This window comes from Ranitomeya imitator, chromosome 5 (assembly GCF_032444005.1).
Source record: "Ranitomeya imitator isolate aRanImi1 chromosome 5, aRanImi1.pri, whole genome shotgun sequence".
Classification (NCBI taxonomy): Eukaryota; Metazoa; Chordata; class Amphibia; order Anura; family Dendrobatidae; genus Ranitomeya; species Ranitomeya imitator.
The window spans coordinates 49506975-49785983 of record NC_091286.1 but is presented as its reverse complement, the minus strand read 5'-3'; the positions used below and the strand labels follow the sequence as shown (position 1 = coordinate 49785983).

General features: G+C 44.6%; 2 protein-coding genes across 3 annotated transcripts; both read right to left on the bottom strand.

Moving 5' to 3' along the window:
• Nucleotides 1-66791: 66791 nt before the first annotated feature.
• PPP1R21 (protein phosphatase 1 regulatory subunit 21) lies at nt 66792-201081 on the bottom strand. The gene is made up of 22 exons (XM_069768652.1): nt 200834-201081; nt 198002-198070; nt 197777-197923; nt 188993-189091; nt 185019-185183; nt 177983-178041; nt 167418-167512; nt 152346-152398; nt 139191-139340; nt 130528-130629; nt 130346-130434; nt 126221-126357; nt 124291-124383; nt 118073-118200; nt 116876-117028; nt 112632-112724; nt 110713-110928; nt 109898-109933; nt 107911-108027; nt 105195-105293; nt 91249-91377; nt 66792-67454 (listed from the first exon to the last, which is right to left on the bottom strand). Exons 1-22 carry the CDS (start codon nt 200888-200890, stop codon nt 67425-67427), a joined length of 2316 nt encoding a protein of 771 aa, XP_069624753.1. The 5' UTR covers nt 200891-201081; the 3' UTR covers nt 66792-67424.
• A 12884-nt stretch (nt 201082-213965) lies between these two features.
• Nucleotides 213966-264719, bottom strand: FOXN2 (forkhead box N2). Of its 2 annotated transcripts, XM_069768650.1 has the most exons (7): nt 261501-261569; nt 230933-230973; nt 230219-230757; nt 223816-223940; nt 222369-222427; nt 219064-219132; nt 213966-217547 (listed from the first exon to the last, which is right to left on the bottom strand). In XM_069768650.1, exons 3-7 carry the CDS (start codon nt 230741-230743, stop codon nt 217027-217029), a joined length of 1299 nt encoding a protein of 432 aa, XP_069624751.1. In that variant the 5' UTR covers nt 230744-230757; nt 230933-230973; nt 261501-261569; the 3' UTR covers nt 213966-217026. The 2 variants fall into 2 exon arrangements, with proteins under 2 accessions (XP_069624751.1, XP_069624752.1); XM_069768651.1 differs by lacking the exons at nt 230933-230973; nt 261501-261569 and adding an exon at nt 264550-264719.
• Between the last annotated feature and the right edge of the window lie 14290 nt (nt 264720-279009).

The following is a 279009-nucleotide window of genomic DNA, read 5'->3' as shown; positions in this document are numbered from 1 at the left end:
TTAACCCCCGGTACACTGCAATCAAACATGATCGCAGTGTTCCGGTGGTACAGGGAAGCATCGCTCAGGGAGGGGGCTCCCTGCGTGCTTCCCTGAAACCCTTGGGTGTGCGCTAGCGATGCGTCCGACATTGGACTCAATGGCGGCGTTAACAGACTACATTACACCGCGTTATGCCGTGGTGTAACGTAGTCCATCTAACGGACATCACAGACGCAGTGTGAACCCAGATGAGTGGATCGTTTCACGCATCCCTGGTCCAGGGCAGTGTTCTCTAGCTGTTTACTGGAGCTGCACGAATGTTATGTCCTTCGTAGTTCCTTGGTCCCAGGCTCGTCTTATTTGCAGCGCTGGTGCGTTGTCACCTGTACGGCGCACATATAACGGTGCGCCAGGCCAGCGAATTGAGGGCTGCACTGAGGAACCTAGTAGGTCAGGAAACTCGTGTAGCTCATTTCCATAGCCAGGGAACACTTACCACGTAATGGGTTTGCGCCAAGTGATCTTCTCATCTCTAGTGTTTATATTAGAGAAGGAAATGCACAGTGGTTAAATGTAGAGATAGGCCAACCCGAACAGTAAAGTTCGGGGTCCGTACTGAACACCTAGTCAGTGCACAGACCTCGAAAATGGACTTCTCCAGGAAGTCCTTGTTACTGTTCTGGTGCCCTGAAAGTTCTCACACAGTGAGCGGTGCGCCGTAAGTGCGGTCACTGGGGTTCATCAGCTATGAATTCCAGTGACCTTTTTCACTAGACACTGTAGGAGCGTGATTACGCTCCTGTCTCAGTGTGAGTTGTCTGGCATGGCTAGCGATCGCATCACTGCTGTGACTGCTATCCAAATCATCCGGATCTTCGTGGGACAGATATGGATTATCTTCACGTCGGACAGGTGAGAAATATGGTTGTTTATTATTTTTATTCTTTTACAGGGGATATGGGATTCAATGGATTATGCGTAAAGGGGAGTATTATGGTTGTTTATTATTTTATGTCTTTTACAAGAGACATGGGCTTCAGTGAATTACACGTAAAGATGAGTATAACTGTGTTTTTTTTATTTTATTTCAAATAAGGGAGTCTGTCATTATTTCAATTAAAGGATTTTATTCTGGCTCTGTTTTTATTTTACAGTCTAACTATGGGGTTAGTAATGGGGGCGTCTTATAGATGCCTCTCCATTACTAACCTCTGGGCTTGATGAAAAACCAAAAGAAGAACTATCCCAAACTTAAGGACAAGGATATGAATACCGGACCACAGTGAATTTTAGATAAAAATGCCTATTTATACATATGGCAAAAATAGTATTGATAGAAAATTAAATTAAAAACAAGTGCCTGTGCACGGGTAAAAAACAGGTAAAAACATACTGTATCTTATATATAATAATGATTCTACAACAATGTGTACTTATGATGGACCTAAAGGTACAAGATGTAAAATGAATACTCAATATTTTAGAGACAAGATCCCAAGAGAATTATCCAAAGAATTATAAAAGAAAAAATGTGAGTAACTAAAGCACATAAAAACAATGTGTAAATTGAAATAAATGCTTAATCATCAAGGTGTAGGGTGTTATAGGAAATCCCACAGTGTGAGGGCAAAAAAGTGTCCCAAGTGCAATGTCAAGATACATATAATGCAAAAAAATTCAGGGCGATCAGATGGGAACAATGTCAATGATATATACCTTTAAGTCACGTCACAATCCTGGCACAGAGCACTCCCCGTGCATCCGGTCACGTGGGGCGGGCTCTCGGAATCCTGGGTCCTCCTGGCGGCGCATGCGCCGCAAGAGCTCCGGATGCCATTATCGGCGTCACACATGTATACTATATAAACTACTTGATTCTACACAGCAGACACCCCCTGACGGAAGTATTTTTGAAATGCATCGGGGAGTGCATTTTTATCTAAAATTCACAGTGTTCCGGTATTTATATACTTTTCCTGAAGTTTGGGATAGTCTTTTTCTGGCTTTTAGTTAGTGGTTTCCACTTTTTTCTTGAAGTGCACCTGGTAATAATAATAATAGAAATTTATAGAAATGCATATATATATATTTTATCTTTTAATACTCAGCATCTTTGGGATCCTCAGGTGTACTTTGATTTATTGATTACCTCTGGGCTTGTTAGCGACAGCAATCCCACAACTATTACCCCACTTGCCACCACACCAGGGCAAGAGGGAAGAGTTGGGCAAAGTGGCAGAATTGTTGCATCTTATAGATGCCCATTTTTTTCTGGGGATAAATGCAGGCTGCTATTTTTAGGCTGGGGAGCCCAATATCCATGGCCCCTTACCTGTCTAAGAATACCAGCCCCCAGCTGTCTGCTTTAGCTTAACTGGTTGTCAAAAATGGTGGGGACCCCATGCTGTATTTTAAAATAATAATTTTCAAAAAATGGCGTGGGACCCCTCTATTCTTTATAATTAGCCATGATATAGCTGACAGCTGGGGTTTGCAGCTGTCAGTCTTGCCTGCGCTGGTTATCAAAAATAGAGGACACCCCACTTTTTTTATTATTTTATTTATAGCACAGGCGCTGGCTGATGAATACTCTCATCAATGGCACCTGCGCTCGCTGTTATCAATTGACAACAGGCGTACGCTGATGAAAGTAGTACTCATCACCCTATGCCTGTGACCGGCGGTAACTTTTTTACCGATGGTCGCAGCTGATGGCTTATGCAGTCATCTGACAGCATGGGAACCACAGCTCTCTGACTGGCGATATTGATATTACTGTTGATCAGAGTGTTTGCTGCGCTGTCATGGATGTCCGGGCCCCCTATTCAACTGAATGGGGTCTGGGTTTGGATAGTGTTCTGGTACACAAACCAAATTCTTTTTTAGATATTCAGCCGGACATGAACATCCACGGGTTTGCCCATCCGTAGTTAAATGTGCTAAATGCTGAGTTGCTGGAAAGTAAAGCACACATACAGTTAGGTCCATATATATTTGGACAGAGACAACATTTTTCTAATTTTGGTTATAGACATTACCACAATAAATTTTAAACAAAACAATTCAGATGCAGTTGAAGTTCAGACTTTCAGCTTTCATTTGAGGGTATCCACATTAAAATTGGATGAAGGGTTTAGGAGTTTCAGCTCCTTAACATGTGCCACCCTGTTTTTAAATGGGCCAAAAGTAATTGGACAATTGACTCCAAGACTATTTCATGGACAGGTGTGGACAATCCCTTGACTATGTCATTCTCAATTAAGCAGATAAAAGGCCTGGAGTTGATTTTAGGTGTGGTGCTTGCATTTGGAAGGTTTTGCTGTGAAGTAAACATGTGGCCAAAGGAGCTCTCCATGCAGGTGAAACAAGCCATCCTTAAGCTGCGAAAACAGAAAAAACCCATCCGAGAAATTGCTGCAATATTAGGAGTGGCAAAATCTACAGTTTGGTACATCCTGAGAAAGAAAGAAAGCACTGGTGAACTCATCAATTCAAAAAGACCTGGCGGCCACAGAAGACAACAGTGGTGGATGATCGCAGAATAATCTCCATAGTGAAGAGAATCCCCTTCACAACAGCCAACCAAGTGAACAACACTCTCCAGGAGGTCGGCGTATCAATATCCAAATCTACCATAAAGAGAAGACTGCATGAAAGTAACTACAGAGGGTTCACTGCACGGTGCAAGCCACTCATAAGCATCAAAAATAAGAAGGCTAGACTGGACTTTGCTAAAAAAAACATCTAAAAAAGCCAGCACAGTTCTGGAAGAACATTCTTTGGACAGATGAAACCAACATCAACCTCTACCAGAATGATGGAAAGAGAAAAGTATGGTGAAGTCGTGGTACAGCTCATGATCCAAAGCATACCACGTCATCTGTAAAACACGGCGGAGGCAGTGTGATGGCTTGGGCATGCATGGCTGCCAGTGGCACTGGGTTACTAGTGTTTATTGATGATGTGACACAGGACAGAAGCAGCCGAATGAATTCTGAGGTATTCAGAGCCGCCATACTGTGTGCTCAGATCCAGCCAAATGCAGCCAAACTGATTGGTCGTCGTTTCATACTACAGATGGACAATGACCCAAAACATAAAGCCAAAGCAACCCAGGAGTTTATTAAAGTAAAGAAGTGGAATATACTTTAATGGCCAAGTCAGTCACCTGATCTCAACCCAATTGAGCGTGCATTTCACTTGTTAAAGACTAAACTTCAAACAGAAAGGCCCACAAACAAACAGCAACTGAAAACCACCGAAGTAAAGGCCTGGCAGAGCATCAAAAAGGATGAAACACCGCGTCTGGTGATGTCCATGACTTCAACACTTCAGACAGTCATTGCCAACAAAGGGTTTTCAACCCAAGTACTAAAAATGAACATTTTATTTAAAATTATGGAATCTGTCCAATTACTTTTGGTCCCATTAAAAACAGGGTGGCACATGTTAAGGAGCTGAAACTCCTAAACCCTTCATCTAATTTTAATGTGGATACCCTCAAATGAAAGCTGAAAGTCTGAACTTCAACTGCATCTGAATTGTTTTGTTTAAAATTCATTGTGGTAATGTCTATAACCAAAATTAGAAAAATGTTGTCTCTGTCCAAATATATATGGACCTAACTGTACATCCCTGGTAGTGTGAGTTAGCGGTATGGTATGTTAGTTAGTGCCTAGCCGGGCAAGTCTTTGTGGTTTTTCAGTTCTTTACTGTTTGTTACCTTTTTGGCTGAAAGTAAAGTCACTGCCACGATGCCCTACAACACCCTTGCGTGCTACAATATGCTGGAGAGTGCAGGCGTTCGGGTTCCTAAGGGCAAAGGCAAGACAAATAAAGGTTTCACCAGACAGCTAGGGTAGCCATCTGCTGTTGCTGTGAATCGGTGAGTTAACGAAGACTCCTGGAAGAAGTTGAAGCATTTTCGGGGAGTCGGCGGGCTCCCAATTGTTCATCTACCCTGCGGTTTGGGGAGTGTCCACTGCTGTCCTGTGTTCATTTGCTGAAAACTATACAGTCACAAACCCACACTATGGAAAAATCATTAAAACTCTGGTCCAGGCCCAGGAGCGAGACTTGGAGCAACAGTACAAGGACCAGGAGCAGACCACCCGCCTAATGCTGGAGCAGATGGCATTGCTGAAAGAGGTAGTTGTGGCTCGCTTCAAGACAAGGCCTCCTAGGGGCCCCATGTTGTAGGGTGCCAGGGAGGTGGTACAATGCTCCCTGCAAAAATTTGCTCCAGATGATGACATGAAGACTTTCCTCACTATCTTTGAATGAGCGGTCCAAAGGGAGCAGCTCCCCACGGGAGAGTGGGTGGATGTGCTTGCATTCTAATTGATAGGAGAGTCTCAAAAAGCCTATCATGACCTTAGTGAACAAGATGTGCAAGACTATTCAAAACTGAAAGTTGAGATACAGCCGTGATGCAGGGCTAGACAGGTCCAGGCCTGAGACTACTGGTTAGACAGGTCTCTTGGGTCCCAAATGTTTCATTTGTTTCATCTGGTTAAATAACTAACCCTATGCACGCGTGCACAGATCGTGGAGTGGGTGGTCATCAACCTTTTTTCCCAGGGTATTTCTTTTACCATCTAGTAGAGTTGGTGGAGAAATTTGTCTCCAGGAAGCGGCCTCCAACCCGTCACCCGCAAGGAGACGTCAACCCACTCTAAATCAGAAATGTCCCACCGTCCAAGGAAGGGACTGCCAGGAGAGGTCCCGGCCCTGGTGGGGACTCTATTTTTAAAAATCCTGGTTTGGTCCAGTCATGTTATAGCTTAGTGTCCAATATTCCCAGATCCTATGGAATATGATGCTAGCCAGTGCCAGTCCCCGTTTGCCGTTTACTCCTGTGTAACCACCCCTGGACTAGAGACTGAGACACAAGTATGTAAAATCAGGCTGAATGATTGTCCTGTCACCGCCCTTCTAGATTCAGATAATCACGTGACACTAGTACATGACAGCCTCATACCCGGAGGTCATATTTCCGACAGGTACACAAGTGTGGTGTGAATCCGTGATGACACCAGAATGTATCATGAGGACCTCTGTTGTGAATTCTGTGGCCAAGCTCCTTCCTGTGGTCGTGAGTGGTACTGCGGCTGGTTCTGTCTATGAGCTTCCTTTGGTGGATGAGAGTGGTACTGCGGCTTCTGAGTTTCCTTCCTCAGGTGATGAGGTTAAGTTGTTAGGTGCTGCTCTATTTAACTCCACCTGGTGCTTTGATCCTGGCCTCCAGTCAATGTTCTAGTATTGGTCTTGCTTCCTCCTGGATCGTTCCTGTGGCCTCTCTATCCTGCATAAGCTAAGTTCTGCTTGTGTTATTTTTGTTTACTATATTTTCTGTCCAGCTTGCTATATTGGTTTTTCTTGCTTGCTGAAAGCTCTGAGACGCAGAGGGAGCACCTCCGTACCGTTAGTCGGTGCGGAGGGTCTTTTTGCCCCTCTGCGTGGTTGTTTGTAGGTTTTTGTGTTGACCGCAAAGCTATCTTTCCTATCCTCAGTCTATTCAGTAAGTCGGGCCTCACTTTGCTAAATCTATTTCATCTCTGTGTTTGTATTTCATCTTACTCACAGTCATTATATGTGGGGGGCTGCCTTTTCCTTTGGGGAATTTCTTTGAGGCAAGGTAGGCTTATTTTTCTATCTTCAGGGCTAGTTAGTTTCTCAGGCTGTGCCGAGTTGCATAGGGAGCGTTAGGCGCAATCCACGGCTACCTCTAGTGTGGTGTGTTAGGATTAGGGATTGCGGTCAGCAGAGTTTCCACATCTCAGAGCTCGTCCGATGTTTTTGGTAAATGTCAGGTCACCTTGTGTGCTCTGAACTTCAAGGTCCATTGTGGTTCTGAATTACCTGTTCACAACAGACCTCTCAAAAACAGAGACATATGGGATAATAGACTATGCTTGATATGGCTTATAGTCATGTTGTATGATGACCGAGAAGACCCAGGAGAAGATTCTCCGTAGGTTCTTTTGGATAGGTATGTACAAGGAGATTGAGGATTGTTGTAAGTCCTACCCCACATGGCTAGTACCTCTCCCCATCATTCAAATACCCTATGAGAAGATTATACAGAATTGGGGTTTGTGCCTGGATACTCAGCCCCCAGGTTGGCGGGCAGGTACTGCAGGTGCAGTTTGAGGTTATGGACACATCTGTACTGAAATAAAGGGACAGGACATGGGATACAGGAAACTAGTGATGGGGGACCTGGCAACATACAGTTGCACACCAAACCACCTACCAGAACTCTTGCTCAGGCACCTCCCAATAGTGGATGGTGCATTTTATACAAGATGTATCCCAGCTATCGTCTATGTGTTTCAGGTCATTATCATACTGGAAGACCCAGCCATGACCCATCTTCAGTGCTCTTACTGAGGGAAGATGATTGTTGACCAAAATCTTGATACATGACCCTCTCCATCCTCCCTTCAATACGGTGCTGACGCCCTGTCCCTTTTGCAGAAAAACACCCCAAAGTATGATGTTTCCCCCACCATGCTTCATGGTTGAGACGGTGTCCTTGGGGTTATACTCATCCTTCTTCTTCCTCCAACCACGGTGAGTGGAGTTGATACCAAAAAGTTCTATTTTGGTTACATCTGACCACATGACCTTCTTCCATGGCTCCTCTGGATCATCCAGATGGTCATTGATGAACTTCAAATGGGCCTGGACATTCAGGATTTTAATCCATGATGGCATAGTGTGTTACTAACGGTAATGTTTGAGATTGTGGTCCTAGCTCTCTTCAGGTCATTGACCAGGTCCTCTCGTGTAGTTCTGGGTTGATTCCTGAATTTTCTCAGAATCATTCTTATCCCATGTGGCAAGACCTTGCATTGAGCCCCAGACTGAGGAAGATTGACAGTTATCTTGTGTTTCTTCCATTTACTAATAATTGCACCAACAATTGTTGCCTTCTCACCAAGCTGGTTGCATATTGCCCTGTGACCCATCCCAGCCTTGTGCAGGTCTACAGTTTTGTCCGTAGTGTCCTTAGACATCTCTTTGGTCTTGGCCATGCAGGAGAGGTTTGAATGTGATTGATTGAGTGTGGACAGGTGTCTTTTATACAGGTAACAAGTTCAAACAGGTGCAATTAATACAGGTAATGAGTGTAGAATAGGAGGCTTCTTAAAGGAAAACAAGTCTTTGAGAGCCAGAATTCTTACTGGTTGATAGGTGATCAAATACTTATTTCATGCAATTTAATTATTTAAAATAATACAGTGTGATTTTATGGTTTTTAATTTTGATTCTGTCTCTCACAGTTGAAGTGTACCTACGATAAAAATTACAGACCTCTACATTCTTTGTAGGTGGGAAATCTTGCAAAATCTGCAGTGTATCAAATACTTATTTTCCCCACTGAGAATATACATGTCAGTAGGAATATGAGGCAGATGATAATGTTATATAACCGCTGTGCATCGCTCTGTAATAATCAGTGGACACTTCCAATATATCCAAACTATATAGAACAAATTATTGTGACACACCTCATAGTCATTGAATTCAGGCGCTTCATTCAGTCTCATTGCCCCCAGTGTATAACATTCTTCCCCCACCATGTCGTCTACCTTTACTAACATTTGTGACAGAACGGCTGGTGGTAAAGAGCTCATTGAAACCAGTATAGTCGTGTCACCAGTGTAATAGGTCAGGTCATGATATTTCTTCTTTTCTAAACATTCCTCCAACAACTTTGACTTTTATTATTGAAAGTAAAACATATTGCAGCAACTCAGCCGTGAGGTAAAGTTACAAATCGGAGTCACCAACTCCATAACTGAAGAGCTCCAGCCTCCTCTAGAATTAACATCAGGACAAAAACTGGGCCCCCGCTGGGAGCTTCATAGCTAAGGAGCTGCATGCAGCCTTACATCACCTAGAACAATTCCAATCTTTGGATGGAGCGGTGTAAAGCTGCCACCAGTGGACTCTTGAGTGGAGGAATCATGTTCTGTGCAGTGATGGATCACAATGTATGGCATTTGATGGACATGTCTGGGTTTGGTGAATGCCAGAACTTTACCTACCTGTCTGCATTGTGCCAGCTGTAAAGTTTGGTGCAGGAGGGATAATGCTATGGGGATGTTTTTCAGGGGTCGGCCTAGGCTCCATTGTTCTAGTCAAGGGAAATCTTACCAAGACATATAGAACAATTATAACTTCCAACTTTGTAGGAAGTGATTGAGGAAGACACTTTTCTGTTCCAGCATGTCTGTCCCATTACACAAAGCAAGGTCCATAAAGATATGGTTGGGTGAGTTTGGTGCGAATGGACATGACGGGCCGGGCCGGCTGTACTTCTACCCCATCCAACACTTTGTGAACCCAGCTCTCTCCTCCAACATCAGTGTCTGACCTCACAAATGCTCATTTGGTTGAGTACGCAAAACTTCCCACAGACACCTCCAAAATCTTGTTGGACACCTTCCCGGGGGCGACTCCATATTAATACCAATGAGATGCATAAAAGCTCCTGTAGGTGTAATGTCTAGGTGGCCTAATACTTTTGTTAATATATTGTATATAAAAAAAAATCAATTTTCAAATCCATTAAGTGTAATTTTTGTAGAAAAATTTCCCTTCTATTGTGTATGAAGCGGTAGGTCCATAGTGCATCGGGTGCCGAGCGCGGTACAGCTCATTGCCTATAATAAAGTGATGCTCTTATTCATGTGTGGACCTCACTGCTGGATTTACTGCTGGATTATCAATCATCCTGTGAAGATGATTACATTATACAGGGAAATCCACAAGGTAATATACAGTAGTGATATAAATAACATTTACCTCACAATTTGTCAAAATGCTCCATTATATGCCACCTTCATTCTCACGAACCGTGAACTGGATGCCCTTTCTCGTTGCCTTCAAGCTTCGTAAAAGGATTTCTTTGCATTTTTGGTATTGACAATAAGATGTAGAGTATTACGATGGGTAAAAGCAGAATTTATAACAAGAGCTTCTGTGTCCACATCAGAGATAGTAATCAGTATTCACCTTGAGGACTTTCTACAGGTACTACAGATATATCTAATCCAGCCTCACAATTGTCCATGTTTCATTAAATGGAGTCTGTCACACTCAAAATGTATAATGAATTGGCTGTACAGTGTTATAGGGGACTCAGCCTCCATACAAATCATGCTAGCACTTTACATTTTAGTGGTATAGGCCTGGGAAAATAACTATAAATCAACAATAAAATGCACATGAGGGGGCTACATAGCACTTGACTTGGGGAAGGTTTCAGTGCACTATTACTCCCCTTTAATTTGCATTCTGGGAATTTACCCCACTTCCGATTGATATCTTTTATTTGCCCACAGAGACCTCTTCCAAACCTTAGACTTTCCGATTCTGCAGGTGCGCACTGACGTTGCCTGATGCCAGCGTTGGGTACAGAGTCAGTGCTGGTGTGTTCGCAGTGTGGGTGGGCACATTTCCTCCCTGGCTGCCACTCACAACCCTGATATGCCCAAAAGTACAGTGAAAATGTCCCAAATCCACCACTCACTGTGTCCTAGGGAAGCAGTGAGTGACAGCTCTGCCACCCAATAGACTGCAGGGGCATACTGGGCTGTCAGTATTGTGTATGGGATAGCCCATCCGCCCTATCAAGGACTGCAGCGTGCTGACTATCCTCATGCTAATTAGGGATAATAACAGCTGCCCAATCAGGGACTGGGATGTGCTGTGCTGTCCACATGAAAATTTAGGATTGCCCAGCCGCCCAATCACAGGCTGGGCTTCCTCCAAGTGTCTCCCTTGCGGGGTGATGGCCTGCCTATTTAGGTGGGGGGCAGTAGTCAGACTATTGTCAGTTGTAGCTTTGCTCGGTGGTGTGTTTTCCTTATGCTTAAGGGTATGTTTCCACGTGCCGTATTATATCAGGATTTGCTGTGGATTGGACACTGCGTACAGCCGAAGCATCCAATTCTCAGCGTCATGATGTTACAGCATAGTGGAGGGGATTTTATGAAATGCCGTCTCCACTATATGCGCACGGCCGCATCCAGCGGCCCTGCATATCCGGACATGTGCCGCATCTTTATAGACTGCAGCATGTCTATTTATCTTGCAGAGATGCTCCATCTCCACAAGATAAATAACACAGTCTATGTATACAAGTATACGATGTGGTGATTCCGCATGTGTTCAATGAACACATGCGGAATCACAGCGCGTACAACAGGGGGCGGCGCTTTGGGCGGAGGGGGGTATCTGCTGCGTCCAAAGCGTTGGGTTTCCTGAACGTGGAAACATACCCTTTGTGTTCTGCTGCTTTGATATTTTGCTGTCTGATCTTGGATCTTGCCTTTAACTTTCCTTTTGCCTCGCCTCTTTGTCTCAATCACCACCATTTTGGACTGCTGATGTCAGACTGTGGTGTGCTTACTCTTTTGTCTTGCCTCCTGCCTTTCACATAAACTCTTGGTATTTTGACCCTGCAGTTCTTCACTCCTCAAGACTTGCTCACGAAAAGTGATGATAGTTATCATTACAGAGAAGATTCAAAGAGGAGCCAGGGAGGAGAATGCATCAGCCTACACTGTATGCACACCTGCACTGACACTGTGTGCGTTCAGTCGGAATCTCGCGGTGTCAGTACGCACATGTTTAGGCAGAGCTTGATTTAGGCAGGCAACTTTTGTCAATCAGAACCAAAGAAAGTTTGCAAAATGCAAATTGAAGAAGCGGAACGGTGCACTGGCCCTTCGCCATGCCAAGGCTGGATCAAAGCCCCCCATTTGCATTTGAAATAAAAGTCATTTTCTCAGGCATCGTACAATTAAAATGTACAGTTGTGATACAATTTTATAGGGGCTAAGGCCACTATATTACTATATAGCTAGTTTACTATGTGTTTTAGGGGGGATTACAATTTCTCATGTATTAAATTGAATGCATAGTCGTGACATGCTAATAAATCCCTCGACAAGCTGCAAAATACGTAACAACCACTTTGTGTCCACATATATATACAAAAGGCATGGACAACACACAGAGTATCCCCAAATCATGTTTTTTTTCAAAGCTGGTCATATCATGCCATTTATTTCAGGATATGTTGAGGCAAGAGCAAAAGTAAGAATGAACACTTCTATACATCACACATTTTGAGATAGTATTCCTTGTGTCGGACTGGGATGTCAAGGGACCACAAGTGACATTGATTCTGGGCGGCCACTGTTCAGCAACGTAATAATATCTGACCCTGATCACAAATTTGCCTATGCTTCTGTATAATAATAAATTGGGTAGCTTGCTAAATAAATAATGAGATACTGCCCTTGTCTGTATATGTTGTGCCAATCACTGCTCATGTAGGGAAACCCAAACTTCCTAGCATAATATTAATTTAGCTTGATTACTACAGGAAGGATAACCATAAAAAGTAGGTGTCTGTAGAGAAGTTCCAAGCCCCACCATCTCCATAGCCAGTATACACTTAGTGATAACCTACTGATCGGTGGAGGTCCATCGGCTGGGATCTTACCAATTCCGAGAACAGGGCTCTAAAATTCCGCACTTTTGTCTTTGCCCCTGCCGGAGATACCTGAGTTACGTACTCGGCTACAGACTGTGCTGTCACTTTTGAAAGAGAACAATGTATAATAAAGTGTAACTAGGGTAGAATATTAAATAATTTATGCAATACTGTATAGGGCATAAGATATATTCTGAAAATGAACACTGACCCTTATTTTCCCAGGAAATCATTTATCATGACTGTTCCACTCTTGGCTGGCAGACTTTCTCACAGAGTGTAATGATCTGGACAGGAAGCTGATCCAAGGCCGAGCGAGGGCTACTCTGACAGCGTCACGTGCATGCAACAGGAGAAAACATTGATACTGGATGATTTTACAATGCATAAAAAAATAGAGAAAAAATTTCTTAGAAATGTTAGTACCGAACTGTGATCAATACGGTACCAGTATTAGAAAAAAATGCTTTTTATTGTTTTGGTTGTTTTTTTTGCAGAAAATACAAACTACTTCATAGACTTTTAAGAGGTTTTTCCAAACATTTAAGGTTATCGCCCATCTAAACCATAGTTGATAATTTATGGTTTAATGGGGGTCTGGACAATGGGACCCCCAATGATCCAGGGAACAGAGTGTTTTTTGCACAAGCAAACTGCCACTCTGTTCTTGCCCTATGGAATGGCAAAGATAGCCAAGATCAAAACTTAGAATCGCAGCAAATCTCTGGTGTAATGGCGTACATGAGCATCCACTGAGCTATTCCTAGGAGGTAATTTGGAGCCCTATGTGGCGCTGCTCCTGGTAAAGAAGCAGATCCTTTTTTTGTAATATTACACAACTGGTTTTGGAGGTTATACTCTGTATTTACTGTAAGGAGCAAGAATTGATAAAGAACGGAGATATTGATGCCCATCAAGAGCTTGCACGTGGAAGAGAGCCATATTGATTTTGCTATGGTGTCATCCCTCTGACCGTGACACCTCTAGTATCAATCATACACAACATGTACACTAGTATTGGGACTTATCTTTTCATTATTGAATTCAGGTTTCTCATTCAGTCCTATATATAACATCCGGCCCCTGTCATGCCATCTGTCGTTACTTAGCATGGTGACAGAATGGCTGGTGGTAAAGAGCTCACAGATTAGAGCAGAGTCCTGTAATAGGAGTCATCGGTGTAAAAAAAAAAGTCCATTCATGACATTTCTTGCCTTCATAAATATTCCCCCATTACCTGTGAGTGATATTATTAAGAAGTGGAAGGAACCGCAGCAACTCAGAGACAATGTGGTGACCACATAACGTTACAGATGGGGTAACCAAGTGCTAAGGAACAGAGGACAACAAAGTTATCAACACTCTGCTGACTCCATAACTGCAAACCTCCTCTGGTATTAACAAGACAAAAACTGTGTCCCACCATGAGCTTCATGACATGAGTTTCCATAGTCAAGGAGGTGTATGCAAGCCTTACGTCACCAAGTTTTGGAAGGGGTGATGTAAAACAGCCACCACGGGACTCTGGAGCAACTAAAAATTATTATTTATTATTATAGCACCATTTAATCCATGGCTCTTTACATGTGAAAAGGGGTACACATAATAAAGCACAAGTACATTAATCTTGAAAAAAATGAGTTTCTGACTCGTACAAGAGGAAAGAGGACCCTGCCCGCGAGGGCTCACAATCTACCAGAGATGGGTGAAAGTACAACTAAAAATGTGTTCAGTGGAGTGAAAAATCACACTTCTCTATCTGGCATCTGATGGACAAATTGGAAGTGTCACACCAGGTCCATAAGGTTGGGTGAGTTTGGTGTAGAAGAACATGACTAGCCATGTGAGGCGTTGACCTCAACTCCATTAGATTGGAGTTTGTTAGGTTCTCTCATCCAACATTAGTGTTTGAACTCACAAATGTTCTTCTGGGTAAGTGGGCAAAATGTCCACAGACGCCTCCAAAATCTTGTAGAAAGTCTTCCCAGAAAAGCTATGAACTACATATTTATGACTATGGATATATTGGCCATCATAAATATTGTTATGGTGGCATGTTGGCTCAAAGATATCCTGTTGTAGACCAAAAAGGTGAAGAGTTGCAATTATAATAGAATTACATTATAACAAGAGGCCATAATGACAGTAAAGTCCTAAATTAATGTTTTATATTATATCGTATGTGAAATATTGTGGTCCCATTGGCATTGATAACAGACATAACTAAAGAAATATACCAGTATAAGCAATGCATAATGATTGTTATTCCATGTGGTATGGAACTAGGACATATATTAATGATAAATCCGTATAAATATGGAGTTTATTATCATGCATGGCTCTGAGATGTGTTGACACAGCTGGAAGGATCATGCCATATTTGCTACATAAAATGCATTACTAATGGGGTCATTAATATTGTTAGATCAGATTCTCTAATGCATTTTTTTCCAAGTTGTATATTACAAGCAGACTAATGGGTGACTCCAGGGTGATTACATGCAAATAGATGAACCTGGGTCTCATGCTTAGGAAAATAAACTTGGTTTAATAATAAGTAACAGAGAATATATGGTGCATTTTCATGCGTTGTCAGCACAAGGGTGAAATCATAATAGAAGACGAATAGAACTACCGGATGTAAGGTTATTCGGAAGGAGCTAGGTTTTGTTTAGGTTTCTGTATGTTGGTCGTCCGATTCATCAGATTAGTCGATTAATTGTTAATTTAAAGGGGTTGATATCAAATGGAATAGAGCATAAAAAATAAGAATATTTGACATTAGCAAAACCAAACCAGTCTATGGCATCATACTAATGAGCGGAGCGCTGATGGACACACATGCTCAGTCACTCATCAGGGCTTTGCAAAGTGATTCACTGATCACTGCAGAGCAGCAAATAAAAAAGGCTTTCTGCCTTTTTGTCAGGAAGGGAGCAGAATTCCTGCAGTACTTGGTAGCATAGCTGAGAAGACTCTGTAATGTAGCATTTTTAGGTTTGACTGTAGGCAAAAAGTAGGGACGAATAGCAGAGCCCAGCTGAGTAGCTCAGGAGCCATGCAGTAGGAACGGTCAACAGTGTGAAACAGCCGTAAAATAACAAAAGTAGTGACTAACATAATTTTTAGCCAACTACCTAAATACTCAGGCAGCATGCCACAGAGGTGCGCCTAAGCAACCAGATGAACAGAGGAGCAAAAGGAGCTAGGGTGGGAGACAAGCAGGGAGCCAGGACAGGTGAGTAACAGACTTCATCAGCAGAGGAATAGACTATATTGTCAGCTCCCAGAAGGAGGAAAACTAACTGTAATTCTGTCTAATAGTAAGAAAAATATTTAGAATTGAGAGTCCTCGGTGGTTGATACCTTTTAATGGCTAACTGAAAAGATGGTAACAAATTGCAAACTTTCGAGACTACACAGGTCTCTTCATCAGGCAAAGACTAAAAGAAATTCTGAAGAATCACATATTTATGCACAACATAGCACAGAAAAAAAAAAAAGGAAAAACCATGGATAAGACAGGTGACATGGCTATGTTCTGTATGTGATTCTTCAGAATTTCTTTTAGTCTTTGCCTGATAAAGAGACCTGTGTAGTCTCGAAAGCTTGCAATTTGTTACCATCTTTTCAGTTAGCCATTAAAAGGTATCAACCACTGAGGACTCTCAATTCTAAATATTTTTCTATCTACTGGCTAACACAGTACCAAGATATATATCTTTCCTGTCTAATAGTAATAATTTTATTTCTATAGCGCCAACATATTCAGCAGCATTTTACAGTTGAGTGGGAACATGTACAAACAATAGCAGACATTACAGAGTAACACATAGTTCACCAGTTACAGGAGGAGTGAGGGCCATGCCCGCAAACTTATAATCTATAAAGTACGGTCCAGCCATCATTATAATAAATAGGAGTGTGATATAAAGCTGTTTTATCCGGCCATCAGCCAGTATCTGAGTACAGTGACCAAGTGCTATTGAGTGCATGGAGGATGTGGAGACAGATGAATAGGAAGGACCAGATTATGGGGAAAGTTGAGAAAGAGGAAACAGGGAAGAGTTAGAATAGTGAAGTGAGGTGATAGGCCTGTCTAAAGAGATGAGTTTTTAAAGCTCGCTTAAAAATATGTGGGCAAGGTATTAATCTGATCGTCCATGGTAGTGCATTCCAGAAAACTGGTGCAGCACGAGAGAAGTCTTGGAGACAGAAGTGGAAGGTTCAGATTATGGAGGATGCTAATCTAACATCAGTTGCAGAATGGAGGGCACAGATAGGGTTATAGACATAGATGTAGGGTGGTGCACAACTGAGGAGAGCTTTGTGGCAGATGGGCAACCAGTGCAATGACTGGCACAAGTTGGAGGCATTGGTGAAGCAGCTGGACAGAAATATGACCCTGGCTGCCGTATTCAGGACAAATTGGAGATGAGAACGTTTGGTGAGAGAGTGACCTATCAGTAGAGACTTGCAGTAATACAGACAAGAATGAATAAGAGCAACAGTCAGAGTTTTGCACTTTAAAAGGTGAGAAAAGGGTCAGATTCTGGAGATGGGTGTTAGATACAGGTCACATGAGCAAGTGAGTGATCAGACATAGGGAATACAGGAATGTTCTGTGTCAAATATGACTCCAGGACAGCGAGTATGCTTTTTGGGATTTATGGTTGAACCACACAAGGAAATTATCAGGTACAGGTAGGTTAGTAGATGGGGGAAACTCGAGACGTTTTACATCCTGCCCTCAGCAGCACCATAGAGGACACATTAAGCAATAAGGATGTTTTGATGCTGGAAACACTGAAAATTACTACTACTAAACAGCTGACAGCATTTTACGACTTTTGGTATGAAAATGATTCCTGGGAAATTACCATTAATGGAGGACAAAAGCCAAGCCGCCTAACGAACAATCAAAAATACACAAAAATTCTTATGGCGTGAATCTCCATTAAAGCAATAAAAGATTCAGCCCTATCCACCTAAAGTGTTTAATGTAAGCACGGCACAAGGTGATTGCATTGTGGCAAGCAGGGTTCTAGTATCGTCATGGGCAAGCATAGCAGTGGCTCCTCGCAGGTACCGTTATGGGCACACATGGCATTGTTCCATAGCAGTAGATGTTATAGTGGCTTTGACCTTTGCTTTATGTTATCACTTTGTGTTCCCTTTGACATCAAGAGAGTTTTGTACCATGAAGTTTACTAACTTGGGCATGTCCTAGCAAATATCTCAGTCTATCTCTGCTATCTTGGGGATAGGCGCGTACAGTAGACTGTCATTACATGCCAGAGTATGGTTTGGCGACATGCCGGTATTACACAGTGTTTCTACCTATATCTCTTAAAGGAGTTGCACTTTTTTTATGCAAAAACCAATGTTTCTTAAAGTCGAGAACTAATACATTATCGGATATTTGTTTTTACAGTAGTTGAAGACATGTATAATACTTATATAAAAAAAAGTAAAAGCAAAATCATATCCTAGTAAACCTGCCACCAGTAATGGCTAGAAAACATTTTATAGAGATAACTAGAAATATTCATAAAAATTCTCCTAGTTTCTTATGGGTCGGTCGTGGCGGGCTGACCTGATCGAGTTCTTCTAATCATAAAAATTGATTTTTTTGTCATTTCTGTAGTCTGCTGTAGAATTTCCCACACTTCATATACGAGATTAATACATAAGATGATTTCACTAGGTTTAGAGGCAAATGTATGTCAGATTAAAAAAGGCTGAGATGTATGGAAAGCATAGGCCAGTTATTATGGGATGGATTAACTTTATCTGTAAAATGGCCAGGGGATCAGTACTGGTCAGCAATCTCTGCCTTCCACAGTCCTCATGCATTTTCTCTGTCGTCTTCTGAATACAGTTCGGTCCTGACATGCTTCTCCAGCCATACTAAGACCTGCGATGAAAAGTCATTTGATATTGACTGGAAATAGAACATATAAGCAAATAGTTAAAGGGTGTTTTTTGGTTTAGAAAAAAACTCTATCTTGCAGCTGCAAAAAAAACCCCATAAAAAATGTGCTCACCCTCCCCAGGTTCAACATAGACTTTCCACGACTGTTTCTGGTGTCTGTTACAGTAAGCAGCACTGACGACACTGCAGACAATCAGTGAGATCGGTAGCTCGTGGCAGAGCCGCTGAGCTTATTTATTGGCTGCAGCGCTGTGGACGTGATGTCAGTGCTGCAACAATAACAGTCATCAGAAGTGGCCCAGGACCTGGGGAGTAATGAATTTTTACATTTTAAAACAAACTTCTGCCAATGTACTTGGGTTTTCCGAAAGTTGAAACTTCAAAATGGCGAAAAATAAAATCTATGCACAATATAGCACTATTTATATGGATTTATGTTGGTAAATTACGGCATTTTATCACAGTTTTTCACCAGGATGACACAATTTGGCTATATATGAGCAAAATATGGAATTCTCTGTAGTAGTAAGTCAATACTTTAGTACTACTCTGTAGTAGTAAGTCAATGTTTGCTTTTCTTTCGGCATCTGTCTGAATGCATGGCCATTAGTGATGAGCGAGTGTACTCATTGCTCGGGTTTTCCCGAGTATGCTCGGGTGACCTCCGAGTATTCATAACTGCTCGGAAATTTAGTTTTCATCGGCAGCATAATGATTTACAGCTACTAGACAGCTTGATTACATGTGGGGATTCCCTAGCAACCAGGCAACCCCCACATGTACTCAGCCTGGCTAGTAGCTGTAAATCATTCAGTTGCTGCGATGAAAACTAAATCTCCGAGCGGTCATAAATACTCGGAGGTCACCCGAGCATACTCGGGAAAACCCGAGCAATGAGTACACTCGCTCATCACTAATGGCCGTACATCTGTGGGTGAAACCCCCCAACTCAATCACCAAATCCTGCGTACTGTTTTGCTCACAGGAATGCTAAAATAATGGGTTTCCCCTCCAAAAAAAGGAAACTACCCCCAGTAGGAGGAAGACACCCTTTGAGAACCTGACTGATCACACCGCCAGACAATACAATCCATCATGACATTATAAGATTATTAGACTGTTTCTTTCAGGCATGAGTGCGTCTGCGCAAGTCACATTATCTAGAGAGGTTAACAAAGTGCTTCTGTGATTCGGGGTAACATTAGGATAAAGAGATTCTGTGAGAAAAAAAAACTGCAGAACAAATGAAAAATAGGAAAAGAAAACAAGATTTGCGGTAGAAAGGGGAACATAACACGTGGGAGAAGGCTTACTCAGCGAGAATACACGCTTCCTCCGCGTAATTACAGCCACACAGAAATATCACCACTAAGATTTGTAGGAACCGCTGTTTTGGCTGATGGATAAATGGCAACTGTATTTTTTAGATAAAAAGTCAACGTTATCATTAAGTGGAACAAAGTAGTACTGTAATCTGAAGCTTGTGAGTTTCACTGCAAAATCAATAAAAAGATACCGTTTACCATCTACAGTTGAAACCAGACGTTTCCATACACTGTATAAAAAGACACATCTGCATGTTTTTCTCAGTATCTGACATGAAATCAGAATAAACCTTTCCTGTTTTAGGTCAGTTAGGATTACCATAATTATTCATATTTGCCAAATGCCAGAATAGAGAGAGAGAATGTTTTAAGGTATTTTTATTACTTACTGCAAAGTCAAAGGTTTACATACACTAAGATTACTACTATGCCTTTAAACAATTCTGGACTGCCCATATGATGATGACATGTCTTTGGAAGCTTCTGATAGTTTTTTTGGCAGCATCTAAGTTAATTGCCACTAATTGCCTGACTTCACCTGGGTGCATCTTCATCTTTCTAGGGCAAGTACATACAAGTAAAGTGGAACAGTCAGCGGTACTCTGCATGCATGAGGATACTGCTGCTTGGCGGCAACATGTAAAAGCACCATTACCGCAATATGCTGCACACCTCGCTAGTCGTTAGTAGATGGAAACCAGAAAGAGCTCATGAACTTTGAAGATTTTGATGTCTTCGGGTGCTGGACTGGGTTGTCCCTGAGTCACTGGACATTTGCCTAATTAAAGTGATGGAACAGAGGTTGGGTGTGGTGATTTGAAGCCTCAGGGAAGAGGTAGCCTGTTGGAACAAGTACTGATCTTGAGTGTGGCTCACACACCAGGCTTTATTATGTTCCAGAGTGGACAGTGATCTACCAAAGTGACAATTTGTGGTTTTATACTGCTAAAGATGTGTGGAGTAGGAGGTGGCCCTGGGTTAGGCCGGAATCAGATGAGCGTATGGCATCTTGCTGCGAGCAAGAGCCGAGTGTCGTGCGTCTGTGCTCCAAAACTTTCGCACAAAGCGGATCGGAGCACAGCTGCGGAGGAGGCGGAGAAATTAATTTCTCCATCTCCTCCATTGCCGGGGTCAGTGTTTATCGCACATCACTCCGATGATATCCGAGTGATGTGCGTTGTCTCACTCACAGCCATAGGCTTATATGGGTGCGAGTGAGCCGAGACTCAGCCGCCTGTCGGTGACAATCGCACGTACAATACGGCTGAGGAAAAAAACGGTGATAGTTGCTGCCCCATATGAATACTGGTCCGAGTGTACCACTCGTCCGTATTCCTTCGCATGTGTGACCCCGGCCTTGTGGACTGCCTTCTGACTTCAGCTAATGAACCTGGACTAGCTATAGTTAATAACTCTAGTCCAGCTTCATACAAATATGGCGATAGGCGGTTTATGACTTAATTTTGCTTGAAAATGTAAAAATGTATATAACAAACCAGGGGAGATTTATTGATGATGACTCAGATTTATATTTAGCTTCTGAGGTTCTATTGGAGCTTGTGTGGGCGAGAGTTGGGATCTTAAAATCGTAGAAGGCTGTAGAGGTCATGGAACGGACAGAATCCCTTTGAGCAGATAGGGACTGTAACAGAACTCTGGTTGTCTTGTAGGCCAGAAATGTGGACTGGAGACATGGACGTTGCAGGAAAGTGAGTGGCCTAGCTCAAGCGTTTGAGAAAGTCTCTTTATTTCGGAAATTTGTTGTGCACACTTGACTTCGAAATGTGTGACTATAAAGCCTAAGGCTAGGGTCACATTGCGTTAGGGCAATCCGTTTAGCGCTAGCGGATTGCGCTAACGCAATGTTTTTAAGGGGCCGCATTTCGGGGTCGCGTTAACATCCCTGCTCTCGCAGATCCCCGATCTGCGAGAGCGGGGAACGGACCTCGGGCGCGCCGCGGACGCTGCAAGCAGCGTCCGAGGCGTGCTGCAAAAGACCGGCACATCGCTAGCGCGTGCCGAAAAGGGCACGCGCTAGCAATGCGCTGGTTACATTGCGGGCTATGGGAGCGCTAACGGGCGCGTTGAATGGCGTTAATTTCGCCGTGCAACGCTGTCCATTAGCGCTCACACTAAAACGCAATGTGACCCTAGCCTTAACTGACCCAATCTGCCCCTAACCCCTTATCTAATAAATAAAAAATATCACACTGTGTGACATTGGATATAATGGCAACAGCAGCCTTATTTTATTTAATTAAATCAAACAATTCCTTATCAATATGACCACTAGAATGGAGGGGGGATTGATGGTTCCAAAACCATTCTTAAACCACAACAAAACAGCTACTCCACACTAGCCCCCAACTGCATCACTCGGGGGATCCAGCTGAATGTTGGCCATAACAAAATGTCCTGCTGAGACCTAGCCTAGTAGGGACCCACTTACAATTCTGTAAGAACCCTAAAAACTGATGGGAGTCACTCATCCCTGCACTGGGCTCCCCATCCTTCAGTGCAACCAATCTCCTTCAAATCCCCCCTCCTTTTACGCCAACCACTGTGACAGATTCCGAAATCCCTAAAATAATATTCAAGTAAGTTATCTGAAAAAGGTGCAGAAAGGAGGGATGTTCCAGGTACAAAGGCCACTGCAAAAGAAGGCCATCCCCTTGCCCAACATCTGTTTCTCCTGAAACACCGCCTCCATTTTCCAGATCCAAGGTGACGATGTTCCAGTAGAAAGGCCACTGCAGAAGAAGGCCTTTAAGTACCCTTTATTTGGAGACCTCCCCCCACCAATCAGGTAAGCCCCATGCCCCAGGGTTTTCCCTATCCCTTTCCTTTTAAAATTCCTGCTCCATAAACATTCTACTCCATTAACCCCCTAGCACCCTAAACTCAGTCCTAGCAAACACCCTGGGTTAAGGCCTTCCCTTGAGCCCTGATGGTGGGGAAAGTCTGAGTCTTTGCTTTACATGTACAGTGCCGTAAATTACCATGACTTTGGGTTATCAATTTTTTTTGCCTTGCTTCTCTATCAAGAAGATACTCAGTACATTTTCACATTTGATCATCTTCACTGAGAGTGGTCTTCTGCTCTGGACCTACCACTTTGAGCCAGAAGGAAGAGCCATGTAAAAGAGAAGCTCTAGTTCGGTTGGACACGTTTCATCCTATGCATTACATTTTTTATTGTAGCTCTCCCTTGGAGCTCCTATATTTGAGGTTGTAGTTGTGAGAAAATATCAAAGGTTTCAAAATATACATCAAAGGTCTCGATGGAAAAAAGAATTGTACCAGGCAAATAATTGTAAGAGAAAAAAGGTCGCTGTTATGAGGACGAAGTGTTCAAACTTCTTGCTCAGCACAAATCATCTAACTTGCTCTCGATCAAGCACATTGCTTTCATGACCTATGTAAAGACAATGACAAGCAGGAGCTTAGTGGGGATATGTGAATTATTATGATCATTTTGTCATCTCTTCAGACATCTATCATAATCATAGAACAGTGTTGGGTTTCAGAGTCTCCTAAGCTTTATCAAGGGAAAGTCTTAGTTACGATTGATCTACAAGTAAATTATGTCTTATTTATCAGACTATCAAACAAGGGGCATTGAAGTAAAACCTTCCTACTTATCTGATAAAAGTTAAGAGGCCAGGAGAAAAAATAGGAGAGTTAAAGGACAAATACCAGACGAAGCTTTGCATAGCTCGAAACATCCATAGTCTTGTGTTGCCTTCCACCCGGCATAGTTTTCATGTATGGTGCCAGTCGGAAGCGGGTATATGGAGCGGGCTCGCTGTGTGATGGCTGTGTATTACAGGTGATGGTTGTGTATTACAAGCCAGGACCTGCCGCTAACAATTGCTGGAGGAGCTCCGCCCACAATTGTGAACTTATTAAAGGCCGCAGTCAATCTCTGGCAGCGGCATTTAACATGCGTAGACATCCATGCACGTCATCCTTTCCACCCATAGGCACACCCGTGACGCGATCGCGGGTCAGCTATGGGTTGTCATGCCTGTCAGCATGGAGCTCCTTTGGAACATTTCCTGTAGCCAAGCTTCAAAGGAGACCATGATTTCTGCTATTTGCAGCGATGCTGTGGCATCGCTGTATATAGCACAGGCGATCGGATGATTGCAGCTTCAAGTCCCCTAAGGGGGCTAACAATAGCAGTGAAAAGTAAGAAAAAAAAGGTTGAAAAAATAAAAAAGTAAAGAAACCCTAAAAGTTCAAATCATCCCCCTTTTACCCCATTGAAAATAAAGATATTAAAAAAAAAAATTAAAAACCCACACATTTGTGGTATTGCCATGTTCAGAAAAATCTAATCTATCAAAACATAAAAACAACCTGATTGGTAAATGAAAAAATTTAAAGAATGCCAAAATTAAGTTTTTTGGTCACTGCAATTCCAGCATAGATGCTATAATAAGCGATCAAAAAGTCACATCTATCCCAAAATGGTGTTAATAAACACATTGTCTCTCCCCACAAAAATTAAGCCATCAGATAGATCCATTGGCAGAAAAAGAAAAGGGTCTCTGAAAATGGCGACACTATCCCCCCAATTTTTTTTGCAAACGTCAGATTTTTTTTTGCCCCTAAAATAGTAAAAAAATGGACATGTTGGGTATTGCCGTAATGGTATTGATGAGTAAAATCATATTGTACACCTAAAAACAATTCCCCAAAACAATGTCACTGCACTTGAATTTTTTTCCCTATTTTCCAGTACATTGTGTGGTAAAATGAATGGTATCATTCAAAATTACAACTTGTCCTGTAAAAAAATTAGCAATCATTTCTATGTGGACGGAAAAATAAAAGAGTTATGGCTCTGGGAAGAAGGGAATGAAAAAATGGAAACACAAAAAACGAAATTGGTCCTGGCGTGAAAGAGTTACTGCTGCTTGACAAATAAAGAAATAGAAGATTGGAGTGCCATACTTTATTTCTAAATGGAGGAATGTGTTATTAACCCTAGTATGCGTGACATCAGAAATCTTCATATTAACGTATTGGGCCCCATGCAAATAATATGGAAAAACACACTTATATAACTTTTACAAGTTTATTTTAAAACTGCTAAATAAAATATGATTAGTAAACAACATTTTAATTAGAATTTTTCACCGAAAACACCCCAATTTTTTTTTTTGAAATTTCACACAAACAAGAAAAAACACACAAAAACGCATAGAAATCTATACCAAACTAGCTGCAGCTACATTTCTATTATGCTTCTTTTCTATTATATTAGTCTTCCAAACAATTTTGACAAGTTATTTTTTCAGAAGAATGTTCTTTGCAGACATTTTCCTTACAAATTGAACAAAATCTCTCAGTTTTCCTTTCTATGTTTCTTGAACACGTGAAACAGCACTTTCTTTTTCTTTCTCCTGGCCCTGGAATCATCTGAAACTGTACACCACACTGTTTCATTGCTTCTTTAGTTTGCTTTAGCAAGCCTTTCACTTCGCTTCGTTGTATCATGTGAGGCATTACAAGTTCATGACAAAGGTCCTTCAAAAATAGGCGTCTCCTGTCCTTCCTCCATGCATGGAATTCTGGATGAGTTTCTGTATAAATGATGAAAGAATTTAGGGCTGCTACATCAAGCATATTTGAAAATAGTACTACAGGCCATCGTTTTGTTTGCCTCTTGCATGAATATTCTCCCACCAACCATCTCATCCATTTTGTCTACACCTCCTTTTGTTTTATTGTAATGCAGGATGATTTCTGGTTTTAATTTTGTGCCATTACTGTCAATACTGCAATTGTGATGCATGGTACTGAGTAAAATCAATGATCTCTCCTTCTTCGCTTTGTAAGATACCAAAGTCACTTTGTTATTGAATCCAAAGACACTCTCATAAAGTGCTCGCTGACGATTGTGTCTCAGTGCTTCTGGAATTTCTCGTCACTTTGGCTTGATATTACCAACAAGTGTAATAGCTTTTTGAATCAGAAAATTGCCTAGTTCAACATTGGTGAAATAATTATCCATGGTAATGTTTCTACCTGAATTGAATATTGGAACAGCAAGAGTTTTGACAATTTCAGACCCCAGATCCTTCTGTACTGGTGCACCAACCTCTTTGCCACAGTAGATTACGCCATATATGCCATAAAAAGTTGCATCCAGAAGATTTTGATTCCGTACTTGACTGGCTTGCTGGGCATGTATTGTATGAACTTGCAGCGTCCTCTGAACGGTACAAGTTGCTCATCTACAGTAACATTAGTACTAGGATTGTAGAGTTTGGTGCAATTTTTGATAAATATGTTCCAGGTATATCTGATAGGAGCTAATTTGTCTGTTTCAAACCTCAATGTACGTGTTCGCTTATCATCAAATCGAATGTGTCTTCTAATTTCCTCATATCTGTCCACTGACATTGTCGCCTTATAGTGTGGATCAGAAAGTGGGCCCAGAAATAATTCTCGTATTGGAACATTTTGACTCCCTGCCAGCAGTAAAAGTCCAATGTATGCATAAAGTTCCTCTTTTGAGATATTTTTCCAGGACTTATTTTTTGCAGAAGCGATACGTCTTCCTTCTAGGTTTGAACATAAAAGGACCTCTTCTGCAATATTGTCAGAAAAAAAAGTACAGAATACGTCTTTAGGGGAAAAGTAACTGGGACTTCCCATAGCTCCTTGAACCTGTCTCACAATATTATGGATTGCAGTACGTCCGACTAATGTAGGATTACTGACCCAAAAAACATTCGTTTTGGATTTTCTACTTATCACTTCTTGAGGATCCACTGTATTTACTTCTTCATCATCAGAAGAATCATTTGAGGATGTTTGATTCTCTGGTGGCAGGTACTCGTCATCGGACAAAGATAGTTCACTTTCATCATCATCACTTTGAAACACAATTGCTTCAATCTCTTGGTCACTCAGACGCTTGGAGGAAGACTGTGCCATTGCTGACTAATGCCAGTTAATCTCATCACCCTTCTCCTTGACCTGTGAATAATGGCTTGAAAAACAGTTGTGAACTATAAAAAGAGGATATGCACCTCTGTAGCAACATACATCCAGACATTCAAGTCAGCCAATAGATCCAGAGATCTAAAGAACCAAATTCTTTACAAAACCACAGCCAGGTACACTCTACAGGGTAGCTGCCAGATCATGGATCCATCATGTGGGACACAGATATTACATTCTATAGGATGTCAACTTAGAGGACCACGGCCCCAGGTAAAAAAATACAGATCTGCTCCATTGACCCTCACTGAACCATGGAAAAGTTTGGGGAAGTTAGTAACTGACACACCGGTCACCTAAGCCCCATGAATACGTTTGGGAAAGCCAGGATTGGGACACACTGTTCACCTGGCTCCATGGAGATGTTCGGAGAAGCCAGAATGTGACCCTCCCGTCACCTGGCCTGGTACCTCAATGGACTATCAGCTTCCTAAGCTTGTCATTACCTCCTCTCTGTGCATATCACGGGTGGGGTTAGTCCGCCTTGGAAGATCTGAAGTCACAGTTGCTCCTATCCCAGCAAGTCAGTGGAAATGTGAGACTGTAATTTTGCACCATCTTGGGTATTTTGCTGGGACTGTTCTACATGTTATTTGCCTGTTTTGTGGCTCAATAAAGTCACCACAGATTAATTTCAATAAGGTTTACTTTCATCTTTGTGAACTGCAAGGGTGTCCAATTTAGTGATCTCCTAAACAACACCTATAAATAAAAATCAGTTACACGGAATTTTGACAAAACCTAACAGAAGAAGAAAATTCACAGATTTACATATTTTTTTTATGAATTCTGTCTCGGGGTAAATGCTCCTCATTGTGGATGTATACCATAATTCTGACTGCTTCAATCAAAGTAATCTACAGATATTTTCTTGATAAACTTTGATACCTAAAAGTATTTTTATTTATTATTGTACAGATTTTCTTGACAAAATATATGCTCTAGTGTAGCTATAGCGCATTTGATAGAAAATTGTGGATTCACCTGGATTCACCTTTCCTCCGGGAAACGTCTGCGTCTCTGTAAATCCTGTCTTCTTTGCCAGCAAATTGATACATTTCGTCCGAGCAACCTTTTCCTACATCTAGGTCTGTGAAATTACAAAAGAGGTTTTTAACAGCATTTTTTTACACTTCTTTTTATCGTAAATGACTTTAAGTACATTCTTGGTGGATGACGAAAATATTCAGTTTTGGGCTTTGTTGGTCCTCTAAGAAGTTAAGAAATGCTCAAGTCAAGAAGTGCACTACAAAGCATCGAAGCATGGATGGTTATCAGGAGGTGTTATACTAATGACCCATAAAGAAATTTCTGCCTGGTCTTCAAAAACAGAAAAACTCTTATGGAATATCTGGATGTTGTGAGGTATTTCTCATATCTTAGATGAAATTTGTACAGCCAGCTGTCTTACTCCGGTTTACTATGACCTCTTATGCAAATAAACTATAATCTGTTATTTTTGTCTTCATCATCAGATTTCCTGCTCAAAGTTCACAAATTCTTTAAACAAATTGTATTTCAGAACTATGAATCAAAATGCTGTTACATAACATGTATCATGTGTCTCATGAACCGTACTGAGGTTTTACTACTGAGGACCTGCAGTCTCCCATTCTGCATTATGTTTTGGATTCTTGAGTGTCGAACATATTGCATTTTCAAAACTGTTAAAAATAAATGTATTTTCACCTAGAAAAACACAAGGAGGGAATTTTTAAAGATTTTTGCACCAGTTTTTTTTCATCAATACATCACACGTTTTGTCAAACATTTTTTGGACAACAATTTGGTACTTTTTTCCATTTTTGCCAATGGCAAAAAGTGTGTGTTGTCTGGGCATCGTTGTCTATGGTTTGGAGCAAACACAAAAAAATTAACGTGTCCAAAAGATAAACAATTTAATATGCCTAAACAGTGCAAAATTACACTGATTAAAATGTCTTTTATGAAGCAGATCAGGGACATCGGTGCAACCTTTGCTGCCACACAGGGGGCCGACAGTCAAAGGGGATCATTTCCACTCCCAATGCGGGAGAAATTGTTCATTATTATGGCTGATAAATGTCCATAAACTGTTCTTGCTCAGGGGCCTTCTTCTGTCTGTTGCCGCCCTTGTAGCAGGCAAGCAACTACGAGGCAAATAGGCTTTAAAACTTCTCGCAGAAAAGTCACGATAACGTTAGATTGCTCAAATAATAAGGTAATGCAGATTCAGATGTTCTAACAGCCTGTTCAGGGATATCATAAGATAGATGTCTCCATTGAAACCACTATATGCTCTTGATAAAACCGAAAGGGTGAAACCCTGGGTCGGGCAAGATACATGAGAACATATTGCATATGTTTTGAGCCGTCCAAAAAACAAATTTATAAATTGCAAAACAAAAGTCACAAACTCACTCCAGTGGTTGGGCGGAGACGGATATTGTTTATTTGGGTCTGAGGTTTTCTAGAAACCTTAGCTCCTTGATTCCCAGCAATTTGGATTCTCTTATTGCTTCCTTTTCTAAAGAGCTTAGATTTTATGATGATAAAGTATTATCGTGGTGGGGAAGGTGCCTTATTGTAAAATCAATATTTCTTCCCAAGATCCTCTATATCTTCAGGTCCCTTCTTTAACTGGTTTCTACTTCCTGTTTGACCAGATTGCAGGCACACCTCAATCTGTTTGTTTGGAGCAACAAGAGAGCTTGTATAGCCTCTAGTCAACTGTATAAACATAAATTGCGTGGGGGTATTGGTCTGCCTAATGTTTCAGCCTTATTATTTCTCTAATTTAATTAAACAGAGTCTATATTGGTGGTCTGCAGATCATACACCTTCATGGGTGGAATTGGAGTTATATTTTAATAGAAAATTCTCCACCTTGTAATATTATTATCAATTTATTCACCTTCAAGTCATTGCTTCGGTCTGATCATCCGATATTTGTAGCTGTTCTTGTGGCATGGTGGAAATTTCTGAAAATTAAAAGCGGTTTCACTAGGATGGAACTTATGCTGAGACTTCCCCTCTCTTTTTTGGCTACTGTTTTCTCGTTTGATCTGCATTCAAGTTGGGCTGACTGGGGAATCTCTAAACTACATGACATCTTTGATGGTAACAAGTTTGTGTCATTTACCCACCTTAAAGATAGGTTTGGTGTTCCCTCATCGGCTTTTATGCAGTTTACTATTTTAAAGGATTTTTTGAGGCCACTGGTGACTGGTCGCCCTCTTTTATCGGAGCCGGCAATTAATATTTTATGCAACTCCGGTCATAGCATATTTTGGTCTACTCAATATATCTACCAATGGTTTAATAACGATTTCAAAATTATAAAATCCCCATACATGAGCAAATGGGAATCTACTTTGAATCTTTCTGTAGCTCTAGATGATTAGGAACTGGCCATGTCCTTGACTTATTCTGCCACCATGTCCATGGCTCTTCATGAGTCTTATTTTAAACTTATCTCTAGGTGGTATTATTCACCGTCTCGCTTAGCATTTATTAATCCCTCCAATTCCCCTCTCTGCTGGAGGGATTGTGGATATTATGGTAGCCTTTCCCATTTGTTTTTGGTTTTGTCCACGTATTAGACCTTTTTGGGATGAAATCTCTTATCTTATTTCTATTATATTAAAACATTCGGATTTTTCTGTCTCCTAAGTTGGCCCTGCTTTCGTTGAATGCAGATCAATTTGCTCCACCTTTTCGGAAACTGGCTATACATCTGCTTTTAGTTGCTAAGAATGCTATTGCTTTTTTTTGGAAATCTTCTACAGTACCCTGTCCACAAGAAATTATTGACAAACTGGCTTTACATAAATCATATGAACAAAAATTGGCGTAACTGAATGGCTGCTTTCCTTCCTTTTTGAAAAAATGGTCTCGCTGGCTGGAAATATTTCCATAAGAATTTACTGTATTTATTGCTTTGTTATTTTATTTTATTTTATTTTATTCTATTTTTACTTTTATGCTTCATGAATGTTTCATGCCATTGCATTTATGTTAACCTTGCTCTCTCTATGTCTTGTTTTGGTTGAAAATGTTAATAAAATTGTTTGGAAAAACAAACTCACTCCAGTAGGAATATGGTGTTAAAAAAGTGAAAAATGAATTCTAGAAAGAAGTGTTACACCCAAAGATGCGCCATATTTTTTTTAAACATATGCCACACTTGAATAAATTTGGCACAAATTACAGCAGCTCACCCACAGGCAAAACAGACTAAAAAAAAAAATTCTCTCATATAAAATCCTCCACTATGTGTTCGCTCAATGCCCTCTTTCACTTTTCAACCATCATTACCTTGTCACTGGCCAAGTGGGAGGATGGATTTAGTTGATTGGCGGTTGTTAAACCATTGCAATCGTCTTCTGCAAATGGGCCAATATTCCTAAAGCTTACATGGCCTCTTATTAATACATAGTATGATGGCCCATGTTACATTTATTAGATGTTGGATGCTATTGCATTCTCTATATAACCTTATCTCCCATATCTCCCAATCATCCATTCTCAGCTATACCGGAGACTCTTCACACCCATTCTTCTACCACGGGAATGGTTCGTTGTTGACTCAGCTGGCTGACGCTGACTTTGAACTCCCCTACTTGGCCCCTCTAGCAAAATATTCTTTATCCTTACTGTGTGCTTTGAGTTTTTTTCTTCTGCTGCTAAGAAACTGGTAGCGACTGTGATCAAGTAGCGAACAGACAAATCCACTGTCTTATCGGGCATAAACAAGTCAGGATGTACAGTACAGAAAGTAACCACAACAAATGAATAACCTTCCTATGTTTATATCGAAGAGTTGAAAAAAAAATTGGACGTGACAGCCATCTTTTTTTTCTATCAGTTTTCAAAAGATTGAAAACTGATAGAAGTGGAAAAAAAATGGTGAAAGTGTAAAGAGTTAAAAAGAAAACAAAAATGATTTTTTTTTATAAAAATTCTGGGAAAATAGCTTTACATAGGAATGTATAATATTATACAGAGTAAAGGTCAGATGGTGGAGTTGCTGAAATGTTTCCACCAATAATTCAGCCAGAAATGTTTCATTCCACCACTTCTCCTTTCTAAGGGTCAGTGATCTTGCATATGCTCACGTAGTTTTAAGTTACGATCACATGTAGCAGTGGAGTAGCACAGAACATCACCTTTTCAGCCCTGAAAATTCTGCATGTTAACCCTGCTGTTCTGTTCGGTCTGGGGAGACCTATTTTGAACTTTGGTATTTTTTGGGGTGTTCAAGATGCGGTTCTGAAACTTGTGGTTGATTGACTTAAATGAGGATGGGTCGGTCGGCCACGGGTTTCAGAGCCGCATCTTGAATATTTTAAAGAATATTGAAGTTCAAAGTCGGTCATTTTTGACCAACAGAACAGCAGGGTTAATATTGATGGCTTTGCTGCATTTTATTGGCAGTCATGTTTTTGTTTTTTTTTAAAGAAACTTCTGAAAAACTCTGCTAGAACTGCCTGCATGGAAAACCTTATTATGGTTATAATGGTTCCGAATCCTAATGTAGCACTTTAATAATACACGTTCAGTGCAAATCTTAGTTATTATTATAGACATACTGTAGGAAGGAAGCCAAAGCCACATGGATGCAAGCTTGACTTCGGAATGTGTTGACTATATATTGGTCTATTATTATATGAACCGAAGACCATTGATTTACTCCAGCTCTTCCCCCATTAAATGATTACGCAGCACCATAAGACTTTGGGTGTAATGGCCATAGCAGTCTTCTTTTATTAAATAAAGTGCAAAAATAAAGAGAAACATTAAAAGCAGAGCAATCAGCATAGATAGCATAGCCACCAGTTAATAGGGGGGCTTCACAGTTCAATGTCACATTTTTTTACTCCAACAACAGCTCCTTCTCTGCAGCCATACCGCACCAGCTCAAGGACACCCAGCGAAGTGTTGCCCATGCCAAATGTCCTGCTGAGCCCTGAGCTTAGGAGGGACCCATTTATCAATTCTGTATGAACACTGCACCAGATGAGGGGCCACCCATTCCTGCAATGGTCTCCCCCCCATCCTTCCTCACGCTCAACCTTCCTTTCTGCCAACTACTATGACAAGGTGAGCAAACCCTACCCAACAACCATGGCAACCTAAGATTCTTACATAGCGTTAGCAGGTGGAATGTTCTGAATACAAAGGCCACCAACACAAGAGAGGCACCCTTTGGTGATCCTTGGTGTACCCCCAATTAAATCCCACCTACTCACCAATCAGGTAAGCCCTATAACTCCCTTGTCCTTGCACTCTTTCCCCTAACGTTCCTTGCCCATCAAATTCAATTTTTTTCCATGTGCGGCTCATTTACCCAGCAGAGTTTGAGACCCTTAAACTTGGTTGAGAGTGATACCCTTAAATAGTGATTACAAAACAGAGAGGAGAGGGAAGAAGAGGCAGGATCTCTCCCTCAGTATCTCTGTTCCACGAGATCGGAGCAGGAGGAGTGGACTCAAGTTTATATCCCTCTGCCTCAGCCTTTTCCAACTAATTGTTGGGCGGTATGGTTGTGCACTCTGCAGGACAAAAAGTTGGACATCCGTCAGAATGAAGTTTATTCTGGTTCTGTCCATTTCCAAATGTTTTCTTTATTGTTTCCTATTGGTAGAGAAAAATATGCATTTTTTGCACATGTAATGATGGTGTATACTTGGGTTATGTGGGTTGTACTGGGCTTTCTAGTTTGGACCTGTCACTATTAAAATTGTCCTGCAGCTAAGTAAACCTGAATGAACATCAGAATGTATGGCTGCATAAGTATTGTGTTGTATGCGGAGGTGCTGAAGACACTATATTAAGAAGGGATTGGCACCAAATGTTTGATGGGACAAATGTCCATAGTAGGAGCGTTAACAGAAGTGGCACAGCTGAAAACAGAGAATCCAAGTGTAGTACTGTTTTATCAAATTGCTCGGAGTCTCAAGCCGCAAACAGTGAGAAACAGAAATGGCTGTGCCGACCGAGTTCCCACTAGAAAAAGTGAACACAAGAGACAAATGGACATTATATGTATGCAGGATAAAAGCACAATGGATAGCAAGGTCCAAGCAGGTAAGTGAAGTCACTTCACTTATGATAGAAATGTTGGAGTAGTTGCCTAGAAAGTGTCCAGTTGGGGACTTGCAGCAACAAAGTTAAGACTATGCTTGTGTGAATGAGTCTGGATTGTAGTCGAGGAGATGTGGTGAATTTGTAGACCGGACAAAGGCCAGAGGTATAAGAGGGGATAACGTCAATAGTAACTGTAGTCTAGTGAGAAACACATGGGGCAAAATAAAGGTGAAACTGAGGCGCACCGGTCATTTGATAGTGACTGAGGGCCAGGTATTGGAGTGCTACCAGATTATAGACTAAATGTCTGGTTAAATCCCTGAGACAGAGCAAGAATATGTACAGTATATACATAAAACTGCAGTATACAGAGAGCTGTCGACACGTTTTGGACCTTACATCATTCCTTAGTCATATCATGACTAAGGACTGATGTAAGGACCAAAACTCATCAGCTGGATTATTGAGACTCTGAATGTGAATTTTAATCGGTTTAGAATAATGATGATTTTTTATTAATTCAGCCTAGCCAAATCAGTTCTCATGCTTCGCAGTGACGACAGCCAACATCCCGAAACACCGTGTCTGCGAATTGAGATACTGACTTCACTTTTATCCTAAGTCATATTACAAGACTCGTTAAATGGTTGACTGTGACTTGTAGGATTGCTACTTCCAACAGGTGGCGCTATAGAGTTCAAGTCCTCTTTTTCTCTGAAGGGGCAATTTGCATATTGAATTTTTATCGACAACTCATTGGATGCTTGACTTTTGTACAATTCTAAGCCTCAGATATCCTCTGTGGAATCAACCCACAGGCCCATGAAACTGAGACTAATGATATTACAATTACAGTTAGGGCCAGAAATATTTGGACAGTGACACAATTTTCGCGAGTTGGGCTCTGCATGCCACCACATTGGATTTGAAATGAAACCTCTACAACAGAATTCAAGTGCAGATTGTAACGTTTAATTTGAAGGGTTGCACAAAAATATCTGATAGAAAATGTAGGAATTGTACACATTTCTTTACAAACACTCCACATTTTAGGAGGTCAAAAGTAATTGGACAAATAAACATAACCCAAACAAAATATTTTTATTTTCAATATTTTGCTGCAAATCCTTTGGAGGCAATCACTGCCTTAAGTCTGGAACCCATGGACATCACCAAACACTGGGTTTCCTCCTTCTTAATGCTTTGCCAGGCCTTTACAGCCGCAGCCTTCAGGTCTTGCTTGTTTGTGGGTCTTTCCGTCTTAAGTCTGGATTTCAGCAAGTGAAATGCATGCTCAATTGGGTTTAGATCTGGAGATTGACTTGGCCATTGCAGAATGTTCCACTTTTTGGCACTCATGAACTCCTGGGTAGCTTTGGCTGTATGCTTGGGGTCATTGTCCATCTGTACTATGAAGCGCCGTCCAATCAACTTTGCAGCATTTGGCTGAATCTGGGCTGAAAGTATATCCCGGTACACTTCAGAATTCATCCGGCTTCTCTTGTCTGCTCTTATGTCATCAATAAGCACAAGTGACCCAGTGCCATTGAAAGCCATGCATGCCCATGCCATCACGTTGCCTCCACCATGTTTTACAGAGGATGTGGTGTGCCTTGGATCATGTGCCGTTCCCTTTCTTCTCCAAACTTTTTTCTTCCCATCATTCTGGTACAGGTTGATCTTTGTCTCATCTGTCCATAGAATACTTTTCCAGAACTGAGCTGGCTTCTTTAGGTGTTTTTCTGCAAATTTAACTCTGGCCTGTCTATTTTTGGTATTGATGAATGGTTTGCTTCTTGATGTGAACCCTTTGTATTTACTGTCATGGAGTCTTCTCTTTACTGTTGACTTAGAGACAGATACACCTACTTCACTGAGAGTGTTCTGGACTTCAGTTGATGTTGTGAACGGGTTCTTCTTCACCAAATTAAGTATGCGGCGATCATCCACCACTGTTGTCATCCGTGGACGCCCAGGCCTTTTTGAGTTCCCAAGCTCACCAGTCAATTCCTTTTTTCTCAGAATGTACCCAACTGTTGATTTTGCTACTCCAAGCATGTCTGCTATCTCTCTGATGGATTTTTTCTTTTTTTTCAGCCTCAGGATGTTCTGCTTCACCTCAATTGAGAGTTCCTTTGACCGCATGTTGTCTCCTCACAGCAACAGCTTCCAAATGCAAAACCACACACCTGGAATCCACCCCTGACCTTTTAACTACTTCATTGATTACAGGTTAACGAGGAGACGCCTTCAGAGTTAATTGCAGCCCTTAGAGTCCATTGTCCAATTACTTTTGGTCCCTTGAAAAAGAGGACGCTATGCATTACAGAGCTATGATTCCTAAACCCTTTCTCCGATTTGGATGTGGAAACTATCATATTGCAGCTGGGAGTGTGCACTTTCAGCCCATATTATATATATAATTGTATTTCTGAACATGTTTTTGTAAACAGCTAAAATAACAAAACTTGTGTCACTGTCCAAATATTTCTGGCCCTAACTGTATATTTGCCTGGCAATGAACTTTCCTAAAACATGAGACTGTTGTTATTTTACAAGATAACTGGCTGTGTTAAAAGAACTGTACCTCTTCTGAGAACCGCTAAACTGCTGTCACATCTCCACCTGGATCTACTCCTTTGATGTCTGCTTGCGTCACCAGGTGCTGCCATATTCACTCTGTGGGTGGCGTTGATAATTGAGGAAACGTCATGACCAGAAGCTCTTGGTGGAGCAGATCCTTTCCAGCTAGAGATGGTAATGGGGCTGAGACTTGTCTGCCAGTATGCGTGTGTGTGCTGTCCAACAAGTGTAATCTGCTCCCTGCTGTGGCCAATGGGACAGCTCCACACCCTACTTACACTCCCAGCATACTTCTGAGAGTGCCAGTTATAGTTTATACTTGCTCTCTTTGATTCCCATTTATGACCTCGGCCCGTGTTTTTATACTATCCTTCTGCCTGACGAATCTGTTACTCTTCCTGACCTCCTGATATAGAATCCGCTTTCTGGCCACCCTCTGCCAGCTCGCTCCATCAGCCAGCAGCCACTCCATGTATCCAACCCAGGAGCCCATGTATAATTCCAGGTCTCTATTCAGGAATTAAAAAGTGAAGGCCAGGGCATCCATTGAGATATACTAGATGGAGTGGCTAGCACAGGGTCTGTTGGTGGAAGCCCTATTAAGAGCTGCCAGCTTTCTCCTGTCAGCGTCCCGGACACCTGCCAACTGAGTGCCTCCCTGAGTGCTGAGTGCCTCTCTGAGTGCCTCTCTGAGTGCTGAGTGCCTCCCTGAGTGCTGAGTGCCTCTCTGAGTGCCTCCCTGAGTGCTGAGTGCCTCTCTGAGTGCCTCTCTGAGTGCTGAGTGCCTCTCTGAGTGCTGAGTGCCTCTCTGAGTGCCTCTCTGAGTGCTGAGTGCCTCTCTGAGTGCCTCTCTGAGTGCTGAGTGCCTCTCTGTAGGAAAGTGAAGATATCTACATCTGCTGCATAAACTTCAGTTGCAAAATCATTGAAAGGAAAGGTCTCTGCCACATAAGGAAACATTAATGCTATAAATGGTACATGGTAAGATGGAGCCCAGAATTTGAACATTTTGTATTGGGCCCAGAAGCTTCAAATTGCGTATCCTGCTAGAAGGGGATTGTGATTTCTTTTTTGGTTTATTATAAATATGGAAAACTACAGACTATTTTGACCCCAGTGAGGACTAGTGAAACTATCATCTAAGTATCAGACCGAATGACATGTGGCGTTATGAGTGAAGTAACAAGAACCATACTTAGAAGGTGCGGAGCTGACAGAACGCAGCCCTTGTACAGGAATCAGCAGATGTTGCTGTAAAGACTGGCAGATATTTTATGTTCGGCTTCTTGGTCGCCTGCAGATCTATCTCTCAACGTGTCATTGGCAGGGAACATAAGGATTGACAGTCTGCTCCTATTTTACTGAATTAATTCTTATTATTCTCACTTTGTCAGGGGTATTTATGTTCACATACATTATAGAGCATGAACGCCAGAAGTGTGAGTGATCGGAGCCTTATGTGGAGAAGGACTGTACGTATAAAGATACAAACACTCATTTTACATGTGATTATCAGTGTGCAGTTCTGGAGACAGATGAAAAACTGAAAGATGAATAAACTTTCTATTAAATTAATATCGGTGCTTGTCTGTGATCATTTCTTTACAACACAGTGATGTAAATGGTCACGTCTCTGTACATCGCCGTAGTATACTATGGCGCTATATAAGCAACACAAACTGATAAAACAAATGGCTGCTTTGGGTTCATATGCGATGGCCAACTGTTTGCCTCCTCCTTATTAGGTACCTGGGTGCAAGAATTAATAGGTGGCATGTAACCTTGTGCCAGGGGGACACCAAGAAAACACTCTGCCCTGGCCAAGGTATTATAATAATAATAATAATAATTTTTATTTATATAGCGCCAACATATTCCGCAGCGCTTTACAAATTATAGAGGGGACTTGTACAGACAATAGACATTACAGCATAACAGAAATACAGTTCAAAACAGATACCAAGAGGAGTGAGGGCCCTGCTGCTCGCAAGCTTACAAACTATGGGGAAAAGGGGAGACACGAGAGGTGGATGGTAACAATTGCTTTAGTTATTCGGACCGGCCATAGTGTAAGGCTCGGGTGTTCATGTAAAGCTGCATGAACCAGTTATCGGCCTAAGTATGTAGCAGTGCAGACACAGAGGGCTATTAACTGCATAAAGTGAATGAGAACATAATAGGTAAATAATAGGTAACATAATAGGTTAGCTAAATACAGCTAAAGAGATGAGAACAAGAATTTGCCTGAGAACTAACTACGGTCTTTGGGCACCTTTTATGTTCTTTCTCCAAGGGTGACATGAAAATCCCATCCAAATAGTCCTATCCATGTATCTCCTATAAAAAAAATTGTAAGCAAAGGATTTGTTCAGTGACCTTGGAAAAGAGAAGATGCTCAGTGCCAAAAAATACAAAAAAAATATTTTGTTTGACTACCGGTGAAGGGCTCTTCATAGGACTATGAACATTTTTGTTTTTTTGAAGTTATTTCTCACTCTCAGCCACAAAGCAGATGAGATAAAGTCCTCTCATAGTCTGATATTGGTGGGAAATCAGATTCGGTAGCTATTAGTGATGAGCGAGTATACTCTTTGCTAGGGTGGTCTCCGAGTATTTGTAACAACTCAGAGATTAAATTTTCATCGCCTCAGCAGCATGATTGGTGGCTACTAGACAGCTTGATTATATGTGAGGATTCCCTAGCAACCAGGCAACCCCCACATGTACTCAGGCTGTCTAGTAGCTGTAGATCATTCAGCTGCAGGATGAAAACTAAATCTCCGAACACTAACAAATACTCGGAGATCACCCGAGCATGCTCAGGAAAACCCCAGCAACGAGTATACTCGCTCATCACTAGTAGCTATTAATGTGTGAATGGACAAGGATGGTGACTTTATATAAAAGTGAGCAGTGTATATAAAGGGACAAAAAACAAACCAGAAAATAAAAAATTCTAAGAGATCTTCCTTGATCCTGGTCTATCTCATCTTATCATAGAGAGTAACTTCATATTCAGAAAAAGAGTGTTTATGTTCTGAGAAAATCCCCAATTTGTGCTCTCTATGGAAAAACCTCACATGACAAAAAATAAGGCAAATAGGAGACTTAATAGCTGTCTACAAGTATCTGAAGGAATGTCACAGTGTAGAGGGATCATCATTATGCTCATTTGCACATGTAAACACGAGAAGCAATGGGATGAAACTGAAAGGGAGAAGATACAAATTAGATATTAGAAAAAACTTTTTGATAGTGAGGGTGATCAATGAGTGGAACAAGCTGCCACGAGAGGTGGTGAGTTCTCCTTCAATGGAAGTTTTCACACAGAGGCTGGACAGACATCTATCTGTCTGAGATGGTTTAGTGAATCCTGCATTGAGCAGGGGGTTGGACACGATGACCCTGGAGGTCCCTTCCAACTCTATCATTCTATGGTTCTACGACACGTCAGCCGACCGCACATTTCTGGGAGAGCAATGTGATCTCCAGCCCAAAGTTGGACATGGCTGATCAACATCTCTCCTGACAATCAGTCGGCCGGCGCACCGTCAAACACATTAGACCATCAGACTATTCTTTCGATATTGGCGACTTCATAAGTCTTATGTGTACGGAGGCCTTTAGGAACTTTTGTTCTTTTTTAAAGGTACTATAACCTGTGTCATTGTAAGGTTCATTGTTATATCTGAAATCAATAAAAAAAAGTAAGCCCACCCTTCCATTTTAAACTCTACGCCCCATTAAAGAGTCTCAGAAAAACATGGACTATGGGGTAGAGTTCTGCAAAATTTGTTTCAGTGTGTTTTAGAAAGTTGCACAGAACTGACAAATGTTTTCTCATTTTTTTTTTCCATTATGTCAAGTGCCTCTTTAACGTTACAAATGGTGGCATTAAACTTGACATTAATAGTTGTCCATTAGTTTATCTTTTTTTTTTTAATAAAAGTTGTACTATTCTTTCACAGCCATTTATATTCAGGACAGTGATTTGTTAACCTATTTTCCCGGGTGGCAATGATATTCCTTTTATTAGTTTGCTAAGAATCAAACATGTTTTCTGCTGCTCTGCAAATCTCTGACAGCTCCCAGAAAAAATACAAAACACAAGAAGCTTCCTAACTGAATAAAAAGATGATGAAAGTCTAAAGATCCCCGGAGGTGAATGTATTTTATTTGTTTCCTGGTATTTCTATAGATAGCACTGGCACAGAACAGAGCGCAGTCCACAGAAGGCCCCGCATGACCTGCGCAAGAGAGCGACATGGAGACAGTCGTTGAAAACTTGAGGACAATTCCTTGGCTAAACCCAACTTTCTTTCCTAAGTTCAATAAATAATTCATTAGGTTGGTGATGTGTTCTGATGAATCATTTTTGTGTGTCAATGAGATTCCATGCAATGTTGTGACTCAGTATACTGAAATTAACATTACCATTATTGGGCGGCCACATATAGACACGTGTAGCAGAAACATCTCCTGACAGAGTATTGCAAAATGAATGGTTTTGAAAGCATTGGTATCTTAGCTTATCCAAATCATTAAGAAGGGAAGCTGATATTTCACGTGGCCACTAGATGTGCTAACAGAGGACATCATGAGACCTATGTACAGGTCCTTCTCAAAAAATTAGCATATAGTGTTAAATTTCATTATTTACCATAATGTAATGATTACAATTAAACTTTCATATATTATAGATTCATTATCCACCAACTGAAATTTGTCAGGTCTTTTATTGTTTTAATACTGATGATTTTGGCATACAACTCCTGATAACCCAAAAAACCTGTCTCAATAAATTAGCATATTTCAGCCATCCAATCAAATAAGTGTTTTTTTAATAACAAACAAAAAAACCATCAAATAATAATGTTCAGTTATGCACTCAATACTTGGTCGGGAATCCTTTGGCAGAAATTACTGCTTCAATGCGGTGTGGCATGGAGGCAATCAGCCTGTGACACTGCTGAGATGTTATGGAGGCCCAGGATGCTTCAATAGCGGCCTTAAGATCATCCAGAGTGTTGGGTCTTGCGTCTCTCAACTTTCTCTTCACAATATCCCACAGATTCTCTATGGGGTTCAGGTCAGGAGAGTTGGCAGGCCAATTGAGCACAGTAATACCATGGTCAGTAAACCATTTACCAGTGGTTTTGGCACTGTGAGCAGGTGCCAGGTCGTGCTGAAAAATGAAATCTTCATCTCCATAAAGCATTTCAGCCGATGGAAGCATGAAGTGCTCCAAAATCTCCTGATAGCTAGCTGCATTGACCCTGCCCTTGATGAAACACAGTGGACCAACACCAGCAGCTGACATGGCACCCCACACCATCACTGACTGTGGGTACTTGACACTGGACTTCAGGCATTTTGGCATTTCCTTCTCCCCAGTCTTCCTCCAGACTCTGGCACCTTGATTTCCGAATGACATGCAAAATTTGCTTTAATCAGAAAAAAGTACTTGGGACCACTTAGCAACAGTCCAGTGCTGCTTCTCTGTAGCCCAGGTCAGGCGCCTCTGCCGCTGTTTATGGTTCAAAAGTGGCTTTACCTGGGGAATGCGGCACCTGTAGCCCATTTCCTGCACACGCCTGTGCACGGTGGCTCTGGATGTTTCCACACCAGACTCAGTCCACTGCTTCCTCAGGTTCCCCAAGGTCTGGAATCGGTCCTTCTCCACAATCTTCCTCAGGGTCCGGTCTCCTCTTCTCGTTGTACAGCGTTTTCTGCCACATTGTTTCCTTCCAACAGACTTACCATTGAGGTGCCTTGATACAGCACTCTGGGAACAGCCTATTTGTTGAGAAATTTCTTTCTGGGTCTTACCCTCTTGCTTGAGGGTGTCAATGATGGCCTTCTTGACATCTGTCAGGTCGCTAGTCTTACCCATGATGGGGGTTTTGAGTAATGAACCAGGCAGGGAGTTTATAAAAGCCTCAGGTATCTTTTGCATGTGTTTAGAGTTAATTAGTTGATTCAGAAGATTAGGGTAATAGGTCGTTTAGAGAACCTTTTCTTGATATGCTAATTTATTGAGACAGGTTTTTTGGGTTATCAGGAGTTGTATGCCAAAATCATCAGTATTAAAACAATAAAAGACCTGACAAATTTCAGTTGGTGGATAATGAATCTATAATATATGAAAGTTTAATTGTAATCATTACATTATGGTAAATAATGAAATTTAACACTATATGCTAATTTTTTGAGAAGGACCTGTATAACTAAACAAGGTGGGTATGTTAGTTTTCCTCGGTGGGTTTTATATTCGTGACCAGCATAATTAACCCCTTTCTGCCATTAGACGTACTATTGCGTCCATGTGGGGTGGGCTTTACTTCCCAAGGACGCAATAGTACGTCATATGCGATCGGCAGCGCTCACGGGGGGAGCGCCGCCGATCGCGGCCGGGTGTCAGCTGTTTATCGCAGCTGACATCCGGCACTATGTGCCAGGAGCGGTCACGGACCGCCCCCGGCACATTAACCCCCGGCACACCGCGATCAAAGATGATCGCGATGTGCCGGCGGTACAGGGAAGCACCGCGCAGGGAGGGGGCTCCCTGCGGGCTTCCCTGAGCCCCCCGCAGCAACGCGATGTGATCGCGTTGCTGCGAGGGTCTCACCTCCCTCCCTGCTCCCTCCAGCCCCGGATCCAAGATGGCCGCGGATCCGGGTCCTGCAGGGAGGGAGGTGGCTTCACAGAGCCTGCTCAGAGCAGGCACTGTGAAGCAGCCTGCACTCCTATCAGATCAGTGATCTGACAGAGTGCTGTGCAAACTGTCAGATCACTGATCTGTGATGTCCCCCCCTGGGACAAAGTAAAAAAGTAAAAAAAAAAAAAATTTCAAATGTGTAAAAAAAATAAAAAAAAATATTCCAAAATAATGAAAAAAAAAAAAAAAATATTATTCCCATAAATACATTTCTTTATCTAAATAAAAAAAAAAAAACAATAAAAGTACACATATTTAGTATCGCCGCGTCCGTAACGGCCCGACCTATAAAACTGGCCCACTAGTTAACCCCTTCAGTAAACACCGTAAGAAAAAAAAAAAAAAAACGAGGCAAAAAACAACGCTTTATTATCATACCGCCGAACAAAAAGTGGAATAACACGCGATCAAAAAGACAGATATAACTAACCATGGTACCGCTGAAAGCGTCATCTTGTTCCGCAAAAAACGAGCCGCCATACAGCATCATCAGCAAAAAAATAAAAAAGTTATAGTCCTGAGAATAAAGTGATGCAAAAATAATTATTTTTTCTATAAAATAGTTTTTATCGTATAAAAGCGCCAAATCATAAAAAAATGATATAAATGAGGTATCGCTGTAATCGTACTGACCCGAAGAATAAAACTGCTTCATCAATTTTACCAAACGCGGAACGGTATAAACGCCTCCCCCAAAAGAAATTCATGAATAGCTGGTTTTTGGTCATTCTGCCTCACAAAAATCGGAATAAAAAGCGATCAAAAAATGTCACGTGCCCGAAAATGTTACCAATAAAAACATCAACTCGTCCCGCAAAAAACAAGACCTCACATGACTCTGTGGACCAAAATATAGAAAAATTATAGCTCTCAAAATGTGGTAACGCAAAAAATATTTTTTGCAATAAAAAGCGTCTTTCAGTGTGTGACGGCTGCCAATCATAAAAATCCGCTAAAAAACCCGCTATAAAAGTAAATCAAACCCCCCTTCATCACCCCCTTAGTTAGGGAAAAATTTAAAAAATGTATTTATTTCCATTTTCCCATTAGGGCTAGGGTTAGAGTTAGGGCTAGGGTTAGGGCTAGGGCTAGGGTTAGGGCTAGGGCTAGGGTTAGGGCTAGGGTTAGGGTTAGGTTTAGGGCTAGGGTTAGGGCTAGGGTTAGGGCTAGGGTTAGGGTTAGGGCTAGGGTTAGGGTTAGGGCTAGGGTTAGGGTTAGGGCTAGGGTTAGGGTTAGGGCTAGGGTTAGGGCTAGGGTTAGGGCTAGGGTTAGGGCTAGGGCTAGGGCTACAGTTTGGGTTGGGGCTAAAGTTACAGTTAGGGTTTAGATTACATTTACGGTTGGGAATAGGGTTGGGATTAGGGTTAGGGGTGTGTCAGGGTTAGAGGTGTGGTTAGGGTTACTGTTGGGATTAGGGTTAGGGATGTGTTTGGATTAGGGTTTCAGTTATAATTGGGGGGTTTCCACTGTTTAGGCACATCAGGGGCTCTCCAAACGCGACATGGCGTCCGATCTCAATTCCAGCCAATTCTGCGTTGAAAAAGTAAAACAGTGCTTCTTCCCTTCCGAGCTCTCCTGTGTGCCCAAACAGGGGTTTACCCCAACATATGGGGTATCAGCGTACTCAGGACAAATAGGACAACAACTTTTGGGGTCGAATTTCTCCTCTTACCCTCGGGAAAATACAAAACTGGGGGCTAAAAAATAATTTTGGGGGGAAAGATTTTTTTTTTTAATTTTCACGGCTCTGCGTTACAAACTGTAGTGAAACACTTGGGGGTTCAAAGCTATCACAACACATCTAGATGAGTTCCTTAGGGGGTCTAGTTTCCAAAATGGTGTCACTTGTGGGAGGTTTCTACTGTTTAGGTACATTAGGGGCTCTGCAAATGCAATGTGACACCTGCAGACCATTCCATCTAAGTCCTCATTCCAAATGGAGCTCCTTCCCTTCCGAGCCCTCCCATGCGCCCAAACAGTGGTTCCCCCCCCACATATGGGGTATCAGCGCACTCAGGACAAATTGGACAACAAATTGTGGGGTCGAATTTCTCCTGTTACCCTCGGGAAAATACAAAACTGGGGGCTAAAAAATAATTTTTGTGGGAAAAAATTTTTGTTTTATTTTTACGGCTCTCCATTATAAACTTCTGTGAAGCCCTTGGTGGGTCAAAGCGCTCAGCACACATCTAGATAAGTTCCTAAGGGGGTCTACTTTCCAAAATGGTGTCACTTGTGGGGGGTTTCTACTGTTTAGGTACATTAGGGGCTCTGCAAACGCAATGTGACACCTGCAGACCATTCCATCTAAGTCTGCATTCAAATGGCACTCCTTCCCTTCTGAGCCCTCCCATGTGCCCAAACAGTGGTTCCCCCCACATATGGTGTATCATCGCACTCAGGACAAATTGGGCAACAAATTTTGGGGTCCAATTTCTCCTGTTACCCTCAGGAAAATACAAAACTGGGGGCTAAAAAAATAATTTTTGTGGGAAAAAAATTTTGTTTTATTTTTACGGCTCTGCATTATAAACTTCTGTGAAGCACTTGGTGGGTCAAAGTCCTCACCACACCTCTAGATAAGTTCCTTAGGGGGTCTACTTTCCAAAATGGTGTCATTTGTGGGGGGTTTCAATGTTTAGGCACATCAGTGGCTCTTCAAACGCAACATGGCGTCCCATCTCAATTCCTGTCAATTTTGCTTTGAAAAGTCAAACGGCGCTCCTTCCCTTCCGAGCTCTCCCATCCACCCAAACAGTGGTTTACCCCCACATATGGGGTATCAGCGTACTCAGGACAAATTGTACAACAACTTTTGGGGTCCAATTTCTTCTCTTACCCTTGGGAAAATAAAAAATTGGGGGCAAAAAGATAATTTTTGTGAAAAAATATGATTTTTTATTTTTACGGTTCTACATTATAAACTTCTGTGAAGCACTTGGTGGGTCAAAGTGCTCACCACACCTCTAGATAAGTTCCTTAGGGGGTCTACTTTCCAAAATGGTGTCACTTGTGGGGGGTTTCAATGTTTAGGCACATCAGTGGCTCTTCAAACGCAACATGAGGTCCCATCTCAATTCCTGTCAATTTTGCATTGAAAAGTCAAACGGCGCTCCTTCCCTTCCGAGCTCTCCCATCCGCCCAAACAGTGGTTTACCCCCACATATGGGCTATCAGCGTACTCAGGACAAATTGTACAACAACTTTTGGGGTCCAATTTCTTCTCTTACCCTTGGGAAAATAAAAAATTGGGGGCGAAAAGATAATTTTTGTGAAAAAATATGATTTTTTATTTTTACGGTTCTACATTATAAACTTCTGTGAAGAACTTGTTGGGTCAAAGTGCTCACCACACCTCTAGATAAGTTCCTTAGGGGGTCTACTTTCCAAAATGGTGTCACTTGTGGGGGGGTTTCAATGTTTAGGCACATCAGTGGCTCTCCAAACGAAACATGGCGTCCCATCTCAATTCCAGTCAATTTTGCATTGAAAGTCAAATGGCACTCCTTCGCTTCCGAGCTCTGCCATGCGCCCAAACAGTGGTTTACCCCCACATGTGGGGTATTGGCATACTCAGGACAAATTGTACAACAATGTTTGGGGTCCATTTTCTCCTGTTACCCTTGGTAAAATAAAACAAATTGGAGCTGAATTAAATTTTTTGTGAAAAAAAGTTAAATGTTCATTTTTATTTAAACATTCAAAAAATTCCTGTGAAGCACCAGAAGGGTTAATAAACTTCTTGAATATGGTTTTGAGCACCTTGAGGGGTGTAGTTTTTAGAATGGTGTCACACTTGGGTATTTTCTATCATATAGACCCCTCAAAATGACTTCAAATGAGATGTGGTCCCTAAAATAAAATGGTGTTGTAGAAATGAGAAATTGCTGGTCAACTTTTAACCCTTATAACTCCCTAACAAAAAAAAATTTTGTTTCCAAAATTGTGCTGATGTAAAGTAGACATGTGGGAAATGTTATTTATTAAGTATTTTGTGTGACATATCTCTGTAATTTAATTGCATAAAAATTCAAAGTTGGAAAATTGCGAAATTTTCATAATTTTCGCCAAATTTCCGTTTTTTTCACAAATAAACGCAGGTACTATCAAATAATTTTTACCATTGTCATGAAGTACAATATGTCACGAGAAAACAATGTCAGAATCACCAGGATCCATTAAAGCGTTCCAGAGTTATAACCTCATAAAGGAACAGTGGTCAGAATTGTAAAAATTGGCCCAGTCATTAACGTGCAAACCACCCTTGGGGGTAAAGGGGTTAAAGTGCAAAGTGAAAGTTTACTACAAAGGTAAATGGGTAATGAAAATATACCTGTATCATCCTCCGCTGTATGCAAGTGTAAGAAGAGCTCCTGCCTCCAGCCCCGACGCACGCTTTTCGCCCAGCTTAAAATCTTTATTATGTGAGTTAATTTGCCTTTGTATTTTTCAGTACCTTTTCTGTTTTTAAATCATTTTAAATATTGAAATAAAAAAAATAATTTTTTAATACCATTCCTTCTCACTTCCATTTCTATACCAGAGACTATTATGTTGAACAAGGTATAAAGTTTGTACTCATATATTAGTCTAAGAAGTGTGGCCCTAGGCAAGGGCACCTATATTGTAATGGACAATTGTTATATAAAGCATTTTCTCAGGATATGTTAACCAAGAGGAAAATGAAGGAGGGATTATCTGTATGCCGTGGTGTAACTAGAGTCCCGTGGGCCCCAGGGCAATATCTGGACCTGAATCACCACCCATCTTACCAAACACACATATACAAAAAACATACAAAACTCTAAAACAAAATTATCTTACTGCTGTGTTATTCTAACTTTTTATTCTAAGGAATACTTTTAAATAATACATACATATAGTTATCGGATAACGGATATTATTATTATGTATTTATATAGCACCATTAATTCCATGGTGCTGTACATGAGAAGGGGTTACATCAAAATACAAATATCACTTACAGTAAACAAAACTACCAATGACAGACTGATACAGAGATGCGAGGACCCTGCCCTTGCGGCTTACATTCTACAGGATTATGGGGAAGGAGACAGTAGGTTGAGGGTTGCAGGATCTCCGGTGTTGGTGAGGCGGTAGCTCCGGTAGTGGTGAGGAGGCAGCGGGGTCAGTGCAGGCTGTAGGCTTTCCTGAAGAGGTGGGTTTTCAAGTTCCGTCTGAAGGATCCAAATGTGGTGGATAACCGGATGTGTTGGGACAGAGAATTCCAGAGGATGGGGGATATTCAGGAGAAATCTTGGAGGCGATTGGGTGAGAAACGAAGAAATGTTGAGGAGAGAAGGAGGTCTTGGGAGGACCAGAGATTACCAGAGATATATGGAGGAGAAAGGTTATGGATGGCTTGATAGGTCAGTATTAGTAGTTTGAACTTGATATGCTGGGAAATTGGGAGCCAGTGAAGAGATTTGTAGAGGGATGAAGCGGAGGAGTAGCGCCCCCAAATAATAATGACTCTCTATTCTGGCCCATATACAGTAATGTCGCCCTATGTTGTCCCCATATAATACTACTACCTCCCTATGTGGCCCACATTATACCACTGTGTTTGGTCCCCACAGAACTCCACTAATATCTGTCTCTCACGCTAAGTTGCTGTGTCTTCTTCCTCTTTCCCCTGCTGGCTACCTGCACAAGTACAGCCATGTGCCTTTGGCATATCAGAGTTCCTTATCTCAGTTTCTTAGCTGCTGAGCATATAGGCATCATGTTGAAAGCAGCATAATGATGTCAGTAACTAAGGGGCAGAGAGCTAACAATGTTCCGCAATGCATTTCAACTGGAAGTGCATCATCAGATGCACCTCCAGTTGTAAATAACACCGGCTCTAACAGGCTGAATACACCCTATTGTTACACACCTGTCTGTATGATGTGCTATATGAAAATAGATCAACTAATCAGTGATCTTACGTGACATCCTGGATGGGTGAGGAAATACGCCCACATATGAACTCATTCGATGCTTTCTCAGACTCAGTGAATTCCCTGAGAGGTGCTAAAACCTAAAATAGCTCATAATGATGAGTGAGCATGCTCAGATAAGGTCTTATATGAGCACACTCTGGTGCTAAGGCTACGTTCAGATTAGCGTTGCGCGCCGCTGCGTCGGCGACGCAACGCACGAAAAAACGCGTGCAAACACACGCAAAAACGCTGCGTTTTGCGACGCGTGCGTCGTTTTTTGACGAAAATCGGACGCAAGAAAAATGCAACTTGTTGCATTTTCTTGCGTCCGACGCTAGCGTCAAAAACGACGCACGTGTCGGAAAACGCAACAAGAAAAACGCATGCGTCCCCCATGTTAAACATAGGGGCGCATGACGCGTGCGTCGCCGCTGCGTTTCCCGACGCAGCGTCGGGAAACGCTAATCTGAACGTAGCCTAACTGAGTGCCTTCGGCGTGCTTAAATAATATGTTCGAGACCCTTCAGCTGCATGTCTCATGGTTCTCAGAAAGCCGTAACACATGCAGGGATTGCCTGTTTGTTAGGCAATCCCTGCATGTGTTGCGGCTGTCTAAAAGCCACGAGACATGCAGCCGCGGGGTCTCAAACATATTATTCGAGCACGCCGAAATCACTCGGTTAGCACCCGAGCGTGATCGGATAACACCTTGTTGGAGCATGTTCACTCATCCCTGATAGCTCATGGACCTTTACAGTACACTTTCAAAGGCCATATAATGAGTGCAAATTACATAGGTTAGCCATTTCATAATTGTGGGTTGGTTACCTTTTTAGTGGTCAGTTTACCCCTGTGCAGGTTCTATTTCTACTTTTCAGTTGTCTCTGAGCTACTGGGTTGAGATTAGATACTATTATGTCTCCAATAGCACACATAGACATGAGGAATTTCTGCTCCCCAGTCTCCATGCTGTACATCTACATATGCAGCATTAGCATGGAGGACATTATACATCATTACTAAGCAGTGTAGCTGTGTATCCAGCTCTGGGATGAGATAAAATAAAGCTTCCTAACAATAAAGCAACAGTTTCTATGTCTTTCTCCTCCTTCCTCCTCCTCTCCCCTCTTTGTATATTCATTTTATTGATAGAGTAAAAACACGAGATTTAAACATGCATATAAAAACATACTAAAACCTTCAATCCATCCATTCTACAGCTTTTGTTTCCTTATGCCAGGACTAATGTTTCTATGTGGAATATATGAGAATGGACAGGACACTCCTCTTCTCTAACGATCCTGAATAAATAAGTCAATAGGTCTTTAGGAACCATCACAAGTCCCCTCTATAATTTGTAAAGCGCTGCGGAATATGTTGGCGCTATATAAATAAAAATTATTATTATATTATTATTATCACATTGTAGACAGGAATTCTATGACCTTCAGCTTCAGACTGTAGGGGCAGTCGGGCAGGCCCATAAGCCCATACCATATGCCAAAAGTCAGCGGATGCAGAAAGACAATTAGGATAGACATGGCTGGAAATCCTGCCCATTCTGTATGGCCTCACATGAGTAAGGCTGGTTTCAAATTTGTGGACAAGGGCTTTGCAGAGGACTGCGTAGTTTCTCCATTAAGCCCCACCCACTGCCACGCCTCTTCCTTCAGCTCCACCTACGTCAGCATGCATCCTGCATACCCCATCTTTAAAGGAAACCTGTCACCCCCCTGACGTTTTTAAGTAAAAGAGCCACCTTGTGCAGCACTAAAGCTGCATTCTGTGAAGGTGGCTCCTCTTTTTGTGCTCCCTTCTAACGCGCCATACCTTTAGTCTGTCCGGGGGACACGTCTTTTCCCCCGCACTCAACCGCCTCTCAGCCATCAGTCAGCCCCTCAGTGCGCTGGTGATGCCTTCTCTGTCTTCAGTCCCGTACCCGGCGCCTGCACTGTGCTTTCCTTTTTCAGGCATACGCCGTTTGCGCTGCCCTTCAACTCACATCACCTGATGTATTCATCTTGCGCCTGGGTGTAGCCGAGGACACACTGCGGGGTGGGATCTCGGGCCTCAGCTACACGCAGGCGCGAGATGTATACATCAGGTGATGTGAGTTGAAGGGCAGCGCAAACGGTGCATGCCCGAAAAAGGAAAACACAGCACAGTCGCCAGGTACGTGACTGAAGACAGAGGAGGCGGCGCCCGGCGCACTGAGGGGCTGACCGATGGCTGGGAGGCGGTTGAGTCCGGGGGAAAAGACGTGCCCCCCGAACAGAGTAAAGGTATGGCGTGAAAATTATAAAACTTAATATTGCAGCGTTAGAAGGGAGCACACAAAAAAGGAGCCACTTTCACAGAATGCTGCCTTAGTGCTGCACAAGGTGGCTCTTTTACTTAAAAACGCCTGGGGGGGTGACAGGTTCCCTTTAACATTGGGGATGCAGGCCATGCAGATGTATGCGGATGCCTCCGCATGCAACGTTTTCATGCTGTGCCGACCTGCGTCGAAAGCAACATGTTGCATTTTGTTGCATGGGGAGGCATCCGCATGGCCTGCGTACCCAATGTTAAAGATAGGTAAGCAGGATGCGTGCCGACATAGGTGAAGCTGAAGGAAGAGGCGCAGCAGTGGGTGAGGCTTAACAGAGGGACCATGCAGTCCTCCGCAAAGCCCTCGTCCGCAAATGTGAAACCAGACTAAGATAACTTGGTCCCCTTTCTTCTTTATTAATGTCAATAGGAAGTTGTAATCTGATGATACCAGTGATGTGGCTGTATGAGTCAAGAGCAAGGAGGCTCAGGGAGGAGAAGAAGCTAATGAGTGGATAAAATAAGCATACTTCTTTACAATATTTTACTAAGTTTTGTATGTTTGGTTGTAATATTGAGTTGTGCAAAGTTTGATAGAATGAAAGTGACCATAAAATTCAGAATGTTTACAACCACCACTAGTGGGAGCTGTGTCAATGCATCAACTGTTTGTTGAAAGCAACAAAACTCCCCCTAGTGGTGTCTGCAGGCAGTGCTATAATGGTGCAGGGTACTCATCGATGAAGAGCTACCTCCAGAACAAGGCTTGCTTGTCCCCCATTCCACCTGTTGAATGTATGTACAGATTCCAGAAGTGGGACTTGCATCTTTCAGACATTTCTGACATATTCTGTGGATATGCCATAAATGTTTTAAGATGAGAAATTGGGAAATTAATCAGATAAATATGCTGCACTCAAAATGTTAAAATTTATGACTATGTATAAATGTGTACATTATTGGCCCCAGGAGGCCCATTCACAGCTCTGGCAGGTCAAGCTTTAATCACAGTAATTATCATAACTGTGAAAGTTAGACGAGAAAAATAGCGTTTTCTACCCTGTGACTGGAAGTTTCTGAGAACTCGAGGGAGCAGGAAAAGTTCTCTGAAGATAAATTGACTTTGGGTGAATACCAATTTGTGAATATATTAAGTAATCCGAGTTATAGTCTTGTACCAATTAACATTCCGCCTTAGAATTTGTTGTATTCGTTACTGTACGGCCAGACGTGTGCGGGATGCTGATTACCAAGCTCCACGTGGATGTAGCACTCATGGGCTACGCTGCTTTCTTTTTCTAGAAGTCACAGTCGCCATTTTGTAGGGGGAGAGTTCCTGGAAAGAAGAACTGCTCAAATCTTCACGGTATCAGGCCTCTGTTACAGTGAAAATCCACCAGTGGAGAATTGCATGAATAATTCACTGGCTTTATAAAATCAATACTGGAATTGTCCCTTTGGCCATTAGATCATATTCCTGGCAATTAGCGGATGTAGATACTGTTAGATATCATCAGAACATGGGAGCATAATTATCAATATTGCCTAATTCCTGTCCCCATACACATTAGACTAACGTTGGCCGAACTGTCGACAGGTTCAGCTGGCAGGCTGATGTGTGTGGGGCACCGGCTGACTGATGGTCAAGGACGATGTCTACTGCACATGTCCAATTTTGGACCGTCAATCGTTTTGCTTTCATGGTGAGAAGTCTCCGGCCAACGTGTCAATCTGTAACTTTCTTATAGAGAACACAGAAGCGCTCGGCCAAACAAGTGCTCCTGTACTTGGGAGAATGGACTGGGATGGCTGTCGGCCAAGCCACCAGCTGAAGCATAGTTTGTCTGATACGCATCTAATGTTTATTGCCAACCTAAGGGTACCGTCACACAGTGCAATTTTGATCGCTACGACGGCACGATTCGTGACGTTCGAGCGATATAGTTACGAGATCGCAGTGTCTGACACGCTCCTGCGATCAGGGACCCCGCTGAGAATCGTACGTCGTAGCAGATCGTTTGAAACTTTCTTTCGTCGTCTAGTGTCCCGCTGTGGCGGCATGATTGCATGGTGTAACATATATCGTATACGATGTGCGCATAGTAACCAACGGCTTCTACATCGCACATACGTCATGAAACTATCGCTCCAGCGTCGTAGATTGCAAAGTGTGACAGCAGTCTACGACGCTGGAGCGATATTGTTACGACGCTGGAGCGTCACGGATCGTGCCGTCGTAGCGATCAAAATTGCACTGTGTGACGGTACCCTTAGACAAGAAGGTCTTAAAATGAGAAAATTGTATCAGTGTATCATGCTGTTTGATAAATTTGCATGATTCTAACACTGTCTAGCCTAAGTTTACACCAACTATTGGTTGGCTTGTTTGGTGGCCATGTTCACACATTCAGTATTTGGCCAAAACCAGGCGAGGAACAATCAGAGGAAAAGTATAATCGAAGCACATCACCACTTCTGTATTTATCACCCACTCCTGGTTTTAGCTTATAAATACTGATGTAAAATACTGACAAACTACTGAACGTGTGAACGTGGCCTAAAATAGTGACAAGACCCACTTGGACTTAAGTCATTAGGTGCCAAATGCTAAAATCTCCATAACGGTGGGACGAAATTAAAAACAAACAAAAAAATGTCATCCCTTGGTGAAAGGGCCTTTATGGTGACCTTATAGGGTCACATAACCCAAATAAACTGGCCCCATTATGTATGAATCTTTTTATGACATTACAATAATGTACTTATATTTACATACCCATGCACATATTTTTGCAAAATGAAATTATTAAAGGAGTTGTCCAAGACTTTCACATTGATGGCCTATCCTTAGTATAGGTCATCAATATCAGCACCCCCGCCATTCGGCTGTTCCCAGTGCCGGAGGTGCTCATTCACTAGGCTGCACAGCTCCATCAATTGTAAAGTGATTGTGGCCAAGAACTGAAGATATAATCCTATTCTTTCCAGTGGGGGCAAATGTGCAGCATCGGACGCAGCCACTTTACAGTTGACGACGCTGTGCAGCTCTGCAACTGATCACATCGGCCGCTGCCGGCATCGAAAGCAGCTGATCGGCAGAAGGCCAGAGGTTACACCCCCACCAATCTGATATTGATGACCTACGCTAAGGATAGGCCATCAGTGTAAAAGTCCAAGACATCCCCTTTAAATAAATAAATCTTTATTTTTATATAGCACTAACATATTCCGCAGCGCTTTACAGTTTGAACACATTATCATCGCTGTCCCCAATGGGGCTCACAATCTAAATTCCCTATCAGTATGTCTTTGGAATGTGGGAGGAAACCGGAGTACCCGGAGGAAACCCACGCAAACACGGAGAGAACATACAAACTCTTTGCAGATGTTGTCCTGGGTGGGATTAGAACCCATGACTCCAGTGCTGCAAGGCTGCTGTGCTAACCACTGAGCCACCGTGCTATTGGGGTGTATTGGGGTATCAGGGGCAGTAATAGGGACAAATACGGCAGCAGTTGTTGTTTCCCATAAATCTAAACCATTTTCTGATTTTCTGGAGTCAGAAGTAAGAGCCACTTTGAATACAATCAGTGTTTTTGCATCCATCAAACTTTAGGGCATTGAGTGGGAATAAATAAAATTTTTGGTCATTACCTGGGGATGGAATGCATGTACTTCTTAAGTGACAAGCACCTACGTGAACCATCTTTTCTAAGGGACATTTTCAGCCTTTTGCTTGTCTTCTGCCCTTGTACCGGGGTTATCATGACCTGACAGAACAGGCAGCACTGGTATTTAATGTAAATATAGCAAAGTACCATACCGCTGAGATAAGGACGCCGAGGTCTGGGCTACCGTGTCCGAAAATTGCTTTTTGATTATCCCTTGTTTTTCTTTTATGTGACTGAGGCTGTGACTGTAAAAATAACCTCAGCAAAGAAATAAGAAAAATCAATTCTTCCTAAATATTAATAATAATTTGCAATCTAATCAGGAGAGCGAATCTGCAGCCCAGACGGTTCACTTCTTACCAAGTACAGTAGAAGTGTAATATATACTCTGTGAACTATTGCTAAAAGAGGAAAACGATGCAAAAGGCATAAAAATGGATAATAAATGTAGGAAGAAGCGACTAAAAGACAGCAAAGAGCTCTCGGTATTACCAGTATGTTATACAGAGAGTGTTCAGGGGGCAGAGAGTGCTCAGTAGTGCGAGTATTATGTATTGGGGGTCTGGCAACCAATAGCCTCAGAGCCGGTATTGATGGCAGAATGGGGGTACTTTTGGCTGGTGTACACATTGACCGTGTATACTATACACAACACCTTGGAAAGTTTTATTTAAAGGACCAGAGAGCGTTTTGTATCACCCTAGTAGATTTTACTAATCAACATATTTCCAGAATTCTACTAAATGTAAAAACTTAATCTTAAAAAATATTATTTTCTAATAGAAGATTCCCTTTAAAGTGAACCTGTCACCAGGTTTGTCCCATATGAGATAAGGCCACCATCTTTCAGCCCTGATATACAGTATTCTAATATGCAGTATACATGCCTCGATCTGGCCTGCAACAAAAGAAAGACATGGTCTTTGACACCTGCACAATGCCGGGGAAACTGCGTGGATGAAGTAGGGACCCGTCATCCACAGGAAGCACAGAAGGAGGACGGCATCGAAAGAAGAAAGGAGGCGCCGGACCAAAACAGCAACGCCGAAGGAGGACGGCATCGAAAGAAGAAAGGAGGTGCCGGACCAAGACAGCAACGCCCATCGGACCCGACCGCCCTGCAGCTGAGTTTAATAAAAGGTGTTTTTCTTGTCTTGCAGGCCGGATTGGGGGAATATATACAGCATATTATTGGTGGTCTCATATCATATGGGAGAAACCTAGTGACAGGTTCCTTTAAAGGGGTTGAACGATACCTATAATGCCCTTTATAAATATCTATCTTTAAGCCCTATCCACTTTTGTAATTAGTATTTTTATAATACTCCCTGTTATTCTCCCTATCCTGCTAATTCATCTTTTTTTTTACTTCCTGTGACGTGTCACTTGATGCGAGTCTCAGACAAGAGATCACAGGAGGACGGCCCGGCGGTCACTTCTCACAGCTGCCATCATCCCTCCTGGAGCAGGACATTATTGTAACGGGAGTGGTGGGACCACTGTGCCATGATCAGAGGAGAAACTGAGGGGCATAACTGAATGAACACCAGACTCTACACTAAAGCCCCTGATGGTGGGGTTAGACTTGGCTCCAGCTGGCGATCAGGTGCTACACCAGGATGGACCTCCGATGCCCAGCAGCTGACCCCAAAGGGCAGGAAGTTGGAGCAGCCTAGAGGGTAATGTTCAGCTGGTACAGGCAGGCACAGCAGGAACACAGGAGCGGCAGGTTCTGGCAGGTACGGCTGATATGCAGGCAGGCACTGGAAGGTGCAGGCAGGTACAGCTGGTATACAGGTGGGCATGGCAAGTGCAGGCAGGCATGGCTGATATACAGAAGAGCACAGCAGGTGCAGGCTGGTGTACAGATAGACAAGAACAGCTGGTATACAGATGCTCATGGCAAGTGCAGGCAGGCAAGGATGATACACAGGAGAGCATGGCTGGTGCAGGCTGGTATGGCTGGTGTACAGGTAAACACATGAAGTGCATGCAGGTACAGCTGGTATACAGGAGAGCACAGCTGGTATGGCTAGTGTAGGCACGGCAAGTCTGTGTAGGCAGGTATGGCTGGAATACTGGCTGACAGGCACGGCTGACATAGAGGCAGGCAAGTGCTGGCGGGCACAGCTGAAATACAGAAACACAAGGCAAGTACAGGAAGACAGGTACAGGACAGATAAATTGACTGGCGTGTACAGGGGACCTGAGAACTACCAAGTGTGCAAACTACTGACATTATATGTTGCTCAGGCACCTGTCATCAAGTGGAGGTTCCTTAAATACTAAAGTTTCTCCCAGCCATTGGCAGGGGACATTTTAGGGCGGAGCATGCCATTTCTTTAACATGGAGGATGCGCCCTAATGCACAGTGCTCAGAGATCTGTAAGAAGTGTGCAGACCACGGGCAGCAGCCAGAGGGGAAGGAAGTGCAGGATGGGGTCCAAGAAGATGATTGAGTCGGCGTCCCTGCCGGGGGAGGGGGGAAAACATGCACGGCGCTACAGTTATCATGGGATGGCACTGCGGTCACTTACCACTGTTGTCACCATCATCCCCTGATGACATCCTGATTCAGTAGATGTGATGGAGAAACGACGGATCACTTCTTCTGTCTCCGCCACTCTCAGCTTCAGTCGTGGCCACCATAGTCTCTGTTTCTATAACCACCGTTTCCTTCCCTGAACTGAACCGTCATCAAGGGCGGTGATAAAAAGCAGGGCGAGTTACGTCATTGCCGCCCCTGATGACCATTTGTTTGAGGGCGGTGATATAAACTGTGGGGCGGCACTGCTGTCACTCACCCTGCTTCTATCACCAACCCCTTATGATGTCTCATTTCAGGGAAAGCAGCAGCAGGTTCAGAAGCAAGTACTGTGGTGGAGTCGACCAAAGCTGTAGGTGGTGGGGACAGAAAAATTGTGGCAATGGCCACTAAAGCTGGGGTCACTTTCATCATCACCCCCTCTGAAGCAGGATGTCATCAGAGGACTACTTATCCCTCACTTATCTGGTGGCGGCTTATCTTTCAGAAAAGAAAAAGATCAACAGTCTGAAATCAAGTATGCCGCATCCTCGCCACCTTCTACATCATGTGATGGGGGAGAGTTGGAACGCCCCTATACACATTAGTAACCTATATATGCCAAGAAAAAGTGGTATAGAATTCAGCTGGTAAAGTTATAGAGAGTATCCCTTTAATTTCATAAATTTTACTTTACTTGAAAAGTTTAGCTTTAAATTGTATCGGGTTATAAGGCACAATGGGAAGGGCTATGGTGTGTATGCGACGAGTTCTAAACTGCAGTTCAAGCAGATTAAGTTGCAAAACATTCCTGGATTCATTAATTTTCCAATTTTGTACATTTCAAAGCAATGTTTTTCTATCCTCCCGCTTAACAAACAATTCCGTTTGGAGAATGACTCCCTTTAAATGAACTGCACACCAATTATATAAATGATTTATGAGCAAGAACTGGGAGCAGATAAGACTTTTTAATGGAAACATTGTAGCCTCCTGCTTCACAGAAATAGAACCATTGTCACTGTTGCATTGTCTCGCTATGCCACCTTCTGGAGCTTGTGGACATTTAAAGAGCCAAAGACATCATTAGAATCACTATAGCAGATGCCTTTGTAAGAAAAAAAAAACACTAAGGTCAAAAATTGTTATAATGCTCCTGAGAAAGCGACTTTGCAAAAACACATCTCGCCATCCGCTCGGTCTCATTTTCTTCTCTATTGATACCACTGACATTCGAGATCAGAGAGTGCAAAAGCTCAGAATAATCCGGTAAAGACATCTATGGACAATTTGCTGTATTTTGCTCCTCATTATAATGCATGCAAGCAATATATAACCTCGGCCTCATCCAGCTGTTAAACTATAATGCCCAGCATGCCAGAATAGCAGCTCAGTTTGCAATTAACCCTCATGTTGAATACCCGATGGATGGATGGATGGACAAATGGATGAATAGATCGACGGATGGGGGGCATCCCATTTCCCTGGTGAAAGCTCTATCTGTCTTTCTGCATTCTATTGCCAATTGATTTTCCTATCATACATGTATGGCGACCGGGACACTATTTACATTGACTTTTTATTAATTGTACCTACGGCTTATTTTGGGAGTAAAGCTTATATTTCGATCATCCTCAAAAATCCTGTAAAATAATGCTAGGTGTCATTTTCAGGAAAACAGGGTAAGTACCAGCACCCTCTTTTTTTTTTTTTTTTTTAACATCCACCCACAATATACGAAATTTATATATAAATGCTCTTTAGTTCCATTCTTCTATATAACTGAAATAACATCTGCTTATCATTCTTTTTATCCTCATACTCAAAAGGATTTTATATCCTCTTATATCAAAATTCTGCATTTTAAAGATAAACATTTTGGGAGGTATTAGTCCAATTTTTTATCATAAATCTTTACATCTTAAATATGTACAAATATACATACAACCACAACCAAGTGATCCATTCACATTATATCTAAGGGAGGATAGTGAGTGGGTGTTGTCATGGACTCAATAAAATTTTTTCCTCTTTGCCACAACAGCACTCACATAAGAGGCTTTCAGAGAACTGTCACCTGGGTGGGACCACAGTGTTGAGGACACTTTTCCCAAAAACCAAGTCAGAAGATGAAGATAGATCAAGCCTATAGTGGTTGTAAAAGGTAGACCAATTTGCAGCCTTACATATAAGGTCAACTGAAACGTCCACCTTCTCAGCTTAGGAGGATGCCATAGCCCGTGCCGAATGTGCCTTTATCCCCTCCGGAGGACTTTCACCTTTTGCTGAGTAGGCCAGACTGATAGCATCTGTGATCCATCAGGACAAGGTGCCTTTTGTGTCTCCGCACCCCTTCCTGTGGCCCAGGAAGGACACAAATAGAGCACTACTCTGCCCCCAGGAACGAGTTCTATCTATGTAACTCAGGGCTGCCCTCCTCACATCTGGGTGTGAAACTTCTCTTCCTAGAAGGATTATCAAAAAAGGAGAGAAAAAAATTTCCTGCGTCCTATGAAATCTCACTCCAACCTTAGGAAGGTATGATGGGTCTGGCTTCAGTACTATCCTATCCTGAAACACTAACAGGAAGGGAGGATCTTTGGAAAGGACCTGGATACCACTAACCCTTCTGGCAGATATTAATGCCACTAATAAAGCATCTTTCAGTTATATGTTTTTTAGAGGAATGGATTCTAATGGTTCAAATGGGGGAGCTGTTAGGGAATCAAGGACCAGATTCAGATCCCAGGGAGGTAAACGTGGAATGTGAACCAGGTTACTGCGCTCACATGCCATAATGAACCGAAAGACCCATCTATCCCCTGCTATATTACAACCATATAGGGCTCCTAAGGCAGACACTTGGATCTTCATTGTACTAACTGAAAGGCCCAGCTCTTGTCCTCTTGCAGAAATTCTGAAATGGCTGTAATCTGAACCACCCTAGAGAAGGCTGCGGTATAGAGGTCTAGGAATTTCCTCCATACTTTGCTATATATTCTAGTTGTAGATTCTTTTCTACTCTGCAAAAGTGTGTTAAGGTCAGAGAACCCCTTTGATCTTAATAACTGCCTCAAGTTCCACGCCGTCAAGTGGAGGCCCTTCACTTGAGGATGAAGGAATGGGCCCTGAGAGAGCAGGTCTGGATCTGATGGGAGGATCCAGGACTCGCATAGGGACATGGCCCGGAGCCAAGAGAACCAGGGTCTCCTGGGCCAAAAAGGTGCAATGAGGATCACCCTTGCTTTCTCATCTCTGATTTTCTTGATGACTAGAGAAAGCAACATCATTGGTGGAAAGGCATACACCAGACTGAACTGCCAGGAGTATTGAAGAGAGTCCACCATCTCCGACTGATCTGCTGTGTTCAGGGAGGCAAATCTCTGCACCTGCCTGTTGTCTCTGGTAGCAAACAGGTCTATTTTTGGGAGCCCCCATAAGTTTACTATCTTCTTGAATAAGCGGCCGTTGAGAAGCCATTCTCCCTGACGTAACATATGGCGACTGAGAAAGTCTGCTTTTATATTTTCCACTCCCCTGACATGAACGGCTGAGAGAGACAATAGGTGGGTTTTGGCCAGCTTGAAAACCTCCATTGTTGTAGACATTAGCCTTTCTGATTGCGTTCCGCCTTGATTATTTAAATACGCGACCACCGCAGTATTGTCCAATAAGATCCTTACGCGAGACCCTCGGATCTGTGGAAGAAAGTGATTTAATGCATGATTGACTGCTTTCAATTCCTTCAAATTGAAGGAGTCTTCTATCTCTCCTATATCCTACTGGCCCTGAGCTAGGCTATCCCTCATATGGGCGCCTCGTCCCTCAGGGCTAGCATTAGTGGTAATTAAAACCATCCAGAGTATTACCCATGGAACCCCCTGGAAAGATGGTTCTTGTCCAGTCACCAGGACAGGGAGTCTATTACTTCTTTGGATAGGGTTACTATTCCCGCTAAATGCCCCTGCAAGTATTCTTCCGCATAGAGGATCTCATGCTGCAAGCATCTGGTATTATACTGGGGCCATTGGACTGCCAGAATGCTTGAGGTAAGGGACCCCAGGAGGGACATGGCCTCTCTTAATGACATTCGAGGTTTATCCATCGCTGACCTGACTTTTGTCATTATGGTCAACTTCTTTGTCTCTGGGAGAAGACAGCTTTGACTTACAGAATTCAAGTGTAATTCCCAGAAAGAATGAAGGGTTTCCGGAACCAGTCTGGATTTTTCGAAGTTGATATTCCATCCCAACGCCTGTAAGGACGAAATTGTGTCAGAAAGGCGACTTTTACATTGGGAGGCAGATTTTCCTACCACAAGGAAATCATCTAGATATGGTATGATCAGCGTAGCCTGCTGATGTATATTTATTATTATTATTATACATTTTTATAGCGCCATTTATTCCATGGCGCTTTACATGTGAATACGGGGCAAATATAGACAAATACATTAAACATGAGCAGATAACAAGGCACACGAGTACATAAGGAGGGAGGACCCTGCCCGCGAGGGCTCACAGTCTGCAGGGGGTGGGTGAGGATACACTAGGAGAGTATATACTAGGAGTATATAAGCCATCACCTCTAACATCACTTTAATGAACGGCATTGCTGAGAATTGACAATGGCGGATCTGGCCTGCCAAGCTGACTGCCACCCTGAGATACTGCTGATGTTCGGCATGTATGGGAAGATGATAATACGCATCCTTCAGATCCAGTCTGGACATCATACATCTGGGAAATAAAAGTTTGATAGTGGATCTGATTGATTCCGTCTTGAATGTATGATTACAGAGAAAAGTATTTAACCTCTCGAGATTTCTAATACTCCTAAACGAACCATCTGGTTTATAGATCAGGAATAAAGGAGAATAAAATCCCCTTCCTTCCTGACCCTCAGGGACCTTTACCAGGACCTCTTTAGACGATAAAGTCAGAATTTCTAACTCCAGTGCTTTTTGCTGTGCCGGTGATTTAGGAGATGTCATTATAAATGAATCCTGAGGAATCGGACAAAATTCCAGCTCTAACCCAAACCTTACTAGGTTCAGGATCCAATGACGATGTTTTCTCCTTCCAGCTATGGAAGAAAAATTTCAATCTGCCTCCTACTGGAGGGTTTGGCCCAACAGAACCTGTAACACTTTGCCGCAGAGGATCCACTAAACAAGGCACCTTTCTGTTTAACTTCCTTTGTTTCCCAGTGGTCTTTCTGACTTTCATTCTGGCTTTCTCCTACTGAACGGGCGCTTTCTGAACACTCTCCTGTATGATGGAAGAAACTGATTAGGGAACCCCTTCTTTCTCTCTCACGCCTTGGTGAGGATGTGGTCAAGTATTTTACAGAACAGGAACTCACCCTGGCACGGGATTGCGCAAAGTTTTGCTTTTGACTGTGCATCCCCATTCCAGCTTTAGCCACAGAGCTCGCCAAGCAGCATTAACCAAACCAGCCGACCCAGCCGCCAGGCGTAGGGAATCTGCTGATGCATCCGCCAGGTACGCTGCCACCCCTCTGATCAACGGAATGGCAGATAGTAACTTTTCTGTGGGCACTTTCTCCTTGATCTACTGCTCTAGCTGGTCTTCCCATACAAGCATCGACCTTGCAGTGCATGTATTGGATATAACTGGTTTAAAAGCTCCGTTACAAGCTTCCCACGATCTCTTAAGCAAAGTCTTACGATCTAACGGGTCAGATAGGATGCCTGCATCCTCCACCAGCAAGACAGATTGTTTCGATGTGGACACCACTGCTGCATCCACCTTATTGACCTTGGATCAGGTAGACAACTCTTCGTCACTGAAGGGATACCTCCTCTTTGGCGACGCAACGCACAACGCAAATAAAAACGCACCAAAACGCACGCAAAAACGCTGCGTTTTGCGACGCATGCGTCGTTTTTTGCCGAAATTTCGACGCAAAAAAAAATGCAACCTGTTGCGTTTTCTTTGCCCGACGCTTGCGGCAAAAAAAAACGCATGCGTCGCACAACGCATGTCCATGTGTCCCCATGCTAAATATAGGGGCGCATGACGCATGCGTCGCCGCTGCGTCGGGAAACGCTAATGTGAACGTAGCCTAAGTTGTCAATGGGAAAGCACAAACGACCCCCTCATCAGATGACCTTGATGATGATTAATCGGAGGAGTTTAAAGATCGGATCTAGACACCCTCAGACTCTGAACTGGAGATGGGCCACATTCTTCCTCTTCCGACTATGTTTCTTAGGTCCGCTAGACTGTCCTAAAGCCTGGAGCTCTTCTCTTATTATCATCCCTATATCAGCGGATGCTACCGCAGCCTCCCCCTGCAAAGTCTTTTAGGGTAGGAGTCAGGAAGGGGCTGCGTGCACAAGGAACATTCCTTATGCTTAGACTTTTGGGTTCTCTTAGCCTGAAAAGGGGAGGTATACAGAAAGAAGGGGATTCAGCTTAATAGGTAGAGTCAATTTACACTCACCCAATTAAGCTTGTGACTGCACGGGTCTAGAGAACTACTACATATTACGCCAGTGACTGCACGGGTCTAGAGTGCTACTTTGCCAGTGATTGCGCGGTTCCAGAGTATTATTACGCCGGTGACTGCACGGGTCTAGAGAACTACTACGTATTACGCCAGTGACTGCACGGGTCTAGAGTAGTGATACACCATCGACTGCACGGCTTTAGAGTACTAATACGTATCACATCAGTGACTGCATTACGCCAGTGGCTGCACGGTTGACCGGCTTGTATGAAAGGACGACGAGAACACTTTCCTATAGGATTAGGCATGGTAAGCATACCTACTAAGGAATGCCAGAAGGTTAAGGGAACAGGAGAGATGCAGAGAAGAGTGCCAAACTGCTAAGCAGCGCTACTCACAGCAGTTGTAGTGTCCTGTAGTCTGCTCCAAGGTTGTAACTGCGACAGGCATCAGGACACAGGTCCAGGGCACCAGTATGAAGATGGAGGCGGGGCACCCGGCCGATGCAGATGCACGCTGGTGGGAAAGGACAAAGCACACAGATCAGAAGGGGGGGGGGGGCGCGAATAGCCACCAGTTCCGGAGGAGAACGGTTCCCAACAAGATAGCGGCGATCCCAGGCCGAATGGTGCGGCTGGGAGTAGTGGGCGGAGCTAGCCGCTCTGAACAGGAATGGGTACAGACTAAACCGCCTGTAGGGGAGCACCAAGATGGCGCCGGTGGGCGGGTATGACAATCGGGCGGGAGAAAAGCCCGCCCGAGAGAAGAGGAAGTGGGCGGAGTCGGCACCGGGAGAGTAGGCCCGAGTAGAAGCCAGGGCCTAAATTAGAGGCCGGCAGCCACCGGAGAGGGCTGCAGTGCCGGGAGAAGAAGCGGCGCGGCTGCCGCGCCGAAAAAAAGGGGACAGTTCGGCCGCCGGGAATAAAGGGAAACAGCACGGCTGCCTGCAAAGGCAACCGCGCCGGGGCATATGGCAGGGCTGCCACTCCAGACAGAAGATAGTGTGGCTGCCGGCGGGGAGCAGCGCGAGAAGGGGCGCAGCCGCCTGCAAAGGCCGCCGCGCGTATGAGGGAGTCTGTGCCTGCAAATGCTGTCTGCAGCTAAGATCCCTGCTGCCTAGTAACAGTGATGACCGCTCAAGGTAACCTGCCTACTCTGGGAAGGGTGGGGAAATACTCACCTCACACATCCCACGTCGTCCGTTACTAACCTTAATCCAAGGAAGGTATGAGACGTCCAGGTAGCTGGTGATAGACGTCCTTGTCTCCTCCAACCGACAGGCTCTGGTGGGCGAGTGGGTGGGGGACGGAGCCAGGACCGGACTTCTGAGCACGCTTGAGTGCTAGGATCTTGGTCCTGGAGAGGGATCTATGAGGATACGGGGTGGCAGTACACGCCATACTCATAGTTCGCATTGTGGGACTACAGGTGTGACTGCTCACCCTGTATCCCTTCCGGAAAAAACCTGAAAGAAAACGACGCACATTGATGTTGATAAGGGTCTAATGAAAGACCTGTGTCCACCTCCTACTGACACTAAGCTAAACTGAATATCCTACTTCCTGTCGGTGGGGTGTACACTGCAGAGGAGGAGCTAACTTTTTTTATTTGCATAGTGTCAGCCTCCTAGTGGCAGCAGCATACACCCATGGTTTCCTGTGTCCCCCAATGAGGCAATAGAGAAAAACAACTTACATGTGATGTTTCAGCCACACAGGGCCTTTATCAAGTCATAATATAAAATGTGAATGAGCCGTAGTAATAAAGTAATAAAAAGTGTCATCAATAAAGTGATTTTATTTTTTTTTAGTAAGGAGATAGTCCGGTGCCTTGCCTTCTAGATTATTATATTGCTACAACATTGTGGAGGGTTGTGCCAAGACTACAGAGTGGTGCTCTGAGACCACCACTGATCCCAAGATTTAATGGGCTGCTGCCCCTTCACAGTGTTCCCAGCCACCCTGGTGTGCATGAAACTGCAGACCACCTTATTATTTTGATCATTTCCCAGTGATATGATATTAAAGAGGTAGGACCATGGTAAAGAAAAAAAACACAACCCAACAAAAACAACACTAGAAAGGGCAACCACCTGCCTGTTGTAGCTGACACCGACTCAGAACAGCCACCGACCGCTCCTGCCTGCTATTCAGCTGCTCCACTTCACGAGAGCAACTCTTCCTCTTCCGGGCTGCTCTATTGACGTGGCGTGACTTCTGATGCCAGGTTGATTGATAGCTGTTTTCCCGCAGTGCACGTAGTCGCTAACAAGAGCAACCACCAGCCTGTTGTAGCTGACGCCGACTCAGAGCGGCCACCGACCGCTCCTGCCTGCTATTCAGCTGCTCCACTTCAACAGAGCAACTCTTCCGTGCTGCTCTGTTGACGTGGTTTCTGATGCCATGTTGATCGATAGCTGGATTCCTGCTGTTAGGCAGCCGGCTGTCAGTCAGCAGTCACGCCCGGTCAACAGAGCCGAGCGGATGAGAAGCCGCTGCTCTGCCGACATGGCATCAGTGCAAGCTGCTGAATCACTGGCAGGAGCGGACTGTGCCAGAACAGATCGTTGCTGGGCACTACAGGCAGGAAGCCAATAATTACCTACCTCTTCGTTTTTAAGCACATTGTTAAAAAAAATAAATTAGCCCCAGATAAAGTATTTACGTCTCCTAACGGGGTTAAGTGACACAGATTTGTTAAATTATAGCATACATGGAGTCAGTAATTTTGTAAGAATTTATTGATAAACTTAGTAATTCCTTTCTTTTTTTTTTCCTTTGTTCAATGTACAGACATTAAGGTTTCACAATTGGAGGCAAATTCTAATAAATTTGTTTACAAGTAAACAGACCTTGAATGGAACAAAATTCTCCCTTTATGTCTCTGTTATGAGGTCACAGAGCAGATAACGATGTAGTATTACAAGTCTCTTACAAAACAGAACACAGAATTACAGACAGTTCATGTATTTTGGAAATTAAGCCTGAAAAAAGTACAAAAAAAAACCCAAAACACTTTAAAGCTGTATAGTGTAACGAAATAAAATCTGGTTTAAAATAGAAAAAGAAATAAAAAAAGAAAAAGAAAAAAGTGCAATTGTAAAATTTTCAAAAAGGAGGTAAAATGATGAATTGGAAATATTCTTTCTGGATGATGTTCCAAACTTTCCAGTCAGGTCACAAGTGTTGTCGGGAAGGTTAACACATTTCATGTTTGGCGAGATCCTCTCTCAGACAGGTGGGATTCGATTCACATATATCACAGGGATAAGGTGACGGCAGGACTCTTCGTCCAGCACAGACCCGTTCTGCATGGCGGATATAGCAGCAGCGTTATCTGCCCTCATCTGCATCAACTATCGATTTTTGTTCTTCTTGGAATTTCCCTGCGGTCACAAAGTAAAAAACCAAGGAACAACATAAATAAAAATGTACATTACACAGACATCCCCTACATTTATAAAGTTCGATTTCATTACACTCAAAGAAAGAAAGAAATGGAATAAAATTGGTGTCGGAGGGTTTCTTACATATTATACTAATACTTTTTTTCAATAAACTAAACGTATATTAGTTTATTAGTTATACTAGTTGGCCCGTGCGAAGTTTTCGTACATTGGTTGTCGGTATGTGTGTCACTGACAATATATATATATATATATACACACACACACACACACACACACACACACACACATATATACACACACATATACATATATATTCACACACATGTGTGAATGTGTATGTATATATGTGTGTGTGTGTGTGTGTGTGTGTGTGTGTGTGTGTGTGTGTGTACATATATACTGTATATATATGTGTGTGTTTTCACAAATATTTGAGTCCATGGATCCATTATATGTCCATTTTGCAAGCCATACGGATGTCACGCAGATGCTTTAATGTGAGAAAATCGCTTCCTCGCACTGCACATGGATGACATACGGATCACTGTTCAGGGAACATTTCTGCGATTCTCGTCCGTGTAAAATGGACCGATTTTTTTATACGTTGTGTGTGATTCCAGGCTAAAGGAGATCCCCCAACATTAAACATAATGGTATTTTAGTTACTGATCAGAAGGGGTCAGATCGTCAGGACCTTGCAAAAGAACAGGGGCAACAGCATTTTTCTCCTCTCCACAGCAGCACTGCCATCTATCTGCAATGTAGGGAAGTGCAACACAGCCCTATGTATGTGAACGGAGCAGCTCCCTGTACAGCAGTGCCATTTTGACAGTAAAAATGATGAAGGCGAATTGACCCCATAACTGAGCGTATTTACACCATTGCATAATAATTGGGAATATCCCTTTTAAAAAAAATGTAATATCTGCAGATTATTGTTACCTTTTTTTTCCCCTACGGTTGAATTTTTTTTTTCACTTTTTGCAAGGTTGTTTCCACCAATGTCTTCCATCGGGAAACAATGTACAGTCTGAGTTATGTCAACGCTGCAGTTTTTTACTTGGAACCAGAGGTGACTCCAGGTCACCAATAAGCTGCAACCTTAGAAGGAAGATAGACTTTTCAATGACTGTCCAATAATCCGGAAAATCTGATGGTTCAGAACCTGTCCGGTCCCTTTTAGGCTGCATTCATTTATATCTTCAGCTTTAAAGCGAAGTCTTAAACAGGTAAAGTTTTACTTTTATTCTACTTCCACACATGTAGCAAATATTTTATATGTACCTGCCTGAAATCAGCTGGGCAAGGAGTTCGGCAAGCTGGAAAGTCCCCAAGGCAAATGTTAGGATTTGTTTCAGCTTTGTGGTTGTATGCTTTGGGGTAGTGTGGTGCCACCTGCAGGTCCTTTTTCCTTACTGCAGCTTTATGAAAATTAATGTTTAAAATGTATTTTGTGATCACATCGTGGATGTGTGGTTTGTTTGGCTATTTTCTTGCTGAAGGGGCCAAGTTTACCTTTCAAATGGTGTATCACTTGTGTGTGTGGATGCAGAATGAACGGAGATACAAAGGAATCACCGAAAAAGAGTGTTTTGAAATAATATAGAAGGATAGCGCCATCATATACTGCAGCACTTTACAGACACCATCATCTCGGTCCCCTTTGGGGCTCACAATCTATATTCCTTATCAGTATGTCTTTGGGGTGTGTAGGGAAAATGGAGAACCCAGACGAAACCCAGACAAACACGGGGAGAACATACAAACTCCTTAAAGAAGTTGTCCACTACTATAACTTTTTTTTTTTTCATAAATCTTGCTGTTATGTGCCACTGAAAACATCCACTGTGTTTGTTTTAGCAATATTACCTATTATCATGCTGTAGCAGCACATCTTCAGTGCTGGATCCAGCTTTCAAGGGGTTAATCGACAACTTCCTTTCTCCTGACTTATTGTGCTCTAATACTACAAGTTCCATGATTCATTGCAGAGGCCTCTAAGCCCGAACCTAGCACACCCACTCCAAAAACACACCAAACCCCTCCCTCCTCTCTCTTCAAAAAGATTTGTGATGTAATTTCTGTCCAACCCACACTCCATTACAGATAGATAGATAGATAGATACAGAGATACATCTATATATCTATCTATCTATATCTATTTACATAGATATGTCCATATCCATGTTTCTAAACCCCTTCACCCCTGGAGCTTTTTTTCGTTTATCGCTCCCCCTCTTTCCAGAGCCATAAATTTTCCGTCAATATGGCCATGTGAGGGCTTATCTTTTGCGGGACAAGCTCTACTTTTGAATGACATCATTGGTTTTACCATGTCGTGTAACAGAAAATGAGAAAAAAATTCAAAGTGCGATGAAATTGCAAAAAAGTGCAATCCCACACTTGTTTTTTTGCTTGGCTTCGGGGGTGTGCGTGTGTGTGTGTGTGTGTGTGTGTGTGTGTGTGTGTGTGTGTGTGTGTGTGTGTGTGTGTGTAGGCATTGTCAAGGTAAAAATATATGTATTTATACTCTTTTGTACTTTTATATATATTCTTATGCTGTGAAACAATAAGTTTTTCTCTTTGCTTGCCAAATGCAAATTTAACTGTATTTAAGATGGCTGCCAGTATTCACCTTTGCCCCACTTTCACTCGGCTGAAGGAACAAGTTACACATTCCAGAAGGACAAGTATCATTTCTCTGGAAATCGAAACTTAACAAGATGTGGGCAAAGGAAGATTCACCAGATGATGTCAGAGCCAACCAGAAGGACTGAATACTAGATATATTGCTTAAACCCTGCCTATCCCCGCCCTCTGCACACCTTCCCCCAATAGATCATATAATGTTGTGTATTAGAAAATAAAGTTCAGTTGTTGCTGTGACGTTACACACGAGCATGCAATGAGTTTGAACCAGCATTTTGTCTGACTCATTCTTATCCGGTACCAGTGCTTTTAATCTGATTTGGAATGACTGGTGGATGAAGGGTATTGTCGTGACGACCCCAACAATTTGGCGCCCAACGTGGGGCGTGGCCCGCGATCCGAGACCCCCTGGACGACACCCGTAGTGGCTGACCTCGAGGACTGATCACCCTCTAAACACGGTAAGTGGAGATCACATACTATGTATGTGTCACACTTGCTAGTGTTTCAGCCATTATTGGTTAGTCTGTGGTCTCCTTGGGTCTGGGGAGTGACCGGTCGAGTGGTGAGACCGAGCGCGATCCCGTGCCACGCTTCGAACCAGCAACTGAGAGACGTCGCACTCTGCGCGTCCTCGTGTACACCACACCTCCTCCACCGGTCATTGTACTCCATTGAACCATCCTACCCGTGACTGTTGCCTAGTAGTGATAGAGTGAAAGATTGAGGAAGTTTGTGGATTGGGGCCGCTTTGAGAAGGGATAGGAGACGCAGCCTCTGTGATATTGTCCAGATAGGTAAGGCTACGTTCACATTAGCGTTGCGCCGCCGTGCGTCGGCGACGCAACGCGCGACGCACGCTAAAACGCGCGCAAACGCGTGCGTCGTTTTCCGACGAAAATCGGACGCACAGAAAATGCTACATGTAGCGTTTTCTTGCGTCCGACGCTAGCGTCGGAAACGACGCACGTGGCGAAAAACGCCACCAAAACGACATACGCGTCCCCTATGTTAAACATAGGGGCGCGTCGCCGCTGCGTCGCCGGCGCAACAGCGACGCACATTGGCGGAACGCCAATGTGAACGTAGCCTAATTAAGACGTCCCGAGAGGGGACCACCTGTTTTTCTGTGGAGGGCTCTCACTAGGAGACCGCCTCCCAATGTTTAGAATATCGTGACAGGGTAGACTGTTAATCACTGGTGTTCAGAGGTTAGGGACAGCACGTCGAACGCGAGGCTCCGTGTTTTTTTGTTGGGAAACCAGTGTTGTTACCGCTGTCAGCGGCCTACTGCAGAAGGGCGTAGTATTCTGTGAGTCATGTTGCGTCTCTTATGGCAGAAGAAGTCCGTGCCCCACAAGTTAGATGAGGATGCTGTGGAAGTCAAGACAATAGTAGAGTCACGGAGGGCAAGAAGGCAGTCAAGAATGTCGAGAGGGTGTACAAGCATGTAGGATTGCCCTCGACAGGGAGATTGCAGCCGTCTACATGGCACCATCTCATAGAGAACAAAAAGGTTGATGGAGAGGAAAGATGAAAGGATGCAGAGCCCGTGTTTGGTTATAAAATATCTCAATCATTGGTTTTTCTAAGGTGTTTTGGTATATGAATTGTGTGAAGGTTTTGTAGAAATTAATTGAGTCTGAGAATTGCTGTATTCCGTTACTGTGGTTTTCCAAAACACCCCATGGGAGGGGGGAGTCAAATAGCTGCGTTGTTGTTTTTCTTCTTTTGTGTTGAGGAATGCTGTAAATTCTTATCTCTGTGTTTATAGCTGATGGGAGGGGTGAACCCCTGCGCGAATTGTTTTTTTGATTTTTCCTCTTTGTGCTGCGGGCCAGAGAAAGGGGGGCCAAAGTTTTCAGAAGAACTTAACCTATTCTGTATCAGCAGCTGCAGCGATCTTTACTCGCTCTCTAGTCCCCCCCCGCCACAGCTGCAAGGGCACAGCTCACAGCTCCATTCCTTATCAGTGGCCCAAGAAACAGATTTCAGCTCCAGCCCCCCTCCCTTACACAAATCCAGTGTCATATTCCAATATCCATTTTAACCCTGTGTCTGGAAATCTCCCTTGCCATGTTAATTCTCAGACCAAGACAAGACAGATGGACTTGTAAACATTGCGGTCAGACAAACCCAGACTGGAGAAATAACTTGTATGATCTGTGCTGCAACCCAACCTAAGTGAATTACGCTGAATCCTGTCCAGATAAGATCACATGTAGTGACATAAGAAGCTGACACAGGATAGTGGGTAGTGGGGACATTAACTTTGGGAGTAAGCTGACAGTAATCCTTTTGGGAAGGAGCTGTAGACCAGCATGTCATGTCACCCCCAACTGGTCATCTAGTCACCCCCACCACCAGAGAACCAACCACATCAGGTAGTGTAAGACAGATACAGGAGTATTATCCCTGGAAGCCCTCTGACTAGCTAGCTACGCTAAAATAATTGGCTGACCCTGAGAACAAACCTTTCCCATTATACAGACAAAGACAATATGATGGACGTATAAGTGCACCTGAGCAGACCTAGAGAGTTGGTGAGCCAAGATGATAGTGAGATGGTATTTATGTTATATAACCCCTATGCAGATGAATATAATGAGATCGGTATCTTACACGCCCTTTCCCGATCAGTTTGAAAAAAAATAAATAAAATAGGGGGGATAGTGTCGTTAACCCTGGCAGTTAGAATATCCCTATGTCACGCTGCTTCAGTATGTGGGTAATTTTTTTTGTTTTTTGTTGTGTGCACAGACAGAGCAGGAAGCCATTGTTGCCACTGTTAGTTTTCGCAAGTATCTGGCAGATCTGAACTGTCGGGTTTCGGCCTCGAAACTTCGGTTCTGCCTTGGTCAAGTGATATTTTTGGGTCACTGTCTCCTTCAGGGTGCCAGACACCTCACAGAAGAAAGAAAAATAGCCGTCAGCTACAAAAGATGTGACTGAACTCCAACGTTTCCTTGGACTGTGTACTTATTGTTGTCAGTGAATACCGGACACATCCCACATAATGCAACCTCTCTACAATGCCCTGAAAGACTGTTCAAGATATGCTGATGATTTTGGCAGACTCCACACTGGATACGCTGTTACTACGGAAGAAACTGTAGTGCACGAAGCTGCACTCACTCTCTCCATCCTGTCAGGACAAGAAGCAGAATTTCAGGATCTGTCTACTGCATGTGTTCTGACCAAAGACAGGCGGGCTAATATATACACGGACTCACAGTATGCATTTGGTATTGTTCATGATTTCGGAGCCTATGGACCAATCGAGGATTTGTTACTACTGCCGGGACTCAGTGAAGAATGTTGAAGCTGTTAAAGCCCTCATGGACTCAATCGAATTACCTACTCAGGTGGCCATTATCAAATTTAAGGAGCACGGGCCTAGGAACAGTCCACAGACTGTTGGTAACGCCTTTGCGGATATGCAAGCAAAAGCCGCTGCTCTTCTGCCTGTTGAACAGACCATACCAGCTATGGTGACCACACGCTCTCAGCGTAAACAGTTACAAGAAACACTGACTCTACAGGAACCTGATGATCTACGCCAGACTGAGGTTTTCTGTCGGACCCCGCAAGACCGCTTAATGACGATGCAGAGAATGTCTCCAAAGGAAGAAGTGAAGCAGTGGAAAGCGGATGGAGCACGTATGGACAATGGTCGCTGAAAAAAGGACCAACTTGTGTGTCTCCCTAAGCGGATGTACCCTGCTAATGCCACGTGGGCGCATGGGCCCACACATCGAGGTATCTGTCAGACCTGCAATCCCGGTCAACTTCAACGTGTACCCCCGAAGCACCTTGCTAAGCCCGACTATCCTTTCCAAAGGCTCCAGGTGGACTACATCACGTTGCCTAAGTCTGGAAGGTATGAATATTGTCTGGTGGTTGTCGATATGTTCTCCAGTTGGCCAGAAGCATTCCCTGTTACCAACGTGACTGCAAAGACCACAGCAAAGAAACTGGTAATGGAAGTTATATGCAGATATGGTGTTCCAGAAGTTGCTGAAAGTGACCAAGGCCCGGCCTTTTCTTCTCATGTGTATTAGGAGGTTCTGACAATGCTTGGATCCACTGTAGCCCTCCATACTCCGTACCATCCACAATCCAGAGGGAAAGTTAAGAGGCTGAACGGCACACTGAAGGGACAATTGACCAAATTGATGCAGGAGACTACGGCTCCATGGCCAGGGCTCTTACATATTCGTACTACCCCTATTTCAAAACATAGCCTGTCCCTATAGGAGATATTGTTTGGTGCTAGGTTCTCAGTTGTAAATTTTCAGTCTCATTAGTTGTCAGAAGAAATTGACCGTGCTGTTCAATATGTTATTCAGTTTAGTAAAAAAATGTTGCTAACACCCATGTTTTAGTTTCTTCTTCCCTTCCAGATTCAGCAGAAACCGATATTTGTCACAACTTGAAGTCTGGTGGTCTTATGGTCATGAAAAGCTATGTCAGTAAAACTTGAAAGAAAAGAGCACCTGGATCCACGCTTCACACTGCAAAAGAGACCGGACCAGCGCCTAGTCGCAGCAGTGATTAAAGAAAAATGTTGTTGTTTTTGGTCCTAGGGCCAGGGGCTATCCTCACCCCTACCTTTTCGGCCCCTATTGTAAATAAGAATTCCGGTGCCACTATTCTCTGGGTAAACCTAACGGCCCCGGTAAATATCTGGTGATTTGATTTCTGCGATGTAGTCAAGTGCCCCGAGACTCAGCGGGTGGTAGAGGGAATTATCCAGTATTATATATGTGTTACCAGAGATAACAATTGTGCTGGGAAGATATTTTCATAATGTGTTTAATGGTGGATACTATGGGAATTTAGGCCATATACAGCTCCAGGATATTAGCTTCAGAGCAACCAAGGCCCCCGTTACCAGTACACCTAAAACAGGCCCAGGTGAACGTTTGCAAAATATAGTTAACGAAGTAATCCCCATTCCAGGTCTTAGTTGGAAAGAAGTCTTCTCTATAGAAACACAAACAGCCCCAAGGACAAATTTATGGTTAGAATGGGTAAAGGCCCCTTCACATTAAGCGACGCTGCAGCGATACCGACAACGATCCGGATCGCTGCAGCGTCGCTGTTTGGTCGCTGGAGAGCTGTCACACAGACAGCTCTCCAGCGACCAACGATGCCGGTAACCAGGGTAAACATCGGGTAACTAAGCGCAGGGCCGCGCTTAGTAACCCGATGTTTACCCTGGTTACCATCCTAAAAGTAAAAAAAACAAACAGTACATACTTACCTAACGCTGTCTGTCCTCCAGCGCTGTGCTCTGCACTCCTCCTGTACTGGCTGAGCACAGCGGCCGGAAAGCAGAGCGGTGACGTCACCGCTCTGCTTTCCGGCTGACCGACGCTCACAGCCAGTACAGGAGGAGTGCAGAGAAGCAGAGCGCCGGGGACAGACAGCGGTAGGTAAGTATGTACTGTTTGTTTTTTTTTACTTTCAGGATGGTAACCAGGGTAAACATCGGGTTACTAAGCGCGGCCCTGCGCTTAGTTACCCGATGTTTACCCTGGTTACCAGTGAAGACATCGCTGGATCGGTGTCACACACGCCGATCCAGCGATGTCCACGGGAGATCCAGCGACGAAATAAAGTTCTGGACTTTGTTCAGCGACCAACGATGGCCCAGCAGGGGCCTGATCGTTGGTCGCTGTCACACATAGCGATTTCCTTAACGATATCGTTGCAACGTCACCAAAAGCAACGATATCGTTAACGATATCGTTATGTGTGAAGGTACCTTAAGATACAATGTACGAGTCCAGAATATCTTTGTAGGATGTATTGCTTGTGCTGCAGCAAATACACATCTATACACACATGCATTGTTTTTTTCCTGATGACAATACCACTACCTGTGTTATGAATCTGTTGAAGGGTTTAAAGCCCACTGATTGCTCAGATTATGCCCCACTAATTCAAGAAGCACCTAAATTAACCCCTTAGCGACCGCCGATACGCCTTTTAACGGCGGCCGCTAAGGGTACTTAAGCCACAGCGCCGTTAATTAACGGCGCTGTGGAAAAAGTACATAGCGCCCCCCAGAGGCCGATTTTCTCTGGGGTCTCGGCTGCCGGGGGTAGCCGAGACCCCAGAGAACATGATTCGGGTCGGTTTTCACCGACCCCGCTTTTGCGATCGCCGGTAATTAACCGTTTACCGGCGATCGCAAAAAAAAAAAAAAAAACGCATTAGTATTGTGTTTCTCTCCCCTCTAATGTGATCGGACATTAGAGGGGAGAGAAATAGTGTCCCCCGAGCCCCCCACGGTACCTTATGTACCGGAGAAGGTGCCCCGCCGGTCCCCGACCCTCCTCCTTCCTGTCCGGGCTCCAAAATGGCGGGCGCATGTGCAGATGCGCCCGCCAAAGCCTAGCTTCCTCCGGTGTATTGGGGTCTGTTTTTACAGACCCCCTGGATTGCGATCGCTGCAAATAGTTTGTAAAAAAAAAAAAAAAAAAAAAAAAATGCTTTGCATTTCTCTCCCCTCTGATGTGATCGCACATCAGAGGGGAGAGAAATAGAGCCCCCGAGCCTCCCACCATACCTCCTCCTGATGTCCCCCTGTCCCCGGTCCACAGCCCTTGGTCCCCGGTCCCCAGCCCACTGCTCCTGGCCCCCCTTCTTCTCTGCTGGAAGAAAATGGCGGGCGCATGCGCAGTGCGCCTGCCATGATCTGCCAGCAGAGACCCAGCAACCTATGAGAATTTTCTCATTGGCTGCTGGGTTTTGATTACTGTAACATGTCCAATTACAGTGATCAAAACCCCTAATATTTAATAAATATGGCAGCACTTGGGCTGTACCTCTCTCTTCTCTCCTTGTAGTTGTTCTAGGAGAGAAGAGAGAGAGACTACAGTTCAAGTGCTGCCCTGTCAGTTACAAATAACATATCATCTGCCTCCGCCAGCATCCAATTTACCCACCCCCATTCTCCGTAATCCCTGCATCATCAGCAGAGGATTATAAAAAAAATTAAAAAAAAATTATTTTTTTTTTTTAATTTTTTAGGGTTAGGGTTAGGGGAGGAATTAGATAAAATGGCTCGCAGAACTTTTAGCGCAGAGCAAGCTTACAGCCTGCTTTGCTCCGGCAGCGAAACAGATTCTGCCCCTGAAGCTGAGCAGCTTTCAGACAGTGATGACGACTCTTCCTCCACGGGATCCCCCAGCCCGGTGGTAGCGGAGTCGGTCGTCACTCCTGAAGCTTCAGAGGCAGGACCAAGTACCGCAGTCCCCCCACCGCTGTGGTATAATGACACCTCATTTTCCCCTCAAATTCCCCCTTTTTCTGCAGTCCCTGGAATAAAAGTAGATGTCGCCAATTTTACCCCCATTGATTTTTTTGAAATTTTCATTAGCCCCGAAGTCCTGCAATTAATCGTCCACCAAACTAACCTATATGCCCGGCAATATATTTCCCAAAAACCCACTGCCTTTCATTCCCGTTCCTGGATCCCCACAAATGTCCCCGAAATTAAAAAAATTCTTAGGCCTCACCCTGAATATGGGTATAGTAAAAAAAACCACTCTCCGCTCTTACACTGGGCAACAAAAGCTGTCCACTGCACCCCTGTATTTGCAGCCATCATGTCCCGAGCCCGTTACGAAGCCCTGATGAGATTCCTCCACTTCAGTGACAATTCCCAAGCTCTCCCAAGAACTGACCCCAACTACGATCGGCTAAATAAATTAAGACCCCTAATTTCCCTCCTAAAAACTTCCTTTCTAAATTCCTATACCCCAGAGCAAAATGTGGCAGTCGACGAGTCCTTGATGAGCTACAAGGGCCGTCTGTCATTCCGCCAATTTATTCCCTCCAAGAGAGCCAAATATGGCGTAAAATTATATAAAGCTTGCGAGAGCTCATCAGGGTACACGTCCACTTTCCTAATTTATGAAGGTAGGGACCGCCAAATAAACCCCCCAAATTGCCCCCAGACAATTGGTATCCCAGGCAGAATTGTCTGGGAGCTAATGACGCCCTTTCTCAATCAAGGGTACCACGTGTACACAGATAATTATTACACTAGCATCCCCCTATACAAATCCCTCCATGCTGCAAATACAGGGGCCTGTGGGAAAGTGAGGAAAAACAGAGTGGGGTTTCCGTCACAGTTGGTGTCCAGACGTTTGGAGAGGGGGGCGTCATTTTCACTTGCAAGCGACCAACTACTTGCAGTGAAGTGGAAAGACAGGAAGGACGTCTATATGCTTTCCACACTGCATACGGACACCACTGTGACGGTCAGAGAGAGGGGTGCCACCAGGGACAAAGAAAAACCTGTCTGCGTCACAGACTATAACAACCATATGGGTGGCGTATACCTGTCAGACCAGGTTCTGCAACCATACCTGGTCAAGAGGAAGACCAGGGCGTGGTATAAAAAGGTGGGAATCTATCTAATTCAGACTGCCACCTACAACAGCTTTGTCCTATATAAAAAATCTCAATGACCGCTAACTTTCCTGCACTTTCAGGAGAAAGTAGTAGAGAGCCTCATATTTGAGTCCATGGCACCGGGGGAAGCCTTCGACTCTGAGGATTCCCGGAGACTTTCAGAACGCCATTTTCCTCACCCTATCCCTGTCACTCCCACCCAAAGGTATCCTCAAAAAAGGTGCCGAGTTTGCAGAAAGCATGGCAGGCGGAGTGATTCCCGATTCTATTGCCCCACATGCCCATCCCAACCAGGCCTTTGTATCTCCCCCTGTTTTGAGACCTACCACACCACCTACAATTATTAGTTTGCTTTTTTTCAATAATTTTTATTTTCTGCTTAGTGGCCCCAGTAGTACAATTTGGAACAATTGATAAATAATATTTTAATTAGTAGATCCCATTTTACCCCATTTCACAATTAATTCCAGAACTTGATCAATCCCATACCAAACTACTATCCCAACAAATTCTCGTCCACGTACCCACGTCTGTACGCTCTAGAGTGTGGACCCCACAAATGTTCTTGCAAAGTCAGGTCATCTGAAAATTCTACGACTCGATCAATCCCATACCAAACCACTATCCCAACAAATTCTCATCCACGTACCCACGTCTGTACGCTCTAGAGTGTGGACCCCACAAATGTTCTTGCAAAGTCAGGTCATCTGAAAATTCTACGACTCGATCAATCCCATACCAAACTACTATCCCAACAAATTCTCATCCACGTACCCACGTCTGTACGCTCTAGAGTGTGGACCCCACAAATGTTCTTGCAAAGTCAGGTCATCTGAAAATTCTACGACTCGATCAATCCCATACCAAACTACTATTCCAACAAATTCTCGTCCACGTACCTATGTTAATAAGCGTTAGAATGTGGACCCCAGAAATGATCATGAAAAGTGAGATTATCTGAAAATGAATTCTAGGACTTGATTACTCACAAACATTTTTGACCATTTATCTAACTTTGACTGTTTTTATAACTGTCTTGCTACACAAAACTTTGGCTTCCATTTATATTACTTATATTTATGTTGATGATACGGGCATGATCATTTTATTGTAGGATTTCTAAAAAATGAGGAAGTTCCGTACTTATACACTATGGGCTTTACTTTATGGTTCTTGCCGAACCTCTGGTACCAGACAATACTTTCTATAGAGAACTGGTTGTTTTGTGCATATAGCGGTTCTGACCTTGGCGGGTGGGAGCTTGCTATGGTGTACCACGTCTATTGGCACATTCGTCTCTCATATAGGGATTGATGGAGCTAAAAGGACGTTGTACGACCAGTCTCTGAAAGTGTCTGCCATTCTAGCCCTGATGGTGTTCTTTCATCTTTGGAACAAACTCCGCTTTGCCACATAGTTGGCTGCATTTTCCTACACATTTTGCCCTTCATTCCAGTACAGTTTATTCTTCCTGCTACAATATACGCAAATGCGGGACAACTGTTTTGTTAGCAAGACCAATTTTATAGTCAGCCATTGTGTTTTAGGAGCATGCCTCCCTCTGTGAGTAATAATTCCTGGAAGGATTTTCTTTTTTGCTCAATGTCTCTAGAAGCTTTGAATGGGTCCTGGATCTTCAATTTCAAATAAAGCCAAATTTGTCACATTGTGCCCCTTTCTGTCCAAGCCCTGCCATTTGTCCAAACAGAACTTTTTTACTACATATGGGATATCGCTGCGCTCATAATAAAGTGGGTAACGAATTGTGGGGTCCACTTTTTGATGTTATTTCTGAAAAAGTGAGACATTCAGGTCTAAAACAAGATTCTCGTGGAAAAAAATGAATTTTTTCAATATGACGACCTAATGTTATCAAACTCTGTGTCATACATGTGGGTTCAAATTGCTCAATATACCCCCGATTAAAATCTTTGAGGGGTGTAGTTTCCAAAACGGGGTCAGTTGTGGGGGGTTTCTGCTGTTAGGCACATCTACAAACCCAAAATGGCGTCCGCTCTCACAATTAAGAGATTAAAAAGTCAAACGGCGCGCCTTCCCTTCCAAGCTCCGCAGTGCGCTCAAACAGAGGTTTACCCCCACATACGGGGTATCGACATACTCAGGACAAATTGCACAACAACTTTTGGGGTCCATTTTGTCTTGCTACCCTTAGGAAAATAAAAAATTGGGGGTGAAAAGATCATTTTTGTGAAAAAAAAAAGATTTTTAATTTTTTCGGCTCTACGTTATAAACTTGTGTGAAGCACTTGGGGGTTCAAAGTGTTGACCACACACCTAGATAACTAGATAAGTTCCTTAGGGGGTCTAGTTTCCAAAATGGTGTCACTTGTGGGGGGTTTCCACTGTTTAGGCACATCAGGGGCTCTCCAAACGCGACATGGTGTCCGATCTCAATTCCAGAGAATTCTATGTTGAAAAAGTCAAACGGCGCTCCTTCCCTTCTGAGCTCTACTGTGCACCCAAACAGAGGTTTACCCCCACATACGGGGTATCGACATACTCAGGACAAATTGCACAACAACTTTTGGGGTCCATTTTGTCTTGCTACCCTTAGGAAAATAAAAAATTGGGGGTGAAAAGATCATTTTTGTGAAAAAAAAATGATTTTTAATTTTTTCGGCTCTACGTTATAAACTTGTGTGAAGCACTTGGGGGTTCAAAGTGTTGACCACACACCTAGATAAGTTCCTTAGGGGGTCTAGTTTCCAAAATGGTGTCACTTGTGGGGGGTTTCCACTGTTTAGGCACATCAGCGGCTCTCCAAACGCGACATGGTGTCCGATCTCAATTCCAGGGAATTCTATGTTGAAAAAGCCAAATGGCGCTCCTTCCCTCCTGAGCTCTACTGTGCACCCAAACAGTGGTCCCTCCCCACATATGGGGTATCGGCATTCTCCGGACAAATTGCACAACAAATTATGTGGTTCATTTTCTTTTTTTACACATGTGAAAATAAAAAAAATTGGTTCTGAAGTAAAATATTTGTGAAAAAAAGTAAAATGTTCATTTTTTCCTTCCACATTGCTTCAGTTCCTGTGCAGCAACTGAAGGGTTAATAAACTTCTTGAATGCGGTTTTGCGCACCTTGAGGGGTGCAGTTTTTAGAATGGTGTCAATTTTGGGCATTTTCTGCTACATAGACCCCTCAAACTGACTTCAAATGTGAGGTGGTCCCTAAAAAAAATGGTTTTGTAAATTTTGCTGTAAAAATAAGAAATTGCTGGTCAAATTTTAACCCTTATAACTCCATAATAATTTTTTTTTTTTTCCAAAATTGTGCTGATGTAAAGTAGACATATGGGAAATGTTATTTATTGACCATTTTGTGTGACATATCTCTTTGATGTAAGGGAATAAAAATTCAAATTTTGAAAATTGCGAAATTTTCAAAATTTTCGCCATATTTCCGTTTTTTTAATAAATAAAAGCAAGTAATATCAAATAAATGTTACCACTAACATGAAGTACAATACGTCACGAAAAAACAATCTCAGAATCAGCGGGATCCGTTGAAGCGTTCCAGAGTTATAACCTCATAAAGTGACAGTGGTCAGAATTGTAAAAATTGGCCCGGTCATTAAGTACCAAATTGGCTCTGTCACTAAGGGGTTAAAGGTCCCAGGAGGGATAACCGTATTAGCTGATAATTATATCTGCTATAATTCCCACGACACTACAGGTACACCAGTAGGGGTCTTCGAGACAGGTTTCTGCAAAGAGAACAGTTCCCTAGATACTGACTTGCTAGTTAATCATACACAGTATATGTACGATATTTATTAGTTATGTGGAGATGGTAAGCTCCGTCCTAGGTTGCCTAATACCTGGACAGGTCAATGCACCCTTGTTAAACTAGCTATGCAGTTCAAGATTTTACTTTGGGATCCAGAGACACCTGATGAATATACCAGAAAGAGGAGAAGTCTCGATCAGCTCCACATGAGTTATGAAGAAGATCTATTGGTATATGTCGATGGCATTGGAGTGCCAAGGGGGGTGCCTGACTAATTTAAAGCCCAGAACCAGATCTATGCTAGCTTTGTTTCTTTAATCCACAAGTGCAGATTAACAAAAATGTTGATTGGATCAAATTATATATATATATATATATATATATATATATATATATATATATATATATATATATATATATATATATATATATATATATATATATATATATATATATATATATATATATATATATATATTACAGTGAACAAAGGTTTGTCAATTTTACCTGTGATGCTTTCCAGGGTATAGTTGAGGAGTTGGGCCCTAACACTAGAATGACCCTCCAAAACCGACTCGCCCTTGATATGATCTTAGCTGAGAAAGGAGGAATCTGTGGGATGGTGGGAGAGGAATGTTGTACCTATATCCCTCAGAACTCTGGGGTAAATGGAAAGACCATGATAGCTCTTAAAAAGATAAATGGGTTAGAAGCAGAATTAAAAACTAATGCAGGAGTAGACACATCTTTCTTTTCCGGTTGGTTGGGTGGGCTCAAAGGATTCCTTCAACAAGCTTGTCTAGTACTGATTGCCCTTCTTGTAGTTGGATCGATAATCCTCTGTTGTGTTATTCCTCTGTATAAAAAGGTTATCACTGAGGCAACTCCGACTGGCACCTTCCTCAACCAAGAAGTAGACCCACTAGAGTACAATGGCACTGATCCAGGGGAGATCCCCAAGTACGTCCCCCTCAAGAAGTTAGACAAAACCCCTTATTCTCAGATGTTGCAAAGAGATTTAGTCTAGGGACAGCGGGAGAACTCCATGTGAAGCTAGTGAAGGGTTCAGCTGCCTGGAGGCCTCTCACAAGGGGAGAGCTTCTGAGGTGTCTGGATGAAGAAATCCACCACCCCTTTCCCCATCACATGGACAGTCTCGAAGGATCTTTCTTTTTAGGGAAAAACTTAGTGTTTAGGGGGGATTGTCAAGGTAAAAATATATGTATTTATACTCTTTTGTACTTTTATATATATTCTTATGCTGTGAAACAATAAGTTTTTCTCTTTGCTTGCCAAATGCAAATTTAACTGTATTTAAGATGGCTGCCAGTATTCACCTTTGCCCCACTTTCACTCGGCTGAAGGAACAAGTTACACATTCCAGAAGGACAAGTATCATTTCTCTGGAAATCGAAACTTAAGATGTGGACAAAGGAAGATTCATCAGATGACGTCAGAGCCAACCAGAAGGACTGAATACTAGATACATTGCTTAAACCCTGCCTATCCCCGCCCTCTGCACACCTTCCCCCAATAGATCATATAATGTTGTGTATTAGAAAATAAAGTTCAGTTGTTGCTGTGACGTTACACACGAGCATGCAATGAGTTTGAACCAGCATTTTGTCTGACTCATTCTTATCCGGTACCAGTGCTTTTAATCTGATTTGGAATGACTGGTGGATGAAGGGTATTGTCGTGACGACCCCGACAGCATCATCCAATGGAACTACAAGTACGCAGCATCCAATCCGCAGCTAATCCGGATGTAATCTGGACAGTGGACACGCACTCTACGTTATCCATACATCTATCAATAGATATATCTATCCAGATATATCTATAGATAGATATATGAATAGATAGATGTATGCATCTATAGATCTATCTAAATGTAGATCTGTCTATCCATCTCATGTATCATCTATCTGTGTGTGTAATGTGTGTGTGTGTGTGTGTGTGTGTGTGTGTGTGTGTGTGTGTGTGTGTGTGTGTGTGTGTGTGTGTGTGTGTGGGTTGGACAAATGTAAAAGAGGAGGTTGGACAATAATGACATCACAAATTTTTTTTTTTTGTTCAATACTACTTTATTTAGCTTTCAAAAATGCATTAAAGAACGCATAAAAACCGCACCAAAAACGAATCAAAACAGCACCAAACAGCTGCGGATTCTGCCAGGAGATGCGGATTTTGTGCAGGACATTCTGCACCATATTTCCTACGTATGCACATAGCCAAAACTGCACCAAAACTGCATTTAAAAAAAAGCACCAAAAACTGCGTAAAAAAAGCATCAAAACCGTGCAAAAATGCATTAAAAAGCAGCTGCGTTTTCTGTCAGGAGATGCAGATTTTGTGCAGAAAATTCTGCACCCAAATCTGCAACGTGTGCACACAACCTAAAACTGACCTGCCATTATGATTCTGATTCTGCAGGTGATTACGAGTTCATAGACACCAAACATGTCTAGGTTATTTTTTATCTAAGTGGTGAAAAAAAATTCCAAACTTTGCTAAAAATAAATAATTGTGCCATTTTCCGATACCCGCAGCGTCTCTATTTTTCGTGATCTGGGGTTGGGTGAGGGCTAATTTTTTGAGTGCTGAGCTGACGTTTTTAACGATACCATTTTTGTGCAGATACGTTCTTTTGATCGCCCGTTATTGCATTTTAATGCAATGTCTCGGCGACCAAAAAAACATAATTTTGGCTTTTGATTTTTTTTCTCACTACGCCGTTTAGCGATCATGTAAACTTTTTTTCTTTAATTGAAAACAGCTGACATGTTGCGGCTTTGAAGTGGGCTCACCGTCGGAGCCCACCTCAAAGCGAGGGATACTGCCAGCTGACGTACTATTCCGTCAGCTGGCAGAAAGGGGTTAATTAACAATGTTTCAGTTAAAACAAAAAATGGCATAGGCTCCCGCGCAATTTTCTGCACTAGAGGGGGAAAGCCGATGGCCAGGGGCCAATATTTGTAGCCTGGGAAGGGGGTAATACCCATGGCCCCTCCTAGGCTATGAATATCAGCCCGCAGCTGTCTGCGTAGCCTTTACTGGCTATTAAACTAGGGGGACCTTAAAAAAAAAAAAAATTATGTGGGGTCCCCCTATATTTTATAGCCAGAAAGGCTACGCAGACAGCTGCAGGCTGATATTCTTAGCCTAGAGAGGGGCCACGGATATTGCCCCCCCCCCCCCCCCCGCCCCCCGGCTACAAATACCAGCCCGCAGCCGCCCCAGAAATGGCGCCAATTCTGGCACTTAGCCTCTCTCTTCCCACTCCCGAGTAGCGGTGGGATATGGGGTAATAAGGGGTTAATGTCACCTTGCTATTGTAAGGTGACATTAAGCCCGGTTAATAATGGAGAGGCGTCAATAAGACGCCTATCCATTATTAATCCTATAGTAGTGATAGTAGTGAAAGGGTTAAAAAAAAAATTAAAGACACAGCCAGAAGAAACTATTTTTATTATTCTTAATTTCACCATACTTACTCGATCGCCTGCAAAAAAATTAAAATAATAAACCGTATACTACCTGTCTGCCGTAGTCCAATTAATAGTGTCCTACGATGATCTCCCCTATAGAACAGTGACATCAGGTGATGTCACTGCTCTATAGGACCCTCAGTGACACACTGACAGGAGACAATGGCTCCTGCAGTGCATCACTGAAGAGGTTACCTGAGTTCAGACGCTCTCACATTATGGCAAAGCTGTGTGAGAATTTTCTCACACAGCAGTGCCACAAGTGAGAGTAGGGACTATTTCTCACAGGGGCGGAGTAATACATTGTGAGGAACACATTGTGGAAGGATACCTTCCATCACTGTATTCCTGGAGAGCGGTCGCATCAGCTGATGCTGCTGCTCTCCACGGGAGATTGTCGTGGGACACTCATTTTAATTGGATATCTGCGAATCAGGGAGTATGTTGTTTGTTTATTATTTAATTATTTGTTACAGATGACACTGGCTTCGGGGATCAAGGTGACAAGTGATGGTGAGTATGTACTCTGTTATATGTACTGTATGTATGTTATGTATGTGGCATGTTGCAGGTCGCACGTTGCATTTTGCATGTCATATGTTGTACGGTGCATATCGTATGTTGCATGTCACATGGTGCATGTCGTAGGTCGCATGTCGTAGGTCGCATGGTGTATGTACTGTATGTGTGTAATGTATGTGTATGTGCTTTTTTTTTTTACATTCAACACATTAGCCGGATGATGGGACTACTACTGTCCCATCATTGGCTAATGTGCAACTCATTGTCACTGTAGCAGGCATAGCCCGTTGGGACTTGTAGTCCCATCGGACGATGCCTGCACACAGAGACACACACCCCAGTGAGACAGAACCCCCCCCCCCCCGTCCGAAGCAGACCCACCGCACAGCCCCGCATTCCCCCCGCCCCACCCGCACACTCCAGAACCTTCCGCAGACCCACTGCGCAGAACCCCCACCGCCAGCAGAACCACCGCCGGCAGATTAACCGCACAGACCCCCGCCGCCACACAGACCGCAAGTGCCAGCACATGAGCACGGCCAGCAGACCTCAGCCCCCGCCGGCCAGCAGACAAGAGGCCCACCCGCAGACCCCAGCCCCACCGGCCAGCAGACAACAGGCCTGCCCGCCCGCAGACCCCAGCCCCGCCCGCAGACCCCACTGGCCAGCAGACAACAGGCCTGCCCGCCCACAGACCCCAGCCCCGCAGACTGACCCCAGCACCGCCCACAGCCCAGTCACTCTTGATGAGTGACCGCTGTCTGTGGAGGCTGGGTCACGCCTGCTCATCACGAAATTTCCAGAGTCTGGAAATTGACGTGACGTCGGCGGAAATTAGCGGCGGCTGCAGCCTGGGGTCACGTGACCCGGACTCAGCCGCTGGCATAGCACCGCTCACAGGCGAAAACGGCAACAGAAGGTATTTAGAAAATTCATTAGGGGCCCCGGGGGGATACATTGGGGCGTTAATTGAAAGTAGTGGACAACACCTTTAAAGAGGTTGTCATTGATGGGAATGAACCCAGTATCTAAGCGTTGCCAGGCTGCAGTGTTAACCACCGAGCCACCATACAATGATAACCACTGTGCCACAGTGCTGATGGGCTTTATTAATGTATCATGTTAATTTTTTTTTTCCTTTAAAAATAAAAAATAAAAATCTATATTGAATAACAATTGTAATGCGTCTAACATGAGCTACTATGCGGTGTGTCTGGTGAGCAATGAGTAAAATGTTTAACATACTTGGTAGTTACCGATGGAACCAACTTAAAGGGAACCTGTCACCCCCAAAATCGATGGTGAGGTAGGCTCACCGTCATCAGGGGCTTATCTACAGCATTCTGTAATGCTGTAGATAGGCCGCCGATGTTACCTGAAAGAGGAGAAAAAGATTAGATTATACTCACCCAGGGGCGGTCAGATACAGATACAGATGGCTATTAAGCACATGAAGGGTGTGTGTACTGATACTATGAGGGTCATGATTTTGTAGAAAATCTGTGGGTATTGAGAATTGTCCTGGGTAGTACATTCCAAAGAACTGGGGCAGCATAGGAGAAGTCTTGGAGACGGGAGTGGGAGGTTCGAATTATAGAGGATGTCTTAGGTCCTTAGCAGAACAGAGGGCACAGGTAGGGTGGTAGACCGAGACAAGGGAGGAGATGTAGGGTGGTGCTGAGCAGCTTTGTAGGTGAGTGATAAGTTTATGCTGAACTCTGTATCGGATGGGCAACCAGTGCAATGACTGGCACAGGGTAGAGGCATCGGTGTAGTGACTGGCAAGGAATATGATCGTGGCTGCTGAATTCAGGACAGATTGTAGAGGGAAGAGTTTAGTAAGAGGGAAACCGAATAGTAAAGAGCTGCAATAGTCCAGATGAGAATAAGAGCGGCAGTAGAGTTTATGTCGAAAAGGTTAAATTCTAGGGATGTTTTTGAGGTGCAGGTGACAGAAGCGGGTGAGTGATCGGATGTGGGGAGCAAATGTCTCCCCATCTGTTTAACTAGATGTCCACTGCCTGTTGTCAAGTGTAATCTGTTCACAGCATGAGGGCCCGCCCCCCTATGGAAAGAAGGCCCACCCCCTAAGGGAAGAACTGGTCTTCATCACTCTGTTACTGATCTGCCATCTGTGACGTTACAGAGAGGAGAGCTTTCAGTTCAGAGCAGGCAAGCCATTGCACAGCATCAAACATACAGAAACTATACATGCTAGAAAGTGAGGGAATGCAAGTTCATGTACATATAGTGCTGGTAGAATGCTACTAAACAGGAACCACCCACTGAAAATGAGTGCATGGCAAGTTAGAAAAAAAAGCAGGATAATCTGGGCAGTTCCTGGACATATTAGGCTGGTCTATGCACTAAGAGCAGTTTATCTTCTTGTGGGGAATCAGGGAAGCAGGACTATGCTTTTCTACAGGCTGTATGTTAAAGGACAGGTAATACAATTCTGGGGGTAGCCACCACTAGGGGCAGCATATCACATAGTTTAAACCCCATCCAGACTTGATGCATTTGTACAGGACACGTCCGGTGGGTGCATGGAGTGGGCTCAGCAGCTACATACGTGGCATCTTCTGGCCGCATTAACGCCGGTAACTGCAGCAATCAAGATCTACCTCCTCATTATTTGGTAAATTAAATGGTGGCATTCAATAGTACCACTTGTCATGTACGAAAAAAACACAACAGTTATAGGATTATAGCAAAGGAAAAATAATTAGTATGGCTCTTTGAAGATAGGGAAGAAATAATTACAGTGACTGGAAGGAGTTAATGTTCAGTTTAACCCCTTACTGACATTGGATGCATTAGTACTTTCAACGTCAGGTCACCATCTCTGGTGCAGGAGCTCGGGTTGTATCATTGCCTGGAAACGATGGCTGCGTTACACAGCCATCATCCACCTCTAACAGCATGCGCAGTTTACCCTTAAAATGCCACAGTTAATCTCTGACAACAACATTTAGAATATGTGAACGGGGGGTGTGCAGTATCCCAAGCCCAGCGACATGATGGCAGGGTGCCTTTGGGATGCCATAGTAGCCAGCGGGCCTGCCATGATGGTACTCCTGTGAAGACTGTGGCTTGCATTCATAGGGGACCGTCATATTTACTATTTATTCTGCAATACTGTGGCATTGAAGTTTATAATCGCAGATCCAAGATGCCATATGGGACTAATATATAAAGTAAAAAAAATTATATAGGTTTTTAAAATTCTGGAAAAAAAAAAAAAAGGAAAATTTTAATCTTCATGCTTTTCTCCAATTATAAATAGAGAAATAAAACATTAAACATGTAATATCACTGTGTCCATAGAAGTCCGATTATCGAAATATAAACATGCAAATTGCATCTTCAGAGAAAAAGAGGACTTGAACCTGTTGGAAGTAGTGATGCTACAAGTCACAATCAACCCTTTAATGGGAACCTGTCACCCCCCAAACCGCCCGCCCAGGTGAGTATAATCTAACCTCTTTTTCTCATCTTTCAGGATACATCGGGGGCTTATCTACAGCATTACAGAATACTGTAGATAAGCCCCTGATGGTGGCGGGCTTAGCTCATCTTCGATTTTGGGGATGACAGGTTCCCTTTAACGAGTCGTGCAATATGACTTAGGATAAAAGCCAAATCAGTATCTCAATCCGCAGACACGGTGTTTCGGGCTGTTGGCCCTCGTCAGTGCGAAGCATGAGAACTGATTTGGCTAGGTGTGTGTGTATATATATATATATATATATATATATATATATATATATATATATATATATATATATATATATATATATATATATTTTTTTTTTACTAGATGGTGGCCCAATTCTAACCCATCGGGTATTCTAGAATATGTATGCGTAGTGTATAGCACAGCCCACACAGTACATTGCGCAGTCCACGTTGTACATCGCGCAGCCCACGTTGTATATCGCGCAGCCCATGTAGTATATAACACAGCCCACGCAGTCTATAGCAGTGTGGGCACCATATCCCTGATAAAAAAAGAATTAAAATAAAAAATAGTTATATACTCACCCTCCGGTGGCCCCTGGATCCAGGAAGCATTTACCGATGCTCCTTGTGAGCTGCGGTCTGAAGAGTGCATTGCGGTCTCGCGAGATGACGTAGCGGTCTCGCGAGACCGCACGTCATCATCTCGCGAGACGGCAATGCATGGAGCGGTCACCGGGGCATCGCGAGGAGCATCGGTAACCGCTTCGATCCGGGGGGGCCACCGGAGGGTGAGTATACAACTATTTTTTTTAAATTATTTTTAACATTAGATCTTTTTACTAGTCATGCTGCATAGGCAGCATGAATAGTAAAAAGTTGGTCACACAGGGTTAATAGTAGCGTTAACGGAGTGCGTTACACCGCGGTCAACGCTGCCATTAACCCTGTGTGAGCGCTGACCAGAGGGGAGTATGCGGGCACTGACTGCGGGGAGGAAGGAGCGGCCATTTTCTTCTGGACTGGGCCCGTCGCTGATTGGTCGTGGCTGTTTTGCCACGACCAATCAGCGACTTGGATTTGCATGACAGAGGCCACGACCAATGAATATCTATATATATATAACTTAAAAATAAAAAAATCAACAACTGTAGGTCTCACAGTATGACGAGAGAAACATTTTTTTGCGAGATTTCGTTTTTGGGTATAAGTGGACATTTCCATTGGTGATATATTGAGGTACGTTTTGCTCACATTTTATTCCATTATTGGTGGATATAGACACATTTTTACGCCCCGGATCAGAGTCATCTCCAATCCTGCTGCAGATATAGTGTCAGGATCCATGAAATCACCATGATGAAGATGGACCTCACAGTGCGGACACTAGAATCAGATCACGGCAAGCACTTCTTTCTGGAAGCTCTCCTTCAACCCCAGTGCTGCCGTCTCCCCTCTCGCTTACCTTAATCGCCATCTTTAATGTGTCGATCTCTTCCCGTTGCTTTGATAACGTTTCGTTCATAACGCAGAGGTGATCGCTCATCATGCTCAGCTGATCCTCATAACTTCTCTTTGTCGTAATTAATTCATCCTACAATGAAAGTAAATATGAGTTTTTATAGCAGGTCTATTGTACGGCATTAGTAACAGCGTCCCTGTTATGGCATATTTGTCTCCAGGGGAGAGGACCCCCCCCCTCTGGCGGATCCCACGTCCTTCTATTACATAGACTGGCCAATAGCTGATGCTACACTTCCCCTGCAGCCGACTGAGGATCACTGGTCCAGATTTACTCCAGTAAAGGGTCTTTATGAAAAAAAAAAGAAAACCTCTAAAAATTTGGTGTTTATGTCAAAACAGCTGCATCCTTAACATGAGAAAGATAAAACTAATAATACTATTACACAGTAAACCTACTGAACTAAAAAATAATACAAAAATAAAAATAAAAAGCACCAACCTAAATGCTGAGAGGCGCCCTGGAGCTTGTTATTTGGCACTTATTATGCCAAACCAGATACTCATCCATAGTGACGAGAGACAAAATCCTTTCCAAAATCCTAATATATGCTTCTCAACATTGAAATTACAACACAGAGAAGGGAAAATTGTGCAATTGCGGAAATCACAGGATAGAGAAGATACAGATATGCAAATGGTGAAAAAGTGGAAACGACATTTTCAAAACTTCTGGATTTATTCAGTATCAAGTACAAGGGCCACGTTGGGAAATCACTTTTAAGCTGAATGCACCTGGACAGTAAAATCATCAAGATCCCCTGCTGGCAGCTCCCTTTACAACTGCAAAAAAAATGACTTCCCAGATGTGCTCAATGAGAGACAAGTCCGGAGACAATGCAGGCCATGATGGCATATTTAGGCCACGCAGGTTGCTCACAGTAATACGGGCAACATGTGACCTGTTTTTGTTGTGTTGACAATGGTTCACTGGTGGAACAATTGATCCATTACGTACTGCAAGTGAAAATGGACGTTGCACACCACCAAGCATTGTCTACACAAATCATCAGAAGGTGTATGCACAACATTGTGCTCAGCCGGGTCTTCTACTGACCTCACACCACAGCTCTCAAAGGCCATCATGGTGCGGTGATAAAAAACAAAATGAGCAAATACCCTGCAGTAAGATAATAAATAGCAATACTGCATGAAAATAACACGGTGCTTAGTTTACATTGTTTTGATGAAAAAAACATAAAAGCCATCCCACCATGTTAAGGTGCTCCTACTCGGGACGGCCTGAACCTCCAGTGTTAAAACCTTACCATGTGTCAAATGACGTAAATGTGAATAACGGCTGAATAGGACCAAGGCCCCGACTATTGGACGTGCAATAGATGGCTTTTATAATCAAAACAATGTTTACCAAGTACCCAATGTTATTTTCACAGACTACTGTTATTTATTTACTTGATTCTGTGTCAAGGGAAGAACAGAAATTGCACTTCCAGGTCACAGATTTAGGCATCTTTGGAAATAAAACTCTATAAAACTTTAACCCCTTAGTGACGGAGCCAAGTTTTTGAAATCTGACCAGTGTCACTTTATGTGGTAATAACTCTGGAACGCTTCAACAAATCACAGTGATTTTGAGAATGTTTTTTCGTGACACATGATACTTTATGATAATGGTAAATTTAGGTCAATATGTTTAGTGTTTATTTATAAAAAAAAATATCAAAAATTTGAGAAAAATGTTAAAAAATTTGCAATTTTAAAATCTGAATGATTATCCCTTTAATCCACATGGTCATACCACAGCAAACCATTAATAAATAATATTTCCCCCATGTCGGCTTTACATCAGCACCATTTGTAAAATGTTATTTTATTTTGTTAGCATTTTAGGAGGTTTAAAAATGTGGCAGCAATTTTTCATTTTTTCAAGGAAATTTACTAAATTTATTTTTTTAGGGACTTATCCATGTTTGAAGTGACTTTAGGGGTCTCATATTGGGAAACCCCTAAACATGATACCATTTTAAAAACAGCACCCCCAGACATATCGAAAACTGCTGTCAGGTAGCTTATTAACCCTTCAGGTGCTTTACAGGAATTCATGCAAAGTGGTATGACAGAAATGAAAATGTGTATTTTTACCACCTAAATGTCTCTAACTTCTGGACAGATTACTACAGCCGTCAGACTCTAAGGCCGCTATTTGGTCATGAATTGCCATGGCAAACATCAGGACCACACTATCATGATCTGAGGGCACCAATTGGGATAAAGAGGAAGCCCCCACACTCTGTTAACCATATATAATGATGCAGTCACTATTTACAGCAGCATCTAAGGGGTTAAACAGATTTGGACAGTGCCAACACTGATCGTGGCTGATGCAGAAAGTTGTCAGCTATAGTGCAGAACCGACAGATGCTGGATTGTTACCTGTATGGGGAGGCTATTCTCTTATATCTCAGGTCAGTTAAAAGACGTATTGGTAGTCACTAAGGGGTTAAAATGGAGTCGATCTTAATAAAAAAAAAATCTTTAATGATATTTTTTGGAAGCGCACAACAACCTTAAATTTATACGGGGACTTTAAATAAAATTCGGAAGCTTACTATATAGTTCGAACTCCAAAATTAATTAGCTCCTAACAAAGACCTGTCACATGCTATAAGTATGGTAGGTAGTTTTTTTTTTTACCTGCTGTGAATGCTGCTGTTCTCCTGAATCCGGCGTGGTCTCTCTTTTGTTCCTGAGACTCTCTATTCCTGAGATATGGCCTCGTCTCTCCGGCATATAAATCTCATCTTGTTATACAACTGGGCATGATCCTTGTGAAAAGAGTTGCAGACCATGTCCACTAAATTTACATACAGGGGAAAAAGGAGGCCATATCTCAGGAATGGAGAGGCTCAGGAACAAAAGAAAGACGACGCCGGAATCAGGATAACAGCGGCATTTATACCAGGTTAGAAAAAAATAAAAAAGGAGATTTTTGTGTACTCACCGTAAAATCCTTTTCTCCGAGCCAATCATTGGGGGACACAGGACCATGGGTGTTATGCTGCTGCCACTAGGAGGACACCAAGTGAGAGAGAATAGCTCCTCCCCTGCAGTATACACCCTCCTGCTGGCTCTCAGTGAACCAGTTCGGTAACAAAGCAGTTGGAGCTTAATATTTAACAAGGATGAACTATGCCAAAACCAAGATAACTCAAAAAAACCAACGCCAATAGGCTAACAGGGTGGGTGCTGTGTCCCCCAATGATTGGCTCGGAGAAAAGGATTTTACGGTGAGTACACAAAAATCTCCTTTTCTCCTACGCCTCATTGGGGGACACAGGACCATGGGACGTCCTAAAGCAGTCCCTGGGAGGGAAACAATTAACTGCAATTGCTGCTTGTATCCACAAGTTACAGATGTGGCACAGTCGCCTGCAAAATTCGTCTGCCGACGGTCGCATCTGCCGAGGCCTGAGAGTGAATATGGTAATGCTTTGTAAAGGTATGCAGGCTGGACCAAGTCACAGCCTTACAAACTTGTGCTGCTGAAGCTTGGTGCCGGATAGCCCAAGACACACCCACTGACCGAGTGGAGTGAGCCTTAATCACTGCTGGGACAGGAATACCTCTGACTCGGTAGGACTCTTGAATAGCCGAACGAACCATTTGGCTATTGTCGCCTTGGAAGCGGGGAACCCTTTCCTCGGTCCTTCCGGGAGCACGAATAGGGCATCTGACCTGCGGAAAGATGCTGTCCGCGAGACATATCTCCTAAGAGCTCTCACTAAATCCAGTGTGTGAAGGGCCTTCTCAATGCGATGGACTGGTGCCGGACAGAGTGACGGTAAGACAATCTCCTCATTGAGATGAAAAGAGGATACAACTTTCGGTAGAAAAGAGGGGGATGTCCTCAAAACCACCTTATCCTGATGAAAATTCAGGAACAGAACTTGAGAGGACAGAGCCGCCAGCTCGGAGATTCGTCTAATAGAGGTGACCGCAACCAGAAAAGCCACTTTCCATGAAAGAGGAGACAGGGAAACCTCCTGTAGAGGTTCGAAAAGAGCCTGTTGCAAAGCTCCGAGGACCAGATTAAGATCCCATGGTTCCAACAGCATCCTATAGGGGGGCGCCCGATGGGAGACTCCCTGAATAAACATCTTGACCTGTAATCTGTTGGCAATCCTGCGTTGGAAGAGAACAGACAGGGCTGAGATCTGCCCCTTGAGAGAACTAAGGGCGAGACCCAAGTCCAAACCAGTTTGTAAGAACTCGAGAATGGAAGGGATGGAAAAATGTAGAGGAGAACGTCCTCGGTCGCTACACCAAGAAAAGAAAGTCTTCCAAGTGCGAAGATAGATACGCATAGACGTAGGCTTTCTAGCGCTGATCATGGTAGCTATGACTTTTGGAGAGAAACCTGCCTGGGTTAGGACCCAGGACTCAACGGCCATGCCATCAAACACAGGGCCTCGGAGTTCTGGTGGTAAATGGGGCCCTGTGATAGCAGATCTGCGCGAATCGGTAATCGCCATGGAACGTTGGCGTTGAAAGTTGAATTAGTTCCGCGTACCACGCCAGTCGCGGCCAATCTGGCGCAATCAGGATTACCGGTACCCTCTCCGCTCTGATTTTCTTGATGACTCTCGGCAGGAGAGGAAGCGGGGGAAATATGTACGGAAGCCGAAAACGATGCCACAGGAGTACAAGAGCGTCTGCCCCAATGGCTGCTGGATCGTGGGACCGAGCCATGAAGTTGGCAACCTTGGAGTTCAGCCGTGAGGCCATCAGATCCACATCCAGGGTTCCCCAGCGACAGCAGATCTGGTGGAAGATCTCCAGATTGAGAGACCACTCCCCGGAGTCGAGGCATTGCCGACTGAGGAAGTCTGCCTCCCAATTGTCCACTCCCGGGATATGAACCGCAGAGATCATTGAACGGTTTTCCTCAGCCCATCGGAGAATGTGGCCTACCTCTGTCATGGCTGCCCTGCTGCGGGTTCCTCCTTGGCGGTTGATGTATGCCACTGCAGTGGCGTTGTCGGACTGAATCCTGATGGGACGACCCGCCAGGAAGGGATGGAATTGGAGAAGTGCCAGCCTGATCGCCCGGATTTCTAAGATGTTGATTGAAAGGCGTGATTCCTGGGGGAACCAGTGGCCCTGAGCAGTGTGATGAAGGAACACCGCTCCCCAGCCTAGAAGACTGGCGTCTGTCATCACAACCAGCCAGTGTAGTGGAAGAAAAGACTTCCCTTGATTCAGGGAGGATTTCAATGTCCAACACCTGAGAGACTGTCTGACTCGCTGGGGAAGGAGGAACCAACGGTCTAGGGAGAACGGGTTCCTGTCCCAAACAGCCAGGAGGGCATGCTGTAGGGAACGGAGGTGTCGTTGGGCAAATGGAATCGCCTCCATAGCTGCTACCATCCTGCCGAGGACTCTCATACTGAAGCGCAGAGAGTGAGAGCGAGGCAGAGAGAGTTTCTGAGCTTCTCGCTGTAAGACTGAGATCTTTTCCGGGGGAAGAAGAACCAACCCCCAGGACGAGTCGAGTATCATTCCTAGAAAGGAAATTCGCTGAGCCGGTACTGGGTTTATCTTCCAGCCCAGGCGAGAAAAGGTATCTATTGTGATGGCCACAGCCTCCTTGCAGGAGTGGAAAGAGGGGCCTTTGATGAGGATATCGTCTAAGTACGGAAGCGCCACCACACCTCGGGTGTGGAGTATGGCCACGGCAGCCGCCATGACCTTGGTGAATACCCTGGGGGCGGTGGCGCGGCCGAAGGGCAGAGCAACGAATTGGAAGTGATCTTCCTGAACTGCGAAGCGAGGAAACCTTTGGTGAGAAGGTAAAATAGGAATGTGGAGATATGCGTCCTGCATGTCTATAGACGCCAGGAACTCGCCTTTTTCCATGGAGGGGATGACAGAACGAAGCGATTCCATCCGCAACCATCGCACCTTGACGAACTTGTTCAGCAGTTTTACGTCCAGTATGGGCTGTACTGTACCGTCCTTCTTTGGAACAATGAAGAGGTTTGAATAAAACCCTTGAAACCTTTCGTTATGAGGTACCAGAACAATAACTCCGTCTTTTCTCAGAGAGCTTATAGCTTTTTCTGTTGTTTTTGCGCTGGGAGGAGAAGACAGGAAAAAATTGTTTGGAGGACAAGATAAAAGATCTATTTTGTATCCGGAGGACACTAGACCGTGGACCCACTTGTCGTGAACGACTGAGACACACACAGCACTGAAGGAAAGTAGGCGGCCGCCTACTTTGAGGGTGGCTCCCGGATACCGCAGTGAGTCATTGTGTGGAACGTCTGCCCGTTCTGGCGCCTCTGGATCCCGGCTGTCTTGGCCTGCCTCTCCATGAAGGGGAAGGCGTAAAAGAGGTCTGTGAACCTCTGTCTCCACGTTGTGCCGGCCGGAATAGGGAGATGTGGAAGTAGAGGACCAGTTTGAGTTGTAAAGAAAAAAATCGGGACCGAGCCTGTGGTCGCGGGTTCCAAAAGGGCCGAGAGGGTCTCTGTTAAGGAAGAAATTTACTCTTCCATCCAGTGGCGTCAGAAATTAACTGGTCGAGCTTTTCGCCAAAAAGGCGACCGCTCTGATATGGGAGAGAAGTCAATGACTTATTAGAAGTAGAATCCGCACGCCAGTCCCTGAGCCACAAGGACCTCCGGATGGTGATGGCATTGGCTGCTGCTTGAGAAGAGCAGTTAGCGGCATCCAGGGACGCGGTCGCTACAAAATCTCCAGCTCTGGCTATCTGAGTAGCGAGGTCTGCTATCTCAGGGGGAAGATTGGTATCCAGTACTGCTGAAGACAAGACCTCAGCCCAGTGGGTCATAGCCTTAGCCACCCACGTAGCGGCAAAAGATGGAAAGAGTGCGGCTGCTGAGGCTTAAAAGCTGAACGCGCCATATTGTCGATCTGACGATCGGTTAGATTTTTAATCGAGGCGCCCTCCGAGGAGGATAAAACAGATTTCGTAGCGAGGCGCGATACCGGAGGATCTACTGGGGGAGATTGTGACCAATCTTTTCTTAGATCCTGGGCAAAGGGATATTTGGACTCCATTGGCTTGTGCCCTGTGAATCGTTTATCTGGACGGATCCTGTGAGATTCAGCAATTTGCTTAAACTCTGGATGAGCGGCGAACACTCTGTGAGCTCGTTAGGTCCTCTTAAAGGACACGGCATGACCCGTTTTAGATAAAGGTTCATCCTCAAGTCTCAAAGCCTTATTCACTGACTCAATTAGAGAGTCGAGAGTCTCCTGATCGTGATGATATTCCTGATCTATGGACGTGTCAGAATCGTCCTCTGAAACAGGTTCTCTACTAGCCCCGATGGAAGGGGAGCGAGAAATGGAGCTCTCAGAACCCGAATACCGGTGATGGTCTGGGGATATGGCATGAGTCCTTTTCCTGGAAGAGTGAGAACTCCTTGGCAAGGTACGACCCATGGAGTAGGAGGGGGTTCTGACCATCGGAAGCGCCGTCCATATTAGTGCCCTGGTTAGAGGAAGGGTCTCGGAACGAGTCTAATGCTTTTGCCAGGGATGCCATAGACCGGGAAAGGGAGGCAGCCCACTCAGGGGGACTAGGCTCACTGGGTTCAGTATCAGCAACAGGTGGTTCCTGAGCTGTCACCGGTTCACAAGCTGTGCATAATGCAGTATTGTGACCCCGGGGTAATGACACCTTACAGGAGGTACATGTAGCGAAAAATACAGTGTGGGTTTTCCCAGACTTTTTGTGAGGGTTTGGTTGAGACATAGTAAAGACTGGAGGAAAGCGCTTACCAGCAGGGGAAGGGTTAAGCTATGCTTCTGGAGCTTACCCAGGTCCTGTGTCTTGAGTCCCCAGGGCAGGTGCGCAGTGTAGGCAGAGAAAAAACGCTAGTCCTGAGGGCTGTGATAGGAAACGCTGGAGCAGTGCTGCAGCATCAGGGCTGTGGGTGTCCCAAGATGGCCGCCGAGACCAGGAAGTGGGAGCTCATCACAGGGAACGAGAAGCGCCAGAAAAGTGGGTGGGGCTAACTGCCAGTGGGCATGGCCAAAACTCCAGCCTGTATTGAGGGAATTTTTTTTTTTTTTTTAAACTTCTCTGCGGTTGCGGCTATTGGCGCCAACATTAGCTGCACTCCTTCGTGGGGTTGCTGCACTATGGACCACCCACGGACACAGGCTTAAGGTGCAGACCTCCCATACCCCGGGGACCAGGATCCCCTAGCGCCTCGGCCCCCGCAGTGTACTCACGGTAGATGCGGTGGGCCGGTGCTCAATCCACCGTCACCATAGTCAGGGAGGGGGTGAAGAGCTTCTGCCGCCATCCATCATCCGCTATATCAGTGGTGATGCAGAGGGGGCTGCACGGACGCCATATATATCATATCCGGCTATGCACCTGGCTCCAGGAGAGGTAGATGGAGGGCTACTCCATGTGGTCGCCTGCTATGGAGGGGGGAAATCGGAATGCGAAGGAACCGTCGCCCGTAAGGCGAGCTCAGGGCTGGCATCTAACGTTGCAGGAAAGGATACGGGAGGGACGCTCCACGTACTTGCCTGTTGATGGTTCGGGGGAGATCGGTACCTAGAAAGGATCCGTCGCCCCCATTCGCTTTGTTAAAGAAAAATAGAATAAAAAGTAAAAAGCTAAAATAAAAACGGTGGGGTCTGAAAGCAGACCCAAGTGCCTCCTACAGACACTAAGCAAGAACTGGTTCCCTGAGAGCCAGGAGGGTGTATACTGCAGGGGAGGAGCCGAGAGCCAGCAGGAGGGTGTATACTGCAGGGGAGGAGCCGAGAGCCAGCAGGAGGGTGTATACTGCAGGGGAGGAGCCGAGAGCCAGCAGGAGGGTATATACTGCAGGGGAGGAGCCGAGAGCCAGCAGGAGGGTATATACTGCAGGGGAGGAGCCGAGAGCCAGCAGGGGGGTGTATACTGCAGGGGAGGAGCCGAGAGCCAGCAGGAGGGTGTATACTGCAGGGGAGGAGCCGAGAGCCAGCAGGAGGGTATATACTGCAGGGGAGGAGCCGAGAGCCAGCAGGGGGGTGTATACTGCAGGGGAGGAGCTGAGAGCCAGCAGGAGGGTGTATACTGCAGGGGAGGAGCCGAGAGCCAGCAGGAGGGTGTATACTGCAGGGGAGGAGCCGAGAGCCAGCAGGAGGGTATATACTGCAGGGGAGGAGCCGAGAGCCAGCAGGGGGGTGTATACTGCAGGGGAGGAGCCGAGAGCCAGCAGGAGGGTGTATACTGCAGGGGAGGAGCTGAGAGCCAGCAGGAGGGTGTATACTGCAGGGGAGGAGCTGAGAGCCAGCAGGAGGGTGTATACTGCAGGGGAGGAGCCGAGAGCCAGCAGGAGGGTGTATACTGCAGGGGAGGAGCCGAGAGCCAGCAGGAGGGTATATACTGCAGGGGAGGAGCCGAGAGCCAGCAGGGGGGTGTATACTGCAGGGGAGGAGCCGAGAGCCAGCAGGAGAGTGTATACTGCAGGGGAGGAGCTGAGAGCCAGCAGGAGGGTGTATACTGCAGGGAAGGAGCTATTCTTTATGTGTTAACTTAGTGTCCTCCAAGTGGCAGCAGCATAACACCCATGGTCCTGTGTCCCCCAATGAGGCGTAGGAGAAAATATGGTAAGTGACCGATCCTCTTTAAGCTCCTTTTAGTAGTGAGTACAGGAAGGTAAAATGTTGTAATTGCTGTATCAAAAATGAGGAGGACAAATCTATTCATTCATAAATTCCCAACATAGTATAAAACAAAAGACGAAGATTTACTTTAAATCAGAACCAAAACATCACAAACAAAATATTCCAATTAATATAAACTAAAACGGATAAAAGAAAAAAAAAAAAGAAAATGCTTGATATTCTTCTTTAGACTTTGCGGTTATTAAAATGTCCATGCATCTTCCTGACAGTGCACAAATGGCAGACTACATTATTCATGTCCAAAACACGAGACTGGAGCAGCGCTGATGGCAATCTGTATTCTTCAACATAAAGGTCATCAAGGAATAGAGGCGCGCAGGGAACGAGAGCAGATAAGAAGCGGGAGGATAGGATGAAAGGCAATAATACACAGAGGAAAAATGAAATGCTATTTAGAAGACATTTCTATGAAGCGATCAGGTCTGATGGAAGAACCAAAGAGGAAATCAGCGGAGACTTCTAATATTCTTCTCTACATGGCGACGGAATTAGCATGAGATCAAAAATGTCTGGATACAAAGAGCCCCTACTTATCGGGCATGGAGTCAACGCAGTGAGCAAGGAGAAGCGGGCCATTTTCCAGCCGAAAATAGACTGATAACTTTTGAAACTACACATTAGCCATTGTGAGATAAATTGTCCCGAATAGCAAAAAATGTGTCTGCTCCTTTCTCAAACAGCGCCACCCTTATCCGTAGGATGTGTCTGGTACTGAAGCTCTATTCAGATGAATGTGAAAGATCTGCAGTACATTTCTGTGGGCACACAGCACAATCTATCCAATATCAGGCTCCCAGATATGCTGTACTAGCCTTATATCCCTAGTGCTACTGCCGCATCCGAGGAAAGTGATACAGCCCATGCCGATGGTCGCGTACGACCACTACATCACCAGATGCTTCCATGCATCTGTATCCCACAACAAGTCCTGCGGGTTTAGGTTGGGTCTTTTTCGAGGGAGAACCCATCCCATTTTTGTGCTATTGTTCCTAGTTTTTTTGGTGCGGATTATCTGTGTAATTTGTCTACAGTATGTATTGGTTTTATTCACCAAAAAAGCAAGAAAAGTGCATAGTTGTGTTTTTTTGTTTGTTTCTGCTTTGTTGTTTTTTTAGGGTGAAAAAATGCTGCGAACACGCTAAAACAACTAATGCTGCAGTTTTTTCAATTCAGTCAAGGGAAAAAAAAAAAAAAAAACAAGCGTGTGCATGAGATTTCTGAAGTCTCAGCTTTTTTTAATTTGCATTAAAATAAAAAAATAGCTACAAAAATGTCATGTGTGAACATAGCCTTAGTTTGATATCGCAGCAATCACGTTGCCAGGTCATGTCCATCACGTATTGAATGTCGCAAACACAAATCCCCAAAAACTAAAATTGTGGGATTTAATTTTCTGCCCATGGAATTATTCTCCTGTTTTTTTTTAACTGAATGATGTCATTCACAACTTCAAGTCGTCCTGCAGAACAGAAGCCATCATATGGCTGTGACGATGGAAAAAAAATAATAAAAAGTAAAAGTTATGGCTCTTGTAAGGAGGAGAGGGTCATGGGACACCGCTCAGCTTGCTGGAATCAAACAGTATGGAAGTTTGGCCCTGAATTGGGGTCCTATAGAGACAGCTTATACACCGAGGAACAAAGTTTCTTACATGTAAAGTGCAGCCACATACGGGTTATGGGTCCACTTTAAATTTTAGGCACAAAAAAAAAAAAAAAAAAGTAAAAAATATAATAAAAAAATTAAAAAAAAATTCAAAGGGGTCCTCCGCATTCCCATTATTTCGTACCCTCGCATTTTTCTGGGGAGGAACTGATCAGCAGCGAATGTAGCAAAGCGGCTCAATCATAACTCACTTATGTGAGATCCGCGCTGCATTCAATATTTCTCTTCTCCAGCTGAGTAATAATGATGTGAAAAGACGGCTTCATCTGTGTTAATGATCAGATAAATAATCAATGGTGTTCTCGTCTCCTCCAAACGACGACACTTTGCTGGCAGCGGATCAACAATGGCTGTGATTACTAATGGTGAAACCATCCACGGCGCAGTCACAAGGGGAAGGCAAAAACGCTGCTCAAATAACGATTCTCACTTTGTGAGCAAATAGCGAAATACAGCGGTAAAATGACATTAGTCTGACATCCGATACTACAGCAAGTTTCCCACAGCAGCCGGACAAAGATCTTGTAGGTATGGCAGCCTCCAGACTCTGCCCTGGACAATCGGGGGGAGGATTGAGCAAGGTAAGCGCCAGTCAGACGGACGTATAAGTCACATAGAGATTGGACCTCCATGCACGGACTGGCCGGTGCCTCTCCTGACCCAAGTGAGACGACTTCACATATCAGTCAGACGGACGTATAAGTCACACAGAGATTGGACCTCCATGCACGGACTGGCCGGTGCCTCTCCTGACCCAAGTGAGACGACTTCACATATCAGTCAGACGGACGTATAAGTCACACAGAGATCGGACCACCAAGCACGGACTGGCCGGCGGCTCTCCTGACCCAAGTGAGACGACTTCACTTATCAGTCAGACGGACGTATAAGTCACACAGAGATTGGACCTCCATGCACGGACTGGCCGGTGCCTCTCCTGACCCAAGTGAGACGACTTCACTTATCAGTCAGACGGACGTATAAGTCACACAGAGCTTGGACCTCCATGCACGGACTGGCCGGCGGCTCTCCTGACCCAAGTGAGACGACTTCACTTATCAGTCAGACGGACGTATAAGTCACACAGAGATTGGACCTCCATGCACGGACTGGCCGGCGGCTCTCCTGACCCAAGTGAGACGACTTCACTTATCAGTCAGACGAATGTATAAAATCACACAGAGATCGGACCACCATGCACGGACTGGCCGGCGGCTCTCCTGACCCAAGTGAGACAACTTCACATATCAGTCAGACGGCCGTATAAATCACACAGAGATCGGACCACCATGCACGGACTGGCCGGCGGCTCTCCTGACCCAAGTGAGACAACTTCACATATCAGTCAGACGGACGTATAAAATCACACAGAGATCGGACCTCCATGCACGGAGTGGCCGGCGGTTCTCCTGACCCAAGTGAGACGACTTCACTTATCAGTCAGACGGCCGTATAAATCACACAGAGATCGGACCACCATGTACGGACTGGCCGGCAGCTCTCCTGACCCAAGTGAGTCGACTTCACTTATCAGTCAGACAGCCGTATAAGTCAGACAGAGATCGGACCGTCATGCACGAACTGTGACACAAACAGTTGATGTGACATCACAGCTGAAGCCCAAACACTGACACCAGAGCAGCAGCTGTGAGCCGGTGCTGGAACCCGGTAGGGCGAGTACTTGTATTACTAACCCCCAAATGGACGAGAAACGTCTATGAAGATTAAAGGGGTGTTTCCATCTCCAAGATCTTACACCAGCACGTAGTAGGTGTAATAATATGATCAAATACTTCCAATTAGAAATGTAGTGTAGTTCTTCTGATTAGCTGTGCCATTTACCCCATGTGCAGGGCATTGCAGTAGTTTAGATATCCATGGTTACGACCACTCATAGTGACAGTTAGCGGCTTGTGGCCGTAACCATGGATACCTAAAGTACTGCAAAGCCCTGCACATGGGGTAAGTGGCACAGCTTATCTAGAGAACTGCACTACATGTCTAATTGAAGGTTGGGACGCAGGCATGGCAACGTCTGCTTGTGTAATTCATGATGTGAGAAGAAGCCCAGGCCCGGCCAGAGATGCCACAGACGGGAAGGATAAAGCGGTCATTAACACAACGCCACCCGCATTCATCAATTCTGGGGGAATAACGTCGGTCTGGAGGAATCGGGGACTAATCCTACTTATTTTTTTAAAGTATAGTGTATATAGCAGACATACAGATATTCAATGTCCGCACAGACCCTGGTGTCATGGTACGTATTTGTATGCAATAAATAACTTTGATGCAATAAACTATGTGGACCCCAAAATGGTGCCAGGAAAAAAACCTCGGTACTTACAGTCAAGAACAGGCCAGTCCTTGAGGGGTTAAGTGCGGTGCACTAGTCCCGTCAGCGTCTGACATTACTGGCACATCGCTCTTACAATGGGGGCCGCAGGCGCGTGGCCCCTGTATTTAGCGATAGCCTTCCCTCCGGACGGTCATTGTGAGAGATAAATGGCGGAGTGTGGGCACGTGCCAGCTGGCCGCCCTTACCTGCAATCTGCTGATGCTCAGACTGGCCGATTTGGTTTCTTCTGTTAGGGTCTGATTGGATTTTTCTGCCAATGCTAATCTCTTAGCGAGAGCCCGGCACTGGAAATCAAACACATAGATGACAACAAGGTAATAGGGATGGAATTACGCTCGCGCTCGGCCAAAACGGACCGGCATGGGATTCATTTATTTTTTTAAGCAGGAGGTGATAGCGCAGGACACAGCTTGGCTGTAGCCTTCACTTAAAAAACAAACTATGATATCAATAAATGCAATTACTACTCTCACTCCCCTGCCTTGCCTTCCGGTGAGAGTATTTTAGTGTGACGCGGTCTCTATCCAGATGCTTTACTAAATATTCGTAAACCATTTCAGAAATACTTTTTTTGTGAGTTTTGCATTGAGCCGTCCTTCTGTTATTCCTCCTGGAAATGTACGAGAAAAAAAAAAAAAAGACAACTTGGCTCTCCCGTTCCTCGTCAATAGGGCCGTCTGCCAAGGTCAGCGCTGAATGCCCGGTGTGCACAGGCCAACATCATGTATGGGGTGAAGGGTTTGATAACACCAGCTGTTAATTATACATTTCCAGGAGGAAAAACAGAGGATCTGCTCGAGCTCTAAAAAAAATAAAAAAGTGCTCCAAGGTCGGTCAAATTATAAGAAATGCACGAATTAGTGTGTAACCATGACCAAATGATTGATTGCCATTCTAACAAATATTTAAAAAGCGTATTCCCATCTTTAAGATCCTATCCCAATATGTATTTGGAGGGATTTGCTAATATTATTATTATACCCATTAGAAATGCATAGTTCTTCTGATTAGCCATGTCACTTACCCCATGTTAAGGCACTGCAGTAGCTTAGACATCCATGGTTACGACCAGTAACAACTAACTGTCACTATATGAGTGGTCATAACCATGGATACCTAAGCTGCTGCAATGCCCTGCACATATAGAGTAAGTGACATAACGAATCAGAAGAACTATACTACCTTTTTAACTGGAGGTATTTGCTAACATTATTATTATACGCACTTCATATTTGGATAGGATCTTGGAGATGGGAATACCCCTTTAACTCCTTCACCCTGCGGTCAATCTTCGCTTTTGAATTTTTATGAGGTCGCTGGGTTTCTTTTTTTTCGTTTTTCCAGGACAATTTTTAGTTTAATAAGGCACTATTCATTTTATCAGCTATTGTACTGAAAATCAGGAAAAAAATTCTAAGTAATGAGAAATATATAAAAAAAAAAAAAAAAAAAAGCAAAGCAAAGCAAGCAAAAAAAAAAAAAAAAAAAAAAGAACGATTCAAACATTTTTTGTTTACTTTTTATGGTGTTTGTTGTGCAGCAAAAATGATCTGGAAAGGTGATTCTTCAGATCTCTACAACTATAGCAATTCCCAACTAATATAGTTTTTATCTTTTTTTTATTTTTTTAATTTAAGTAGTACAAAAAAAAAAAATCAGAAAGTTGTTAAAAAACTAAAATAATAAACTTTGAATTGTGCCACTGTTTTCTGAGCCCGGTAACATAATAAATCTGACTCCATTGACGGGAATTTTTTTTTCTGATTGCCCAGTTAACATGTTTATTTATACCAATTTTGATTACTTTTTGTTTTTATAGCATTTTATTTTACTTTTTTTAAAGGGAGGTATGGCAACCAAAGATCTGCAATTTTGGCATTTTGATTTTTTTTTCTTCACTATATGGTATTTATTGTATGGGTTGATTAATTTTATATCTTGATAGATCGGACTTTTGTGGGCTTCCACAATTAAGTTAAAAATAAAGACATGGACAAAAAAAAAGGGAGAAAAAGGAGACAATTTGAATTTTTATATTTTTTTATATCATTCTAAAAACGTAAAAAAAAATGTTTACATTATTTCTTAGTTCTGATGTGAGAACTAGTGATTAGCGATGTGCTGGGATAAGGTGTTATCTGAGCATGCTTGGGTGCCAACCCAGTGTCTTCGGCGAGCTCGAATAATATGTTCGAGTCCCAGCGGCTGCATGTCTCGTGGATGTTTGACAGCTGCTACATATGCAGGGATTTCCTGTTTATTAGACAATCCCTGTATATGTTGCGGCAGTCGAACAGCCGGGAGACATGCAGGTGCGAGGACTTATATTTTTCGAGCACGCTGAAGACACTCTGTTAGCACCAGAGCATGCTCAGATAACACCTTATCCCAGCACATTCGCTCATCACTAATGAGAACCCCACCACATGCACCTTGGCAATTGAGCCATTTAAATGCCGATTTTAGTGATTAACCGCAGGATTTATATAGTTAAAGAGCAGTGATTGATGCAAGCGCCGGTCGCTGCTGTTAGAGGTAGATGCCGCCTGTGTAACACAGTCGGCGATGGTGCGGACTGCATATGTGAAGCCCCGACGTAGGATGCAGTGTTACATCCAATGTCAGGAAGGGGTTAAGTCAATGCGCATTAAGGATCCATTTGGATCCATGTTGGCTTGTTGCATATGACACAACTAATCTGCAATATGTCGTCCTTCATCCTATCAGCAGTAACAGTGACACCGGGACTATAAAATAGGATCTGGGTTAGAACATGCTGATTTCCTAAGAAAATAATGAGAATTTCCTCCAAAGCTGCTGGCAGCCTCCTAGCGCATGCCATCTCCCTACACACCATCACTTCTACATCCCCATGTGACAATTAGCAGCCACCAGACATACCTCGGCGTGGAAGTGGACGGACTTGCTGTCTGCCAGCTGCAGCTGTGTTGTGAGCTCGGCTATTCTCGCCATGTAATGATTTTTTATCAGTCCTTCCCTTGAGTCGTGATCTGGAACCTGTTCATGACAATAAGGGAGATTATTTTTAGAAGGACCGCTCCGGCTCGCCGTCTCTGAACTGTCAGTCAAACTTCCCGCTGGCATTATCTGCATCAAACCCCGACCTGTGCAGGCAGCGCAGCGATAATGACTGCGGCGCGGAGAGACTGAGCCCACGTATCTGGGGAAGAAGCGTGTCCTTACTGTATAAGACTCACATTAATCTCCCCGAGTGCGGAGGAGACGGAGCTTCAGCCAACAAAACGGCTACAGGAAACAAAGCAACCCCGATTCCCTGTGTGGGTCAATTCCTGCACAGTTTCCGGATGAGTCAATCACACCGGTAAACCTGCACATCTCTGATGATGATGGCGGTAGGTGTTCATGCCGGAGTCAGATCCATGGATAAAATCGGGCCCCTACCAAATGTCTGCCACAATCTGCACTTCTCTTATACTGAGGGTATCTGTTTCCATGTAATTCAGCCTCCATCTAGATTCCTAGCATTCTTCCTCTGAACCGCTACCAATCCCATGTTGCATCAGAACATCACATGTCCAGATTATTTCTGGAAGAAAAAAGTTATTTCCTCCCCCTATATACTCCTAAATAAACTAATGATTATAAATTATACAGTCAGGGTAGTGGATCTGTGATCTATTACAGTATAACTCTGACAGGAGCTGTGCAATCATCATCAGTATCTTTGATATTAGCTTCTGCCCCACCACCAAGTAGAGAACTTCAGTGTTAAGGTCCATGTAATAGCGCCATACAGGATCTTCTGGTGACCCTCATCCGAGAACATAAAGCCATGTAATTCTCATGGGGAGAGATCACTATGAGATCACAAGATCTAACTTGAAGAGGAGACGTATAACAAGAACTTCCAGATAGAAAGTGCCAACTAAATAAGGCAACACTAGCTGAATTATATATAGTGGTGGACTAGCGACAAAATGAAGATTAAAAAAAAACAAAACAAACATGAAGTGATAAATTAAAGGGAATCTTAATATTCGGCTGTATAACTTTAACAATTCGTTCTAAAAATATATCTATTGGTGACCTGCAGCTCGGCATGGTGTAGCGTACAACTCCGGCAACATATGCTAATAAATTCACTGCTGGTCCAGACTATGAGAGCCACATTTTCATTCTGCGCCACAACTGCCCCGTCTCTTTGATCGATGTCCATGACAGCCTCTGCAGGCCTCTTGGGACACTCAGCACAGGTGTGCGTAGGTCCTCATGTCCCTTCCAGGTCATCAGCGTCATCAACCACCACAGCAGCATCCATGCATTTTTCTCCAGTAGTTCTACAAACATTCTCTGATTTATGCCGACTGCAAGACAATAATGGTAAAGAGTTGCAACAGAAACAGAATAGCCGGTCTCAGGCGCGCAGAAGGAGAACACAGACACCAGTTAGGGTAAAAACGCAACGCGTTTCAACGGCGTGCGCCGTCTTCTTTAGGTGAATATTTATAAATATCTACCTGAAGAAGATGGCGCACGCCATTGAAACTCGTTGTGGTTTTACCCTAACTGGTGTCTGTGTTCTCCTTCTGCGCTCCTGAGACCGGCTATTCTGTTTCTGTTGCAAGTCTTTCTCCCCTGTTGTGGGGTATCCGGCTAGAGCTGCGAAAACCTGCGCACTTATTTCCCCCTCATTGGGACGGCCGCTAGCGCTCCTTCTACAAACCGCCATTTGTTGTTCTACAATAATGGTAAAGAGGGTTTTTTTTTTTTTTTAAAGCAAACCGCTCGGTCAGCATGGTTTCAGAGACTCAGGTCATCATCTCAGCTGATTATTTTTTTTGTTCAAGGCAAAGTCAAGTCTTAAGTTTACTTTCTGTTTACACAGATGCGAGGTCAAGTACCATACCTGCAGATTATCGCTACTCATGGTTAACATGCCGATCTATAAAGGAAGAGATAAACAGATAATTTAGTGCATAAACCCAGGAATTGGTGAAGATCCCCTTTAGACTCGGGGTGTTCTGTCGCTCCCTTACTGAACGATTTAGACGGGCCGATGCAGACTGATGAGGACAGGATGATGGTTAATGCGATAGTGGTCTCCCCATGCAGCATCATGTTGTCCGGATTTACACTGCGTGATGCGCGGACAATGACAATAATCTTAATGGTGGCATTACTAATCCAATCACCCAACGATGGAACATTGTGCTCGTTCGTTGGGAGAAAGCTGGCATAGTTATAGGGGCTGATAATCGGGTGTGAGCAGTCAGAAGAACAATGTTTCCCGATCATTCTGTGTAAACAACTGTGATTTTATCCGATCATCAAAACACTTGTTCGGCCGCTGAGTAGATTGTTCACGTGAGCCATTAAATCTTTCCCACAGGATAGATGGGCAACAACATACTCGCAATTGTGGAATGATGGGGGGTGAAGGCGGTAACCTTCATTGAAGCCCACGCTCTCCTACGATTACAATGAATGAATTGCAAACCATTTGATATTGAAACAATTGAAATCAACGGGCCAGCGATTCCGATTCTTTACAATGGCCGTGCCAAGTCCTCAAGAGAGAGGGACATTTTGGGATAAATACTGATAACAATGACCCTTCAGTGAATGATCGGGAACTAGAGAAGATTCTCTGATTGCAAACCTTGGGGGTATTTTATCTGTTCTGTTTAGGAAATAAATCAATGATATCAGATGATCACTTACCAAACTTGTAGATTTTGTTTCCTCGGCGTTGTCAGTGACATGTAAGAAGGCATTTTCCTGTACGGGGTCAGCCGGCCGTTCTTGGTCTACATTCTTCATTATATCGGATATCCGCTGAGTCTCCTTCTCCAATTTGATCCTGGACAGCTGCGCCTCCAGCATCCAGTGCTCCTTCTCTTGCTCCAGTTTACTGATCTTCTCAAGACTATGCTGCACCTGTGGAGACATCTCAGAGGTGAGGACCTGACAGGAGATCAGCAGAGGAGGACATCTCCCTCTCACACATATGCACACATTTACAGGTGCATTCAGCTGTCAGTTCTCCGTCAAGCCGGTAGTCCATTGCTTCCGAATGCATGTATCGGTCACAGGACGCTCCCCGCTGAAAGAGACACACAGCTGTGCAGAAACGGTGGGGTTCCCCCATGTGATTATTTTTTAGGTTTTCTACACTACCCTGTACCAAATTCTATTAGCGGACAACCGCTTTAAAGGCACGACAATTGGTCTTTTGGGTTTAGAATGATCGGTGAGCATGGAGGCCTCTTATTCATACAAAAAAGCCAACATTTCCTTCATCTGTGTCCATCAACAGGCCCAGCCTAAATCATTTTTCCAGATTGAGACATGGAACACTTGGAGTATGTGCACATGTCGTCTTTTAGGCACCTTTTAAGGCTCTTTTTTGACCCATTGCAGTTATAGGAATTCATCAACTCATTATCTCCTATGGTTAAAGCCAAGTGCGTGCATGGCATCTTCTTTTCTGGACTGTGGGAGGTGGTGACCACTTACCTGGTATGTGGGAGACCTAGAACCAGCACGTCAGATATTTATGGTGTTATACTTTTTGAAAGGCCATAAAGACCTCCGATAATAATTCCCCGATAAGTGTTATTGCAACCCTTGCGATTGGTGGAACAAAGGAGGTTGTGCACCCCTACGGTAAGGCATATCCTCCACCGCATCTCACCACCTGTCCAACGAACCTATCCATTACAGTGCATGGCTGCCCACTCTCCCTAGTCCCACAAGCTCACTGTCTCGGGGTAATCCTTTACACTGATCTCTCCTTCAAACCGCATATCCAAGCCCTTTCCACTTCCTGCCGCCTTCAACTCAAAAATATTTCATGGATTCGTACATTCCATAACCAAGAATCTGCAAAAACCCTAGTCCATGCCTCATCATCTCCCGCCTTGACTACTGTAACCTCCTGCTCTGTGGCCTCCCCTCTAACACTGTCACACCCCTCCAATCTATTCTAAACTCTGCTGCCTGACTAATCCACCTGTCCCCCCGCTATTTCCCGGCCTCTCCCCTCTGTCAATCCCTTCACTGGCTCCCCATTACCCAGAGACTCCAGTACAAAAGCCTAACAATGACATACAAAGCCATCCACAACCTGTCTCCTCCATACATCTGTGACCTCGTCTCCCGGTACTTACCTACACGCAACCTCCGATCCTCACAAGATCTCCTTCTCTACTCCCCTCTTATCTCCTCTTCCCACAATCGCATACAAGATTTCTCTCGTGTATCACCCCTACTCTGGAACTCTCTACCACAACACATCAGACTCTCACCTACCATCGAAACCTTCAAATAGAACCTGAAGACCCACCTCTTCTGACAAGCCTACAACCTGCAGTAACCACCGATCGACCAAACCGCTGCACGACCAGCTCTACCCTCACCTACTGTATCCTCACCCATCCCTTGTAGATTGTGAGCCCTCGCAGGCAGGGTCCTCTCTCCTCCTGTACCAGTCTTGACTTGTATTGTTTAAGATTATTGTGCTTGTTTTTATTATGTTTAACCCCCCTCACATGTAAAGCGCCATGGAATAAATGGCGCTATAATAAGTAATAATAATAAATTATTATATCCAGTGTTCCCAGCAGTGCACCCCGCCGTACCTGCTGTGCGAGGCCTTCTCTGCTCTCTGTAGAACTTAGGAGCACTCTGCGATTCACCAACGCCTCCTCGTAAGGCACAGAGTCTGGACAGGGCTGTAACAGAAGAAGGACATCAGCTCAATAGCAATGATCAGACACAAGGACCCGGACCTTCGTGGTTTTGTGACTCTCCCACAGGATTCACATCTGAAAGATGTGGGAAAGAAAAACACAGATTTTGTATTCCACTAGGGTATTGGGGTACAAATCCACAAAATCTTTTCACTTCAGAAAGTCGCTAATGATGAATTAGGCCTAAAATATCTGAATAATAATAAAAAAAAAAGCCATTATGACAAATAAAAAAAAAAAAGAGACGAAAACAAGAAAAGATAACGTAAAAAAGGCACAAATAAAAAAACAAAAAACAAAACACGACAACAGTCGAAAAATCAATCCCTATGTCTTTCATAGAGAAGTCAATTATGTGAGATCATCCCATCTAGAGCAGGCCTTCAGCTTCCGATGTAATCTCGGAGGTAGTCATGGGCTGACAATCAGATGAGCACTTTCTTCAACTGTTAATACCCAGGAAGTGGTAGGCTGAGATGAACCCCGCACACAAAACTTACAAGTGGTATTGCGGAAGAGCCCAGGGTGTTGGGCGGAACAGAACAGGGGCAGGGTAGGGCGGACAGGCACAGTGTGACATCACTCTTCTGAAGCAGTGTCCAAAAGAGGAAGATGGGAAAACAAAATTTACTGGGAAAAAAAAAAATCACTGCTTAAATTCATATGCAAATGTATCTCAAGTGCTCTGGGAGTGTCAAAGCACTTCCCAAGTCTTTGTTTCCCTGGCTTTATTCCTCTGCTTGACAGACAATAAGGACAATATGCTGATTGTGTAGTCAGGGCCGATGAGCTATCAGACAATCAAAGGAAAGTGGGGTTGGGCAGGAAACAGAGCCAGGGGAGCAAAGGCTTGGGAAATGCTTTGACACTCCCAGAGCATTTAAGCCTCATTTGCTTATGAATTAAAACAGCGATCTTTTCAGAAATGGAGCAACAGATTGCAGCAGAGAACAAGAGGTTAATTGACTACTACTCGGTTCCATTTTTGGCTAGGAAAGGCCAAGGTGTGGAGTTTAGTCATAACTGATCCTAATTCAGACAGGGCAGTGGGGGGAGGCTCCTGCTGAAGGCAGTTGTCTTACGGCCACACACAAGATAAGGGAGCGGAGGACATGGCTGAACTCCTGGAAAGTACAGATTTCTTCATATATTTAATTTATATCTGCATTTATATTGCACTGATCTGAGAAGCCAAATTCTCATATATAAAAGCCACAAGTGTCATCTGAGCTCTTGCTGAAGCCAAGTTACTCTGCAGTCACTATACATGTGGGGAAATCGGACGCAATGTACAGATCTATAGACAATTCACAAGGAAAATGAGAATAATAGCAGAATGGAAACTGCACTAACTTCCATCGTAAGTCCAGATCATAGATGACTATGGCGGTCTACTGTCTCGGAGGCGGAGGGGAGGCTGCACGCGGCATCTGGATGCGTCAGGGCTTCCAAGTCAGTGGATTTATTGTCTCATTAATTGGAAATCCAGACATAATGAGCCCTCCTAGTACCCTTCCTTTACGTAATAATACAGACTAAAAGCCTCAAACTATGCAAGAGGGAAGCGGGCTGGAAACAAAGAGCAGTAAAACGATGAAAACTAAATTAGTTAAGGGATCGAGAAGGACACGAAGGTGCGACAAGACGGAGGTTGGAAGGAGGACATAAGTACGCTGAATCATTCATCTTTACACTGGCTGCACCCAGTCCTATAAGCTTTATTCTCCTTGGTACGGTTAGTGGCCGCTTTATTAGGTAAGCTGGACATCTGCTAGCCAATGCACATATCCACCCGGTCAATCAGGGGCACAGACTAAATGCAAAACAGCGCGCAAACACCAAGAACAGGGAGGACGGGCGGTCCGAGTGACTGATCACAGAAAGTTATTTCATTAAAAGTTAGAGGGGAGGATGGGATTGTGAGAGCTGGTGGCCAGGATCGAAGGCCCCCATACACACTAGACCAACGTTGGCTGAATCCGCTGATATTGACCGATTTTGCCGACAGCCTTATGTGTATGGTGGCGCCGGCCGACTGACGTTCGAGAGACAAGTTGATCCCACATGTCCGATTTCGGACTGCCGATCGCATTGTTCTCCAACAGATAAGACGCCGGCTGACAAGTCAGTCAACGTCCTTCTCAGCTGAGCAAGTGTTCCAGTGGGGGTAATTCTAATTTTTTCTTTCAGATTTATAAAAAAAAACAAAAAAAAACATTTTTTAATATTTTTTTGACATCTTCATAGGAGACTTGACCCTTTGAACCTGTTCTATACACTGCAATACTACAGAGGAAATGGCACTGTGCTATAAAGTCCAGCCACAGGTTGGGCTTCACAGGAGGACAAAGCAATGGCGGCTGCAATAAACTATAGGGTTGTGGCAGTCTTTGGAAACCAGTGCAAAAGCCCCCTGTTTGCGCCATTAAAATGCCGCTATCAGTGATTGACAGCGGCATTTAAATAGATAAACAGCAGCGATCAGAGATGGCTCTGGTTGCTGCTATTACATCAAGAGGTCCCACAGCCGCTGCCATCTCCCGGATGTATCAGATCCTGAGCCCACTCCATACACCGGCACCCGACATGATGTGATGGAGTTAAAAAGAGCCTGGGAACATGATTACCGATACTGGAGATACCTGGTGGTGACAAACTATTCAGAGCTCTTGCTCCTCGTTGGGACAACGTAGGGTACTGGTTGGGTAGGTTGTGGATTGCAGGAGATCCAGCTGTTGTGGGGAGCCTGACCAGTACGGCTTTTTGGGAAATAGTATACAAATTATAGTATTAGTAGAACTTAATTCAAGCAAAAGCCAAGATCCAACCTGAATAATCACTATATAATCAGCGTTGGTATGTAAATGTAGAACATCTCAAAATCTGTAGACTTGAAGTGGGCTGTGATATCATACTGGTGCCACTTCTAGACAATATAGGGCAAGTAAGGCCACAGAAGGCACGGCGTTAATGTCTAATGAACTGTACGTGGCAAGTGGCATGCAAGGATGACATGCCACGTGTGCCGCCATCACGTCAAGAAGGCACAATATCTTCCTTCACTGTTCATGATGGTGAATAGTACGAGAAACACAATGGATTTGTTGCAGAAATTTTGGAAAATCAGATTAATTCATGTTAAATGGGGCTTAAATCAATGCAATGGGACAGTCGCTGAGATTTCTGCAATGCAATAAGAGTAGGATCACGACCTGCACTCCTTCCAGGGAACGGGACTAAAATGAACACATATTCCAAACTAGCGGAGATCCTAGCAAAAAGCAGATATGCAAGAGTGAAGGGTATGACTGACTTTAAGGATGGGCCCTTAAATCTCCTTCCCCATATGACACACAGTAATGGAAGCGTAATATCGAGATCAGATCTTATTGCAGAGTTTTGCATCATGGCCAATGCTAGGAAAGATGCATTTAGTGATGTTGGACTTATACAAGGATGCTAATTGCAGCCAGATATAAAATGTTCCATGGATGAAAGTGCTCTTTCGCCATACAGAAAATGAATACTGACTACACAACTTATGTGCTAATCATCTGCATCTGGGGCTTCAATGCTGGCAAAAAAAAGGCACTTTAAAAACTGGATCTGACCTTAAACTAAGAGCAGAAATTGAGATCCTCCTTCCTGCGCAATTACCATCATCCCTAAAATAGGTTCACTCTCCTCGTACCTCGCCAAGAACAAATGTTGTTAAAAATTAGTTTAAAAGAAACACGATCATTATAGAGAATAAAAAAAAAAGGACAAAGGCCCTAAAAATAAAAATCGATTCATTCCGACAATTAATGGCTGTACGGTTTCTAGGTGGAAGCTGCTCCTGGGGCCGGCGCTACCCAATTATAATGAAAACCTTAAATATCACAAGGCTCAGAAGGATCCTACTGCCGACATTTCGCTGGCATGAAAACAAATTAACGCTGCGGCCGAGACTTGTTCAGCACAAATTGTCAGCAGTATCCGCTCTGCCTGAGATCTAAATATTTAATGACCTGTGGTGGAGAGCTCACCGGCAGAGGCGAGGACGGCCGGAGGAGAGACCGTGTTTGTTCTCTAATCAGGGCGTAATGGGGGTTAAATACTGGGAGGTTGGAGACTGCGCCTTCTATACAAACCGTCTGTAAAGCGCTCATGTACTGGGCGGCCTTCTGCTTGTACTGAAGCATCATTTCGGCTGACAGGGGATTGGTGAAGCCCGGCCTCCCTTTTGGTCCGTAACTCAAGGATGTCATGAAGTAGTCCAGGTTGTTGGAGAAAAAAGTTGCAATCTGATGAAAAAGAGAGGAAAAAAAAAAGGAAAAATAAAGATAAAAGGTTATTATTTGTAAGACTGTAATGCTCTGTATTTCCTAGAGTTTGCAGGATCCTACTCCGTTGGCTGCCAGACCAGAGCCTTGCGAGCCTCCTCCTACCGGCGGCATCCCCAATGCCTCTTCTGATCAATAGGCCTGGGGCGATGCCGTCGTTGTGGCGCATGAAGTGACGCCTACAAACCAAAAGAGGAGCCGGGGATGACGTTGGTAGGAGGAGATGCCCAACAGACTCCGAGTACAGACTGTTGGCCAAGAGTCCTAGGAAAATTTTAGTACCACCCTAGTATTTGCTGTGCAGTGGATGTAACATATTGTTCCCTGTTATCAGTAACTTTCAATGGGCAAAAAAAATAAAATGCCTACAAGTGCGTACACCTTACACAGTGGTCTGTCCTGACTCAGCATTTTATTTACTCTCAATGGGTAGAGAGTAGTGATCAGCCAACAAGATCGGATTAGGCGTTATCTGAGCATGCTCCGGTGCTTGAATACTATGTTCGAGTCCCCGCAGCTGCATGTCTTGTGGATGTTCGACAGCCGCAACACATGCAGGGATGTGCCTAACAAACTGGAAATCTTTGCATGTGTTGCGGCTGTGAGACATGAAGCCGTGGAGATTCGAACAAATAATTCAAGTACACCCAAGTCACTCTGTTAGCACCCGAGCATGGTGGATAACACCTTATCTGAGCACGTGCGCTCATCACTAGAGAGGAATAAACTGCTGCCAGACTCCTCTGGCAGCATCTTATCCACTGTGAGAACAAAGAATCAGGCATGCTGAATACAACATGCCCGACCACTCTCATTCTCTCAAGAGTTGTAGTTACGACTTCCCCATATAGGTTAGATGGCCGACACAATGGGATCAGATGAAGTTCATCTTACAACCTGCTTTGGCTGACAATTATTCCCCACTCGCAAGGTATAACATTAGTTGTTAGTTTCCCCCCAGTGATGAGATGGAAGCAGCGGTGAAGACGGCGGCCATATCACTACCTTGCTTGCTGCATTGGTCAGAGCGACGAGTGAGGACAAGATGCAGTCGTTGGTGGTCTTCAGCTTATCAGTGGCTCCCGGCAGCTCCTGCTCCAGCGCAGCTTTATGACTGTAATGCCTGGAAAGCTCTGCAATGACATAAACAAGTAAAAGGGAAAAAAACAGTGTCAAACGCAAGGAATAAGGCACTAATAACGGAAGTGACATAACAGACCATTCTCATTTATAGCGACGGAGCCTACACTCATCTGTGCACTAGCACATGGGGCACCGCATAGCCATATGGTCACCTTACACAACACCCTCATTCTTCCATTTAAAGGGAATCTGACACCAGATTTTTGCTGCACATTCAGCATAATGTAGACACAGAGAACCCGATTCCAGTGATGTCTCACTTACTTTACTGCTTGCTGCAATTTTGCAAATAAATAAATAAATACAAATCAGTTTTCTCTGCAGTAGATCTACTGTTTCTCTGGTAACCTCACCCACACTACTGATTGGCCACTTCCTGTATACACTGTGCATAGACAGAAAGCTGCCAATCAGTGGTGGAGGTGGGTTTATACACATCTTATATTTATGGAATGATAATTTCCTGCTGATAAAAAAACTGGGATTTTATTAAATCAAAAGCAAGCAGCCCAGTAAGTGACATCGCTGGAATCTGGGTCTCTGCTCACAAAATAGATGACAAAGACCTGACGAAACGTTCCCTTTATGAAGCCTTTATCTTTCCAAAATGAATGAAATAAAAAAATATATGTTTTGCAGCGGAAAGCAGGCTTGAAAATAAATGATAAACAAGAGGTATCATCTTTCAAAACAGGACATTTCTAATGGTAGTCGGTCAATCATCAGTCAATTCATGACATAGTGTTGGGATGGAAGTGATGCTGGTTCACAAACAAAAGACTTTTCTTATTTTTACCATATCGTTATCATGAAGTAATTGCAATTTTCATGTGCATATTGGCAAAAAAAAAAAAAAAAACTGACACTTTCCGTTCTGTGCAGATCACTTATCAGCAGTCTCATTATCATCACAGACAGGATTACACCTGTATATACATAAGGTTCAATGCTCACAATAGGTGATATATAACAACTCTCAGGAATAAACATGGGTTCCCTATAAATCCAATTACTGTCTAATTGACTGAAAATCTAAACCCATATGTAAAAGGACTAATAAATGTATACTCCTATACTACTATTAAACACAAAAAATGGAGTTCTATACACATAGAAATGTAAAAATTGCATAAACTTTATTCAAAGATACAAAATACATAATAATAGACATTAAACAATAAAAAAGACGAATACCCTAGTAAGGATATATGTAAGACCTCGGCACAACTTTAATGTATTTGATAATACTCACACCAAACCCTGTAATATACTCTGCTCTATAAAAGCCGTATAACATCCAGTTAGTACCTAGCAACAAATATGTATGTAGATCGCTGGATATACATGTGCATATGTATGCTCTAATAGTGTGTCCTAGTGAACAGCATACATAGAAAGAAAAAAGATAGAGCACAATTACTGAGTAGAATATACGGTTGTCTTACCCATGGTGGAGGAAAATAAGGTGCCGAGGTGCCAGATCGACCCCCCACAATAGGTGATGTCACAGCTCACCTCCTCCCCCCGTCCTGTACAATGACTGCTAAAACATCTATATATATAATTGTCTAAGGGTTTTTCTGTCTGTCTGTCTGTCCTGGAAATCCCGCGTCTCTGATGGTCGAGGCCGCTAGGCCTCGACCAATCAGCGACGGGCACAGCATCGACGTAGAAATCCCGCGTCTCTGATTGGTCGAGGCCGCCAGGCCTCGACCAATCAGCGACGAGCACAGCGACGATGATGTCATAAAGGACGTAGATATCCCGCGTCTCTGATTGGTCGAGGCCACCAAGCCTCGACCAATCAGCAACGGGCACAGCGACGATGATGTCATAAAGGACGTAGAAATCCCACGTTTCTGATTCAGCGACGGGCACAGTATCGACGTAGATGTCATAATGGTTGCCATGGCGACGATGATGTCATAAAGGTTGCCTCGACCAATCAGCGACGGGCACAGTCTGCCGCGAATTCTGGAATCATCATTGTCCATATACTACGGGGACATGCATATTCTAGAATACCCGATGCGTTAGAATCGGGCCACAATCTAGTATATATATAATTGTCTAAGGGTCACTTCCATCTTTCTGTCTGTCTGTCTTTCTGTCAAGGAAATCCCAAGTCGCTGCGCCCGCCACCCACATAGCGTTGTAGCAGTCCGTTAAACCAACTGCGTTACACCACGGCATAACGTGGTGTAACACAGTCTGTTAACGCTGCGATTAACCCTGTGTGACAAACTTTTTACTATTGATGCTGCCTATGCAGCATCAATAGTAAAAAGATCTAATGTTAAAAATAATTAAAAAAATTAAAAATCGTGATATACTCAGCTTTCGGGGCCTTTCCTGCTGCTCGCGACGCTCCGGGCCATGCATTGCGGTCTCGCGAGATGATGACGTAGAGCTCTCGCGAGACCGCTAAGTCATCATCTCGCGAGACCGCAATGCATTCTTGGGACCGGAGCATTGCAAGGAACATCGCTGAATGCCTTGCCTGGATCCGGGGGCTGCCGGAAGGTAAGTATGCAACTATTTTTAATTTTAAATTTTTTTTTTTTTTTAACGGGGATATGGTGCCCACACTGCTACATAGTACTTGGGCTATGTTATATACTACGTGGGCTGTGCTATATACTACGTGGGCTGTGCTATATACTACGTGGGCTGTGCTATATACTACGTGGGCTGTGCTATATACTACGTGGGCTGTGCTATATACTACGTGGGCTGTGCTATATACTACGTGGGCTGTGCAATATACTACGTGGGCTGTGCAATATACTACGTGGGCTGTGCAATATACTACGTGGGCAGTGCTATATATTACGTGGACAGTGCTATATACTGCGTGGTTAGTGTTATATACTACGTGGACAGTGCTATATACTGCGTGGGTAGTGTTATATACTGCGTGGGCTGTGCTACGTGGTCAGTGTTATATACTACCCGGCTGTGCTATATACTAAATGGGCAGCGTTATATAATAAGTGGCTGCTATATACTACGTGGCTATGCTATATACTACGTGGCTATGCTATATACTACGTGGCTATGCTATATACTACGTGGCTATGCTATATACTACGTGGCTATGCTATATACTACGTGGCTATGCTATATACTACGTGGCTATGCTATATACTACGTGGCTATGCTATATACTACGTGGCTATGCTATATACTACGTGGCGGTCTGTGTTACGTGGGCTGTGTTATATACTGCATGGGTTGTGCTATATACTACGTGGCTCCTATATACTACATGGCTGCTATATATTACGTGGGTTGTGTTATATACTATGTGGCTGTGCTATATACTACATGGCTGTGCTATATACTACGTGGCCTCCCCCAAAAGAAGGCACACAAGCCGAAAGGGCCATAGGGGCAGTGGCACCGCTAGTCTAATGGTAAATACACCGGTTTACATGGCTTTATTTCCCTCTCTGTTTTCTACATGCTGACCACTGGATATTTCTTACCAGTTAAATTTGTGCATTTTGCTTGGTCAGCATAAACATGATCAGGTACATCTGTAATTACTCTGGTAGGGTGCTAGTATAACCGTTATGTTAAATTGCCTTTGATGTGTAGTTCCACCTAGTAGTTGTCTCCATTATCGAATCCCGTTGTTAGTACTATGGTATTTTATAATATATTTTCAATAAAATGAATGTTTTTATTATTCGGATCCCTTCAGTGCATTCTTTATAGGTTTTACGTGGCTGTGCTATACACTACATGGCTGTGCTATATACTACGTGGCTGTGCTATATACTACGTGGCTATGTGTGTTACGTGGGCTGTGCTATATACTATGTGGCTGCTATATGCATACATACATATTCTAGAATACCCGATGCGTTAGAATCGGGCCACCATCTAGCCTGTATATAATAGGAGGTAACACAAGGTTCAATAATCACAACAGGTGATGTTATAGCCGACCTCCTCCATCTCCCTGCACAATGACCTCTGCATAGGCCACTGAGCATGCCCACAAAACTCCCATAAAATCATCATTAAGACCGAGGCGAAGCAAATCTATCTACTGCTGTTCAGAGCCGGAGCTCAGGCAAGATGTCTGCTTCCATAATCAGAACAGAAAAAAAAAAAATCAGAAAATAATAACTGATTACAAAAATGTGTTTCAGCATCTACCATAGTTTTACTTAGTATACCATTTGTATAGGTAATGCATACAGTAAAGGTGGGTTGGATCTATCTGAGGGTATCAGCCATGTGCAATTTTGTTACCATCCATACATTAAAGGGATTTTCAGCTTTAAAAGTTAATAGAACAAATGCTTGATCTAAATAAGAACAATTCATCATCACTTACCAGCAATCTGCAACATGTGACCGCTGCAGCCAATCACTGAACTGAACAGTCTCATTCTATCTAACCCAGCGTAACTCCTGAGCTCAGTGGTCAGCTGCAGAGATCACGTGCTGTAGACCTAGGAAGGTGAATGGAAGGGAGCAGAGGAGAGGAAACGTTAGGGTTAAAGGTGGTTTGGTTACTTTTAAGCATGACTTTGGGCTGTAGTTTTTGATAATACTGGTGTTTTAATCAGCAAGAGGTTTTCACCAGAGGGCTAGTAATTCTGCAGCCATATAGTCCTCCATATTCATGAGCACTGTATAAGTCCGCTCCATCATGGATTGGCAGCTTTTTGCCTATGCACAGTGTACACATAAAGTGGCCAATCAGTGGTGAGGGTGGGCTTATGCAAAGCTCAGCATTCCAAGATTCCCAGCAAATATAAACAGACTTATCAAAACTGCAGCAAGCAGCCCAGTAAGTGATACATCGCTGGAATCAGGGTCTCTGCCCCTATATGGAGCAGAAAAAACTGCACAGGAAAATCAGAATAGTCAGATCTACTGGATTCAATCACTATGAGATCTAAGTTTATGTTGTTCTTAGAAGAGGAAGCTTATTATTCGTGGAAAGGATTTATTTGGAGAATTTCTTTCCTGTTCCCACCCGGGTGCCAGCAGCTTGTAAATATAGAGCTCGGAGCTACGCAGGGAAATCCGAGTAACAGGAGCCAAAACTGCGGTGTGTTAACTGAGCCTGATCTACTGCCCGGGCCTAACCCGACTACGTGTGGTCGATGCATGAGCCATTGCCAGAATAAGCTATAAACACCACCAGGTCCGGTCTGAGAGCCCTGCGACAGGCGCGGTCTCAAAGCCCTGCGACAGGCGCGGTCTCAAAGCCCTGCGACAGGCGCGGTCTCAAAGCCCTGCGACAGGCCCGGTCTCAAAGCCCTGCGACAGGCGCGGTCTCAAAGCCCTGCGACAGGCGCGGTCTCAAAGCCCTGCGACAGGCCCGGTCTCAAAGCCCTGCGACAGGCCCGGTCTCAAAGCCCTGCGACAGGCCCGGTCTCAAAGCCCTGCGACAGGCCCGGTCTCAAAGCCCTGCGACAGGCCCGGTCTCAAAGCCCTGCGACAGGCCCGGTCTCAAAGCCCTGCGACAGGCCCGGTCTCAAAGCCCTGCGACAGGCCCGGTCTCAAAGTCCTGCGACAGGCCCGGTCTCAAAGCCCTGCGACAGGCCCGGTCTCAAAGCCCTGCGACAGGCCCGGTCTCAAAGCCCTGCGACAGGCCCGGTCTCAAAGCCCTGCGACAGGCCCGGTCTCAAAGCCCTGCGACAGGCCCGGTCTCAAAGCCCTGCGACAGGCCCGGTCTCAAAGCCCTGCGACAGGCCCGGTCTCAAAGCCCTGCGACAGGCCCGGTCTCAAAGCCCTGCGACAGGTCCGGTCTCAAAGCCCTGCGACAGGTCCGGTCTCAAAGCCCTGCGACAGGCGCGGTCTCAAAGCCCTGCGACAGGTCCGGTCTCAAAGCCCTGGGACAGGTCCGGTCTCAAAGCCCTGGGACAGGTCCGGTCTCAGAGCCCTGGGACAGGTCCGGTCTGAGAGCCCTGGGACAGGTCCGGTCTGAGAGCCCTGAGACAGGGTTGTACTTCGGGATTACAGCTGATAATTGGTTTCTTAAAAAGGAAAAGAAATGCAGCCCTCAAGACGACAACTAGAGAGCGTCAATGGATAAATGAATTGTACGGCATCACCTTTGATAACATCGTGGAGTCCCCGGAGAGCATCCGATATCTGGGTCAGGATGGAACCATAGTTGGCTTTCAGTAAACCCTCTGGTTTTGTGCCTGGAGTAATTAGTAAAAAAAAAATTAGATTATTAAAATGTGAACCAGGTCATTAATATTGCAGAGAAACCTTGGAGAAAAAAAAAAATCTCATTCTGCACGACCAAAAACCCTTTATCTCACAAATAAGGGACGCGGAGAGAACGGCGCCGGCTGCGATGTGAGGAGGACTGGAGCGTTAATGGCAGATTCAAAACGCAGAGAACATTTATGACTGGGAACAAACAGAATTCATTTCTTATGGTTGGAAGGGAAAGCGTCACCAAAATGTTAATTTTTTTTTAATATAAACTGCACAGGAAAAATGTGAATATTAAACTTGTCCTGTCTGCAGTGTACAAACTAATCGGGGGAGATACAAAGAAAGTGGAAGTCGTCCCTGACATCTAGTGGGTATGGCAAGGTCAGTCCCTATCTGCACCCTTTCTAGATAGCAATGAGGGCACTTAAAGGGGTTGTCCAGGACGATGATATTTACAACATATCCTTAGGATATTTCATCAGTGGGATTGGTGGAGGTCCGACACCCACACCCATCTGGTGTTAGCACGTCCTGCAGCAGCCGGATGTATGTAGTGTGAGAAGCCAGAGCAGCACAGAGCTGAGTGTAGTACATGAGAACAGCCACTACACGGTGTATGGTGCTGTGCTGCTCCGGGTCTGTACATGGTATACATCCAGCAGCCGATTTCCCCTATAACTGGGGCTTGTATGTGATCCCCGCTTACAGGGGAAATTCAGTCTAACAGCTGCATAGCAGAGCTGTCTGGGACTGCTAGAACCCAGCAGCTTCTGTTTATTCCCTATATCCAGCAATCACATGATCACTAGGTCTGGAAGAGGTAATCTGTATAGCGCAGGGTATACCGCGACCCTGAAAACAAAGATCTATTAACCCATTACTGCCTTCTCTGTTGGGAGCGTGGCTCTGTTTGACAGGCGTCTCTGGGCTACAGCAGCTGCTTGACCTTGTGCTGGCAGCTTACTTTGCATTGACGTTTTAGAATGTCAGTGCAAAGTAAAAAGTGTAAGCCACGTCAATATTTATAGAGAAACTGTTATTTTAATTTTTATTACATAAATCAATAGTACACGTGAATGTAAGAAAAAATAAGTAATAAATCTCAGTGAAATCGGCTTTTTTTCTCCTCCTGGACTCATTTTCAATATTCTCAATTCACAGGTAAAATGTGTCTTCAGCGAATATAGATTTTCCCATTACCGAGATAGACGACAGTTGGTGCTCTAAGTTCTATAGAGAATTATAACGGTAGTTTCAGGAGAATTTACAGCAGAATGTCTGTGTCTGCCTACAGCTCCATACAACCTTATCAGCACCAACTGTCATTTATATCAGGAATATGAAAATCTGTCTTCACTGAATGAATAATCAGTTCCGGAGAGGAAAGAATCAGATTTCTCTAATCGAGATACATTACAACGTAGGTGGTCTATTGCCACTGGAGCGGAGCCTTGCGAACATCTCGCTACTCTCGCATCCACGACACCTCTTCGGATTAGTAGGCCATCTCAATGTCGTGCTTATGTTGCAACATAATGACGTCATAGGACCTACTAATTAGAAGAGGCATTGGGGTGTCACAGGTAGTCGCCGGTTTGCATGCTTTAGGCTGGTGGCCATCGACTACCAATGTGACAGCTAGACCACGGTCCTGCAAACTCTACCAACTCTGGCTGTGGCATATAAATACATATTGCTCATCCTAGCCTTCAATGGCAATGTCTGCCGTAAATTATAGTAAATCTGTTATGTCCTGTTTAAACAAAACTGCGAGAATTGCAGAAGATCACAGATTCTTTAGTATCTCTTACTCACTGGGTAAGGCGAGGAGGGCAATGTAAGTCTTCAGCTTCTCAAACAGTGCGGTCATTCTCTTCACGTCCCGCTGCAGTTCCCTGTTGCGTTCTCGTAAAGCAGCTGTGCAGATGGAAAACTCGGATTCTTCCTCCAAACTTGAGGGGCAAGCATTGAAAGAACAAAGGGAAACAAAAGCTTCCATCAAAACCGGTTCTACACAAAGCTTCTCTCATAGATATTAAAGGCGGACGGTTATAGGCGGGAGACCCATCATGTCCGCCGCTTAGTCTCAGCAGTGAACCTCATTTACGATGGCTGAAAGTGTTGGCGCCCTTCAAATTGTTCCAGTAAATTTATCCCAGAAAATGATTGCAATTACAAAGTTTTGTTAAACACGTTTATTTCCTTAGCGTGTATTGGGGGGAAAAAAATAAACTGAAAAAAATTGGCAAATTGGATGTAATTTCATATAAAACTACAAAAATTGTTTGCACCCTCAACTTAATATTTGGTTGCGCGTCCTATGGAATAAATAATTGCAACCAATTGCTTCCTATAACCATCGACAAGCTTCTTACACCTCTCACCTGGAATTTTGGACCTCTCTTCTTCTACAAACAGCTCCAGGTCTCATATCTGAAGGCGCCTTCTCCCAACAGCAATTTTTAAGATCTCTCCACAGGTGTTCAATGGGATTTAGATCTGGAGTTATTGCTGGCCACTTAAGAACTCTTTAGCGTTTTGTTTCCATCCATTTCTGGGGGCTTCTTAAAATACATTTGGGGTCATTGTCCTGTTGGAAGAATCATGACCTAGGATGAAAACCCAGCTTTCTGACACTGGGCAGTACATTGCGAGCCAAAATCTTTGGTAATCTTCAGATTTCATGATGCCTTGCCCACAGTCAAGGTGCCAAGTACCAGAGGCAGCAAAACACCACAAAACATATTTGAACCTCCACCATATTTGACTGTAGGTACTGTGTTCTTTTCAGTGTATGCCTCATTATGTTTTCGGTATACAGTAGAATGATGTGCTTTACCAGAAAGCTCTATCTTGGTTTCATCTGTCCACAAGAACTTTGGCTTACTTGCATACATTCTGGCAAACTGCACTCTACCTTTTTAAGTCTCTCTGTCAGCAGAGGGGTCCTCCTGGGTCTCCTGCCATAGAGTTTCATTTCATTCAAAATATCGACGGATAGTTTTTGCTGACACTGATGCACCATGAGCCTGCAGGAATCTTGAATTTCTTGGAAACTTCATTAGGGCTGCTTATTCACCATCCGGACTATTCTGCATTGCAACCTTTCATTAATTTTTCTCTTCCGTCCACATCCAGGGAGAGTAGCTACAGTGCCATGGGTTGTAAACTTCTTGATTATGTTGCGCATCATGAACAAAGGAACATCAAGATCTCTGGAGATTGACTTGAAACCTTGAGATGGTTGATACTTTTCAACAATTTTGGTTCTTAAGTCCTCAGACAGTTCTCGTCTTCTCTTTCTGCTCTCCATGCCTAGTGTGGCACACCCACACACACAATGGAAAGATTGAGTCAACTTCACCCCTTTTTATTTGGTTTCAAGTGTGATTTTCAGATTGTCCACACCTATTACTTGCCACAGGTGAGTTTGAACGAGCATCACATGCATGAAAAACAACCACAAAATTGTTTACCCACAATTCTGTAAAGGTGACAAAAATTTTGTCCGGCCAATTTTGGGGCTTCTGTGTGAAATTATGTCCAAATTTTTTTAGTTTTTTTTTTTGTGTTGTTCCAATACACACTAAGGATATAAACACGTGTATAACAAAAATGCATAATTTCAATAATTTTCTGGGAGAAATACTTTCGGCCATGACTGAATGGTAGTCATTTAGCAGAGGTAGCTACAAGGGTCTGTGTAACATGTCAATGACTCCTTACCCTTTAACACTTATTAACTTGAAATAGCGCCACCCAAGCAGAGAAGTGCAGTAATCATGGCATTCTCTGCTCACCAGGGATACTGACTGTGGCCGGACTCTTAAGTGCAGGGCCAGGAGCACTGGTTTGCAAAGATGTAGCTTAAAGGGGGGATTCCCATGGTCTGGAAGCTGCTTCACCCACTCTCAAGCTTTCTTTGAAGACAATACTGGAAGTATTTAGAGGTATGTTTATAATTATGAATATCGCTTTAACCCACCATTATGGTATGCAACAGGTAGCCAGATTATCAGGTAGCCTCAGTAGAGTATTTAAAGGGGTATTCCGATCTCTAAGATCCTATCCCAACATATAGTAGGTGTAATAATATTATTAGCAAATCCCTCCAATTAGAAATGTAGTATAGTTTTTCTGATTTGCTATGTCTCTTTCCTCATGTGCAGGAATTGCAGGACCTTAGGTATTCGTGGTTACAACCACTGATATAATGACAACTGGTTAGTTGCTAGTGGTTGTAACCATGGTTACCCAAGGTCCTACGATGCCTTCACATAAAGAAAGAACCATAGCAAATCAGGAAAACTATACTACATTTCTATTTGGAGGTATTTGCCAATAATATTATTATTACACCTACTACATATTGACAAAGGATCTTGAAGATGGGAACACCACTTTAATCCCTTAAAGTCGGAGCCCGCACCTCTTCCAGTACATGACAGCTGACCTGATCAGCTGTCATGTGCCCCTAACAGCCGCAAGTGGAATCCACCCGCGGCTGTTAATATGTTAAATGCCGCTGTCAAACTCTGACAGCGGCATTTAACATGCACGCGCAGGAAGCGCGTCATTAATGTCGCCAATAGGCGCCCGTGTCACATGACCGCAGGTCGCCGATGGGTTGGCATGACAACCCGGGGTCTGCAGGAGACCCCTGTGGCGTCATAGCCGGATAGCTATGAGCGCCGCCCAGCGGTCAGTGGTCATAGGGTGAGCATTTCTGCTACATACCTTATCTTGTCAAATGGTTAAAAAAAAGCAACTTGTAATTTACCCTTTATTAAAAATCTGCCCCATTTCTTTATAACATAAGAATTTTTGAATGCTATAGTTTTTTGCTGATTACCTTAGTTACCGGCCACCTCTGCATTCTTCTAGGAAATGAGCACAGCGCTTACAAGCTTGTTGCTATACAGCCGGTCAGTGCTGCTCTGAAGCTGTCTGGATCTGGCCGGCTTCAGTCCGATGCAGCAGAGGCAAAGCCTTGGAGAACTTGTCTTTTTGGGTCAGAGATGCACTATCAATCTTGAGGAGCACATGGTCTCCCTTCCGCCCCACAGCTGGAAGCTAAGATACATGGGGTGGTGCGATCATGAGATGATCCCTTTACTTGCAGCTCTTCTGATCTTTACAATATAAGACCAATAGCTCCCATTTATTATTCATCATGATCCTCAATCTTGACTTGCATCCCCTGCCGCCATTCTATAATGCCCAGCCTGCCAGCAGATCTGTACTGCCTGGAAATTTGCTCAGCGACAGCCTTACCCAGATCTTACAGAAAGGATTTTCTCAGAGGATGGATAACCGTGTCTAAACCTTTAATGCAACTGGAGTGGCGCTTTAAATGTAAGTCACCTGCCCCCCGGTCATATACTCACCCTCCGGCGCCAGTTTTTCGGCACAACTCCGGTCAACTAGTGAGCCCAGCTTCTGATTGTCACAAGAGATCAGTGCAAGTCTATCGAAGCCAAGAAGAGGCCAGCTCGAAACGCTCAGACTTTTATTGAAAAGTGACCTCCTGCACCGCTCCATGAAACACTGGGCGCGTCGGCAGGTCACTTTTCATTGGAGACCGACTCTGGGAACCAATGAAGGCAATCGAGGATCTGACAGGGGAATTACACATAAAGCACCACTCCGCAATAATTAAAGAAAACACAAAAAACCAAAGCTGGAGTGGTGCTTTAAGGGCAGACAGGAGAAGGAAAAAAAAAAGCACTGGCTCATTCGCAGCTGCGGCAGCAGCATTACAGCATAATTTGGCGGAGAGCCGCTCAGGAGAGCCGCGGGGAATAACTTTAATTACACTCTCTGCTGTGGGCAAAACACGGAGCGAGACGGGTTCACATTCACAATGGCCGTGCAGAGAGAACTTCCAAAATTAGCAACGCCAACCCCATCCTCATAATGTCTAGTAATTGCACGGTGTACCTCTGTAACTGGTAGGGAAGGATCTTCTGCAGGTACGAGACATATGATGTAAAGTGCTCAGAAAAAAACTGCAGCTTCACCGCGGTTTCCTGGAAATTAAATTGGAATCTGACATGTAAATTGGATAGTGATTTATAGGCAGACGGGGCGGGAGGTGAAATAACGAGGGCCGGATGGATTACCAGGACGGTAACGGTGCCTTCGGTGATGCTTTCATACAGCCAGAGCATCCCTTCCTCCAGAGGACGCACGTACGAGGCATTTTCATGAAGGTAGTGAGAGAACTGCAGAAAGAAGGAAAAAACAAAACAAAATCAGTGCCGTTAATGGATGTAATGGAGGAGATTAAACCTTCCATCATGCATGGTGGATACATCACTGTCCATTATAGAAGACTGAGGACTCACCTTCATTAGAACTCAAAAAAAGAAAGGTAGTTTAATATCAAGACGGGTCCGCCCTGTGTAATAATCGCATTGTCTTCTACAGAAATCGGCCCCGCAGCAAGTAACGGGGTTAACGGGCAAGACATAGGAAGGTGGAAACTCAACTGTAAGCAAATACTGCCATCTCCTGGTCATTATGCCACAATGCAGGTGCACAACCACAATTCATATTACATAGTAACATAGTAACATAGTTAGTAAGGCCGAAAAAAGACATTTGTCCATCCAGTTCAGCCTATAGTCCATCATAATAAATCCCCAGATCTACGTACTTCTACAGAACCTAATTGTATGATACAATATTGTTCTGCTCCAGGAAGACATCCAGGCCTCTCTTGAATCCCTCGACTGAGTTCGCCATCACCACCTCCTCAGGCAAGCAATTCCAGATTCTCACTGCCCTAACAGTAAAGAATCCTCTTCTATGTTGGTGGAAAAACCTTCTCTCCTCCAGACGCAAAGAATGCCCCCTTGTGCCCGTCACCTTCCTTGGTATAAACAGATCCTCAGCGAGATATTTGTATTGTCCCCTTATATACTTATACATGGTTATTAGATCGCCCCTCAGTCGTCTTTTTTCTAGACTAAATAATCCTAATTTCGCTAATCTATCTGGGTATTGTAGTTCTCCCATCCCCTTTATTAATTTTGTTGCCCTCCTTTGTACTCTCTCTAGTTCCATTATATCCTTCCTGAGCACCGGTGCCCAAAACTGGACACAGTACTCCATGTGCGGTCTAACTAGGGATTTGTACAGAGGCAGTATAATGCTCTCATCATGTGTATCCAGACCTCTTTTAATGCACCCCATGATCCTGTTTGCCTTGGCAGCTGCTGCCTGGCACTGGCTGCTCCAGGTAAGTTTATCATTAACTAGGATCCCCAAGTCCTTCTCCCTGTCAGATTTACCCAGTGGTTTCCCATTCAGTGTGTAATGGTGACATTGATTCCTTCTTCCCATGTGTATAACCTTACATTTATCATTGTTAAACCTCATCTGCCACCTTTCAGCCCAAGTTTCCAACTTATCCAGATCCATCTGTAGCAGAATACTATCTTCTCTTGTATTAACTGCTTTACATAGTTTTGCATCATCTGCAAATATCGATATTTTACTGTGTAAACCTTCTACCAGATCATTAATGAATATGTTGAAGAGAACAGGTCCCAATACTGACCCCTGCGGTACCCCACTGGTCACAGCGACCCAGTTAGAGACTATACCATTTATAACCACCCTCTGCTTTCTATCACTAAGCCAGTTACTAACCCATTTACACACATTTTCCCCCAGACCAAGCATTCTCATTTTGTGTACCAACCTCTCGTGCGGCACGGTATCAAACGCTTTGGAAAAATCGAGATATACCACGTCCAATGACTCACCGTGGTCCAGCCTATAGCTTACCTCTTCATAAAAACTGATTAGATTGGTTTGACAGGAGCGATTTCTCATAAACCCATGCTGATATGGAGTTACGGGTGATAATTTAAAAAAAATGCAGAAAAGATAAAATGATTGAGTCGTCGTCTTCTGTCAAACAGCGAGAAATTGAATTCAGATGGGCTTGTTTTTAGCTTGGGGTGACAACCAATATGGCATCTATACTGCTCCCAGGGGCCTGTCACACAGCTGTCCCAGACTGCTAAATGTCAAATCTGTCTATTTATGCAGTGATACATTCCCTAATGTCACATTACTGCACATACCCAGGAAGAAATGGGAAGGTTTCAACAGAAAATGACAGAATAGAGAGGAGGTATGGAGAAAGGAAGGAAAGAAGGAAAGAAGGAAAGAAAGAAGGAAAGAAAGAAAGAAAGAAGGAAAGAAGGAAAGAAAGAAGGAAAGAAGGAAAGAAAGAAAGAAGGAAAGAAAGAAGGAAAGAAGGAAAGAAGGAAAGAAAAAAGGAAAGAAGGAAAGAAAGAAGGAAAGAAGGAAAGAAAGAAGGAAAGAAAGAAGGAAAGAAGGAAAGAAAGAAGGAAAGAAAGAAGGAAAGAAAGAAGGAAAGAAAGAAGGAAAGAAAGAAGGAAAGAAAGAAGGAAAGAAAGAAGGAAAGAAAGAAGGAAAGAAAGAAGGAAAGAAAGAAGGAAAGAAAGAAGGAAAGAAAGAAGGAAAGAAAGAAGGAAAGAAGGAAAGAAAGAAGGAAAGAAGGAAAGAAAGAAGGAAAGAAAGAAGGAAAGAAGGAAAGAAAGAAGGAAAGAAGGAAAGAAAGAAGGAAAGAAAAAAGGAAAGAAGGAAAGAAAGAAGGAAAGAAGGAAAGAAAGAAGGAAAGAAAGAAGGAAAGAAGGAAAGAAAAAAGGAAAGAAGGAAAGAAAGAAGGAAAGAAGGAAAGAAGGAAAGAAAAAAGGAAAGAAGGAAAGAAAGAAGGAAAGAAGGAAAGAAAGAAAGAAGGAAAGAAGGAAAGAAGGAAAGAAAGAAGGAAAGAAAGAAGGAAAGAAAGAAGGAAAGAAGGAAAGAAAGAAAGAAGGAAAGAAAGAAAGAAAGAAAGAAGGAAAGAAAGAAGGAAAGAAGGAAAGAAAGAAGGAAAGAAGGAAAGAAAGAAGGAAAGAAGGAAAGAAGGAAAGAAAGAAGGAAAGAAGGAAAGAAAGAAGGAAAGAAGGAAAGAAAGAAGGAAAGAAGGAAAGAAAGAAGGAAAGAAGGAAAGAAGGAAAGAAAGAAAGAAAGAAGGAAAGAAAGAAAGAAGGAAAGAAGGAAAGAAAGAAGGAAAGAAGGAAAGAAGGAAAGAAAGAAGGAAAGAAGGAAAGAAGGAAAGAAAGAAGGAAGGAAAGAAGGAAAGAAAGAAAGAAAGAAAGAAGGAAGGAAAGAAGGAAAGAAGGAAAGAAGGAAAGAAAGAAAGAAGGAAAGAAAGAAGGAAAGAAGGAAAGAAGGAAAGAAGGAAAGAAAGAAAGAAAGAAAGAAAGAAGGAAAGAAGGAAAGAAAGAAGGAAAGAAGGAAAGAAAGAAAGAAAGAAAGAAAGAAGGAAAGAAAGAAGGAAAGAAGGAAAGAAAGAAAGAAAGAAAGAAAGAAGGAAAGAAAGAAGGAAAGAAAGAAGGAAAGAAGGAAAGAAAGAAAGAAAGAAAGAAAGAAGGAAAGAAAGAAGGAAAGAAGGAAAGAAAGAAGGAAAGAAGGAAAGAAGGAAAGAAGGAAAGAAAGAAGGAAAGAAAGAAGGAAAGAAAGAAGGAAAGAAGGAAAGAAAGAAAGAAAGAAAGAAAGAAAGAAAGAAGGAAAGAAAGAAAGAAAGAAAGAAAGAAGGAAAGAAAGAAGGAAAGAAGGAAAGAAAGAAAGAAAGAAAGAAAGAAAGAAAGAAGGAAAGAAAGAAGGAAAGAAGGAAAGAAAGAAGGAAAGAAGGAAAGAAGGAAAGAAGGAAAGAAAGAAAGAAGGAAAGAAGGAAAGAAGGAAAGAAAGAAGGAAAGAAAGAAGGAAAGAAAGAAGGAAAGAAAGAAGGAAAGAAGGAAAGAAAGAAAGAAGGAAAGAAAGAAGGAAAGAAAGAAGGAAAGAAAGAAGGAAAGAAGGAAAGAAAGAAGGAAAGAAAGAAGGAAAGAAAGAAGGAAAGAAAGAAGGAAAGAAAGAAGGAAAGAAAGAAGGAAAGAAGGAAAGAAGGAAAGAAGGAAAGAAAGAAAGAAGGAAAGAAAGAAAGAAGGAAAGAAAGAAGGAAAGAAGGAAAGAAAGAAGGAAAGAAGGAAAGAAAGAAGGAAAGAAGGAAAGAAGGAAAGAAAGAAGGAAAGAAGGAAAGAAAGAAGGAAAGAAGGAAAGAAAGAAGGAAAGAAGGAAAGAAAGAAGGAAAGAAGGAAAGAAGGAAAGAAAGAAAGAAAGAAGGAAAGAAAGAAAGAAGGAAAGAAGGAAAGAAAGAAGGAAAGAAGGAAAGAAGGAAAGAAAGAAGGAAAGAAGGAAAGAAGGAAAGAAAGAAGGAAGGAAAGAAGGAAAGAAAGAAAGAAAGAAAGAAGGAAGGAAAGAAGGAAAGAAGGAAAGAAGGAAAGAAAGAAAGAAGGAAAGAAAGAAGGAAAGAAGGAAAGAAGGAAAGAAGGAAAGAAAGAAAGAAAGAAAGAAAGAAAGAAGGAAAGAAAGAAGGAAAGAAGGAAAGAAAGAAAGAAAGAAAGAAAGAAGGAAAGAAAGAAGGAAAGAAGGAAAGAAAGAAAGAAAGAAAGAAAGAAGGAAAGAAAGAAGGAAAGAAAGAAGGAAAGAAGGAAAGAAAGAAAGAAAGAAAGAAAGAAAGAAAGAAGGAAAGAAAGAAGGAAAGAAGGAAAGAAAGAAGGAAAGAAGGAAAGAAGGAAAGAAGGAAAGAAAGAAGGAAAGAAAGAAGGAAAGAAAGAAGGAAAGAAGGAAAGAAAGAAAGAAAGAAAGAAAGAAAGAAAGAAGGAAAGAAAGAAAGAAAGAAAGAAAGAAGGAAAGAAAGAAGGAAAGAAGGAAAGAAAGAAAGAAAGAAAGAAAGAAGGAAAGAAAGAAGGAAAGAAGGAAAGAAAGAAGGAAAGAAGGAAAGAAGGAAAGAAGGAAAGAAAGAAGGAAAGAAAGAAGGAAAGAAAGAAGGAAAGAAAGAAGGAAAGAAGGAAAGAAAGAAAGAAAGAAAGAAAGAAGGAAAGAAAGAAGGAAAGAAGGAAAGAAAGAAGGAAAGAAGGAAAGAAGGAAAGAAGGAAAGAAAGAAGGAAAGAAAGAAGGAAAGAAAGAAGGAAAGAAGGAAAGAAAGAAAGAAAGAAAGAAAGAAAGAAAGAAAGAAAGAAAGAAAGAAGGAAAGAAAGAAGGAAAGAAGGAAAGAAAGAAAGAAAGAAAGAAAGAAGGAAAGAAAGAAGGAAAGAAGGAAAGAAGGAAAGAAGGAAAGAAAGAAGGAAAGAAAGAAGGAAAGAAAGAAGGAAAGAAAGAAGGAAAGAAGGAAAGAAAGAAGGAAAGAAAGAAGGAAAAAAAGAAGGAAAGAAGGAAAGAAGGAAGGAAAGAAAGAAAGAAAGAAAGAAAGAAAGAAAGAAAGAAGGAAGGAAAGAAGGAAAGAAGGAAAGAAGGAAAGAAAGAAAGAAGGAAAGAAAGAAGGAAAGAAGGAAAGAAGGAAAGAAGGAAAGAAGGAAAGAAAGAAAGAAGGAAAGAAGGAAAGAAGGAAAGAAGGAAAGAAGGAAAGAAAGAAGGAAAGAAAGAAGGAAAGAAGGAAAGAAGGAAAGAAGGAAAGAAAGAAGGAAAGAAAGAAGGAAAGAAGGAAAGAAGGAAAGAAGGAAAGAAAGAAGGAAAGAAGGAAAGAAAGAAGGAAAGAAGGAAAGAAAGAAGGAAAGAAGGAAGGAAAGAAAGAAGGAAAGAAAGAAGGAAAGAAGGAAAGAAGGAAGGAAAGAAGGAAAGAAAGAAGGAAAGAAGGAAAGAAGGAAAGAAGGAAGGAAAGAAAGAAGGAAAGAAAGAAGGAAAGAAGGAAGGAAAGAAGGAAAGAAGGAAAGAAAGAAAGAAAGAAAGAAAGAAAGAAGGAAAGAAAGAAGGAAAGAAGGAAAGAAGGAAAGAAGGAAGGAAAGAAGGAAAGAAAGAAGGAAGGAAAGAAGGAAAGAAGGAAAGAAGGAAAGAAAGAAAGAAGGAAAGAAAGAAGGAAAGAAGGAAAGAAGGAAGGAAAGAAGGAAAGAAAGAAGGAAGGAAAGAAGGAAAGAAAGAAAGAAAGAAAGAAAGAAGGAAGGAAAGAAGGAAAGAAAGAAAGAAGGAAAGAAAGAAGGAAAGAAGGAAAGAAGGAAAGAAAGAAAGAAGGAAAGAAGGAAAGAAGGAAAGAAAGAAGGAAAGAAGGAAAGAAAGAAGGAAAGAAAGAAAGAAGGAAAGAAAGAAAGAAGGAAAGAAAGAAGGAAAGAAAGAAGGAGGGAAAGAAGGAAAGAAAGAAAGAAGGAAAGAAAGAAAGAAGGAAAGAAAGAAGGAAAGAAAGAAAGAAGGAAAGAAGGAAAGGAAAGAAAGGAAAGAAAGAAGGAAAGAAGGAAAGAAAGAAGGAAAGAAGGAAAAGAAAGAAGGAAAGAAGGAAAGAAAGAAAGAAAGAAGGAAAGAAGGAAAAGAAAGAAGGAAAGAAAGAAGGAAAGAAGGAAAGAAGGAAAGAAGGAAAGAAGGAAAGAAAGAAAGAAGGAAAGAAGGAAAGAAAGAAAGAAAGAAGGAAAGAAGGAAAGAAAGAAAGAAGGAAAGAAGGAAAGAAAGAAGGAAAGAAGGAAAGAAGGAAAGAAAGAAGGAAAGAAGGAAAGAAGGAAAGAAAGAAGGAAAGAAGGAAAGAAGGAAAGAAGGAAAGAAGGAAAGAAGGAAGGAAAGAAAGAAGGAAAGAAGGAAAGAAAGAAGGAAAGAAAGAAGGAAAGAAGGAAAGAAAGAAGGAAAGAAGGAAAGAAAGAAGGAAAGAAAGAAGGAAAGAAAGAAGGAAAGAAAGAAGGAAAGAAAGAAGGAAAGAAAGAAAGAAAGAAGGAAAGAAAGAAAAAAGGTTAACAGAAAAGAAACAGAGAATGAAAGAAAAAAGAAAAAAGAGAAAGAAAGGGGAAAGAAAGAAAGGAGAAGAAAAGGACAGAAAGAAAGGAATGAGAGGAAAGAGAGAAAAGAAAGAAGAGAAAAGAAAGAAGAGAAAAGAAAGAAGGAAAAATAAAGAAATAAGACACAAAGAAAGGGAGAAAAAAGGAAGGAAAAGAAAGGAAGTGCAAGTTTGTGTGTGAGTGTCAGAGTGCAAGAATAAAAAGAAAAAAGAGACAGAGGACAAACACTGACAGAGGAGTGGGGGACAACAAGACAGGGCAAAAAAGGCGAGAAAAATGTGAGAGAAAAAAGAAAATAGAGTTAAAGTTGAGAAAGTAAAAAAGAGAAGAAAAAAAAAAGAAAGTAAGAGAAATAGAGTGAAGAGAGGAAAAGAGATGGGGTCACACGGCCATCAATTCTATCATGCGAGAGAATTGGGATGATTATGCAAATGACACTCACCTCAAACTCTGTCAAAGTGTGATCTGATTGTCTCGAACGCAGTGGAGAGGGAGAAAGTAATTTCTCTGTCTCCTTCATTTCCGGACTGCACTCGGGTGATAACAGAGTGCAGTTCGATGTCTCACACACACTCATAGACTTGTATGGGTGCACGTGATCTGATTATCGGATGCACCCGCAGCATGCTGCCATTGTATTCTCAAACCAAACTTGCATGAGAAAAATTGCAGAACGAGAAAAAAAAAAAAAGCAAGAGACTAGACAAGCGAGAGAAAAGAGAGAAGAGAGAGAAATGAGAGAGAAGAAAGAAAAGATAGAGAAGAGAGAAGAAAGATAGAGAAGAGAGAGAAGAGAGAAGAAAGAAGATAGATAAATAAGAGGAAAAAAAGAAAAAAGAGAAGAAAGAGAAAGAAAGAAAGAAAGAAAGAAAGAAAGAAAGAAAGAAAGAAAGAAAGAAAGAAAGAAAGAAAGAAAGAAAGAAGGAAAGAAAAAAAAAGGAGAAGGCAAAATAGAAAGAAAGAAAGAAGAAAGAAAAAGAAAAGAAATAGAAAAATAGAAGAAAAAAAAGAAGAAGAAAGAAAGAAAGAAAGAAAAAAGAAAGAAAAAGAAAAATAGAAGAAAAAAAAGAAGAAAGAAAGAAAGAAGAAAAAGAAAGAAAGAAAAAAGAAAAAGAGTGAGGAAAGAAGAGAAAGAAAGAAAGAAAGAAGAAACAGAAAAATAGAAGAAAAAAAGAAGAAAGAAAGAAGAGAAGAAAGGAGAGAAGAAAGAAAGAAAAGAAAAAAAAAGCGAAAGAAAGAAAAAATTAAAGATATAGATAATCATTTTTTTTATTCAATTTAGGGAGGAGGGGATGTTAAGCCCCCACCACTATAGCACTTTTTATTGTATTTTTTTGTATAGACTTATTAGAGGTCAGCAAAGAACTATCTTCAGCACATGTCGTCACACTTCTGGGGACATTTAGTGGTTATATAACTGTTGTTTTTTACATATTTTTTATGAATTTCTTTAACAATACTTAATATTTAAATAGCTTTTCTTCTCTCAACAGAAGTCGGGTCATCAACATACATTTTTCTTTTACAATATACAGATATGCATTTTTCTATGCACACGGACCGGTTAGGGTATAGCATTGGTAGCACTGGTCTCCAGTCACTGAGCTAAGACTTTTAGAAACAGCGGTGGGACATTGACCTGAGTACAGGGTCTGTCCATAGTGACAAGGCCCTGAGGGGGCGACTTCCATCCCGGCATTTACAGCAGGAGCGCTGTCCGTCACGCCCAGGTGACATGCAGGCAGCACCATTGTGCCCGGCTGTAGTGCTCCGTTCCTGCACCGGTGCTCATGTGGGGACAGTGGCAGTATCCGCATCATCACTGCGACACAATGGTGATTTTGGGTGCGCTAATAGCTTTTCTTAGCGCAGATGTACTGTGTAGGCCGGACACAAGTGCCGGACTATCAGAAATAATGGGCACTGACGCCATCGTATACCGTAGGATTTCCTCCTCTGCACATCACACATACCTTCTGATTTAATGGTGAGATGACATCGATGGCAGAGTCTATGGGAAAGATCTGGACTCTCTGTTCTGTGTACGTATGGAAATTAAGCAGGGCAGTGACCAGATCCTGGACAAAGGCCAGACACTGGCCGGCTAATGCCCGAGCTTTTAGCTGGAAAGAAAGGAAAAAAGTCAGGAGTCATCAATTCATTTTGGTGGTCAGCGAAAAAAAAGTGCTATTTATGGACAGCAGACAATGCACAAGCAGGGAACTGCAGCTCTGAAGCCTTCAGAATTCTGAGTGCAGCCCAGGACTAGAACACAAGCAGTAACCCTGTGCCTAGATTGCATGTCTTGTACAGAAAACGTGCCTTTGTGAATTATACATTATCTGCCCAGAAATGGATATTGAGTATTTTAAGATCAAGTCCACACATTGAACTCTCAGACTCCAGATCTGCAGCCCTGGAGATGCTCCCATCCAATCTTCTAGCCATCATAATAATATCAAACTAATCAGGATATGAAAATTCTGCAAAAATGAGGCCACAAACACCCGGAACAGAGAGACGGCTTCTACGCCAGGGATTTCTTAGGCCAAGTTCACACATCGCACATTTGCAAGTCCACAGCAATTTACAGAAAAATACAAGAAAATTTATTTTTTCAAAATCCCAGTAACAAGTTCTGGAAAAAACATCCACAGGAAAATGAAAGGATTTTATTATTAAGCATTTCACTGCGGCTTTCACCCCAGGCAATGCTTAGTAGATGGAGTAGTGTGAAATTCGCAAGTAACACATGTAAAATTCTCAGTGGATCCGTAATCAAATCTGCAATGTGTGAACGTAGCCTTATAATAAATTCATTTTATGGAGACATTTGTAGTCTTTTTACTATTTTTTTGAGGTGCTGGGTTACGACTTTTCGGACGTTAAAACAGGATTTTTGGTTGCTTACCGTAAAATCTGTTTCTTGAAGCCTCCATTGGGGGACACAGGAACCATGGGTGTATGCTGCTGCCACTAGGAGGCTGACACTATGCAAATAAAAAAAGTTAGCTCCTCCTCTGCAGTGTACACCCCACCGACTGGCATCATGCTCTTCAGTTAGTGAGAAAGCAGTAGGAGATAAGTAGCAAGGTTGAAAAACCATAACCACAAACTTGAGAACTGTAAACGTGAGAACAGTCATAGAACAGATAAACATTGGGAGGGAGCTGTGTCCCCCAATGGAGGCTTCAAGAAACAGATTTTACGGTAAGCAACCAAAAATCCTGTTTTCTTTATCGCCTCTCATTGGGGGACACAGGAACCATGGGACGTCCCAAAGCAGTCCCTAGGGCGGGAAAAACAGACTTCCATCAGGTCAGAGGACTCACCACTGCCACCTGCAAGATCCTTCTGCCTAGCCTGGCGTCCGTCGAAGCGTAGTAATGGATCTTGTAAAATTTGGCGAACGTGTGGATGGAAGACCAAGTTGCCGCTTTGCAAAGCTGTAGGGCGGAAGCCCTGTGGTGCACCGCCCAGGAGGCGCCGACTGCCCGGGTAGACTGAACCTTAATCCCTGGAGGGGGCACTCTGTTCTTGACCCGGTAAGCCTCCAAAATTGCCATTCTGATCCAGCGAGCAATAGTCGCTTTAGAAGTCGGCTGGCCTCTGCGCGTGCCATCAGGAATGACGAAAAAGGAATCCGTCTTCCGGAAAGAGGACGTTCTATCCCGGTAGATCCTCACTGCCCTGACGAGGTCCAGCCTGTTCAACGATCATTCCAGGGGGATGAGCCGGAGCTGGACAAAAGGAAGGTAGAACTTTGTCCTCGTTGAGGTGGAAAACCACCTTAGGAAGGCAGGAAGGCAGAGGCCTGAGGACCGCCTTGTCCTGGTGAATGTTTAAGTACGGAGGTCGGCAGGACAGGGCCGCCAACTCGGAAAAACGGCAGATAAAGGTGATGGCCACAAGAAAGACCACCCTCAAAGATAGAACTGACAGGGGAATCTCCTTGAGAGGCTCAAAGGGGGAAACCCTCAGAACGTCCAGAACCAGGTTTAAATCCCATGAATCCACGGGGGCCCTGTACGGAGGGACAGCGTGGGCTACTCCTTGAAGGAAGGTCTTAATCTGTGGCCGAGAAGCTAAAGTCTTCTGAAAGAGGATGGAAAGCGCAGAGACCTGGCCCTTCAGGGAACTAAGAGCCAGGCCCGAATCCAGTCCTGCCTGAAGGAAGGCCAAAATGGAAGGCAGGGAAAAGGACATAGGTGAAACGCAGTTGGACTAGCACCAACGAAAGTAAGCCTTCCAGGTACGATAGTAGATCCTGGAAGATGAAGGCTTCCGAGCCTGAATCACGGTGTGAATCACCCGATCCGAAAGGCCGGACGCTCTGAGAACTGCGGTCTCAACAGTCACGCCGTTAAACTGAGCGACCGAGAATTCGGGTGGCAGATCGGACCCTGAGACAGCAGATTGGGCCTGTCTGGAAGGCGCCAGGGAGCGTCCGCAAGAAGATTGACGAGCTCCGCAAACAAAGCTCTCCTGGGCCAATCCGGGGCGATCAGAATGACCGGCACCTTTTCCGCTTTGCTCTTTTTCAACAGTTTGGGAAGTAATGGAAGGGGTGGGAACAGGTAGGGCAGCACGAACTGTGACCAAGGAATGGCCAGAGCATTGACGCCCACTGCAAGAGGATCGCAAGACGACCTGAAGATGAACTGCAGAATCTTCCTGTTCATTCAAGACGCCGAGAGATCCACGTCCGGAGTCCCCCATCGAAGAAAAATCTTGATGGAAGACCTCCGGATGCAAGGACCATTCCCCTGCCGCGAGGCCCTCGCGGCTGAGGAAGTCGGCGGCCCAATTGTCCACGCCGGGGATATACCCCGTGGATATCACCGGGGCCGTTGTCTCCGCCCAAAGTAGGATCTTGGATACCTCAGCAAGGGCCAAGTAGCTCAGAGTCCCCCACTTGAAGATTGACATATGCCACAGCCGTGGCGTTGTCAGTCTGGATCCGGATTGGCAGACCCCTGAGAATCCTTTCCCAGTGGCGGAGGGACAGTAAAGGTGGCCCGAATCTCGAGGACATTGATCGGCGGAGCCGACTCCTGCGCCGACCAACGGCCCTGAACCGTGATGTGGCGAAAAACCGCACCCCAGCCGAGGAGGCTGGCGTCCGTCGTCACCACTTACCAGAGAACTGGAAAGAAGGACCTGCCCTGGGAGATGAGAGGTGACATCAGCCACCAGTTGAGAGACCGTTTGACCCGAGAAAAGAATCGGATCGGACGAACCAGGGAGAAGACAGACCTGTCACACTGAGACAGAATGGCTTGCTGAAGGGGTCGCGAATGAAATTGGGCAAAGGGAATCGCTTCCAATGTTGATACCATCCTCCCCAGAACGTTCATGGCCGGTCGGAGGGAGGGAAGCCGAGGACCCTGGAGCAAGCGTATGTCCCGACAAAGAGAGGATCTCTTGTCTTTGGGAAGGAAGACTTTGGTCTGACAAGTGTCGAAGAGCATGCCCAGAAAGATGATGCGCTGAGAAGGAATAAGGCAGGACTTCTTCCGGTTGACCAGCCACCCGAAACGGCTAGGGTGTCGAGAACGACGGACAGACTTTCGTGAGCCTGAGAAAAGGACGGAGCCTTAATGAGGATGTCGTCGAGGTATGGAAATAGGACCAGGCCTCTGACTCTCAAGATGGCCAACAGCGCCGCCATGATCTTCGTGAATACCCTTGGAGCGGTAGTGAGACCGAACGGCAGGGCGACGGATTGAAAATGTACCGGGAGCACCGCAAAGCGCAGGAATCGGTGACGTCCGGGAAATATCGGGACATGGAGGTAGGCGTCCTGAATATCTATGGAACACAGAAATTCTTGAGCCTCCATGGGAGCAATTACTGAACGAAGGGATCCCATCCCGAAGTGCCTCAGACGAACTCTCCTGTTCAGTAATCTGAGGTCCAGAATGGGGCGAACCTTGCCGTCTTTTTTCGGTACCCCAAAAAGGTTCGAGTAGAAACCTGTGAACCGTTCTTTTCCTGGGACGGGAACGATTTCCCCGGCTTTGAGAAGAGAAGCGATGGCTGCGAAGAAACCCGGAACTAGAGCGGGATCTCTGGGAGGTCGGGATTCGAAGAAACGATCCCGGGGTCGTGAAAACGAACTCTATCTTGTATCCCGAGGATACAACTTCCCTGACCCATGCATCCTCTACTGCGGAGGTGCAGACGTCCCTGGAAAAGAGAAGACGGCCACCCAACCTGGGAGGTGGGTTGGGGTCTTGTCAGAGTCATGCTGAGGTGGATCTTCCAGTCCTGGCCTGGAGGATCTACCCGGAGAGTAGCGAGGACGCCAGGACAGAGTGGGCCAAAAGGGCACCGCTTTCTTCTCTTGACGTGCCTGAGGACTCTGGTGCTGCTGAGAAGGGAGGTTGGTGCCGTGAGGTGATGAAAAAAAGGCCGAAAGGACCGAAACTGCCATCTTGCCGCGAGGCCCTAGGAGGAGGGCGACGAGGATTAGCCTGGGGGAGAGGAGACTTGTACCCCCGGTGGCGTCCTTAATGATTTGGTCCAGCATGGAACCAAAGAGACGTGAGCCCTGAAAGGGGAGACAGGTGCGGGACTTTTTGGAACATAAGTCTGCCTGCCGGGCCTTGAGCCAAACGGTCCGGCGGATGGTAACGGCATTGCTGGATGCCTGAGCCGCACAAGACGCGACATCCAGAGAGACGGAGACCAGGTATTCACCCGCGTGGGAAATCTGGATGGCAAGCTCCGCCAGTTGCACAGGAGGCGCTCTGTCCAGGATATCTCGAGGGAGTTCTTTGGCCCATTTGGAAGGGATTTCGAAACCCAGGTGGAAGCGAAAACTGGGCATTTGAAGCGGCTGCAGCTGCCTCAAAGGCTGACTTCGCAAAGGATTCTATAACTATCGTTAGAGTCCTTCAGAGATGCTCCGCCGGACAGTGGAAGCACCGTGTTCGTGGAGAGCCTGGAAACGGGGATCCGAGGGAGAGACCGTCCAATTGGCAGTAAGTTCTGGAGAACAACTTAGAAGGTAGTTTAGCACGTCTAAACGAAACCGCCTGATCTGCGGGTTCCGTAGAGGGATCCATAATGCCACAGGTTTGGTTTATAGCTCCAATGAGATTCTGGACCATATCCCTCATGGTGGCGATTTGGTTAGAATCCAGCTCCGAGATGTCCTCCGAGGGCGCATCAGATAACGCCTCGCCTGATTCAGGGGAGAAGGATCGGGAGGACGCCGACCGCAGAGGGGGACCGTGTGGCGAGATGGAGCGAGAAGAGGACTCAGACCGACGTTCCTGTCTGGACCTTTTGCGGCTTATCAAGGAGGGCTCGGGCGGAGGCTCCTGCGACCCGCTGGCCACTGTGGGGGGCTGCGGAGGTAATCGGTCCAGCACGGATACCAGAAATTTTGAGACCCCCGCGTTAGATCGGCCACCGAATGAGACAGAGAGAAAACCCAGCCTGGGATGGGCGTATCACACTCGGGCGGACCGGCCGGAGGATCCTGGGCGGTAGGAACAATCGGGTCAGAAGAGGATGAAGTAGGAGGACGAGAGCGGCCCCCTTTAGAGTTAGACATTTTAGAGAGGTCCGTGAAGAAAAAGAGGGTTAGGGGACAGAGGGCAGTGTCAGTCTGCAATTGCAGAGCTACTCACGGCAGACGGATTGCGGAGTGAAGCTGTCCAGCTTGATGCATGGACCTCAGGCGAGGAGTGGTCCCTTAGGAAGGAGGGTGGAATGGCCTCCTGGCGCAATTTGGATCTGCGGCTGTCATGTATCCTGTGTGGAGGAGAGGGCTCATGGCTCGGGAGTCCCAAGATGGCGCCGGTGGGCAGGGAAAAGAGGCGGTGCCTCAGTGCAATTGTCAGGCGGGAGAAAAGCCCGCCCGATGAAAGAGGGAAGGGGGCGGAGTCTGCCACCGGAAGTAGGCCCGGGCAGAAGCCGGGGCCTAAATTAGGAATAGGAGACCGGCGGAGAAGGGCCGCGGCGTAGGCACAGAGCGCCGCATGAAGGAAGCGACGCGGTAGGTAAGCGACCGCAAACAGCGGCTGCATGCCCAAGCGGTGTGGCGACCTGGCAGGCCGCCACGCTGAAAGAGAAGGAATGGCCGCTACAGTGGACGGAGCTGCAGGGTGGAAAGATGCGGCGGCGGCGCTGAGAAAAGGACCGGCCGCTTACAGCGGCCGGAGCAGGGAAAACGCAGGGGGCCGAAGTGATGCGACAGCTGGCAAAGCCGCCGCGCTGAGAGGAAAGAGACGGGCGCTTACAGCGCCGGAGCAGGGAAGTCGCAGGGGCACGAAGCGTGTGGCAAGGCCGCGCTTACTGGGAGCATAGCGCGGTGATAGAAAAGAAGCGGCGCGGTAGTCCGAAAAGGCGGCCGCACCGGACAAGAGAGGGCAGCCGCAGCCGGAATAGGTGCGGCGGCTGGGAAGAAACGCGACCTGCATAATGAACCCATTAACCCCTTCATGACCCAGCCTATTTTGACCTTAAAGACCTTGCCGTTTTTTGCAATTCTGACCAGTGTCCCTTTATGAGGTAATAACTCAGGAACGCTTCAATGGATCCTAGCGGTTCTGAGATTGTTTTTTCGTGACATATTGGGCTTCATGTTAGTGGTAAATTTAGGTCAATAAATTCTGTGTTTATTTGTGATAAAAACGGAAATTTGGCGAAAATTTTGAAAATTTCGCAATTTTCACATTTTGAATTTTTATTCTGTTAAACCAGAGAGGTATGTGACACAAAATAGTTAATAAATAACATTTCCCACATGTTTACTTTACATCAGCACAATTTTGGAAACAAAATTTTTTTTTGCTAGGAAGTTATAAGGGTTAAAATTTGACCAGCGATTTCTCATTTTTACAACGAAATTTACAAAACCATTTTTTTTAGGGACCACCTCACATTTGAAGTCAGTTTGAGAGGTCTATATGGCTGAAAATACCCAAAAGTGACACCATTCTAAAAAATGCACCCCTCAAGGTGCTCAAAACCACATTCAAGAAGTTTATTAACCCTTCAGGTGCTTCACAGCAGCAGAAGCAACATGGAAGGAAAAAATGAACATTTAACTTTTTAGTCACAAAAATGATTTTTCAGCAACAATTTTTGTATTTTCCCAATGGTAAAAGGAGAAACTGAACCACGAAAGTTGTTGTCCAATTTGTCCTGAGTACGCTGATACCTCATATGTGGGGGTAAACCACTGTTTGGGCACACGGCAGGGCTTGGAAGGGAAGGAGCGCCATTTGACTTTTTGAATGAAAAATTGGCTGCACTCTTTAGCGGACACCATGTCAAGTTTGGAGAGCCCCCGTGTGCCTAAAAATTGGAGCTCCCCCACAAGTGACCCCATTTTGGAAACTAGACGCCCCAAGGAACTTATCTAGATGCATAGTGAGCGCTTTAAACCCCCAGCTGCTTCACAAATTGATCCGTAAAAATGAAAAAGTACTATTTTTTCACAAAAAAAATTCTTTTAGCCTCAATTTTTTCATTTTCACATGGACAACAGGATAAAATGGATCCTAAAATTTGTTTGGCAATTTCTCCTGAGCACACCGATACCTCACATGTGGGGGTAAACCACTGTTTGGGCACATGGTAAGGCTCGGAAGGGAAGGAGCGCCATTTGACTTTTTGAATGAAAAATTATCTCCATCGTTAGCGGACACCATGTCGCGTTTGGAGAGACCCTGTGTGCTTAAACATTGGAGCTCCCCCACAAGTGACCCCATTTTGGAAACTGGACCCCCCAAGGAACTTATCTAGATGCCTAGTGAGCACTTTAAACCCTCAGGTGCTTCACAAATTGTTCCGTAAAAATGAAAAAGTGCTTTTTTTTTCACAAAAAATTTCTTTTCGCCTCAATTTTTTCATTTTCACATGGGCAATAGGATAAAATGGATCCTAAAATTTGTTGAGCAATTTCTCCCGAGTACGCCGATACCTCATATGTGGGGGTAAACCACTGTTTGGGCACACGGCAGGGCTCGGAAGGGAAGGCGCGCCTTTTGACTTTTTGAATGGAGAATTAGCTCCATTTGTTAGCGGACACCATGTCGCATTTGGAGAGCCCCTGTGTGCCTATGCAATGGAGCTCCCCCACAAGTGACCCCATTTTGGAAACTAGACCCCCCAAGGAACTTATCTAGATGCATACTGAGCACTTTAAACCCCAAAGTGCTTCACAGAAGTTTATAATGCAGGGCCATGAAAATAAAAAATAATTTTTCTTTTCTCAAAAATGATTTTTTAGCCTGGAATTTCCTATTTTGCCAATGGTAATAGGAGAAATTGGACCACAAATGTTGTTGTCCAGTTTGTCCTGAGTATGCTGATACCCCATATGTGGGGGTAAACCACTGTTTGGGCGCACGGGAGGGCTCAGAAGGGAAGGCACGCCATTTGGCTTTTTAAATGGAAAATTAGCTCCAATCATTAGCGGACACCATGTCGCGTTTGGAGAGCCCCTGTGTGCCTAAACATTAGAGATCCCCCACAAATGACCCCATTTTGGAAACTAGACCCCCAAAGGAACTAATCTAGATGTGTGGTGAGCACTTTTAACCCTCAAGTGCTTCACAGAAGTTTATAACGCAGAGCCATGAAAAAAAAAAAAAATCTTTTCTCAAAAATGATTTTTTAGCCCGCAATTTTTTATTTTCCCAAGGGTAACAGGAGAAATTTGACCCCAAAAGTTGTTGTCCAGTTTCTCCTGAGTACGCTGATACCCAATATGTGGGGGTAAACCACTGTTTAGGCACATGTTGGGGCTCGGAAGTGAAGAAGTGACGTTATGAAATGCAGACTTTGATGGAATGCTCTTCGGGCGTCACGTTGCGTTTGCAGAGCCCCTGATGTTGCTAAACAGTAGAAACCCCCCACAAGTGACCCCATTTTGGAAACTAGACCCCGAAAGGAACTTATCTAGATATGTGGTGAGCACTTTCAACCCCCAAGTGCTTTACAGAAGTTTATAATGCAGAGCCGTGAAAATAATAAATACGTTTTCTTTCCTCAAAAATAATTTTTTAGCCCAGAATTTTTTATTTTCCTAAGGGTTACAGGAGAAATTGGACCCCAAAAGTTGTTGTCCAGTTTCTCCTGAGTAAGCTGATACCCCATGTGTGAGGGTAAACCACTGTTTGGGCACACGTCGGGGCTCAGAAGGGAAGTAGTGACTTTTGAAATGCAGACTTTGATGGAATGGTCTGCGGGCGTCACGTTGCGTTTGCAGAGCCCCTGGTGTGCCTAAACAGTAGAAACCCCACACAAGTGACCCCATTTTGGAAACTAGACCCCCCAAGGAACTTATCTAGATATGTGGTGAGCACTTTGAACCCCCAAGTGCTTCACAGACGTTTACAACGCAGAGCCGTGAAAATAAAAAATCATTTTTCTTTCCTCAAAAATGATGTTTTAGCAAGCAATTTTTTATTTTCTCAAGGGTAACAGTAGAAATTGGACCCCAGTAATTGTTGCGCAGTTTGTCCTGAGTATGCTGGTACCCCATATGTGGGGGTGAACCACTGTTTGGGCACACGTCGGGGCTCGGAAGTGAGGGAGCACCATTTGACTTTTTGAATACAAGATTGGCTGGAATCAATGGTGGCGCCATGTTGCGTTTGGAGACCCCTGATGTGCCTAAACAGTGGAAACCCCTCAATTCTAACTCCAACACACCCCTAACCCTTATCCCAACTGTAGCCATAACCCTAATCACAACCCTAACCCCAACACACCCGTAACCCCAACACACCCCTAACCCTAACCACAACCCTAATTCCAACCCAACCCTAGCCCTAAGGCTATGTGCCCCCGTTGTGGATTCGTGTGAGATATTTCCGCACCATTTTTGAAAAATCCGCGGGTAAAAGGCACTGCGTTTTACCTGCGGATTTACCGCGGATTTCCAGTGTTTTTTGTCCGGATTTCACCTGCGGATTCCTATTGAGGAACAGGTGTAAAACGCTGCGGAATCCGCACAAAGAATTGACATGCTGCGGGAAATACAACGCAGCGTTTCCGCGCGGTATTTTCCGCAACATGGGCACAGCGGATTTGGTTTTCCATATGTTTACATGGTACTGTAAACCTGATGGAACACTGCTGCGAATCCGCAGTGGCGAATCCGCAGCGGCCAATCCGCAGCCAAATCCGCACCGTGTGCACATAGCCTAATTCTAAAGGTATGTGCACACGCTGCGGAAAACGCTGCGGATCCGCAGCATTTTCCCATGAGTTTACAGTTCAATGCAAACCTACGGGAAACAAAAATCGCTGTGCCCATGCTGCGGAAAAACTGCACGGAAACGCAGCGGTTTACATTCCGCAGCATGTCGCTTCTTTCTGCGGATTCCGCAGCGGTTTTACAACTGCTCAAATAGAAAATCGCAGTTGTAAAACCGCATTGAAATGTGCAGAAAAAACATGGTAAATCCGCCATAAATCCGCAGCGGTTTAGCACTGCGGATTTATCAAATCCGCAGCGGAAAAATCCGCAGAGGACCAGAATACGTGTGCACATACCGAAACCCTAACCCTACCCCTAACCCTACCCCTACCCCTAACCCTACCCCTACCCCTAACCCTAACCCTAGTTCTTACCCCAACCTTAGTGGAAAAAAAAAAAAAAAAAATTTATTGTCCCTACCTATGGGGGTGACAAAGGGGGGGGTATCATTTACTTTTTTTTTTATTTTGATCACTGAGATAGATTATATCTCAGTGATCAAAATTCACTCTGGAACGAATCTGCCGGCCGGCAGATTCGGCGGGCGCACTGCACATGCGCCCGCCATTTTGGAAGATGACGGCGCCCAGGCAGAAGACGGACGGGACCCCGGCTGGATCGGTAAGTATGATGGGGTGGGGGGGGGAACCACGGGGGGGGGCGTCGGAGCACGGGGGGGGTGGATCGGAACACGGGGGGGGGGGGTGGATTGGAGCACGGACTGGGGGAACGCTGTGCGGGCAGGCGGATCGGAGCACGGGGGGGATCGCTGTGCGGGGGGGTGATCGCTGTGCGGGGGGGGTGATCGGAGTGCGGGGGGGTTTGATTAGAGCACGGGGGGTGTGATTGGAGCACGGGGGGAGCGGGCAGGAGGACGGGGGAGCGGAGCACAGGACCGAGGAGAGCGGACCACAGATCGGGGGGCTGGGGGGGCGATCGGAGGAGTGGGGTGGGTGCACATTAGTGTGTCCAGCCATGGCCGATGATATTGCAGCATCGGCCATGGCTGGATTGTAATATTTCACCATTTTTTTAGGTGAAATATTACAAATCGCTCTGATTGGCAATTTCACTTTCAACAGCCAATCAGAGCGATCGTAGCCACGAAGGGGTGAAGCCACCCCCCCTGGGCTAAACTACCACTCCCCCTGTCCCTGCAGATCGGGTGAAATGGGAGTTAACCCTTTCACCCGATCTGCAGGGACGCGATCATTCCATGACGCATATGCTGCGTCATGGGTCGGAATGGCACCGACTTTCATGACGCAGCGTATGCGTCAAAGGTCGGGAAGGGGTTAACAGGCACCCCCTTTTTTGAGGATCCAGGGAAGCCGCAGAAAAAAAATAAATAAAATAAATACTCACCTTAGACATCCCACGCCGGTACTAACCTGGAAAAAAGTGAGACGTCCAGGGAGCTGATGGACGTCCTCGTCTCCGCAACCGACAGGCTCTGGTGGGCGAGTGGGTGGGGGACGGAGCCAGGACCGGACTTCTAAGCACGCTTGTGTGCTAGGCTCTTGGTCCTGGAGAGGGATCTATGAGGATACGGGGTGGCAGTACACGCCGTACTCATAGTCCGTTTTGTGGGACTACAGGTGTGACTGCTCACCCTGTATCCCTCCGGAAACCTGAAAAGGAACGACGCACATTGAGGTAGATAAGGGTCTAATGAAAGACCCGTGTCCACCTCCTACTGACACTAAGCTAAACTGAAGAGCATGATGCCAGTCGGTGGGGTGTACACTGCAGAGGAAGAGCTAACTTTTTTTATTTGCATAGTGTCAGCATCCTAGTGGCAGCAGCATACACCCATGGTTCCTGTGTCCCCCAATGAGAGGCGATAAAGAAAAATGTTCTACCGTATTGCTGTTGTGTTTAAGTCCTTCATGAAAAAAAAAACATGAAAAACTGAGTGACAGCGGCACTCACCACTGGTATGAGAAAATACAGCTCTTTATTGTGGTCATCACATGAGTAGAGGAGAAAAAGAGATAAGTGACAGCTGTTCCGCCCAGAAGGAACATGGTTTCGCCAGAAGAAGCGTGGTTTTTGCGAAACAGATGTTGCTTTCTCACCTCTTTATGTCTCCTCTCTTCATGTGACGACCAAAATGAAGTGCTGTATTTCCACATACCAGTGGTGAGTGCCGCTGTCACTAAGTTTTCATGCTGTTTTTGCTCACAGTTTCGCAATGCTTTATCTCAAGCTGAGCAATGATATATCTGGAAATCTACTAGTTACGCTTGCCTGAATGCATTCCTAGAGGGTGTGTTAGCAGTGCCAGGAATTCTGCCTTATTTTTTGTAAGTCCTATATGCCCTTTGTGCATTTGAATGATCACCAAAAATGTTACAAATCCGTCAGCAGTTCTGTTCAGTGAACTCAGCTTTAACCGCTCCCTTCTCTGCGTGTTAGAGATAGCAGGAGGGAGGGATTTGTACACAGATTTCAAGTGTAGAGGGGATTAGTATTTACAGGCTTCTTGGACAACACAAAACAAGCTATAGAAAAGAAGGAAAAAATTAAAAAACAATTGCAAGACATAAATATACTGATAAATAAGCTAAGACAGCAGCATCCTGAATAACCACAGAGCACACGCCAAGCCTGTATTACTGGGAGAGACACTCCCACGAGAAAAAAATAATCTCAAAGTTGCATCAGGCTGCAAACTGCGTATCAGGGGGTGTGAAAATGAATGAATAAACTTTCCAAACTGAAACTTAGTGCAATTTTATTAATGAAAAATACCAACTAACATATGTAAATATCATTTTTGTCAATGGTAGCAGGTATAAAACATACAAAAGAATTCAAGCACCTTCAAATACTTTGAAATATGACGCACAACTGGTAACTGTACAAAAGATGGATAAGTGGAAAAGATATCAGAACAAACCTGATGTCTTCTGCTGTGTAAAGGTACATTCAGTGCATTGAAATAGCTAATTCCTAGTAAAAAAAAAAATTATATAAGCTTGTGAAAGGAAAGAACGCATATTAGCAGTCAGATACACTGAGTGGAGAGACAAGATGGCAATGGAAGAAAATGTGAACGGATAACAATAAAACCCAACACAGCATCGGTGAAGAGCTCATGGCGGCCCCTGACCTTGAGAACTGCTCCTGTAATGGAGCCATGAATACATCCGCCATATAAAATGTGACGCCGGTTATTATCCTGAAGTTCCATCTAATAAACCTTGTGTATGGCTGGAGCGGACGCTTTCATTCTCCAGATTTCTACAACAGCGTACATAATTTAGCCCGGCGGGACGTAGAAGAACCTTGGCAGACTGTTTGCAAAAAGGACTTCGTAAACATGGATGGAACAACTTTAATGAAGTGCTTCAGCGACATAAAATCTAAGTAAAGCTTGCACCATTTTATCTACTGGGTCACGGACCTTTTGTTCTTGTCTGCTGATGTCTGGTTGAGTCAAAAGTCACTTAATTCTTACATGCAAGTAAATGAAATCTTCAGACAAATTCCGTACATCACTGTCCGAGTAGGGACCATGACTTTAGGATCGTCCACGGGCTCCTGATGGAACTCAAAAACCTCAGACACCTTTGAGATTGTTAAGTTTGGGTCAGAAGATCCTCAGTCAATGTGTAAATTACCTACTCGGATTGAGACATACGGAAAAAATACCTCTGACTGCACCGTAGAGATGCATGTTCGGTCATATATTGAGGATGTTCCAGTAAACACACAATAAAGCTTAATGTTTTTATTGGATTTATCTAACCAAGTGGAAAGAGCATTGGATCTACAAAAATTTTTTTTTTTTAAAAAGCATCTAATGCGTTTCAAAGAGGTTTGGTTCTTTAAAAACAGGCAACGCGTTTTTAGCAGAATTTGAAACACGCTGGAGGTTTGTTTTGTTTTTTTTAATAGATCTGATGTTCTTTCCATTTATACAGTAGAGTTGAAAGATTTTATTGGCTTGATCCAAGTGCTGGACAATCTTCACCGTTTCTTCCATTTAACCAGGTGCACGGTTTTGGGACTGACCGGAAGAAGGTATTTGCGAGTGCTGGTCTTTTAGATTTCTTGGGCATGATAAGGAACTCTTCACAAACTATGAGAACACAATTTTGCCAGTCCTAGCGCCAAGTCTGAGAAAATGGTCCACAACACAGATTTTCTTTTTGGTGATACCGGTACTACACAAGGAAGTACGCATGTATCTGTTAACCCAAAGAGTGTTCTTTTAAGCAGATCATGTATACGTTTTGTATGGAGATAATGGGGCGACCACATCCAATTATTGCCATATGCCTGCCAGTGGAACAAAGAATAAAACGTGAGAATATTCCCTAATTATGAGACACTTAGATCCCATCAAAGGAGACAACGAGGGGATAATGGAGCGGTGTCCACACACACAAGGTTCTGATCAGCACAGGGATGCATAAAGGCGGTGTCCAGGACTTAAGTATCGCTGACTTATCCATAGGATATCAGATCAATGTCCGAGTGGTGGGGTTGTAGGGGTCGGACACCTTCAATAATCAGTTATCGGCTTCTGGATATGAGCAATGTTCAGGGTGGACCTCCGCAGCCTTTTATATGGTTTTGTGTGCTTGATGACTATGCAGGAAAATGCAGAAGACACTTTCCTACACAGTGGGAATCTCTACAAAATATTGTGGCTAATGGCCGAGTACAGATGTAGAACCGCCAACCTCCTGTCAATAACGCAGACCCTTTTTATTACTAATCCTGGAGTGACTCCAAGTCAATAGGTCATGTGCAGCGAGAGGACTTGGCTCAGAAAATCCAAAATCAGATTGAATCCTATTGCGATTTTACATCTCTTCTCACAAAAGTTTCAGTGAGGTTAGATAACTCGTTTATATCAGATTTAGCCATCCTCCTGCTCATTCTGTAAAAACCTTAATAGGAGTTAGAGAGGCTCATATTAGTGAAGCACTGCGAGATAGGAATGACCTTTTATACTACTCACAAGGGATAAAATAACCATTAGCATAACATAACATGAAAATCTCAACTTATGTTTCACCACATCGGCTTCATCTGGGACGAGGCCAAGAGGAAGCATATGCGCCGAAACTCAAGTTGGGCTTTTCACGTTATATATTATGCTGATGGTTATTTTACTGTGAAAAGCCCATCTCGAGTATCGCCAGGTCGGCTTCTTCTTGACCACACCCCGGAAGAAGCCGACATGGTGAAACTTAAGATTCGATTTTCACGTTCTATTATGCTGATGGTTATTTTTACCTTTGGTGAGTAATATAAAAGATCATTCCGCCCTGACAGTACTCTCCTATAACCAAGCCACAGAAGCAGCAGACATGGTGAAACCGGCAGCTGGACTTTTCACATTATGTTATGCTGAATGTTATTTTATCTCTTGCGAGTTGAATAAAAGTATTCGCACTTTATAAATCCAATTTGGACGTGCACGTGTCACTATTTTTTGTTTCAGAATGTAAAAGAGTAAAATCTTACTTATATTTATGAATCACTTGTTCACAAGAGAAAATCAATCGCTCTAGGATTCCATCTGATCTGGTTTATCTGAACCAAGTCCCATGTCTGTCATACTCCCACAGACTGAATATATATATATATATATATATATATATATATATATATATATATATATATATATATATATATATATATATATATATATATATATATATATACTGAACTTGGTGATGCCCCTGACCTACTCTAAGGGCACTGCTGCATCTGGGGCTGCAATTAGTGACTTGTTCAAATTATGACACCAGAACTACAGATTGGTGCTTATAGGGGTAATGTTATGTATTTCTGTAAGAAGTATACATATATAACCCATTACACGCTCAAGACAACATCTTAGATGAGTAGTTCTGTACATCATTGCCTTCAGTGCTGGCTTCGATGTGTATTGTGAGGTTTATGTTACTTTTCATGCTTTGCTAGTTTCTCTGTTTAAGTCAGTGACAAACATGGATGCACTTGTCGTCCTGTATTATGAATAACATACCGCTCAGGTCCTACACTCAGACACCATCACCTCCGCAGACTTAATGTTGTTTTGATAAACACCAGAGATAAAGAAAAAAAAAAAAAAAAAGTAAAAAAAAACCCCCAAATATTTTATATATATATATATATATATATACACATATATATATATATATATATTTTATATATACACATTATATTCTTAATACTAGATGAATGGCGGGAGAGATATACAGATTCTGTGGCCTCCTGAATTATTGATTTGCACATCGTCTGCCGGGCGCACTTCCATCTTCGGGGCAGCAGGCACTTCTCGCTCTGTTACATGCCTGCCTAGTGTTAAGGGGTTAAACATATAATGAGAAAGGAAAATGCAATATGTACGCCCTGAGTCATGCCCAACTTACAGACAGGAGATGAGCTGGAGAGACAAGTGCATACATTATTCAGAAGGACTTTATTTTTTTTTCTTAAGGAAATGGAGCCTTCCAGCCAAGAGAGGGATTAATGGAGTGTTATTCTCCAACTTTACCACATTGTGTGTCCTCGTAGGCCTCATCAGCCTTACTTTATAAATTGTTAATTATACTTTACTTCCAGTGCAGTGCGGAAGAAATAGAATAGAAATGGCATTATAGAGGGATTATAGACGGAGAGAAGTTCTTCTGATTAGTCCAGTGTTGTGCTTGCTGTTCTTGACATATTACAAGGCTTTCCAGGACTTCGCTATTGACAACTAATCCTAAGGGAAAAGGCAACAATATTAAATCAGTGGCAGTCTGACGGGACTTCAATGAGAACCGAGCTGCAGTACCGGACAACGGCCACCACACAGTGAGTGGAGCTGTGCCGCTCCCAGTCAGCACAATTTTTACTCCTGACTAGTAGGGTTGAGCGAAACGGGTCGTTCATTTTCAAAAGTCGCCGACTTTTGGCAAAGTCGGGTTTCATGAAACCCGATCCGACCCCTGTGCGGGGTCGGCCATGCGGTACGCGACTTTCGCGCCAAAGTCGCGTTTCAATAACACGAAAAGCGCCATTTCTCAGCCAATGAAGGTAAACGCAGAGTGTGGGCAGCGTGATGACATAGGTCCTGGTCCCCACCATCTTAGAGAAGGGCATTGCAGTGATTGGCTTGCTGTCTGCGGCGTCACAGGGGCTATAAAGGGGCGTTCCCGCCGACCGCCATCTTACTGCTGCTGATCTGAGCTTAGGGAGAGGTTGCTGCCGCTTCGTCAGAAGCAGGGATAGCGTTAGGCAGGGTCCATTAACCACCAAACTGCTTGTGCTGTAGCGATTTCCACTGCCCAACACCACCTTCGGTGTGCAGGGACAGTGGAAGCTACATTTTTTTTTTTTTTCCCCCTCAGCGCTGTAGCTCATTGGGCTGCCCTAGAAGGCTCCCTGATAGCTGCATTGCTGTGTGTACGCCGCTGTGCAAACCAACTGCTTTTTTCAAAGCACAAATCCTCTTGTTCCTTCCTTTCTGCACAGCTATCTTGTTTGTTTGTCCACACTTTTTATTTAATTTGTGCATCAGTCCACTCCTTATTGCTGCCTGCCATACCTGGCTGAGATTACTGCAGAGAGATAGTAATTGAAGGACACTCCCTGTTTTTTTTTTTTTTTTTTTTGTGGGAGATTAAGATTGACATTTCTGCTAGAGTGCCATCCCTGTGTGTGCCATCTCTCACTCAGTGGGCCATAGAAAGCCTATTTATTTTTTTGCTTGACTTGGGTTATAAAATCTACCTGAAAAAATCACTACATCAATCAGTGGGAGAAAAATATTGGCCTCAGGGCTTGTGTGCCACTCCTTACTCCTGTGTGCATCATCTCTCACTCAGTGGGCCATAGGAAGCATTTTTTTTTTTTATTTGTTTTCTAAATTCTCCCTGAAAAAATCATTTTATTTTATTTGGTTTCTAAATTCTTCCTCAAAAAATCATTTTATTCTATTTTTTTTTTCCTAAAGTCTCCCTGAAAAAACAAAAAAAACAAACAAATCAGTGGGAGATTAATATTGCCCTTTCTGCTTGTGTGCCAGTCTTGACTCCTGGGTGTGCCATCTCTCTCTCTCTCTCCAATTGTGGGCCATAGAAAGCCTATTATTTTTTTTAGCTTGATTTGGGTTCCAAAATCTACCTGAAAAAATCACTACATCAATCAGTGGGAGATAAATATTGGCCTCTGGGCTTGTGTGCCACTCCTGACTCCTGTGTGCGTCATCTCTCACTCAGTGGGCCATAGAAAGCCTTTTTTTGTTTTATTTGTTTTCTAAATTCTCCCTGAAAAAATCATTTTATTTTATTTGGTTTCTAAATTCTTCCTCAAAAAATCATTTTATTCTATTTTTTTTTTCCTAAAGTCTCCCTTAAAAAAAAAAAAAATCAAATCAGTGGGAGATTAATATTTACATTTGTGCTTCAGTGACAGTCCTGCGTGTGTGGCATCTCTCTCATTTGTTGCCACCAACAACAGAGTGTGTAACATTGTGCCTGATTTTCGTTGTGGTCTCACTCACCTGTAAAGGGGTAGCTAAATCATACTGAAGTTATAGCTCACCGTGTAATTTGTGTGACAGCAACAAATACCGTTAGTTTGTTTACGTTTTTAAAACAATGAGGAAGTATGGTGGAAGAGGTCGTGGCCGGGGGCGTTCATTGTCAGCTGGTAATGAGGGTAGTGGTAGTGGTGGAGCATCAGCTGGTCGTGGGAAAAAAAATATTGCACCTAAGTCTGGAGCTGTGGAGCCAGGTTCGTCGTCTGGCTACACAAGGCCTCGAACGCTCCCTTTTCTGGGAGTAGGAAAACCGCTTTTAAAGCCGGAGCAGCAAGAGCAAGTTTTGGCTTATCTTGCTGACTCAGCCTCTAGCTCTTTTGCCTCCTCTCGTGAAACTGGTAAATGTCAAAGCAGCGCGTCGTTAGTGGATGTTCACGGTCAGGGACAAGTCGCTTCCTTGTCCTCTTCAGCAAAAACAACAACAGAGAAGAATGCAGCAGGCGACACAACGGGTTACTCCATGGAGCTCTTTACACATACCGTCCCTGGCTTAGAAAGTGAAGCAGTTAACAGTCCATGCCCATTACAAGTTGAATCTGACATGGAGTGCACTGATGCACAGCCACAGCCAGACTACTATGCTGGTCCTTTGACTCAGACCACAACATTGCCCTCGCAGGGTAATGATCAAGAATCAGACCCTGACGAGACTATGTTGCCCCATCACGAACGCTATACCACCGACCGACACGGTGACACAGACGAAGTTGCACACGAGCTACAAGAAGAGGTAATAGATGACCCAGTTCTTGACCCCGATTGGCAGCCATTGGGGGAACAGGGTGCAGGCGGCAGCAGTTCTGAAGCGTAGGAGGAGGGGCCGCAGCAGGCATCAACATCGCAACAGGTTCCATCTGCCGGGCCCGTATCTTGCCCAAAACGCGTGGCAAAGCCAAAACCTGTTGGAGGACAGCGTGGCCATCCGGTTAAAGCTCAGTCTGCAATGCCTGAAAAGGTATCCGATGCTAGAAAGAGTGCAGTCTGGCATTTTTTTAAACAACATCCAATTGATCAGCGCAAAGTCATCTGTCAAAAATGTTCAACTACCTTAAGCAGAGGACAGAATCTGAAAAGTCTCAATACAAGTTGCATGCATAGACATTTAACCACCATGCATTTGCAAGCCTGGACTAACTACCAAACGTCCCTTAAGGTTGTAGCACCCTCGGCCAATGAAGCTAGTCAGCAACGCAACATCCCTTCCGGCAGTGTAGGGCCACCATTTTCCGCACCACCTGCAGTATCTGTGCAGGTTTCTTTGCCAGGCCAAAGCAGTCAGGGTCAGGGAATCACCAGTTTCGTAGTAGGAAACACTGCATCTAGGGCACCGGTGGCAACAATACCATCTCCCACCGTCTCTCAGTCTGCCATGTCCACCGGCACCCCCGCTAGTTCCACGATCTCCAGCTCTCCCGTCCAGCTCACCCTACATGAGACTATGGTTAGAAAAAGGAAGTACTTAGCCTCGCATCCGCGTACACAGGGTTTGAACGCACACATAGCTAGACTAATCTCGTTAGAGATGATGCCCTACCGGTTAGTTGAAAGCGAAGCTTTCAAAGCCCTGATGGACTACGCTGTACCACGCTACGAGCTACCCAGTCGACACTTTTTTTCCAGAAAAGCCATCCCAGCCCTCCACCAGCATGTTAAAGAGCGCATCGTCCATGCACTCAGGCAATCTGTGAGCACAAAGGTGCACCTGACAACAGATGCATGGACCAGTAGGCATGGCCAGGGACGTTACGTGTCCATCACGGCACACTGGGTAAATGTGGTGGATGCAGGGTCCACAGGGGACAGCAAGTTTGGGACAGTTCTGCCTAGCCCACGGTCTAGGAAACAATTGGCTGTAGCCGTTCGCACCCCCTCCTCCTCCTCTTCGTCTTCCTGCAGAAGCGAGAGCTTGTCCACAGACCGCAGTCGCACAACCACTCCATCCGCAGCTGCCACTGTTGCACACCAGGTCTCCCATTATGGGGCAGCTACTGGCAAACGTCAGCAGGCTGTATTGGCTATGAAGTGTTTGGGCGACAACAGACACACCGCGGAAGTTCTGTCCGAGTTCTTGCAGAAAGAAACGCAGTCGTGGCTGGGCACTGTAGATCTTCAGGCAGGCAAGGTAGTGAGTGATAACGGAAGGAATTTCATGGCTGCCATCTCCCTTTCCCAACTGAAACACATTCCTTGCCTGGCTCACACCTTAAACCTGGTGGTGCAGTGCTTCCTGAAAAGTTATCCGGGGTTATCCGACCTGCTCCTCAAAGTGCGTGGACTTTGCTCACATATCCGCCGTTCGCCCGTACACTCCAGCCGTATGCAGACCTATCAGCGTTCTTTGAACCTTCCCCAGCATCGCCTAATCATAGACGTTGCAACAAGGTGGAACTCAACACTGCACATGCTTCAGAGACTGTGTGAACAGAGGCGGGCTGTTATGTTTTTGTGGGAGGATACACATACACGGGCAGGCAGTAGGATGGCAGACATGGAGTTGTCAGGTGTGCAGTGGTCGAAGATTCAAGACATGTGCCAAGTCCTTCAGTGTTTTGAGGAATGCACACGGCTGGTTAGTGCAGACAACGCCATAATAAGCATGAGCATCCCCCTAATGCGTCTGCTGATGCAAAGTTTGACACACATAAAGGATCAGGCGTCTGCAGCTGAGGAAGAGGAAAGCCTTGATGACAGTCAGCCATTGTCTGGCCAGGGCAGTGTACAGGACGAGGTAGCGGGCGAAGAGGAGGAGGACGAGGAGGATGATGGGGATGATTATATTTTTAATGAGGAAGCTTTTCCGGGGCCACTGGAAATTGGTGGCGCGGCAAGGCCGGGTTCTGGTTTTTTGAGGGACACAAGTGACGTGGATTTGCCTGAAACTGCCCCTCAACCAAGCACAACCGCAGATTTGAGAACTGGAACTTTGGCCCACATGGCGGATTATGCCTTACGTATCCTCAAAAGGGACACACGCATAACTAAAATGATGAATGATGACGATTACTGGTTGGCCTGCCTCCTTGATCCTCGCTATAAAGGCAAATTGCAAAATATAATGCCACATGAGAACTTGGAACTAATATTAGCAACCAAACAATCAACTCTTGTTGACCGTTTGCTTCTGGCATTCCCTGCACACAGCGCCCGTGATCGTTCTCACACGAGCTGCAGGGGCCAGCAGACCAGAGGTGTTAGAGGGGCAGAAATCAGAAGTGGCGTTGGCCAGAGGGGTTTTCTGACCAGGTTGTGGAGTGATTTTGCTATGACCGCAGACAGGACAGGTACTGCAGCATCAATTCAAAGTGACAGGAGACAACATTTGTCCAGTATGGTTACAAACTATTTTTCATCCCTTATCGATGTTCTCCCTCAACCGTCATTCCCATTTGATTACTGGGCATCAAAATTAGACACCTGGCCAGAATTGGCAGAATATGCATTGCAGGAGCTTGCTTGCCCGGCAGCTAGTGTCCTATCAGAAAGAGTATTCAGTGCTGCAGGTTCAATACTAACAGAAAAAAGGACTCGTCTGGCTACCCAAAATGTAGATGATCTAACCTTCATTAAAATGAACCACAACTGGATTTCGAAATCTTTTGCCCCACCTTGCCCGGCTGACACCTAGCTTTCCTATGAAAAGGTCTTGCCTGTGGACTATTCTGAATGCCTTTTCCAATCTCGTAATTTTCTGCACCTGATTGTCCAGCATACGACATGTTTACACCTCACTAAATGGCCAAACTCCCCACACAGGGCCGTGGTATCGACACTTGGCGACAGCACCCGTGAGAGTGCAGTTTGTCTGAAGAGGTGGGTGAGCCCGCTTTTGGTCGACGGCACTGCCACTGGGTCCCTCCTAGTACAATAAAGTGTCTCTGGCGGTGGTGGTGCGCACCCAACGTCAGACACACCGTTGTAATATGAGGGGCCCTGGGCCTGTACCGCCGGCCACAAGACAGTTTCCCCCCACCCCAGCTCAAACAGTGCTCTACCACTTGCAAAATAATCCCAATGTTTAGTCTATGCGCTGACATCCTTCAATGCCTGCCACTGACAATACCATTGTATTGACATTTTTGTTATGTTAGGCCTTCGATGCCTGTCTGTGGTCACTCCTTCCACTAGGCCTCCACTGACCACACCACTGCTGCCCGTGTACCCCTGTAACCAATTTAAAATTGCCTACAGCCATGTGTTATTATTTTAGGCCTTTGATGCCTGTCTGCGGTCACTCCTTCCACTAGGCCTCCACTGACCACACCACTGCTGCCCGTGTACCCCTGGAACCAATTTAAAATTGCCTACAGCCATGTGTTATTATTTTAGGCCTTCGATGCCTGTCTGCGGTCACTCCTTCCACTAGGCCTCCACTGACCACACCACTGCTGCCCGTGTACCCCTGGAACCAATTTAAAATTGCCTACAGCCATGTGTTATTATTTTAGGCCTTCGATGCCTGTCTGCGGTCACTCCTTCCACTAGGCCTCCACTGACCACACCACTGCTGCCCGTGTACCCCTGGAACCAATTTAAAATTGCCTACAGCCATGTGTTATTATTTTAGGCCTTCGATGCCTGTCTGCGGTGACTCCTTCCACTAGGCCTCCACTGACCACACCACTGCTGCCCGTGTACCCCTGGAACCAATTTAAAATTGCCTACAGCCATGTGTTATTATTTTAGGCCTTCGATGCCTGTCTGCGGTCACTCCTTCCACTAGGCCTCCACTGACCACACCACTGCTGCCCGTGTACCCCTGGAACCAATTTAAAATTGCCTACAGCCATGTGTTATTATTTTAGGCCTTCGATGCCTGTCTGCGGTGACTCCTTCCACTAGGCCTCCACTGACCACACCACTGCTGCCCGTGTACCCCTGGAACCAACATCAGAAAATATAAAAATAAGTATTTTGCTTATAAAAAAGAAAATACTGGAGAGATATCAAATGCAGACATTTTAACATTAAAAACAAACACATACAACAAAAATCTGGTACAGTACTAAAAATGGCCACCAGCTACAATAACTTTCTCCTGCAAGTAGTTAACTGAAAGGTTTTTTCAATTTTAAACACAGATATGGCATACACCGAGTGTTGTCCTTTTGCGTCTTCTTTATATTATTGCCAAGAAGATGCAAAACAATGAAAATAATAAAATCATTATTTACCAAAAAAATAGAGTAAGTCAAAACCACATTGCAAATAAACATTCATTACAAATAAAGAAGCAGGGCGCGTCCGAGGGTGAGTATATACCTAATAAGAATATAATCACCCTCGGACGCGCCCTGCTTCTTTCCGACAGCCTTCCTTCCTAAGAATCAGCCCTTCCGTGGTGTAGAGAGAGGGTTTGTTACACTCCAAGGTGTTCCCCAGGTTTCCTCTCCATTGCTTCGATCTTCCGGCTCTCGTTTAGTAGTTGTTGGAAACTACGCTGCATTAGGCCTACAAATTGGGTATGGGGTGTAGAGAGATGGTGTGTTACACTCCAAGGTGTTCCCCAGGTTTCCTCTCCATTGCTTCGATCTTCCGGCTCTCGTTTAGTAGTTGTTGGAAACTACGCTGCATTAGGCCTACAAATTGGGTATGGGGTGTAGAGAGATGGTGTGTTACACTCCAAGGTGTTCCCCAGGTTTCCTCTCCATTGCTTCGATCTTCCGGCTCTCGTTTAGTAGTTGTTGGAAACTACGCTGCATTAGGCCTACAAATTGGGTATGGGGTGTAGAGAGATGGTGTGTTCCACTGTAGAGAGATGGTGTGTTCCACTCCAAGGTGTTCCCCAGGTTTCCTCGCCAATGCTTCGATCATCATGCTCTCGTTTAGTAGTTGTTGGAAACTACGCTGCATTAGACCTACAAATTGGGTATGGGGTGTAGAGAGATGGTGTGTTCCACTCCAAGGTGTTCTCCAGGTTGCCTTTCCTGAACTTCTATCTTCAGGCTCTCATTAAATTGTGGTTAAACGGAACAACTGCATTTGGCGTACTAGTTGGTTTGGGGCCTACTATCGGTGTCTGCCGCTCCTTGCTGTTCTCCTGGTTTCCTGTCCTGAAATTCCGTTTTCAGGCGCTCGTTAAGTAGTTATTAATGTTAGACTGCATTTGGCCTACTAGTTGGGTTGGGGCCTACTATCGGTGTCTGCCACTCCTTGCTGTTCTCCTCCACTGAACAAAGCTGTGCCGCCTGTTTACTACTGTTGCCAATTTTGAACTGCATTTCGACTACTTACTGATTTGGGCCTACTCTCTGTGTCAGCCTCTCATTCCAGTTGTCCTCCACTGCAATGCCCCCTGATTAGTCCTGTGTTACCAATTTTGAACTGCATTTAGCCCACTTTATTCTTTGGGCCTATATCTGTGTTTCCTCCTCATCCTGCCCATTGCCCAGCCAGTGATAGATGAGTCTGCTGGTACATTGACCCATAACGCAACATTTCCCGTGCACGCTACACTGCAAGATTGTGACCCTGCTGAAAGTCAGGTCCCCCTTCCCGCATACCATACCACCTTACACGGGGACAAACAGGAAGGTGCAGATGAAAGTGCAGGTTCCTTCATCAGGTGGGGGGAGGAATACTAGTTGGCGACGTCACTGGCACAGGGCCTCTCATAGTACGCAAAAGTGTTGCTGCCGGTGGGAGGCGCCCCCGCCGTGCAAACACACCGCTGTACTTTGAGGGGCCCTGTGCCAGTGCCAATGCCAACGAGTGGGCCCCCCCTGCTTGCTCAGGTTCACAGCACTTGCAAAGTTGAAATACTTACCTCTCCCTGCTCCACTGCCGTGACGTGGTCCAGATTTCCTGGGCCCACTAATTACTTGAACCAGCCCTACCCACCACAACTTTAGCCAAATGACCCCCAATTTCAAATGCCTTCCAATTATTATAAGGTAAATTACGCTTGACAAGCTTCATTAAGAAGAATGGATGGTTTTGACATTAAAATGGGCACTCTAGGTGTTTTCCTGGCCCCCACTCACTGCCGACTATGCTGCCCCATTGACTTGCATTGGGTTTCGTGTTTCGGTCGATCCCGACTTTACGTCATAATCGGCCGATTTCACTCGACCCGACTTTTGAGATAGTCGGGTTTCGCGAAACCCGGCTCGACTCTAAAAAGGTCAAGGTCGCTCAACTCTACTCCTGACCACTGAGGGTCTTGAAAAAGCCGATAGTGGAAGTGACGGGTGATGTGCGTCTGACTCCCACTGACCCGATACTGATGACCTAGTGGATAGATCATCCATGTCCTGGACAATCAACAACTCCTTTTAATTTCTTTTAGTCTTCGTTTCACAATTCCCGATGAAATTCGATGATTTTCTAGTCTGACCCCGATACTCTGACAAGCAAACTTGATTCTATTGAAACAACATTTTCCGAATAAAGGATCGCGAGCTCCATCAAGTGTCTACCAGTCATGGACAAGTGAAAAGTCAGGGCTTAAATAGGAGTCTATAAGCGCAAAACGACTGTACAAACCAAGCACTGATGCTTAGGGCACCTATGGCACGGCTGAACAGTTCAGCGCATCTCCCGACCTCCTCATGCTCCTGTAAAGCCTGCGCTGTAAATCAAACGAGAAAAGAAAGAGGATAGATAAAAAAAAAGTGGGCAGGTGTCCTGAACTGCTCGGTCACACCAAGGGTGCATTTATCTCATGTGCTTGGTTTGAGCAGTCATTTTGTGCTGTCAGACTCGTCTAGAAGGCAGCAGTTGACATTAGGGGAAATGTAATTTACATCACAGTCATTGAAATCTACGGCCGACCATTAATTTTATGGATGGGCTGGGTCTGTCAGCATATCATAGCTATGATGGACACTGGACACATAGAAATACAGATAAAACTCAGCTATAACATTGCTGGGGAACTTTTTGTTTTTTCCCCCATCGTGCAGTCCATCTGTTATTCCTCCTGAAAATCTTGGCTTCCTTGACAACTGGGCATACAATCAAGAGGGGGGTGTCTCTGTGCAGTTGGCCAGGGAATGTATTGGCACCAGGAGAATGGGAACATTAGAAGTCGGTATACTCCTATATCTCCAGGATATAGAGTAAGAGCTCTAAAACAAGTCTGTGTAGCACAGAGTGGCAGCCGGTTGTACAGTAGGCCGAAATTTTTGTGGTCATTCAGCACATGTAACAACAAATATTCCTGGAATACGTGCAGGTTCTAAATTAAGAATATTTAGCCAATCGTTATGTAAGAATTATAGGCACTTCAAGCATTATGTTGAGTTACTCAATCTTTGACCACAGTTCTTCTACGAACATCACAGGGTTGTAACTGGTTGCGACTAGTTCTGAGTTGATGGCACTGCTGGACTTCTTCCGATTTGGATGGAAGGTAATCGTGAGGAGTCTCATCTGCTGCACTAAGCTTCCTTGGCTAAACACTGCATTTATGGTCCTCAATGTTGACCACTTCTTGGTGCATCTTCTAAAATGCTTGGAATAAAAGGAGGTGGTGACCACTCCATTTTTTTCTCTTTGGGATTGCCCTTTTTTGGGGGGAGTCTAATAAAGGTTAAATGGAGCGGTGGTGTGTTAGTTTGGCCACTGCTCCATCTTAATGTTTAGTAAGGAGAATAACCCTTCAATAGTTAGTCTGTCAGCCCCCAAAACGGTGACGCCCAGACGTGTAGCTGAGCAGCCGCAGCAGAGGAGAGATGGGAGAGAGCCGTGTGAAGGCCGCTCGGCTCCAGGCACTCCGACAACAAGATCAGACACAAGTGCTCTCTTCCGAGACTACGCTCTGAGCAAGCCAATGCTGATAATCACCAGGGAGGGGAAAAAAGGGATCCAAACTCAGTGGGAGGAACGGTGCTCAGTCACAGAGCCCACTAAATAGCATATGGAAATAATGAGTATTTTCTACATATTTATACAAAGAGATGATGATAGTCTAGGGACTGAAAGACTCCCCCTTTAAGGAATCTGTCTATGAAGCGGCTGCAGCATATTTACCCTCTTGTACCTATGCTTATTTCTATTACTGAAAGCTTCCGCTCCATCTCTCCCCCGTGTCAGTCCTCACTGTCGATCTTGCATTGTGTTCCTGAAGCTGTAATATCAGGTTTTACACGTACCCTCCAAACAATCCCTAAAACGAAAACTCAGCATCCACAAACCGCTTCTTTTCTTTACATCTGTAGCGCCGTGTGTGCGTATATTACCCGATACACTGATAAATGACGCCTAATAGTCAACCAACTCAGCGTTAGGATATCAAAGGCGAGACGGGCTGGAAGTCGCCCAGCGGGACTCTGACACTTCTTTTATTCACGGCTTACTTAAACTATTTTTTCCAAGTTATACATCACCAGAAAAGCAGCGTTTATAGCAGCTGGAGATCAATGAAGTGCCGCACTTGAGAAAAAGAGCGCTCCATCACCGGAATAGCACAGGATTACTTACTTGTATCATTGAACGGTACTTTCTCACTGACGATTCCCAGAGACTCCTCCAGTCTACAGCTCAGGTCCGAATGAAGAGTCTTCAGCTGATTCTGGCTGATGAGGGAAAGAGAAAACAAAAACATTTTGGAGACGGAAAACACACACTTTTATAAAGGGATTTTCCTGGACAAACATGTTGATGACCTATCCGAAAATCAGAACCCCTAGCGCCCCTCACACCTATCAGCTGCTTGAACCATGGCTGAAGAGACACAGTGTATGGCGTAGAAACAGCACAGCGCCACACACAGTACTGGACGTTCATGGGTACTGCAGCTCATCTCGGATGGGTCATCAATACTTCACTCCTGGACAAACCTTTAACAAGAATTTACAACATAAGGCTGCATGTACATGTATACCTTTACATCGCTCCTTTACTTGCTATAGAAGTATATGTAAGAATTAGATGGTGGCCCAATTCCAACGCATCGGGTATTCTAGAATATGTATGTAGTTTATTAATTAAGTTTTCAGAATAATGTAATTTATACACAAGATTCTGCTACCCGCGACCAATTAGCGAAGCGTGGTTCAAATTCCGCGCCAATTTGCGGGCAGACTGCGCCTGTCACTGATTGTTCGCGATCAGTGAAGCCAGGGCCGGCTCCAGGTTTTTGAGGGCCCCGGGCGAAAGAGACCAAGTGGGCCCCCCTCTTTAACACATACCACGATTCATGATGCACAGATGCAGCAGAGAAATATAGCACAGCCAAGTAGCGTATAACACAGCCCACTTAGTATATAGCACAGCCACGCAGTATATTGCCCAGCCACATAGTATATAGCCGAGCCCACGTAGTATATAGCCAAGCCCACGTAGTATATTGCCGAGCCCACGTAATATATATAGCACACAGATGTAGTATATAACAATGCCCATGCAGTATATAACACAGGCCACATAGTATAGAGCACAGCGATGTAGTATATTGCCCAGCCACATAATATATACCACAGCCACGTAGTATATAGCACAGCCCACATAGTATATAGCACAGAGATGTAGTATATAACACAGCCCACGCAGTATATAGCAATGTGGGCACCATATCCCTGCTAAAAAAAAGAATTAAAACAAAAAATAGTTGTATACTCACCATCTGTCGGCCCCCGGATCCAGGCGAGGCGTTTACCGATGCTCCTCGCGAAGCTCCGGTCCCAAGAGTGCATTGCGGTCTCGCGAGATGATGACGTAGCGGTCTCGTGAGACTGTTACGTCATCATCTCACGAGACCGCAATGCATGGACCGGTCACCGAAGCGTCGCAAGGAGCGGGAAAGGCCTGGGCTGCAACCAGGGGGCTGACGGAGGGTGAGTATATAATGATTTTTTATTTTTTTTAAATTATTTTTAACATTCGATATTTTTACTATTGATGCTGCATAGGCAAACTCAAACTCCAGGAATGAAGCGCAAGAGCCCATCAGGGGAACACAAAACAGGGATTTTTGTGTACTCACCGTAAAATCCTTTTCTCCGAGCCAATCATTGGGTGACACAGGACCATGGGTGTTATGCTGCTGCCACTAGGAGGACACTAAGTAATACAGAAAAAAAAAGCTCCTCCCGTGCAGTATACACCCTCCTGCTGGCTCCAAGTGAACCAGTTCGGTAACAAAGCAGTAGGAGCTTAACATTTAACCAGGATGAGCTATGTAAAAACCAAACCAACACTGAAAACCAAAGCTGTTCGGCTAACAGGGTGGGTGCTGTGTCCCCCAATGATTGGCTCGGAGAAAAGGATTTTACGGTGAGTACACAAAAATCCCTGTTTCTCCAATCCCTTATTGGGGGACACAGGACCATGGGACGTCCTGAAGCAGTCCCTGAGTGGGGAACAATCAACTGTAATTGCGCCTTGTACCCACAGGTTACAGATGCGGCACAGCTGCCTGCCAAATTCGTCTGCCGACGGTCGCATCTGCCGAGGCCTGAGAATGAATATGGTAATATTTTGTAAACGTATGCAGACTGGACCAGGTCGCAGCTCTGCAAACTTGTGCTGCCGAAGCTTGGTGCCGGATGGCCCAAGACGCACCCACTGACAGAGTGGAATGAGCCTTAATCCCTGCTGGGACAGGAAGACCTCTGAATCCGTAGGACTCCTGAATTGCTGAATGAATCCATTTGGCTATTGTTGCCTTGGAAGCAGGAAACCCCTTCCTTAGCACTTCCGGGAGCACAAACAGGGCATCAGACCTGCGAAAGGACGCCATCCACGAGACGTATCTCTTGAGAGCTCTCACCAAATCAAGTGTGTGGAGAGTGCCTTCTTGATGCGATGTACTGGTGCCGGACAGAGAGACGGTAAGACAGTCTCAAGATTGAGATGAAAGGATGATACAACTTTTGGCAAATAGGACGGGGATGTTCTCAAAACCACCTTATCCTGATGAAAATTCAGGAACGGAACTTGACAAGACAAAGCCGCCAGCTCTGAGACTCGTCTAATGGACGTGACCGCAACCAGGAAGGCAACCTTCCATGAAAGAAAGGACAGGGAAACCTCCTGTAGAGGTCCGAAAAGAGCTTCTTGCTAGGCTCCGGGGACCAGATTAAGGTCTCATGGTTCCAACGGCATCTTATAGGGTGGCACCTTATGGGAGACTCCCTGAATGAACGTCTTTACTTGTAATCTGTTGGCAATCCTGCGTTGGAACAGAACGGACAGGGCTGAAATCTGCCCCTTGAGAGAACTAAGGGCGAGACCTAAGTCCAAACCTGTTTGTAAAAAGTCGAGGAAGGAAGGAATGGAAAATTTAAGGAGAAAATCCCCGGTCGTTGCACCAGGAAAAGAAGGTTTTCCAAGTGCGATGATAAAAGCGCATAGACGCAGGCTTTCTAGCACTGATCATGGTAGAGATGACTTCTGGAGAGAAACCTGTCTGGGTTAGAACCCAGGACTCAACGGCCATGCCGTCAAACACCAGGCCTCGGAGTTCTGGTGGTAAATGGGGCCCTGTGATAGCAGGTGTGCGCGATTCAGTAATCGCAAGGGAACATCGGCGACTAATTGAACTAGTTCCGCGTACCACGCCCGGCGCGGCCAACCTGGCGCAATCAGGATTACCGGTACTCCCTCTGCTCTGATCTTCTTGATGACTCTCGGCAGTAAGGGGAACGGGGGAAATATGTATGGAAGCCGAAAATGATGCCACGGGAGTACGAGTGCCCGGTCTGGACCCCCTGGTTCCTGACTGCCTATGCCTGCCTCTCCATGAAGGGGAAGGTTTGTAAGAGGTCTGGGGACCTCTACCCTACGTTGTGCCCGGCCAGGTCCGGAAGATATGGAAGTAGAGGACCTATTTGAGTTGGAACGAAAAAAAAAAAAAAAATCGGGACCGAAGAGGGCCGAAAGTTTCTGTTGTGGGAGAAGTTTACTCGGAAATTAATAGATAGAGTTTTTCGCCAAAAAGGCATTCGCTCTGATATGGTAAAGAAGTCAATGACTTTTTGGAAGCAGAATTCGCTCGCCAGTCCCTTAGCCATAAGGACCTCCGAATGGTGATTGCGTTTGCTGCTGCTTGAGAAGCGCAGTCAGCGGCATCCAGAGACGTGGTCACTAGAAAATCTCCAGCTCTGGCTGAGTAGCAAGGTCTGCTACCTCGGGGGAAGATTGGTATCCAGAACAGCTGAAGACCTCAGCCCAATGGGTCATAGCCTTAGCCACCCACGTAGCGGCAAAAGATGGAAAGAGTGCGGCTGCTGAGGCTTCAAAAGCTGAACGAGCCATTAAAAATGTGACCAATCTTTTCTTAGATCAGGAGCAAAGGGATATTTTGACTCCATGGGCTTTTGCCCTGTGAACCGTTTATCTGGACGGATCCTATGAGATTCAACGATTTATTTAAATTTGGGATAATTGGCGAACACTCTGTGAGCCCGCTTGGTCCTCTTAAAGGACACAGCATGATACATTTTAGATAAAAGGTTCCTCATCTACCTTCAGGGCCTTGTTTACCGACTCAATGAGAGAGTCGAGAGTCTCCTGATCGCGTTGAAATTCCTGATCTCGGGACGTGTCAGAATCGCCCTCTGAGCCAGGTTCTCTACTAGCCCCAAGGGAGGGAGAGCGAGAAATGGAACTCTCAGAACCTGATTCCCGGTGATGGACTGGGGACAAGGCATGAGTCCTTTTCCTGGAAGAGCGAGAGCTCCTTGGTAAGGTACGACCCCTAGTGTACAAGGGGTTCTGATCATCGGAAGCGTTATCCGTAAAGGTGCCCTGGTTAGAGGAAGGGTCTCGGAACGAGTCTAACGCTTTGGCCAGGGATGCCATACACCGGGTAAGGGAGGTAGTACACTCAGGGGGACTAGGCTCACTCGGTTCATTATCAGTAACAGGTGGTTCCTGAGCAGTCACCGGTTCACAAGCTGAGTATAACGCAGTATTGTGACCCCAGGGAAAAGATACCTTACAAGCGGTACAAGCAGCAAAATACACAGTGTGGGTTTTCCCAGACTTTTTGTTAGGCTTTGATTGAGACAGTGTAGCCTTGAGGAGAGCGCTTACTAGCAGGGGAAGGGTGAAGCTAGGTTTCTGCAGCTTACCAGGTCCTGTGTCTTGAGAACCTGGGGGAGGTCCGCAGTGTATGCCCAGAAATCGCTAGTCCTGAAGGCTGTGATTCAAAAAGGCTGGAGCAGCGCTGCAGCATCAGCCCTGTGGGTGTCCAAAGATGGCCGCCGAGATCAGGAACAGAACGTGCTTCTCGCAGAACGGGAAGCGCCAGAGAGTGGGTGGCAGTAACCGCCGGTGGGCGGAGCCAACGTCCTGGCCTGGTGAGAGAGAAGCCGGGGGCGGTTGCGGCCTGTAGCGCCGTGGCCGCTATTTGTGCAGACCGACATGACCCACACACCTGGGCTTTAAGGTATATGCAGACCTCCCTTATCCTAGGGACCAGGACCCCCCAGTGCCTCGGCCCCGCAGGTGTACTCACGGTAGATGCGGTGGGCCGGTGCTCAATCCACCGTCACCATAGTCAGGGAGGGGGTGGAGAGCTTTTGCCGCCATCCATCATCCGCTATAATAGTGGTGATGTAGTGGGGGGCTGCAGGGACGCCATAAACATCAAGTCCAGCTATGCACCTGGCTCCAGGAGAGGTAAATGGAGGGCTACTCCATGTGGTCACTTGCTATAGAGGGGGGAGATCAGAACGCGAAGGAACCGCCGTCCGTAAGGTGAGCTCAGGGCTGGCATCCAACGGTGCAGGAAAGGGTACGGGGAGGGACGCTCCGCGTTTTCGCCTGTTGATGATTCGGGGGAGATCGGAACCTAGAAAAGGGAAAAATAGTTAAGGGAAGAATAGGATAAAAATAAAAACGGTGGGCTCTGAAAGCAGACCCAAGTGCCTCCTACAGACACTAAGCAAGAACTGGTTCACCTGGAGCCAGCAGGAGGGCATATATTGCAGGGAAGGAGCTATTCTTTCTGTATTGCTTGGTGTCCTCCTGGTGGCAGCGGCATAGCACCCATGGTCCTGTGTCCCCCAATGAGGCGTAGGAGAAAAGGGAGCGATGTTCCCTAATGAACGCTACAACATTTTATTTTATGGTGAGCATTAAAAATCCTCTTTTCTCAGTCACTTCATTGAGGGACATCAGAAACTAGAGACACAATAAAGCAGTCCCTAAGCAGACAAGAATAAGCAGACTGTCAGACCACAGGATGAGATATCATAGGTTGCAGCACCCTACTGGCAAACCCACATTCATGGATGCAAAAGTGCGCACCCTAAAAACTTCCAGAATGTGTGGCTTGAAGTCCATGTTGTGGCCTTGCAGATCTGAAGCGCTGAGGTCTGATGACGCACCGCCCATGAGGCCCCCACAACCTGAGTGGAGTTGTGTGCGGGCATCCTGAAGGGAGGGCTCACAGCCTTATAACAATAAGTCTCGAGAATGGAAGACCGAATGCTGCACTGAAATAGTTGCCTTTGAAGTGGGTGGATTTTTGCATGCTCCATCAGAGGGTGAAAAATAAGACACTCATAAGTCTGAAGGGAGAAGTGATGGACAAGAAGAGATGGGCACAACTGACAACATGGAGCTTGTGAAGAGATGGGATGGTCAGATGCAAAAGAAAGGAAGTAATAATTTTTGTTAAGGCAAGAGAAGGCCATCTTGAGGAGGGAAGGTCATGGTGCAAGGCCACAATGTCTTTAGAGCAGCATGAGAGCTTGGAATTCCAAGACCCTTCTGATGGACTAGACAGCGACAAGGAAAACCACTTTCCAGGTCAGAGAGTGGTCAGGTGAGATGTGGAAGAGCAAGAGAAGCCTGTCCTGGAGAACAAATCTTCTTGCCAAATATTGAGTCCTTGCACTATGCCGTTCTGGTGGGCCTACGAATGGGTATGGACTTTCAGCCTCAGGGCTCACTCACACATCAGATTTTCAATGATAGCATCCGTACCTCTGATTGTCTATGGGGCCCATTCACATGTCCGTGACTTTTCATGGACCAAGTGGTCCACAGAATATTATGGAGACATGTCCGAATTTGATCCAAGGAATCATGATTGATAATGCAAGTCAAAAAAATGTGACTGTATTCAGATGACACGCGAGTGCGGTCCAATTTTCAAGGGCTGTCAGAAAGGAAAAGGTGGAGAAACTTTTTTTTTTTTTTTTTAATTCCCTACATACAAGAAAAAAGTATGACACTCAGACCCTGACCCAGACTCAAACTCTGATCAGAATTATCGGTCTGTTTTACTCCCAAATGTAAAAAAATCGGATGTGTGAATGAGCCCCTATGGAGCTGGATTCTCCATAGGGGCAGATGTGGTAGTCCTGCAATCAGGAAGGGATAGAGGAGCGACAGAGGGACAGTGGCCTGCGCAGCCTATCCACCTGACCGGACATGAACTCAGAGTGGGAAAGTTTCTGAACATTTTCCCACGCTGTCAAGTTCACCTCAGGCGGGTCCAACTACCACTGACGTCTCTGAGCATGCACAGACTCCCCGCCTGACCCGCGGCGGACTGACAAAAACTTTCCCACAATACACAGTTCATGTCCGGTCAGGCGGGCAGGCAGCTTTCATTCATTCCTCCGTGGTTCACAGCCCGGCCGGTAGCATTAGTTGTAAACTATTTAACTCCTTGAGATGGATTGCAGCGTGGAACTTGACTGTACAGCAGCGCAGACACGTATGGGATATTGTTGATTTTTCATTTTGGAACTTTTTACAGAAGAACGAGGGCTTCGTTTGGATTCAGAGTGCAATAAAGATGCAAAACCTGTGTGTTTCATTAAAAGACTTTATTCTTAATGTGTGTGTGTGTGTGTGTGTGTGTGTGTATTTTTAACCCTTTCATACTATTGGATTAATAATGGATAGGCTTAATGTCACCACCTTACAATAGCAAGGTGATATTAACCCCTTATTACCCCATATGCCACTGCTACAGGGCAGTGGGAAGAGAGAGGCTAAGTGCCAGAATAGGCGCATCTTACAGATGAGCCTTTTCTGTGGTGGCTGTGGGCAGATTTTTTTAGCCAGGGGGAAACTAACCATGGTTCCTCTCTAGGCTATTAATATCTGCCCTCAGTCTCTGGCTTTCCCACTCTGGTGGAGAAAATTGCGCGGGAGGCCATGCCAGTGTTTTCCGTGATTTAACCCTTTATTTTAATAGCTAGAGCCCCCATATTTTGCACACAGACACTTGGAACATTATTAGTGAAGAATATGTTAAAAAATAAGGGATATGAAATGATTTCTCTGTATGTAAACCATGTCTCATATCCTGTTGGCTTCTGCAATGATTTTACAGAATCCGACAATTGAATTATCGGCTATTCTGCTACCTAACTCTCTATGAATTATAAAGAGATATACATACCTTCTCATTTAAAGATTTTTCTGTATTTTCATGACTATGAAAATTGTACATTCACACTGAAGGCATCAAAACAATGAATTAACATATGTGTAATTATGTGGAAACAACTGAAATTATGGCTCATATTCTAGGTTCTTCAAAGTAGCCACCTTTTGCTTTGATTGCTTTGCACACTCTTGGCATTCTCTTGATGAGCTTCAGGAGGTAGTCACCGGGAATGGTCTTCCAACAATCTTGAAGGAGTTCCCAAAGATGCTCAGCACTTGTTGGCCCTTTTGTCTTCACTCTGCGGTCCAGCTCACCCCAAACCATCTCGATTGGGTTCAGGTCTGGTGACTGTGGAGGTTAGGTCATCTGGCGTAGCACCCCATCACTCTCCTTCTTGGTCAAATAGCCCTTACACAGCCTGGAGGTGTGTTTGGGGTCATTGTCCTGTTGAAAAATAAAGGATGGTGCAACTAAACGCAAACCAGATGGAATAGCATGCCGCTGCAAGATGCTGTGGTAGCCATGCTCGTTGAGTATGCCTTCAATTTTGAATAAATCCCAACAGTGTCACCAGCAAAGCACCCCCACACCATCACACCTCCTCCTCCATGCTTCACAGTGGCAACCATCTGTTCACCTTTTCTGCGTCGCACAAAGACACGGTGGTTGGAACCAAAGATCTCAAATTTGGACTCATCAGACCAAAGCACAGATTTCCACTGGTCTTATGTCCATTCCTTGTGTTCTTTAGCCCAAACAAGTCTCTCCTGCTTGTTGCCTGTCCTTAGCAGTGGTTTCCTAGCAGCTATTTTGCCATGAAGGCCTGCTGCACAAAGTCTCCTCTTAACAGTTGTTGTAGAGATGTGTCTGCTGCTTGAACTCTGTTTCATTGACCTGGTCTCTAATCGGAGCTGCTGTTAACTTGCAATTTCTTAGGCTGGTGATTCGGATAAACTTATCCTCAGAAGCAGAGGTGACTCTTGGTCTTCCTTTCCTGGGACGATCCTCATGTGAGCCAGTTTCTTTGTAGCGCTTGATGGTTTTCCCAATTTTTTGGACTGACTGACCTTCATTTCTTAAAGTAATGATGGCCACTTGTTTTTCTTTACTTAGAATTTGTATTATGGCAAGAAAAAAGCAGCTAACAGTCTATTCAGTAGGACTATCAGCTGTGTATCCACCAGACTTCTGCACAACACAACTGATGGCCCAAATACCATTTATAAGGCAATAAATCCCACTTATTAAACCTGACAGGGCACACCTGTGAAGTGAAAACCATTCCCGGTGACTACCTCTTGAAACTCATCAAGAGAATTCCAAGAGTGTGCAAAGCAGTCACCAAGCAAAAGGTGGCTACTTTGAAGAACCTAGAATATAAGACATAATTTCAGTTGCTGCACACTTTTTTGTTAAGTATATAATTCCACATGTGTTATTTCGTAGTTTTGATGCTTTCAGTGTGAATGTACAATTTTCATAGTCATGAAAATACAGAAAAATCTTTATATATACACACACATACACATATACACACACACACACACGTACACACATACATACACATACAGTTGTGCTCAGAGGTTTACATACCCCGGCGCCTTTTTTTCCCCCAGAGGAAAAAACCTTCCAGTTCCTGTAGATTCCTGGGCGGTCTAGCATGAACTGCACGACGTAAACTATTTTTCTGGCAGTTGTGGATGAAGTTTTTGTTGATCTTCCTGACCGTGGTTTTGTTTTTACAAAGCCCCTGATTTTCCATTTGTTAATCACAGTTGGAACGCCGCTGACTGGCATTATCAATTCATTGGATATCTTTTTGCATCCCTTTCCTGTTTTATACAGTTAAACTACCTTTTCCCGCAGATCCGTTGATAATTCTTTTGCTTTCTCCATTACTCACAATCCAGAAACATCAGTGGCTGGATGAAAGATGCAAGAGTCTGTCTGGATCTCAGAAACTCACTCAGCTTTTATGCACACACACACACACACTGATTACAAGCAAACAGGTCACAGGTGAGGATGTTACCTTTAGTAGCCATTCAAACCCATTTGTGTCAACTTCTGGGCATGTTATCATGCAAAAATCACCAGGGTATGTGATCTTTTGATCAGGGTCATTTGGATGTTTTGGGTTGCCATTGTGATTTAAAAAGCGAAAACACAATAGTTTGACAATAAATGGCTTCACCCAACCACTAACCATGATGAAGAAGAAAAGAAAAAAAAAAAGCACAAAAACAAAGCTGCCTGTTCATAATGAGGTCAATGGCCGTGCTTTCATTTTCCTTTCGAGACCCTGAGTTAACTCTGATCCAGGGGGTCAGAAAAAATTATTGTCACATGGTAAGGCAATAGAGGACAGAATGTGTCAAGAATGGACAACGGTTGTCCAATACGTACTGTGGAGAAAATAAATAAATATATATCACCATGTATTAAAAAGCATTTCGTAATACATTAACAGCACTCCCCCTTCAGAGGTGATGGGCGATACATAGCTGCCCACCATCCTGATCCCAGCTGGGGCTGAGCGCGCTCTGCCCTGCCCATGATACTGTATCTCACAGTCCTGTATTTGGACCTTCATATCCCAGGACCAAAGTTCCAGTTTTCTAGTGCCGCACTGGAAGTTTCTTCCTAAGACATTGCAGCCGATCCCTGTCCTCCATTCCTGCACACTTACCAGTCTTCTGACCGCAGTCTGCACTCTTTCGCCTCTTTCTCCAGCCCTTGAGCTTTTACCTGAGGAGGCAACATAGACATGACATGAAAGTGCACGGCCAAGATTTATGCTACAGTTCACATCACCGGGGAATAAATAATGAATGTGAGTGATGCAAGTCTGAGCTCTTAGTATGCAGGCAGAATAATCTGCAGCCCAGGTACTAGGATATGCATCATTGGGTCATTATTGGGTAATCTATAATGTTTTGGTTTTGTTTTTTTAGCTATTGTGAAACAAATTTTGTAGTTTTTTTCTATTCTAATTTCTGAACATGATTATTGGGGCAGCCATGTGCCTGTTTTCAGCAGTTTAGAGTTCTACTTTACTCACCAGTGGACACAGACAAGTGGGTCCCTGTGCAATAACAGTATATGGACCCTTGATAGTCCAATAGAACGCAAAATTCCACCCGCTTTGTAGCTGGTAGTGGCCCCCTTACCTCTTGGGTCCCTGTGTAGGTGCACCACCAATGATATGTCCACCCCTGACTTCATTGCAGTCACAAGGACCATAGAAAACCCGCAGTCAGCAAACGGCTGATTGACTTTTATGGGGGAGTGTTGTAGGCATGCTTTGTGACTCATGCAGTGGTCACCGTGCAGAGAGGGGAGCTGTCACACTACCGGATATGAATGGTGGATCCCATGTAATGTACATTAAGGTGTTACCAGTCATTGCAATCCTGCCTGTGATAATATAGTGACTGCTAAGACGTGAGCTCTACAGAACAGGAGGCGTCAGCCTATTTTGAGGACCAATAAACAGTGTGAAATGTGCAAGATTTCAAAAATTGTTCCAAATATATATTATTAACCCCTAAAGGTACCGTCACATTTAGCGACGCTGCAGCGATATAGACAACGATGCCGATCGCTGCAGCGTCGCTGTTTAGGTCGTTGTGTGGTCGCTGGAGAGCTGTCACACAGACAGCTCTCCAGCGACCAACGATGCCGAAGTCCCCGGGTAACCAGGGTAAACATCGGGTTACTAAGCGCAGGGCCGCGCTTAGTAACCCGATGTTTACCCTGGTTACCATTGTAAAAGTAAAAAAAAAACACAAACAGTACATCCGGTGTCTGTCCCCCGGCGTTAGCTTCCCTGCACTGTGTCAGCACCGGCCGGCCGTAAAGCAGAGCGGTGACGTCACCGCTGCGCTCTGCTTTACGGCCGGCTGGCGCTGACAGTGCAGGGAAGCTAACGCCGGGGGACAGACACCGGAATTTAAGTATGTACTGTGTTTTTTTAACTTTTACAATGGTAACCAGGGTAAACATCGGGTTACTAAGCGCGGCCCTGCGCTTAGTAACCCGATGTTTACCCTGATTACAAGTGAAGACATCACTGGATCGGCGTCACACACGCCGATTCAGCGATGTCAGCGGGTGATCCAGTGACGAAACAAAGATCTGGCCTTCTAGCTCTGACCAGCGATGTCACAGCAGGATCCAGATCGCTGCTGCGTGTCAAACAACGATATCGCTATCCAGGACGCTGCAACGTCACGGATCGCGATCGTTATCGTTATAAAGTTGCTTAGTGTGAAGGTACATTTAGAGACAGAGCCAATTTTTACAATTCTGACCACTGTTACTTTATGAGGTTATAACTCTGGAACGCTTTAACGGATCCCGAAGATTCTGAGAATGTTTTTTCGTGACATATTGTACTTCATGTTAGTGGTAACATTTCTTCGATATTACTTGCGATTATTTATGAAAAAAACGGAAATATGGCGAAAATTTTTACAATTTTGCAATTTTCAAACTTTGTATTTTTAGGCCCATAAATCAGAGAGATATGTCACAAAAAATAATTAATAAATAACATTTCCCACATGTCTACTTTACATCAGCATAATTTTGGAACCAAAATTTTTTTTTGTTAGGGAGTTGTAAGGGTTAAAAGTTGACCAGCAATTTCTCATTTTTACAACACCATTTTTTTTTTTTTTTTTTTTTTTTTTTTTAGGGACCACATCACATTTGAAGTCATTTTGAGGGGTCTATATGATAGAAAATACCCAAGTGTGACACCATTCTAAAAACTGCACCCCTCAAGGTGCTCAAAACCACATTCAGGAAGTTTATTAACCCTTTACGTGCTTCACAAGAACTGAAAAAACGTGGAAGGAAAAAATGAACATTTAACTTTTTTTTGCAAACATTTTACTTCAGAACCATTTTTTTTTTAATTTTCACAAGTGAAAAAAAAAAGAAATTTAACCATAAATTTTGTTGTGCAATTTCTCCTGAATACGCAGATACCCCATATGTGGGGGTAAACCACTGTTTGGGCGCACTACAGAGCTTGGAAGAGAAGGAGCGCCGTTTGACTTTTTCAATGCAGAATTGGCTGGAATTGAGATCGGACGCCATGTCACGTTTAGAGAGCCCCTGATGTGCTTAAACAGTGGAAACCCCCCACAAGTGACACCATTTTGGAAACTAGACCCCTTAAGGAACTTATCTAGATGTGTGGTGAGCGCTTTAAACCCCCAGGTGCTTCACAGAAGTTTATAACGTAGAGCCGTGAAAAAAAAAAAAAAAAAAAAAAAAAAAAATCGCATTTGTTTACGCAAAAAAAAGGAGATTTTTGTGTACTCACCATAAAATTTCTTTCTCTTAGCCTCTAATTGGGGGACACAGGACTATGGGTGTTATGCTGCTGTCCACTAGAAGGCGACACTATGCATAATCTGAAAAAGATTAACCGTGGCTCCTCCTCCAGTATACACCCCTGGACGGCGTCAGCCTTCTCCAGTTTTGTGCAAAAGCAGTAGGAGGAACGTGACATGAATAACATGACCATGCCTATAAGAACGCAACTATGTACGAGCTCAAACAAACAATATGAGAACTCGACAGTAACAACGGCCCAGAAAGGCAACAGGGTTGGAGCTGTGTCCCCCAATTAGAGGCTAAGAGAAAGATTTTACGGTGAGTACACAAAAATCTGCTTTACTCTGTCGCCTCATTGGGGGACACAGGACCATGGGACGTCCCAAAGCAGTCCCTGGGTGGGAAGCAATGGACGAATATTGTGCAGACAGGCTGCTACCCAGGCTCGTGTCCGCTGAGGACTGGGTATAAACCTTGTAGTGTTTAGTAAACGTGTGTAGGCTAGTCCAAGTAGCTGCCTTACACACATGTTGTGCCGAAGCCTGGTGCCGAAAGGCCCAGCAGGCCCCTACCGCCAGTGTAGAGTGTGCCGTAATACCGGCTGGAAGAGGAGAATTCTTAGGGCGGTAGGCATCTTGTATAGTGGATTTGATCCACCTGGAAATGGTAGCTTTGGAAACTGGCAGACCCTTGTGGCCGCTGTTGTGAATTCTGTGGCTGAATTCACTCCTGTGGTCACAAGTGGTACTGCAGCTTCTGAGCTTCCTCCCTCAGGTGTTCTGGTGAGCTCGTTGGCTGCTTTGTTATTTAACTCCACCTGATTCTGTCTTCCTTGCTCCTTGTCAATGTTCCAGTGTTGGATCTGAGCTTCTGGATCTTTCCTGTGGCCTGCTGCTCTGCTTAGATTAGTGCTTCTTTGCTTTTGTTGCTACTTTTTCTGTCCAGCTTGTTAATTCGTTTTGCTGGAAGCTCTGAGACGCAAAGGGTGTACCGCCGTGCCGTTAGTTCGGCACGGTGGGTCTTTTTGCCCCCTTTGCGTGGTTTTTTGTTTTAGGGTTTTTTGTAGACTGCAAAGTTCTCTTTGCTATCCTCGCTCTATCTAGAATATCGGGCCTCACTTTGATGAATCTATTTCATCCCTACGTTTGTCTTTTCATCTTGCTAACAGTCATTATATGTGGGGGGCTGCCTTTTCCTTTGGGGTATTTCTCTGAGGCAAATCAGGCTTGTTTTTCTATCTTCAGGCTAGTCAGCTCCTCAGGCTGTGCCGAGTTGCATAGGTAGTGTCAGGCGCAATCCACAGCTGCCTTTAGTTGTGTTTAGGATAGGTTCAGGTATTGCGGTCTACAGAGATTCCACGTCTCAGAGCTCGTTCTATTGTTTTTTGGGTTATTGTCAGATCACTGTATGTGCTCTGATTGCTGGCACACTGTCACTGGATTGCCTACATAACAGGCCGCCTTCCAGAAGAAGGAAAAGAGAATCAGACCTCCGGAAGGACGCAGTCCTAGACACATATATATGCAATGCCCTGACAAGGTCAAGCGTATGCAGAGCCTTCTCCACTCTATGAACCGGGACCGGACAAAAGGATGGCAGTGAAATTTCCTCACTGAGGTGGAAGTAGGACACAACCTTCGGAAGGAAGGAAGGATGGGACCGTACGGAGAACTACCGTGTCCTGGTGAAATACCAGGAAGGGCCGTCTGCAGGAGAGTGCTGTCAGTTCAGACACCCTGCGTAGCGAGGTGATTGCCAGGAGGAAAACCACCTTCTGAGATAGAAGGCGGAGCGGGACCTCCTTAAGGGGTTCGAAGGGTGGTTCCTGCAATGCTGTCAGGACCAGGTTGAGGTCCCACGTTTTTAGTAGTCGTCTGTAGGGGGGGAACCAATCGGGAAACCCCTGAAGAAAAGTCCTTACTTGCGGCTTGGTAGCAATGCGCCTTTGAAAAAGCACTGAGAAGGCTGACACCTGGCTCTTAAGCGAGTCCAGGGACAGCCTGGCCTCCAAACACGATTGGAGAAAACCAAGTACTTTGGGTAAGGAATAAGGGACTGGAGTCTGGCCACGAGCTTCGCACCAGGTAAAGAAAGCTTTCCAGGTACGGTAATAGATCGTCAAATTGCGAGCCCCTGAGTTCTGGTGGTAGAACGGGCCTTGTGATAGAAGATCGGGGCGGTCGGGGAGAAGCCAGGGGGCGTCTACTGTAAGTTGTACGATGTCGGCATACCATGTACGTCTGGGCCAGTCCGGTGCGATTAGGATGGTTGGAACTCCCTCTTGCTTGATCTTCCTCACCACCCTGGATATCAGGGGAGAGGTGGAAAAATGTACAGAAGCTGGAACTGGGTCCAGTCCTGAACCAGAACGTCTGCTCTGAGCGACCGCGGATCGTGTGTTCTGGCCATGAAGTTGGAGACCTTGGCATTAAAGTGGGATGCCATTAGGTCCACACCCGGGGTCCCCCAGCGATGGCAAATCTGACAAAAAATTTCGGGATGGAGAGACCACTCTCCCGAGTCTATTCCTTGTCGGCTGAGGAAGTCTGCTTCCCAGTTGTCCACACCTGGAATGTGGACCGCCGAGAGAACCGACCTTGTGTCTTCCGCCCAGTGGAGGATGTGTGTCACTTCTCGCCTGAGGCGTCCCCTGGTGGGTGAACTGGGGCGGAGGTCTTCTCTGGTCAGGGATCGCTGCGGAGATCTGCATTGTCTGTCCCTGTAGGGGACGGTCTAGGTGACCTGGAACTATGGTGTCTCTCCCTAGAGGGGGATGACCGTGTACTATGGGATGACACAGATGAACGTGACCTGTGGGTCCGCTTACGTCCTGACCTAGACATGGATGTGCCCAGGACATCATGTCCCTGAGTCGAGCTCTCCCTTTGCTGGGTAATGTTCATAGCCGAGGCATGACCCTGCAGAGCCTGAAGCAATGTGGAGGTTAGGTTATCTATAGACTGCGTCATAGACAGTGGATACAGTCCCGGCAGTGCCACTGGGGAGAGTGGTCCTGCAGGCTGTGCAAAATGTATAAAAGCAGTCCTGCCTGGTTTTCTTGGCCCTTGAGCCCGGCATAGTGCGCGAGAGGGGTGGCTATGCAGAGGGCCCTGCAGGGGTGGCTATGCAGTGGAACCTATAGGGGGTCTTATAGGAATATGGAATCACAGCCGAGTAAGAACCCCAGCTGTGATCTTACCCCACCAGTTTGCCCCTAGGTCCAGCGCCGAAGATCCACAGTCCTGTGCCCCCCGGAGACTGGCTGGCCTGGACGGTGGGAGATGCAGGGTTAAAGTGGTGGGCTGCAGGGTCCCCCCTTGCCGCAGAGACAGGGCGCAGGGAGCCCTGTGTCTCAGATGTGCCATGCCTGCCTGCACTCCCCCCGGCCCCAACAGGGCCGGGCTGGGGTCCCTGGATGCAGGTGCAGTGTGCTGGCCCATGCTGCTGGGAGCTGCAGAGTGCTGCCTGTACAGGCCCTACCTGAGGCGTCTCAACCTAATGCCCCCAGAGGGGGATTATGGAGGGTGCTGCTGTCACCTTCAGGGGGCTTCATCCTCGCCTCGACCTCAAACCAGAAACCAAAAGGAATTGGGGAAGGAGTGGGGTCTCGACTTCGAACCTGCACCCGAGGGACTGGGGAAGGAGCGACATGGGGAATAGCCATCTCGACTTCAACCGGGCACCTTATAATGGGGGCTGAGGAAGGAGCCATGCCGGGAGTCTCGCAGGAGACCCACTTTTCTTCATCTGTAATCCCGTAGTGGAAAAAACGGAGTACGAAATTTTAGGTGTGCCTCCTATGCGACACTAAGCAAAAACTGGAGAAGGCTGACGCTGTCCAGGGGTGTATACTGCAGAGGAGGAGCCACGGTTCATCTTTTTCAGATTATGCACAGTGTCGTCTCCTAGTGGACAGCAGCATAACACCCATGGTCCTGTGCCCCCCCAATGAGGCGACAGAGTAAAAAACAAACAAAAAAAAACAAAAACGCTTTGATGGTTCCAAAACGAAAAAATAAGCAGCGTGTGCGTGAGATTTCAGAACTCTTATTCACCTTCCTGGTACTGTCTGCAGCTGTGAGGAGACATTTTATAAGTGCTGCGCTGGTAACATTTCTTTAAAAAAAAAAATGTAAAAAAAAAAAAATCAATTTTTATTTTAGCATTCTTAGAATTACTTACCATTAAAGTCAATATACAAAAAAAATAACATAAGAAATAAGTACTGAAAGGTAGATGAACAGCTAAACCCCAGGTCCTATACTAATCACTTGTCTGAGATTCGGCCTCCTCGGCAGTTCTTCTACCATGAATGCAGGAAGGAAGGGGAGTGATGACAAGAGTTTCCCTCAAAAACAGAATCACTGACCGCTCACCTCTAACTTGGCCTTGTCACTCTGCAACTTCTCAATAGTCTCCATGTATTTCTGCTTCAGGCCCTCCACAACAGCTTGGTGCTGGGCAGCGCCCGTCTCCAGGACTTGCAGTCGACTCCTCAGCTCGTCCACTATCTGCCGATGCTTCTCGCTGGCCTCAAAAAACTGAAAACACAAAAAAGCCATCAAACACCGTTCCCAAGAAAATACAGTTGCACTCAAACGCTATAATATGCAAACATTAAATATATCAATTTGGAGCTGTGTTACAGCTAAAGAAAATGTTGTCGATCGCTGCAGCGTCGCTGTTTGGTCGCTGGAGAGCTGTCACACAGACCGCTCTCCAGCGACCAACGATGCCGGTAACCAGGGTAAACATCGGGTTACTAAGCGCAGGGCCGTGCTTAGTAACCCGATGTTTACCATGGTTACCAGCGTAAACGTTAAAAAAACAAACACTACATACTTGCCTTCAGCTGTCTGTCCCCGGCGCTCTGCTTTCCTCTGCACTGTCAGCGCAGGTCAGCCGGAAAGCAGAGCGGTGACGTCACCGCTGTGCTTTCTGGCTGGCCGGCGCTGACACAGGATGCAGGAGGAGTGCAGAGAAGCAGAGCGCCGGGGACAGACAGCTGAAGGTAAGTATGTACTGTTTGTTTTTTTAACATTTACACTGGTAACCAGGGTAAACATCGGGTTACTAAGCGCGGCCCTGCACTTAGTAACCCGATGTTTACCCTGGTTACCAAGTGAAGACATTGCTGGATCGGCGTCACACACGCCGATTCAGCGATGTCAGCAGGAGGTCCAGCGACGAAATAAAGTGCTGGACTTTCTGCAGCGACCAACGACATCACAGCAGGATCCTGATCGCTGCTGCGTATCAAACTGAACGATATCGCTAGCCAGGACGCTGCAACGTCACGGATCGCTAGCGATATCGTTCAGTGTGACGGTACCTTAAGAAGTATTATCCTTTCAACAAACTTTGCATCAGTTAACTGTGAGTACATGAGGAATAACAGTATTACTAACCACTATATCAGCTGTACGACCTGGCAATAATTTTGTACAATTGTTTTTAGGAAAAACAATTGTCATTTGGATTGTGAATGCAGAATTAAAAGCCTGAGAATGTCAAAGAAGCGTCACATTAAAGAGGTTGTTCTCTGCTCTCAAAATAATTAGATCAGATTTGAGGGCATCCATGAAGGAGGATCTGACAGAGGCAATACTTTTTCTGAGGACAAATTTATAGGTTTCTTCTTATTAACTACATAACAGTGTTTATTGCATATTTACTTACAAGAGTTTAGAAAAGTTTATAAAAGTTATTTGCTATATTCTAATTGTATTGTAATAAATATAGGTTTTGCTCTAAGTGGTCTGATTACTTATATGATGGTGAGAAACTGAATAAGCATGATGTTAATATTTGACAACAGTAAATTTAATGTTACGAATTGGCCATTTATGAAGGAGTCGGAGTCGGAGCCGGAGTCGGAACCTGATAAAATCCAGGAGTCGGAGTCGCAACTATGGCTTACCGACTTTACAGCCCTGATAAAAACTGAACGTGTTTGGACCAAAACTGCACTGCCAGGGGGTCCAAAGTAAAAGTATTTAGGATAAATTCACCACAAGACCATTCCCCTCCTCTAGTCCCTAAGGGTTCTGTGACAATAGAGAAACAGGAGAGCATATGCTCAAAAGGTAAACCCTGGAGCCCGAGTGGTGCCAAGACCCCTGGTAGATTGGGGTCCAGCATTTTTAAGGTACAACTCTCCGTGAGGATGCAAGGAAAATACATTTATATAGGGATGTGAAGTTTGATGTGAGCAGTGTACTGTAATGTTCTGCAGCAGCAGTGGCACATAACGGTTTAAGTGGCTTAATTTTTTTTATTTTTATTTTAAAGAAATGGAGCAATAAATGCCAATCAGTACCGGCCTGACCCTTACAGATTAAAGGGGTGCTCCAGTCCATGTACAGTAAGTGATCACAGATCCAATGAATAGGTGGCGACAGAAAGAACAGCTTGAACTTGCGTCCTCCAATTCTCTCCTGGGCAAGGGGAGTGGAACGAAGTGGTCGGCCATATGTATATCCTGCCCCTCCACTCAAAGTCTAATGTACTGATGAAGATCATCAAATGTGACGACGTGGTTTTTTTGGGGGGTTTTCCCCGCACTCTGCTTTCTTCATCAGCGCATTGGAAGTTAGATAAAGTGACAAGACAGCGTGACTGGATGCTCCATCTGACAAGAGGTGGAACTTAGGAGAACAGGACACAAGTCGCCCATACTGGCAATCAGGGAATAAGTGAGAATATCTGTAGCCCAATTATAAAATGAAAGAGCCTCTTCTAACAGGATCTTCTGCAGAGAACTGAACTGAATTGGTTGAAATACTTGATACAGTGATAAAAGTCCAAAGTAGTAATGAAAACTTTTCTAAACTTTTTGGTCTAAATCTGCAGACCCTCACCAGTTAGTATAGCATAGACCCTCACCAATTCGTTTAGCACAGACCCTCACCAGTTAGTACAGCACAGACCCTCACCAGTTAGTACAGCACAGACCCTCACCAGTTAGTACAGCACAGACCCTCACCAGTTAGTACAGCACAGACCCTCACCAGTTAGTACAGCACAGACCCTCACCAGTTAGTACAGCACAGACCCTCACCAGTTAGTACAGCACAGACCCTCACCAGTTAGTACAGCACAGACCCTCACCAGTTAGTACAGCACAGACCCTCACCAGTTAGTACAGCACAGACCCTCACCAGTTAGTACAGCACAGACCCTCACCAGTTAGTACAGCACAGACCCTCACCAGTTACTACAGCACAGACCCTCACCAGTTACTACAGCACAGACCCTCACCAGTTAGTACAGCACAGACCCTCACCAGTTAGTACAGCACAGACCCTCACCAGTTAGTACAGCACAGACCCTCACCAGTTACTACAGCACAGACCCTCACCAGTTACTACAGCACAGACCCTCACCAGTTACTACAGCACAGACCCTCACCAGTTACTACAGCACAGACCCTCACCAGTTAGTACAGCACAGACCCTCACCAGTTAGTACAGCACAGACCCTCACCAGTTAGTATAGCACAGACCCTCACCAGTTACTACAGCACAGACCCTCACCAGTTACTACAGCACAGACCCTCACCAGTTAGTACAGCACAGACCCTCACCAGTTAGTACAGCACAGACCCCCACCAGTTAGTACAGCACAGACCCTCACCAGTTAGTACAGCACAGACCCTCACCAGTTAGTACAGCACAGACCCTCACCAGTTAGTACAGCACAGACCCTCACCAGTTAGTACAGCACAGACCCTCACCAGTTAGTACAGCACAGACCCTCACCAGTTAGTACAGCACAGACCCTCACCAGTTAGTATAGCACAGACCCTCACCAGTTAGTACAGCACAGACCCTCACCAGTTAGTACAGCACAGACCCTCACCAGTTAGTACAGCACAGACCCTCACCAGTTAGTACAGCACAGACCCTCACCAGTTACTACAGCACAGACCCTCACCAGTTAGTATAGCACAGACCCTCACCAGTTAGTATAGCACAGACCCTCACCAGTTAGCATAGCATACACCTTCACCAGTTAGTATAGCACAGACCCTCACCAGTTACTACAGCACAGACCCTCACCAGTTAGTACAGCACAGACCCTCACCAGTTAGTATAGCACAGACCCTCACCAGTTAGTACAGCACAGACCCTCACCAGTTAGTATAGCACAGACCCTCACCAGTTAGTATAGCACAGACCCTCACCAGTTAGCATAGCATACACCTTCACCAGTTAGTATAGCACAGACCCTCACCAGTTAGCATAGCATACACCTTCACCAGTTAGTATGACACGGCATTATGCCATCATTTGCAGAGTTGCCTAAAGTTGTAGAAAGGAATATATACACAGATATTACTTGAACCAACCTGTATGTGCAGCCTCTCGTTCTCCTCGATTTTTTTCTGAAGATCTTCATCAAAGACACTTTTCTGTTCCTGACTCATCTGAGACGAATCTACGTGTTTCTAGAGGGTGAAAGAACAGAAAAGTTAAATATTAAATGCTCAGAATCAAGAGGACATGTACTATAAATGCAGTCGGGAAAAGGGTTTTGATGGCACAGTTCCATTTTTTATGATAAATTTATAAGGCTGTATAAAATTGCCGAAGACGCCGATGTATGAAGTGATGCATTTCTGGGGCAGCCAGAATACAGTACGGCATAGCTTCCATGTCTGTGTTAGTGTATACTTATGCAAGAGAAAATAAACTTAGGCACTCAACTTTGCGGAATTTTATGATTTAATGTAGTCATCAAGTTAAACGTTTCGGCCACAATAGACGGCCTTCTTCAGTAACAATGTGCAGGGTTAGAGATATGCGTGAATGACCGCATGTAAAAGTGTCCCACATCAGCACTGTAGCAGAGTGAATCTGCAGGGAAGCGAAATGTCCAAAGACCGGGTAACCGGTAATGCATGGGAGCCCAGGTGAACGGCGTGCCGGCGTGGCAGTCAGAGACGCGGTATCCACCGCTAGTCAGAGCTCTGCACATTGTTACTGAAGAAGGCCGTCTATTGTGGCCGAAACGTTTAACTTGATAACTACATTAAATCATAAAATCCCGCAAAGTTGAGTGCCCAAGTTTATTTTCTCTTGATATATGGTGTTGGACCCTACTTGGGCACCTCTTCGGGTAGTGCATACGGTGTTGTTCCTATAGTGTTTACTTATGCGTCCCATAATATAAAAACCCTTACACATCCTTTTTTCCCCACTGAGCTTTGTGCGATTCATTGGTCATTTCTCCAGGAAACATCAATAACGCACCAAAAGTCACCATTACTCATCAGGAAGGTACTGCCCTGCACAGTCTGACAATATCCAATACGTTCTCAGTGTCAGTCTGTGTAGGAACTCACCTTTTTGACAAAGAATGGTAAACCAGCTGACAATCTGTTTATAAATTTCCTGGAGGAATAACAGAAGAACATCACAGAATTCTAAGGAAATGAACAAGACAGGAGAGATGGTCAGGGTGCATGGAGTGGGCTCAGGAGACGAGTTCACTACATATCGGGCCGGCGCAGGCTGTATACAGTCAGCATCCGCCTCTGAAATCAGCCAACAACATTAGATGCTGAATAACTCCTGAAACGCTGTGACATTTAATGGGTCTGTTTGGGCGTCCACCGACCCCAGCATCCTCACCCCCACCAGTAGCATGACAATGGGGTGTCACATGGCAGCTAGGGGCCTTCTGGTACTCCTATCAGTTCCCTTTTTGTAATCCTGGTCATACAAGATCCATATTTGACCTATATTCTGCAACGTAGTGACAATCAAATTCAAGGCCCTTTGGAGACTAAAAATAAAAAAACAAAAAAAAAACGATCCACTCCCTCCAGGTTAAAAATAAAGAAATTAAAAAAATATAATATATATATATATATATATATATATATATATATATATATATATATATATATATATATATATATATATATATATATATATATACACACACACACACACACACATATATACATATATATATATATATACACACACACATACACACACACACACAATTCAGTGGCTCCCCATAATAAAGCAAAAAAATTAAAAAAAAAAAAAGCAGCACAAAAAAAAATATGAAAAGAGTGGACTTTATTGCCCCATGGCGTGGTGACGTTTCGGATGTAGATGGCTTGAGAAAGGATATTACATCCAAAAAGTATTTTCACACCCATAAAATTCTGATCTATGAAAATGTAGAATGATTTCACCTGTACTATGAGCATAAAAAAGCAAATCAAATTAAAAAGCCAAAATTGCCAGGCTTCGTGATTTTTTTTTTTTTTTTTGTTACTGCCTCTCCTTCCACAAAAAAATGCAATAAAAATAGGGATTTTTGTGTACTCACCGTAAAATCCTTTTCTCTGAGCCAATCATTGGGGGACACAGGACCATGGGTGTTATTCTGCTGCCACTAGGAGGACACTAAGTAATACAGAAAGAATAGCTCCTCCCCTGCAGTATACACCCTCCTGCTGGCTCCAAGTGAACCAGTTCGGTAACAAAGCAGTGGGAGCTTAACAATTAACAAGAATGAACTATGTCAAAACCAAGTCAACACAGAAAAAAAAACTAAAGCCAATAGGCTAACAGGGTGGGTGCTGAATCCCCCAATGATTGGCTTGGAGAAAAGGATTTTACGGCGAGTACACAAAAATCCCTATTTCTGCTACGCCTCATTGGGGGAAACAGGACCATGGGACGTCCTAAAGCAGTCCCTGGGTGGGAAACAATCCACTGCAATTGCTCCTTGTACCCATAAGTTACAGATGCGGCACTGCCGCCTGCAAAATTTGTCTGCCGACAGACGCATCTGCCGAGGCCTGAGAATGGACATGGTAATGTTTCGTAAACATATGCAGGCTGGACCATGTCGCAGCTCTGCAGACTTGTGCGGCCGACGCCTGGTGCCGGATGGCCCAAGACGCATCCACTGACCGAGTAGAATGAGCTTTAATCCCTGCTGGGACGGAGTGACCTCTGACTCGGTAGGACTCCTGGGTAGCTGAACGAATCCACTTGGCTATCGTAGCTTTGGAAGCGGCTAGACCTTTCCTTGGCCCTTCCGGGAGCACAAACAGGGCATTGGACCCGCGGAAAGATGCCGTCCTCGACACGTATCTCCTAAGAGCTCTCACCAAGTTCTGTGCGTGAACAGTCTTCTCGGTGCGATGTACTGGTGCCGGGCAAAGTGAAGGCAAGACAAATTCCTTATTGACATGGAAAGATGAGACAACTTTCGATAGAAAAGACGGGGGATGTTCTCAAAACCACCTTATCAAGTTCCTTTCCTCATTTTTCATCAGGATAAGACAGAGCCGTCAGCTCTGAGACTCGTCGGATGGACGTGACCGCAACCAGGAAAGCAACTTTCCATGACAGAAGACAGGGGAACGTCCTGCAGAGGTTCAAAAAGGGGCCTCCTGCAAGACTCCAAGGACCAAATTATGGTCCCATGGTTTCAACGGCATCTTATAGGGCGGCACCACATGGTAGACTCCATGAATGAACGTCTTCACGTGTAATCTGTTGGCAATTCTACGTTGGAACAGGACTGACATGGCTGAAATCTGCCTTTGGAGAGAACTAAGGGCGACACCTAAGTCCAGACCCGACTTAAGAAATTCAAGGATCGAAGGAATGGAAAATTCAAGGAGAGCGTCCTCGGTCCTTGCACCATGAGAAGAAGGTCTTTCAAATCCGATGATATATACGCGTAGACGTAGGCTTTCTAGCACTGATCATGGTAGAAATGACGTTCTGATAGAAGCCTGCATGTGATAGCACCCAGGACTCAACGGACATGCCTTCAAACACAGGGCCTCAGAGTTCTGGTGGTAAATGGGGCCCTGGGACAAGAGGTCTGCGCGATTCAGTAATCGCCAGGGAACATCGATGACTAGTTGAACTAGTTCGGCGTACCAGGCCCTGCGCGGCCAATCTGGCGCAATCAGGATTACTGGTATCCCCTCCGCTCTGATCTTCTTGATGACTCTCGGCAGGAAGCGGGGGAAATATGTACGGAAGCTGGAACTGATGCTATGAGTAAACGAGTGAATCTGCCCCGATGACTGCCGGATCGTGGGACCGAGCTATGAAGTTGGGAACCTTGGAATTTAGCCGTGAGGCCATCAGATCCACGTCCGGGATTCCCCAACGACAGCAGATCTGGTGGAAGATCTCCGGATGGAGAGACATCTCTCCGGAGTCGAGACCTTGATGGCTGAGGAAGTCTGCTTCCCAATTTTCCACTCCCGGGATGTGAACCGCCAAGATCGTTGAGTGGATTTCCTCGGCCCAACGGAGAATGTGGCCTACCTCAGTCATGGCTGCCTTGCTGCGTTGTTCCCCCCTGCCGGTTGATGTATGCCACAGCCGTGGCATTGTTGGACTGAATCCTGATGGGACGACCCGCCAGGAAGGGATGGAATTGGAGAAGAACCAACCTGATTGCCAGGATGTTGATGGGCAGGTGTGCTTCCTGATGAGACCAGCGGCCCTGAGCAGTGTGATGGTGGAACACCGCTCCCCAGCCCAGAAGACTGGCATCTGTTGTCACAACTAGCCAATGTACTGGGACAAAAGACTTCCCTTGATTCAGGAAGGACTACAAAGTCCACCACCTGAGAGACTGTCTGACTCGCTGGGGAAGGAGGAAACAACAAACGAGAGAGGACGGGTTCCTGTCCCACACAGCCAGGAGAGCATATTGTAAGGGGCGGAGGTGTAGTTGAGCGGATGGGACTGCCTCCATAGCTGCTACCATCTTGCTGAGGACTCTCATACTGAAACGTAGAGAGTGAGTATGAGGTTGGGAGAGCTTCTGAGCTTCCGGCTGTAAGACTGAGATCTTTTCCAGGGGAAGAAGTACCAACCCCTGGGATGAGTCCAGTATCATTCCTGGAAAGGAAATTCGCTGAGCCGGTACTGGGAAAGATTTTTGGAAGTTTATCTTCCAACCCAGGCGAGAAAGAGTATCTATTGTGATGGTCACGGACTCCTTGCAGGTGCGGAAAGAGGGACTTTTGATGAGGATATCACCAGGAACTCGCCTTTCTCCATGGAGGCAAATGACAGAATGAAGCGATTCCATCCGGAACCGTTGCACCCTGACAAACTTTTTCAGCAGTTTTAGGTCCAGTATGGGCCGTACGGTACCATCCTTCTTTGGAACAATGAACAGGTTTGAATAAAAACCTTGAAACCTTTCGCTTTGAGGGACCGGGATAATAACCCTGTCTTCTTTTAGGGAGCTTATGGCCTGGAAGAACTCTGATGCCTTTGCCCTGGGAGGAGAAGACAGGAAAAAGTGATTTGGTGGATGAGGAAAATTATTTTATCCGGAGGACACTAGGTTGCAGACCCATTCATCGTGAACGACCGAAAGCCACGCGTCGGAGAAGGAAAGCAGGCGGCCGCCTACTTTACGGGTGTCCTCCGGATACCGCAGGGAGTCATTGTGTGGGAGACCTGCCCGGTCTGGACCCTGACTGCCTAGGCCTGCTTCTCCAAGAGGGGGAAGGTTTGTAAGAGGTCTGAGAACCGCTATCCCTACCTTGTGCCCGGCCAGGTCCGGAAGATGTGGAAGTAGAGGACCAATTTGAGTTGAAGCGGAAAAAAAAAAAAAAAAAAATCGGGACCGAGCCTGCTGCTGCTGGTTCCGAAATGACTGAAAGGGTCTCTGTTATGGAGAAAATTTACTCTACCCTCCAGTGGAGTCGGAAATTAATTGGTCGAGCTTTTTGCCAAAAGGCGACCGCTCCGATATGGAAGAAAAGTCAATGACTTTTTAGAAGACGAATCCGCACGCCAGTCCCTGAGCCATAAGGACCTCCGGATGGTGATGGCGTTTGCTGCTGCTTGCGAAGCACAGTTAGTAGCGTCCAGGGACGCGGTAACTACAAAATCTCCGGCTCTGGCTATCTGAGTGGCGAGGTCTGCTATCTCGAGGGGGGAGATCGGTATCCAGCACCGCTGCAGACAAGACCTCAGCCTAGTGGGTCATAGCCTTAGCCACCCACGTAGCAGCAAAAGGTGGGAAGAGTGCGGCTGATGAGGTGTCAAAGGCTGAACGCGCCATATTGTTGATCTGACGATCGGCTGTGTTTTTAATAGAGGCACCCTCCGAGGAGGACAAAATAGATTTAGTATCCAGGCGTGATAACCGGGGGACCAGGACCCCCCAAGCGCCTCGGCCCCCGCAGTGTACTCACGGTAGATGTGGGCCGGTGCTCAATCCACCATCGCCATAGACAGGGATGGGGTGGAGAGCTTCTGCCGCCTTGCGTCATCCGCTATATCAGTGGTGATGCAGAGGGGGGCTGCATGGATGCCATACATATTGTGTCCGGCTATGCACCTGGCTCAAAGAGAGGTAGATGGAGGGCTACTCCATGTGGTCGCCTGCTATGGGGGGGAGATCAGAAAGCGAAGGAACCGTCGCCCGTAAGGCAAGCTCAGGGATGGCATCCAACGTTGCAGGAAAGGATACGGGAGGAACGCTCCGCGTACTTGCCTGTTGATGGTTCGGGGGAGATCGGAACCTAAAAAGGGTCAGTCGCCCCCATTCGCTCCGTTAAAGGAAAAAATAGAATAAAAATAAAAACGGTGGGGTCTGAAAGCAGACCCAAGAGCCTCCTACAGACACTAAGCAAGAACTGGGGCCAGCAGGAGGGTGTATACTGCCGGGGAGGAGCTTTTCTTTATGTGTTAACTTAGTGTCCTCCTAGTGGCAGCAGCATAACACCCATGGTCCTGTGTCCCCAAATGAGGCGTAGGAGAAAGACACTATACACCGGTCTTGATGATGGGGTGTGTAGGAGAGTACGGGCAAGGTGTGTAGTGGGCACAGCTTCTGCTGCATTAAGATTTGGGCTTAGTGACGCCTCCGTGCCATGAATTTGACGAGCAGGAGTCACCCAGTCCTGCCCACTTAGTCGTAGCTGAGGCAAAAAATGGTGTGAAACCGACAGAAGTAGTATCTAAGACTTTTTAAAGCTTTTTTTTTTGCCATAAATCTGGAGAAAAAGCTGTGATGAATCGCTCCCTTTATGTACCACAAAATAGTAACATTTAGGACACATTCACACATTCAGTATTTTACATCAGTATTTGTAAGTCAAAACCAAGTGTGGAACAATCAGAGGAAAAGTATAATAGAAACATATGCACCACTTCTGTATTTTTCACACATTCCTAATTTTGGCTTATAAATACTGATGTAAAATACTGAACGTGTGAACGCGGCCTAACACTACATCCCAGCACACAGCTCCATCAATTGCAAAATGGAAATAAAAAAGTTACAGGTCTCAGAAAATGGTGACACAATGTTTTGTTTTTTCTTTTACAAAGTTCTAAATTTTTTTAAACTATTAAATAAGTGGAAAAAAAAAAAAAGTTTGGTACTCGGCATAATCGTAATCAATACCTGAATTACCAGGACATTTTTTAATCACACAGTACATCTCTAAAAAAAAAAAAAAAAATAAAATTATATATACCGTATATATATCTATATACATAATTGTCTAAGGGTCACTTCCGTCTGTCTGTCTGTCCTTCTGTCACGGTTATTCATTTGCTGATTGGTCTCGGCAGCTGCCTGTCATGGCTGCCGCGACCAATCAGCGACGGGCACAGTCCGATTAGTCCCTCCCCTGCTCCCACTCCGTAATCCCCTCCACTCACCGCTCACACAGGGTTAATGGCAGCGGTAATGGCCCGCGGTGTAACGCACTCCGCTGCTATTAACCCTGTGTGTCCCCAACTATTTACTATTGATGCTGCCTATGCGGCATCAATAGTAAAAATATGTCATGTTAAAAATAATTAAAAAAAAAAAAAAAACAAAAACACAAAAACTGCTATACTCACCCTCCACTGCCTTTGCCGCTCCTCGCCACGCTCCCGGGACCGCTCCATTGCAAGCGGCAGCTTCCGCTCTCAGGGCCGGTGTGCGACAAGGATCTGCCGTGACGTCACGGTCATGTGACCGCGACGTCATCATAGGTCCTGCTCACACCTGCCCTGGGACCACCGGAAGCTGCCGCTTGCAATGGAGCGGTCCCGGGAGCGTGGCGAGGAGCGGCAAAGGCAGCGGAGGGTGAGTATAGCAGGAATTCCAACGGCCCTTCGGAAGGTGAGTATATGTTTATTTATTTTTTTAAGTCTCTATACTACGTGGCTGGGCAACATACCGTACCACGTGGCTGGGCAACATACCGTACCACGTGGCTGGGCAACATACCGTACCACGTGGCTGGGCAACATACCGTACCACGTGGCTGGGCAACAGACCACGTGGCTGGGCAATATACTACGTGGACATGCATATTCTAGAATACCCGATGCGTTTCCTGCAGTCGCAGCCGTCATGAATAACCGCGGCCGTCATCACTGACAGCGGCCGCAAATTTAGTCCCCGGCTTTTGGCGTCGGTAGGCCCAACAGCGCCCATGGTCCCGGGCGGCGCCGTCTTCCTCACGGCGACTCCGCCCCCTTTGCAGCGCTTCTGGCCAGGCCTGTATTGGCTGACCGCGAACACGCGGCCGCTAATTTAGTCCCCGGCTTTTTGCCACGGTAGGCCCAACAGCACCCATGGTCCCGGCCGACATCGCCCCCTTTACAGCGCTTATGGCCGGGCCTGTACGGAGTGGGCGGGGACTCGCTCTGCATACTTCCTGGCCTCCCCTGCCCTTTTGTCTATGCCCACTGGCCGGCCTCGACCCATGAATATCCGGGACAGACAGACGGAAGTGCCCCTTAGACAAATTATATATATAAAATTTGGCAACACTACCAAAAAGAACGGGTGCAATAAACCTATAAAAGGTGTTCTCCAAACCTCCAAAGTAAAAAATCCGAGAAAAAAAACAGGCAGGTCTCCAAAAATCAAAATGGAAAACCGTGGCTTTACTGATCCATTAGCAGTAACGTTTTGGCAGATTTCTCTGCCTTTCTCAAGGCATATTGGCTGATGCAAATATGATAATTGAGACTTTAAGGGGGTTAAAATGGAAGACTGCTGGTGGAAAACCAGAGATGCCGCCTAGGCCATAAGTAGTTGTGCATTATCACTGCGGTTATACACGGGACACAAGAACACTGGACACAGGAACGCGCGCCAGCACCTTGGCCTTCTTGCCTCTGGCTTCCATCACGGACAGCTCTTCTTGCAGCAGCTCCACCCTCTTGGCTAGCTGCTGGTTCCTGAAGCTCAGGCTGTCCATCTCCTGCTGCTGCTTCCTTACGGACTGATCTTTCATCTTCAGCTGCTCCTGGGAGATGTAACAGCGGCGTTACTACATTACCATTGATTTCCGCCACTGACGTGACGTCTTTATATGCGATGATACCTTCAAAGCTGCAGAATTGGCTTGTTCATCTACGACCGCCTTCTTCAGCACCTGGTTCTGGGCCCTCAGCTGAAAAAAAAAAAAAAGTATAGTCAAAATGATGCATGCAGGGATGTAGGACTGCCGATCTGGTGCAGGCATATAAATGTCCGCAGATGCTCGGCTCTATTAAATAAGAGGGGCCACTGTGTGGAAAAACAGTAACAGAGCTGCAGAGATAAACCAGCGTCCGTCCTGCTCCTCCCAGGACCAGTGGGAGTCTCAAAGGAAGGGGTGGAAGAAGTCGATTTTCTTCTGCTCGGATAAATGGGACACTTATCCCCCTTAGAATACAGTGGAGGTGCCCATGTAAGAGCACTGCTCCATTCATTCTCTCCGGGGCTGCTGAACGCTGCGCTGGCTTTCTCCAGCAGTCCCATAGACAATGAATGGAGCAGCGCTCGGGCACCTCCACTCCATGCCCATGGGGATAAGAGACCCTTTCTGCAGTATGCTGAGGGTCCCAGCGATTGGGCCCCCATGGATCCCAAAATCATCACTTATCCTGCAGGCAGGCGAAACAGGATGATTCCATTAGATAGAAGTGAACTCCAGGGTTTCCACTCGCAGACTAGAAAGGAAATGGATATTTCTAGAGTTAAAATGTCACTGTTCCGGACACAACAAAGATTAATTAACCTGCAGATTTCTCTGACCGACCAAAGTCCCTGATCGGCCGGAGGATGATCACAGGTCAGATAGGATGGAAGCCAGGCTAGAAAATATGTTACTAAGCACTGAGGCGGCACAGATGGACCGGTCATGGATTATGTGCCAAAAACATGTGGCCAACGTTTTCTTTAACAATCTACATAAATACTCAACAGTAATCACAGGAGGAACCACATCTCTAGGAGTGACAGCAGCGCCTCTACTCTCCGCCGGTAGTCACACCGTGAGCCACCTCCCCTCTCTGCCGGTAGTCACACCGTGAGCCGCCTCCGCTCTCCGCCGGTAATCACGGCCGTGAGCCGCCTCTACTCTCCGCCGGTAATCACGGCCGTGAGCCACCTCCGCTCTCCGCCGGTAGTCACGGCCGTGAGCCGCCTCTACTCTCCGCCGGTAGTCACGGCCGTGAGCCGCCTCTACTCTCCGCCGGTAGTCACGGCCGTGAGCCGCCTCTACTCTCCGCCGGTAGTCACGGCCGTGAGCCGCCTCTACTCTCCGCCGGTAGTCACGGCCGTGAGCCGCCTCTACTCTCCGCCGGTAGTCACGGCCGTGAGCCGCCTCTACTCTCCGCCGGTAGTCACGGCCGTGAGCCGCCTCTACTCTCCGCCGGTAGTCACGGCCGTGAGCCGCCTCTACTCTCCGCCGGTAGTCACGGCCGTGAGCCGCCTCTACTCTCCGCCGGTAGTCACGGCCGTGAGCCGCCTCTACTCTCCGCCGGTAATCACGGCCGTGAGCCGCCTCTACTCTCCGCCGGTAGTCACGGCCGTGAGCCGCCTCTACTCTCCGCCGGTAGTCACGGCCGTGAGCCGCCTCTACTCTCAGCCGGTAGTCACGGCCGTGAGCCGCCTCTACTCTCCGCCGGTAGTCACGGCCGTGAGCCGCCTCTACTCTCCGCCGGTAATCACGGCCGTGAGCCGCCTCTACTCTCCGCCGGTAGTCACGGCCGTGAGCCGCCTCTACTCTCCGCCGGTAGTCACGGCCGTGAGCCGCCTCTACTCTCCGCCGGTAGTCACGGCCGTGAGCCGCCTCTACTCTCCGCCGGTAATCACGGCCGTGAGCCGCCTCTACTCTCCGCCGGTAGTCACGGCCGTGAGCCGCCTCTACTCTCCGCCGGTAGTCACGGCCGTGAGCCGCCTCTACTCTCCGCCGGTAGTCACGGCCGTGAGCCGCCTCTACTCTCCGCCGGTAGTCACGGCCGTGAGCCGCCTCTACTCTCCGCCGGTAGTCACAGCCGTGAGCCGCCTCTACTCTCCGCCGGTAGTCACGGCCGTGAGCCGCCTCTACTCTCCGCCGGTAGTCACGGCCGTGAGCCGCCTCTACTCTCCGCCGGTAGTCACGGCCGTGAGCCGCCTCTACTCTCCGCCGGTAGTCACGGCCGTGAGCCGCCTCTACTCTCCGCCGGTAGTCACGGCCGTGAGCCACCTCCGCAAAATCAATGAACATGCTGCGTTTTTTACCGCGATGCGTTTTTTTCTTGGAAAAAAACGCACCATGTGCACAAAAATTGCGGAATTCATTCTAAATGATGGGATGCATAATGTATGCTGTTTTTTTTTGCGGTTTTATAGCGAAAAAAAAAACGCAAAAAATCAGCAACGTGTGCACACAGCCTAAAACTAACAATCAGTGGTGTGGGCGGGACTATACAGAGCTCAGCATTTAGAGCACTACTAGATCTGAAGCAGAAAAAAAACAGAGATTTTATAAAAACTAAAGCAAGCGGCCTAGTAAGTGACACATTGCTGGAATCAGGGACTCTGCCCCTACATCACGCTGCAGGTAGATGGGGAGGAAAAACCTGGTGACAGATTCTATTTCAATAATTAACTGCAACCAAAGTTAACCCCTTCTCTTCCTTTTGGTGAGTAGACACCTGGCAGAATTAATAATGTGATTGGTGGTCATGCGGTTTGCACAGACATCATTGGGCCACTAGTAAGGGGCAGAAAACCCAACTCCACTGGGCGTGAAGGGCAGAAATCCCACTCCAGTGGGCATCACACCACAGCAGCAGTGGCGTCACCTTCACCCAGACATTTCCAGGAGGAATAACTGAGGGACAGCACAACCTACAAGCCAGGAGGAGCTGCCAGCTCAGCAGCAGCAGCGCACAGGCCTCCTCACCTTGGAGTACTCCTGGGCCAGCTTCTGGTACTTGCCCTGCAGCTCCCCTGCGGCCATACTCTGCCGGCGACCTGAATGGATGAAGGAGGAGTGTCAGAGGGATGCGGCCCCGCACACAGCACGACGGTTCCCGGACACGGTGCACTGGAGGTCCGGGCTCCTGTCTGTACCATCCCTCCCCGCGGAGCCGCTACAGGTCGGAGGGTGGCGCTGTGCGGCTGAGGGATGCTATGTGTGTACCGGAAGTCACAACACCAAACACTTCCCTGGTGCCTGACAGGCGCCGCCCACAGCCGTCACTCGCAACCAATAGAGTAGCCCGGCACGATTCACCAATGACAGCTCAGCTATCATCTCTAGCATGACGGGCGGCATATGTAAAAAAGCTTGTGATTGGCCAGGATCGGAGATAAGTGACCCGGCGCCGCCTCATCCTCTCCCTGTTGTCGGAGTGCAGAGTATTAACCCCTTCAGGACCGGGACATTTTTCTTTTTTTGGCTCCAAGAGACAAAACTTTTCTATGATGGCTTGTTGTTTTTTATGGATTAGTTGTAGTTTTGAATGATACCATTCATATTACCATATAATGTGCTGATAAAAAGGAGACAACATGCCATTCCAACATTGTTATTGGTGGCTTCATGATGTTCTGGTAAATATGATCTGGTGACATGGCGGCGGGACCAAACTTGTGTAGTGTTATATATATATATATATACATATTTATTTATTTATTTGTAAATTAAATATATTTCATTTATTCTTAATAAAATATATAATAACAGTTGTTTGTGTGGCCGTCCCCTGTGACCCGTGACGTCTCCATTATCCGCAGACCGACCTGCTTTTAGTTTTCGTTGTGATCGTCACAATTGTGGGGTTACTGGGGTGCTCTGGGTTTTGCCTATTGAATAGTTCTGCCATTTTCCCATTTACTTCTTGCATTATTTTCTAGTATTTTTCACGATTTGTCTATGAGGCTGATGGTTTGCGGACAGGAGGCCGGCGGCGGCGGCTGCGGCCTCAGACCAGGAATGTCCAAAGTCTCATATTACGGAGGTCATCAATCAATAGCAAAATGGCGATTTACACGGCTTGCGTATTAATTTTAGAAGTGATCAGATGTTTTGGCCACAGTGATTTTCTGAGGTCGTCTCATGTTTTTTGTTTTTTATTTTTTTCCCAGGATGTTCAGAATTACGCCACAGTGACGCATGCGTCGCAAAACGCAAGTGCAACGCATGTCCATGCACCCCCCATGTTAAATATAGGGGTGCATGACGCATGCGGCGCCGCGGCTGCGCCCGACGCAGCGCTAATGTGAACGTAGCCTTAGCACATCAACCAGATCTGTCTGAGGTCCAACTACTGTGATCCCCACAGTTAAATGAAGCGGCACAAGGTACGTCCTCTGCCATTCTGATTTCTTTGCAGAGCAGCTCAGCTCCATTTTTCTGATTGGCAGGCGATGGAGCCCTACTGATCTCACATAGCGCAGGGCAGAAATTTCTCACATGAGGGTGATATGAAGGTGTGCAAGGAATGGCAGGGCAAACTGGACATGACATTCAAAGAATTTGGAATTAATAAAGTAAGTTTCTAGCAAAATATTTTGCCCCTCAGTAAAAAAAAAGAATTATGTTTATATAGATTTTTTTTAAAAAAAAACAGATAATAACATACTGTCCACTAGGGGGAGTGCTACACATGTAATAATTAACAAGTTCCACCAGGGGGAGCATAAGACCATGTGAACTACAGGGGTCTGTTTCATGCTGGATAGGGAAAAAAAAAGGTTTTGACAGGTTGGGATCTTGTGAGTGAGACCCGCACAGAACAAGGCTTTTTTTTTTTCCCCTCCATAGCTGGAAAATCCGTAAGAAAAAAAAAAGTATGGAATCCGCACAAGACTGCATCAGTAAAGTTTTGTCAAAGACAAACGCCAGGAAGTATCAAAAACGATGCAGCTTTATTGAAACACTAGATGGTAGCCCGACTCTAAGGCCGGGATCACACATGCGAGAAACACGTCCGTGTCTCGCATGTGAAATCCAAGCTCTGTGGAGCGGAGCGTGCGGCCGCATAGCAACACATGGAGCCACACGTTCCGCTCTGGAGTGCCGGCGCCAGAGCTTGGATTTCACATGCGAGACACGGACGTGTTTCTCCCATGTGTGATCCCGGCCTAACGCATCGGGTATTCTAGAATATGCTTTATTGAAACATGAGATACCAAAAAGATACAGAGCGCAGCATCAAAACGGGATAAAAACGCAATAAATAAGGCAAGTAACCTAATTTAGCTAATAAGTGCAACATCAAAAACTTACCAAATACTCTTTGTTGGTTATTTAGCCAAAACAGTTAGCTACTAGTGATGAGCAAATGTCCTTGGATAAGGTGTTATCTGAGCATGCTCCTGTGCTAACCAAGTGTCTTCGACGTGCTCGAATAATATGTTCAAGTCCCCGCAGCTGCATGTCTCGCTGCTGTTTGACAGCCGCAACACATGCAGGGATTGCCTGTTTGTTAGACAATCCCTTCATATGTTGCGGCTGTCAAACAGCCATGAGACCTGCAGCTGTGGGGACTTGAACATATTATTCGAGCACGTCAAAGACACTTGGTTAGCGCCCGAGCATGGTGGATAACACCTAATCCGAGCACGTTCGATCATTACTAAGAGTCTTCGTGACAGTCTTCGAGTGTTGTCTATTATTGGGTAGTGGTGACAAGCATTATGTTCTGGTGAATTATGAAGTTACTACCAGCAATGACGGATAAATACGAGGCATGCAGCACAATGCTACGTGTGCAATTTATGCCTGCGGATTTTCTATGGGGAAAATCTGCACAGAAAACTCAGCATACCCACAAGAGAAATTGACATGTTGCAGATTTGAAACACGCACCCCAGGTCAGTTTACACTGAGTAAAATAAAAGCACAGAGGAACGGAGATTTCTATGGCTATGTGCACACTTTGCGGATTCCACTGCGGAATTTTCTGCAGCGGAATTCCAAAATCCGCAGTGAAAACCCGTTGCGGTTTTTACTGCGGATTTATCGCGGTTTTTACTGCAGTTTCTTATGCGGATTTTCATCTGCATTTTCCTATTGGAGCAGGTGAAAATCCGCAGAAAAGAAGTGACATGCTGCGGAATGTAATCCGCTGCGTTTCCGCGCGTTTTTTTCCGCAGCATGTGCACAACGTTTTTTGTTTCTCATAGGTTTACATTGTACTGTAAACTCATGGGAAACTGCTGCGGATCCGCAGCGGTCAAAACTGCTGCGGATCCGCAGCAAAATCCGCAAAGTGTGCACATAGCCTATAAGTCCCATCCACTTTGCTGGAACTGTAAGAAGCTCTGTTTTCAACGCAACGTAAAAAGCTCATAGTGGGACTGTAATGGGTACGGATTCCACCCGTGAAGAATATGCATAGAACACTACATGACTCACGGATGTCTGAATAAGGGCTCATACTTGCGTGAAATACAGCCAAGTCTCGCATGGTAACACCCAGCTCTGCCGCCGGCACTTGGGAGCGGAGCGTGCAGCTCCATGTATTGCTATGCGGCCTCACGCTCCACTCTGGAGTGCCGGTGGCAGAGCCGGGTTTTAACATGCGAGACTCGGCTGTATTTCATGCAACGGAGTATGAGCCCTAATGCCTTAATTAGCGTCTCCCATGGTGGCACCTATCGGAGAGACCCTCTCTAATGAATAATATCATACAGTGCAAGTCCAGTAATGGGGTCTGCAACAAAGCTAAACGTTTCACTCGCAGATCCTAATAGAAATGTCTAGACAGTGCTTAAAGGGACTGTCCAAATTTAGAAAAGCATGGATGCTTTCTTTCAAAAACGGCACCACATCTGTCCAAGGGTTGTGACTGGTAATGCAGATCAGCTCCATTGACACACAAGGGGTGACATTGTTTTTGGGGAAAAAAGCAGCATGTTTCTATTCTGCTACCCCTTTAACTATAAATCAGCCATTTTCATAATTCCTCCTAATAACTTTGCGTTGCACGTTAAATGAAATGCACGGATCGACCGGTAATACCGGATGTTTGTACCATGGAGCAAACCCAGCGTATATTTAATGATCGTTTCATCACACCCTTAAATGCTCCGATTGTGTTCACCGTGGCAAATGCAGAAAAGCTGGTATGTCATCACACATCCGACTCTGGATCCTTGGAGAAGGGAAATGAGTGTTCAGCGTGTAAATATGGAAGATTTCATCCCATTCTTGCAAGACACCATCATTAGCATTGTACTACCCTGCTATACCCGGCCTTGGAGAGTTTGCGTTTAATCCCTCAGCCTGTGCTTTCCTTTTCTTAACTTTTGCTATAAGATATTCACATGTGGCAGATGTTGCGTCACCAGAGTACATCACCGCTGCAGCCAATCATTGCGCTCAGTGCCTTGTGCTGTGCAGAGCTGCTGATCTCAGTGACTGGCAGCAGAGGTACCGGAATGCCATTACTGGAACAGCGCTGGACCGAGGGAGGGTGAGTACTATCTTTAGTTTGCATTCTTTTACTTCTCATCAGGGTCTGCTTTTTCGTTAGGGTCCGTTTTTCTAAAAGTGGAAAACCCCTTTCTAACTGGGGCTTGCAGTAATCCATGAGGCTAATTTATCAAACAGTTTGCACCTGAAAACTGGGATAAAAACTAAAATGCTGCAAAGTTTTCCCCCAAATCGTACTTGTGCAACTTTTTGAAAAATGTGTGGCGTTTAGCGGTAGGGCACGGCCTGACTAATTTAGCCTGATTGATGTTTATTCTTGACTTCTGGAGCACGCTCGGGTGACCTCTGAGTATGTTAGTGCGCGGAGATTTAGTTTTCATCACTGCAGCTGGATGATTTACAGCTACTAGACAGCTTGATTACATGTGGGGATTCCCTAGGAGCCAGGCAACCCCCACATGTACTCAGCCTGGCTAGTAGCTGCAAATCATTCAGCTGCAGCGATGAAAACTAAATCTTTAAGCAGTAACAAAAACTCGGAGGTCACCCGAGCGTGCTCCGGAAAACCCGAGCAACGGGTACACTCGCTCATCACTACTAGTAATGTTTTGGAGTGTTTTTTTTTTTATTATTATTTGTTTTTCATGATTCCATAATTTTTTCCTCAGAATTGAGTGATTCCATAATTTTTCCCCTACGCTTGGTTAAAAAAAAAGTAACCATTACAGACTACCACATTTTTTGTTCTTGATTTCTTTTAGTGTTTCTTAAAGCCAGAAAGTTGCCATTTGAAATGACTTTAGTTTTGTGCCAGGTCTGTGATCTGCTTTTTTTTTTCTACAAAATTAAACAACTGAATGAACATCCTCCAAGGCCGGTGGTTACATAATTTTTGCCAGCGGTTGTATGTTCGAGTCCCCGCGGCTGTTCGACATCCACAACACATGGACGGATTACCGGTTTGTTAGACCATCCCCGCATGTGTTGCAGCTGTCGAACAGCCATGAGACATGTACCCGCGGGGACTCGAACATAGTATTCGAGCACGCCTAAGACACCCAGTTATCGCCTGAGCATGCTAAGATAACACCTTATCCCGCCACGTTCGCTCAATACTAGTTCTAACCTTCTACGTATCCACAAAAGCTTTACTTCGGCTCAGGAAGCGGTGTCTGCCCCCGGTTCGGAAGTCAGAGCACCGCTTTAGTTTACTATTGGCTGCAGCCATCATTGACTGTTTCTCTGAGGAAGCACTGGTCCAGTCAACCGACCGCTGCAGGCAATGACAGGCTGCAGCGATTCTGCGACGCTGGGACAGACCTCCAGAACAGCCTGAGCTGGATCAATGGGGCTGCTATATGGGGAGTTTGTTTCAAAATAATAAATGGAGGCAACCTCTCCACTAAAAAATGAATGTCGGACAAACCCTATGACCACCCTTTTGGACCCCGATGATTGAAAGTTTGCCATGGGAACGCACAAGAGAAAAAAATATATATATATATCTGCTTTTTTTTTTTCCTCATAAAGATCCTTTGCAACAAAGGAATTCCTCAGAGGTTAAGATACCGGCAAGCTACAAGGAAAACGTCATCTATTATCTAATATTAATTGGATTTAAACCGGTGCGATCAGATAATGGATTGCCTAATTTTAGACTTGGAGAAGGAATAAAAATAACATTTGCTCATCGGGAGGGACACGTTCCCTTGTAAGCGACGACTCCGGCTTGTTGCTTAGCGACGGCTGCATGGAGGGAAGCGGCTGCCGCTCACTTGATTTCTGGCCAGGGGATGAAGACTTCCTCCGCACGGAGCGTCCTGATTGGTCAGAGGTGATGTCAGATTTACTTTATATCGTCTGACTAACAAAGTCTACACGATGATGTGGTGAGCGGCTGTGGCAGTGAAGAGGTTAAATATACACTGACCTACCGCAGCCGGCGGGAGACTCCATACACGGATTCAAATAATGATGTAAAGTCTAGTCTGACTGTGGCGTTTCAAGTACGCAACACGTCGGTTTCTCTTGCTGATATGTTGAATTTTACATGCAGATTTCCCCCATAGACTTACATTAGATGCTGAAAATTCGCAGGTAAAAAACGCACATGTTGTTAGTGCTTTTCCGCAGTGGAAACAAATAAAAATAAAATGCATGTAATCCACACATGACTATATCAATAAAGTTTTGTGAAAGCCAGTTTTGTTTAAAACATGACATACCAAAAAAAACATAGCTGTACAAATGCACTCAAAAATACACAAGTAACCTACCGTAATTTAACAGGTGCAGAAATTCTGCAACATCAAAAACTCACCAAAAGCTCATTGTGAGAATGTAGCCTATCGCTATGTTCACCTGCAGAGCTTTTGCTGTTTTTTTTTTTTATATATATATATATATATATATATATATATATACAGCCTAAACCTGTTCTCTTGTTGTGAGGCATTTTTTGGGTGCGGATTACATGTGTGCTTTGTCTACAGCACGTATGTCAAACTCTGACCCACAGGATGAGTAGATTTGGCCCACGACGCCTGGCAGGTCCTCCTCCCAGCATCACACTTTCACCCAACATCGCACTATAGCAGCTGACGCGCCCTCTCCTGTCATTCCTTCTGTGTCTGACGTCTCAGTGCAGTGGGAGCAATGACGTCATTACAACGAGCCTGCTGTACCAAGGTGTGCTGAAGACACTATGAAAATAGCAGTGTGGGGGAACGGGCAGAGGTGAGCATGTATGAAGCACTATATGGGCTCATTATATTGTATGGAGGACTACGTGAGGCCGTTATACTGTATGGAGGACTACGTGAGGTCATTATACTGTATGAAGCACTGAGGCCATTATACGGTATGGAAGACTGCATGAGGTCATTGTACTGTATGGAGGACTATGAGGCCATTATACTGTATGGAAGACTACGCGAGGCCATTGTACTGTATGGAAGACTACATGAGGCCATTGTACTACATGGAGGACTACGTGAGGCCATTGTACTGTATGAAGCACTGAGGCCATTGTACTGTATGGAGGACTACGTGAGGCCATTGTACTGTATGGAGGACTACGTGAGGCCATTGTACTGTATGAAGCACTGAGGCCATTGTACTGTATGGAGGACTACGTGAGGCCATTGTACTGTATGGAGGACTACGTGAGGCCATTGTACTGTATGGAGGACTACGTGAGGCCATTGTACTGTATGAAGCACTGAGGCCATTGTACTGTATGGAGGACTACGTGAGGCCATTGTACTGTATGGAGGACTACGTGAGGCCATTGTACTGTATGGAGGACTACATGGGCCCATTATACTGTATGGAGGACTATGTGAGGCCATTGTACTGTATGGAGGACTACGTGAGGCCATTGTACTGTATGGAGGACTACATGGGCCCATTATACTGTATGGAGGACTATGTGAGGCCATTGTACTGTATGGAGGACTACATGGGGCCATTATACTGTATGGAGGACTATGTGAGGCCATTGTACTGTATGGAGGACTACATGAGGCCATTGTACTGTATGGAGGACTACGTGGGGCCATTGTACTGTATGGAGCACTACTGGTGTGCCCGTTCAGTATTTTATATATTTTGTAAGCCAAAACCAGGAGTGGGTGCATAATGCATAAGCGATGACGTGTTTCTATTATACTTTTCCTCTGATTGGTCAGTATTTTACATCAGTATATGTAACCCAAAACCAGGAGAGGAACAAATACTGAACGTGTGAACGTGGCCTTAGGATCAGTTTTTTTTTTTCTTCTTTAGAGGTGGTCAAAACAAGTTTGATTGGACAGTGCCCAGTTTGGGGAAGATCCCATCCTGATCTGTTTCAGAAGAAAGGACATCCAATCTTTTTATCCCCCACCAGGTATTTTTCCAAACCTGAAGAGCAAAAATAACGCTCAAAAGACTGATCATATGAAAGGCTAAGTTATTTTACAACAGAAAATTGGTAGGTGGCGTTTGTCTTTGAAGTTATTTTTCAGCAGTTTTTCATTTGCAGATCAATTCCAAAAAAGTGTTCACACATACCTTCCCTTTGGTTTGAAGAGTCCAAACAATAACAGACCCCAATGACTTGTTAGGGTATGTGCACACGTATCTGTGAGGGCTGTGGATTTTTCCGCCGCGGATTTGATAAATCTGCAGTGCAAAACCGCTGCGCTTTTTACTGCGGATTTATCACGGTTTCTATTGAGGATTCCGCTGCGGGTTTACACATGCAGTTTTCTATTGGAGCAGGTGTAAAACCGCAGCGAAATCCGCACAAAGAATTGACATGCTGCGGAATGTAAACCGCTGCGTTTCCGCACGTTTTTTTCAGCAGCATGTGCACTTCAGATTTCGTTTCCCATAGGTTTACATTATACTGTAAACGCATGGGAAACCGCTGCGGTTCCGCAGCAAAATCCGCAGCGTGTGCACATACCCTTATGGGGTCAGCTGAGCTTTAGCCACAATACAACCAGAAAATGTGGGAGGAAAGTAGCACACAACACATGAATGTTAAAAAACAAAAGTTTATTTTGCAATACTTTTATCAGAATGAATTGCATATCTTTGGTAAAAATAAACTTTATAAACATTTCCATTAACAGAGGTTAGCATACAAAAACTAAACATCTGTAAACTATTTTATGATGAGGGAATTTTATTCAGGAAAAGGATAGGGGCATACAAAAAAAAAAAAATCTGAGGAGCGGTCCCTTGGTTTTCTACTGGCAGTTATATCTATACAAACCTATACACTTTTTTTTCCCCAACTAACCAAAAATAAGGGTAAGATTAATTTAAACAAATATTTCACATTGATCAACGTATTCTGACATTTCTTTAAATAAATAATAGATACAATGACTTGGCAATCACAAAATGTATTTTTCTCTTGTAGATCACTAAAAGGATGGCAACATAATACTCGTCATGTAAGCACTTTATTCAATCATAAATAAGGTCAGGAAATAATAATAATAATGGCACTGGCAGTTATTCTTTAAAGAAAGGGTTCTTGGCTTTGTCACTTAGGGAGCGGGCCCGCACGTATCGAGAAGTTTCAGACGATTGTAACCTATGAGAATCCACATTTTACATTTTTCCAGTGCAGATTAGTAAACCAAAGCGGAGATGTGATTGACTACTATGGACATAGCCCTATCTTCCTCCGAGACCGTCCCGATACATGGGGCACGTTAGGGGCGGCAGCCAACTGTGATTCTTTACAATATCTTTACGTTCCGTTGCAATTATCTCGGAACTCGAGCAATTATGCAACTTGCAATAGTCCCTGCGGAATAAATTCCTTCAAAAAGGTTTTCTTTTTTTAAAGAAAAAAAATTAAGTTATAATTATTTAGATAACTAATAGAATGATCCCCCCTCAAGTGATCGACATTGTCACTGTAGTTACACTATATACAATAGCTTGAAACATTATGCAAAAAAAAAAGAAGAAAAAAAAAAAAGTAGTGGAAGGCGCTGCAGATGTTCGCAGTGTCACATCCTGAAGATGATCTGCGGCCAATATGTTGTGGGACAGATATAATTTTATAAGATTGGACGAAAAGTTTTCCAACTCTTGAGATCCTAAAGAATCAAATGCCTGCAGGAAACCCAAGAATAAAAGGCAAAAATACCTGTGTGTGATAATCCTTAGGCCTCATACCAATGACAATCTATGGAGCTGTATGAACGTCCATGCAAAATCACGGAGATGTCCGATGCTGATCCGAGTGGCATCCGAATGCGGTCAAATCCTTTCACCTACAGATAGATTTGCATCACCAAACTTGAGCCGATATTCAGAAAGGCCTCCGATTTTGTACAGAGCACTCGAGCTGAGGAAAAAAAAAAAATCTGACAAGAGAACAGCCCCATAGACGGTCATTGGTAAATATGTGATCTGTGAGAGGGGAAGAAAAAAAAAAAGAAAAGAAAGAAAAAAAAAAACGAAGAAAAAAAAAAAAAGCACTTGTACATTAATGAGGCCTTAAAAGGAAAAATATATAGCTGTAGGTCAAAAAAAACAAACAAAAAAACAAAAAACATACAACTGGGAAGCACAGAGTTCTGCAAATGTGGTTCTAAAATAAATCTTATGGGCGAGTGTAAAATAGAAGGATGCAATACTGGAGACTACTCCTTGTGAAAATAGCCCAAGAGATGCACATCTACAGAGGAAATAGTGGCCTACCCTGTATATACACTTCGTGAAACGCTCACCCGCCTGTATACCTTGACCACTATACACATGCACGTTCAACTTGGCCAAGTGTGCACAAGTTCACAGTAAATAAGAGGGGAGGAAGGAGCTGCCGGCTGCCTAACCCCAAGAACAAATGATCAGCAGATGAAATCCAAATAACGAATCTTGATTTAACCACCCAAAACAGCCAGTGGGTGACTGCCCCAAAAATTAGACCATCAGCTGCTTAAGGCCGGTTTCACACGTCAGTGGCTTCGGTACGTGAGGTGCCAGTTTCCTCACGTACCGGAGACACTGACTCACGTAGACACATTGAAATCAATGTGTCTCTGCACATGTCAGCGTGTTTTCATGGACTGTGTCCGTGTGCAAAACACGGAGACATGTCAGTGTTCGTGGGAGCGCACGGATTACACGGACCCATTAAAGTCAATTCGTCCGTGTAAAACACGTACCGCACACGGACGCAGTCCGTGTGCATTCCAGGAGACAGCGCTACTGTAAGCGCTGTCCCCCCAGCGTGGTGCTGAAGCCGCCATTCATATCTTCTCTCCAGCAGCGTTCGCTGCTTTTTTTTTTTTTTTTTTCGTGTTTAAAATAAAGATCCCTGTCCCCGCCCCCTCCTACCCCCTGTGCGCCCGCCCGCTGTTAATAAAATACTCACCTGGCTCCCTCGCAGCTTCCTCTCAGCGCCAGCTTCTCCTGTATGAGCGGTCACGTGGTGCCGCCGATTACAGTCATGAATATGCGGCTCCACCTCCCATAGGGGTGGAGCCGCATATTCATGACTGTAATGGGCGGCACCACATGACCTCTCATACAGGAGAAGGTGCGGCGCAGAGAGGACGCTTCGAGGGAGCCGGGTGAGTATTTTATTAACAGCGGGCGGGCGCACAGGGGGTGGGAAGGGGGTAGGGGACAGGGATCTTTATTTTAAACACGAAAAAAAAGGGATTTTTCATATCTTCTCTCCAGCGAACGCTGCTGGAGAGAAGATATGAACGGCGGCTTCAGCACCAGATGCAGGGGACAGCGCTCATCTCTAGCGCTGTCTCCCGCACGCTCCATGTGGTACCCAGTCGGGAACACGGGTGGCACACGGCTGCCACACGGATGGCCTACGTGAGCACATGGACACAGATAATTCCGGTACCGATTTTTCCGGTACCGGAATTATCTGGACGTGTGAGACTGGCCTAAAAGGAATCTGTCAGCAGGTTTTTGCTCCCCCCCCCCGACCCCCACCCCCCCATCTGAGAGCAGCATGATGTAGGCAAAGAGGCGCTGATTCCAACGATGTAGTTTACTAGGTGCAGTCATTCTGACGCAATCCGTTTTTAATGCAGCAGAGCTGAGAAAGCTGCCCCTGCCCCCACCAGGCTCTGTATGTACATTGTCTATAGACAGTGAGCTGCCCATCACAGAAAGGGGCGTGGTCTGACGCTCCCCTGCATGCCCTACAGTCACAGCAATGTTAATTATCAGCTGATTTATCGTTCAGTCTCAAGTAAACAACATCACACAGCCTGACAAGTGACACATGGTTGAGTTCCGTGTTTAAACCCCTACATCATGCTGTCCTCAGATTACATAGCAAAAACCTGCTGACAGATTCATTTTTTAAAGGGCATTTGCAAAGGTAATTCCATAGCTATAGTTATAATGCAACAGTGCAACCTGAAGCAAATGAAAACCTTCCAATGTAAGGTGCTGAGCTTAAGCATAGCCACAATGATTTTTTTTTTTTTTTTTTACTTAAAAGCATGAATTTTTAGCTAATATTTATTTTGGCAATCCGATTGCATTAAATATTTTGTAGTTAGCTTTTTACACCCGCTGTCAAGTGCTCACTGCAGCACGGCTGTGGAGTCCCCAGTCATGGAGTCTGTCCATTTTGGTTCAATCGGTATAAAATGGACAGACTCCTAAAAAATATAATCAACTGGGTACAGTGGTACAATGCAGAATGTGCTGAAAAGGTTTTCATGAGAATTTGGGAAAGTTATTAAATGTCTATTCTGTTCCTGGTCTATGGATCGCGGCTTTTAGTGCTGATGAGTCTGTGCCGCACTTTGTGTAATTAAAATTAATAAGTGTATTGCAATTTTGTAATTCCTACTTTTTTTTCTTGCAAACCTATTTAAAATAGGGACAATGAATGACTACCGGTATATACACACATGTAATCGTAGTGAAATTAAAGAAAGACTAAATGCAGAGAATTTAGCCCCAATTACTATATACATGTATGCATGAGTAAAGTAAGCCCCCAAAACAGAGTAATGATAAATTGCAGTCACTAACACAGATCATCAGGGTCATGAATGTACATAATGTTACTCTATAGGCCGTGCAGGCCTGAATATACAGTCTATGGTATCACTATCACATGGCATCATGCAGGCAAATAACTAACACAGGAGAAATGGAGCTCAACAAAAAGCGTGAAGAATTGACGTGTTTGGAAGCTTCTTGTACTTAACATTTTAGGGGGTTTACTTACAATTGAAACCTAAAGAATCAGATTCCCAGTGGCTTTGTAAAATTATCCTATGTTTTCCAAAAAGCTTAACCATATAATGTAGGGTGTCTAATGGAAAGCTGATTAGTGGAAGTAAACAGGAACGCAAAAAAAATAAAAAAATAGTTTGGCTTTCCCACCCAATGCTTACGCACACATTTGGCCATTCTAGTTTCTAATAGTTGATGTCAGTGATGGATATTAATGACCTATTGTTAGAATAGGTGATTTATATCAGATGGGTGTCAGACAGACAGCCAGCAGCCCCACCGATCGGCTGTTCCAAGGTTCTGCGGGGGCCGGATGTTTGCAGGGCTGGTGGCGGTGTCGTTAACGTAAGAGCAGAAGTCCACGTCAGATCCTTTGTGCTCACAGGAGATAAATTGCTGGCAGGAATGTCTGGTAGCATCTTATTCCCCTCCCATTAATAACGCCACGTGGAGAAATAGCTGTCGGCAAAAAGTGTCCAGCGCCTCTTCCTTCCTTAGAAAGCGAGAGGCACTGCTGATGTGGCAACCTCTGGCTGTCAAGGTATCGGCAGGTCAAATACACCCGTCCTATTAATTCTAATGGGAAGCATTACACAAGACTTGTCAAGGGGCAGTGGAAGCAACAGCTCTTTAAAAGGTATTTTTTCAGGATCCTATGTTCAGTAACACATCGTTCCCCTGCCCGATGGGAAGCAGTGGACTCCTGATTGACAGTCTCGGCCACCGGCCTGAACTGTGGGTATGTTTGCCTTTATAGCACTGGAGGAGTGCTGGGACACCAAAACTGACTGGATCTAACGATATGCCAGCTTCAGAGCAGCACTTACAAGCTTTATAGGCAGAAGCTTTAGAATGAAATATTGTGGATATTACCCGCGCTGCTGAATAAGATTCTAATCCAAACAAAATAAGTGAAAGATGGTGGTTTGTTCTACATGTTTCAAAGTATTCAATTACTTCTTCATCAGGAAATCACCACTTAATACAAATGGTGATTTCATGATGAAGAATGAAGATATTTTGAATAAACCGCCATCTTTCACTTATTTCGTTTGGATTGGAATCTTATTCAGCAATGCGAGTAATATCCTCAATATTCCTTTCATTCTAAAGTTTGATATGGTCACTTGTTGACCCGAAGATCTGCAGCAGCTGACATCTCCCTGATGATTTTCGCTCTATTACTGGATGTATCAGGTTAGTATGATCTGAGCAGATATTTGTAATATCCAATGGATATTACAAAGACCCTATTTCGATGATTTTTCCCACAGCTCCATCGATAGCAAGAAGCTTGAAAAACGCAAGGAAACCGGTCACCGCTGAAAGGCTGCAGTGGCGGCCGGTAACCTTGGCAATGAGCTGTAAACTATAGAAGTTATAAATCCCTCGATTCCTGAGAACTGAGAGGTAAACTGCAAACTGAAATTTTAATAAAGATGTTATGTGACCCCCACTCCACCCTTGAAATAGTTACGGCTGCAGGAAGCGTTTGCGACTCGCCCTCCTAGTTTCTTTTGAACGGAGATGACAGGGGGAGCAAAATCATTTCTACAATTTCCTAATTGGCACTTTGGAAGACTGTCTTAGTGGTTTTGATTTCGGAGCATCTGTAAAAAGAAAGTCATCATGGTGAAAAATTTCTATGACAATCAGCGTGTGCCCGGAGACATACGTACGATCTTGTGAGATGAAGACACTTGGATTGTGAAGGAGTTTTACCCATTTATACACAGAACTTATAAAAATAAAGCCACTACAAAATGATCATTACAAAACCACGATAAACCTGTATCAAAGCCTTTAACTGTACACAATGCTATGGTCACCACTGCCAAGCAATAATTCAGTGTCTATACAGCACGCAATACAGTGTGCTCTGTTATGATTCATGCACAATGACCGATATCACTAAAAAGCTAGGTTAAAGCCTGACTCCACTTCTCATCTTCAAGCATATATGATTTCCTGCCCTTGTAGCCGTCTCCTTCCATTTGAAGATGCACAATTTCTTCCGCCATTGTCTTGTTCTTCACGCACTAGGCCGCGATGCATAGCATTAGAGGACCAAAATTCCTGCGACCACCTCTGGAAATGTGGCCACTTGTGAAGCGTAAGAAGTGCTATGAACTCTATGTGTATGCGGTCTCTGCAGTGGAGTTGGGCTTTAACTCTGTTTTGGAGACAGAAGTAATGGGATGTACACACACACAAATGGACAGACCGACTGGCATGGCCGGAGCAGGTACACGGAAGGATGGGAACAGTGGTACAACTTTTAAACATTCAAGGGACCATTTCATTATAGCAGAGAATATTCTCATCGGGTCACAAAAGTTAAAGACATCTTGTCTTTAAACTCACGTGTAAAGCGGAAGGAAAGAGAAGCTTTTGCTTTACATACATTACTTGTTTTGCATTATGCATCGACTCGACGTATAAATAGTTGGCAAAAATTATCACTAATACTGAAATGTTTTATCACTTGGTTGCACAGTGGCCAAAAATAAAAAGCAGGTACAGCAGTCAGTGTCGCGCCAGCAGCCTCTGGGTGAAGTTTACGTTGCAGTTTGAGGAATTGTCTGTGATCATCACTACTTTTATATAATAAAATTAAAAAAATAAAAATAAAAAAAAAAAAAAGCTTATTTTTTATTTTGTTATTTTTTTGCAGGGAGTTTGCATTTTATGCATTTCTGGTATGAAATAAAAAAATTAAATCTAAGGCAGTAATCTTGGGAAGTGGTGGGGCAGGGAAGATAATTGTTAAAATTATAATTGGAAAAAAATAAATAAAAAAATAAAATCAACCTCGCAAAGAAAATAAAAATGAAGCCTCACGTTTTTTATGGCTTTGATCTCCTAAAGGAAAAAAAAAGAAAAAATGAAGAATATTGCCACACTGAGTGGGTAAAGGCAGGCGAAAAGAAGCCCCCAAGAAAATAACCAGGTAAAGCAAAATGGAACTGGCCTGATGACTATTTTCTATGCTTTTGTGACTGGGCTTTAGCAGTTTTTAAAAGGGAATCCAGACAAGTGCGGATTCCAGCCAGATGGAGCAGAGAGCCGGCCGCCTCTTTGAGCTCCTCGTCAATATCTTGGCATGATTCCTTTCTGAGCTTTTTGCTGTGCAAATCTTTGCCCGTGGAATTCACGCAGGGTTGGGAAGCATAACCACTGTCACCAAGAGCATCTTCTTCATAGTCAATATCAGTTTCGTCCTCGCTGTGAAACCCTTCGCTGCCATCACTTCCCGCCCTACTGTTCTTTGGGATGAACTCGTAGACCTCATCCACCGACGACAAGGAAGACACGCTGGACCGAGATTCACATCGCTGAGAGTCGGTGCCGCTCGCACTGTAGTTGTGATCCTCCTTGGGATCGATATTGATGACGGTGGAATCGTTTTCTTGAAGAGTCAGAGACGTACAATGCTTGAATGCGCTGGTGTAATTGCGTTTCTTCGGGAGCACCACCTTGAGGGGCTGAGGTTTCTCATCTAAAGAAAAGAAGATGAAACAAAATCAACTGCAGAACAGACTGAAATTTACAGATAATTATTAGTGATGAGCGAGTATACTCGTTACTCGAGATTTCCCGAGCATGCTCGGGTGGTCTCCGAGTATTTGGGCGTGCTCGGAGATTTCGTTTTTGCCACCGCAGCTGCAGGATTTGTGGCTGCTAGACAGGCTGAACACATGCAGGGATTCCCTAACAAGCCGGCAACCCCTGCATGTATTCAGGCTGTCTAGCAGCCACAAATCATGCATCTGTGGCGACAAAAACTAAATCTCCAAGTACGCCCAAATACTCAAAGACCACCCGAGCATGCTCGTGAAGTCTCGAGTAACGAGTATACTCACTCATCACTATTAATTAACAATTTTAAAATCTGTATAACACAGCCTTAAGGCATTACACATAGGACTGGACAATCATTTTTTTCTCTTGAAGTAACTTACAGAATTTTTGAAACTTAAAAGAGCATTAAAATAAAACGTCAGTAGAGATTAGGAAAAGAAAAAAAAATTATATGTATTTTATACCGACTCCACGCACGTAAGCAGCAGGGATCGCACACGTGTGCTGCTCCAGCGCCTTGTATCTGGTGGTCTTTTAGTGCATAGCCCTGCTAAACTCCCAGTGCGGAAGTGAGCACAGGCAGATTACCATTACAACTTGGTTTTAATCAAAAACAAATAAAGGGCCAAACTTGTTAACTGAAAAACAGGATGTTCCATACAGAAGTTATAGACTTTTTATTGCCTCCATCAAATAAACAGGGGGCTTACAAGTACGTTTCACATATGTAAATATATACCGAAAACGGATAGAGCAATACACAAGTATTAACCTAGCCTTTACCTAGGCGATATCGCAGGCATAATTGGCAGGGTTTGTGCACCAGTACTACTCATCCCGACCCTCACCTCCTAATACAGAAGTGAGCAGACCCAGATTATTCCTTTAACATAATAATTATATATTTCCTAGTCAGAGCAAAAAGAAACGGGATACTAAAATGTAGAAGTGATATTGTAACAAGAATTACAGTGAGTACAAACCTTTCCAAACTTAGGAATTACAGTTTTTCTCCCACACAGTGCCTGTAACACAGGGTTGCTGAATACGAAGCACTACACATGACATATAGCAATTAGAGTGTCCATTTGGGCGGTGGAAGTAATACACACCAAGGGTCCATTTACACAGACTGACTGGCCGCACAATACAACCATAGGTCAGTAAATCTCTACAAAGTGGCGGTGATATGTTTACACAGGCAGACTACTAAAGTAAGCGATACACACTGAGTGGTCTATAGATGCTGAGTGCCATGGTTCTCGGCAGACCAGCTGACATGGAACTATGCACCACTGGGAGATAATCGTTTGTGCTGTGCAAATGATGGATGTGTACCATTAGTAACAAGATCCCTTTAAATACTACAGATAAAATTGACATACAACAAACAAAATATTAAAGCAAAGAAAGCAAAAAAAAGTGATTCTTACAATCCAAAGGTTCCTGCTTGATAGAGCTATTTAAGAGCATCATCGCAGTGGCAGCGTCAATATCAGAATCTGCAAAGCACAAAGAAGAGATTTAGAAGCGAGAAAGTCCTTTCTTCAAAGTTGTCTGGGCAAAATTGCCGAGCCCACCATATACACTCAGTAGTAAACATCTTTGAACCATCTGGCCACGTGGTTGCACTTAACTATAGAAGGCTTTCCTTTACAGTTGTGGGCCAATTACTGGGTCCCATGTTAAAGAAAGCCATTCCTGGTGACCAACTACCTTCAATGTGCTTTACAGGGGATACGGTATTTCCATCTCATGTGTTTATGGCATATTCACAGGATCTTCCGTACATGATTGGAGAATACGCTGCTGTCCGTGGAGACGTGGATGGCATTCCCATGACTATGACTATGAATACCTCGCCACTAACCGCGCACATCAGGGCCTCGTTCTGTAGGTAGATGTGGGTCTCACTGGTGACACCAACAAGCCATTAACGCAAGACATTGGTAGTATGAACAAGATGGAATATACCTTTAATAAGACATCTGGGGGTTTTTGACAAAAAAAGTTGTCAATTTGTTATCTACGCTGATGAGCCCCATCATTAGCCTCTAGTTGGATGGATTTTCACAGCTCATGTTTTAAGGTTTATAATTTGACAAAGTATAATTTATTAGTATCCATGTACATTTTAGAGTTGCCACTTGTCCCTTAGCATCATTTTGCAAAATCCATCCAAATGACAAAGTTGTACATCATGTACCAAAGCGCTGAAGCACGATTAGGTTCTCCGCTGAGCTCAGACAGAACAGAAGATAATGGTGAATATGCAGCAAAGAATGGCATGAGGCGGTGAGTACTGCACCTGACCCCTGCCATGTCAATCTAACATTTATCTCATTTATGCTGCTGCCAGGATCATATTCCTCACCAACCGTTACACCGATGCCTCTACCTTGTGCCAGTCATTACACTGGTCACCCATCCACTCCAGTACAAGCTTATTACCCTCACCCACAAAGCGCTCCATAGCTCAGCACCACCCTACATCTCCTCCCTGGTCTCAGTCTACCACCCTACCCGTGCCCTCCACTCCGCTAATGACCTCAGGTTAGCATCCTCAATAATCAGAACCTCCCACTCCCGTCTCCAAGACTTTTCACGTGCTGCGCCGATTATTTGGAATGCACTACCTAAGTTAATACGATTAATCCCCAATCCACACAGTTTATAGCGTGCCCTAAAAAAGGCATTTGTTCAGACTGGCCTAGTGCCTAAAGGCATTATCCTAACTATCCCTGTGTGGCCCATTCAAAATTTTTACCATAGCCAGGTTCCTCGCATCATGTTCTCATACACTTTATACAGTTAATAGCCCTCTGTGTCTGTACTGTTACATATTTAGGCTGATAACTGGTTCATGCAGCTTTACATGAACACATGAGCCTTACACTATGGCTGGTCCGAACAACGAAAGCAATTGTTACCATCCACCTCTCGTGTCTCCCCTTTTCCTCATAGATTGTAAGCTTGCGAGCAGCAGGGCCCTCATTCCTCTTGGTATCTGTTTTGATCTGTGTTTATTGTTATGCTGTAATGTCTATTGTAAGTACAAGTCCCCTCTATAATGTACAGTGCTATATATTTTTATCACTATTTTGTGTATATTAAAAAAAAAATCTTGCAGTTTTCACACTGCCCACTAGGCCTAATATTAGACTCCTACCTCCTGCATATCAGATGGGCATTAGAAGCAATTGTCTTACCCCAACTCTACTGAATTGTATTGAAGTGTTTAATAATCATGCTTTAACTGCACAAAGATGTGAAGGGAGGAGGCAGAGATGAGCTGTGACATTGTCAGTTGTAAATGGTGGATCCTATGTTATCTACTGTATATAGATGTGTTATTAGTCAATGTACCGGAGGGAGAGCTGTGATATCACCTACTGTGAATGGTGGATCCTCTTATCTCTGAACATAGAGGTGTAATTAGTCATTGTACAGGAGGGGGGAGGAGGTGATCTGTGATGGCCTACAGTGAATGGTGGATCCTGTGTCATCTACTGTATATAGAGGCGTTATCAATCATTGTACAGGAGGAGGAGGGGGGGGCGATGAGCTGTGATAACGCCCATTATAAATGGTGGATCCTCCCTTATCTACCATGTATAGGAGGTATAATCAGGAATTTTCCAGGAGAGGGTGAGCTAGAGGTGTTATCAGTCCTTGTACAGGAGGGGTAGGAGGTGACCTGTGATATCTAATCTGAATAGTGGATCTTTACATCTCTATCTACAGTGGATAGCAATCAGTCACTCATTCATTTTACAGGAGGTGTAGAGGGTGAGCTGTTATCTTCTGTATATAGGAGGTGTTCTCAGTCATTGCACAGGAGGGCGAGAAGGTGAGCTGTGATATCGCCTACGGTGGATCCTGCGTCATCTACTGTACAGTGTCCAGGAGATGTTATCAGACAGTTATAATTAACCATACTGCTGAAAACTCTTCTGTACAGAACAGCATGTGAGAGTCTGCAGTCTAGTCTATAAAACCTAGCGAGAAAATTGAAACATTTCCAATTTCATGATATAGTACTTCTAAATGTGTCCTGTAATATACACTCGCAGGTAGCGTACACAAGGTCAAGGATGCTTAAGAGCCCAAAAAAACTGGCAGCTGAAACTTAGAATAAGGAATACGGACATCATGGGAGATGACAAAGTAGAGAGCCCCTAACAAAACATCCACTGGCAGTACTAGAGAAGTGTTTGGCCAGGCGCAATGTACTTGAAGATCAGGTGTGTGCTACCTGATAACCGGGCTGCTTTCATTAGCAAAAAAACAATCCCTTAAGGCTATGTGCACACGTTGCTGATTTACTGCGGATCCGCAGCGGGTTTTTTTTCAGCGCAGATCCGCAAAGTGATTTACGGTACAATGTAAATCAATAGGGGAAAAAAAAATGTTGTGCTAATGATGCAGAAAATTCTGCATGGAAAACAGCAGATTGAAAGAAGGACCACGACACTTCTTTTGTGCGGATCTGCAGCGTTTCTGCACCCTTCCATTATAGAAATCTGCAGGGGTAAAAAACGCTTGAAATCCGCAACCAAAACGCACAAAATCCGCATAAAAAACGCATTAAATCTGCACCTGCGTTTTCTGCCAGGAGATGCAGATTTTGTGCAGAAAATTCTGCCCCCCAATCCGCAACGTGTGCACATAACCTAAAGGCCACAAACATTTAACAATGGTCAGTGTGTGAATAAGTAATCCAAAATACTAGACGTACCTTTCTCAGATTGCCCCCGAGTCAGTTTTGTTGCAGACGATAAGCTAAGAGGTGATGCACTGAAAGAAAATAGTAATTTATTACAAAAGGACCACACACAAAGTGATGTCAAAAGATTTTCCTGTAAATTCTGGCGGGATCTAGTCTAATGTTTATAAGGGCCCACATTCAAAAGAGTAACATATACATACATATATCTACTATATAATCGTCTAAGGGTCACTTCAGTCTTTCTGTCTTTCCTTCTTTCTGTCACGGATATTCATTGGTCGCGGCCTCTGTCTATCAAGGATATCCAAGTCGCTGATTGTTCGCGGCAAAACAGCCACGACCAATCAGCGATGGGCAGTCCGGAAGAAAATGGCCGCTCCTTACTCCCCGCAGTCACTGCCCGCATACTCCCCTCCAGCCACCGCTAACACAGGGTTAATGCTGGCGGTAACGGACCGCGTTATGCCACGGTTAACGCACTCCGTTACCACCGCTATTAACCATGTGTGTCCCCAACTTTTTACTATTGATGCTGCCTATGCTGCATCAATAGGAAAAAATATAATGCTAAAAATAATAAAAAAAAACAAAAAACCTGCTATACTCACCCTCCGTTGTCCGCAGAGCCGGCCGCCATCTTCCGTTCCCGGCGATACATTGCGAAACTACCTAGAAGACTATCTGTGCTAGCAGTGACGGACCCGGAAACGCTGCAGTCCGCGTCCCAGGGTCCGTCACTCAATGACGGCACATCGCTAGCGCATGTCAGCGGCCTCAAATCCCGCAGTTGCGCCCTGCTCATCAGCTCCCCGGTATGCGCACTTATTTTGGATGTACATCCCAAGCTTCTTTTCACATGTGCGCATGCTCCGGAGCCGCTATAAGTCAGTGGCCACATGATGGCATGTGCGCTCACAAACTATGTGCACCACTGTCTTCTAGCTCGCCACCGCGGAGCATGCGCACATGTGAAAACAAGCTGGGGACGTACACCCAGATTCAGTGCGCATGCCAGATTTTCTTTGAGAAAACAATGTTAGTGATGTATATTGCGTCACTAATACCGCACCAAGGCCAGTTTAATACACTAAAGCATCATGACAAGTTCCCTTTAACTGATGTTCATATTTACTATACTCTTCGGACTACAAGCAGAACAATGGAGGCACCCAGGTCAGAGACACTATTGTTTGATCAAAAACCGGTTTCAGCTTAAGTGCGGCTTGTGTATATAAGTGAGAAACCAGCTCACATCAGATTGTTTGGTCTCTCGAGCTTTTAGGGAGCTGGACTCAAAAGAGAAGAGCAAAGTGCGACGTTCCTTCTGGTGCAGAAGTATAAAGGATTGACTTGGAATGTTAAGAAGTTGAACCTCTTAGCGTCAAAAAGGCCGGAATCTTCAGAGGGAAGCAAATTAAGTATTTCACTTATGCCAAGGACCCAAATCCCTGCGTACCTGGAAGGAGAGGCAGGAAGAGTGTACAATGCAAGCGCTGCAGAGAAGGGCTGCTTCTTCAGTGCTTGTACAAGGTTCGGTTTATACTCTGGATCAACACACCATAAGGAGCCTTTTCCATTTACCTGAAATAAAAAAAACGCAAAATAAGTATTAATGTCAAAAAACGCCAGTACAAATACCATCTTGAACCAGTCACAGGTGGACGGCCCTGGACCTATACTATACCAAAAGACATCTGATGCCCCAGCAGATCTAGCCCCCAGGTGGCAGCCTTCATTATGTCAGAGCTGGACTTCATCATTGTTGTCGCTTTATTACCATGTAGAAGACGAACCTATGTTACCTCTAAAACCAGTACATGCCCATCTGTAGGAACATACCTGTAAAGTCTGTGGATACTTAAAAGGCAGTCTATCAGCAGAAAACGACTGTTCAAACCAAGCACAGGCGCTCGGTGCATGACCAAGCAGTTTAGCCCACCTTCACAGCAATTTTTTTATTTTTTTTTTCCCCACTTTTTAAACCTAATTTACAGTTCTGGCTTTACATAAGTCAGAGAAAAGTGGATATAGATTGAAAACAAGAATGGTCACAACAAGGGTGCACAGAGTGCCTGTGCTGGGCTTGAACAGTCGTAGTGTGCTGTCAGACTCTCTTTCTGGGGCTTTTTTTTTTTTTTTTTTTTTTTAAACTAATGTGTCATCAAGGACACTTTAAAAGGGTATTCCCATCTCCTAGATCCTGTCTGAATACGTAGTAGGTGTAATGATAATATTAGCAAATACCTCCAATTAGAAATGTAGTATAGTTCTTCTGATTAGTCATTTCGCTAATTTCCCCATGTGCAGGGCATTGCAGTAGCTTCGGTATGCATAGTTAGGACCACTCATATTGTGACAGTTAGTTAGTTACATTCACCAACAGCTAGCTAAGCCACTGCAATGCTCTGCACATGGGGTAAGCGACATGGCTTATCAGAAGAACTATACTACATTTCTAATTATAGGTATTTGCTAATATTATTATTACACCAATTACATATTGGGATAGGATCTTCGAGTTGGGAATACAATACCCTTTTAATAAAACGCCAATACACATATCCTGCTGAAATCCACAGGTTTGGCCGATATGCATCTAATGTTTGTAGCCAGGTGTAACCCAAAACACAAATTTAAGCTGATGAAGCCAAATAAAATAAAAAGGTCCATTAAGAGGGATGTCAGCTCTATCAGACTCCAGGAGAACAGTCAGAGGGTATTGACCGAAAAGTCTGATCGCTCGTTCCTCAGACTTCACACTGAACTATGCAGCCGAGAATACATGGAGGCAACAGAAGGGACACGGTTGGGTAGAACACATCAGGACAGTAGATTGGCCATCACTACGTTTATTTGGTTTGCATGGTGGAGAGGGATACAGAGAAACCATATTCAGCAGGTCAGCGGCCCGTGACTGTTTCCTCACACTACCGGAGTCACTGACCATCTACTTCTGATATGTTACATTTGAACATGTGCACCACACGTGTGAACACCGCCCAGTGCGTTTATCCGGTTTTAGAAATCCGGGTAACGTGTCCTTGGATGTGCTGCTGAGGATTGAAATGATATCGACTATCTGACTACTAAAGATATATTGAACAGGTTTAAAGTCATACAAAAGACCTATATAGGTTTTATCCTGATGAAAAAGTCCTTTATATGACAAAACCTACAGCAAAAATACCGAAAGAATTAAGATGCTGCAGATTTAAGGCTATGTTCACACGTTGCTTTTTTGCTGCCATCAAAATCTGATCTCTTGGCAGACAAAGAGCAGGTTTTGCTGCCTTTTTCAGGACCCCAATATTCAGCTTTGCTTCCATTGTACAAGCATGAACAATGCAAGACACATGTGAAACTTTTTTAGGAGTGTAGGAGAAGCTTTGTAATTTAATTCTTTCATTTATACCAGAAAAACACGGATGACACCATGATGGAAAACATTGATTACACAGGTAGAGTTTTTTCACGCACAGGCTAGACGTGTGAAGGAGCCTCACAACACTCTCCCTTTAATGATGACTATCAGGAATGTGAAAGCTGTGTATTGACCCGATCTCAGAACCTGAGCTACTCCATATAGGACTATAAAACCAAATCACCTTTTACATCACCATGTGCATTCCTGTTCTGCGGTCATCAGGAAGTTAGGTGGGGAATTTAAAGGGGGTGTCCACTATTGTATAAAACCCCGTTTTAAATGCTCTCCCCAAAGTGCTGAGACGATCTAGTGACACTGTTTATTTCACGCAACCACTGCAGCCAATCAGAGGCAGTGGAGATCAACAACGTCACAGAGCTCAGAAGAGGAGCGACGCCAGTCCGGGAGGACAAATAGGATTTATTTTTTTTCTCCTTCCATATGTTATCCAGGACACTGCGGCATTTAAAAATGAATGCCGCAAGTGGACGAACCCTTTAAAAATACCCTGCGGCCCTGCATATAAATCACACGAAGCAAATTAGCCAGTTACGCTGGATGCATTGTTGGTGATGACCCTGTGCTTACAGTGCACCTACAGGTTTTAGTTGGGGGGGGGGGAATCAGAAATCGCCTGCTTCTTCTAATCTTTAATAAAAGAGCACGCAGCTTCAGTTTAGTAAGACCAAGTATGATCTCACATTACTGAGAGCTGAAGAACAGAGCCAGGAGGAGGAAGTGCTGCCATGGCAACCCAAACCAGACTGATATCCGAGACCGGAGCGAGACGGGCGAGTGTACAGTGACTGCCTATATGGGAGCTGGCGAGAAACACTTCCAAATATAGGCTTCCCTATAGTGACCAATATATATTCACACATAAAAAAAAAGGATGTTGATTTCCAAAATTAATGCTTACATTTTTTCCACAAAAAAAAAAAAAAAAGAAACGTAAACCAGTTATAAGGGCTTCGATATTAGATGATCTTTTCTGTGTCCAAGTCTGAGTCCGAGTGACAGAAAAGATGATAATTGTCTTACAGGAGGGACTTGTTCCCATCCTTGGTATGTGGGGGCCTCGATCCTGATGCATTTAGACTGCGGGTTGTAGGGAAGCCTTCTCCCAATCAAAGGCCCCAGTGCAAAAATGTTGGCGATCAGCATTGAGGCGGAGAATGGACGGAGCGGCCGCCGTGCATTTGCCTTTAGTTCTATGGTCTTGGCAGACAAGCGCACCTGCTCAGCTACCTCCCATAGCCGTGGATGGAGAGCGCCTCGCTCTCTGAAGACTGTTCTGGATCGTGGAGTGGGCATCGGCACTGTCAGACATTTATAACACATCCTGTGGACCTGCCATAAATGTCTATGATGGGAAGGCAAAATCAATGGCGATTGTGGCCTGTTCAGCATGAACTTATTTTGATGCCCATCAGGAAGTAAAAGGCAAACCGCATTATGAAGGTGGACTTTCATTAATGCCCAACAAGCATATAGAGGAGTATCAGAAAGCTACAATAGCTATAGAAGAGGACAGTAGAAAACGTCACAGCCCCCAGTCATGTGCAGCTTATCCCACTATGTATAGCTCAAAGATTTTTTTGGTCTATACCAGAAGGCATACAAAAGACAGCAGCAAAACAAGTGGTATTTCTTATTTTTTTGATGGGGGGGGGGGGGGGGGGAGAGGGAGTTTTGGACAAAGTGAGAGGCAAAATTATTTCAACCAAATAGGTGTGTCATCGAGTCAGTCACTGCTGTCCATGAATTTAGGATAGACTAAAAGCGATTAAATTCCCCAACAGGCCCTCAATAAAGTTTTTATTTTTGGTCGCTGCAAACATACGGAAAATTATAATCAAAGTCAAAGTGCTAGAAGAGCAGAATCTCCCCTCAAGTGACCGCATTTTGGAAATTATACCCCATTGAGAATTTATCTACACGTGTAGTGATGATTTTGACTCCATGGGTGTTTTCCGGAAACAAGCAGCAGTGGATGTTGCTGAGTGAAAACTGCAAACTGACGTTGTAGTGACCAGTGCGCTGTGCCTAGGACGTTGTAGTGACCAGTGCGCTGTGCCCAGGACGTTGTAGTGACCAGGACGTTGTAGTGACCAGGACGTTGTAGTGACCAGGACGTTGTAGTGACCAGGACGTTGTAGTGACCAGCTCATGCTTCTGGAGACCCACACCAGTAAATTAGGAGGGCTCTCATCACTACAGAAAAGCCAAACATATGGACTGTAAATGTGGTTTAGACACACTGGGCTCAGAAGGGAGGGGGGGGGGATTTGAATGAAAAAAATAAAATAAAATAATCAACAACTGGTGAAGAATGTGTTTTAAATAATTTTTTACATCGTTCGTGCAGTATAAGTGATTAGGTGACTATTCTTAGGGACGGTGCGATTACAGTGATACCAGATTTATATCCGGTTTTTATGTTTGGCTGCTGTCACAAAAGACGTTTCTTTATTGCTAACTGCTTTTTTTGTGGGATGAGTTATCGTTTTTATTGGTACCATTTTCGCTCAACATTTTTGATCGCTTTCTATTCTGATTTTTGAGAGCCAGAATGAAAAAAAACAGCAATCCAGAAATTGTTTTCTGTTTTTTTAATTTTTTTAAATACAGTACCATTACGCATGTGGTAAAATTCATAAAGCAGCTATATTCTTTGGATCACAGCGATACCACATTTATATGTTTTTATGTTTTGGCGCTTTCACACAAACTATTTTACAGGAAAACAATATTTTTGCATCACTTTATCCTAAGAGCTATAACTTATTTTTCCGCTGACGGCAAAACCAAATGTGTTTTTTGGTTTTTTTTGTTTTGCTTTTTTACATAAATTTTTTTATCAAAAATAAAAAAAAAAGAAAAAAACAATTTTTATAAAAAAAATTTTATTTGGGGATTTTTTTTTTATAGAATACTCTTAATAAAAAAAAAAGTTAACATTGTCCCAGGAAGAGACATCAACTTTATACTGACAGATCGTTGATCTTATACTGTGTAATGCGTCTGCACTGGAGGGCATCAGAGCGGCGTCTAACACCTTCCTTGAAAGACCCTGTGGCCATCTTGCGGACCGGGGTCACCATGGAGACCATCGACAACGCTATCGCATTGTGTTGTGCCGAAGGGAGCTGACAGGGGGCTCCCTCCCTATGCGATGCACCTTGATGTCGCCGTCACTTGACAGTGGAATCAAAGGGGTTAAGAGTCCATTATCGGTGCTAGCTCCGATCGTAGGTGTAGCTACAGGGTGTCAGCTTTCACATAGCGGTCACCCGCATCCTAATGTGGCAGTGCTCAGTGTGAGCCCGCGTGATCTCTGCGAAGTAATATAATCTTGCTGGATTGGTGAAGCAGGTTGTAGGTCATTTTAACCATACAATTAGTGCAAAATAAATGATGGCACAAAAAAAGAAAATTGGCTGCTTCACATCAATGGAGCGAATCTTCTTCCAGGCTGCTTTAATGACAGGGCAAGACTGCCAACGTCATGTTGCTCAGCAATAGACAGCGGGGAGCCGGTTGTCAATCTCATCCCATCAACAGAGCAGAGCGGAAGAGAAGCGGCCTGTGACCAGAAATCTGTGCCGAACACAACAGGTAGGTAGCAACTGGCCGCCTTTTAGTTCTTAGGCAGACCGTAAAATAAATAAATTATACTCCCAGATAACCCCTTTAAGGAGTTATGGTGAAAATTGGAGTATCACTTTCATGGTAGTGGAAATTTAAAGTGTTCCTCTATGGAGTGACATTATCCAGAGATTGTCATTTTCTGGTGCTTCCTTATGACAATGCTTTTGTAAATGCTGTGAGGGTATGTTTCCACGTGCAGGAAACGCTGCGTGTCTGACGCTGCATAGAGCCGCAGCGTCCAGATGTTACAGCGTAGTGGAGGGGATTTAATGAAATCCCGTCTCCACTATGCGTGGTAACACGCACGTGGCGGCCCTGCGACTCCGGACATGCTGCGCGTCTTTTCAGATCGCAGCATGTCCGTATATCTTGCGGCGACGCTGTCGCCGCAAGATATAGCACAGGGCCCTATGGTGGGGAGCGATGATGCCGGATGTGTGCTGTGAACACATCCGGCATCATCGCGTCCCAGAAAGGGGGCGGGGCTTACCGCTGAGCGGCAAAGCCGCTCCGACGATACCGCCGGCCATCCTGAACGTGGACACGCAGCCTAATGCAGGGGTGTCAAACTGCATTCCTCGAGGGCTGCAAACAGGTCATGTTTTCAGGATTTCCTTGTACTGCACAGGTGATAATTTAATCACCTACACAAATAATGAGTTGGTGATTAAATTATCACCTGTGCAGTACAAGGAAATCCTGAAAACATGACCTGTTTGCAGCCCTCAAGGAATGCAGTTTGACACCCCTGCTGTGAGTTATATATAACAACATTTTTACTTACTTTACCATGGCTGCGCTCAACTTTCCGAAAGCATTTATTTAATGAAAGGTTGTGTCGGACAGAGTTCTTCCAGCCAGTTGGGGCAGTAGCAAAATACGGAAACCTGTCGAGGATCCAGCTGTAGATTTCTTTCACCGGCAGACATTTGTTGGTGGAGTGCTCAATGGCCATATATATTAAGAGGCTGAACGAATATGGAGGCTTTGAGGAGGCAGAGGTTTTTTCGGGGTTTCGACAACCAATTGGGGAACTGTCGCCTTCAATATCATACAGTGGGTTATTTGCTGCCAGCCCCTCGCTCCCCAGGCTGAAGTTGTTCAGTAAATTGGTACTTTCATGAAGCCAGTTCAAGTTTGTCAGCTCTTCGTCTGCCGGAGCGCAGTCCACTGCAGAGGCCTTTGGTCTGTCGGCACCAACCTCTTCTGGTAGACTTCCCATCGTGTCAAGTGGACTTAATCCTGCAACTTTCTCAGCTCCGGGGGTTTCTATGTTTTTGTCTGGAGTCATTCCCGTAACCGGACCCATGCAACCTTATATCTCTGATAAAGACAAATAAAATAAAAGAATCAGTATAGGTCCAAGATATTTTTTATTATGTTTTAGTTCTTTAACTTATTGAATCAAGTACTTCAAGTCAGTTATGTATTTTTCATGCATTGACACATTTTGGAGTTTGATCATAGACATAAAAAAAAGGTATCTCCCTGAACTCACAAGGGATAATATTTTTTGGTTATGACACTTCTATACATTCCCTGCAACAAACAATAGAAAGTCAGTTTATAATGCGGTAAGCATTTCATCTTTGCAAAAAGCCTACACATTTTTCATATGCAAATTCCCACCCACCAACCCCTACCCGCAATCAGAAAAAAATAGGTTCTTGACAATTTTGAATCTCCTGGTATCTTGTATATTCAGCACAGATATGTGAGCATGTAGCGGAGCTTCTGGGGCTGCACGCACTTGGAACTTGCCCCCCAGGAGGATCAGAGGGAGAAGAGTAAGGCTGTGTGCACACGTTGCTGGTTTTTTATGCTTTTTTTTTTCGCATTTTTTCGCTATAAAACCGCAAAAAAAAAAAAAAAAAACAGCATACATTATGCATCCCATAATTTAGAATGAATTCCGCAATTTTTGCGCACATGATGCGTTTTTTTGCGGTAAAAAACACAGCATGTTCATTAATTTTGTGGATTTTTGGCAGATTTCCCACTATATAATGCATTGGGAAATGTCCGGAAAAATCCGCAAAAAAAAAAAAAAACGGACCAAAAATGCGGTAAAAACGTGCAAAAACCGCATGCAGATTTCTTGCAGAAAATTTCAGGTTTTCCTCAGGAAATTTCTGCAAGAAATCCTGAACGTGTGTACATAGCCTATAGATGCACTAGCCAGAGACACAAAGGTTTACATAAAGGCTCTATACTTCAGCCTTAGGATATTTCTAAACAAACTTGCAAAGTTGCACCACTTTCATCTCATAAGCATAGGAGCAATATATATATTTTTTTTTAAGTATATACCTCCGAGGCAGCAGGACCCGGTCACCTCTTGCGCTTACTAGTCATTGAATTCCCAAGGTAAGCAACAGCGGTATTCAGGACACCGATGAGGAATACAATGTTTTTTGGTTTTTTTTAATCCTTACAACCCCTTTTCAATTATTGTAAAATGGTTTGGCTCATTTTTCATGTTTAGACCTATGGCTAGTTTAAAATTTGGATTTTTCACATCTCTAAATACTCATATAGTGAGCTAAATAAAACGATACCTTGATATCTGTGATCCGATGTCTAAGGCTATGTGCACACGTTGCGGATTAGGTTTAGGAGTTTCTGGTGCGGATTCTGCCTCTCCTGGCAGAAAACGCACCTGCGGATTTGTCGCGTTTTTTGCTGCGGCTTTCTTGCGGATTTGCTACGTTTTTTTACCCCTGCGGGTTTCTATAATGGAATGGGTACAAAAACGCTGCAGATTCACAAAAAAGAAGTGACATGCTACTTCTTTTAAACCGCAGCCTTTCCACAGCGGATTTTCCGCAAAGTGTGCACAGCATTTTTTTTTTCTCATTGATTTACATTGATAAATCAATTGCGGATCTGCAGCGTTTCTGCACTGCAAAAAACGCTGCGGATCTGCTGAGAATCCGCAACGTGTGCACATAATTCCAGTTTTTCTTATTATGTAAATCAGCTGTTAAGATCTAAGGGCCGGACATAGATCTCCGTGAGTGTGACAGGGTAAAGCCCATTTTCATTTACAATGAGCTTCAGATGCAGATTCTCAAGGAGATCTGTGTCCGGCCCATAAATCTTAACAGCTCATTTACATAAGAAAAACGGGAATAGACATGGTATCAAATAGATATCAAGGTATCATTTAATTCAACTTTCTATGTCCTGCATGCCCATGTAGACTGCTGTAGGGATGCTCCTACTGACAGATTTCCTTTAAGTAAAACTAACAAAAACTACAAAACAGTAACTTTATCATTTTGAATGGAAATTCTTTTTTCTACTATAGCATATGGATAAAACACTAACGCTGTTTTTACACTATAGATACCGTAAGTCATATCATTATCCCACTGATGATAATCCGCAGCACCTTTGTCGCTCTGTATATTTGAGGCCTTTTTGAATCAATGGTCACGGTTGCTGCGAAAGTGCAAAAAAAAAAAAATTGGGATCCATGGAAACACTGGCAGAAATAAGTGCCACCCCTCACAGACTTTTGCCATCAGGTGCTGCCTAGGAGACCATTTGCATTTTTTCCCCCCTATGAAGAGAAATGTACAGCCATATGGTCACTGTCCTGACCTCCCCATCAGACAGAGATCTGTGACGGACAATTCCCCAGGCTCACAAAGCCAAATCTCCATCAAGTCTAAATAATGTTAGAGGAAGAAATGGCTAGGAGCCGATACCGGCCTTACTGTAGCCACCATGATGCCCCCAGTTACTCACTGTGTATCGCTATAATACTGCATATTCAAAAACACACAAAAAAGAAAAAAAAAAAAATTATCCAGCCTCTTTCCCCTGACAACACCAGGCCTCTGGTGAAACATGGGGGAGGCTTTAGGGCACTTGTTACTTAACATCGGTCAGATGTGTATGGTGATTGTGAAGGGAATAAGGCAGCGGCCGCACCAAGAAATCCCTACAAACCGTGGTACAGGCCAATGACTATGAGCAAGGAGATAGGACTATGATCAATATTTAGAATTGAGAGTCCTCAGTGGTTGATACCTTTTAATGGCTAACTGAAAAGATGGTAACAAATTGCCACGGTACCAACAAATTGTCATGGTACCAAGATATATTTCTTTCCTGTATCAAAATGTAGGACTATGATCAGTAAGAGATATATTCTATCCGATCTGGTCCTTACACACTCTGACCACTGTAGTGGTCATTCCTTTTAAATAGAGAATTAAAAGTTACACTTTATGGCGCTTAGATTTTTTTTTTTGCTGCCTTAGGCAAATTATAATTAATCGCTATAATACTGCAGCGCAAACAGCCAAGATATCAAAATGCTGTGAAAGTCAAACAGTAATATAATGCAGACCTGCCGCTGACAGACAAATATCGTAGCCAAGCATAATACAAACAAGCTCTTCTTCCTGAACTGACAACGCTCTGCCATTTGTCACACATTACTAATAGCTCTTTGTCCTATATGTTGACTGGCGTTGGAGGAAATACAGTATTTTAACTAAGCCTATAAAATAAAATAAAAATTACAGCAATGATAAAGTGCATCTAAAATTTCCACAAAATATTACAAGTTAACAAAACTTAAAATGTCAGAAATTTTGACTGTGTCCAAAGGTGCTAGACAAAGTGCTGAAATTCTTCAAGTCATTTTGAAGTGTCCTGTATACTTTGTTTTGTTTTTTTTTTTAAATGGGTCTCCAAAAAAAAAACAAAAAAGTGATAAAATGCTCGTCAGTAGTGCAGCTACTGACACGTAGGCTTTGTTCCGGAGTCCGTGAGTTACGTATGTGTTCTGTGTCTTTCAAGGATAGAACAAGTGCCCATAATAGCATCTGGAGCCGTTCACATGGCCATTTATTATTGCAGACCAAGTGGTCTGAAAACAATCCCAGAGACATGCATGACATTTTTTTTTTATCTGAATCATGGATCTTAGTTTCCCATACAAGTTTCTGGGTCTGTGAAAATCAAAGGCAGGACATAGCTGGCCATCATCTGTCCGTGATTGGCACTGTAATGGATAGAAGCGTTGCAGTGTCCCCCCACCCATTTTAGTGAAAAATCACCTACTCTAAAAACTGTGCAAACATTGATGAAAATAACATCCTAAACACTGATTAACAACAACATAGGAACAACAGAGAAAAGCAACACGCGCACCGGCTCTGCGTTCTTCACCCACTCCTGATTTTGGCTTACAATTACAAATGCTGACAAAATACTGAGAGTGTGAACTTGGCCTTAACAGCATAAAAATCACGGATGTGTGAATGACCTAAGGGCTCGTGCACCGAATGTCCCAGCACCTACAAAAGGCACATTCAATTGCATCTGTATTTTCCACCTCTGCCCACGAATCGGGTACTTCCTAAAATCCCCAATAAACAAAATGGCACAAACCTGACACTGTAGATTACTGAGCAAAATCCTACTTACGGGTTCGCTTTAAAAAGAGATCAATAGGTTATAATACTTTTTGATCTTTGGGTCTTTTATGCCTGATAAAGGAGCGGCAGTATACCTGTTTGTCCGTCGCTTCATTCATTCCCCACGGAACTGCCGGGAAAAGCCAAATACAACGCTTGGCAGCCCTAAGGGAAATGGATGGAGCGATGTCCGAGGGCGCACACAAACGCCATTCTTATTAGGCTGTGTCCCATCCATTATGGCCAGGGATCCTCCTCCAATCTAATGTTACCACCTAACCTGAGAATAGATGATTACTTCTATCTACTGGAAAACACCACTAAGTCGGCGCCCTTTAACTATTACATAGAGCAAAGCTTTGTGATCATCAGCATACAAGTGTGCAGAGATTGATAAGGTTATTTAACTCACTTTCTTTAGCATTGAGCTCCATTTCTCTGTTCCTATACACAGATACTGTACATACTCCTAAAATTCTCTGCTTTTGTCACCAGTATGGGACGGACCTGTACGTGTCTCCCTTTTATTTCAATAGGTGCTGACTTATACGAAGAACCGGGCAGAGGCCAATTAATGAGGCCACCTAGTGAGTCACGTAAGAAAGCAGCAATCACATTTCCTCTACTTGTAGATCACGCAGTTCTTACCATTTAGGAAGTGCTGGAAAATCCCTTTAGATATTTTACTGTACAAGTAATGAAATCGTGCCATGAAACTTCGACCCCTTTGTGTACATTTCCCCTACAGCCGGGTATTGTCCGTCTCCTCCATAAGCAGCTGCTAAGATTGGAGGTCAGATCTAAATCCCAAAACACCCAACAAAGGGGCGAGATTCGATTACAATGCAGCACGATGTCAGTATCCAGGACAACTGAGGCATTAGTGTGTCTGCTCGGGCCGCGCACAAGTAAAAGCTTTAGGCCACAAGTGCAGCTGCCGCTCTTTATCAAAGCATGACAGAAGGGAAAACAGATCTGGTTTTATGGACTTACCATTTATACACAAAATTACACTATTAGCCTTTATCTATGGATTGACATAGAACAGTATTTATCTGTGTAATGCCTATATTTAAAAGGGAAAAAAAATAACTAATGTTCCTAAAAGGGGGTTTGTACAGGATTTTTATAAAAATTGTAAGAGCAAAGAATGTAAGAAAGAAAATGAAAGTAAAAAAGTTACATGCCATTTGCAGCAGCCGCTCCACAGCTGGCACTTTCCAGTGGCATTTATTTTGTCACTGTATATTCATGTGACCTCTGCAGCCAATCATTGTCCTCAATAGTGACCTCTGCAGCCAATCACTGTCCTCAATGATGATCTCTGCAGCCAATCATTGTCCTCAATGGTGATCTCTGCAGCCAATCAGTCCTCAATGGTGATCTCTGCAGCCAATCACTGTCCTCAATGGTGATCTCTGCAGCCAATCAGTCCTCAATGGTGATCTCTGCAGCCAATCACTGTCCTCAATGGTGATCTCTGCATGCCTGGCCCAAAACCACAGAGGTCAGGGATGTAAATATTGGTCAAATGATTACACCAGCAAAAAAGAAAATAAAAAGCATAGACCAACAAGGACAATTGGAGTGATGGAATTCACATTAGCATCTTAGCACTGCACATGATTTGCTCTTACGTATTTTTAAGCCTGGAGAATTATTTGAAATATACCAAAACCAATATCTTAAATCCTTGCAGAGGGGCACTCGGCTCTCCTGGCAGCGCTGCTTTCAGAAACCGTTGTATTCTCCAATAAAATAGCAATTCTGATTCATCTTTTCTTAGACTCAAGACTGCACCATGGCACACGTTATTCGTCTTGGAAATGTATGACTAGACTGACAACTGAGCTTTAGTATTCCTTTGTCAATGGGATAAGTTGTACTCATTCTGACATTGAAAAGGAACAATTTCAGGCCGGGGTCACAGGAGTGAACATGCTCTCCTCCAAGAGAATCAAATAGATCATGGTAATGACCCTCTGATCACACTCTGATCTGAGTGACTGCTTAGTGTGATCCAATGCTCTCGGGTGAGAGGTGAGGAGACGATGGAGAACAACATTTCTCTATTGTGCGAGTCCATGGAAATTGGACTGCACCCAGATGTCCTCCAAGTGCAGTCCGATATTTTTTCAGGCACCCGTGGACTTTAATGAGTGAGTGGCTTCTGATTTCAGAGTGAAATCACAGCAGGCTGCGATTTTTTTTTTTCCCCACAGATTCAATAAGTTTAAAATAAAAAAAAATAAATAAATAAAAAAATCAGTAATCAGCTCATTAAATAACATTGGTCCAAGAGCTATCTGATTAAAAAAAAAATTCGATAGCACTCAACCGATAAATACGGTGGTGTGAGCGAGTTCTCATGTGCATGGAGACATCTTAATGACAAGGCAAAAGGCAACACCCAGTTGTCAATGTAGTCATACATTTCCAGAAAGAACATCTTAAGGTCCCAAGCCTTATATTTTGCATTGCTCTTCTAATAAACATTCTGATTGTGCAAATAATATTTTAAATTTGGCAACTGGCTGCATTGCTGCAATCCTTCAGGCTATGTGCACACGTTGCGATTTTGCTGAGGATCAGCAGCGGATTTGACGCTGCGGATCTGCAGCAGTTTTCCATGCCTTGTACAGTACCATATTAATGTACGGAAAACAAAATCCGCCGTGCACATGCTGCAGAAAAAAATGCAGCGTTGTTTTTTTCCTCGCAGCATTTCAATTCTTTCCACAATAGGAATCCGCAGCTGTAAAATAGTAGGTGGAATCTGCATATAAAAAAAAAAAAAAAAAAGTATAAAAAAAGTCTCTGTTTGAAGACTGAGGCTATGTGCACACATTGCGGAATGGTGTGTGGGTTTTTCCGCACAGCGGATTACCCGTGGTTTTACCACAGTTTTTTTGCGGATTCCACCTGCGGTTTTACACCTGCGGATTCCTATTGTGGAGCAGGTGTAAACCGCTGCGGAATCCGCAGAAAGAATTGACATGCTGCGAAAAAAACAACGCTGTGTTTCCGCGCATTTTTTTCTGCAGCATGTGCACTGCGGATTTTGTTTTCCATATGTTAACATGGTACTCTACAACGCATGGAAAACTGCTGCAGATCCGCAGCGTGTGCACATAGCCTGAGGGCGTATCACCAGAACATGCCATGCAGTTAGGATAGGGCATGGATAGGGGCAATTTAAATACCTGTGATCCGTCCCTGATGTCATGCTGTGACAGTATGTGCCATTTTGAAGGATGCAGGACCCCTATAATGACAATATATAGAAGCAAGAGTCCCTGCAGCGGTTCTAGTGCTGGAGTACAAAAACAGACTGACCGTGTCTTCAGGATAATCTTGGGACATCTGTCTATACTGACAAGGGCGAGTTACCAGCTAATAATTCTCTAGACAACCAAATGTTGTAATCACTTCGTTATCTTATTATTCTGATGTTGGTGTAGATGACAAGGAGCCACACTACTCAGTGAAGACTTACAACCGGGATCTTTTGACTCCCATTTTTAAAAACATTAGTTGGATAAAGGAGTTTTAGGGTAAATGTACACGGCGTCAGCTGCAATAAGTAAGTGTAATGCACAGCAATATAAAAAAGGAGCGTCTGTGCACAGATTCAGTCTTTTGTTACTTTTTTTTTTTTAACCACTGCAGGGTATGGAAACCATGAAGAGGTGAAAAGAAGCAGCATGATCATTCTTCGGACAGCTATAGTTTAACTTTAAGGCTATGTTCACACGTTGCAGATTATTTGCGGTTTTTTAGCGTTTTTGCGCTATAAAAACGCTATAAAACCGCAAATAATCTGCATACATTAAGCATCCTATCATTTTTAATGAAATTTGCAATTTCTGTGCACATGATGTGCGTTTTTCTGCATGAAAAACGCATTGCGGAAAAATAATGAACCTGCTCATTATTTTTGCGTTTTTTTTTCGCGGTTTTCCCACTGTCTAATGCATTGGGAAGTGTCTGGGAAAAACCGCGTCAAAACCGCGCAAAAAAACGCATGCGGATTTCATGCGGAAATCTGGCAGAAATGTCTGGATTTCCACAGGAATTTTCTGCATGAATTCCTGAACGTGTGCACATAGCCTCAGGCTAATTTTTAGCCTAAGGGTAATAATCTGCAACGTGTGCACATAGCCTTGAAAAAAAAAAAGGCGGAAGCAAACCTTTATTTTATAGAAAAAGTAAATGGGGGGTCCTTGGATTATCCTGGCTGTGGCTAACAGCTCAAGACACCATTCTGCCCTTTGAATTACAATGCTCCGCACCTCCCCTCATGTTGATTGACACTGCGCTCTTCTAAGCGCTGCAATAACTGAATCTTCATTGCCCCACCCCCGCACACACTGACACTGCAGGGATTACAGTAGTATCACACAGTCCGTACGGCCGCTCGCTTAAGACAGTAGACAGGGATTGGAACATGCCTGTACTGACACGTGTGCGCTCGACCTCTGCAGTGTCAGTGTGCGCAGGGATGAGGATTTAATTCAGGCAGCTTTCCAAAGTGATCATGGTCATTCAATGTAAGGCTAAGTTCAGAGCATGATAGTGGACGGGCCAGAACGGTGTACTGAGACTTGGCCACAGTGGGGCGGCACCAAGGACCCCCCATTTACATATGTAATAAAACTTTTTTTATCTAAAAAGAAACAAATATGTGCACTACAGGTATGATGTTTATAGCAGCCAAGTGCCCTATATGAATGTGCAAGTGGTGGAGTTTTGGGGATGACACTCCCTTTAAGGTTAGCACTGCCATTATTGATGTAGAAGCGGGCTCCATGCATATGATAATGTGGAAATGAGCAGCAAGAAGTGGCCACGTAGAGCCCAGTATGATGCCGCACTTCCGTAATGGACCCACTGCGCTGTGCATCAACAAAAGGTCTTTGGACGTGAAACAAAGTGACATATCAGCACAGATACTAAGATATCACCAAACTGTTCTAAAAAGAGTTATTGCCTGGTACAGGGCTTTTTCTGGCAGGTTTTCTATATGTTGCCGTCCTGTTGTGTCATTGCTACATACCAGAACTAGGTTAAGGCCAGCTTTAATGTATCTGAGAAACTAAAGTATTTGTCCATGAAAACATTAGCATTACCATTTTGAAAGACGCTATTTTAGATGGCAGCACTTTTACAAACAAACAAATATTATAGACTGGCATTTAACAGCCATTAGACCAAGAAAGCTTTTTTTTTTTTTTTTTCTTTTTTTAGTTCTGCTCTTGATAAGTGATCGCGATCGATATCTTTACCTTTAAAATGTGTCCTGGTCTGAGCGTCTATTGATTAGACACTCGTCTGGAACAAATGACCCAAAGCTGTACTGGGAAAAAATATATAAAAAAAAAAAAAAACACAACATGAAGATCAACATTTTTATTGATCTCCATTTTAGGTCTGCATCTATTATTGTCTGTACATGGTTTTAAAACCCCTCCACTTTGCACAGACTAGGGACAGAGCCCACAGCTACCATTAAAAATAATTATACTGGTGCTTCTCACAAAATTGAGAATATCGTCCAAAAGCTAAATTTATTTCAGTTCTTCAACACAAAAAGTGAAACCCCTATATTATATAGAGTCATTACAAACAGAGTGATCCATTTCTAGTGTTTATTTCTGCTAATGTTGATGATTATGGCTCACAGCCTTTGAAATCCCAAAAGTCATTATCTCAGTAAATTAGAATATTTTATAACACCAGCTTGAAAAATTATTTTAAAATCCAAAATGTTGGTCTTCTGAAATGTATGTTCAGTAAATGCACTCAATACTTGGTCGGGGCTCCTTTTGCATCAATTACTGCATCAATGCGGAGTGGCATGGAGGCGATCAGCCTGTGGCACTGCTGAGGTGTTATGGAAGCCCAGGTTGCTTTGATAGCAGCCTTCAGCTCGTCTGCATTGTTGGGTCTGGTGTCTCATCTTCCTCTTGACAATACCCCATAGATTCTCTATAGGGTTAAGGTCAGGCGAGATTTGCTGCCAATCACGCACAGTGATACTGTTGTTTATAAACCAGGTGTTGGTATTTTTGGCGGTGTGGACAGATGCCAAGTCCTGCTGGAGAATGACATTTCCATCTCCAAAAAGCTTGTCGACAGAGGGAAGCATGAAGTGCTCTAAAATTTCCTGGTAGATGGCTGCAATGCCTTTGGTCTTGATAAAACACAGTGGACCTACACCAGCAGATGACATGGCTCCCAAACCATTACGGATTGTGGAAACTTCACACTAGACCTCACGCAGCTTGGATTGTGGCCTCTCCACTCTTCCTCCAGACTCTGGGGCCTTGATTTCCAAGTGAAAGGCAAAATTTACTTTCATCTGAAAACACCTAGGACCACTGAGCAACAGTCCAGTTCTTTTTCTCCTTGGCCCAGGTAAGACGCTTCTGGCGTTGTCTATTGGTTATTAGTGGCTTGACATAAGGAATGTGACACTTGTAGCCCATGTCCTGGATATGTCTGTGTGTGTGTGTGTGTGTGTGTGGTGACTCTTGAAGCAATGACCCCAGCAGCAGTCCACTCCTTGTCAATTTCCCCAAAATATTTGAATGGCCTTTTCCTAATCCTTTCAGGCTACAGTTATCCCAGTTGCTTGTGCACCTTTTTCTACCACACTTTTTCCTTCCACTCAACCTTCCATTACTATTCTTGGATACAGCACTCTGTGAACAGCCAGCTTCTTCAGCAATGACCTTTTGTGTCTTACCCTCCTTGTGGAGTGGGTAAGTGACTGCCTTCTGGACATCTATCTAGTCAGCAGTCTTCCCCATGATTGTGGAGCCTACCGAAACAGACTAAGGGACCTTTATAAACGCTTAGGAAGCCTTTGCAGTTGTTTTTTGTTAATTATTCTAACTTACTGAGATAATTACATTTTTTGTTTTCATTGGCTGTAAGCCATAATCATCAACATTAACAGAAATAAACACTTGAAATAGATCACTGTGATTGTAATGACTATATAAAGTATACGAGTTTCACTCTGTGTATTGAAGAACTGAAAAAAAAACCATTATATTCTAATTTTGTGAGAAGCATCTGTATATATTATATACACATACATACACTAACTCCTGTAACTCTCCATATTTGCCATTTTATACAGGGATTTCTTTATTTGCACGGCTCCCAGATAAGCATCTCTGTACATAGTACACATCATGCAAGTCACAAAATCCGCCACTTGCATCTACCTTTATTCACACAATCTGGTAACATGTTGATCAAGAAACAGAAGAAGAAAAAAAAAAAAACCTTCAGCACACTCATCTAATTTTGTCTTATGTGACCTTGTTCAAACTAGAAAACCATCAAGCACAGTCCAGGAGGATATGCGAAGAACATGCCATTAAAAATATCCTGCTGGCACGGGTTCCATCTCGCTATCTCTATATATACACATCTATACCTATATACACACATACATATATCCGCACATATATACACAGACACACATACACAGAAGCAGTGGAATAGATGCCAAGTGCCTGGCAAGGGAAAGCATTCCAGGGTGAGATACTCTTTAAACCAGCTGCACTGAATGGGCGAACCTTAACCTTTAACTCTAACATCTCTAATGGAAAATTAGGGTCATTTAAGCATTTTAGAGCCTACAATACATTGCGATTTTCTCTTCCAACAGCAAGTTAGATAATGAGTACATGAATTATGAGTGAACCTTGTGACAGGTGGAGTTCTTGTACAACTAGTACAGGTATGTATTGAATCTCTAAACTTACATGCATCTTGCTAGATATGTACAGATAGTTTCTCTTCCATTCTGTGAACTCCAGAGCATAATAACTCAGGATCGCTACATATCAATATAACCCGCCCCTTAACATTCGTTAAACTTAGCATTTGATAGATATAGATATATACACATATATATACATATGTGCCGCCACGTCCCCGACCGCCCTAAACAGGAACCCCTCTACCTATTCCACAGGAGCAATTATTGGACCCACTATAAGGTTATGCCTTAAAAGGACCATTGTCTTGCCTTCTATCACTGCAATTCCTATGTCTGTGTATCAAAAGAGTTAAGTAACCCCATGAATAAGACCCGGGAGGATCGAAACGTCGGGTTTCTATCTACAAATTATCACAGTGGCAATTGTTAACTTGTTTTCTTGAATAAATCTGGCATATACCTTTTTGCATCATACCAGTTTCGAGTGTGCGGTATTTTTTCTTGTACTATTGACTTGGCCACACGGTCTGTTTTACCAGCACCTCCGTGTCCTTGACCAGAGTGCACACCATTATCCTTTCATGATAAGCCCTGAAAGGCGGTGGCCGCATCTTATAGCTGCCAAACCTGGTGACAGGTTCGCTTTAATTTTCTAATGAGGGACAAAGTGTCCCATTCTTGCGATCGGTGAGGAACTCAACCCACTGGTCGAAAAGTCATCATCTTTACTATAGATACTTGCTAAATTATTGCAGGATAAAATCTATAAAATAACCATAGCTGCACTATAAAATCAGAAATCACAAACTTAATTAACCGGAATAACAGTCTTGTGGAGCAAGCTGAAATAGATGGACCACAATACGATCGAACTGGCAGAAATCCAAGCAGTTTTCTTGGATGGCAGGACCATCTGCCAGGCACATTACACAAAAATAATTTTTATGTTAAAAAAATAAATAAATTATTTACCTAACTCCACCCATCAGTCGCCCTTTTGAAACAAGGTTCTTTGTTGGAGACTACTCTGACTTGTCTATGGCAGGAGGTGCTTATTTGGAAACTAGATGAATGGATAACAAAGAGCATTCATCCTACTCAAGTATGCGACTCTTATGCAAATCCTGAACAATCTGAATGTGAATAGCTGTGAGCCCCAGAAAAGACCCCACAACAGGGTATTATTAGGGAGGCCTGAAGATCAGACCCTGGCTATGTAAGGTGTGAAAATAGAGAAGTGGTACAATACCCATGTGACTGAGTAACTGGACACAAGAAAGCACTTCAACAAAATCAAAGCCTGTCTTCGGTACATTGCACCCATTGTTTTTTTTATACAAAGAGGACACACTCGACAAATGCTGCCAGCCCCTGAAGACGCAGCACATCTACAGCTCAGCCTTAGCTTACACTGCCTGGATAACAGAATACCGCATCCACCCATCTATATAAAATACACGTCGTTAGAAAGTTCCTCTTGACTTACCATACCTGTAAATATTTGCATAAAACATCAGTGTCTCATGTCAGAATCTGGTGATTATCCGGGGATAACACTAATATTGTAAGTATATTAGCATTCTATGCCAGGAATAATGCACCCAGCCACTGGCCTATTTACTTCCATATGATCACCAAACTTCTTGGCGACTTCTAATATTCTTGGGGTGGGGAGTTTAACCCCTTAATCCCATATGACGTACTATCCCGTCCAGGTGACCTGGGACTTAATTCCCAGGGACGGGATAGTACGTCATATGCGATCGGCCGCGCTCACGGGGGGAGCGCGGCCGAGTGTCAGCTGCCTATCGCAGCTGACATCCGGCACTATGTGCCAGGAGCGGTCACGGACCGCTCCCGGCACACCGCGATCAAAGATGATCGCGGTGTGCCGGCGGTGCAGGGAAGCATCGCGCAGGGAGGGGGCTCCCTGCGGGCTTCCCTGAGACGATCGGTACACAGTGATGTACTCACCGTGTACCGAGCGTCTTCTCCCTGCAGTCCCCGGATCCAAAATGGCCGCCGGGCTGCATCCGGGTCCTGCAGGGAGCACTTCAGGGTCAGGATCAGGCTGCAGCTGCAGCTCTAATCCTGCCCGGCTGTATGTCAGATCACCGATCTAACAGAGTGCTGTGCACACTGTCAGATCGGTGATCTGTGATGTCCCCCCCTGGGACAAAGTGAAAAAGTAAAAAAAAAAAATTTCCACACTTGTAAAAAAAAAAAAAAAATCCTACATAAAGCAGAAAAAAAAAAAAATATTCCCATAAATATATTTCTTTACCTAAAAAAAAACAAATAAACAATAAAAGTACACATATTTAGTATCGCCGCGTCCGTAACGACCCGACCTATAAAACTGGCCCACTAGTTAACCCCTTCAGTGAACACCGTAAGAAAAAAAAAAAAAAAAGAGCCAAAAAACAACGCTTTATTATCATAACGCTGAACAAAAAGTGGAATAACACGCGATCAAAAAGACGGATATAAATAACCATGGTACCTCTGAAAGCGTCATCTTGTCCCGCAAAAAACGAGCCGCCATATAGCATCATAACCAAAAAAATAAAAAAGTTATAGTCCTCAGAATAAAGCGATGCCAAAATAATTATTTTTTCTATAAAATAGCTTTTTATCGTATAAAAGCGCCAAAACATAAAAAAATGATATAAATGAGGTATCGCTGTAATCGTACTGACCCGAAGAATAAAACTGCTTCATCAATTTTACCAAACGCGGAACGGTATAAACGCCTCCCCCAAAAGAAATTCATGAATAGCTGGTTTTTGGTCATTCTGCCTCACAAAAAAACGGAATAAAAAGCGATCAAAAACTGTCACGTGTCCGAAAATGTAACCGATAAAAACGTCAACTCGTCCCGCAAAAAACAAGACCTCACATGACTATGTGGACCAAAATATGGAAAAATTATAGGTCTCAAAATGTGGAGACGCAAAAACTTTTTTGCTATAAAAAGCGTCTTTTAGTGTGTGACGGCTGCCAATCATAAAAATCCGATATAAAAAACGCTATAAAAGTAAATCAAACCCCCCTTCATCACCCCCTTAGTTAGGCTAGGTTCACATTGCGTTAATGGGTTAACGCTAACGGACAGCGTTGCACGGCGAAAATGTCACAATTAACGCCGTGCAACGGGTCCGTTAGCACAACCATTGACAGCAATGTGATTTTCGGGTGTAGCGCATCGCTAGAGCGTGCCATTTTCGGCTCGTGCTAGCAAGGTGCCATTCTTTTGTGGCGCGCCTCAGACGCTGCTTGCAGCGTCCGCGGCGCGCCCGAGGTCCGATCACCGATCTTCCAGAGCGGGGACGTTAACGCGACCACTAAACACGACACCTAAAAAGACATTGCGTTAGCGCAATCCGCTAGCGCTAAACGGATTTCCCTAACGCAATGTGAACCTAGCCTTAGGGAAAAATAATAAAATTAAAAAAAATGTATTTATTTCCATTTTCCCATTAGGGTTAGGGCTAGGGTTAGGGCTAGGGTTAGGGTTTGGATTACATTTACGGTTGGGATTAGGGTTGGGATTAGAATTAGGGGTGTGTCAGGGTTAGAGGTGTGGTTAGGGTTACAGTTGGGATTAGGGTTAGGGGAGTGTTTGGATTAGGGTTTCATTTATAATTGGGGGGTTTCCACTGTTTAGGCACATCAGGGGCTCTCCAAACGCGACATGGCGTCCGATCTCAATTCCAGCCAATTCTGCATTGAAAAAGTAAAACAGTGCTCCTTCACTTCCGAGCTCTCCCGTGCGCCCAAACAGGGGTTTACCCCAACATATGGGGTATCATCGTACTCGAGACAAATTGGACAACAACTTTTTGGGTCCAAGTTCTCTTGTTATCCTTGGGAAAATAAAAATTTGGGGGGCTAAAAATCATTTTTGTGGGAAAAAAAAGGTTTTTATTTTCACGGCTCTGCGTTGTAAACTGTAGTGAAACACTTGGGGGTTCAAAGTTTTCACAACACATCTAGATAAGTTCCATGGGAGGTCTAGTTTCCAATATGAGGTCACTTGTGGGTGGTTTCTACTGTTTGGGTACATCAGGGGCTCTGCAAATGCAACGTGACGCCTGCAGACCAATCCATCTAAGTCTGCATTCCAAATGGCGCTCCTTCCCTTCCGAGCTCTGCCATGCGCCCAAACAGTGGTTCCCCCCCACATATGGGGTATCAGCGTACTCAGGACAAATTGGACAACAACTTTTGGGGTCCAATTTATTCTGTTACCCTTGTGAAAATACAAAACTGGGGGCTAAAAAATAATTTTTGCGAAAAAAAAAAAAATTATTTTAACGGCTCTGCGTTATAAACTGTAGTGAAACACTTGGGGGTTCAAAGCTCTCAAAACACATCTTGATAAGTTCCTTAGGGGGTCTAGTTTCCAAAATGGTGTCACTTGTGGGGGGTTTTAATGTTTAGGCACATCAGGGGCTCTCCAAACCAACATGGCGTCCCATCTTAATTCCAGTCATTTTTGCATTGAAAAGTCAAATGGCGCTCCTTCCCTTCCGAGCTCTGCTATGCACCCAAAAAGTGGTTTACCCCCACATATGGGGTATCGTCGCACTCAGGACAAATTGCACAACAACTTTTGTGGTCTAATTTCTTCTCTTACCCTTGGGAAAATAAAAAATTGGTGGCGAAAAGATTATTTTTGTGAAAAAATATGATTTTTTATTTTTACGGCTCTGCATTATAAACTTCTGTGAAGCAATTGGTGGGCCAAAGTGGTCACCACACATCTAGATAAGTTCCTTAGGGTGTCTACTTTCCAAAATGGTGTCACTTGTGGGGGGTTTCAATGTTTAGGCACATGAGGGGCTCTCCAAACGCAACATGGCGTCCCATCTCAATTCCTGTCAATTTTGCATTGAAAAGTCAAATGGCGCTCCTTTCCTTCCAAGCTCTGCCATGCGCCCAAACAGTGGTTTACCCCCACATATGGGGTATCAGCGTACTCAGTACAGATTGTACAACAATGTTTGGCATCCATTTTATCCTGTTACCCTTGGTAAAATAAAACAAATTGGAGCTGAAATAAATTTTGTGTGAAAAAAAGTTAAATATTCATTTTTATTTAAACATTCCAAAAATTCCTGTGAAACCCCTGAAGGGTTAATAAACTTCTTGAATGTGGTTTTGAGCACCTTGAGGGGTGCAGTTTTTAGAATGGTGTCACACTTGGGTATTTTCTATCATATAGACCCCTCAAAATGACATCAAATGAGATGTGGTCCCTAAAAAAAAATGGTGTTGTAAAAATGAGAAATTGCTGGTCAACTTTTAACCCTTATAACTCCCTAACAAAAAAAAAATTTTGGTTCCAAAATTGTGCTGATGTAAAGTAGACATGTGGGAAAGGTTACTTATTAAGTATTTTGCGTGACATATCTCTGTGATTTAAGGGCATAAAAATTTAAAGTTGGAAAATTGTGAAATTTTCTAAATTTTCGCCAAATTTCCATTTTTTTCACAAATAAACGCAAGTTATATCGAATAAATGTTACCACTAAAATGAAGTACAATATGTCACGAGAAAACAATGTCAGAATCGCCAAGATCCGTTGAAGCGTTCCCGAGTTATAACCTCATAAAGGGACAGTGGTCAGAATTGTAAAAATTGGCCCGGTCATTAACGTGCAAACCACCCTCGGGGCTTAAGGGGTTAAGATGGTCACATTTATTAAGAGAACATAAGTAGCCATTATTTTGGCAAGGGCTAGTGAAGACAACTGTATTTTCAGTCCAAGTGCGGTCCTACAAAATATCAGCTCACAATTGGAAAAATTTTATTCTATGCAGCTGTACAGGATTTTCCTCCAATATTGGGATTGCACTCAGCTTTGCATGGGGGAGGGGGGGGGGGGGGAGAAAAAAAAAAAAAAAAAAAACCTGCACACTGATGACAAATCAGATCGCACTTCTTCACAGCTACCGTAAAAAATCAGGCTGCCGAGATGCAGCACCATTTTAATAAAAGCATTTTTATCCCTATTTTTCTCCCAAAAATTTGGAGTGCATCGTAGGTTGCTTTCACACAATTCTTTTGCCATCAGTCACAATCCGGCGAATTTTGGAAAAAAAAAAAAAAAACGGATCCGGTGGCAACTTTTTTTCCCTCATAGACTAGTATTAGCGACGGATGGCCTCACGTTTCATCAGTTTTTCGCAGGATTCATCATAAATTGTTTATCCGGCGGCCGGAGAAAACGGACATAGTAATGTTTTGTGTCCGTCGAAAAATTCGTCGCCGTAGGTTTGCTAGAATGGAAGCCTATGATGCCGGATCCATCAAAAAAATTTTTAACTGACCATGCTCCAATTTTTTTTACGATCCAATTAGCTGGATGAGCTAGTCGGATCCGGCTAAATAATGGATCTGTCACACAAGTTTTTCAATCTGCAATGGATCCGTTTTTTTATTCAAAATTCGAAAGCAGACTTATTGTCAGATGTGTCTTGCACTACGCAAAATATGGTAATTGAGACATTCTTGATAATCTGTTGCCATCTATTGGGATGATGAAGATGAAACGAGGGAGGACATTTCAGTAAGACAATGATCCCAAACAGTCAAGAAAACTCTCAATTGGTTTCAGAGAAAGAACATAAAGCTAGCAGAATGGCCCAGACAATCACCTGACTTTAATCTAAGAGAAAATTTATGGGATTGGTTGTTACAGACATCTGGTGGGAATTTCATATCAATAGAACCTTTAGAAATATGTTAAACACTTATTTCACCCGCTGTGCACATATAATGTATGTAAAACATGATCACAACAGAATATCAAAAAGGGAAAAAAAAAAAACAGTAAAAATAATATACCGTAAGTATTGTCTGTTACCTTGACAACATCAAAATATTTAAGCTATTGCCTAGCAACTAGATCAGCGGGAAGCTAGGAGACAACGCTGTTGCACTTTACTCTTACTGGATGGATGTCATCACCTATGATTCTGCAGAAGTGGTGGAAAGAGGGTAATGATGACACCACCAGCCTTTTATACATCTATAACTGCAATAATGTGACAATGAGAAAAAAAATAACTTAAAAATGGTGTGTTGCCAGAGATTCCCTATAATATTTTGAATGTGTATTTTTAACATCAATTGAAAGACAATACGATCAGCTATTTTCAGGTTACATTAACGAATCATGGTAAGCGCTAATGGACAAGGTGTGAAAAATGTAGACTGGTAACATGACTGCTTCATCAGCACTCTCGTCTCTGCGTCATCTTCTTGTTAAAGATGAAAGTCGGGAGTTACACCGCCCAGGAGCAAAAACCTACAGCAGCCAGCGCTCCCTGCCCTGGACATGTATTTAACATATGGCAAATCTACTGTATATAAGACGTAAAACATGACAAGGACTTGATTTACAGCATATTTACAGCTTCTTCACATGCCAGAAGCAAAACTAACTAAAACACGGCATTGTAAGCAAGATCCATGTGAGATTGGGCCGCAAGTGTGGGGAAATAAGTATCTGACACACTGCCGATTTTGCAAGTTTTCCCACCTACAAAGAATAGAGACATCAATAATTTCTATCTTAGGTACACTTCAAATGTGAGACAGAATTTAAAAATAAAAACCAGAAAATCACATTGCACGATTTTTTAAATAATTAAACTGCATTTTATTGCATGAAATAAGTATTTCCAGTTCACCAATCCTGACAGCACCATGGAGGAAGTCCTTTTTAGCCTCATTGGGACAGGAAACGAGAGGTGAAAAGGACCTTCCCATCTCCACCCCCTCAGTGTTTTTCCTGTTCCATTGAGGATAGGAATGACGAGAGGATGCTCCTATTCCTGGCTGCACCGGGCAGATCAGTGTGGATCGGGGGGCCCAGCCTTTCCCTTCCTTATGTTAAGAAATCTGCATCTGACACCCTCTGATCGGGGGTCCTTCAGCCTACCTCAGTAACTACTGCTCCTGAGTTGCGAGCCGCTTCCTCCTTACTGGGGGCTCTCGGCTCCGGCACACAAACCCTGCAGGCGTGCTTCCAGGAACGTCATCTCTGCAAGCCGGACGGAGCACTACCGGGTCCCAGCCAGCGCGCGTTCCACTGCGAAACGCAGAAAGGAGGATCCGGCAAAGACATCAGCAGAAGAGATCCGAGATGGGCATCATATAAATAGGGTCCTGAAATGTGTGTAGGCTGCCCTACTGTAGGCTTAGGACATGGAGGATCCTACTAAGACTGACCGTCTTGGAAGAGAGCCAGGGGAATGTGAGTAAACTTGTAAAAAGACACCCACTCTAAGCCCTTACCCCACACATATCTACTCTATGTATTCTGGGGGGACACCTGTCTCTGCAACTCCTAAGAAAGATAGCAAGAAGTCAGGAAAGGGTAGATCTGCAACGTCAAGCTACCAGATACCTGGCATAAGCACCTATGTGAATACTGCACTTCAAAAATTGTCAGAGAAGAGCAGACCTCTTTGCTGTCGGCCATAAGGTCCATAATCAGAGATGAGGTCCAGGCCTCAATTTCTGTGCTAGTATACGCCCATGCATGTAGAAAAGCTGCAGAGACACCATCACGTGTTTCTCAACGCAAGCAATAAATAGCCAGGTCTTTCACCGGGAAGGAACAACCACGGGAAGGGCAGCATCCAAAAAGGAAAACCACCTATGCCAAAACATGGTATCCATCCACAGACAGCTGTTTCGGGGTATTTGCCCCTCATCAGTGTGGAGTAGGAAACTGGCTATTAGGAGCAGTGCCTAGTAAAAGGACTATAAACATAAGGATGAATGACCTTGGGGCGATCAAAACATCCCTTATAGGAAACTAGATGGCAGCCCGATTCTAAAGAATCGGGAGTCTAGAATCCATATATACTTTATTTATTCAAATGTAAGAATAATACAATTAATAAATAATAGTAAGAAAGAACAAAAATAATAGGCAGTATATGGAGAAAACACCAAACAAAAGTTCAAAATTGGTGTGAAAATGTCACTGAACCACTTCACAACTAAATATATATAGTTTTGGTAAATGGTATTATCATTTTTTTTTGACGAAATTCGGCAGGAGCTTGAAGAGCAACGTCACTGGGCCCGCCTCCACGCAGTAGAAACTTGCTGTGAGGTAAAAATTCAAAAATCACAGCAAAATGGCGGGCGGAGTGTGTCACAGTACGGCACGTTTCTGATTGGTCGCTCGCAGCAGGCGGCAACCAATCAGACACTGGACACTGTTGACGTCACTTATCTCCGGACATTAGCTCCGGACAAAGCCACGGAAGTTGGCACAAATTGCAGGAAGTAGTATTCTAGGCAATTATACATTAGATATGCAAATGCATGTAGAAAAGCCGCGGAGACGCCATCACGTGTTTCTCAACGCAAGCAATAAATAGCCAGGTCTTTGACTGGGAAGGAACAACCACGGGAAGGGCAGCATCCAAAAAGGAAAACCACCTATGCCATAACATGGTATCCAGTTTCCTACTCCACACTGATGAGGGGCAAATAACCCGTAACAGCTGTCTTTTTCTTTATGGCCCCATATAATGCTCCATGCAGTTCTTTATGGCCCCATAGACGCTCCATATAGCATTGTGCCACATGTAATGCTGCTGCTGCTGCACTAAAAAAAAAAAAAAAAAAAAAAAGACATACTCTCCTCTCATCGCTGCTCCTCAATGCCCCGTCTCTCCGCACTGACTGTTCAGGCAGAGGGCGGCGCGCACACTAATACGTCATCGCGCCCTCTGACCTGAACAGTCAGTGCAGATGACGCGGAAAACGGGGCGGCGGTGGAACGGGGAAAGGTGAATATGACATACTTACCTGCTCCCGGCGCTCCTGACACGATCCCTGCATGTCCCACGGTCTTCGGGAGCGGCCACATGGTACCGCTCATTACAGTAATGAATATGCGGCTCCACCCCTATGGGAGTGGAGTCCATATTCATTACTTTAATGAGTGATACCAGTGACCGCTGAACAGGGGAAGAAGCTGCCGCGCCCGGAGACCGTGGGACATACAGGGACCGCGCCGGGAGCAGGTGGGTATTTGACAGTCGTCGCTCCCCCTCACCCGCCGATATCCCCCCTTGATTTTATAGATAATACAAATTAATTTGCAGACCTATTTTAACCCCTTCATGACCCAGCCTATTTTGACCTTAATGACCTGGCAGTTTTTTGCAATTCTGACCAGTGTCCCTTTATGAGGTAATAACTCGGGAACGCTTCAACGGATCCTAACGGTTCTGAGATTGTTTTTTCGTGACATATTGGGCTTCATATTAGTGGCAAATTTAGGTCAATAATTTTTGCGTTTATTTGTGAAAAAAATGGAAATTTGGCTAAAATTTTGAAAATTTCGCAATTTTCAAATTTTGAATTTTTATTCTGTTAAACCAGAGACTTATGTGACACAAAATAGTTAATAAATAACATTTCCCACATGTCTACTTTACATCAGCACAATTTTGGAAACAAAATTTTTTTTTTGCTAGGAAGTTATAAGGGTTAAAATTTGACCAGCGATTTCTTATTTTTACAACGAAATTTACAAAACCATTTTTTTTTTTAGGGACCACCTCACATTTCAAGTCAGTTGGAGGGGTCTATATGGCTAAAAATACCCAAAAGTGACACCATTCTAAAAACTGCACCCCTCAAGGTACTCACAACCACATTCAAGAAGTTTATTAACCCTTCAGGTACTTCACAGCAGCAGAAGCATCATGGAAGGAAAAAATGAACATTTAACTTTTTTGTCACAAAAATGATGTTTTAGCAACAATTTTTTTTATTTTCCCAAGGGTAAAAAGAGAAACTGGACCCCAAGCCTTATTGTACAATTTGTCCTGAGTACGCCGATACCTCATATGTGGGGGGGAACCACTGTCTGGGCGCACGACAGGGCTCTGAAGGGAAGGAGCGCCATTTGACTTTTTCAATGAAAAATTGGCTCCAATCTTTAGCAGACACCATGTCGCGTTTGGAGAGCCCCCCGTGTGCCTAAACATTGGAGCTCCCCCACAAGTGACCCCATTTTGGAAACTAGACCCCCCCCAAGGAGCTTATCTAGATGCATAGTGAGCACTTTAAACCCCAGGTGCTTCACAAATTGAGCCGTAAAAATGAAAAAGTACTTTTTTGTCAAAAAGAATTTCTTTTAGCCTCAATTTTTTCATTTTCACATGGGCAACAGGATAAAATGGATCCTAAAATGTGTTGGACAATTTCTCCTGAGTACACCAATACCTCATATGTGGTCACAAACCACTGTTTGTGCACACAGCAAGGCTCAGAAGGGAAGGAGCGCCATTTGACTTTTGAATGAAAAATTAGCTAAAAAAAATCGGTAGCGGACACCATGTCGCATTTGGAGAGCCCCTGTGTGCCTAAACATTGGAGCTCCCCCACATGTGACCCCATTTTGGAAACTAGACCTTCCTAGATGTGCGGTGACCACTTTAAACCCCCAATTGCTTCATAGAAGTTTATAACGCAGAGCCATGAAAATAAAAAATCATTTTTCTTTCCTCAAAAATTATTTTTTAGCCTGCAATTTTTTATGTTCACAAGGGTAACAGGAGAAATTGGACCCCAATATTTGTTGCCCAATTTGTTGTGAGTACACTGATACCCCATATGTTGGGGTAAACCACTGTTTGGGCACACGTCGGGGCTCGGAAGGGAAGTAGTGACTTTTGAAATGCAGACTTTGATGGAATGGTCTGCGGGCGTCACGTTGCATTTGCAGAGCCCCTGATGTGCCTAAACAGTAGAAACCCCCCACAAGTGACCCCATATTGGAAACTAGACCTCCCATGGAACTAATCCAGATGTGCAGTGAGCACTTTAAACCCCCAAGTGGTTCACAAAAGTTTATAACGCAGAGCCGTGAAAATAAAAAATAATTTTTCTTTCCACAAAAATTATGTTTTAGCAAGCAATTTTTTATTAATAGTTGCCCAGTTTGTCCTGAGTACGCTGGTACCCCATATGTGGGGGTAAACCACTGTTTGGGCGCACATCGGGGCTCGGAAGTGAGGGAGCACCATTTGACTTTTTGAATACAAGATTGGCTGGAATCAATGGTGGCGCCATGTTGCGTTTGGAGACCCCCTGATGTGCCTAAACAGTGGAAACCCCTCAATTCTAACTTCAACACTAACCCCAACACACCCCTAACCCTATCCATAACCTTAACCCTATTTCCATCCCTAGCCCTAATTCCAACCCTAACCCTAAGGCTATGTGCCCACGTTGCAGATTTGTGTGAGATTTTTCTGCACGATTTTTGAAAAATCCGCAGGTAAAAGGCACTGCGTTTTACCTGCGGATTTACAGTTTTTTTTGTGCGGATTTCACCTGCGGATTCCTATTGAGTAACAGGTGTAAAACGCTGTGGAATCCGCACAAAATTGACTTGCTGCGGAAAATACAACGCAGCGTTTCTGCATGGTATTTTCCGCACTATGGGCACAGCGGATTTGGTTTTCCATAGGTTTACATGGTACTGTAAACCTGATGGAAAACTGCTACAAATTCGCAGCGACCAATCCGCTGCGGATCCCCGGCCAATCCGCTGTGGATCCGCGGCCAATCCGCTGTGGATCCGCGGCCAAATCCGCACCGTGTGCAAATACCGTAAACCTAACCCTAACGGAAAAAGAAAAAAAAATTATTTTCTTTATTTTATTATTGGCCCTACCTATGGGGGTGATAAAGGGGGGGGGACGAATGCCGGACGGCAGATTTGGCGGGCGCACTGCGCATGCGCCCGCCATTTTGGAAGATGGCGGCGCGCAGGGAGAAGACGGACGGACAGCGGGGGGCCCGGTAAGTATAAGGGGGGAGATCTGAGCATGGGGGGGTGGATCGGAGGACGGGGGGTGGCATCGGAGCACGGGGGGAGCGGGCAGGACGGCGGAGGGGAGCGGAACATAGATCGGAGGGCTGGGGGAGGCGATCGGTGTCGGTGGGGGGTACACCAGTGTTTCCAGCCATGGCCGATCATATTGCAGCATCGGCAATGGCTGGATTGTAATATTTCACCAGTTTTTTAGGTGAAATATTACAAATCGCTCTGATTGGCTGTTGAAAGTGAAACTGCCAATCAGAGCGATTGTAGCCACGGGGGGGGTGAAGCCACCCGCCCTGGGCTAAAGTACCATTCCCCTGTCCCTGCAGATCGGGTGAAATTGGAGTTATCCCTTTCACCTGATCTGCAGGGACGCGATCTTTCCATGACGCCACATAGGCGTCATAGGTCGGATTGGTACCGACTTTCATGACGCCTACGTGGCGTCAAAGGTCGGGAAGGGGTTAAAATGTTAAGAACTCAGGAAAGGTTGAGAGGGATAGATGGGAGAAAATAAAATAATTTTAATGCAGACCACTAGATATCTTCACTGCCTGTAGTCAAATTTACTCCATTTCTATGAGAAGAGATGTCAAAACAGAATATAAGGAATGTAAACTGGTTAAAAAGGAAGTTCCTGCACCTACAAAGCTGGCAGAATGCTTATTAATTGGAATTGGCGACTGAAAAATGTTAACTTCTATAACTTTTGTCAAAGGTTTGAAACTATATGCGGGAGAGTTATCATGACAATGACCAACTTATTAAATTTTCATCATGGGAAGTCCTAGAATAATGACACTAGAAATTACAGGAAAACAATTGGTTAAACATATAAACCCCCCTTTCCAAATGAATTATGTGGAACAAATCTCAAAAGTCATGAGAATGTCAGACCCAAGTACTGCGGCTATTTGGAGAGGAGAAAGCATTATTCTGGCGGGTTTCCACTTCATTCCTTTGTGCTCTGTTATTATGTGACTGAAATGTAACCATTAGAAACTGCTGCTCCTTTAAGCTGCTTCAAGGAATAGTTGCATTATGATGTGATAAAATAAGGAAAACTTTCCAATGTCACTATGTTGTTTGTGTGGACTTGCAGGAGCATAACACATGTGAGGGATTGCTTGTTTCTCAAGAACAGAGACAACAAAAAAACAAAAACGTATGTACAAAGCTTGATGGATGACTGCCCCCTTTATCAAGAGGCCCTGAGGCGCTATGGCCAGACAAGGTCATCAGCCATCACTGAGCACATGTAACATGCTCTTCTCTAGAACAGGTTGTCCATTAACATAAGGTAAGTGGAATAGTGGTAGACACACGAGGCAGCAACTAGTACTAAAATGTTAACGTTTTGCATAATTTGCCCACAAAACCAAAGATTCCCTTTAAAAGGCAATCACGTTCCATATTTAGTGGCAAAATCATTGTATTTTTACTTTGATTTTACAAATTGCTGCAAGACAAGAAAAAAAAAATACACGTACAGTGACTGCAATGTGTGAACATGAGCTGAAAGTGTCTCTTTTCATGCTTTGGTTCACCTTCTAAATGCAGGCATCTGTAAAGGTAATCTTATCTCAAGCTAGAAACTCTTTTCAATTGGCTAGCGAAGATTTGGGGTAATGCTGTAGGTTTCCACAGGGAGAACCTGCTACAATCTGCAAGAGATCTGCGACATTAGCCCTACATAACCGTGGCTCTAATTTCACATGCAATCAGTCCAATCTGAAGATATTTCTTAGGGTTGGCACTAAACAATTCGCACAGTTCGGTCCGGCAGCCAGGTGAGCAATCTGTGGCCATCGGACAGAAGCCCCGGGAACTACTTTCTCCCTTCTGGCATACGAAACTCTTCTTTCGATTAGTTGTCCTGGAGTGAGGTTACATGTGCATCATGCCAGGCAGACCTATCAAAAGAAGAGCCACAGATGCTGAGGGGTAGGTGCTTCTCAGGGCTCCTGTCCGACTGCCACAGATTACTGATCTGGGAGATGGACCGTGAGTCGACTTGCACCAATTCTAAGGCAATGTGCACACGTATTCTGGTCCAATGCAGATTTTTTCGCAGCGGATTTAATAAATCCACAGTGCAAAACCGCTGCGGATTTATCACGGTTTTTCTGCGGATTTCACTGCGGTTTTAAAACTGCGGTTTTCTATTGGAGCAGCTGTAAAACCGCTGCGGAATCCGCTGACATCTGTCAGGTCGCTAGTCTTACCCATAATGGGGGTTTTGAGTAATGAACCAGGCAGGGAGTTTATAAAAGCCTCAGGTATCTTTTGCATGTGTTTAGAGTTAATTAGTTGATTCAGAAGATTAGGGTAATAGGTCGTTTAGAGAACCTTTTCTTGATATGCTAATTTATTGAGACAGGTTTTTTGGGTTATCAGGAGTTGTATGCCAAAATCATCAGTATTAAAACAATAAAAGACCTGACAAATTTCAGTTGGTGGATAATGAATCTATAATATATGAAAGTTTAATTGTAATCATTACATTATGGTAAATAATGAAATTTAACACTATATGCTAATTTTTTGAGAAGGACCTGTAGATCAGGCACCTCATGAAAGATACTGCCTCTACAAAATCCTGACTTTAATAAGCTGAATATTCATGAATGCAATGAACAAAGATTAATCTAAGAGTCAATATTATATATTCAGAAAAGGACACATTGGTAAAAAAAAAGATAAATATCACTACAGTAACGATAAGTGGGGCTCTATAAAGGGATGTGAACCCTTCAGTTCAGCAATTAGACAGCACCCTATATCAATAAACCCCATGAACTGCTTCCCATATTCCAGATCTGCACCCGATGGTTTCAATTATATTACACATATCCAGAGTTTACACAAGCTCAACGAGTAAATATGTATTATCAAGGACGTTACACAATATGGGCAGCGGTACAAAGTGCTCAGGATTATGTTATCAGCAATGAATTACTGCATCTCCACAAGTACTAGCAGCAGTGAGCAGCTATACTTTACAAGTGGTTTCATAGGCACAACACTCCCGTAGTTACACAACAGACTGCGCCGGCTGGATATTGCTCAATTGGTGCATTTCTTCATTTCCCCTGACAAGTCTTACATATAACAATTCTGGAACATCTTCGGAACATTACGCTGGGCCGTTCCTCTGTTACTCCTCCTAGGAAACTCAAAATACCGTAATTTGAAATAGGTATGTCTAAGTAGTATACAAGGTTTAATCAGAGCTGGTGCCTTCAGACTGTAGGAACACATCCCATTACAAGGGGTAACAGATCCTCCAGAAAAGAGTTGGCCACTGTTTTGACAACACATTCATAAATGCCAGATGCAAATAAGAAACACTTACGCTGCCCTCCCGAACTGGATCTCCTGATGCTCGAGTTACATCATGTCAAGAGAGTGCTGAACCCAATCAACTCCAACATTTACTATTTCATCAGAGCAGACATCCACGCTGATGTAATACTGATGAACAGCCGATCAGTGACAGATGATTGGCGGCAGCGGTCAGGTGACCCTGTAAAGTCATGCAACAAGACTTGGGAATAGCAGCACTGACCCCGCTGGAACTAAGCCACTTGATGGAGGCGAATATATATTGTTTTTAATTTTCTATGGTGCACTGAATTGATTAGGCTGGGTTAACCCAGTAGTTGGCACCACTTTACAAGATAGCCAGTCATTTAAAGGGGATGTCTCCGGCAATGAATTTCCAGTTTCGGGAGGAGGTCCTCCACTTAGAACAGCCCTTTTAACCGCAGCAGAGAGCTGCTTATCAAGAGTGACTCTTAAGAGTGAAGAGTGAGTGCTTATCAAGAGTCAGTCACCGCTGTGCTCTGCTTTCACTTTACGGCCGGCAGTCAGTGAGTGCGGGAAGCAGACGGCAAGGGACCTGACGGACACCGGAATGTAAGTATATACTGTTTGTTTTTTACGCTGGTAACCAGGGTAAACATCGGGTTACTAAGCGCGGCCCTGCGCTTAGTAACCCGATGTTTACCCTGGTTACAAGCGAACGCATCGCTCGATCGGTGTCACACAGCGATGACAGCGGGAGATCCAGCGACGAAAGAAAGTTCCAAACGACGTGCTACGACGTACGATTCTCAGCAGGATCCCTGATCGCTGCTGCGTGTCAGACACAGCGATATCGTAACGATATCGCTGGAACGTCACGGATCGTACCGTCGTAGCGACAAAAGTGCCACTGTGTGACGGTACCCTTACTCAAACAGAAGAAGGAGTCCATCAACATATTGCAAAGGTCCACATGTAGCAAGTTTCATTTATTTCTAGCAGTACTACACTGACAATTTGCTAAAACATGAAAAATTCACTTTGTCTATGAGCGAAATGCCTAACAGATGTATTTACCATATATGACAATAGTGAGGGTGTTGCCTCATAAAAAAGTCCACTTTTACATTTGTTGGGTATGATCACACATGGCAAAATTGCTTTAGAAAATCTCTACAGAAAATGTGCCACTATGCCCACTTTTCCTGAAGCCTATATGGTTCCCTTGCCATTACAACCAGGACTTCAACTTACCGTACTCCATTTTATTTTGCCAAACTTCCTTACATAAATCAACTCATTTTTACAGAGCCTTGTGTTACCGGATAACTTTTTACAGACCTTTGCTTTATCTACAAGCACCTTAAAGGGCGTTCCTATCTAGTAAAATCATGGCATGTTCCTAAACATTGGAACACAAACAGAAGAGGCACCCAATGCTGTGCAAAAACAGTATATGGGCCCTTTGCAGTCCAATAATTCATGATAATGCAGAATGCCATTTTCTTTGGGGGTTGTAGTGGCCCTTTCACTACTCGTGCCATGTGCGGCAGCACCAATGGTATGTCCGCCCCTGTTGCTAGTATTTAGCTGGATCTGATGATTGATATGGGACTGCTTACTAGCAGGTGACCCCGAGTAGTTGTGACTGCTCAGAGATTTTCTTCGCCTCAGCTGAATGATTTTCAGCTGCTAGACAGCTTGATTACATGTGGGGATTCCCTAGCAACCAGGCAACCCCCACATGTACTCAGGCTGGGTAGCAGCTGTAAATCATGCAGCTGCGTCAACAAAAACTACATCTCCGAGCAGTCACAAATACACGGGAGACAACCCGAGCAACGAGTATACTCGCTCATGACTACTTACTATCCTAGAAATAAAGGGTTTTGGGCCATTATGCACAGGGCCACACCTTGTCACTCGGCTGTGCAGGGAACTGCAGCCTGCCATGTTCACTGGAATATAAGGAGCTGCAGCTCCTTATATCCTTCCTCTTATGCAGTCGAATATCTGTGCCACTTGCTGTGCAGGATGAAACTATGATGGAGGCGATAAAGTACACCAGCGATATGGCCCACGGGCAGGATTGACCAAGTCAAAGAGGTCACCAAACAAAAAGTGGTGGCCAATGCCAACAACATGCCATCATTTTATAAGGTAGGAGTACACCTTTAATTGATGTTGCTCCATCTACTAAATAATTGTCTAAGGGTCACTTTCGTCTTTGTCTGTCTGTCATGGATATTCATTGGTCGCGGCCTCTGCCAGTCATGGAATCCAAGTCGCTGATTGGTCGTGGGCGTCTTGCCACGACCAATCAGCGACGGCCAGAGTCTGGCAGCAATATGGCCGCTCTTTCCTCCCTGCAGTCAGTGTCCGCTCCATACTCCCCTCCAGTCATCCAGTCAGCCCTCACACAGGGTTAATGCCAGCGTTACAGGAGCGCGGTGTAACGCACTCCGGTTACGCAGCTATTAAACCTGTGTGACCAACTTTTTACTATTGTTGCTGCGTATGCAGCATCAATAGTAAAAAGATCTAATGTTACAAATAATAATTAAAAAAAAAAAGAAGGTTATTCTCACCCTCCGACGTCACGTCCTGTCCTCGGCAGTGCAAGCGGCAGGTTCCGGTGCTAAGGATGCTATGCGAGAAGGACCTACCATGACGTCACGGTCATGTGACCGCAATGTCAGCGCTCATACCAACCCTGGGATCGGAAGCTGCCGAGTGCACCGCACACAGGCAACAGTGGCTGGGCACCACATTTGCTTGGAGTTTATTTTTCCTTTGAAGTCGCCACCTATGTGGATCCGAAGCAGGATCAACACACAGTTCTCCAAAGTGAGCTACACACCTTATTGGATTATACAACACACGGAGAAGAGTTGTCTAAAGAATTGATTCCTTGAAAATCTCAATGTGCATTTCTTACCGAAAAAAGGTCAGCATAACCACAATTAAAAGAATTTTTTTAACTGTTGGTAAAAACGTACTACGCTCAGAGGAAGCGCAGCACTTGTTTATTTTTCCTCTTTCCCTAAACCAGGGTATTTCTAAAGACAATATACTACGTGGACATGCATATTCTAGAATACCCGATGCGTTAGAATCGGGCCACCATCTAGTGGGATCATAAACTCCTCTGAAGAGCTGCCATGTACAAAACTAAAAACAATAACACAATAGCAGAAAATATCAAACTGAATAAATGCCACATTTGCCTAAACAGGAAGCTTCAACCACAAGGGACGAGCACGTAACAAAGAAGAACACATAGGAATGTCGAAATAGGCAAGCGGACGAGAACTAGTGGGTGGAGTAGTCCCAGCCAGTGACCAGCCAGGGCAAGCTACTGCTGGCTCAGCTTTCTCCTCACCACGTGTCTGTCACAACCCACAGCAAAAATTAGGAGTCCACACAAACAGCAAAGCTGACTCTCCTAGAGAAAACAGCTGGAAAAAAAGCCTCAATGCCAGAATTCAGTGGGGTCACAAAAGTGGTAACGATCTCCCGGCACAATGACAAACCTTCATGCAGTTTATGGATGGAAAGACTATAAAACCAACAGAGTCCAAGGGCTGCGGAGGACAAAGAGCACACAGCGAGCAGATCCAAACACCTCGTGCCATTTACACACAGGCGGCAGTTCATTAAATCAGTTGGCACTGCTGTTGTGACCGAAGACAATAGACGTTAATCATCATTCATACTGGCCCACATCTGCAGACCGAGACGCTTAATCTGCTTATACATGGCAACCGGAGAATTAAACGCCACAGATCATCGGCCGAAACCCAGAGTAAAACTACAATATGCCACATTATCTCTGCTTTGTTTATACTTTAAATAAAATGAATATTTTTACTGTGAATTTTTGTTTTCTTTTTACATATTTGTTTCATTCCATTATTTAAAACATAAATGAGTGTAATAATTCCAAGGCATAGAATTGCATTAGCCAGTAGCTTAAAAAATATTTTACTAGCCCAAGGGACAATGACCCCATAATGACAGGGTGTAATAATACTAACCCCTAAGAAAGCACACGAGTCTAACAATTCATAACCTAGTGGTATGTCTGAGAGAAACTTCATTATAGTGGTTCGGAGCCTTGTAGGCCCATAAAATAAAAGAAGACCTGTTCTTCACTAAATATGACCCACAGGGGATTGGGGGCTCCCCTTGCACCCACACGGGACCTGTACTAAATCCACAGTCTCCTGGGGGGGGGATGCAAGGCCAGAAACTGTAGAACAGATCAATTTCCCAATTCTTTTCAGGGAACGTAACATCAATGGCCTTTGTATTAATTGAAGGTTTTGGGGCAGCGGCACCCACCGAGGGCAGCACACGGCAGCGGCCAGCACGGGGCAGCGGCCACCACAGAGGGCCAGCACGGGGCAGCGGCCACCACAGAGGGCCAGCACGGGGCAGCGGCCACCACAGAGGGCCAGCACGGGGCAGCGGCCACCACAGAGGGCCAGCACGGGGCAGCGGCCACCACAGAGGGCCAGCACACGGCAGCGGCCACCACAGAGGGCCAGCACACGGCAGCGGCCACCACAGAGGGCCAGCACACGGCAGCGGCCACCACAGAGGGCCAGCACACGGCAGCGGCCACCACAGAGGGCCAGCACACGGCAGCGGCCACCACACGGCAGCGGCCGCCACACGGCAGCGGCCGCCACACGGCAGCGGCCGCCACACGGCAGCGGGCAGCGGCCACCACAGAGGGCAGCACACGGCAGCGGCCACCACAGAGGGCAGCACACGGCAGCGGCCACCACAGAGGGCCAGCACACGGCAGCGGCCACCACAGAGGGCCAGCACACGGCAGCGGCCACCACAGAGGGCCAGCACACGGCAGCGGCCACCACAGAGGGCCAGCACACGGCAGCGGCCACCACCACTACTCGGGCCAGCACACGGCACCGGCCACCACCGAGGGCAGCACACGGCACCGGCCACTACTCGGGCCAGCACACGGCACCGGCCACCTCTCGGGCCAGCACACGGCACCGGCCACCTCTCGGGCCAGCACACGGCACCGGCCACCTCTCGGGCCAGCACACGGCAGCGGCCACTACTCGGGCCAGCACACGGCACCGGCCACCACCGAGGGCAGCACACGGCACCGGCCACTACTCGGGCCAGCACACGGCACCGGCCACCTCTCGGGCCAGCACACGGCACCGGCCACCTCTCGGGCCAGCACACGGCACCGGCCACCTCTCGGGCCAGCACACGGCACCGGCCACCTCTCGGGCCAGCACACGGCACCGGCCACCTCTCGGGCCAGCACACGGCAGCGGCCACTACTCGGGCCAGCACACGGCACCGGCCACCTCTCGGGCCAGCACACGGCACCGGCCACCACCGAGGGCAGCACACGGCACCGGCCACCTCTCGGGGCAGCACACGGCACCGGCCACCTCTCGGGCCAGCACACGGCAGCGGCCACATGGAGAGGAAACAACAAGAGAGGCTGCAGCCGAGGAAGAGCCAGAAACGTGCCGCAGCCGGGGAGGAAGTGGCGGGCAGACGTGGCACAGCCGGCAGCTGAGGGGTTGCGCGGACACAAAGCCTGCTGCCCGGGCACGGTGCGTGCAGGCGGCTCCGCAGACCCCTCCGCACACACAGCGCACAGTGCCGCGCCCCCCACATCTGTACCAGCAGCCCCTGGTCACATATGGTCGCCCCTGTCACCTCCCGGGCCTACACACAAGCCAAGGGCACGGGGCGGGACGCTACTCACCGGCATGCACCGTGTCCCGGTACAATGTGGCAGTGCGGCGGAGCTCGGGCTGGGGGAGGATGTGTCAGAGATCAGCAGCTGCTCTCTCCATCCGCGTACAAGCAACGCCACCAAATCCCCCACCGAGTCGCCATGGCAACGAGGCGCCCAATGGAACCTCCTCCCACCTCTTTCTTTCCCCGCCTACGGCGTGAGGCACGGCGCGTCTAGCCACGCCCTCAAATTAGCCACTGCCTTTCTTCTTAGCAATCTCTCAGTAGCCACGCCTTCTCACCATGACTCCGCCCCCAGGCGCGCCACACCCACTCTGATCAAGCTTTCGGTTTACCTCAGGGTTCCGTATCTCCCCTCAGTACGTGTACGGTTAGCCGGTGTAAGTACTCGCAGTCCGGTGTCATTAGATACACAGCAGGGAGCCGCCCCCTGAGCGCTATGAACGCGCCTCCCTAGTTTTTTGATTTTTTGGCTCCTTTGTGGGAACATTATGGGCGTGGCTGTGCGCTGACGCACATGTTAGACTCTCCCGCCTCCCCCGGGCATGTGACATGGATTTTTTTTTTTTTTGCCTGATGACGTGCGATTAACCCCTTTCGGTAGGCGGAGCCAAAATGAAAAAAAAACAGAAGTGTGACGCGGGAAATCTGCTGCAGTCAGGCGATGCGTTTCCATAGAGACACATCCCGCTCGGTCCGAGCATGCGCCTGACACGGAGGAGGAATGTAGAGCGCGGGCTGGTCAGTCACGTGTTAGGCTGGTCACGTGTCTGTCTGCCTCCTCCATTCTCTACTGTGTGTGTACTGCCTGTGTGTGGAAGCAGCTGCTGAAGCTTGTGCTGTGCTGGGACTTCTAGTTCTACATAAAAGTTATGGCTCTTGAAAGAAGGGGAGGGAAAACAGTACGTGAGCCCGGCCCAAGCAGTGCAAGTGCTGGCTCTATTACCGAGCTGGCATCTGCAGCGGCGATCAGTCTATCTCTGACCACAGCAATGGTCAATCACTGACAGCAGCGATCGGTCAATATAATAATAATAATCTTTATATAGCGCCAACATATTCCGCAGCGCTTTACAGTTTAACAGTTTCAAACACAACAGTCATAAGTAACAATGTTAACAATACAATAATTAAAGTGAAATAAGACGACCCTGCTCGTGAGAGCTTACAATCTACAATGAGGTGGTGGAGATACAAAGTACAGGTGTGTATTTACAATGATGTATCTACAATGATGGTCCAGCCGTCTTCAGGGGGTGGGGAATAGATGGGGATAGTGAATGGGCTACACACACACATAACATGACTTTGATTAGTGAACGTGATATGCCGCTCTGAACAAATGTGTTTTGAGCGAGCGCCTAAAACTATGCAAATTGTGGATGGTCCTAATATCTTGGGGTAGAGCATTCCAGAGGATTGGTGCAGCACGGGAGAAGCCTTGGAGTTGGGAGTGGGAGGTGCGGATTAGTGCAGAGGTTAGTCAAAAGTCATTTGCAGAGCGCAGTGGTCGGTTAGGCCGATAGACAGAAATGAGGGAGAAGATGTAGGAGTGCCGCACTGTGGAGAGCTTTGTGGGTGAGAACAAGTACTTTGAATTGTATCCTGTAATGACTGGGCAGCCAGTGTAACGACTGGCGAAGAACGGATGCATCTGAGTAATGACTAGCCAGATGGACGACCCTGGCTGCTGCATAAGGCTACGTTCACATTTGCGTTGCGTCAGGCGCAGCCGCGGCGACGCATGAGTCATGCGCCCCTATATTTAACATGGGGGGCGCATGGACATGCGTTGTGTTGCGTTTTGTGACGCATGCGTCTTTTTTGGCGCAAGCGTCAGGGCGCAGAGGACGCTGGATGTTGCATTTTTTTTTGCGCCAAAAATCATGCTAAAAATGGACGCATGCGTCACAAAACAATGCGTTTTGCATGCGTTGTGCGTTGCGTCGCCGACGCAACACCCAACAACGCAAATGTGAACGTAGCCTTAAGGATAGACTGGAGATGGTAAAGTTGAGTAAGGGGTAGGACAATTAGTAGAGCATTACAATAGTCCAGGCGGGAGTGCATCAGGGCGACAGTGAGGGTTTTTGTTGTTTCCATGGTGAGAAAAATGCAGATTCTAGAGATGTTCTTTAGGTGTAAGCGGCACGAGCGGGCAAGAGATTGCATATGGGAGGTGAAGGAGAGATCAGAGTCAAACATAACACCCAGACAGCGCGCCTGCTGCCGGGGTGTTATTATGGTGCCACCCACAGAGAGGGAAATGTCAGATTTAGGGAGGTTAGTAGATGGCGGGAGCAGAAGAAGTTCAGTTTTGGAGAGGTTGAGTTTCAGATAGAGAGCGGACATGATGTTGGAGACTGCAGACACACAGTGGCGTTCTGTAGTACAGCGGGGGTAAGGTCAGGGGATGACATATATAGTTGTGTGTCATCGGCATAAAGATGGTACTGAAAGCCAAATCTGCTGATGGTCTGTCCAATTGGGGCCGTGTAGAGACAGAAGAGAAAGGGGCCAAGGACTGAGCCCTGAGGTACCCCGACAGTGAGAGGAAGAGGAGATGAAGTGGAGCCAGAGAACAGAACACTGAAGGAGCGGTCAGAAAGGTAGGAGGAGAACCAGGAGAGAGCAGTGTCCTTAATGCCTAGTGACTGGAGCCTAGAGAGCAGGAGAGGGTGGTCAACAGTGTCGAAAGCTGCAGAAAGGTCGAGAAGAATGAGCAGAGAGTGGTCACCGTTACGTTTTGCGGTCAGAAGGTCATTGGTCACTTTGATGAGTGCAGTTTCTGTCGAATATAGGGGGCGGAAACCGGACTGTGAAGGGTCTAGGAGGGAGTGAGTGGAGAGGTAACAGGTAAGGCGGAGTATATCAGTCGCTCCAAGAGTTTAGAGATGAAAGGCAGACTGGAGACTGGTCTGTAGTTGTTTGTGCAGGATGGGTCAAGGGTGTCAATCACTGACAGCAGCGATCGGTCAATGACTGACAGCAGCGATCGGTCAATGACTGACAGCAGCGATTGGTCAATCACTGACAGCAGCGATGGGTCAATCACTGACAGCAGCGATCGGTCAATCTCTGACAGCAGCGATCGGTCAATCACTGACAGCAGCGATCGGTCAATCACTGACAGCAGCGATCGGTCAATCACTGACAGAAGCGATCGGTCAATCACTGACAGCAGCGATCTGGTCGGGGATCCGTTCAGGCACTCATTAGTTTCTGAGATGCCATCACTTGAGGACCAATGGGCTGGTAGGACAGCTTGAAGCAGATTAATGCCCCCTTGCCGGCCATGTTTTACCTGTCATGTCTGGCCACAGGCTGGGCACCGACAGAGACCATGATTTTTTACTTTATGCACCAATACTGAGGTAAAAGGTGCTGTAGGACAAGCAATAAAACAATCCCAGGTTCAAAGGTGGCTGACAAAAAAAATAAAAATGCAAATCACAACCCCCCTTTAACTGTGTTAAAACTAACGAAATGTAAAAAAATATAATGATACTGCGGTGTGCATAAAAATTTTATCCATTAAAATATAAAATGAATTAAAGGGAACCTGTCAGCAGGATTGTGCACAGTAAACTACAGACAATGTCAGGTCGGCGCCATTATACAGATTAAAATGATACCTGGTGATGAAATCCATCTTGTAGTTGTTGTTTGATCTTTATTTGTAGTTTTCAGTTAATGATATGCTCGTGCTCCGGTCCTGTGGGGGGTCTTGATGTGGTGCTCTGCTTATATTCATCTGTATGGGCATTGAGCAAAATGGCATTTATCACTTACCGATAGATGCTACTGCACATGCGCCGCCGCCATCTTCCTGGAGACATTTTTTTTTGCTCCCAACAAAACGGCGGCGCATCGCTTTTCGATAGATGCTGCTGCAGGGGCGCCATTTTGCTGCAGCCAATTTTTTTTCCTCCAAAAAAATGTTTCCTCCTTCTGTATATTATGCTGTCTATAGATCAGATTGCATGTACACCATGACTGGTTCCCTTAAAGGGAACCTGTCACCCCCAAAATCGATGGTGAGCTAAGCCCACCAGCATCAGGGGCTTATCTACAGCATTCTGGAATGCTGTAGGTAAGCCCCCAATGTATCCTGAAAGATGAGAAAAAGAGGTTAGATTATAGTCACCCAGGGGCGGTCCCGCTGCGGTCCGATCCGATGGGTGTCGCGGTCCAGTTCGGGGCTTCCCATCTTCTTACGATGACGTCCTCTTCTTTTCTTCCTGCCGCGGCTCCTGCGCAGGCGTACTTTGTGTGCCCTGTTGAGGGCAGAGCAAAGTACTGCAGTGCGCAGGCGCTGGGTCTCTCTGACCTTTCCCCTTGCCACAGTGTGAAGACAAGAAGAGGATGTCATCGTAAGAAGATTGTAGGCCCCGGACCACGACGCCCATTGGACGAGAACCGGACCGGGACCGCCCCTGGGTGAGTATAATCTAACCTCTTTTTCTCATCTTTCAGGATACATTGGGGCTTATCTACAGCTATTACGCTACACGGAGGTGAGATGACGAGACGTAGTAAACCCAATAGTGGACCCTCTGGGTCACGGTCCCAGAGCCCCCCAGGGTGAGCAAACCTGATGGATGCGCCCCCTATACAGGGAGCGTTAGGAGCAGGCCCAAGGAGGATGGTACCGCAACTGCCGGAGCCAAAGGGACGACTGGGTGAAGCAGCGGAGCAGGAACGCAGAGGGAGACGAGGCAGAGAGCTGAAAAGGAAAAACACAATATAAGGACAAGGCAAAACCAAAAACCAGCAGGAACAGGGAACAGGGGAAAACCGGAGGAACAGGGAGAAACCGGAGAAACGGAACACAGAGAGTAATCCTAAGGATGGGCCCAAACACAACGCTGGCGCTAGCAGGAACGCTACAGCGAAGATACACAGGCGCTTACCTGAGGAAGCGGCGAGCAGAAATACCCGGTGGGCGCCGCCATATTGGAGGCGGAGCCACCGGGTCACAACCTCCCAGCAGGCAGAGCGGCGGAAGAGACCCTACGGCGCATGCGCGGACCGCAGCTGCGCCGAGAAGCAGAGAAGCCGAGCCGACCAGAAGAAGAAGGGACGTTAGGAGCACGCCGGCCGGACAGGTAAGTATCGGCGATCGTGACAGTACCCCCTTTCTTACTCCCCCTTCTTTTAGAGCTGGAAAGAAACCTCTTTAAAATATGGGGCGCATTGATGTTCTCTCGAGGTTCCCATGATCTCTCCTCAGGACCAAATCCCTTCCAGTCAATTAGAAATAGCGTTCAGCCCCTAACCGTCTTTTGAGCTAAAATATCCCTCACCTCGAACTGATCATCGGAAGAGGAAAAGGATGGGACAAAAGATGACGAAGAGTGAAAACGATTGAATACAGCAGGTTTAAGAAGCGAGACATGAAAGGCATTAGGCACACGCAAAGAAGCCGGTAATTTTAACTTATATGCCACCTCATTGATTCGGCTAGAAATTTCAAAAGGACCAATGTAGCGAGGACCTAATTTATGAGAAGGGATTTTTAGCCTAATGTACCGAGAGGAGAGCCAAACCTTATCCCCCGGTAGATATGGGGGAACATCAAGTCGTCTTTTATCTGCAAACCTTTTCATACGATCAGTAGCTTTTAGAAGTGACTCCTTAGTCTCTAGCCAAATCTTGGAGAACTCCAGGGACAGAGAATCAGCCGCCGGTACGCCTGAAGTGCTGGAAATGGGAAAAGGAATGCCAGGGTGTTGCCCAAAGACCACAAAGAAAGGAGATTTAGAAGAAGATTCATTAGGATGATTGTTATAGGCAAATTCCGCCCAAGGAAGCAAGGAAACCCAATCGTTATGATGAGCATTGGAGAAATGTCGTAGATAGGACGTGAGAATTTGATTGACGCGCTCCACTTGGCCATTAGACTGAGGATGATAAGCGGAGGAGAAATCTAGAGTTATTTTCATTAAGCCACACAGAGCTCTCCAGAATCGAGCTGTGAACTGGACTCCTCGATCCGAAACAATATGAAGAGGGAAGCCGTGAAGTCGAAAGATATGGCGGATGAAGATCTTCGCCAGTTCGGGAGCAGATGGCAAACCAGATAAGGGTATGAAGTGAGCCATTTTGGAAAATCGATCGACAACCACCAGGATAACGGAGCAATTAAAGGAGCGAGGGAGATCCGTGATAAAGTCCATGGCGATATGACTCCAAGGAGTAGAAGGTACTGGTAGCGGATGTAAGAGTCCAGAAGGTAATTGCCGGGGAACCTTGTTTTTAGCACAAGAAGGACACGAAGCAACGAAATCTCGGACATCTAGACGAAGGGACGGCCACCAATAGTGGCGAGCAATAAGAGAAAGAGTCTTCTTAACTCCAGCATGTCCAGCAATTTTGGAAGAATGACCCCAGAGTAGTACTTTCTTTCTGTCCTCGCTTGCCACGAAGGTCTTCCCAGGAGGTAAAGAGATTACTTCTAAAGGAGTAACGGAAATGATCCTAGCAGGGTCAATAATATGTGCAGGAGTCTCCAGTTCATCCAACGGCTGAAAGGACCGTGAGAGAGCATCAGCTCGGACATTCTTGTCACCAGGACGAAAATGGAGTTCAAAGTCAAAACGTCCAAAAAACAGGGACCATCTAGCTTGTCGAGGATTAAGTCTTTGGGCCGACTGCACATAGGCCAGATTCTTATGGTCCGTAAATATAGTAAAGGGGTGAACAGCCACCTCGAGGAGATAACGCCACTCTTCTAAGGCCAACTTAATGGCTAACAGTTCCTTGTCTCCGATGGAGTAGTTTCGTTCCGAAGACGAAAATGACTTGGAGAAGAAACCACACGTGACGATACGTCCAGAGGCTGACTTTTGTAAGAGGACTGCTCCGACTCCCAAGGAAGATGCATCCACTTCAAGAACGAAGGGTCTGTTGACATCAGGGCGATGAAGCACCGGAGCTTCGGCAAACCTCTGTTTCAAAGTGAGAAATGCATTTTGCAACTCTGTAGACCAGTTGTTGGAATCAATCCCTTTGCGAGTAAGAGCCGAGATGGGCTTGGTTAAAGAAGAAAAATGTGGGATGAATTGCCTATAGTAATTGGCAAAGCCGACGAAACGTTGAATGGCTTTCACTCCTACTGGTCGTGGCCAATCCAGAACCGCAGACACTTTGGCTGGATCCATTCTTAGACCGGCATCAGAAACGATATATTCCAGGAAAGGTACACTTGACTGTTTGAAAACACATTTTTCGATCTTGGCAAAAAGATGATTCTCACGGAGACGTTGTAAAACCAGACGGACGTCACGTCGATGAGTGGAGAGGTTCGGAGAGAAGATGAGAATGTCGTCTAGATAAACCACGACACTAACATACAGGCAATCTCTGAAGATGTCATTTACGAATTCTTGGAATACAGCTGGAGCATTACAGAGTCCAAAAGGCATAACCAAGTACTCATAATGGCCGTCTCGAGTGTTAAACGCAGTCTTCCATTCATCTCCTGCGCGGATTCGTACCAGATTGTATGCACCGCGGAGATCCAGCTTAGTGAACACTCGTGCTCCTCTTAGACGGTCAAAGAGCTCAGAGATTAATGGCAATGGATATTTGTTCTTCACCGTTATGTTGTTCAAACCTCTGTAATCAATACATGGACGAAGAGAGCCGTCTTTTTTCTTGACGAAAAAGAAACCGGCTCCTGCAGGCGAAGAGGATTTTCGAATGAAACCTTTGGCAAGATTCTCCTGAACGTACTCCGACATGGCTTGAGTCTCTGCAGGGGAGAGAGGGTAGATTCTTCCTCGCGGAGGCATGGTACCAGGAACCAGGTCTATGGGACAGTCGTAAGGCCGATGTGGGGGAAGACACTCCGCTTCCTTCTTATTGAAAACATCAGAAAAAGAAGAGTAGACAGAAGGCAGACCAGAAAGAACAAGGGAAGAGGAAGAGTCACCCACAGGACGTACTGACGACAGACACCGAGTCCGACAGGAATCCCCCCAACAAAGAATATTGCCATTATGCCAATCAAATGCGGGCTCGTGAGTCCGCAAGCAGGGTAAACCTAAAAGAACAGGATGAGAAATATTGGCTAAAACGTAAAACGCAATTTTCTCCTTATGTAAAACCCCAACTTGCAGCTCTACTATCTGAGTGACTTGGGTTACAGTCTCCTGCAGGGGTTTACCGTCCACCGAAGCAAGAAAAAGAGGACTTTCTAGGGTCCTAACGGGAACAGAAAATCTAACAACCTCCTCTTGTCTAATAAAATTCCCGGCAGCACCCGAGTCAATGTAGGCAAGCAAAGAATAGCGTTTACCAGAGACATGAAGTAAAACGGAAAGCGTAAGGGGTTGAGAGGTATCACATGCACCTAGGGAGGCCTCTCTTACCTGACCTAGGCGGAGGAGTTTTCCGGACGATCAGGGCAAGCACGGAGGAGATGGGAAGCACTACCACAGTAGAAACAAAAGCCTTGGGTTCGTCTCTCCTGGCGCCGTTGCTCAGACATCTTGAGCCGGTCCACTTGCATCGGCTCTGGTGCTGGTACAATAGTAGATGCTCTGGGTCTGGGACTAGGTGGTCTTCGAGATGGCAGGGAAGGACGAGGATTCCTTCTCTCACGAGCACGCTCTTGAAATCGGAGGTCAATACGGGTAGCCAGAGATATCAAATCCTCCAAATTGGTAGGAGTATCTCGACCCGCCATCTCATCCTTAATGCGTCCGGACAATCCCCGCCAAAATGCCCCTACCAAGGCCTCGTTATTCCACCCAAGATCAGACGATAACGTGCGGAACTGAATTGCGTACTGACCCATAGATAGAGTCCCCTGTTGTAAACTGAATAGAGACTCGGTAGTAGAGGCCAGACGACCAGGTTCGTCGAAAACTCGACGGAAGGTTTCAAAGAAATCGGCTAAGTGTGACATCAGATGGTCGTCTCACTCCCAGAGAGGATTTACCCACGCCAACGCATCCCCCTCAAGATGGGAAATTATGAAAGCTATCTTAGCCTGATTGGTGGGATATTGTAAGGGCAAGAGCTCAAAATGGAGACGGCACTGATTTAAGAAACCCCGACATAATTTGGGGTCTCCATTATAACGTGGGGGTTTGGCCAGACGAGGTGGTGCGTGAGAAGCGGGGACCGGAGCGGGAGTAGATGCAGAGGTCTGCAGAGAGAGGAGGCGAGAATCTATCGCGGCCATATAAGATAGAATTTGCGTTTGTGTGTCACGCTGCTGCGCCAGTTCTTGCTGCAAATTAAGCAACAAAGACGCATTCCCGGGATCGGAAGACTGAAGTGAGGACAAACGGGAGTCCATAGACTTCATGAAGGCCATCATATGGGACTGATTTTCACGAAGAAAGAGTAATTCTTTCTGAGCAGCCGAGGCTCCAGCGGGATCCATGGCCTGTGTATACTATTACGCTACACGGAGGTGAGATGACGAGACGTAGTAAACCCAATAGTGGACCCTCTGGGTCACGGTCCCAGAGCCCCCCAGGGCGAGCAAACCTGATGGATGTGCCCCCTATACAGGGAGCGTTAGGAGCAGGCCCAAGGAGGATGGTACCGCAACTGCCGGAGCCAAAGGGACGACTGGGTGAAGCAGCGGAGCAGGAACGCAGAGGGAGACGAGGCAGAGAGCTGAAAAGGAAAAACACAATATAAGGACAAGGCAAAACCAAAAACCAGCAGGAACAGGGAACAGGGGAAAACCGGAGGAACAGGGAGAAACCGGAGAAACGGAACACAGAGAGTAATCCTAAGGATGGGCCCAAACGCAACGCTGGCGCTAGCAGGAACGCTACAGCGAAGATACACAGGCGCTTACCTGAGGAAGCGCCGAGCAGAAATACCCAGTGGGCGCCGCCATATTGGAGGTGGAGCCAACTGGTCACAACCTCCCAGCAGGCAGAGCGGCGGAAGAGACCCTACGGCGCATGCGCGGACCGCAGCTGCGCCGAGAAGCAGAGAAGCCGAGCCGATTAGAAGAAGAAGGGACGTTAGGAGCGCGCCGGCCGGAAAGGTAAGTATCGGCGATCGTGACAACAGCATTACAGAATGCTGTAAATAAGCCCTTTGGGAATTTACAGGGATGTCTCTATTTTATTGTTCTGCAGCTTAATGATGGTGTCCAAAAAGTTAATTTCAGTACAGGAGTAGTTGAGTGTCAAGTTGATGGTCGGATGAAATTGATTAAACTGTTCATGGAACGTCTTTAGCTGTGGCTCAGACTCCGTCCAGATGATTAAAATGTCATCAATGTAGCGGTAGTAGGCCAGAGGCCTGATGGGACAGGAGGACAAAAACTCGCTTTCAAGCTTGGCCATGAATAATAAATAAATAAGCCCCTGATGCTGGTGGGCTTAGCTCATCTTCGATTTTGGGGATCACAGGTTCCCTTTAAAGAGGTTAAAAAGTCACAAATTAAGAGAAGAATAAGGTGTAAATGAAAAACAAGCAAAAAAAAATCACAAAAACTAGACTATTGCAAATACAATAGTCAATCATGATTTCTGTGCTCAGTTTATACTTAGCAGTGAATCTGACAGCACTCATCGTTTCTGGTGTCTGCAGGCCTGTTAATAAGAGTGACTTCTCAAACGCCTTATTGAGGGCAGCTTTTCCATAAACGGTGGGCTGTTCTTCCATCGTGCCTTGCTGACCATAATACAGGCCAGAATTCAGGCTTTTCAGAAACTTTTGGAAAAGTTGGACTATGACTCGTCTCTTTGGAGTCAAATCCCACTGAGCCCTATTGGACCCGTGTTCAATGGCCCATCTTCCCTCTGTTTCCTGCATATGCTCAGGCTGGGTAGTAGCTGTAAATCATTCAGCTGCAGTGATGAAAACTAAATCTCCGAACACTAACAAATACTCAGAGATCACCCGAGCGTGCTCTGGAAAACCCGAGCAGCGAGTATACTCGCTCATAACTAATCACCAGTAGTTAGTTATCATACAACCCTAACCATAACCGTTTTTAAGGTTGATTGCATAGAATAAGTTGTTTTGACCTCTAATACCCAACAACAGTCACACCAACGAACATCTAACATGCTCATCAGATGTCTCTTCCACGTGGAGAAACACTTAGATCACATGTAAAACATCTCCTTAAAGGAGTTTTCCCACGAACAAAAGTTCATTTTAATCACTAGATCTTGGAATATTAATACTTTCTACAATTGGATGTGTTTAAATAGAATGTTCCTGTGCTGAGATAATCTTATAAATGTGCCCCTGCTGTGTACTGTGTAATGGCCGTGTCTGACCGTACAGGAACATATTATACTTTTCCTCTGATTGTTTCACTCCTGATTTTGGCTTACAAATACTGATGTAAAATACTGACCAAATACTGCTAGTGTGACGGCAGCCTAAATGTGTGAATTTGGACCTGAGGGTGGCCTTACACCCAGTTAACTTATATCTCGAAGAACAAGAACCGATAATGAAAAAGTTCTTCTGAGGAAGAACTGCCGAAATGGCCGTTAAAAGGGTCCACTATTGCACGTTGGAGCTCTGGTAAATATGCCTGTCTGTATGCCTACACTGTGTGTTGCTTAGAGATCTGCTTAGTAAACCATATTTGTGTCACTGCCCTTGGTCTGTCTGCTACCAGATGGTTTGGGATCATGCTATAACAGCTCTATTTCTAATATCCAAGCCCTCTGGTCTGCACCACACACCTGGGACAGTCTCCAGCACCTTCCAGCATCATGTGTATGTGTAAGGCCAGCGTCACACTAGAGAGTTTTACAGACGTATGAGATGCACAAAAACAACACATTGCACACGGACCAATGATTCTCTATGGGGCAACTTCTATCTGCCGTATATTACGCATCCAAATTTTACGGGCGTAGAAAATCGCAGCATGCTGCGTTTGTCAGCATTTTGCGCAAAAAATACGCCAATGAAAGTCAATGAGGGTGAGAAAAATACGGATTACACACGGACCAGCAGTGTGACTTGCAAGAAATATGCAGCGGTGTTCTATAGAAAAGCCGGCAATTCAGTGCGGTGTACAGTAAAATCACACTGACAGGTTTTATTAGAATAGGTAAAATAAATGTCTACACATAAAATAGGTATATATATATCAGTGAGACACACATATATATATATATATATATATTTCACACAGCGCTAGATATCAGAAAAGCCGGTAATTCAATTGCCGGCTTTTCCTATCTCCTTCTCAAACCCGACAGGATATGAGACATGGTTTACATACAGTAAACCATTTCATATCCCTTATTTTTTTACATATTCCTCATTAATAATGTTACAAGTGTATGTGTGTAAAATTTGGGGACTCTAGCTGTTAAAATAAAGGGTTAAATCAAGTAAAAAATTTTCTCCGCTAGAGTGGGAAAGCCAGTGACTGAGGGGAGATATTAATAGCCTGGAGAGGGTCCATGGTTATAGGACCCCCCGGCTAAAAACATCTGCCCCCAGCCACCCCAGAAAAGGCACATCTGTAAGATACGCCTATTCTGGCACTTAGCCTCTCTCTTCCCACTCCCCTGTAGCGGTGGGATATGGGGTAATAAAGGGTTAATGCCACCTTGCTATTGTAAGGTGACATTAAGCCCGGTTAATAATGGAGAGATGTCAATAAGACACCTATCCATTATTAGTCCAATAGTATGAAAGAGTTAATAAATCACACACATTAGGAAAAAAGTATTTTATTGAAATACAGACACATGGTGTTGTAATAGTATATTATACTCTCAATCCAAATGACGACCCTCGTTCTGTAAAAAAGGAAAAATAAAAAAACAACAATATCCCATACCTTTCCGCCGTACAGTCATGTCCCACGCTGTAAATCCATCTGAAGGGGTTAAATAATTTTACAAGCAGGAGCCTGCTAATGCAGCCGCCCCTGCCTGTAAAAGCTGGGGAATGAACTGAAAGCAGGGGAACCTAGCTACCTAGACTTGCGGTGCTGCGCCCCCTGCTGATATAACCTCATATTAACTCTAGCGTGGGAATTTTTCTGATTTTTTTCTCACGCTCGAGTTCATCTGAGGTTATGCCAGCAGGGGGCGAAACACCAGAAGTCTAGGTAGCTACGTTCCCCTTCTTCCACAAAGAATGGACATTAGAACAGTGGGAATCTGTGATTTGGTCTGATGAGTCCAAATTTGAGATCTTTGGTTCCAACCACCGTGTCTTTGTGCGACGCAGAAAAGGTGAACGGATGGACTCTACATGCCTGGTTCCCACCGTGAAGCATGGAGGAGGAGGTGTGATGGTGTGGGGGTGCTTTGCTGGTGACACTGTTGGGGATTTATTCAAAATTGAAGACATACAGAACCAGCATGGCTACCACAGCATCTTGCAGCGGCATGCTATTCCATCTGGTTTGCGTTTAGTTGGACCATCATTTGTTTTTCAACAGGACAATGACCCCAAACACACCTCCAGGCTGTGTAAGGGCTATTTGACCAAGAAGGAGAGTGATGGGGTGCTACGCCAGATGACCTGCACTCCACAGTCACCAGACCTGAACCCAATCGAGATGGTTTTGGGTGAGCTGGACCGCAGAGTGAAGGCAAAAGGGCCAACAAGTGCTAAGCATCTCTGGGAACTCCTTCAAGATTGTTGGAAGACCATTCCCGGTGACAACCTCTTGAAGATCATCAAGAGAATGCCAAGAGTGTGCAAAGCAGTCATCAAAGCAAAAGGTGGCTACTTTGAAGAACCTAGAATATAAGACATATTTTCATTTGTTTCACACTTTTTTGTTAAGTATATAATTCCACATGTGTTAATTCATAGTTTTGATGCCTTCAGTCTGAATTTACAATTTTCATAGTCATGAAAATACAGAAAAATCTTTAAATGAGAAGGTGTGTCCAAACGTTTGGTCTGTACTAGGGTTGAGCGAAACGGGTCGGCCACTTTCAGAAGTCGCCGACTTTTGGCAAAGTCGGGTTTCATGAAACCTGACCCGACCCCTGTGTGGGGTCGGCCATGAAGTCGGCGATCTTCTGAATGTGGTATCGGAATTCCGATCCCGATTTCCGATATGTTTGCAATATCGGAAATCGATATTGGAATCCATATTTAATGTAAAATAAAGAATTAAAATAAAAAATATCGCAATACTTACCCTCTGACGCGCCCTGGTACTAACCGGGAACCTTCCTTCCTTCGAATCAGCGTTTCCAGGACCTTGCGGTGACGTCGCGGTGACGTCGCGGCTTGTGATTGGTCGCGCGGCCGCCCATGTGACCGCTCGCGCGACCAATCACAAGCCGCGACGTCACGCAAGGTCCTGCAAGCGCTGATTCTTAGGAAGGAAGGCTGCCGGAAAGAATCAGGGCGCGTCCGAGGGTGAGTATATACCTAATAGGAATGGACACCTATCCATTATTAATCCAATAGTAGTAAAGGGTTAAAAAATACACAAACACATTATTAAAAATTATTTTAATGAAATGAAAGCAAAGGTTGT

Coding starts and splice junctions, on each gene's coding strand:
- PPP1R21 (XM_069768652.1), bottom strand. CDS start 200,890: ATGGCCGCAGGGGAGCTGCAGGGCAAGTACCAGAAGCTGGCCCAGGAG. Junction 197,924..198,001: donor CCAATTCTGCAGCTTTGAAG/GTATCATCGCAT, acceptor TACATCTCCCAG/GAGCAGCTGAAGATGAAAGA. Junction 118,201..124,290: donor ACTCCACGATGTTATCAAAG/GTGATGCCGTAC, acceptor ATGTCATTGCAG/AGCTTTCCAGGCATTACAGT.
- FOXN2 (XM_069768651.1), bottom strand. CDS start 230,743: ATGGGTCCGGTTACGGGAATGACTCCAGACAAAAACATAGAAACCCCC. Junction 223,941..230,218: donor TTGAGCGCAGCCATGGTAAA/GTAAGTAAAAAT, acceptor TTTTTATTTCAG/GTAAATGGAAAAGGCTCCTT. Junction 222,428..223,815: donor CTTCCTGCCTCTCCTTCCAG/GTACGCAGGGAT, acceptor ATTTTCTTTCAG/TGCATCACCTCTTAGCTTAT.